General features: G+C 40.3%; 11 protein-coding genes and 2 long non-coding RNA genes across 17 annotated transcripts in view; 7 read left to right on the forward strand and 6 right to left on the reverse strand.

Moving 5' to 3' along the window:
* Positions 1–2,935: 2,935 nt before the first annotated feature.
* Positions 2,936–4,894, forward strand: LOC134799687 (uncharacterized). The gene has a single exon (XM_063772126.1). It carries the CDS (start codon positions 2,936–2,938, stop codon positions 4,892–4,894), a length of 1,959 nt encoding a protein of 652 aa, XP_063628196.1.
* Positions 4,895–5,520: 626 nt separating this feature from the next.
* LOC134799363 (alpha-mannosidase 2) lies at positions 5,521–36,824 on the forward strand. The gene is made up of 22 exons (XM_063771773.1): positions 5,521–5,672; positions 7,382–7,539; positions 8,378–8,698; positions 8,858–9,005; positions 9,567–9,741; positions 12,344–12,645; positions 13,731–13,816; positions 14,338–14,438; positions 15,139–15,316; positions 15,923–16,107; positions 16,499–16,577; positions 16,927–17,021; positions 17,512–17,776; positions 18,511–18,683; positions 19,651–19,869; positions 20,244–20,421; positions 20,864–21,022; positions 22,536–22,688; positions 27,474–27,596; positions 32,705–32,899; positions 34,772–34,885; positions 35,234–36,824. Exons 2-22 carry the CDS (start codon positions 7,405–7,407, stop codon positions 35,390–35,392), a joined length of 3,543 nt encoding a protein of 1,180 aa, XP_063627843.1. The 5' UTR covers positions 5,521–5,672; positions 7,382–7,404; the 3' UTR covers positions 35,393–36,824.
* A 132-nt stretch (positions 36,825–36,956) lies between these two features.
* LOC134799390 (uncharacterized) lies at positions 36,957–40,331 on the forward strand. Its single transcript, XR_010145400.1, has 2 exons — positions 36,957–38,472; positions 38,653–40,331. It is a non-coding gene; the product is annotated as an uncharacterized LOC134799390 (long non-coding RNA).
* Positions 40,332–44,917: 4,586 nt separating this feature from the next.
* LOC134799383 (uncharacterized) lies at positions 44,918–122,951 on the reverse strand. 2 transcript variants are annotated; one of them, XR_010145391.1, is made up of 3 exons: positions 122,846–122,951; positions 119,034–120,866; positions 44,918–44,932 (listed from the first exon to the last, which is right to left on the reverse strand). It is a non-coding gene; the product is annotated as an uncharacterized LOC134799383 (long non-coding RNA). The 2 variants fall into 2 exon arrangements; XR_010145392.1 differs by lacking the exon at positions 122,846–122,951 and adding an exon at positions 121,662–121,773.
* On the reverse strand, positions 47,291–63,344 carry LOC134799306 (dihydroxyacetone phosphate acyltransferase). 2 transcript variants are annotated; one of them, XM_063771688.1, is made up of 11 exons: positions 62,977–63,344; positions 62,040–62,216; positions 59,802–59,931; positions 54,909–55,112; positions 54,539–54,690; positions 51,155–51,644; positions 50,308–50,445; positions 49,835–49,914; positions 48,816–48,980; positions 48,158–48,306; positions 47,291–47,530 (listed from the first exon to the last, which is right to left on the reverse strand). In XM_063771688.1, the coding sequence occupies exons 1-11, from the start codon at positions 63,193–63,195 to the stop codon at positions 47,386–47,388; spliced, it is 2,049 nt and encodes a 682-aa protein (XP_063627758.1). In that variant the 5' UTR covers positions 63,196–63,344; the 3' UTR covers positions 47,291–47,385. The 2 variants fall into 2 exon arrangements, with proteins under 2 accessions (XP_063627758.1, XP_063627757.1); XM_063771687.1 differs by lacking the exons at positions 59,802–59,931; positions 62,040–62,216; positions 62,977–63,344 and adding an exon at positions 59,528–59,648 and having other exon boundaries at positions 47,308–47,530.
* LOC134799642 (uncharacterized) lies at positions 79,772–81,565 on the forward strand. The gene has a single exon (XM_063772080.1). The coding sequence runs from the start codon at positions 79,772–79,774 to the stop codon at positions 81,563–81,565; it is 1,794 nt and encodes a 597-aa protein (XP_063628150.1).
* LOC134799321 (RNA helicase Mov10l1-like) lies at positions 82,724–114,650 on the reverse strand. 3 transcript variants are annotated; one of them, XM_063771707.1, is made up of 20 exons: positions 114,450–114,650; positions 114,152–114,269; positions 108,320–108,434; positions 107,140–107,302; positions 103,883–104,010; positions 97,878–97,984; positions 95,772–95,891; positions 93,804–93,900; positions 93,034–93,136; positions 92,525–92,630; positions 89,492–89,662; positions 88,850–88,997; positions 88,222–88,367; positions 87,657–87,791; positions 86,259–86,452; positions 85,319–85,473; positions 84,962–85,080; positions 84,656–84,767; positions 84,372–84,545; positions 82,724–83,254 (listed from the first exon to the last, which is right to left on the reverse strand). In XM_063771707.1, the coding sequence occupies exons 2-20, from the start codon at positions 114,256–114,258 to the stop codon at positions 83,027–83,029; spliced, it is 2,628 nt and encodes an 875-aa protein (XP_063627777.1). In that variant the 5' UTR covers positions 114,259–114,269; positions 114,450–114,650; the 3' UTR covers positions 82,724–83,026. The 3 variants fall into 3 exon arrangements, with proteins under 3 accessions (XP_063627777.1, XP_063627775.1, XP_063627778.1); XM_063771705.1 differs by lacking the exon at positions 114,450–114,650 and having other exon boundaries at positions 114,152–114,308; XM_063771708.1 differs by lacking the exons at positions 82,724–83,254; positions 84,372–84,545; positions 114,450–114,650 and adding an exon at positions 84,182–84,243 and having other exon boundaries at positions 84,641–84,767; positions 114,152–114,309.
* A 55-nt stretch (positions 122,952–123,006) lies between the features above and the next one.
* Positions 123,007–153,411, reverse strand: LOC134799643 (putative helicase mov-10-B.1). Its single transcript, XM_063772082.1, has 26 exons — positions 153,286–153,411; positions 148,862–148,996; positions 148,194–148,320; positions 143,861–144,023; positions 143,114–143,238; positions 142,602–142,708; positions 141,091–141,228; positions 140,521–140,617; positions 140,163–140,259; positions 139,457–139,562; positions 138,125–138,295; positions 136,308–136,455; positions 135,443–135,591; positions 134,938–135,072; positions 134,040–134,233; positions 131,065–131,213; positions 127,347–127,465; positions 126,327–126,438; positions 125,578–125,754; positions 124,030–124,203; positions 123,882–123,977; positions 123,734–123,829; positions 123,586–123,681; positions 123,438–123,533; positions 123,290–123,385; positions 123,007–123,237 (listed from the first exon to the last, which is right to left on the reverse strand). Exons 2-26 carry the CDS (start codon positions 148,990–148,992, stop codon positions 123,007–123,009), a joined length of 3,330 nt encoding a protein of 1,109 aa, XP_063628152.1. The 5' UTR covers positions 148,993–148,996; positions 153,286–153,411.
* Positions 153,412–155,437: 2,026 nt separating this feature from the next.
* Positions 155,438–168,436, reverse strand: LOC134799308 (uncharacterized). The gene is made up of 5 exons (XM_063771690.1): positions 168,226–168,436; positions 160,041–160,156; positions 157,291–157,444; positions 156,619–156,718; positions 155,438–155,577 (listed from the first exon to the last, which is right to left on the reverse strand). The coding sequence occupies exons 1-5, from the start codon at positions 168,424–168,426 to the stop codon at positions 155,492–155,494; spliced, it is 657 nt and encodes a 218-aa protein (XP_063627760.1). The 5' UTR covers positions 168,427–168,436; the 3' UTR covers positions 155,438–155,491.
* LOC134799307 (uncharacterized) lies at positions 163,161–173,110 on the forward strand. The gene is made up of 4 exons (XM_063771689.1): positions 163,161–163,399; positions 165,929–166,105; positions 170,296–170,423; positions 171,153–173,110. The coding sequence occupies exons 1-4, from the start codon at positions 163,306–163,308 to the stop codon at positions 171,939–171,941; spliced, it is 1,188 nt and encodes a 395-aa protein (XP_063627759.1). The 5' UTR covers positions 163,161–163,305; the 3' UTR covers positions 171,942–173,110.
* A 4,432-nt stretch (positions 173,111–177,542) lies between these two features.
* Positions 177,543–211,187, forward strand: LOC134799310 (uncharacterized). The gene is made up of 7 exons (XM_063771691.1): positions 177,543–177,698; positions 198,047–198,150; positions 207,514–207,786; positions 208,905–209,067; positions 209,299–209,442; positions 210,029–210,233; positions 210,740–211,187. Exons 2-7 carry the CDS (start codon positions 198,081–198,083, stop codon positions 210,920–210,922), a joined length of 1,038 nt encoding a protein of 345 aa, XP_063627761.1. The 5' UTR covers positions 177,543–177,698; positions 198,047–198,080; the 3' UTR covers positions 210,923–211,187.
* A 1,031-nt stretch (positions 211,188–212,218) lies between these two features.
* Positions 212,219–213,411, forward strand: LOC134799311 (putative transferase CAF17 homolog, mitochondrial). The gene has a single exon (XM_063771692.1). It carries the CDS (start codon positions 212,322–212,324, stop codon positions 213,366–213,368), a length of 1,047 nt encoding a protein of 348 aa, XP_063627762.1. The 5' UTR covers positions 212,219–212,321; the 3' UTR covers positions 213,369–213,411.
* Positions 213,412–219,326: 5,915 nt separating this feature from the next.
* Positions 219,327–288,358, reverse strand: part of LOC134799644 (ubiquitin carboxyl-terminal hydrolase puf) — an 84,163-nt gene continuing 15,131 nt past the window's right edge. Inside the window, exons 19-76 of the mRNA XM_063772083.1 lie at positions 285,004–285,304; positions 284,433–284,619; positions 282,848–282,976; positions 282,053–282,232; positions 281,846–281,962; positions 281,639–281,755; positions 281,432–281,548; positions 281,225–281,341; positions 281,018–281,134; positions 280,811–280,927; positions 280,604–280,720; positions 280,397–280,513; positions 280,190–280,306; positions 279,983–280,099; positions 279,776–279,892; positions 279,569–279,685; positions 279,362–279,478; positions 278,944–279,271; positions 278,534–278,697; positions 277,687–278,014; positions 277,472–277,596; positions 276,880–276,999; positions 275,245–275,367; positions 274,668–274,811; positions 273,514–273,622; positions 272,537–272,751; positions 271,870–272,038; positions 271,078–271,304; positions 270,590–270,793; positions 269,605–269,777; positions 269,032–269,198; positions 258,244–258,337; positions 257,293–257,470; positions 255,798–255,938; positions 255,181–255,332; positions 254,150–254,276; positions 252,795–252,905; positions 252,156–252,232; positions 251,974–252,082; positions 248,953–249,111; positions 248,787–248,903; positions 247,957–248,127; positions 246,435–246,635; positions 245,875–246,021; positions 242,834–242,998; positions 242,511–242,741; positions 242,159–242,305; positions 241,807–241,953; positions 241,360–241,494; positions 240,521–240,711; positions 239,663–239,860; positions 238,813–238,943; positions 238,336–238,451; positions 237,736–237,979; positions 232,068–232,274; positions 231,227–231,366; positions 230,910–231,041; positions 219,327–220,139 (exon numbers count right to left, since the gene is read on the reverse strand). Coding sequence (XP_063628153.1) covers positions 219,327–220,139; positions 230,910–231,041; positions 231,227–231,366; positions 232,068–232,274; positions 237,736–237,979; positions 238,336–238,451; positions 238,813–238,943; positions 239,663–239,860; positions 240,521–240,711; positions 241,360–241,494; positions 241,807–241,953; positions 242,159–242,305; positions 242,511–242,741; positions 242,834–242,998; positions 245,875–246,021; positions 246,435–246,635; positions 247,957–248,127; positions 248,787–248,903; positions 248,953–249,111; positions 251,974–252,082; positions 252,156–252,232; positions 252,795–252,905; positions 254,150–254,276; positions 255,181–255,332; positions 255,798–255,938; positions 257,293–257,470; positions 258,244–258,337; positions 269,032–269,198; positions 269,605–269,777; positions 270,590–270,793; positions 271,078–271,304; positions 271,870–272,038; positions 272,537–272,751; positions 273,514–273,622; positions 274,668–274,811; positions 275,245–275,367; positions 276,880–276,999; positions 277,472–277,596; positions 277,687–278,014; positions 278,534–278,697; positions 278,944–279,271; positions 279,362–279,478; positions 279,569–279,685; positions 279,776–279,892; positions 279,983–280,099; positions 280,190–280,306; positions 280,397–280,513; positions 280,604–280,720; positions 280,811–280,927; positions 281,018–281,134; positions 281,225–281,341; positions 281,432–281,548; positions 281,639–281,755; positions 281,846–281,962; positions 282,053–282,232; positions 282,848–282,976; positions 284,433–284,619; positions 285,004–285,304 — 9,695 coding nt within the window. The remainder of the gene's footprint in view (positions 220,140–230,909; positions 231,042–231,226; positions 231,367–232,067; positions 232,275–237,735; positions 237,980–238,335; positions 238,452–238,812; positions 238,944–239,662; positions 239,861–240,520; positions 240,712–241,359; positions 241,495–241,806; positions 241,954–242,158; positions 242,306–242,510; positions 242,742–242,833; positions 242,999–245,874; positions 246,022–246,434; positions 246,636–247,956; positions 248,128–248,786; positions 248,904–248,952; positions 249,112–251,973; positions 252,083–252,155; positions 252,233–252,794; positions 252,906–254,149; positions 254,277–255,180; positions 255,333–255,797; positions 255,939–257,292; positions 257,471–258,243; positions 258,338–269,031; positions 269,199–269,604; positions 269,778–270,589; positions 270,794–271,077; positions 271,305–271,869; positions 272,039–272,536; positions 272,752–273,513; positions 273,623–274,667; positions 274,812–275,244; positions 275,368–276,879; positions 277,000–277,471; positions 277,597–277,686; positions 278,015–278,533; positions 278,698–278,943; positions 279,272–279,361; positions 279,479–279,568; positions 279,686–279,775; positions 279,893–279,982; positions 280,100–280,189; positions 280,307–280,396; positions 280,514–280,603; positions 280,721–280,810; positions 280,928–281,017; positions 281,135–281,224; positions 281,342–281,431; positions 281,549–281,638; positions 281,756–281,845; positions 281,963–282,052; positions 282,233–282,847; positions 282,977–284,432; positions 284,620–285,003; positions 285,305–288,358) is intronic.

The following is a 288,358-nucleotide window of genomic DNA, read 5'->3' on the forward strand; positions in this document are numbered from 1 at the left end:
AAATTAGATTCACTCGCTACGCTCGTGAATCTATTATAGAATCTTTCGCTTGCACGGGACTCAAAGTAAGCACTCGAAGAAATATCAAACTTTGATCTCTTGTTGTACAAATAACTATTATATAATCATTTTTATTGTTAGCTTATAGTTTCCTATAGAACACCGTTTGATAAAATAAGCTGGTTTAACATATTTAGTGTTAGTGGTGGTAGTTACTATAACTGTTCCAAATTTTAAGTATGTATGTCAAACGGTCTCAGAGAAAAACGCATTTAACAAATTTGCAAGACTTGACCAAAGTGTTTTGTACGGACCACTAAAAATCTCAAGAAATATACCTAAATATTCGCAGGGGACTCTTGAAAACAGAACGACCGTCTATAATAATACTTCTATAGAAACGATTCCCGTTGCATATAAACTCCTAAACGTCTCAGTTGCCGCGGATGCCGAGCTAACCTTGACGGCGATGAGCGGTTCTTCGAGCTCTGTCCTTTGACACAAATGCGGATGTGCTCAATTGGCCCGCCCGTTATCGAACCGCGCTAAACACGGCGCAAGGCTGCGCTAGGGTCTTCCGACCAGATAGTCCGGGGGTCTCTTTGCACCTGCAATTGCTCTTCAAGACACCCAACAATTAAAACTTAGAGGACTTCGACCAGTCACATCAATGTTTGTCTCTTTATGGTTTCAAAATCTAGCGATTTATACTGTTGTTGGTTTTTCTGTTTAAAAGTTTGCCGACACACGAGATCTGGGGATTTGTAGGAGCTGCCCCTCACAGCCCAGCGCTCTGTGCGCGGTGACGTCCCCTCTCCAGGGTCAGAAGATGTAATTGTTTCCTAAGAATTCAATACCCCCTAGACGTAGCGCCCTAAGCAACTGGCGTTACATATGATGTACAAATCTCAAAGGCAATGGCTTGTGTCTAATAATCCAGGATAATCCAAGTTATGGTAGTAGCATTAAATTTATCGTTTGTGTTTTTTTTTGCAGGTCACAAATGTACAAACAGCAACACAGTTAAATGTCCATCGGTGGACTTTATTACAAAAGGCCTAAGGTCCACCGATGGACAGTTAACAGTGAGCCGATGGTACCTCTGTTTGAAGATGGACTACTGTATATAAATAAACTAGCCTAAATCCTTTCTTTATATTTTTATATAAGCATTAATCCCGATTGCATCCTTCAGCTAGCAACAAAGTCTGTTTATGACAGCAGTAGTCAAGCAGAGTTGTAGTTTCATGGCCGATAGTAAATATATTGTGACTACTTTAAATAAAAACTCGTATCTTGTTCTGTCAATCAAAAGAAAAATGTAGTGATTATGTATGGGATGCATACAGAGTTACTGCGTTTTAACTTTGAGTAGTAGTGCGAGATACGAGATTTTTACGCAGGGTTTTTTCGAGAAGGGTTTCCGAGCCCGAGCTTTTAAACTGAAGAGCTAGTCTCCGCTTCTTAGTGCCCCTTTCAATTTAAATTTATTAATTAATAGGGTCTGTTTAAGGTAACTCTGCACCAATTTGAATAGAACAAAGTCAGGGAGTGTCATTATAAACATATTATTTTCATAAAAAATTGACATCACCACACTTTGTGTGTGACATTGCGAGTTATAAGCAGAGTTACCTTTGTCAGGCTCTATAAGGATATTGTATGATGGACAATTTTCATAAATATACTTATGCAATATGATTATGTACTTCCCAGTGCATGATGTAGATTGAACTAACAAAATGTTGATTGTATTAAATACTATACAGAAATTTTATGGCTTGTTTGTGCAAAATTTTAATTAAATATTTAGCCTTCTCCACCAAGTATTATTATAGGGTATAATAATATTTATAAGGCATTTTTCATAAAATCTGATAAGAAATGGCAAATTATCACAGAGTTTGAAAATTCTTGTTAATTTCTACATTCAATGTATAAAATATTTGTTGCCTATGATTAAAGTTTTTTGAGAAGCCAGTCAGTAGCCTGAACTTAAAGAGTAAAAGAGGTATATTTACGAGTAACTTATTATTCGAATAAGTTAAATTAAAATACCGGCCGTCCATATTATAATGCCTACTTTATGAATTAAAATCACCTATAAAGGCATTGATCTCGATAAAAAAATGTATCATACAGATGTATTGTTCAATGGTGTATCTGTTTAACGTCAGATAATTCAATCTTTGTGTGATAATAGTCAAATAATTCAATTCCAACTGAAGACCTACCAGGGCGTGGTCTTTTCTATTAAGATACATTATAAAAGAGCTATAAAAGTCCTAGAAAAAAAGTTATCATACAAAACACATCACATAGCGTAAAATGCATCAAAATTCAAGATAATTACAGTAAGAAAATAAGGAAAAAACGAAGAAATATTCAGTACTCACGTCAAGAGACTCCTTCGACGCCATCTTTCACTAACAATTTGACGTTTGAATCAAAATCGATAACAAAGCACAGTGCGTTTTGATTTCGTTTTGCTCTACAATTTAATATTATGGAAACTTGTTAGAAATAGTCTAAATCTATATCAAAATATCTATATGCGATTGTAATTTCTGCTCAATATTATTCAAACATTCACAGTTTAATCAACAAGAGTAATAGTATCGTAAATAACTATTCTATAATTATTTGTCATTCGAACTTCCCCTTAAATTACTAAGGTTGGGCATTCACGGACACAGTCTGTGGTTTTGGAGGATATAACCAAACGGAGACGCCTTGTCTGTAATTTTCTGAACAAAACAGTGACATATAATCTCCTTTTGCCTTCTACATATTGTCTATGATATTGACATACGTGTTTTAGAAACCTAATGTCTATCCTATATGTCTAATTATCTTATGCATACTTCTAGTTAATTAAAGCCAATTTCCTTTGGTATTTCGTTTCTATGTATCAATTTAATTAACTAGAAAAATAATGACGGATCCGAAGAAAGAATCAGATGATAAGTCATCGCATTTATTATCGAGATATCTTCGACCGGAACGGTTTGACGTTGAACCTACGGCCCCCGCGGCTGGAGATAAGTGGTTGCATGGGCTGTACAATCTCACACTAAACGAACAAAAATGTAATTTCAGCAAAAGTTCCATCAGCCTCCTTGGATACACTGTCAGGGACAACGTTATTGAACCAGATAAAGACCGACTGGAGCCTCTAATAAAACTACCGTTACCGCGCAATACTGCAGAATTGAAGAGAGCTCTAGGGCTATTTGCTCACTACGCTAAATGGGTTCATAACTTTTCGGAAAAGATTCAACCTTTGATTAACAATTCCAATTTCCCTTTAGACGTAAATGCACAGCGTAGTTTTCAACTTCTTAAATCTGATATTAAAAAGGCAGCATTGGTTGCTATTGACGACAAAGAAACCTTGACGGTGGAGACTGATGCATCAGATTATGCTCTAGCCGCGACATTATCACAAAATGGTCGACCGGTTGCGTTCTTCTCGAGAACTTTGTCGGACTGCGAGCGCAAACATGCTTCCGTCGAAAAGGAAGCCTGTGCTATCGTCGAATGCCTTAGAAAATGGCGCCACTACCTTATTCACAGACATTTTATCCTTATCACTGATCAGAAATCCGTAAGCTACATTTTCGACCAAAATCATACTAGCAAAATCAAAAACGACAAGATTGAAAGATGGAGGCTCGAACTGTCATGCTATAAGTATGATATTATTTACAGACCAGGGGCTCAGAATACTGCTGCTGACGCTCTTTCAAGAGTTTGCGCGTTTATGAACAATAATAAGCTATACGAATTGCACGATGCGCTTTCTCACCCTGGGATTTCTAGAATGTATCACTGGATCAAGCTAAAGAATTTACCATACAACTTAGACGATGTCAAAAAGATGACTGCTTCATGTCGCGTATGCGCAGAAATCAAACCACGCTTTGCCAAAGCAAATGGCACTTTGATTAAACCTTTATCGCCCTTCGAACGCTTGAATGTAGATTTTAAAGGACCTTTGCCTTCGAACACAAACAACAAATATATTCTAACAATAATTGATGAATTCTCACGCTACCCTTTCGCATACGCATGTCCTGACACATCTTCGGCGACTGTCATCAAGTGCTTCAAAGAACTTTTCTTCGAATATGGCCAGCCCTTATATATACATAGTGACAGAGGATCCTGCTTCATGTCGGAAGAAATACAAAGTTTCCTCAAGAAATGTAACATTGCCACTTCTCGCACTACTCCCTACAACTCTCAGGGTAACGGGCAAGTGGAAAAGCTTAACGGCACCCTCTGGCGAACTATACAGCTGTCCTTAAAATCGAAGAACCTGCCCATCGAAAACTGGGAACAAGTCTTGAAACTTTCTCTCCACTGCGTACGATCGCTCCTTTGCACTTCGATAAATGCCACTCCACACGAGAAGCTATTTAATTTCCCTAGGAGGACACCAGTCGGCGAGTCGCTTCCATCATGGCTCGTTCCGGGACCTGTCTTACTTAAGAAATTTGTTCGATCGAAAACAGACCCCTACGTAGAAGAAGTCGAGTTACTACACAGTAATCCGAACTACTCGTATGTACGACGACGTAATGGCCAGGAGTCTACCGTATCTAACAGACACTTAGCGCCTCTTCCCTTATCGGATGATGAAGGCTCTATACCCGACGGAACGGCTACTGATGGAGGATCTGATATTCCCACATTAGACGAAGAACAAGAAAATCCTGTTGATGCAGGTACACTTAATAATGACCAAGAGATCTACAGTACTCCACCACAAGAAGCTCCGCCTTCACGGATCTTCCGTAGATCTACGAGGTCTAAGAAGATGCCTCAACATCTTAACGACTACATCCTGGATCTGAACGAAGAAATCATAGAGGGGGAGAATGACATATAATCTCCTTTTGCCTTCTACATATTGTCTATGATATTGACATACGTGTTTTAGAAACCTAATGTCTATCCTATATGTCTAATTATCTTATGCATACTTCTAGTTAATTAAAGCCAATTTCCTTTGGTATTTCGTTTCTATGTATCAAACAGTCTGCCGATTTTTGCTGGGGAGGGGCACGTCAAATGTATATGTATAGTTGGTCAAACCAATTTGTCAGTCAGTAAGAACTAGGAAAACTATACTCATCCTTTTCTTTTGGGTGCTAATACTAGTGTAAGACCAAAATAGTATGATTCTCTCTGTCTATGATTGAAATAAGACAATCCTTTGACAAACTATAACGTAAAAATAGCCATGTCAAATAAACAGTCCATACATTGTGTATGACCATTGGCCGCCTATTTTCGACAGAGGGGAACGCCTGTTAATGGCTACTCCGTTTGGTTATATGTATCCTCTAAATCTGTGGTACAGCACGGTGTCAGTGGCAGCAACATGTTTCACATGATTGCATCGTGCAAAATTGAAGCCAGTACGTGAATGGAAAGCCTTAAGTTAATAAAAGTAATATATGTCAAAACAATTTTGTCTCTGGGAAACTTCAAACTGACAGTGTTGTGTCGAGTGGACGATAGATTTGGCTCGATTCTTGCTTTATTTTTATTGCAATGAAATAAGAATATCATTTAAGGTGTAAGTCTAAAGTATCGTTAATATAAACCTTTAAAATGTAAATGTTCTTTGTAGTTAAGTGTACAGATCAAGTAATCTTCAAAGAGTAAGTTTTCGTATTGTTAATTATTTTTTAACTTTAGTCGTTCCAGCCGCTTGTTATCAGTTGTAATAACAAACTGTAATTGAATGATTTACGTTCATGTCGTTCTTGCAAAAATCCGTTTCTTTATAGGTCTTATAAAGCCACCACGGTCGTGTAAAATCAATATTAGTGAAGTCGGTCGCGTTATTGTTTATGTGTTATTGGTTTGAAAAGCGTAAATAATTTCGTGCCGGCGTGTCTTTTAGTCATTGGGGGTGTAAACAATGCATACAAAAATGTACCAGCTGCTAGTAGAATGTAGTAGAATGTAATTTATAGTGTAAATATTTGTTAGAGACGCATGAAAATGTGGTAGTTTATTTGTTGCTGTTTCACAGTTAAATATGATAGTGTAGTGTAGAGGATGACATGTTTCTATATTATTGCAATTATGTGAAATAAGAAATCCAGTAGGCCAAGGACATATTGATTACATTGGAAGATAATTTTTTCAATAAAGTATGTTATCTAACTTATTTTTACCTAGATTTTTTTCTTTGAGTAAACTTATCTACCTACATCAAAATGTAGATACCTAGGTTAGTCATAATGCCGTAATTTTACTTGTAAATATCTGGTTACAGTAACAGTAATTATTATGGGACTTTTGGCTATGTCTCAGTTACAATGAATATGATAGTATTAATAGTAGTGAAACTGTCATAATCATATTTTAGTCCATGTGGCCCTTATTGCCAAATGAAATTTTAAAATGAAATATATGTTAAAATAATAATTAATAATTTTAGAAATTATAAAAATAGTTATAACTTTAAAAATAAAAATTCTATAACTTGGTGCCGCCCACCATACAAACTTATAGCTAAGGAAGTTTGAATCTAGTTTTATTTGCAATTAGGTCGAAATTCGTTTGTTCGAAAATTTTATGAGACAAATTAAAAGATACTTTGTTTGTTTTAATGAAGGGTGACATTCCATCAAAACTGAGTGTACATTTTGATGTACATATACTGTAATTATTGCATTTTAGTATCAGCTACAAGTAGATTTAAATGTTTAGTGTATAAGATCTTTCTTTAAAAAAAACTTGTATGGTGTTGTATGTAGATGGTTTTTGCAATAAACATTTTTCTATTCTATTCTATTCTACATTGGGCGGCAAAAGGATAATGCCATAACAATCGCCAAGTTCGCCTAATATTCATTCTTAAAATTATACAAATAGTTGTTTGAACTCCTAAGTACTGAATTACTAAACACCTTTGATACAAGTTATGGTGGAGTTATGATTTAGTGCTAGTTAAAGCAAAGTTATGTAACAAAAGAAAATTTAGGGTGCTGTAAAATCAGGTAACTTTAGTCAACAACTTACAACTATGGTTCAAGTTCCGGTACAATATGTATAAATATTTTTCAAATTATAATGAGTATCTAATAGAAAAAGCATTGGTATATCTAAGCAACAAAATAAATGTAACAAGTACAAATAAAAAAGGCTTGTTGACAATCAACATTAAAAACTGGACCATAGTTGTATTATAGGACTATAGTTACCTGAGTTTAGGATGCATAGTTTTGCCAGCCATTATTTTCAAAAAACTACAACTTTGATAATGGGTCTTGCACATAAGACTCCTAGCTAAGATAAGACAATTTAGGAAAGTACTTTAAATAACATCCAATTTTTATAGCAAATGATATGTTTTTAGGTGTACAGTACAATAAATAGTTCATGATGAGTATCAGGCGGCTGTCAACTGTGTTCTGGGCGACATGCATCATGGCGTTCATCTTCATCCTATACGTGGTGACGGACCTGAGCTTCAAGCTGCCGAGCATCAAGCCGGCTATGCAGGAACTTGATGATGTAAGTTTGCCATGCAAAGTTAGACAGGCAGAGTAGAAGGCATGAGACCTCAGGGCCCTCCTCCTACTAGATGGTGTGCTCAAATTACGGCACCTATGCAATTAAAATTGCACGAGGCCATGCGCTTGGCGGGGTACAGAACCCTATGGAGGAACCTGGTCTTCAACAGGAGGATATGATGTCACGATCCTCAGTATTGAGGGACCGACTGAAGAAGAAGTTTGCCATCTTAACCACAAAAATTTGTGTTTTTTTTTTTATTAGAAAAAGGTAAACATTTGACCACAGTGTCTAACCAAAGTTGCGGTTTTGGCAATATTTTCGGCATAAAAATCATGTTTTGGCCGATGTTTCCGTTTCGGGTAAACGAAGAGGGGACGAAGAGGTACATAATGGTACCTAGATGAAAACCACTAGTTTTCCCCAGTATCCATTGATACCTATCCTATGTCCATGGCTAAGAACTACAGGGAAAAATTATCTCTATATTCCGTTTATGTTATATAGTTCGTTTTATTTAGCATTAGAAAAAAGGTAAACAATCTTAACTTATCTTTTTATTGAAAAACATTTTTGAAAAATAAGTCACGGCAAATATGTAATAATTATGAATCATATACGATTATTTACATTCTTTTGCTTTCATAAGTAATAGTTACTGATTAAAAAAAATCGTTTTTCAATTAAAAGATGCGTCAAGATCGCATAGTCTTTTTCTAATGCTAAAAAAAACGAACTATAGTAACAATTCTGAAACTCAAATATTTTTTAATTACCTTTTCTGCATAAACCTCTTGTTGTTGTTGTTGTTGTTAAACTCTACTATTTCTATTTTCAGAGCAAATGGTCCATGTTTGAATCTAAACTCCGCCACATAGAGGACGAATTAAACCAGCACCATGCAGTAGTCGGTGAAATCAAATCAGCGATTGATCAAATCGGGGAACATCCGGAGCTCTCCCAGCGTGTTGATCCGCAGGAGAATGTTCTGCAAATACCGAAGCATAGCGGAGAAGTGCAAGTGCCGAAACATTCTGGAAAGGATAGAGAGATGAAGGAGTTTAAGGCGGTGGTCGCTGAGCCGCCTAAGATGAGGCCGAAGTTGAATGAGTCTGGCTGTCCCTTACAGAAGCATGCCACGCCAAAAACGGATGTACAGGTATGATAATATTGATTTTATCACAAATATCTTGATTTTCTTGGGTATTTCTTGTGTTGTCTTTTGGGGTGCGGGTGTCATTTAGATAATGAGGGCCTTGCGATCTTGACCCATCTATAGCGTGCCACATGTTAATTTAGACTTTTACACTTATTTCAGATGTTATCAATGTACGATAGAATAATATTCGACAACGAGGACGGTGGTGTGTGGAAGCAGGGCTGGAAGATCGAATACGACGACAAGCAATGGAGCCAGAAAAATAAGCTAAAAGTGTTCATCGTGCCGCACTCACATAATGATCCAGGTATGTACTCTCCACACGAGATTGGTATGCCACTTAGGGTTCTTGCTAAATTGGAATTCTAAAGAGCTGGTGGCCTAGCGGTAAGAGCGTGCGACTTTCAATCCGGAGGACGCGGGTTCAAACCCCGGCTCGTACTAATGAGTTTTTCGGAACTTAAGTACGAAATATCATTTGATATTTACCAGTTGCTTTTCGGTGAAGGAAAACATCGTGAGGAAACTGGACTAATCCCAATAATGCCTAGTTTCCCCTCCGGGTTGGAAGGTCAGATGGCAGTCTCTTTCGTAAAAACTGTGCCAACGTCAATTCTTGGGATTGGTTGTCAAGCGGACCCCAGGCTCCCATAAGCCGTGGCAAAATGCCGGGATAACGCGAGGAAGAAGAAAGCTAAATTGGAAATTCTGAGGCGTAGGTATTGAACAACCAATTTAGCTAGGACCCTAAATGGCGCAACAATCGCGGAGCGTGATGGTACTAACATTAGATATAAATAGTATTTAATAGAATATAATTTTGATTTGTTCCCTAATTGTATTACTGAAGATGTTTAAAACTTTACAGGATGGTTGAAAACCTTCGAGAACTATTACAAGACGCAGACGCGCGCGATATTCACCAACATGGTGGAAAAGATGGCGGCCGGCGTCGGCCGCAAGTTCATCTGGGCGGAGACCAGTTTCCTTGCGCTGTGGTGGGACAACGACGCCTCGGATAAGGAAAAGGATATATTTAAGGGGTGAGATATATTGACAGTAGCGAATTTGCAGTATCGGCCGCCCTAGCCCCAGGCCTTTTAGTAACTACTAGCCGCCCCTTTCTCAGCACCCATCTATAGACTGCCGCCCCTAATCTGGGCCTTAGGGCAAATCCGCCTCTGTATATTGAGGTTCTTCCATAAACGCGGTAATTTTGTAGATTCAAAACATATTCTGTATTAATTAATACTGGTGTATTGTAACATTAGTCTAGCTAGTTGCCCAGTTTATCTGACCTCCCGATGTCGTTCGCTCCAGTCGCTAGTAGTAGTGTATTTGTGCTAAAAATTAATGTCCGGGACAACTGCTATTTTTGTAGGAAAAACGTTTATGTATTTAAATACCGTATACAGTGATATTTTAACTGTACATTACATGCACCCAATTGAACAAAAACGGTACCAGTTTTCTGGAAAAGTTGTAACTTGAAGCCAGCTACGAACATTACTCTCACCTCGCCCAAAAAACCTATAGTGTACAGCTTAAGTTTGAAATCAAATTGTATTCTTTACTAATAATAGTTAATCAAGTTTCGTCTTATTACCCGTCTTACGTTTACTTTTACGGGTCTTTCCGTGATCACAGCTGGTGCAACTCAGGTGAAACGACGGAATTTAAGGTAAAATTAATGAAATTATATCGCGGTAGACTCGTTTGTATAATAAAATAAGGTTCGTTTTGTATATTAATAACTGGCAAACCATAAAATTTAAACTATATGTACACACTACTATTATTCATAGTTGTTTCAGAATAAAATTAAATAAAAGGGCGCTGGTCCTGACGGTATACCTCCCATCATAATTAGAAATTGCTCCTCTAGCTTAACATTGCCGATTACTTTACTTTTTGAGAAATCTATCAGGGAGGGGTGTGTACCATCATTATGGAAACAGGCATTAGTTACCCCAGTACCAAAAGGTGAAGTTAGCTCGGACATAGAGAAATATCGCCCTATATCAAAATTGTGTCAGTTTGGGAAAATTTTAGAGAAGATTGTTAGTGATCAGCTTTCTATTGCTATGCGACGTCATATCATCCCAAACCAACATGGTTTTCTTAGTGGTCGTAGTGTTGAATCGAATCTTCTATCTTACACAGAAGCCATATTAACTGCATTAGATAACAACTGTCAGGTGGATGCTGTGTATACCGATTTTGCCAAAGCTTTCGACAAGGTCTGTCATGAGCGCTTACTTCTAAAGTTGTGGCATTTTGGTATACACGGGGACCTTTACCGTTGGATAAAGTCTTATGTAGAAAATCGTTCGCAGGCTGTAGCTGTGAGAGGGCATATTTCTCATTATAGGTCCATCAGCTCTGGTGTTCCACAAGGTTCCCACCTGGGGCCTTTATTATTTGTACTGTATATAAACGATATCACGGAATGTATCAAGAATTCAAACATGCTTTTATACGCCGACGACACGAAAATTTTCAGAGTCATACGAAATCCAGACGATTGTAATTTATTGCAAAACGATTTACATAATTTCCAGACTTTCTGTTATGTAAATAATCTTTTCTTAAACCCAGGAAAATGTTTTGTTATTAGCTTTAGTAGAAAAAGGACAAATATTAATTTCAAGTATGATCTCTGCAATAAAGAGCTAACCCGTGTAAACCAGATTCGTGACCTCGGCGTAATCATGGACTCAAAGCTTACCTTTGTGCCCCACATTGACAATATCTTAAATAAATCTTTTAAACAGTTGGGTTTCATCCTGCGCGTAGGTAAAGATTTCAGGAGACCTTCGACTTATAAGATATTGTATAATAGTTATGTCCGTAGTCGGTTGGAATTCGCTAGCGCGGTGTGGAATCCGCTATATAAAATCCATAGCGATAGAATTGAGAAAGTGCAAAAAAAGTTTGTAAAAACAATTGATTATCGCACTGGAAATAAATACATAGATTACTCTACCGATATGAAGAGATATAATATTTCATCCTTGTGCTTGCGTCGTGAACGCACTGATGCTATAATTCTTTATAAAATCATAAACAACATTATCGACGCCCCTGAGTTGTTAAAATCTCTTTCCTTTAGAGTACCCCGTCGTTGTGAGCGAGCATGTAGAAAGAAGAACCTCTTTTATATTCCTCGTAGCCGAACTTCATACGCGAGAAACGGTTTCATTAGAAGAGCATGCAGGACGTACGATGATAAATTTCAAAATTTAGATATTTTCAATGAAAAGTTATATAGTTTCAAACGACTGACCTTGAAGTGTATTAATAGGCTTTAATTAGATAGTTTATAACTCTAAGTGCACTTTTTGTTTGTTATTAAAATTTATCCGTTTTCGTTAGGATGCACGAGTATTTTTGTAACTTCTATTTCATTCCAAATTCGAAATTCCATTGAGTATTTTAGTAACTTTAATTTCATTTCAACTTTGAAATTCCATTTAGTTTTAGTACTACTTATATAAGTTGTATGGTTTATATATTCTTATTAAGGAAACTGTAGGTCTATAAGTCTAATAACCGTTTACTGTAATAATTTATTACTATAAGAGACTGTTTGTTTCTAAATAAAGAAATAAATAAAAAAAAAAATCAACATCTCTTCTCTTTCAGCCTCCTAAAATCCGGCCAAATCGAGATCGTGACCGGCGGCTGGGTGATGAACGACGAAGCCAACTCCCATTGGTTGTCCATCATCCAACAGCTCACCACGGGCCACCAATGGTTGCTCGACAACCTTCACTACACGCCCAGAAACGCGTGGTCCATAGATCCGTTCGGATATTCCAGCTCACAACCTTATCTGCTCAAGTTGGCTGGGTTCGAGAACTCAATTATTCAGAGAGTGCATTATAGAGTGAAAAAAGAGTTGGCGTTGAATAGGCAACTGGAGTTTAAGTGGAGACAGTTGTGGGGTGAGTTTAAATTGCCATTTTAGATAAAACCAGTGGGGAGAGACTTAGGGCTGATTTAGACGGCGCGCGAACTCGCATGCGATTTTAGGTACATTGCGGACTGTTGGTTACGTCCAATTCAACCGACCGATCTAAACCCGCAATCTAATGAAACGCATGCGAGTTCTCGGCTCCGTTCGGCTCAGCGTTGCTCCGCAAAAGTAGGTATGAACGTTAAACCGTAATTACCAATCATCGGTTATCAGCACTACTGTTGACTTATCTCGTGTGAGTAGTGTTTAGTACTAAAAGTCATTTAAAGTTGTAGAGCTTGTTTTTTGTAACTATAAAGTGTTACGCAATACATTTTCTATACAAGAAACCAATGAAACTCCATACTATTTCCTACGGTCGGTACTTGATAGTAAAAAAAAGGAAACAGACTATAATACTTTAAGTTTAACAGTTTAACATTAAGATGCAATTTTGGATATCAAGTATGATCAATAGGCGGGTCCACACAGAACGAGACGCCTCGCGAGGAAATTGCCGCGCGAAGCAGTACAGTCTGTGTAGACGTGCCTCGGCCGCATTGCCTCGGGCGAGGCACGTCTCCAGCGACCGAGCTGCTTCGCGCGGCAATTTCCTCGCGAGGCGACTCGTGTGTGCCTAGTACATAACAGAAAGGGCTTCATTTCAAAGTTTCGACTCAAGAAAATGAATTTTAATGGACTTAATCATCAAAGCCCGGTTTGGCGGGAGCAAAAATGCACTTTTCCTAGTGCTTAGTTAAATATCGACTATTCTATCGACATCCATACGAAGTACAGAAGTAATTACTGAATTCATCAACACTATGAATTATTAGATTGGCCCCGATTACTACAATAAATTTAGAACGGTCCTTTAGTTGGCTGAAATGGATTTTATCACCAAGGCGAAGGAGTTTAAAATCGGTGGTACAGTACATCCTGCTTTTTAGACGTCAGCACATAATTTGTCCCGTCAAACCGGGCTTTGTTAATCATTCTTACGTTACTGTTTTGCATTAACTATAAGATGTGAACAGAACTGATGTAGTAATTAAAACTTTGTATTCTTTTCAGATGGTGTCGGTAAGACTGATATGTTTACTCACATGATGCCATTCTACTCCTACGACGTTCCTCATTCGTGCGGACCTGATCCCAAGGTATTCTATTTTTTTATTCGTATTGAACCCGAGTCCCCCAAGTCCCCAATCCGCATTGGGCTAGCGTGAGGACTATAGCCCAAGCCCTCTCGAGCATAAGAGGCCTGTGCCCAGAAGTGGGACGTGTATAGGCTGATTTTTATTTTATTGAACCGTAGATTAGAGAGTAGCAGCACAATACATCCCGTTGTAGAGTCAGACCAAGAAAAGTCTGCAACGATATTGATATCACACGCAGTGCAAGTATTATTTTAAACGTGACACTTCTATGAAATTATGACGTATAAATAACACTTACAATGCGTGTGCTATCAATATAGCAGCAGACTTTTCTTGGTCTAACTCTAGTATTATCAAAGCATTTTATCGCCATAAAAGTTTTACTTGTGCCTCGTGTATTTGATTTCATTCAATTTATTTCTTTCTAAAATATACGTAAGTATGTATCAATTAATCTGTTATTCCATTTATTATTGCCGTTATCTTTAAATTTACTACTTTAATTGTATGTTTTTTTGTAGATATGCTGCCAGTTTGATTTCAAACGTCTACCAGGAAATGGCGTGACTTGCCCGTGGGGCACGGCGCCCAGAAAAATCATACAAAAGAACGTCCATGAGAGGTATGCACATTATTATCAATATCTGGGAAAACATATAAAAACTCAAAAATGCGCGTTTTCCCAGAGATAAGACCTAGCTAGATCGATGTATCGCCCCCGAAAACCCCCATATAGCAAATTTCATCGCAATCGTTAGAGCCGTTTCCAAGATGCCCGGAAAATATATATATATATAAATAAACAGGAATTGCTCGTTGAAAGGTATAAGATTTACATCCCATAGAGAAATGTCAAAGTATGAACCCCTCTTGTGGCCTCACTCAAAAACATTTGTTTTTATTCAGTGAAGGAATATACGGAAATGGGATTATAGCAAATAAGGGCTAGATAAACATTAACATTTTAAAAACACAATATTTCATGGTTACATTCATATAGAACAAAGACTTAAAAATAGTGATAGTTTACATGTGCCTGAACTAGGATTCCCTGTGTTTCAGGCGTGAAATTATGGCAAACATTGTTCAAGCTAATTAATTTTCACTTACAAAAAAAACATATGAAGACAGATAAGTAGAGTTTAGGTACTTTTGAACATTTGCATGCTGATTCGGCTGAATACTGTAAAAATATTTATACGATGTAACATCTTGTACCTAACCTAAAAGTTTATATTTCATTTTTTTATTATATTTATGTCTATCTCTATATATAGATATACCCGTACCAATTAATTTTAAATCACATTTCCTTGTCTTAGGTCGCAACTGATCCTCGACCAGTGGCGGAAGAAGGCCCAGCTCTACCGCAGCAACGTAGTGTTGTTCCCACTGGGCGACGATTTCCGCTACGACCGCTCCAACGAGTGGGACAACCAGTATCAGAACTACGAGATGATCATAGACTATATTAATAATAACGAGGCTTGGAACGCAGAGGTGAGTGCTGTAACTAGTGTTCACATGTGACCTAGGTCGCAACTGATCCTCGACCAGTGGCGGAAGAAGGCCCAGCTCTACCGCAGTAACGTAGTGTTGTTCCCACTGGGCGACGATTTCCGCTACGACCGCTCCAACGAGTGGGACAACCAGTATCAGAACTACGAGATGATCATAGACTATATTAATAATAACGAGGCTTGGAACGCAGAGGTGAGTGCTGTAACTAGTGTTCACATGTGACCTAGGTCGCAACTGATCCTCGACCAGTGGCGAAAGAAGGCCCAGCTCTACCGCAGCAATCTAGTGTTGTCTCAACTTGGCGACAATTTTCACTACGAGCCCTCCATATATAAATGAAAAAAACCCTGAAATCGTCCTCGAGGTATTCTTGTAAAAATAAATCATTTTGTCCACTGGAATAGAAGAACATATCTGGATGCCTAGCCAAGGTGAGAAACGCTTGCACTACGACAACCAAACATGGTATTTTGGCTACGCACCCTGTTACTGATGTATGTAGGTATTAAAAATATATAGGTAATAATATAAAATATATAAATATTTTTTATTAATTTACGTGAAGTTTGTTTTCTTACTTTCTAGATACAATTCGGAACTCTCCAAGACTATTTCAAGGCTTTGCACGAAGAGATGAAGTTGTCCGACTTCCCCGTACTTTCTGGGGATTTCTTCACGTACGCGGATAGGAATGAGCACTACTGGAGCGGGTACTACACGTCGAGGCCCTTCTATAAGAACATGGACCGCGTCCTGTTAGCTTACGTCAGGTAAATAATATTGCCTTAAACCTTTTTAGTGTTTAAAGTGATTATGAAACTGTTTCACCGAAAGGAATCTCTAGCGATTTTTATGTTTTTATATGGGATAGACTTGATTTTATTTGCTTATATTGCATAATAAAAAATGCAATTTGAAAAGCTCTTAGTACATTACGATACAAGTGCCGAAAAGTAGGTAATGCGCAATGAGTGGCGATAAATTAAAATAAAACACGAAGGGAGTGTTTTAAATCAACACGAGTTGAACAATTACAGCGTTCTATAGTACATATGGTCCTTTAAATTTTTGACATAGGCATGTATTGTCCTTAATGCCGCACTAGTGCGGTAAAATAGCGCCATATGTACTGTAAACTAATATAAATGTTAATGATTACAGGGCAGCTGATATAATAACAGCTCAAGCGACATCATCCAACTCAGTCACCTATATCATGTCGATAACTTTGAGAGACAAGGTAATCTAAAAGTTCCATTTGTTTAGTTTTTAGCATCGTTGCATTTGTGACAAAAGCACATAATAAATAATAGTAGTAGGTACAGAAGGTCCACTCTCTAAGAAAACGCGTCTATTACGACATATGACCGCTAGGTGGCGCAAGCGCGAGCAGGCGTCTGTTCCGCAGTGGTGTGTGGCAACTACTATGGCTGGACACCGAAATTGGTGTGGGCCGCACGTACTTGTAGCGACGCGATGAAATTGCGGAGTGAGCCACGCCTGACAAAAGTCGAGATTTAACCAAAACTCCTTTCGATAAGCGATCTTGTTGAAATTATAAGACTTACAGGTATTTGTCAATGTCCCAGGTGGAGGCTGCGCGGCGCGCGCTGTCGCTGTTCCAGCACCACGACGGAGTCACTGGTACCTCGAGGGACGAGGTGCGCGCTGATTATGCTGCCAAGTAAGTCACCTGCACTGCACATATCCCTTATCTTGGCAACCTATAATGTACATAATTTTATAGGTATTTTTTTGTATTTTTTTCGTAGATAATTCATTTCGGTTTATTAGGCACTAGCGAGGCGTGAACACACTTTTTTTATATGCCAAGAATAGCGAGGCGTTAATCGAGCCCACAGACCAGACATCCTCCAAACTGAGCATAGTAGCTCTACCCCCTCTGCCACAAATACGGTAGTTATACTCCATTTTCGAGTCAAACATGTCTTTGTGTGACGTCCGTGTCTTTGAACGGACCAATCGCGGCCGGGACCTCGCTCACCGCGTCCCCCGCACCCCCGTATTTTTGGCGGCATCGGTTTCATGAAATAATTGCTCTAAACTCCGTCTAGAGGATTCCTAGTCTATGATCGAGTGATCGATTATCACATTTACTAGAAACCTAATCCCACAAAGAGATTAATAATATAACAAAAGTTACATTTTTTCAGAATGCTCACAGCCATCAAATACAGCCAATCCGCCATCCAACAAGCCGCGTACTTCCTCCTCAAACAGCCAGACATCCTCGACCAAACTCAAGAAGACGTGTTCTTCGACGTGGATGACATCTGGCGGCAGAAGGACGAGATTCCATCGAGGATCACTATGACCTTGGACCCGCTGTCGTCTTCGAGGCGGGTGCTGCTGTATAACTCGCTGGCGTTTAGACGGCAGCAGATATTGACTCTGTTCGTGTCTACGCCGCATGTTGAGGTGAGTCAGATATTGTTGTATCAACTTCCTAAATCAGCATGACATATTCGACCATACGCAAGAAATACTCTTCGATGTAGATATCTGGCGACAGAAGGAGGAGATTCCTTCGAGGATAACTATGACCTTGGACCCGCTGTCGTCTTCGAGGCGGGTGCTGCTGTATAAGTCGCTGGCGTTTAGACGGCAGCAGATATTGACTCTGTTTGTGTCTACGCCGCATGTTGAGGTGAGTAAGATATTGTTGTATCAACTTCCTAAATCAGCCTGACATATTCGACCAAACGCAAGAAGTACTCTTCGATGTAGATATCGAAGATCGAGATAAATAAATAAATATGTGACGTTTTTAACCAAAAGGTATCACATTGTCGGTTGTTGATAAGATAAGATTGATTTCAAATGGGGTTGGCCGGTCGAATTTTTTAGCAGATGGCGCCATCATAGCTTGCCCTGTCAATCCCTAGAATTGTGTCAAATTTTTGTTTTTTTTTAATACCCTGGATGCCAGCCCTTTAAGCCATATCTCATAGAAAAACGGGCAAGCTATGATGGTGCCATCTATGCAAACCTTTGACAGTTGCCAACCCCATTGAAGCTATATGGAATGCCTTGACAACCGACAATAAGTACCCTTTTGGTTGAGAATGGCACATATGTTACGGAGTTAATTTAGATTGGTTAAAGATGCGTTGACAATGAAAGGATCTAATAGAAATCCGTATTCATCGCAGGTATTCGATCCAGAAGGGAAACCAATAATGGCCCAAGTGTCACCAGTAGTGTCGGGTGAGAAGCGGTTGGCGTTTGCCGCGAACAAGTTCCAACTGTCCTTCCCTGTTACTGTGGAACCTTTAGCCATCACTACCTACACCGTGTCGCTGCGGGACACCACTAGCATTAACAAGTAAGTAAGCAATTAAGAAAATGCCACGCGAAATTAATTTTCCAATCCACACGGTACAAGTAAATAAATACGTAATATTTCTTATGAGAAATAAAAAATATCTTTAAACCGAAATACTAACATTGTAACAATTCAATCCTATTTAATATTTTTTATCTTACATTCATCATCATCATCATCTCAGCCATAAGAAGTCCACTGCTGAACATAGGCCTCCCCCTTGACATACATTATTTTACATATGTACATACACACATAAACACACACACATTACATTATACACATTACACACACACACACATTACATACACATACACACATTACACATACATTTTGTTTACATTATTTACCTTTATTGGGAAAAAAAAACAGACATAGGCAATACAAAATAGTGGATATTGGTTTTTACATTAATAAGTGCAACCTACATCCTGAGACAATTCCCACTTACATTTATAAACTAAGAATATTTAATTGGCATTGTCATCGGATTGAGATATAACATGTGTGGTATAATAGATAAACTAATGTTGGTACACTGACGATAATAATAGTAATTAATGACAATGATGATGGTGACTCGGTCGGTGGTACGTTGGAAGTGGCAATTTCACCTACATCACAGTGAACCATGAAATTTCCCATAAAATAAAATTTATCGAATGGTTTAACCTTACCTAATGACAACTGACCCTTAATCGCGAATGTTGCTTAATCCAAACAGGGCTGGCTCTCTCCGCGATTTCGTCGCGTCGCTACAAGTACATGCGGCCCACACCAATTTTGGTGTCTAGCAGTGGTAGTAGTTGCCACGCACCGCTACGGAACGGACGCCTGCTCGCGCTTGCGCCACCTTGCGGTCTTATCTGTCGTAATAGACGCGTTTTGTTAAAGGGTGAACCTTCTGTACCTAGTACTATTATTATTTATTCTGTGATCCATATGTTAAATTAACTATAATTTCCAGATACACAGCCTTCTCCCGCGTGCGCGTATACAACGCGGATTACTGGAACATCGACCTGCCAAAGATGTTCGCCATCGACCAACCCACCGCGCGTCTCAGCGAGGACGTCGCGTTCCAAGCAGGCAACGGGACTAGAGTGGTTTCCAACATGAACGGACTGATTAAGGCTCTAGTCACGCCTAATGGGGAAACTATGCCTGTCCATATGGACTTTGTACAGTAAGTACTATGCTACTTAATGCAGTCTATATAGCAACCCACCGCGCGTCTCAGCGAGGACGTCGCGTTCCAAGCAGGCAACAAGACAAGAGTGCCACACATGCCTTGATTAAGACGTTAGTGACGAGTGAGCGAGTGAGAAACTATCCCTGTTCATATAGAATTTGTACTTCATTCCTAGTGATACAGGCTATACAGCAACCATGCCGTGTAACGGTGCAAAAACTACGGGACAGTTGTGCTTGTTAGAAAGAGATAAAACTTAACAGAGGAAGTTTCATGAATATGAGGGTTGAATTTTAATATTGATAGCTATTGTTTAAAATTTCGTCTATTAAATAGCATGAAATAATACAAAAATCTTTTTGCCTCAGGTACGACTCCATGCAAGCACCAGACAACAACAGCGGAGCATATCTCTTCATTCCATCCAAGCCAGGGACTGTGTTCCGAACGGACGCCTTCCCCGAACTGGTCATCACAGAAGGACCTTTCAAAGCCACGCTGTACACCGGCCTGAATGGACCCAACTCTGCTGAGATCGTGCTGGCAGTAAGTTCATATTGACACGACTACACACAGGTGCCAAATAACATCATTAAAGGAACATCTATTGGCTTATTCCTGCGATTTCTAAGCAGTTTTGGAGAATTAAGTCCTTTTATCATAGAAAACTCCCAAAATAAAGCTTTGTCTCATGTCTAAAATCTCCACAAGACTTGCGTTTGTAAGTAACAAATCTAAATATGCCTAGAACGTCATAAATGTCATAAGTCATAAATATCTGCTAAATAAAAGTGTGATAAAATTCCTATTGTACATTAAATCATATCGCTGTCTTTGTAGAGAATATGGATGCATATAACTTACTCAAAAATATGCTCCATAGTTCTTAATTCGTTGACATAAGAGCTATGGGACATATTTTTTATTTTGTGCACCCATATTTTTACATTTGACTGTACTAGCTATACATTTATTTATTTGTCATCAGATATCTGTGTTCGACAACCCATCGCTACCGCAGACCGAAGTGGAGATCTCCAACACGTTCCTGATCGACCCGCTGGTCAACGACCTCGAGCTGGCCATGCGATTCTCGACCTCCATCAAGAATAAAGACACGTTCTATACGGACCTTAATGGCATGCAGGTTTGTACTAAAAATTTTAGATTTCTCTAATCAAATAAGAACGCTTCGAACTCTAAGAGAGACCCCACACTAGCGTCTTTTGAGTGTCGGCGTCTGTAGTCTGTATCTTTAGGTATTTAAATAAAAGTAAACAAAATCTACCCTCAAATAGCCATTTGAGGACACAACAAGGAGGATACAATCAGGACAGATATGGCCGCTAGGTGGCGACAGCGCCACGCGCGGCTTATGGCTAGCCATAAAAATTGGTGTGGAACGGATGTACTTTTAGCTACCTGTAGCAAAGCGACAAAATCGCGGAGTGAGCCACGCCTGCTTTAACCTACATTATTTGATCATGTAATGTTTTCATCTACCCTCAAAGCCTTAAGAGCCCCTTAAGCCTGTTGAGGGTAAATGCTCTTGCACATATGCACACTCTGCGATTTCGTCGCTTTGCTACAGGTAGCTAAAAGTACATCCGTTCCACACCAATTTTTGTGGCTAGCTATAGGCCGCGCGTGGCGCTGTCGCCACCTAGCGGCCATATCTGTCCTGATTGTAATAGACGCGTTTTGTTAGAGAGTGAGTCTTCTGTACCTAGTACTATTATTTATTCTGTGGTTAAAGTCAGGTCGTTCTGTGACTGATCCAGGCGCTTTTGTATTTCGTTGGTTACCAATAGATTTATAACTACCCGAATTGTTTGTTTGCTTTTATTTAAATACCTAAAGATACAGAGTATAGTTAGCGCTATAGAAAATGATGTTGCTGCGCAGTTGCGCCAAAGTTGTGTCGAACAGCAGCTATAGAGTTGACTAGACTCTGACGCTCGGGAGACGCTAGTGTGGGTTGCCTCTAAGAAGTACCACGGATCATTGTTTTTCGTTGTGTTGTGTTGACATAGTAGTCGATTTCAAAGTTTTCAGGTAAAACTATCCTAACACCACAGCTTTTTTTGGTGTACTACAATGTACCACCACCGTACCATGTTTTTTGAAAATTAGGTACAAACTCATTTTAAATTGGTATCCTACCCAACACTAGCGTAAAAGTGTCAAATGCCAGAGTGGTAAAGCTTTAACAAACACGGTCCTTATAGCTTCGAGAGCGCTGGTAGCCTAGCGGTAAGAGCGTGCGACTTTCAATGTGGAGGTCGCGGGTTTAAACCCCGGCTCGTACCAATGAGTTTTTCGGAACTTATGTACGAAATATCATTTGATATATGCCAGTCGCTTTTCGGTGAAGGAAAACATCGTGAGGAAACCGGACTAATCCCAATAAGGCCTAGTTTCCCCTCTGGGTTGGAACGTCAGATGGCAGTCGCTTTCGTAAAAACTAATGCTTACGTCAAATCATGGGATTAGTTGTCAAACGGACCCCAGGCTCCCATGAGCCGTGGCAAAATTCCGGGATGACGCGAGGAAGAAGAAAAGAGGTCCTTATAGCTTCGGTCAATTTTTGTAAGTTATCTTAGATTTTCTTGCATCGTTTTGTCTTCCCATAATAATTTGACCACATATTTTTGTTTTAGATGATAAAACGTCGCTATTTCGAGAAGCTGCCCCTCCAAGCGAACTTCTACCCGCTACCGGCCGCCACATACATCGAGGACCATGACGCGCGCCTGACGTTGCTCACGTCAACGCCGCTCGGCATGGCGGCGTTGCAACCAGGACAGCTAGAGGTAAACCCTTTTTTATAATAGGCAGGTGGCAAATAAGCGTACGGCCAGCCTGGATGGTAAGCGGACACCGCTGACCATTGACACTCTAGCAGCTCCAAGCGCTGATTTGAATTGTATAAGGGTTTACTGTGTTGATAGGTTAACGGATAAATGAAGACTCCACACCGCCAACGCAGAACACTCGGGGTTATTCATTTCTGAGATTTTATAACCCATTTTTTTTTTATAACCGCCTGCTTTATTTTCCTTAAGATCCTATAGGATCTAGGATCTAAGATATATATATGAAATTACTTAACACATTCACTGCCAAGAACACGTATCTGTGTTCATTTTGTACTTGAAACGGGGCGCCCGGCACCGAAAGTGTTAACAGCGTATGCGGTGAGCTTCAGCTCCTGAGAGTCAATGTATAGTATTTGAAATGTAGTAAACCGAAAAGAAAACCTGATTTGTAGGAAAATACTGTTTTTTTTTAAGTAACAAGTTAATTTATTTTTATTTAATTTCATGTGCTAGCTGAGCTCGAGTTTTAGAAGTACATCGACTAGAAATGTCGAATTGAATTCTAATGACACATACGTCGAGCGAAATATTGGCGCTACACAGGTTTTTATTATATTCTGTGACTTGTAGTGACGAGTGTAGTTAGTCGCGTAAAACTTACGTTTATTTATGGCCTGACGTTTCGAACGTGACGTTACGTTCGTGGTCACGGGCAGACAGTAACAAAAGTATGACACAGTTTATAAAAGTATGAGTGAAAATTGTGTTACATTAAATCAATATATTGAGTGTAGTTAGTGTCAGTTGTCCTCGGTAAATCTGTAATTATGTAGATTGTGATATTTTTCATTACGAAAACTTCGCGGATATATAAACTCGTCATAATTTTTGTTTGTTTTCCCAGATGTAGTAAATATACGATGTTATCATGTCAAATAGAAACGAGCATAAAACTAAACCTGTAGCATTACTAATAGAAGTAGATACTTAGGTTGAGTTTGATTCTTAATTTAGTAGTTTAGATAATGCCAGAATCAATAATATAAAAGCATTCCGACAGAGTATAGCTTACAGACGCTGCTATTTTTATTTAATTTTTTATTACAGATATAGTGCATACATGTTTTCCATCGTATTTTCTCGGAAACGTTCGTATTTGTCATTCTACTTCAGTCAACCTCAGCACTTTTTGTACCGAGACTGACTGAAATAGCAAGACACGTTCGTACGTTTCTGTGAAAATACGATAGAAAATAATTAAGCACTAGATCTGTTCTTCCTTTAGTGTCCCACTGCTGGACAAAGGCCTCCTTTCTTTTTCTCCACTTGACCTTGTCGTTGGTATTTCCCCACCATCTCGGATAAAATGCGTCCAAGTCGTCCCATCTCCTTTTCTTTCTGTCTGTACCCCGGCCTGCACCATCTATGGTGTCCCGTTGGTCCTAATCATGCAGTAGCCATTTTAAAAAATATTTTGGAAAATGATAAGAAGCCGGTTGTTGACTCCACGATAATCCAATGCTCGGCTTAAAAAGTGTCACACCCGAACTCGACTGCCTACTGCTTTCAGATTACTACTACTTCTTAAGGCGACGGTAGCGGTGGGTAAAATTTCAGATTCTGTCAATTTACCCCATTTCACACACAAGCGCACTTCACGCACACTACCTCACTTTACTGGGACAGGTCAGTGACCCATCATGTTTTTTTTAAGATTGGACTTTTAGTTTAGTATTGACCACTAGCCTCCTTTGAGGGTAAAAGCGTTCCATTGAAAGATGAAAGAGAAACAATGCATTTAATCTTGCTTTCCTTGTCTGTTCATGTCACACGTGACGTACTTACCTATTTAATTAATTTGATTGTTGACTGTTTTACTACCTAATATTGCTTTGTCGAGATACGCGTTTTGTACAATTAAAGCGAATAAAACAAGATGTCATTAAGTCAGATGTAAAATGTTATTTACTACTCTATACGGTTTGTCATAAGGTGCAAAATCCATTCAATAGGAATTTAAATAAATAAAGTTTCAGCAGGGTGGCATTTCCATTTTGGCGAATAAAGCGAAACAGAATAGTTCTATCGAACCTGCTTACAAATTTTCACGAGAATCAGTTGAGAAATGTGATCTGCAAAGGAGAACATACAAAAGCATTTTTGCCCAAGCTGAAACGGAGACCTTTGCTAACGCTCGGCCAATGATGGTTTAGGTACACCTATAAAAAATGGTTGTCCCTGCTGTAATTTTAATATCTTTAATCTTTATATTTCAACGGTATAGTTTTGCCTTCAAAAATAATCGGTATCGCTAAACAATAGCGGTACCTTACTACTTATACGTTCACGAAATCGGTATCTGCATAACTTAATTGTTAGTAAACTAACCTGAAAAATAATCTCAAAATCACCGAAACATTTATGTACAGTCACCTGCAATAATATGTTACGTCATTAGCGCCAACTTTGCCTCCAGGGAAACTTTGCCCAAAACGACAATTTTAAACAAATTCGTTAATGTAGAAAAAATTATAATAGTTATGGCCACCCTGCTATTTTTAGTAGAAAATAGGTTATATTTCTGACAAAACTATATACCAAACTTGTGCATAACTTGACTTGGGAATTTAGAGTTTGAGCGAGTTGTCTAATATAGGATATATTTCGGCGGGCAAAAAATTGATAAATAATGAATGCAAGTAGAAAAAATTGAGAACTCTTTGACAAATATTTCCGGGTTTGAGTTATAACACATGAAGCATAGATTATGTCTATTGAGATTGTAAAATGCTTAGGCGAGCCTTATTTGGAAATGGGCAAAAACGGGTAGGCAACATTGCCCAGCAAATTTATTTTAAAGTTTTTACACTTATCGCTAAGTTATTAACAGGGAATGGTAGGATTGCCCAAAACCTTTAAGTGATCCTTAGACATCATCATCATACGAGCTGTATTTGAATACCAAATTGACGTGGGCAATGTTGGCGAAAACCCCGGATATCTTTGCCCGCCCTCTAAAACGCAAAAAAATTAGTAAAAACACGATAAAAAATATTTTTTTTTTTAAATAAACTGATGCGTTTGATCACAATGGACGTGCTGAGCAAAAAAAGTCATATGATTTGATGTTTTTTGAGAAATTGGTTTTATAAAATAAGCGGGCAAAGTTGGTGATAATGTCGGTACCTACTCTTCGAAGGCCGCAAAAATATGTGACATGGTCTTATGGTTCTACAAATAAGATCGTGTCAGATATTTTTGCGGCCTTCGTTGTGTAACATAAATTGCAGGCGACTGTACATTTGGAATAATTATTTTATTTAGTTTCAACGAAAGTTTCAAGTTTAGTGCGAAAATACTTCAGATATGCAATATGCACAAAATGTAGACCTAATCGAAATAAAACATTGCTTTTTATAGGTAATTTATAAAACATTCGATACATAGGTATACATAACAATAACTAGAGCGCTATTGGCCTGTAAGCTTCATCTCGGTCTTCAAAGCCGCAAAAACTCGCTAGTACTTAGTGCTGGTCTAGCCGTTATTTTTTCTTGAAGATTTTCAGAGAACAGCACGTACACGCATTATACATATAGACGGAGCGAACCGCATAATCATTATCATTTATTCGTCGCAATCCATGGTATTACAGATCTAGGTACAAGACTTTCAGGTATTACTTATACGAATTACATAACTCTTCCTGTTAATAGGCATTATTTTAAGATAAAAGTTCTATAATATAATACAAGATTACAATTGTCATCAAAATTCATTGACGTACAGAAGTCAAATACGTTTTTAAACTGACGCAAAATGATACCAGCATAATAAAAATTGATCCCAATCAGTAAAGATGAGTCTTTAAACTTTTTTCATTTTAAGCGAGTTTTGAAGGAACATAATACTTAAATTCGACTGTAATCGTATTGTTTTAAGATAGTTTACTGCGGTTTTCAACCATTATAACAGCAAATCAAATTTAAATGAGACGCGAGCTGATATTTATGTACCCTATTTTATGAAATACAATTTATCTACTGGTATACTTTCTCGTGTGCGTATATGATTTAATGTCAATATAATTGTCAAAAGCAAGAAAATCAAGCTGTCATTTTCATTTGAAGAAGTACACGTGTGCTCCGGTGTAGCCCCAACGGGCATCTGACTTGAAGAAGAATTTTGAGTGATGTCGTCAATGTATGGAAATTGTTCGAAAGTTTACATTTGAGATTGAATTTCTGTGTTGTCTTTGTGAGTAAAAATATAAATCGATAATAAATTGGTAGCTGAATTATCTAGCTTTCAGAATCATACAATAATTCAATTACTGTCAAAGACAAAATTGTTTTGCTTCCGTCTCAAACGGAACTCCATATTTTGATTTTTTGATACTTTTAGTGTCGATTTGTAGAGAATAACAGCAAATTAAAAATACAATGGCATGAAGAGTCGGTACACGGTTTCTTCGTGAACAAATTTACGTGTAATTTAATGCAATTATTAAACATTTATTGAACAAATTATGGTTACAAAGTGAGGTCTAAATCGAAAACGTCATATACCGGCCCCTTAATGGCGCAGCCACCCAAAATCTTCTCAAAGTCTTGGCCTCCGACACGAGTACACGCCAGTCTCGATCCTGTGCCATGTCCCGCCAGTTATCGGCATGGAGATCGCGCAAGTCCGCGTCAACCGCATCGCCCCAGAGATACCTAGGACGTCCGATCGGCCTTCAGATTAGATTTATAACATTTTGTTTATGTCTGTATCCAGGTTATGCAAGACCGACGTCTGAGCAAAGACGACAACCGGGGAATGAACCAGGGTGTACTCGACAACGTGCGGACAAGACACACCTTCCGCCTCATATATGAGAAGGCCAACAATCCTTGCCAGGTGAGTTTGCATTTATGTCCCTTCACAGTCTGAAGTCTAAAGTCAGAGTTAAGGTTGACAAGACCGACGGCTGACCAAAGACGACAACCGGGGAATGAACCAGGGTGTACTCGACAACGTGCGGACAAGACACACCTTCCGCGCCTCATATATGAGAAGGCCAACAATCCTTGCCAGGTGAGTTTGCATTTACGTCCCTTCACAGTCTGAAGTCTAAAGTCAGAGTTAAGGTTGACAAGACCGACGGCTGAGCAAAGGCGACAACCGTGAAATGAACCAGGGTGTACTCGACAACGTGCGGACAAGAAACACCTTCCGCCTCATATATGAGAAGGCCAACAATCCTTGCCACATTCAACTAGAGAACATATCAAATTATTTTACTAAAATAAAATAAAGTAAATAAATAAAGTTTTATTTCAGGCAAAAAGTACATTCGTACACCCATATCAGAATTAAATTTAAAAGTGAAACTTAGTAAGTTTAAAATAAGTTTTTGGCAAAAATTTCATTTTTGGTACCAGCTTTTATCGCTGACTGTACTTTTCTTACGACAGACAACTAATACTCATCGAGACAATTCTAAAAACCCCTAACACAATTAGGTTACGTTGTTTCATCACAGAGTTCCTATGGCCACCTCCTGTCTCCATCATCAGATCAGTTCGACAGTACCATATTATTGTATTGTCATCAGAACTACATACAGCTGCCAATTTTCATGACGCTACGATCCTTGGAAGATGGTTAAATTTGTTACCTTAGATTCCATTACAGTTAGTTACATACGGGTCGACCTAATAAAAGCTTGTTAATTAAAACTTAGTCACTTTTCCTTTAGTGTATGACATCTATTTCAGTCCCTTCACATTCTCAAGTCTGTCAGAGTTAAGGTTGACAAGACCGACGGTTGAGTAAGGACGACCATTTGAAATCACACCTCAGTATCATTATACAAGGTCCAAAGTCAAACAACAGCAGTGACGAATGAATATATTTTAAATGACGTAATGACGTAGTATTATGTTTAGTATTTGTAGTATTATTTGTATTAGTCCGAAGTCTTCAGAATATTTATGAGCGGGCAGCTCCGATATCTCTGAACGTTCCAGCAATGGAAGTATTTTGGTAGAAGATACTCTTGGTAGCTGCCTAGGGCGCACTTTTCGAACTGCCACAAAACATTTTAACACATGTCACATTAACGCGCAAAGTATCCCTAGCCACTACAACGACCTCCTTGACTCGTTTTCTTCGTGCAATGCCCACGCTATTTTCGTTTCCGAAACCTGGCTCAAACCTACCCTCGACTCCACGTCTTTTTGCCTACCTGACTTTGTGTTGGTGCGGAACGACCGCGTTGGTAAAGGAGGCGGCGGTGTTGCCATATACCTTCGCAGCAATATCCCGTATAAAATAATCTCTTCTTCTCCATCTCAGTTTTCGGGGTCTATGGAATATTTAATAATTGAAATTAATATTGGAGGGACTAAGGCTGCACTCGGTGTAGTGTACTGTCCACCCGGCGTTGACTATTTCATGGATTTTGAAACTGTTCTTTCCTCTCTTAGCGTTGAATACGAACATCAGATAATCATGGGCGATTTCAATACTGACCTTTTAAAGAACAACATTAGGACTCGCAAACTGAACGCCATTATTGCGTCTGCTGATCTCTCTGTGCTTCCCCTTATGCCAACTCACCATAACATCGACACGTCGGATTCCTGGTTGGACCTTATTATTGTCTCTTGTGTGGATCTCGTAGAAAAAGTTGGCCAACTCCCTGCTCCAGGTTTTTCGCATCACGATCTCGTCTTTCTCAGTTATCGCCTTCGTCCTCCTAAGTTGCAGCGTGTGACGATACAACTCCGCAGTTTTGCCAGACTTGACATTCAAGCCTTACAGAGGGACGCACGCGCGGTAGATTGGTCGTCGACGCTGACAGCTTCGTCGGTTGATGAAGCGGTGGCGGCCCTTAACTCGTCTGTTCTTAAGCTTTTCGACATTCATGCGCCTATACGCACAGTACGGTTGAAGAGGCCTCCGGCGCCGTAGTTCACGCGTGAGGTACGTATCGCGATGACACGACGAGATCGGGCTTTTTGCAAATTTAAGCGCGACCGTTGCGAGGAGAATTGGTGCCTTTTTAAGGCTGCCAGAAATCAATGCAACCAGATGGTAAGAGCAGCAAAACGTAAATTCATTCACCACAACATCGCCATGTCTTCACCAGCTGAGACGTGGAAATTTCTCAAATCGATTGGCGTAGTTAAATCTGCTAACAAGTTAACTTCTTCTCTTTTTTCGGCAAACGATCTAAATTCCCACTTTGCAAAACCTTCTTCCTTAGACCCTGTTACGAAAGTTCTTAGTATTGCTGAAATCAGTGCCCTGCCTTGTTTTACTACAAACGCTTTCTCTCTTACCCCAGCCACAGATGAGGAGATTAGAAAAACAATAATGTCTGTGAAATCGAATGCTGTTGGCCATGACGAGTTAAGTAGAACTATGATTACTTCCATTTTAGAATGTATTCTCCCTGTTATTACGCATGTTATTAATTTCTCTATGTCTTCTGGGGTTTTTCCTTCGTTATGGCGCCACGCCTATGTCATTCCTCTGCCTAAAGTTTCCAACCCTAGTGCACTTAAAGATTTTAGACCCATTTATATTCTCCCCTTTCTTTCAAAAATTTTAGAAGCTATTGTCCATAAACAACTGTCCACTTACATTTATTCCAATCAATTACTTTCTTCATTTCAGTCTGGTTTTCGTCGTGGCCACAGTACCTCCACCGCTTTGCTCAAAGTGGTCGATGACGTGAGGCTCGGTATGGACTCCTCATTGTTGACAGTGTTGGTCCTTATCGATTTCTCCAATGCTTTTAACGCTGTTAACCATGATCTGTTACTGGCCACTCTTAGGCATCTGAATATATCTTCATCTGCGGCTGGTTGGTTCTCTTCGTATCTTCAGGACCGTCGTCAGGCGGTTCGTTCTGATCGTACGTTTTCTGACTGGTGCACTCTCACTTCTGGAGTTCCACAGGGCGGAATTCTCTCACCTCTTCTTTTCTCGATTTTTATTAACCTTATTACTTCTAAAATTAAATGCTCTTACCATCTGTATGCTGATGACTTGCAGCTTTATACCCAAGCGAGTGCTAAGGATCTGGACTAGGCAATCGCTGAAATAAACTTAGACCTTAACCATATCTCCACTTGGTCACATTGCTTTGGTATCACAGTCAACCCAGCTAAATGCCAGGCCATATTACTTGGCAGCACCCGCTTACTCTCTTTGGTAAACACTGTGGAATTGGCGCCAGTTCTCTTTGAAACTGAAGTTATTCCGCTTTCATCGCAAGTGAAGAACCTGGGGCTAACAATTGACAGTGGGCTCACATGGGTACCACAGGTGTCCGACGTTAGTCGTAGAGTAATTAACACGTTAAGAGCACTCTATCGCCATAAACATTTTCTTCCGGTCAGCACAAAAACTCTCCTTGTCCAAGCTCTTGTTCTGCCTGTCCTTGATTATGCTGATGTTTGTTACGAGGGTTGCACTGAAAATGTCGGGAATAGAGAAAACTGTCGCATCTAGACGGTCAATCTTTATTTTAATACATACTTAAACTCAAACTGACCACGCATATAAATTTTCTTTTGAAAGTAATCATTCTGTAATGCACACGGCTCATAATCCCAAAGTCCTTTTTGTATGGCGATTTTGGGGCCTTAGTGGTTTTGTATGAAATTCGTGGAGTAGCCAACGGAATTGAAGTTTTTTTACATATATATATATATATAAAAGATTTTTTTACTGTTGTCATATGAATATTTAGGAATGTCGAAATCTGCCGATATGCAACTTTTTTGGCAGTCTTTTTAATTAACAGCACAAATGCGATTTTAATTTTTGACGTCGCTTTGGAATGACATGCTTCTTTAAGATCACCCATGGGATAAAATGAAAGTGACTTTCATATTTAATTTTAACTGCAAACGAGCGTACGATGAACTCTAGTTCATAAAAAAATAACAGAAGCCCATTGTAACTTTTATTTGTTCGCTGAGGGCATATTGAAAACCGTTTAAAAATATGATCCGAAAAATCACTTGGCCAAAAATTCAAATAATGTTCGACATACAATTTTCAAATTGCCAGTAATTCTTAAATACAAATGACAACCAAATGGAATATACCTTAAAAGTTTTATAAAGAGTTACATTTTTATAAATTATATGCCTGTTTCTATTATGTTATTTCTAAGTGTCCCATTCCCGAATATTTCAGTGCGACCCTCGTACACTAATCTCACTCAAGATTCTTTAAATAAATTTGACCGGCTACTTAATAGCTGCATTCGGTTCGTGTTTGGACTTCGTAAGTATGACCATATCTCTGCTTTTCGTAGAAAACTTAATTGGCTCCCTATACGAGATCGTAGGTCCCTTCGCATTCTGTGTACTCTCTACTCAATCTTGTTTGATCCGTCCGCCCCAGAGTATCTCCGCTCGAAATTTAAATTTGTTACCCCACGTCCAGGCACAGATCTCCGCTCTTCCCGTAGCCTTAAGCTCATTGTCCCCCAACATCGAACAGGTTTCATGTCCAATTCTTTCACTGTCCAGGCTATCAGGCTTTGGAACGGTCTCCCACTCTCTATCAGACAAGCGCAGACCAAATTCACATTCAAGCGCATGCTGCGCAAACATTTCCTTGACAAACTTTCTTCTTCGTCAACTTAATGATTCACACAAGGTATATAATTATGTATATTATGTATGTAAGTCTATTTGTATTAAGTATATGTGTAAGTTTATCAACATAGTTTATATTCATATAGAGTCTTGTTTACAAATTCATTTACTTTAAAGACACTGCACCTACTTAATCTTTCTGGTTTGACCCATTGGTTGACTGGTAGAGAATGCCTTAAGGCATTAAGTCCGCCATTTGTACCTTCATGTATTGTGCAATAAAGATTAAAATAAATAAATAAAATAAGTATTTTACCCGATATCATGAAATCACGATAGATGATAATAAAAGAAACAACCTGGTGTTTAGGACTCTTTTGTTTACATCCATTTTGTTTTCAGCAAAAGCATTCCCCGGACCACCCGAGCGGTCAGCTGACCCTCGGCGCCCACGTGTCAGCGCAGACTCTCCTGCACCCGCTCGTGGCCATGCAGTACTCCGCGCGGACCGGAGCAGCCCTGCCCGCCTACAGACGAGCGAGGACCAGCGCCGCCGACATTGTGTTAGCGGAATTCAGTGCGCATGTCTCCGCCAAGGTCAGTAGACTCCCCTACACCCGCTCGTGGCCATGCAGTACTCCGCGCGGACCGGAGCAGCCCTGCCCGCCTACAGACGAGCGAGGACCAGCGCCGCCGACATTGTGTTAGCGGAATTCAGTGCGCATGTCTCCGCCAAGGTCAGTAGACTCCCCTGCACCCGCTCGTGGCCATGCAGTACTCCGCGCGGACCGGAGCAGCCCTGCCCGCCTACAGACGAGCGAGGACCAGCGCCGCCGACATTGTGTTAGCGGAATTCAGTGCGCATGTCTCCGCCAAGGTCAGTAGACTCCCCTGCACCCGCTCGTGGCCATGCAGTACTCCGCGCGGACCGGAGCAGCCCTGCCCGCCTACAGACGAGCGAGGACCAGCGCCGCCGACATTGTGTTAGCGGAATTCAGTGCGCATGTCTCCGCCAAGGTCAGTAGACTCCCCTGCACCCGCTCGTGGCCATGCAGTACTCCGCGCGGACCGGAGCAGCCCTGCCCGCCTACAGACGAGCGAGGACCAGCGCCGCCGACATTGTGTTAGCGGAATTCAGTGCGCATGTCTCCGCCAAGGTCAGTAGACTCCCCTGCACCCGCTCGTGGCCATGCAGTACTCCGCGCGGACCGGAGCAGCCCTGCCCGCCTACAGACGAGCGAGGACCAGCGCCGCCGACATTGTGTTAGCGGAATTCAGTGCGCATGTCTCCGCCAAGGTCAGTAGACTCCCCTGCACCCGCTCGTGGCCATGCAGTACTCCGCGCGGACCGGAGCAGCCCTGCCCGCCTACAGACGAGCGAAGACCAGCGCCGCCGACGTTGTGCTAGCGGAGTTCGGTGCGCATGTCTCCGCCAAGGTCAGTAGACTGTGGCCTGACTGTAATACTTATAGAAGGAAAAAAAAACGCCGAGAATAAAGCGACTTATCATATTAACAGCACCCCAGCTAACGCGGCTAACTGTCTATCCAAGTACAGATGTAGTGCATAATTATATTCCTTCGTATTTTCTCGACTTGGACGCATTTTGTCCGAGATGGTGCGGAAATACCAACGACAAGGTCAAGTGGAGAAAACGAGAAGAGGCCTTTGTCCAGCAGTGTGACACTAAAGGAAGTACAGATGATGTGCTTAATTATTTTCTATCGTATTTTCACGGAAACGCACGAAAGTGTCTTGCTATTTCAAGCAGTATCGGTACAAAAAGTACTGAGGTTGACTGAAGTATCTTGCGTATTCGAACGACAGAGAAGCAGACAAAGTTTTTCGATTTTTCTATGCTGGCGGTAGGCCTTCAGGCGGCTTTGCCCATGAAGGTATACCGAAAACAGACAGTGCACTACGAATAAAGTGTTTTACACACACGTCTAATTTCATTTGTATAATTCCACTTTGCCTTCCTGTATAATGTCACAATCAGGGATATTGCGAATATTCGCATCCGCATCCGCGGAACATCCGCATTATTTTCAACATCCGCATCTGCATCCGCATCCGCATAAAATCGATGCGGAGCTCATGCGGATGCGGATGCGGATGTCGACCAAGTCGGTAACAGGAACGTATTAGCGGCGGCGCCGCCGGCGTAAGTGCTAGGTAATTTCGTCATTATATATAATGAAATCGTCTAGATCCCGCAAAGTCGGCCAAGTTACTTTATTAAATAAACCGCACCTATTTCTTGCTCAAATACTAAATGTTTCGTTTTTTTAAATAAAAATAACTAAAAATGTAATATTTGACGTTTTTAAGTACCAAATCTTGACATCCGCATCCGCGGATGTGAGGCTTTAAATATCCGCATCCGCGGATGTCAAAAAATCTGCATACGCAACATCCCTGGTCACAATCATAATAAGAACATTACAACTTTAGATTGACTATTTTCAGAAGAAAGACGGCAACACAGTCCACGGCATGGGGATGACCTTCCAGAGGGTATACCTGGACAAGTGCTACGGGAACCCGGAGATCGCTAAGTGGTACCCGACCAGCGAAGGCATCGTAAGTTTTATTTGTTATTGTACATGTCGATTCACAAGAGCTGGCAAGAATGGATTGAACGAGTAAATTAAAATATTTATGCGTGTATCACATTAACCAAGACCCGAGTTGCATGCGTCGCTATTATTAGTAGCTCGGTACTACAGGGCTAGCGTGTCTTATAGTAAGTCAAGTGTAAGTCTTGGGCAGGTAGTGTGTTCTTGTGCGATGTCAAAGCAAACGCAAACATCAAAGGCGTCGGTCCACTGTTACTTTTTACACCATCCATATATTTCCATTAAATATGTCACTTTGCTTTCTTATAAAATAATTAACTAATGCCTCCTTCTCGTATGATTAATTTTCCAGATCCAACTATCAGACATGGTAGACGCCGCACCGGAGCTAATCTACGAGAGTTCCCTAACGTTCACCCACGTACGGAACCCCGTGCCCGACGGTGCCCTCACGCTGTGCCCCATGGAAATACGGTCCATCTTCATCAACAAGACTTTGAAACATGGCTGAACTGTAACACCCTGAGCATAGACTAGGAATCCTCTAGGCGAAGCTTAGAGCAATTATTTCATGAAACTGATGCTGCCAAAAATACATAGGTGTGGAGGATGTCTTGTCTGTGACCCTGACAGAAAACGCGTAAGGACGGTTGGTTAAGAGGAATATTAACCCATAATTAAGCAAGGGGAATATACTCGTATTTACCACCTTTTGAACTCTATATCTTTTAGATAAGGTTTAAAATCTTAAAAAAGCCCTCGACCTCGAGCGCATAAATGCGCTAAAATCTCTATAGAGTAGAAAAGTGTCGTCGAAAAATTGCAAGAAATTTACTGAAGAACTGGAATCTGTATACAGGGTGGCTAAAAAATAACTACATTCCCGCTGCCAGGGAGGTTTTGGGATTATACTGAGCAACTTTTACTATGGGACCAACCCGAAAGCCAAAAAATATTTGGCTGATCCATTTTCCACGGGAGGGTAATTTTTTCCTATCGCGATTTCGGGGTTGGTTCCATAGAAAAAGTTGCTCAGTATAATCCCAAAACCTCCCAGGCGACGGGAATGCAGTTATTTTTTAGCCAACGTGTAATTATCAATAGATTATTGAAACAAATGTTCACGGTGTTCTACACCGTTTCCAAAAATTGAAGGAAATTTATCAATTCGTTAACTGCACTTGTTAACTTCAAACATTTCTACATTCTGCGACAACACATCGTTACGTATTTTGCGTTGGTTACATGCGACATCTAACGGCATGTTGGGACAACTATATTACCAAAACTACCACCATATTACAGGACTAACAAAGGATTGCGCGAAGATAAGGGTGGTATTCCATCTATTCAATATCTTGGTCCAATGTCATTGTGTCTCACTCTCTCATTAAGTAAAATGTGAGACAAACTACACATTGGACAGGTGGAAAAACCACCCTAAGAAAGAATTGGAAGCAGCATTTTATTTATGCTCTATTTATACTTATATTAGTTCTAAGTAGTTTCGATGAATTCTCGTTCACTTCTCGCCAGAATTTAAAGAAGTTTCCAGACGATCTGCAACAGAAAATTGTTGTATATAGTTACAACAATTTTCGGTTTCAGATCGTCGACAAACGCCTTTAAATTGTGGCGAAACAACAATGTCTCACTCTCTCAATTCGGATGCAAAGCCTACCGTAATGTATCAGAGGGTCGATTAAAATAGAGGGTCTAGCCTGCCTATGAAGCCGATGGTCCTGGGTTCGAATACCAGCAAGGGAATTTATTTGTGTGATGAGCATAGATGTTAGTTTCTAAGGGTAGTATTCCATCTGTCCGATTTCTTTGTCCAATGTGTATTGCGTCTCACAGTTTGCTTAATGAGAGAGTGAGACGTAATGACATTGGACAGATAGAATACCACCCTTTATCATGGGCATGATATTTAATTACACAAACGGGTCTACCGCGATATAATTTCATTGTTTTTACCTTTAATTCCGACGTTTCAGCCGAGTTGCACCAGCTGTGGTCACGGAAAGACTCTGACTGACGGATTTGTTGGGACGTCAGTCTTTCCGTGACCACAGCTGGTGCAACTCAGCTGAAACGTCGGAATTTAAGGTAAAAACAATGAAATTATATCGCGGTAGACCCGTTTGTGTAATTAAATATGTGTACAAAACGCGAGAGTTAAAGTGTTACATGGGCATAATTTCACTGTACCTATGTAAGTATTTATATACTCGTAATAATAATCTCTAATCATTGTGATTTGGGTCTCACAACGACTGATGTAAGTAAATGCGTGATTTCCTTGAAGACTAAAGTTGTGCACGTTTCAAAATAAGATGAAAACTGTCAATAAAACTAGTTTTCTGGTTTTGTAAAGACTAATTGACATAAACATCTGTCAAATGATTCTGATATCTGATAACTGTCAATGATTACTGGATACAGGCAATATCAGTTGTCACAACTGCCTGCCTGCTTATAGAATACATAATAATAATAATATATGTCTCCGGCGTGTCTTCGTCGGTCGGAGTGGACCCCAAGGGGACCCGCAGGACTCTCAGCTCTGGCTTGCCTTCATTGGCCGTCCAGAGAGGAGTCGCTAGAGCTATATGCTCCAGGGGTGGAAGTGAAAGATGCATAAGACGCGAGTTGGCACAGTGGCTGGTAACAGCCACTGGGTAGAAAGCGGCGCACACCTCTCGACACCCCTGAGCCGCTCACACCGGTGTTGCCCCTGGTCGTCTTTACGACGGCAGTTTCAGGGGCCCATCTAGTAAGCGGCGATTCAGCACCTGCCTCGATAACGTGTACTAACATTGTTATGGCAGGTGTCCGGACCTCTCAGCAATAGCCCAATCTTTTGACCAGCCAAAATTCATCACCATAACCAGCAGTTTTCTCCACTATATTTACAATAGCCCCTACGCCTGTTGGGACCGATTTACGGGTATCTATTTGTACCCGTGAATGGGTTCTAGCAGGTGTATTACATAACAGCAAACTTCTCCAAAGGGCCTCTACGTGTTGGATCTGTATCCCCACGCACGCCTATCAAATGACCGGGATGTATATACCCGTGAGTTTAGAAGAGAGATAAATGTAAACAATAGTCCCAATGCCTGCTGCGACCGGTTCATGGGTGTCTATTGTTGCACCTGTGTGTGAACGGGTTCCAGCAGGCGTTCTACATCACATTAAAGCTCTCCAAGGGGCATCTACGTGTTGGATCTATATCCCCACGCAAGCCTATCAAAAGACCGGGATTTATAGGCCCGTGAAATCCAAAATGGAGTACAAATAATAAATGTAAACAATCTGTGTTATTTTAGGGCCACCCCAAACTAGCGTCTTTTGAGTGTCGCCGTTTAGTCAGCGCTCTGGAAAATGGCGTCGCTGCGCAGTTGCGCCGACGTCGCGTCGAACAGGAGCCGTAGAGTTAACTAGACGCCGACAACGCTCGGGAGAAGCTAGTGTGGGGTGGCCCTAAATACCATATTTTAAAACGTGCACATATTAATAATATTTAGGATACATATAAAATCTTTATTCTTAGTCAAGACGAGAATGAATGTATAGAGAGGAGTAGGAGTGCTTCGGCGTTCCTGGGACCTCGCCATGTGGCGGCGAGGCGGCAACGGAGGGGTTTTGGTGGGTGAACCTGGGGTCTCATTAGCCCACAACAGGGAGTCCCACATAACCGTCCCGGCCCGTCCCCGCGCCGGGTGGTATGCGTGGAGCATTTCCCCTCTTAAAAAAGAAAAAAAAAAGGATATACCGAAGTACTAAGTGACTTAAAGGTAGGGATTAATTATTCTATCCTAACGACTCTTTGGAAGAAATTCATCAATTTCCAAAACAAAAACAGGATTCAGTTACTGTACTATTAGAAATGAGATGGGATGTAGGATTATGGGGGCGCCATAAGCCTTCAGTAAGAAGTGCATATACTTGGAAATATTCGACCTATGCCGCTGTGGCCCGGTGGCCGAATGGCACAGGCACCTGCCGCGATAGCAGAGGACGCTGGTTCGATTCCAGCCTGGGGCACCGAAGGCCTTGGTCATGCACTTTTTCTTAGTATATGACTTTTATTACAGTTAATTAACTTTAAACCTTATTTCTACGAGATAAGGTCTACCAAATTGTCAGTTCAGTGTGATGCTGTTAGTGCTATGAAACAGTTTATTATAGCTTAAGAGATATTTTATGTCGATAATATTATATTGAATTACAATTGTCAGATTTATAAACTGATTAACACTTACGATAGCCTCCTAAGGCCCAAGGTCCTACCAATAGTTCGGTGAAATTTAAATCATATACAATTGGAATAGAGTCGCATTTGTTTGGTTTCGTTCAAATTTCAAACAAAACCAAAATCAACTCTATTCCCTGCACTGTAGGTTCAAATTTCAGTGACAAATTCTGGATTTTTCATTTCTATGGCTGGGCCTTAGGAGGATAGGCAGTACGAGTACTGTCGATTAAGCGTTGTCACGCTTTATTACAAATGTGCTAGTTGCAACAAGTTTCCGCGTCTGATAAATTTCACAGGAATTAAAGTTTCCATCTTGGGAGTGTCTGAGATCTTTCCATGTGGAAAGTTTAGCAGTATTGGAAACGTGGCACGTTAGTAGTTAAGCTCTCGGGCTCTTATATTATGTGTGTGATGAATAGTATTTTGATTGTTTTTAGTGTTTGCTTTTAGGGTGGGAAAATATAATTTGTTGTAAATATATGTGTCGGGGTAATCGGCATATTTGTTGGTGCATCATTATATATTAACCCCTTTCTAGGCAGCACCAATATAGAATCAAACCAAGATAACTTGGCAGTGATTTTGGTAGAACAGACTGTCCAAGCGTTATTTTAAACGTCGTAATTTCATAGAACTTTGACGTTTAAAATAACACTTGCACAGTATGTGCTGTCAAAATCGCTGCCGAGTTAGCTTGGTCTGACTCTAAAAAGAAGACATATCGCTGGCCCAATATTACAGGGTTCTATGTTTCACTTTTATCGAACTGAAATTTGAACATTGCCATAGTGACATTGAGTCGAATTTCAACTATCTTGAAAATGTAACATAGAACCCTGTAATATTGGGCCAGCGATATTTAAAATAGTTAAGCATTTCAAGAGACGAAGTCTAATCTCATTTGGACTTTAATTAGTAAGTAATACTTAAGTTGAAATACCGTTTAAATGTAAGAGATGGATATATAGTTCTGCATGGAAAAGGGTTAAAATAAAATAGCACAAGTGGCAACTTTCCTAATACCGCTTTTCATATAGAAAGGCACATATTTGTCCATTAGGTTAAAATATTATTTGATTGTTTTCTGATTTAATTATTTTTGTATTTGAAAATTATCCCACAAACATGTAAAGATGTATAAAATGTATTTATATAGTGAGAAACGATCTCAGCAATCTTTAGTAATAATCTTGTAATAAATTTCCTATAGACGAAATTATAAAAATAGCTGGTTTTTAATAATCATATATCCATCCAGATAACTTTGTTTATTTATCTAAATTATAAAATAAAATGTTTTAGTCTGCTTTCTCCTGTTATTGTAAAATAATCATACTTTTATATTTCAATTAATTATCTTTGTTCATGTAAATATAACTTGTAAAATTATTATTTAGTTTTATTGGCACACCAAGTACTTACCAATTAAAATTAGATTCTAGAATACCTCAAGGTCGTTTTTGGTTGGCAAATTGAGACCCGTGGAACTCCCAATAGTAGTAGCGGTTGACCAAAATCAGCTGCAAATGGTGTTAAAGGTATGAAAATCGGCACGATTAATCTTTAGGCTATTTGAATCAATTTGACCCGTAGCACCAAAAAAAAAACAAACGGAAAGGAGTTATGACGTCATCTTTTTTTTGTATAGAAAAATAAAAAAAAATGTTCAGGAACCTATCGTGTGTGGTATTAAATGAAGGGCATTTTGAGCCGGTTCTAAAAATATATCTCATTATTATATTTCCGTCACTTGCATTCAATTAAAATAAAAATAATTTTCAAAACATACCAAGTTTGGGCTCCTCCAGATACGAAACCGTTGAATTATTTTTTGTAAAATATACCTCAAGTAATACCCAATATCCTCATATCTAAACCCAAGAAATTTATTTCGAAAATAATCAGTTTTAGTATTATTTTTTTTATTTTTTATTATTACAAATTGTGATCTATCAATCTATCAATGAAACGGCCTCCTAGCCTAGTCGATAGTGACCCTGCCTATGAAGCAGGAGGTCCCAGGTTCAAATCCTGGTAAGGGAATTTATTTGTGTGTTCATCATCATTATCACACAAATAAATGCCCATATACACATATATACAAGCCCTGGTAAGGGCTGATTCCCGAATTTCAGGGTGTACCGCTATCACTACAAGGGTTTATTAGTACCCAAAATACCATTACAGATGTAGTGCTTAATTATTTTCCTTCGTATTTTCTCGGAAACGTTCGTATTTGTTATGCTACTTCAGTCAACCTTAGACCTACTTTTTGTACCGAGACTGGCTGAAATAGCAAGACACGTTCGTACGTTTCCGTGAAAATACAATGGAAAATAACTAGGTATGGACTACATCTATAATTACCACTGTTTTTCCAGGACTTTCACATTGGCAGGCCGCACCAATAATTGGTTAGGTGATTTGACCGAACTTAGGTTGAAAAATAAAAACCTCACAAATGCTTGAGAAAAGTTTAAGTAAATTATAAATTATCAACACCGTTATATTTAAAACAACATAAACCGATAAATACAGGCATTCCGTGACTAGGCAAGTTGTCACAGTGACGAAGCACTATGTTGGTAACAAATCAAATGTATAATATTTGTCCGTGAGAACATTATCGTTTCTATTACAATTATGCATAATCTGGCATCAATTTATCACAAAATACTGATTTATATTTATTAAATAAAATGTAGACCGCCACAACATAATTATAGTACACTCGGAATTTAATTTCAGTACCATCTCGTACCATGTCACAGTGACAATCAATGTGAAAGTAGCTAGGAACCTCATACTATTGTCACTGTGACGAGGTACTAAATGGTACTGAAAATAAATTCCTTGACCGTGCCTATAAATGTATCGCAATATATAGTAAACTTTATTGGAATTGAAGAAAGGTAAATTTTAAATAGTAGGCAATTTTGGTGGCGATCAAAAGGTGGTAGACCAAACTAAAACCTACAAAATAACAATTTTCATTTGTCACGTTACAGGGCGATCAAAAATTTGTCATTATCATTATCTAAATCATATTTAAAATATATTTACATATATGTAGTCCGACAAGAAATTGTAGATAATTATTGAGGGCGCCACTTCCTACGTAACTCGTCACATTTTTGGCATAAAATGCTACATAGCAACAATTTAGTATGGACATTTTTTTTCTATATGATTTAATTTCTACTATTTTATGTCGCACTATAAGTTATTCACGTGAGGTTTGATGAGTCGCCCTGTTAATTAAATATAAAACTTGTACATACTAATAATAACTACGTAGGTACATCACAAATAATTCACAATACTTTGTCTATAAATATACCTAATACGACAACTCACTTTTATAATGACGTTTAAAGCTATTACTTAAAAAATATCACCAATATTTTCGTTATAAGCCTTAACTTTGGAGCGAATATTTCTCACTTTACATCGGAAAAAAAAATAGTCACATCTGTACTCTACAAAAAGCATTTGTAAAAATGCGCACTGGCTCATACACAAAGAGAAAAACAAAAATTGTCTTTTTTCCTGAAAATTAAACTGAAAATCGTAATTAGATTCCAAAAAAAGTAAGACAATGTTGCCACTGCAATAATTTGTTTGTAAAATAGTAAATTCCTTTTTATAAATAAACACGCTAAGATAATTTATTTATTGAGAATTTTACTCCTACGATTTAAAAAAGTACTTTTATTTACTTATTTTTACATAAATACAAGACACGCTACTAAAAAGTGGCAACATTGTCTTACTTTTTTTGGAATCTAATTACGATTTTCAGTTTAAGGTGGACCACACCGCTCCGCTGCTTAACCCTTTTCCAGGCCCCACCAATCTACAAGGTTTAAAAAAAATCCAAAGCTTTGATGATTAATTTGAAGACAAATCATATTTTCGGAAAGTCCAATCTAATTTAAACTTTAAAACGAATTACTAAGGTTGAAATTCTATTGGCGCGTATGTGGTCGGTAAATCGTACTATGCCTGGAAAAGGCTTAAAAACGGTGACGGTACGGAATCGCAGTGAGGCACCGTAAGCGTACCGTTTTTATCGCATGCTCTCCACACCACTTCTTAAAACACGCCGACGGTGCGGAATCGCAGGGACGCGTCGTATATGTCACGATTATATCGCATGCCCTCCTAGTAAAATCAAGTTTACGGCACGTCACTGCGATTCCGCATCGTCAGCGTATTCTGGGCAGCGGTGTGGTCGCGCTTATAAAGAGAGTCATCACTATTATGGGCCCAAGTTGCCCCCAAAGTAGTTTTTACTGGTATCAAAATTGTGAGCAGTTTTTTCAATGCTCTTACATTGAGGAATAAATGTTTCATTAATCATTCATTCATTCTTGTAGTTTTTTTTAAATAAACCGTAGCAATTACCGACCACATATACTAGGTCTAATAATAAATTGTACTTAATGTTTATGTCGTAGTCCGATCGTAAGATCAGGCAGATCGTAATGTTCCTGTGTAATGTTTTGACGATAGTCACATTAAACCAATACATAGGTAGGATAGGTCCGTTAGGTTGCTTCAGATGCCCGAAGGGCAAACTGCCCAGAAATAGGCAATCCGTCGACTCTGGGAACGAGTCAAAGATTTTCACGTTTCACGATATGCCTAGGAATTTCACGATATGCCTGATCTTACGATCGGCCGCCGACATTTATACCGCTACACTGCAGTATATACCATAGTTACGGCATCATATATTTATATTGTATGCATTGTGGTTGTTTAGCCTTTAGTCTGTGTTTTGATCCTGACCGAATTTTTCCGTCATTTATTTTTTCGAGAACGGTTTTTTCTACTCTATGGCACGATCGAGGTGTGAACCTACGATTTTAGACCAATCATTCATATACGAAAGGTTAACATTACTATCACTTCACTTCTATTAGTTGACTTGTACTGAGGACAAGCAAACACGCTTAGGGTTCATCCACATATTACGTCACAGCAACACGGGGGAGGGGGTTCATGCCAAGTAAGACAGTATTAAAGACCTATCTTTTTCCCATGAAAAAGTGTGACAACCCAAGTAACACAAGAGTAGCTGAATATTGTTTGAATAATAGAGCATTCCGTACTGTATGCTGAATAAGGTAGCTGTATAACGTCTGTATAAGCGCTTATACAGACTTTATACAGAAGGTTTGGGTGCAAAGTGGGCTAGCCCACGCCGCTTATTACTGAATAACAGTAATGTAATAGCTGTATAAGTGTGAGCCCACACATTGAATCGCTGAATAACACTTGTATAGAGGCTGTCAAAAGCTTCTATACCGCTTTTAAACCAAAGTTATCCAGCTTTGTATAGAATGACTCAGTTAGTCACACGTTATGCAGCTTTTGGTTCAAAAGTGCATTGTTACAGAAAATATATTCAGCTATTTGTGTATGATTTGTCTTCCATTTTAATTTCTGAACTCGTGTCAAAGTGTAGTGTCTGAAGTGAATACAAAATAAGGAGGACATTACCCATATATTGATTTGATGTTTACATAACATCAATTTCATTGCGCATGCGACTTTACTGTAAAATGTATATATAACATTTTATTTAAAATTTTAAAGCGCCGCGTAAATAATGCACTGTTTAGAAAGTAAATATAAAAAATGTAGTACTCCACTTTTAAATTTGTAATTTTTATGCGGTGTTTAGATGTTTTAGTGATAGAAAATGTACTTTAACAAGTTATGCTACGATAAAACAAGTTTTATAAATGAATATAAATGGGTTTTTCAGTTCATTTTAAATTCCTATTTAATTTTAGAGGTTAGAATATGAGCAACCGTAATGGCGTCCGACTGTGCTGAATATAAGCTGCTGCCACAGCTATTATGTGCTAAATTTCTGAATACTATTCACATTATTCGCGTTACTAAGCTACATGTTAGATAATAAAAGTTTTAGAACAACAAGTTTTGAATAACATCAGTATAATAGTAATTGTTTTCTCAATCTTAAAGCCTATTAGGGTTCTGTACACAAATAGTAAAAACCACATAGATCCTCACTAGTTTGATGAGAAAAATTATAGGTATGTAACACGGGCAATATTCAATCCTACTTCCTACTAATATTATAAACGCGATATAATATTTAAGTTATATGATAAATCTGGGGGCACGGCAGACTACACAGTTATTTTTTCCGTTATCAGTTCCGACAAATATGTAGTAGGTAAAGGTATACGCAAAGATGTACGAAGTGAGTACGAAGATGTGTATAGTATAAGTATGGTGTGGTTACGAGTATGGTATGAATATGAATATGGTATAGGTGCGAAGGTGCGGGTATATTAGTAGCGGGTATCACGGGTATGAGTACAAGTATAGTTTGGTATGGGCAGTATTGTTTAGGTATGAGTACGAGTATAGTGTGGGATGGGTATGAGTAGACCCACTTGAAACCTAAAAACAGTCTGTTCAAAATCGATTGATCGATTATGGAGAATCAATTTCGCTATATTTTAATGGGGGTGATTATTAATTTTTTCTCATACCCAGTCCAGTCTACAAGTTTTTAATGCAACAATATCAATAACTAGCATTTGCCACCTTGTTTGCCAACTAGCAACAACCTTAAATGGCCATTGGTAAACTTAATCTCGTTGCAGTAAGGTATGCAAATGGTCAGTTAACAGTGTTTACGATGGTAGCTAGCAATTGTTTTACGTCATTAAAACGACAATGCATCTTGTGTAAAATAACCAATCGAAGAGAATTGTTAAGAAAACTAAACCTCGATTTTTTAAATAATGGTTGGATTAAAGAATAAATACGCAAGATGCGTTCAAAATAAAATAAAAACACGCTCAAGCTCAAAGCAAACATGGCTCAAGTAGCACTGTTGACCGTGTATAAACTTATAAAGCTACGGAACCCTCTCCACCGCGCATTTGTTGATACTAAAAAAAAAAAAAAAAAAAAAAGTTCCGTGTTGTTTGTAGTTTTATAGTTATAATTAATAATTAGTATAATTCTTAGATTTAATTGTATAGTTTTAGGTTAACTTCGATCTCACTGTAACACTTTATCAATGTTATGTACTCCATAATTGTCATATGTATCAGTATTTATTACCTTGTAAATGTTTTAGCGTAAGTTATAATATGTATGATGTGGTTGTACTTTAATAAATAAACAATAAACAATAAACAATACTAAGCAGTAGTTTGAATAGCGCTGCTCATTGCGTTCATTTTGCAGCTTTTAGCAAGAAAAGATAGTATATGTGTACTAAAATCGCTATAACTTAAGTATAAGTGTTGTTTTAGTATTTATTATTCAGACGTTATGTCTATAAAAGCCATAACTAACCCATATATGCAGCTACTGAATAACAAATAATATGTGGATTTCATTACAGCTTCCAGTAATAGCGTCCACCTTTATTCAAAAACTAGCATTAAAACAGAAACTGCAACCGCTTTTATACAGTTGAAAGTCTTCACCGACGCTTCTTTTCAGCATTTAGTAGCCACTATCACATTTTTCTTAATATTGTCTGCTTAATATCTCACGACACAAAATATATACAGCTAATTGCTGCTAATGCTGCTATTATGCAGCTTTTAGTAACCACACATGCTTTAAGCTGAATAATGTCTGACTGTGTAAGAAATAAGTATTATTCAGCTTTAATATGCAAAACCGATACTATGCAAAATTTATTCAGCATTTATTGGTATATAGGCCCCACTAGGCCCACATATTTTCTTATTCCAAATTTAGTAATTTCCACCGCTTATACACAAAATTTATGCAATCTTAATTTGAATAAGATGATAATTTTACTCTATTATCCTGCTTGTGTGTTACTTGGGAAAAGGGGTGGGGGGTCTAAAACTCGAAATTTTGTATGACGTAATTAATGGACGACCCATTAGGCGAAATACAACAGATAGTACATATAACAGTTCTTCAACGAAGGAGGTAACCGCTTACAAGGCGAACTGTATGATAGTTTGCCGCCGACCTATTGCAACCTAAACAACAATCTATAGAATAATCATGCTTGTTTCAACTAGATCAGCGGCCCGCGAGCCTCCCTGGCTATTTTGTATGTAATATTGACAAACGATAATGTCTGATAAAGTCATAAATACCTATTAACAAAGTGCGGCCCGCGTCAACTTCGGTAACTACTATTTGGCCCTTGGCTGCTAAAAGGTTGCCGACCGCTGAACTAGACCAACAATCAAGTCAATCTATAGTCTAGAAGCGAGTTTCTGGTCCAAGATGACGGGGTTGGTGGCGGTAAAGTCGACATCGAACTCGGGCAGTACGGAGCTGACGAGGCGGCGGCATTCGGACAATACGGCTGGTGACACGATGTAAGTTTGTTCCGTGGCACTGCAAGGAAAATAGTCATAATTTACTCACAGATCTACCGCTGAAAGATAGTTGAACTGTATAAAAGTGACATCATCGCGTACATGAGCATTTCATGAGAGAAAAGAAATTTTAAAAGGTGACCTTTTACAGAGTAATGGTGACTTGCTTGAATGTACCAAAACGTTAGATTAGCTGCCTAGAGAATACGAAAAACTGCATTCACGAGAAATAATTCACGCAATCACATATTGATTCGCAGTAACTCGAAGCAGCTGGGGTATGGGACAGTGCGCGTTGGAGGGTCTGCCATGTTGTGGCCTGAATCGGAAATATAAACATGTACCTACATTGCCAAAGCAAGTGCTACCATCTACCGTTCTCGTAGTTTTTCTTGTGTTTAGGTTTCGCCATCTTGTGGGCTACATAGTAGGTTTCGCCATCTTGTGGGTACGGAAACCTAAAAAGTACATCCTACAGTAGACCTGACCGCAGCCCCGGACGGCGGCGCCGGCCAGCAGCAGGCCGGCGCAGCAGTTGGCGCCGGCGTCGAGGCTGAGGCAGTAGGGGTGCCGCCGCCCCGCCTCGGCCGCCTCCTGCACCAGTGTCAGCGCTTGCTTGTGTGTACTGCTTGTTAGTAGGACTGACCTCTTGTCCCGGACGGTGGCGCCGGCCAGCAGCAGGCCGCTGCAGCAGTTGCTGCCGGCGTCGAGGCTGAGGCAGTAGGGGTGCCGCCGCCTCGCCTCGGCCGCCGCCTGCACCAATGTCAGCGCTTGCTTGTGTGTACAGCTCGTTTGCTGAAACATATTATCATTTTAATATTAATTATTTCTCTGATCAGATCGGGGAAATCCTGAAGAAAGGCCAGGTCAAGAGCACCCTAAACCGGCGAGCGTATATGAGGAATGTTATGATAGTGAAGGAAGCGAAAGAGGTATGTCAGGACCGTAGCAAGTGGAAGTCCGTGGTCTCTGACTACCCCTCCGGAAAATAGGCGTGATTATATGTATGTATTATTGTAGGAGCAAAGCGCAACCTTCATGTTGATTGAATAAATCTATAGGTAAATAATTACCTATGGTATTAAAACTAAATATGAAATGTTGACAAAATGTACCTATTTTATATTTACTGTGTAAGTGATTTGGTTTTGTACTGTAAACTTATATGTGTGAACTAAACGACATTGAAATTGAATTGAAATTCAATACGGGGTAAGAGAAACATACTTTATTGTTCGCTATGCGATATGGTGTGATGATTCGATTCAAATCGTTCGAATATATTTTATAATATATGACGTTACCTGTGTCATGACATCGGCACAGATGAGCAGTGTGGAGAGGGCAGGCCATATAGCCCATTTGAGCAAATACGACAATTTCGTGTCCGAGCCTGGTGTGAAGGTAAGGTCGTCTTCTGTCGCGAGTACTCCATTTTGCAGGCAGTATTCTAGAGCTTGTGAGAATGTCTGGAATTAGAGCAAAGCTTTAGTTCGACGACGTACGATGTGCCGTGTGCAATTTATGTGGTAACCAATCATTTCACTAAAAACTATATTTTAAATTGGAACAAACAATGCCTAATGTAGTCCATAATATTGTAGCTTCAAAATTGACATTATTCTTTTTTGGTAACTAAATTGTTGAAAATGTGCTCGAATAAGTGAAATCTTAGTTGCTATAATAATTAGGTCCAACCCATAGTCTCATAAAACATGGTCTTCTATTCCCAGAGTGACACAGGCCTACGTCACAACAACATGGCCGCTATATATAGCGCTATCGCATATTATCATATAGCGCTGTCGCATGATGACGTAGGCTTGTGTCAGTTAGGTGACCTAGAAAAGACGGGAATGGAGTACCAGGCGGAGTATATTATTATACCATGGTCCAACCTACTAATTCATACTATTTTGTCATCGCCATCAATACACATAATGAGCGTTTCTTTTAAGTTTTGCCATTTTTATATATTGTGACCTTTTTTGCCACTTTTGTGTTATTTCTAGTCAGGATCGCGAGCCCTTTTCATCCTTATAGGAGAAAAAAAGTGTCCTAAAATTTCCATACATTTTTCAAACTTTCCTTTTTGTTACCGCCATACAAAGTATACGGGAAAATGGTAGCACAATAGGAAAAAAAACTCTGGGACTTTTTTTATCCCATTAGGATCGAAAGAGCTCATGATTCTGAGTAGAAATAACCCAAAAGTGGCAAAAAAGGTCACAATATATAAAAATGGCAAAAGATAAAAGAAACGCTTTAATAACCAAATACCGAAATTCATTTTCAGTTTTATTTAAGTTAGAACTCTGCTTACCGCGGCTTCAGTCTTCTCGAGGTGGAAGAATTCATGTCTAAGCATCGTTCTGATGCGGTTGTAGTCTGCCTCCAACTGCTCTGTAAAATAACCAGACATTTTAACCCTTATAACTTATATGATGTACCTATATAGTTAATTACTTTAGGAAACCTTTGACTTTGACTCTCTAATTTCTGACTATTTTAGATAGAATACTTTTTATTGGCACACCTCAGTAAAACATACAGCTTAAAGAAAAACAATCGAGTAAAGATAGAGGCAGACAACAGGCGGTCTTATCGCTAAAGAGCGATCTCTTCCAGACAACCTTTGGGTAGTGGACACAAAGCATTTTATCAAAAAGAGTAGGTGTTACAAACCGCTGTTCTATTGGTTGTATTGTTGTTTTTCACAGGTTGTATTGTTTTTTTTAGGCTTCGCGACTTCACGCGAGCCCGTTATAGAGGCAAAAGTTATCACTGTCAAATTACCTCTACTAGTTGGTCCCCTAGCAACTATGACGCACAGCACGGCCGGCGGCACGAGGTAGTGTAGGACAGGGTTCACGTACAGTTGGAGCTGGATTATAGGCACGGCGTTCACCATCGTCTCCGCTTTTATTATGTGGCCTGAAAGGTAAATATAAGCTTTACAAAACCACTGCCAACGATTTCGTAGCGCCACGCTCGTAGCCGATCTCAGCATTTTCCCGCTTTGTAGAGGAAAGCGACTACTGACCCTGAGACTGAAACTGAGGACCCGCTGAGCGGGTGCCCGGCACTCGATGTGTTAAAATGTAGGCAAATCTAAGTAAAAACTTAGAAGAACTTTTATTATGTACCTATGTTCAAACTTCTTGAATAAACGTCTTTTATTATTATTATTATTTAAGAACTAAGTCCCCACACATAATCTGATGGAGTCGATATATTTTAACTATAAAACTCCCGTGAGTCGAAAAATATTAATATTATAATATTAATATGAGAATTTTAATATAAATCGATATGTTTTGTTCTTCCTATGTTTTAATGGAAACTGAGAGTGACCTCATAGAATTGCACGCTCTTTGTTAGAAAAGTTAAAGTCACAGACGAGTTCATGTAAAGTACAGTAAATTTTACTAGATATTATGTATTGAAATTTTACTTTTATTTTTTGTATTTTTTTTTTATTTTTTTGTATTTTTTTTTTTGTTTGTAAAGAAACATGGGTGTCAAATAGTCGTAGTTAACAGTATTTATTTATCATAATAACTGTTATTCCTTTTGGTGTTTCAACTACTGTTAACATTTTCATTCATTCATCAGCTGACAAAATTATTCCAAAGAAACTTACCTTTCATTTTCTTCTGCACATCCGCCGACACCTCCATGATTTCACTAGACACCAGCCTGAGTCGACTATGCTGGTCCACCCTCATCATGCTCCTATGAACCACGAGCACTCTCTCCACGCTACTCTTAACATCATTCTCAAATACCGACGCGCCTAGTTGCCTTAGCACTCCTACCATCCATTCAACTTCAGTATAAACTTGTGAGATACTTAAGACCTCACTTTTCATTAAACTTTGCATTAGTACTAAAGCCAGTAAGTTCGATATTGTCACTACAGTATTTTTCTGCTGTAATGTTATCACATAGTTGGCCAAGTCTTGGACATTTTGGAACTGTGCTGGAGTGAGTTGCTGTAGGTCTACAGGTTTGAGGCGCTCGGTGCTTTCTGTAGGGGCGTTGAGGTACTCGCGTACGGAGAGGGGGGTGCCAAGGTTGATGTAGATGTTGCCAAAGTGGTCGTTTAGGCGGTGGAGGGATTTCAGAAGACCCTGTAAGAGGATGGCATAAATGTTATAAGTATTTTTTACGGTCTATTCAATACGAAATAAAGATTCCGGCAAATTGCCAACCTCCTTTTTAGGGTTCCGTAGCCAAAGGGTAAAAACCGGACCCTATTACTAAGACTCCGCTGTCCGTCTGTCTGTCGGTCACCAGGCTGTATCTCACGAACCGTGATAGACATATGAAATTTTCACAGATAATGTATTTCTGTTAATGTTTCTGACACTTAGAGACCTTTACATCTCTAAGTCAACTTAGGCTAGTAATTATGTGAAGCTATACTGTCTTTTTATGTAACATACGACCACAAAATGCCGTGTCTTACAGCTACATGGTATTACTATTTTAATATTAATATAGGCCGGTAGCTTGAACATGTCATGCTCGCTTAAAAGTCTTTACTTACGGTGGCGTCGTTGATCGGGTCGCCACTTCCCCGAATGAAGGTTGAGGGAGGCGATGGCTGAGATACGCGTCATACTCGTGAACGGGTGCTGTTTGTGGAGACTGGTCTGTTTAAGCTAACACAAGCTATTATACTTAGTAACTTTATTTTTATTAATTAATTACAGTGAGACGCCTCATTCTGCTCTCGTATGTTTCTTTTCTCTTAATGAATGTATTAATTATACAGGATATTGACTCTTGGAGACCCTATACATCTCTAAGGATAACTTGATAAACTATATAATCTTATAGTTCTGACACCTAGAGACATTTACACCTCTAAATATTATAGATTTTTTTTTGTGTTTTGTATCTGTATTTTGTATGTAATTCGACATTAAGAGACCATATACATCTCTTAGTAATTGTAATACGTTAGATTGAATTGTTAGTTTTATTTTATAAAATTGTTGATGTTATTATTTTTGCTTGTATGTAAATTCAATGTTGACGTGTAAAAGTGCCCTTGTGGCCTATTTGCTGAATAAATGTTGATGTTTGATGTTTGATGTTTCTGTTGCCGCTATAACAATACTAAAAGTATTACGGGCTGTACGGAACCCTCGGTGGGCGAGTCCGACTCGCACTTGTACGGTTTTTTTTAAAACCATGTGACGGCCATTCCGTCGTTTCGATACATTGTATGTATATTTGATTTATATTTTTATTCGAACGTCGAACGATCAAGTCACGTGTTTTATTTGCGTTATTTTAAGATCTTAATGGTAATATTATTGTAAGTATAATGTTTTACTTTATGCAGAAGACAAAGCAGGTTGTGACGTAGAGTACGAATATCCATTGATTTAACGCTGTCAACGTTCAAAAGGTCAAAGTATCAACTATTCAAAACGAGGATAAATTTAGCCAAAACCCTTTTTTATGTAAAATTATATTTTAATATATCTTACAACTTCATATTTAAATACGTACCTACCTACGTCGTTGCGTCAGTTAAACGCACTTGAAATTATAATGAGTTTTGGCGGATAAAACAGCTTTTGCCTAAATTAGAAGGCTAATTTAGACAAATGCTTTTTTATATTGCCTTGATTATGAATTGAAAACTATGCAAGACGTAAGGTTTAAAAGGCTTCGCTTACCTTGCAATAAATCGTATGAGACGTTTATACATTGCGGCATTTCATCAATCGACTGTAGGTACCTATTTGTTGCACCTGCTTAATAAGCAATTAATGTATCAAACATCGCAGAGATTTATGGCAAGGTCTGTGGACCACGATTAAATAAGGTCTGTGGAGCTCTTAAGTTTAAAACCGTACATAGGCAAGAAACTGTAAGAATTATTAAACCTTATTCAATTGACATAATGTTTTAAGAAGCAAGTTCAATCTGACAAAAAAGTAGAGTATACTGTAGTCCCTTCCAAATCAATTTATATTAGAGATCAGGACGACATTACAGTGTTGCCACTTTTTAATTTCTACTCTTTTTTTACAGGCTGTACTGTTGCCATTAGGCATAGCACGAGTGCGCCGTGACAGTATTTTGTGCGCGAAATAGACTACACGTCTTTTTCTAATTGTTAAAGAGATGGGTAGTCTATCTCGCATGCGTCATATTGTCGTGGCGCACTTCTACTATGCTCTTGTGTATGCAGTGTAAATAGTGTTTGAGAGTGAGGTATGTTTACATTGCGTATACTTATCACATGTGCGCGAAAACGGAGGTCAACACGCTAGTTACTGTTTACTATGTTACATCAGCGTGTAACAAGGCAATAAGCAAACCGATAACATGATAATAATGGTAACTTGTCAATCAGTTATTGTCGGTATTTCCTGTCGAAGTACTTATATCACACGTAAATTAAAAGTTGATAATGTTTGTGACTCCTTTGTATTATTTTTGAGTGTTGGGAGTACGTCTACGAACATCTGTGTTAGTTAAAGTCGTGTAATCAAATGCTTGGACCTATAAAATCTAACAGCACAGCTGTTTTATTATGTCATTACATTTTGCATAACATACTTATGATTAGAAAATAGCTGATAAGTCTTTGTTCGTATCTAAACCCTAATAGCTTATCGGATTTCTAATCTAATCAATAAATAGTATTATTAATACATTGACATCGGTCCCTAAGCAAACTACTTACTACGTTTGTAATAAATAATAATACTAATAATTGAACCATAATCTATTTTCTGTAGGTAATTATATACCGTTGGTTAGTCTTGTGATGTCGCTTACTTCTCGCGAATCACGCCCTTAGGTCATTATAATACGGACTATAATCGTACTCACCCCGGTGGAGTCTTTAGGTTTCGGCACGCCCAGATGCTCGTAGGCGGACAGCCCATGTTCCATGAGACGGTCGTAACTGATGTTGATGCGGACGATTGTGATGTCGCATACTCCACGCGAACCACAGCATTAAGTTTACTGTAATACGGACTATAATCGTACTCACCCCGGTCGATTCTTTAGGTTTGGGCACGCCCAGATGCTCGTAGGCGAACAGCCCGTGTTCCATGAGGCGGTCGTAACTGATGTTGATGGGGACGATTGTGATGTCGCTGACTTCACGCGCAAACCATGGCACCAGACTCATTGAGAGCATACCTGATGAAATATAGGTACTTACTTAATACATATTTATGGGGAGGGGACGTCAAATGTATTGCTATTTCTACATGATTTGTACGTAACGTCAAATAGCCATGTCAGTCCATGCAAAAGTTTGCGCAATTGTGCAAGTTTTTCGGCAGAGGGGTAAGCTCTTAATGGCCACTCCAGTTATTAAAGGTAAGAGTACACTACAACTGTCCTCAATTCCTCACCATATTTAGGAGGCAAGCTTTTATTGCTCCTGCTCCTCGTCCCTTCGAGGAAGAACTCGATGGGCGAGCAGTGTTTCGCCACCAACGTCCGTACGTATTGCTTGAGCGTGGCGGCGTAGAGAGGAGCCCCCACCAGCGTGCGGCGGATGTAGAACGCGCACGTCTCGCGCATGCGCCGCCCCACCACCGCCATGGAGTAGAAGTCTGGTCATCAAAGTCATTAAAATTAAAAAAAAACTGGAGTCGGACTCGCCCACCGAAGGTTCCGTATTTTTTAGCATTTGTTGTTATAGCGGCAACAGAACGTTTCATGAGGTACAGCCCGGTGACAGACAGACGGACAGACAGACAGACAGACGGACAGTGGAGTCTTAGTAATAGGGTCTAGTGTTTCAACCAAAAGGGAACATAAGGTAGATTTGACCAAAGTATTGTGTCCAAAGTAGTCCATTTAAACATGCTCGCGCGGGTTCGTACCTGGTGCAAAGGTTGATCATCGCCATAGAACGTGGTAACGCGGCAAGTGTGATGGGCACCTTTGCACTCAGTAAAGCTCGCAGTGGTCTTTTAGAATAGCATAGTAGTTTACTTATTAAATTATAATATACATATATGATATATTTAAATTTTACTTTTATGATTGTTTATACCATTAATTTTACTTTAAACATTAATTAAATATAAATAAAAGTAACAACAATAGGACTAAATAACATAACAAATTTACATGAAATTATAATACAAAGGGAGTTTTAATCATTTTACGGTTTCACATAAGACTACGGACATACATACCTACTATGAAATACGTAGGTACAGTCAGCAGCAATAACTATTGCTAAGCGGGTGAGATGTTCAAAATGATCTTGACGCGACTTTATTGTTAAGAGAATAAGAGCGCGTTAAGGTAATTTTGAACACCTCGCCCGCTTAGCAACTTCTGCTGCTGACTGTACAACATGATTCGGAGAGCCTGGGTCTCCATTTTTAGGGTTCCGTACCCAAAGGGTAAAACGGGACCCTATTACTAAGACTCCGCTGTCCGTCCGTCCGTCCGTCTGTCACCAGGCTGTATCTCACGAACCGTGATAGCTAGACAGCTGAAATTTTCACAGATGATGTATTTCTGTTGCCGCTATAACAACAAATACTAAAAACAGAATAAAATAAAGATTTAAGTGGGGCTCCCATACAACAAACGTGATTTATGACCGAAGTTAAGCAACGTCGGGCGGGGTCAGTACTTGGATGGGTGACCGTTTTTTTTTTGCCGTTTTTTGCATTATGGTACGGAACCCTTCGTGCGCGAGTCCGACTCGCACTTACTATTACTTAAATGTTACTTGTCGTTTATTGACCTGCTTATCTTTGTTGATCACTAGGTATTCAACCTGCTATTTATTACTATCACATACATTTTATTTTCACAGCGGTAAAACTTATTTGATTTTATATATAATAATACCTAACGTAAACATATAATAAAAGTACCTACTACCTTTATATTATAAAGGTATTATAAAGGTGGTAGGTACTTAAGTGTAATTTTTTTTGACGTTGGGTAAATTATGTTTACCTAAATGAATTTGTTTGCGTCAAGCGAATATATATATACGTCAAACCTACATCAACCTATACTTGATTTAAAGTTCTATAGATATATATTATAGCAAAGAGAATAGATAGTATAGAGGGGTCCTGACATAGTAAATTTTGTAGTCACAGTAAATTTACTGCCATTTATCGACACACGATTAAAACTCAAAATGAAAACGTATAATACTATCGAAAAAATTTATATATATGGATAAATTATTTTATTATTTTTATATCATTTTGACCCACGTTCATTCACTGATACCTATGTGTTAAAATTGTTAAATATGAAACGGTGTCGTCAACGCCATCTAGCCGACCATAGGCCAAAGGTGTATGCGCCATCTATCCGAAAATGACTTTTTCTTGATTTCCGAGGCACGTTTTTTTCTTAGACTTTATTCATCTTATACGGAGTTACATATGTCTTTGATTATAGGCAGATTTACACGCTGTAGGTACAGATTAAGCTTTAACTGCGAAATATAAGTTTCAACTTACTATACATATATGTATTGATTTTGATTACCTTGCCCCCAACCTGAGAACCTACCGCCAGTATCGATAATCGACATTTCATTAGCTGCTTAATTCTCTCTCACTCTTGTATATTCGACCGAAAGAGAGGCAAATACACGAAAAAAGTGGTTCGCAGTCATAATAGCCCTGGGCGATTAGGTGTAAAATACTACCATGTCAATATTGACGCGTGTACGCAACGCAGTTGTTTACAAGGCTACATTACGCGTAAACATTTACTTTTCTTTGCTAGGTATGTCGCAATTCTTATCGTTTATCGGACTTCGGACTGTTAACGCCGCCCTAGTGAGTGGGGGATATATTGCTTATTTGACAGCTGTCGCTCGCTTGTATTGTATGTCCTCCACCACCAACTTCGCTTCGGAAAGCTAATTAGGTTGGTATTCCAACTGTCCAATTTCTTGGTCTTTCTTTCACTAAGCAAAATGTGAGAATTGGACAAAGAAATTGGAATATCAGCTAAAGGCGTGTCCAGACGGGGACAATTTTTGGCCAATCTGATTAAATTGTCCGATCAAATCAGGCCGTGCGGACGCAAACGCCAATTTGGCTCGCAGAATTCAACCGCCTATTATGACCGATATTACCGATAAAATGGGATGCGGACGCAAGAATACCAATTTGTGACGCTAGTATTCGCGATTGGGGGCATTTTTTTTTTCATTTAGAGCGCTTAAATATCACCATAAATTTAAAATTGGTGAAAGTGGCCAAATTGGCATTTGCGTCCGCACTACAACAACCAACAATCGGAATTTGATCGGACAATTTAATCAGATTGGCGAAAAATTGTTCTCGTCTGGACAGGCCTTTAGATACCTATTTTTTTGTCATAACATCTTGTGAGAAGGAGGGTGAACTTTACACGTGTACCTAATTACGTAATACACAAATAATGATAATAGGTTTGACGACCGGTCTGGCCTAGTGGGTAGTGACCCTGCCTATGAAGCCGATGGTCCCGGGTTCGAATCCCGGTAAGGTTTGTGTGATGACACAGATATTTGTTCCTGAGTCATGGTTGTTTTATATATATAAATATTTATATATTATATATATCGTTGTCTAAGTACCCACAACACAAGCCTTCATGAGCTTACCGGGGGGCTTAGTCAATTCATGTAAAAATGTCCTATAATATTTATTTATAGGTGTACTTAGAAAAATAATGTGAAGTATTCATGTGAAATCGAAATTGACTACACATATAGCCGGCTTATACGATACGGATGCTAGTTTGTTAGTACCTATTGTTAGTTCATTCATTATTTACTATAATAATTCTCTAATAACGTAGTACAAACGTCATTGAGAAGTGGTTTCAACCCGTCTTTTCGCTATTGTAGTCTTTATTTATAACGATCTAAAGTCTATAACAGAATGATTATAATAAATTAATAATGCAACTGTTTACTTGAAGCTTGTGTCAAGGCTTAGATTGTTGTCATAATAGTTATTTACGATACAAGTGCGGAAAAGAGGAAATTCGAAACGAGTGGCGATAAATTAAAACACGACCGAAGGGAGTGTTTTAAATCGACACGAGTTGCGAATTTCCTATTCGCACGTGTATCGTACAACGTTTTACAGTACATATGGCCCTTTAAACTTTTGACATACGCACGAAAAGTGCAATTTTACGCACTAGTGCGGAAAAATAGGACCATATGTACTGTAAACAATATTTACAGTACATATGGTCCTATTTTCCCGCACTAGTGCGTAAAATAGCACGTTTCGTGCGATGTCAAAAGTTTAAAGGGCCATATGTACTGTAAAAAAAATACACGTCCGAATAGGTAATTCGCAACTCGTGTCGATTTAAAACACTCACTTCGGTCGTGTTTTAATTTATCGCCACTCGATTCGAATTTCTTCTTTTCCGCTCTTGTATCGTAAATAACTATTGTATATGTTGTATTGTAGAATTGTAAAAGTTATCTAAATATTAAAACTGGCTAAGGGCATGTCGGGCCATGCTCAGTGTAGGGTTCCGTATTACCCGTCCGTAACAATAGGCAGGCTTAAAAGGGGGCTATTGATATTATGCACATAACAAGCATTACAAGCAAAAGGGACTATCTGAGCAGCACTTGTACGTATTTTTACTAAGAGCAGGGGTGCGGCAAACTCGGCTCCGTTCGGCTCATCATTGGTCCGAGCATTTATTAGGGTTGACACAACTTGATGTCCCTTTGCGTGCACGACCACAGATAAAATAATGACTTGAATTTTGACAACCCTAAATAGCCGAAAGGGATAGTGCCCATATATTAGAAAGGGACAGCATGATTCGACCCTGAACCGCTGTCAAACTTTGGTTTTGTAGGAAGTTTCCTTTCTGTACGGTAGTACTATTACTTATTCTGTGCTAAGAGGGAGGGACTTTGCGAAAACATTAAAAATTTCAAATACAGGCCTTGCAATCTTCAATAGACATTTTTCTTCACGACTCGCAATCTAGGTATTTCAAAGAGACTTACCCATCCCTGCAGCGACGGCGGGGAAGTCGATATCATAGTGGTAGCACAGGTATGTCATCACGCAGAAGTCTGCGTAGCTGGGGTGTGTCAGCAGGAAGAGCACTGGGTTTGATCCCATCACCTCTTTAAAGACTTACCCATCCCTGCAGCGACGGCGGGGAAGTCGATATCATAGTGGTAGCACATGTATGTCATCACGCAGAAGTCTGCGTAGCTGGGGTGTGTCAGCAGGAAGAGCACTGGGTTTGATCCCATCACCTCTTTAAAGACTTACCCATCCCTGCAGCGACGGCGGGGAAGTCGATATCATAGTGGTAGCACAGGTATGTCATCACGCAGAAGTCTGCGTAGCTGCGGTGTGTCGGCAGGAAGAGCACTGGGTTTGATCCCATCACCTCTTTGAGCTGAAATTAATGTTTCAAAATTTACCAGCTTAAATTTAACACATTCAGTGCCAGCGTCAGCTACACAGTACTAGCGTAGCCGATGACACGGGTGAACCCTTATGTAGCGAAAAGCGCCTATGAACAGAGAACAGCGGAACACTGCCAGCAAGTGAATGTGTTAACTCTGTCAATTTGACAAAGAGTCAAATGTTGATTGGGGCCTATTTACTACGTGTAGGACGCCGGTAGATAACATTTGCAAATTATTCCTTTGTTAGAGAGAGAGAAGAGTATTTCACAGAGTCACAATGGAAAAATTGTTTCAACTAAAATGACAGTCTCTCTGAAACTAGGCCAAATCCAGAATTCATTATAAAATATTTTAGTCTCAGAATAATCTGTAAATATTCCTAAATAACATATTAGGTACAACAAAGAAAAACAAAACAAACAATGACTTGAATAAGCAATTATTTTAGTCTGTAAATATAATTAGGAATACATTGTTTAAATTATTTGGTTTAAATTTGGCTTGGCACCGACTTCAAACATATCAGTTGGTAACGCATAGACATAAAAAAGGATAATATTTTATTTCATCCTTTTTGAAGTCGGTTTCATTTTTTTTGTAAAAAGTTTTTATTTTACCATTTTTAGTAACAAGATCATGTTTAACACTAAATTCGTGTACCTATTACTTTAGTAAATATGTAATCAGGAATTTTCTCGAGTCCGTCTGCGAAATTATAATTCCTGTCAACTAAATCCATCCGCCCGCCCCGCCACTAAAAAGTTACATTTAGATGCATAAGACGTTAGCGAATATGTCAATGTCAAACTCGTGGTAAGGCTACAGTTGCAGTACATCAAATTGGTGGTTTTCGGAAGCAAATGCTCGAGTTACTTTAGAAAACCCCGAAATCACTTAACACATGCCTTTAGAAATTGAGGAGTTCCCTCAATTCCTCATGGATTCCATCATCAGACCAGAACCAAAAATAATACGGAAACACCTTGGAGGTAACTTCTTCCAAACAAAAAAAGAATTACTCAAATCGGATCACAGGTGCCGGAGTAAACGCTTAACATACTTACATTTAAAGAAATTATCATCATTATCATCAAAATAATCATCATCATCAGGTCTACTTCATCAAATTTGTGGTTTTCGGGAGAAAATGCTCGAGTTGCTTAAGAAAATGCCCAAAACACTATGCATGTGCCTTTAAAAATTGAGGAGTTCCCTCAATTCCTCATGGATCCCATCATCAGAACAGAACCAAATTAAAATGGGACCAACTCGGAAGTATCTCCTTTCAAACAAAAAAAGAATTACTCAAATCGGACTACGGATGTCGGAGTAATCGGTGAACGTACATAGAAAAAAAAAAAAAATAGCCACAACCGAATACAGAACCTCCTCCTTCTATGAAATTGAAGTCGGTTAAAAAAAGGAATTAATTTAACTAATATTTTAAGTGCTACCTAAATGCCACGAGTTACCGATGTATATTGATAACCAACAATAAGCACCCTTTTGGTTGAGAATGGCTCATTTATGATATAAGAGGTAAAAAAGCAGACGAATCGTCTGATGGTAAGCAATTACAGTCGCCTGGACATGGACACATGCGGTGGTGGCCGAGTGGATATGACGTCCGACTTTCAATCCGGAGGTCGCGGGTTCAAATCCTGGCTTGTACCAATGAGTTTTTCGGAACTTACGTACATTATATCATTTGATATTTACCACTAGCTTTTCGGTGAAGGAAAACATCGTGAGGAAACCTGCATAATTACATCTGCGAAGAAATTCAAAGGTGTATGTGAAGTCCCCAATCCGCATTGGGCTAGTGTGGGGACTATAGCCCAAGCCCTCTCGCGCATGAGAGGAGGCCTGTGCCCAGCAGTGGGACGTATCTGCTGAATTATTATTATGGACACCTGCAACACCAGTGCGGCCTTTTATATAGTTTGTCAAAGGACTGTCTCATTTCAAACAACATAGAGAGAATCATACTATCTTTGTCTTACACTAGTACTAGCACCCAAAAGAATAGGATGAGTATAGTTTTTTTGTTCTTATTTACTGACAAATTTGCTTTGACCAACTATAGTTAACTCACCTTTAATACTGAAGGTTCATTAACATAGATCCCTATCTTCATCATGAAGGCGATCTTGAGGAACACAATCCCCATCCAGCGGATCACATGCAGCTTCTTCTCCAGCCCCATCTCTTCCAGGTATTGCTCTACTTCTTCTTTTAACTTCTCTTTTGGAACACCCGTTCTCAGACTTTCCTGGAATTTAAAAATAATTGAGAATGCCATTGGCATCTTAGGGCCACCCCACACTAGCGTCTTTTGAGCATCACCGTCTAGTCAGCGCCATGGAAAATGGCATCGCGGCAACGTTGCGTCTAGCAGCAGCCAAAGAGTTGACTAGACACCAATGCTCGGGAAACACTAATGTGAGATGGCCTTTATAGGGAAACTTCCAATTGATATGGTAGCCATCCGCCCAAGTTTACCCAGACTTATCCATGAGTTTTGAATGAGAACAATTCCAACAAAAAAATGGATTAAAATGCTTTTTGAGTTCAGTGCATGAAGAAGAAACCCTCTGTCTAGTAACTCCTGTAATACTTTGTTTTGTAAATTACAACGATCCTCTTTGTTGATATTTATACAAATAATGCCTTAGTTATCCAGTATTTTCTGCTGGAAATATTTGTCAGTTTTATACAAAATATTGGTCTAACATTGAAAGAAATACCTCAATATTTAAAAATAAAAGAATACAGGCTGGTTATAATCAGGGCTCAGAACCGGTTTTTTTTTAAACCCGAAATAGCACCATTTTTTTATTATATTATGCTTTTACGTAGGACTGAATCATGTATTTAGGTAACAACTTCGTAGTATTAGATTGTCCCATTAAAAATGGAATAATAAACCAAAGATCGAAAAAGAACGTAATAATACCGGTATTTTTTGTATGAAGAAAAAACCGGTTCCGAGCCTTGGTTTTAATTTACAAATATAATTCTTAAATTCTTACCGCCTCGATCACAGTTTCCAAGAAGACCGAACTGGCGGCCGCATCCTTCAGATCCTGAGGGCTGAGGTACTTGTCCATCACCAGGGTCCTCTGCGGGTACCAGGCCCGCGACATGAACCTGAATATCCCACTCTCAGTCCTCCTCGGCTCCATAATATCTCTAAAACTCACGTTATCACTCATTTTTATATTTTTCGCTTCATAAATACCCAAGACCATTAATTATACGTATCTGAAATGCCAATTAGAAATCTTCTCACGTTAAACACATGTCACATCAGTTTTTAAAATATCCATTTTTATAATTAACAATTATTTTATTTTATTAATTGCGGAGCGCATTGAACAAGCGCCGTACGACAAAACTCGTTGACAATCTGGTTGCCACTGACAGATGAACTCATACTGACAACTGACATGACAGCATGTATTTTTTTGGTAGATAATGGTGGCATCGAGTCTTTTAGCAGCTTTTAGTCAAGGGCTCCACATACGTGCGGGAATCACAGAACACTTACTATCAAAGAATATAATACTCACTAGGAGCTTACTATACTCTTTGCAGAGAGCGAAGACTTCGCACCAACTTCGCACACAAGCGTGGAGCCTTGTTTCCAAGACATTTCACCTCAAAGAGTATAGTATAGTACTTCACCCACTTATACAATATAGTTTGGTAAGCCATTTCCGTCAGTAGAAAATGGCGGCAAATTAAAAAAAAATAGGTGCGAATGGTGCGATGGGTTATCCTCCCAAAAAAATTTAATTTTGCGCCTTTTATTACTGACAATGTGGGTTTGCCAGAGTACACATTCGTGTGTTCTTTGATACGCCACGATTCGGGCGCGAGTGTAGATCGGGGTACATTAATTGAATTTCCATTGGATTCAAAAAATTTTTTTTTGACAACTTTCATACTTCCGTCTATCAGTCCTAGTAAACGTTTTTATAACGCCTATATGTTCCTATATGTGCCTATGTGTGTGTGTTAGTAATACAGGATATACATCAAAGAATATAATACTCACTATATACATACAATGGAATACTTAATGTATTCTGTGCTGAATAACACAAAAATCAATAACGAAAGATATTAAAACACAGAATTCTTGAAAAAAACTTTATTCTTATACAAAATTTCTTGTACACATAGCCAGTAGTCTACAGTCTGGCCATGGTAAGGCACCCATCAAGCTGTATGTGAAGTCACTGCGAAGAGTGTCACAGTCTCACAGTCGGTGCAAACTAAGATCCGACTCTTGTCTTGCCAAACTACAATTTTAAAGCTCCCTGCCCAGACGTATTTTTTTTTATTGGCAACACTGATGCGAGTGGGGGGGAAATACTTAAATAATACTTCCTTCCTAAGGGTGGTATTCCACCTGTCCAATTTCTTTGTCCAATCCAATGTCAGTGCGTCTCACTCTCTCATTAAAGATTGTATAATTTATTCTAGCCGGGAGCTGGGGGCTTGGCTCGAGTCATGTACATTGTACGAGAACAAATACGAATGAGTGAAAGAAGGCTAACGAAGAGAGTGTATAAATAAGGGAGAAGTGGAAGTGGCAGTTGGAAGGGGTAGACCTCGGCGGACTTTCTCAGATCAGATCGGGGAAATCCTGATAAAAGGCCAGGTCACGAGCACCCTAAATCGGCGAGCGTGTATGAGGAATGTTATGAAAGTGAAGGAAGCGAAAGAGATATGTCAGGATCGTAGCAAGTGGAAGGCCTCTGCCTACCCCTCCGGGAAATAGGCGTGATTATATGAATGTATGTAAAACCCTTATTTATTTTAGAGAGTAGTCTCTCCAGACGCTTAGCTCGTGAATGTGATAGAATCGGGGCAGAAAAATAATACTGGAGAAACGAATCTCGGAGACGCAATACACATGGACAAAGAAATTGGATAGATGGAATACCACCCTTAGAATACAGCTTATATTTCTTAAACGTTATATTTAATATACTTTCTAACAATAACAATCATTAATCTTTTTAATTCTTAAAGGTTCTATAATTCTATATACCTACTAACAGTTTAAAAAAAGTTATCATAGTAACAGAATTGTTAGGTGGGTTTAATTTAGATTATTTGTTTAAAAAAACCCGTATAAAACGCAACATAATTACAGTATATATGTTAACAAAAATGTAGCTATTCTAGTATCTTCAAATAAGAATTATAAAAAACTGATTTGTTGCAAAAGAGTCACAGCTTAGCTTACATCAAAAAATAGTCATATTTCTAAGTAATATTTCAATGTTTTTTTTGGTACAATGACTACCTAAATATTTAGATTATAATATATGTACCTATTCAATTAGGTATTTGACTTCTAGTCAAATCTGTTTCTTTTTTCGAACTGTCAAAACGATTTTGTAGCTACGAGTATGGAATTATATGAAACACTAGCATGTGAGTTACAATCAAATTACCTACGCTTTACAGTTTTATACGGGTTTTAAAATAGAAATTGTGTCTTCTGGTGCTTATTTCATGCATGGTGTAAAATATTTTATTTTAAATACAGTCAAATACCATATTGATGTGCTCAATTGAATAAATGAATAGGTACATGTATAGAGGTAGAAGTATAATAATTTACTTAACAAAAACACAAAAGTAACTCTACTATAGCTATATGCTAATATAGCATATAGGGTTACCGTTACCTATATGCCAGTCTTACGAAACTCCTATATAAAAAAATAATGTATGGAAATCTCGTCTCAGTTCGGCCAACCTAACAAGATAAATAATAAACTGGCAACACGAAGGCAGAATTGTCAAATACTTCAATTTTCAAAACTAAACCGTGATGAAAAGAAAATATTGTGATTCCGTGGTGTTTTACTTGTTTTCTATCATTCATTCGGTTTTCTCCATCTGAACAGTGCAATGCGTCGAGTTGAGCAATTAAGTTCCTCCGTAGTGTTTTAGTTATGTGTGATATTTTCCTATTCACAAACAAAAGACGTCGAGTTGAAGCAGTGTGCTCCTCCGTCCGCTGTTTTTGAGTAAGATTACTGAGATAGAGACTCATTATGGGTGGAAAGAGCAGAATTTGTGAAATTTGTGGCGTTAGAGAAAGACACCGGCCGGGATTCTTTGCCAATTTCCCGATTGATGAGCAAAGGTATGTTTGTCATTATAAGATTTACAAGCAATTATTTACTAAATATATTGAATTGTCGGGTTTCACTCTCTGTCTTAGTTTGTCTGTAATATTCTTATGTAAAATTTCTTTCTCATTTTCCTAATCTTCGTTCATGGCATTTATGACGATGCGTCATCTATCATGAATGCGTAAATCACTAGAAGCACATATACTCCACAGCATATAAAAGTATTTAAGTATAAATAAATTTGACTCTGAGTATCATATATTTTTTGGGGCGTCTTTGTATGGAGGTAGAGGAGACGCCGTTGCACATCCTCACAGAGGTGGCGATCACAATAGATCAGCGATGGTTGCAGTGATACATAGGCTTTAGAGCCTTAAATAGCCCCTAACACGAACAAGAAGAAGAAGATCATACATTTATCAGTTATTGGAATTGCCTGCCTGCCTGCTTTACAAGTACCTAATAATAAATAAAATATGAGCTGTAGACCGTCGATGACAATAATAAAAAAAAGACATTGTAATTTTTTAATCGTGAACAGATTTTGCACAAGTGCTTGCGCACAATGAATTGGTGCACTGTTGGGAAGTATCTATCTCATATAAATGAGCTATCTCAGGACTGTACTGATAGACTTAGCCAAGGCTAAATTGGTAGTGATTGTGATAGCCCAGACGGAGAAAACGTGATTTTAACATAAAACTTGTATGAGATTGATATTTAAATAACACGTGCACCGTCATGGCTATGAAAATCACAGTGAAGTTAGCTTTAGTCTAACTCTAGTTGGCTAGGGCCTTCTGCGCCTGGCTTGCTCTAATCTGCCATCTGTAATAACCATGTAATAACCACAAGAAAATATTATTTTTATTGAAAACACAAAAACGGCTCAACTGATTGTGAATACTTTTTGTTAAATTATGAATCTACTTTTATCATATTGATTTAACATATTTATATTCCTCAATAAATTTCCCCCCTGTTTAAAAATCTTCACTTTCAGAGTGATTATTTCCACAAGTGTGTATTCACAAATTGATCGATCTATTCCTTAAATGCCTTAAGCGACGCTGCGACTTTAAGCTATGACTACGATCCTAAGTTGTTTAAAAGGAATAAACCGGTATTAGGGTGGAACAAATATGTACACAAGGCTCACATGGAGGCTAAATATAAATTTAAGCTGTGGTTGTGGCATGGGCAACCTAGGTCGGGTCAAATTTATGACGAAATGTGTGAAACCCGGAGGATTTTCAGGTCTCGTTTAAAATGGTGTCAGAAACACGAAGAGCAGATTAAAATGGACATCATTGCGGAACACCATTCTAAGCGAGATTTCTGTAAATTTTGGAAATCTACCAATAAATTGAGCGGTAAGCCGGGTCTGCCCGTAAGTATCGAGGGAGTGAGCGAAAATGGGTCTATAGCACAACTATTTAAAGAACATTTTGCTGTTAAATCACCGTTGGGACCATCACGGGCAGCGGGTGCTGGAGGTTGTGGGCCGTGTGGACAGGAGATGAGAACTCCATTTAGCGTAAAGGACGTTAGGAGTGCCTTAAGGTCTATCGCGCGAGGGAAGTCTCCTGGTCACGACGGCCTCAGCATCGAGCACCTGCATCATGCCGGCCCACACCTGACTAGGGTACTGGCGATGTTATACACCTTTTGTATGCAGCACACTTACTTACCCGCCGACATGACGAAAACAGTGGTGATCCCAATAGTGAAAAACAAAACTGGCGATGTCAGTGACAAATGCAACTATAGGCCCATTTCGCTCGCTACGATAACTGCTAAGGTGCTTGACGGTCTGCTGAATTGCCAAATAGACAAGTATTTAAAGGTCCACGACAACCAGTTTGGTTTTAAAACGGGGTTGTCTACAGAGAGTGCGATTTTGGCACTGAAGCAGACCGTCAGGTACTATACGGATAGACGGACGGCGATTTATGCATGCTTCCTAGACCTATCCAAGGCATTTGACCTGGTTCATTATGACATTCTGTGGAAAAAGCTGGATGAGCTAAAAATGCCAGCTGACGTGCAAGGTATATTTAAGTACTGGTACCATAACCAGGTCAATGTCGTGAGATGGTCGGACGCATATTCGCAACCGTACGGGCTCGAATGCGGCGTGAGGCAGGGCGGGCTGACCTCGCCCAAACTGTTTAACTTGTACGTAAACGCCCTAATAGAGGAGCTGAGCAGCACCCGTGTCGGCTGTCACATAGATGGGGTGTGCGTCAATAACTTAAGCTACGCCGACGACATGGTGCTGCTCAGCGCTTCAGCTTGTGGGCTTGCCAAACTCATCTCAATTTGTGAACGATACGCGGCTAGCCATGGGTTGGTTTACAACGTCAACAAAAGCGAATGCGTTATTTTTAAGGTCAAGGGTAAATGCCCGCCGGCGTTTCCACCAGTTAAATTAAATGGTCAACCTCTAAACGTCGTTGACCAATTTAAATATTTAGGACATCTGGTGAACCCTGACCTTAAAGATGATGCCGATATTGAGCGTGAGCGCAGAGCGTTGTCCGTCAGAGCGAATATGATAGCCCGCAGGTTTGCTCACTGCTCAAAAGAAGTCAAAGTCAGTTTGTTCAGAGCCTACTGTACTAGTTTCTACACGAGCAGCCTGTGGGCAGACTATACGCATAAACGGTACAACGCTCTGCGCGTTCAATATAACAACGCGTACAGGGTGCTGATGGGGTTGCCCAGATTCTGTAGCGCGTCAGGGATGTTCGCGGAAGCGCGGGTAGACTGCTTCTACACCACGATGCGCAAACGAGCCACATCCATGGTGCGCAGAGTACGGGCCAGCTCCAACAGCATCCTGACCATGATTGCGGACAGGGTTGATGGCCTGTATATAAATAACTGCTGCATGATCCATGTGCGCAGGAATAAGTAGGTGGGGGGATTTTCTCTAAACTGTTTTATTGAGAAAATCTGCTTATTTATTTATTTATTAGAAATAGTTATTGTAGTAGTTAATTAGCTAGTAAGTAAATAATTGTGTATATTATATTATAGATACTAACATTAGCCTTAAGATAAAAACTGTCACTAACACTATTGATCCAAGTTGGTCGCGAATAAATGAATTTATTATTATTATTATTTGTATGTCTTTCCCATCACGGAACAATGGTGTTCCGGACCTTTGGGAGGCGTGCGCGGAGCCGAAGCCAACACGTAGAGGCCCTTTTGACACTTTAATGAAATGTAAGGGGTACACCGAGCGGAGGCTGCCCTTGCCCGTGTCATGGGACGCACGCAGAGGCAGCACCCGCCAGGGTGTAAGGACTATTGAGAGTTGATGGAATCTAAAATGAACTAGGTTATTGGGTGAAAGCGATGGACTAAGAACTGAGCTATGGGGTAAAAAACCGGACGCCTGCCTAATAAAACGGAAATATGCAATTTTATTTCCGGCAGACGGTGACTCGCCCTCACAAGATGGGCCCCCACAAAAAGCGACATCTAGGATGGCTCAAGGGCAACACCGGTGTGAGCGGCTCAGGGGTGTCGAGAGGTGTGCGCCGCTTTCTACCCAGTGGCTGTTAACAGCCACTGTGCCAACTCGCGTCTTATGCATATTTCACTTCCACCCCTGGAGCTTATAGCTCTAACGACTCCACTCTGGCCGGCCGGCTAAGGCAAGCCAGAGGCAGAGAATCCTGTCCCACCCACCCTCCTTGCGGGTAACAGAACTCTCCAGGAGCACTCGGGTACGTGAGGTCGCTAATCCCCAACAGCTCGCCACAAGCTGCCCTGCGTTGACTGATTGCACTGGTAAAACCAGCGGGCGATGGGGTCGTCACATCCCTACGCCTACTATTATTATTATTATTCAAATTGTTTAGGGGCATATATGTCCAAGTGTCAGATAGGCTAGGTGTCATAATGTCCATCGTCAATTAGTCCGAATGTAATAATGTCCTAATGACGGAAAGTCCAGATGTGATAATACAGATGTCTATAAGTCCGGATGTTATGATGCTCTAATATCAAAATATCTAGGTCTCACAATGTCCAAAATGTAAAAAACGTCCACATGTCATATCATGGTGTCAAAATGTCCAGATGTCATATTTCCTGTATTTCAGGAATTCCCATAGTTTCAAAAGCTTTTAGGGTTAGGGCAACATTAGCAGAACTAATTGGCAATAAAATTGTATCATATTTTTTATTTTGATAATTACAAATAGGTTTCCAAGCCAAGTACATTGTACTTGCTAGTTATTTGTTCCCGGGGTCAATAATAAATGTAGTAAAAATTCAATATTTGTTTCATAGTTAAATTGGTAGCAGTGCCATCTTTCTCATAAACATAAATATTTGGACCATTTCATAGGCATAGCAGGGCATTGTGAATCCGATGTTTTGAAACTTGGACATATATTATATACCCCTAAACAATTAAAAAAAGGGGAATGACCCCTGTTCTAAGTCATGGCTTGTCCAACAGGTCTCCATCGCCATAAAGCGGGGTAACGCTGCTAGTATGATGGGGACCTTTGGACCCGGCATGGCTCAGAATGGGTTTTAGTTTCTTAAAGTTTTATACATACATAATATGTAAAATGTATAAGATAATGAAATAAATTACACTTAAATTAAAAAAGGGTTTATCCTAACTTTATTTGTCTCATGATGTACTGTCAGAATCAAATAGATACAGTGACAGCCAAAGTAGCATAATATTATATGTATACTAGCTTCTGCCCGTTACTTTGTCTGTGTAGAATGTTAATGATGATTTATAAAAACTATCCTATGTCCTTCTCAGGTTCTCAAACTATCTCCATAACAACCTTTCTATCTATCTGTCTATTATCTATCTAATTCAGTTTGAAATCATAGTCTTTAGAAACCATTAACTTTGTAACAATTTAGAGCTCTATATCTAGTCAAGATATAATAATTAGAATTATGTTTTTTTGCAGGTGTAGAACTTGGGTTCAAATTGTTGGTAAAGAAGATCTAGTGCATATACCAATTGAAAAGCTTCACCAAGTTCGTTTTGTTTGTGGAGATCACTTCAAAGCAAAGGACTTCAACAAAAAAGGCAATCGCCTGAAAAAAAGGGCTTACCCTAAGCTGCACCTCTCTGCACAACCATTGAGTGACCATCAATTAAAAGATTTTCCTCAACATGTTGCAAGCAAAGGTATGTGTAATCACTAATCAATCAGTTAAAAAAACTATTTTTATAATTAATAATATCTGGGAGACCAAGCTTTGCTCGGATAACATATAAAAACTCAAAAATGCGCGTTTTCATAGAGATAAGACCAAGCTAGATCGATTTTTCGCCCCCATATAGCAAATTTCATCAAAATCGTTAGAGCCGTTTCCGAGAGTCCCGAAATAAATAAATATACAAGAATTGCTTGTTTAAAGGTATAAGAATTTAACTAATCATCCTTTAAAAATCTAACCTAGAATATAGAGCAAAAGCTTGTTTTTTGTTGTTTTGTTGTTTTTTTTGTTTTGTTTTAACTTTTGGTGCTTGTTTTTTCTTAAATGAATTTATTGAAAAGTATTCATTATAATATTTTTATTAATATTTCAGCTTTGGCTCCTACACCCATGGTTGACAATATTGCAACAGCTGCAATTGCGTCATCATCCAAAATGCAGAATATGGCAGCCACGACCCAAAATATAATGAGAAAGTTGATCATTTTTAAACAAATATATTGAGGTAAACATCAGCACCCACTTACGATCTTGTGCCTCTGGTAGCCTCACAATTTTAGAATTCCGTAAATCTAATGGAAAAAACGGAACCCTTAGGATCACCCATATATAGGAGGCAACAGGCCGTCCGTCCGTCCATCTGTCTGTCTGTCAAGACCCTTTAGTTGAAGTAAAAACCATATACTCAGGTCTACAGTCCCTTAAAGCTATGAAAAAAACAAACTTAACTTAACTTAAGTTAACGCTCAAAAAAGTTATGGCTGTTTATGCCACCAAAAAAAAATAATTAATAATATTTCGTCACTCTCAAGGGAGTCAAAATTTAATTTTAATTTTCCGTTGATCTAGAAATTCTAGATTAGAACATCGTCTTTTACTACAAGTACAGGGAAAAATCTAAAAGCTATAGATCAGTAAAAAAATAACTTTTCCGGTTTTTTTTAATGCTGCAAGATGGAGATGAAGGAAGGACATATTTTGTCTAGCACTGATACTATTTTAATATCAATATCTCAGAAGTAGTGGAAGTTTGTAATGGTTTTCATTGTTTACTTATGACATGATAATCTTTATTTTAAAGCCATACAACTCATAGAAGTCTTTTAAGTACATACATACGAGTACATCTAGGCTGTAAAACTTGTAAGCAATATAAAATATGAAAAAAGTACATATATTTTATCAAATTGTAATGTAAGAATAATAAATAGGCCAGTATTTTTCTGCAATGACGTTTAATATGCAAAATAAAAATTGTCTTTGCTTGAACTATTAAGTGTACTGTATTGCATGTTTTTATAATCATTCAGCTTCAGCCCCAATTCCCATGGAAGAAGAGGTCCCTGCTGCACTTGTGCTGCCTGCGTATAGCACAACTCCGCTGGCAATAGTCGAAGGTACCTAATTACTTATAGAATCTTGCTCAAAATGAGCTACTACCTGTATACATTTTACCCATACTAGCTAAAGCGTAACTTACGAAAGTACCTCTATCCTTCTGTGTATTACGTTTTCACGGTAACCGTTACACCCAATTTTTTTTTAATTCGCCCAATAGTGTGACGAAAGGGAAAGGATAAAATGTGCATGCACATTTTAATTATCTACAAAACTCGGCACTCATTTAGGTATCAGTATGTTGGAACGTATTTAACGAGACAGATAAGTAGATAACTGAGAAAACGGCACGGATCATATTCCACGCGAAGACCAGCTAGTATAATAATAAACATGATGAGAATCTCGTGAAAGCCGAGAAGGACAAGTCCAGTAAGTACCTAGACTTGGCTCACGAGATAACCGCTATGTGGGATGTTGATTCGACGATCATTGTCCCGATAGTCGTTTCAGTGAACGGTCTAATAGCGAAGAGTCTCGACCAACATCTTGAGAGACTCTCGCTAGGTGGTTGGATCAAGGGTCAGATGCAGAAGGCGGTGATCTTGGACACGGCGCGGATAGTCCGCCGGTTCCTCTCTCTGCGGCCCTGACCACCGGCAGCTTGGGCCTTGCCCCGCTAGGTTAGGTTTTTTATAATGTGTTTATACTTATTATTTGTTTTTTTTTGTGTTTTTGTATTTTACTTTTATATTCATGTTATAAATGACCTAGCCTAAGAAGAAAAATAAATAAATGGAACAAGAGAAAAGTATCTAGAACTAACAACACAAACATTAAAATCAGAATTAAAATTTTATTCATATTCATAATGGGTATATGAAAAAATTGCATAATAAATAAATAGTGTACTTTTACGAAGTCGGTGGCAAACAAGCATACGACCCGCCAGATGGTGAGCAGTCTATATTTTTTAACACCACTTCGTTGGCAAACAAGCATACGGCCCGCTAGGTGGTATACAGTCACCGTAGCCTATGTTTTTTCTATACCACATCGCTGGCAAACAAGCATAATGCGGCCCGCCTGATTGTAAGCAATCACCGTAGCCTATGATTTTTTATACCACTTCGGTGGCAATCTGGCAAACAAGCATACGGCCCGCCTAATGGTAAGCAAGTAGCCACCATGGTTTTCATCATCATCATCATCATATCAGATCAGCCCTTTATCGCCCACTGCTGAGCATAGGCCTCATGGTTTTAATAACTACAAACAAGGTGCACAGCTCTCATGTCCCCCGCTCCCCCACCATGTACGGCATTTGTCCGTGGCGTGCTCTGCGTGCGCCGCAGTGGGGTTTCGCCTCCCATGAGCGCTAGCATATACGTGGGTGGGCGGCAATTCGGAACAGGCCACGCGTGCATTGCTGTGGAAGTATTTACCTACCTACTTTTTGGTAAGAAGCGTTTTTGCACCCACGCCACATGCGTAGTTCCACCGCGCCCAGCAGTAGGGCTTTATGCTAATTAAAAAAAATAGGCCTTTAAAAATTACATTTTACTACCCTAAAACTATCCATGCAAAGCCGAGGGAAGTCACTAGTAGGTATAACATAATATATCAATAGTTAAGTATATAAATATATAAAAATATCCATACTCGAGAACAAATATCTGAGTATGTACTACGAGTAATTATATATTTATAGAATACTTGTTTTGATGTATTTCAGCTTCAGCGCCAAGCCGCATAGAGGAAGTGGCGCCAGTACCACCTTCAGGTAGCAAAACTCCTCTTGCGCCATCCACAAAGCAAAATGTAATTGGTAAGTATTTGTATTTTATTCTTATGTGTCTTGTTTACCTATACTACTAATCTTCATCATCTTAGTGTGTTACAAATGCATTTTAATTCCAAAAATTAGCGCAGGCACGAATTTTAACTTAAGCTTCTGCTATTGACCTTTCACAATCAAAATAGGGCTTATTTGGATTAGTCTTAGGACTAGGTTTCTTAGGATATCGAACCGGAGATCATGTACCTACAAGGCAAAAGTACTTACATATTATAATTTTCAGATACGTAGGTGTCTGTAGGTCGTACTTTATGCACATGACTTGATACACTTTTGCAGGTTGAGTTTAGTATGATGTGGTATACTTACTTATGGCAATTTCAATTTTCTCATCTTTTTAGAAACTTTTATTGATTTAACTTGCCCTGTTAGTATGCATGTATGTTAGTTATTGTGGGTCAAATCTAGGAGGCTAAGTTTGACCAACTTTCCCATTACTAATTGAGCTGAAATTTTGCATATATATATATTAATGGAATGACATGGAGCTGATTTGATGATGGAGAGGAGACAGGAGGTGGCCATGGGAACTTTGTGATAATACAACGCTAACTAATGGCTTTGAGGTTGTTAGAATTGTCTTGGTGAGTATTCGTTGCCCGTGGAAAGAAAAGTATCTGTACTTTGACAGGGGGGTGTCACTACGCAGTTTAGGTACATTTGGCCGGCGTGCCTCCCGGGTAGACGCATGGCAGTGGGCTGCCGCTCGGCTCGCACGATAGTCGTGTCGTATCACGTTGCGCTCGCGTAAAATTAAAAATACACAATGGCTTAAAAACCTAAATTTCGATCCGTATAAAAGATATTGTTCTGTTTACGGATGTCTGAATAAATGGAAGAACAAGGAAGCAGAATTTTTGTTTTAATTCCGGACGATATTGAAAGGTATTAAATAGTTAAAATAAACATCCTTAATTTATTGAGTATTGGCTGCCCAGAAACAATATTAGGAACTGACCGACATACGGCGTGATTTGGGAAATGAATTAGAGATTCACTAGACATGATGATAGATATTTCATATCTGGTGAATCTCTAATTCATTTCCCGAATCACGCCGATATTTTCAAAGGAATACGGCTGTGGCATACCTACTTCCGTGAGAATCAGACATTATTATGTCTGATTCTCACGGAAGTAGGTATGCCTCCGGAAAAAAAATATGTTTACAAAATCAACGTTTGTATTTCCTACATCGTCATCATCTTCCTCGCGTTATCCCGGCATTTTTGCCACGGCTCATGGGAGCCTGGGGTCCGCTTGGCAGGTAAAGTAATTGGCGTGGGCACTAGTTTTTACGAAAGCGACTGCCATCAGACCTTCCAACCCAGAGGGTAAACTAGACCTTATTGAGATTAGTCCGGTTTCCTCACGATGTTTTCCTTCACCGAAAAGCGACTGGCAAATATCAAATGATATTTTGTACATAAGGTCCGAAAAACACATTGGTACGAGCCGGGGTTTGAACCCGCGACCTCCGGATTGAAAGTCGCACGCTCTTACCGCTAGGCCACCGGTCGCTCTACATTTTTATCTTAAAAATAATAAATCAGTAGGTACAAAAACTTGTCAAGTGACAACCCCGTGCCGACACTCACAGCTCGGTCATAAAAATGCGGCGCGCAAAGAAGATTCACGGTTCGTGCGCGGTTATAAGTTTCAATTTTGCTTGCAGGCGGAAGGCGGCTTGCATAATCTTATACCTAAATCTGACTTTTGTGAAGGAGTGAACTTTCTATATTACTGTAGTACTATTACTTATTGTGTGGTACAGACAGCGATAAAAGCTTGTACCATTAGAGAATATTTTGCCAAAAACTTTAATAATGGTTCATGCGTACATTAAATTATTTGTAGTATTCTGCTCATTCTCTTCCCTTTCAAACTAAACGAAATTATAATTAGTTATTATACTGTAATTTATCAATTTCAGCTCCGTCGCCCAATCCGATGAAGAAAAAACAGGCCCATGTGTCTGCGTTAGATTCTGCGTCAACCACCACGCAGACAATAATGGGTAAGAACTATACTTAGTTAAAAGTACTCTACTGAAAAACCGGCCAAGTGCGAGTCGGACTCGCATTCCAATTCTAAGGGTTCTGTACATTACCCAATTTTTACAATGTATTTTTTATATGTGAATCGCGAGCGAATTACCTTTAAAAACCCGTAGAGGTTGGATCAAAAACTAAGTAATTAGTCCGACTCACGCCTGAAAGCATATTTCTAAGAGGTTTTCCTGTCATCTATAGGTAAATAAATATTTTTAAAATATTTTTCCAATTTTTTGGCTATTTTCTTAAATAACTTCTAAACGATTTATTTTAAAATGACAAAAAACTGAGATTCTCAAAATGAGGTCTTTCATTTGATATGTAACACAATATAGTGTAAAAAATATTATTTTCATTTTCTCATTTACCCCCAAAAGTGGCCTCCATGTTTAAAATTCATTTGTTTACGTAAGATACTATTATAGTCAAATGCGTTCGATTATTAACATGAATATCTTATACTTACATATAATACCAACATATTTTATTCCTTTTTCTTCTTAGGACAAAAAAGGGACGTGCTGCCTAGCCAACATCGAGTGCTGATGGATCTGACTAATACTCCAGAGCTACTGAATGTAGATGTAGATGGTAGGTTAAGTCTTTGTAAAGCTGTCTATACTTATATCAAAATATTGGTTCCATGTCATATTTTTGTATCTAGCGCAGTACCAGCTATACCTCATATTGGAATGGGCATTGGTAAGCTATTTTACTAATTTATTGACAATACTTAAATATCAATGGACAACTTAATTTAAACGATTATTTAATATAATATATACACACTTACCTATTCTGTTCCTTCACCTTTGTAGGGCAAAAAAGTGATGATATGGCTCCTCTACACGATGGCCCATCATAGTGGCCCACTATGATGGGCCATCGTGTAGAGAGGTTAGTGGTGCCCGATGGCGTATGGCGCGCGGGAATGCGATGGGATGGCCGCGGTATCGGTTCGTGCTCTGTATCAATTTACGGTTTTTAGGGTTCCGTACCTCAAAAGGAAAAAACGGAACCCTAATAGAATCACTCGTGCGTCTGTCTGTCTGTCCGACCGTCCGTCTGTCACAGCCTATTTTCTCCGAAACTACTAGACCAATTAAGTTGAAATTTGACACACATAACACAAGAAAATGAATAAATAAATAATCATAATATAATCGAATTTAAACTGTTGTGACACATACTAACATTGAATAATTTTACGGTTTAGACTCACTTGTTTTATGTCACTCGCAGTTTAGCAGTTATTTAAGAAAATAGACAAAATATGACCATCCCTCCCCTTATCTCCGAAACTACTGGGACTAAAATTTGGAAAAAAATCATCACCCCCCACCCCACAAAATAGGTTACCTATAGATGAAAGGAAAACCTATTAGAAATGTGCAGTCAAGCGCGTGTCGGACTTAATGTACGGAACCCAGAACGCGAGTCCGACTCGCACTTGGCCGGTTTTTTACTACTAGGCTAGGGTATGTGTGTTTGAGTATAATGAGACATAAACTGTTTCTTTTTTTCAGCTCCACTAGAAAATATTCCCCCGAAGGCAGGTGTACCATCAGCAACAGTAACCAGGGCTGATCTACCTCCAGATCATGTTATGCATGATCACAATTATCATTCCTCGGAGAAATTCATACCAAATGAAGTAGCAAAAGATCACCCCGTGTCAATAGGTATGTATAGGTATTATTGATAATTGATACAGGGTGTCCCATAAGTGACACGTCACAGTGAGTGAATTTTTTGTTTTCGTTTGGTGCACTAATTATCATTAGGGGTCATCCATTAATTACGTCACACGTTTAGGGGGAGGGAGGGGGTCAAGAAAATGTGACATATTGTGACATGGGGGAGGGGGGAGACACAAACTTTGTGACGTCACTTTAACTTCATCAGTAACCGAAATTTTTTTTTTAATTATTTTATTCGCTGTACATTTAAATAACAAGTTTTTAAAACGATAATCGTTTTTATTCTTTTAATTTTCTTTCCTAAGCAGTTTTGGGTTATAAAATTACTAATATTTATATCGTCAAAAATATTTTGATAAAATATTAATAATACTTAGGTACTTACTTAATTCGATTTGGCGATTTCGTAGAAAAAATGTGACGTCACACTAGGGGGGAGGGGTTTGCCAAATGTGACCAAATGTGACAAGGGGGGGGGAGGGGTCAAAAAACCTAGAAATTCGTGTGACGTAATTAATGGATGACCCCTTACGGCTACTTGACAATAGATGTTGCGACGACCGGACCGACCGACCGAATGCTCAACAAATTGCAAATCTATTTTCAAGTCCTTCTGCTTGTAATATTAGCTGAAACTTGTTGAGCATTATTTTCGTTCGTCGCGACATGTATTGCTGTCGAGTAGCAGTACTGTTAATGCACTACTTGACGCTAGATGTCGACTATGAAAATATGTATGTATGTATACTCTTTATTGTACAATACACAAATTTATAGCACAGGATGGGCAGTACAAAGGCTAATTTATCCCTTGAAGGGATACAATAATAGGCGATTTAGTAACAAAACTGATGTATGGAGTGAGCACTCTATACTTACTTATTTCTCTGTGCTCAAACCTAAGAATTCTACTTTTCCCGTGGTAAAAAGTACTTTTCCGATTTCTATGGAAAGAATCACGTCAATCCGTTGTTACTCAGTTTTAGCGTAAAAGAAGGATAAACAAATAAATAAACAAACAAATTTTCACGCCCACCATGACCACAGTCCACAGCCAAGTAGCAGAGCGGAGAGACCCAAGCCACCAGTGATCAGGCCTTTACATTATTATCATTAATTTGATTCATTATTATTTTTCAGACATCACAGTGAGTCCCCGGAAGAAAAAAATTCTGCAGAAATTAGAACAAAATAAAATGACCATAAAGATGTTGCAAAGAAAAGTGAAAGTATTGGACTCTATTGAGTCACCCGTGTTAAAGACACTTATTACATCTACGGTAAAAAATCAAAAACGAAAACCACAGGCTAAACGATGGACTAATTCCGACAAAGGATTAGCTCTTTCCATTTATAAAAAGTCACCAAAAGTGTATCGATTCTTGAGACATTTGTTACCTCTGCCGAGCATCAGAACCCTACAAACGGTCCTCCAACAAATGAGATTGGAAACTGGGATCAATGAGGAATTGTTGGAGCATTTAAAAAAATCACCAATAGTTATGAATGATCAAGACAAAATATGTGTCATTCTATTCGACGAAATGGCCCTTAAAAAACGACTGATACTAAATACCACTACTGACAAAATCGATGGATTCCAAGACCTTGGAAACGAAGGTGGTAGATCAGCAGACATTGCTGATCACGCCCTAGTGTTCATGCTGCAAGGTGTAAGGAAAAAATACAAACAGCCTTTAGCACATTATTTTGTTAAAGGAACTGTCAGTTCAGAAAGACTGTCGGTCATAATTAAGACAATAATACAAAGAGTCGTTCAACAAGGATTCTCAGTAATTGGTACAGTTTGCGACCAAGGACCTACCAATATGGGTGCTTTGAATTTACTAAAGAGGTTGAGCGGAATTTCCATTGATGCCAATTACTTCCTTGTTGATGGAACAAAAATTTTTACAGTATATGATATACCCCACCTATTTAAATCTATAAGGAATAATTTTTTGCAAGGGGGCGAAGTGTTGTGGGATAATAAAAAAGGCAAATGGAAGCATTTAATCGAACTCGAGGAGAAAAATAGAAACACTCTCCATTTCATGAAAATTTCGAAACGAGCAGTTCTGCCCAAATATAAAAGCAAAATGAAAGTTAAACTAGCAGCACAAATATTAAGTAATACGGTTTCAGCCATACTGAAACTACAGGCAGAATCAGTTGATGACACTGCCAAAAATGAATTAATGCAGACTGCCGAAGTTATTGAAGATTTAGATCAGCTCTTTGACTGTACTAATGGTCCGGCTAGTTACAAAGACATAAAAAAAAATAAACGAGAAAACGTATCAAAAAAAAGTTTTCATCATAACAAATGGAGAACATATAAAGAAAAATTAAAAAGTCTCAAATTTTTGAAAGCTGGCAACTATGTTACCTTGAAAAATGTTAGGTGTGTTAAAGGATACATAATATCAATTTCTTCCCTTCAGGATATATGGGATTTTGTAAACGCCAGAGGAATGAAATATTTAAACCTGCGTCAACTGAACCAGGATTCGCTGGAAAATCTTTTTGGATTAATTAGGCAACACAGTCCGACAAACAGGAATCCGACATGCTACCATTTTGGTTCAGCATTAAAATCGTCAATTTTGACGCGCTTAAGTTCGCCAGCACTACGCGGTGCGAATTGTGAACAAGACGACAACCGAATAATTTTCGATTTCCACGATGTCGTTTTTGGAACGAAAAAAGAAAAAGGAAATGAACAACAAATTCAAGAACCACACGAGCAGATATCCCCTGAGGACGACGTGCCTGTCCTGCATTTGGCAGAAGATTTGGAGGAGGATGAAGATTTAGTAAATTTCGACAACCAGCCAGCGGTTTACGTCAGTGGTTTTGTGGCAAAAAAAATATTAAACGGCCTTACTTGCAGCAGATGCTGCTCAGTATTTCAAGCAGATGAGCAAACAGGAAAGGGCGAATACAGATCCATATATTTAAGGGAGTGGGACAAAAATGACATTAGGCTGACCTACCCAAGCATTGCTCTTTGCAATCAAATCATGGTATTGACGAAGGTATTTGAAGAAAATATAAAAACCATGCTGTATGTTTCTGGCGTGACCCAATATTCAAAAACTATTATCCTTGGGTCCATTGATACATCGTGGTTATGCCCTGAGCATTTTGCTGACTGCGCTGAGAAGTTGGCAGTAATTTTTTCCATGTTACTTCTACGAAATGAATGTCGTAGACAAAATGACGTTTTTTCATTGGGAGAAGAAAACACTGCTGATGTATTAAAAAAGGCAGAGCAAGGTGGCACAGCAAAATAGATTAAAAGTAGACGTGTGCGCCGCGCCGGCGCGCCGCTGCCGCCGGCCTTTTTTGTTGTTAATTAGCTATTCCGAGTTGGTATTTGGATTACAATATGGATTTTTTGTATAATATATGTTACAGCTGTCAAATATACATCAATTATTAATTAAATGAAACAGAATAGCCAACTTGCATAAACTATTTGACACACCAAGTAAAGTAACTGAGTAATCCTAAGTATTCAAGAAAGATGAGGTGGCGATAATTATGAAGTAGGATTTGTTCCTGTTAATTGGGAATTCACATTACCTCACATACGAAGGCAGAATGCTCCATCATAAAATACAATTAACTAGGCACCAAAAACAGGGCTCATGTAGTGGAGTCAAGCAAAAATCTGAGAACATTGGTGAGATCCTGACTAAAAAAAGTCGTGTGCCAAAAATTAATGATATTTCTTAAGAAACCTGAAAGTTAAAAGGTCCGTGGATGAAGTTTGTAATTATTGTAAACGTAAATAAACGTCCTTTTGAGCATCAGGAAACTGAACAGAGTTTTAAATTAGTTTAAATTGTTATAGTAACCCCTTTTTATTTGTATCCGGCTAATTATCAAATTGAATGTTTTTTTTTACACCTATAACTATTATTTTTGGAAAAAAATGTCATTGTAAACGATTATGTACGTAAATGAAAGTATTAAAGAAAAAGTGTTCTATTATTTCATAAATGTGGATAAATAAGCGAGAGCTCAAGGTACATATTGTAATCGTGTCTGTTTAACTGAGTTGTATATATTTTATTTATTGAGTACGGTATAATGTAATGTAATGTATAATGTAAACGAAGTCAACAGATTTTTAAGGTATTTCTCAGCTCTCGCTTTGTTATCAAACTCCTAAAACCTGAAATCCTGAACCAACCAAGGCTACGCGTCCGTGCAATAATTTCATCGATATCGATAACAAGCATTTTAAATTATGGGCATCACTATTATCGAATTTTCACATCACTGTCGTTGACACCTGTCATGTGTCAGTGACGTTTAGTGATGGTAACACTCAATTTCCTTATATTGGTAGTATTAGGAAATAACTCTCGTACTTTTCATTTTTTCGCACAAATGTATGAAGTCCCGTCTCTTAAAACGTAGTGATTATATCCTCTTTGCTATATGCTATATTAGCATATAAATGATATAAGGTTAAAGCGTTCAGTCAAGTGCGATAACCTCGTTCTTATTTTAAACTTAGCGACTTGCTAGATGTCATTTCCGATATTTTTATTGTCTTGTACAAAAAATCCGAACGCGATTTGTTCCAGTTAATTTTTTCCAAGCCTTTTGGCAAGCCAACTCGTCAGTAGACGTCAAAAGACGGCATATTTAAAAAATGTAGGCACGAACCATACAAAGTACAAAATATAAAATTTTTACTTTTTTCTACTGACTGTGGGTTTGCCGGAGTATATGTTCTGCATTTACACCCTAATATTCTCTAGCGCCTTCGTCAGCCGCAGAATCTGCGTGATCTGGTCTATAGCCTCAGTTTCACCAGCTTCCGTCTCTCCCAAATCGGAACCGCAGTACGTGCCGAGCTCGCGGCACTTGGTTATGTAGCGGTGCCATTTGGCGTCTTTCTGGAGGCAGGCGGGGTTGCCGATGACGATCAGTTTCGCTTTGGCGCGAGTTAGGGCGACGTTGAAGCGCTGGAAAAAGTCATCAGTCAGATGTTGTCTTACAGCATTTAGTAACTCGAGAAGCCTTGTCTATCATTTTCTGTACAAAACAGTCTACCGATTTTTGCGGGGAGGGGCACGTCAAATGTATGGCTATTCGTACGTAACGTACAAATAGCCATGTCAGATAAACGTCAGTCCATACAAAAATTTGAACAATTGTGCAAGGTTTTCGGCAGAGAGGCAAGCTCTTAAAGGCGACTCCGGTTATTAAATGCTCTAAGAATGTTTTATTACTAGGGTCTGTAGTGATAGCCTCTAGCGGTTGGCGGCCCCGGTGCCGTATCAACCGAACGCGGTGCCAGTGTGATCCCTGCCTTAAGTCTTTGGCCGCTAAAGACTTCAAATGACGCGCGCGGCTACAGCCCAATATCAGCCTTCGTGGACTCCGCAAGGCTCACGATGACGCGCCATGCACGATAAGCGTGGCGTTCAAAGGATTAAATTAGGATTATTTGCAGAAAATGTCCCGCGGAATGATAAATGTGTACATATACATAATGTCTTACCTTGGCGTCGACAAGGAAGCCCAGTCGGAACTTGGGATCGTGTGCCAGCAGCTCGCACTTGGCCCGCACAGTAGACACGAGGATGATGCGCTTCTCCTTGCCTTGGAAGCCCTCCACGTTGCCCACTTCAATGTTCAGCTCGCGGTCTTTTAACTACTGCTCTGGTATACAGGGTCTCCTTACCTTTGCATCAACGTGGGATCCCAGCTTATGATGCCATGCCTGGTGTCCTAATATGTGAAGACCTTGGTTTAGTGGTGTTAACTCTAGAAGGAGGACAGTCTTACCTTGGCGTCGACAAGGAAGTCCAGTCGGAACTTGGCATCGTGTGCCAGCAGCTCGCACTTGGCCCGCACAGTATATAGACACGAGGATGATGCGCTTCTCCTTGCCTTGGAAGCCCTCCACGGTGCCTACTTCGATGTTCAGCTCGCGCTGTTTCAACTACTGCTCTCGTATACAGGGTCTCCTTACCTTTGCATCAACAAGGGATCCCATCCTATGATGCCATGCCTGATGTCCTAATCTGTGAAGAGCTTGGTTTTGTGGTGTCGACGCTAGGAGGATACAGTCTTTACCTTGGCGTCGACAAGGAAGCCCAGTCGGAACTTGGCATCGTGTGCCAGCAGCTCGCACTTGGCCCGCACAGTAGACACGAGGATGATGCGCTTCTCCTTGCCTTGGAAGCCTTCCACGGTGCCCACTTCAATGTTCAGCTCACGGTCTTTCAGCCACTGTTTCATTTTATATACCTGTGAAAAGTCACCTTTAGATACAAAATAAGATTTAAAATTGATATTAAGTAATTCAGGCTGTCTGAGATCCGATAAAAAAATCATTTCGTAACATTTATTACAAGTACCTGTCGAATATAGGGCGTGACAACGCCTATATCCGCCTCAGCCACGCGGTGCACCTCCAGAAGAGCTGTAATGTGGCTCTGAACCACTTCTAGCTCCGAGTCGTTGTAGAAACTGCAAGAAAAATGGCATACTGTGAAACCGTTGTTGCCCAATTTGGTTGGTTGGGTTGGGACTGTAGGTTAGGACGGTATTCCATCTGTCCAATATCTTGGTCCAATGTGTATTTTGCTTAATGAGAGAGTAAGACACAATGCACATTGGACAGGCGGAATACCATCCTTAGCTGTAAAGCGAGACCATTGTACCTGGGTGACTTCCCGATCCTCTGTTCCTGGGACGGTACGCCGTAGAACACGATGGCGCGGCTGGATGTTCTCTCTCCCAGGATGTCTACGCTGCTGATGTAGTCCACTGGCGCCATGGCCTGAGAAATACACGTTTTCTTGGATAAATGGCTATCAAATATCAAAACAGTAGAACGGTAAATATACGAAGAATGTCGCGAGGAATGGAAGCTGGAAGTACGGCTTGGGCCCTGGCCATACGCTATTCTATTATCACTGTCAAGACTAAGAGACCTGTTTTAGGATACCTATTGTAATTTTTTTAAATAAATAATACATATACTGCTTTCGAACATTTCGGCTTGAAGGATCGCCTACCTCCAGTTGTCCGTGATAGAAGAGCTCGTCAGGGATGCTGAGGATGTCGCGGTGCGATCGGAAGTTCTTCTTGAGCATCATGATGTAGTTCGGATCTCGTCGCTCGTCGCTGTAGAGGGCGCAGTCGCGCTTCAGGCGCTCCATCAGGGAAACACCTGTTGATAATGAATCAAAGTAACTAACCAAGAACCAAAAAAACAAATGAAATTGTATTGTTGAAACATTAATACCAATGTCGATAAGTAAATGATAAATATTCGATAGAGCATTTCGTTATTCTTATAAGGATTGCTCGTGTAATATTGTGTCTCTACTCCCAAAAAATTTAAAGCAAATAATTCAGACTCACTAGAAAAAGTAGCAATGATCGAAGCCGTTTGTTGAGTTTTGCAGATGCAAGAAGTAACAGGGTGGTAGACAGTAGAAACAGACAGTGGCGTAGCTAGGCGTGGGCGAAGAGGGTCGTCGCCCACGGCTTCGCGCCCCAGGGGAGGCCTTGCGTGAGGCCCCATCGGCCACAGTGAAAGAAAAGGGCTAGATTAGTTCACGCTACGCCATTGGAAGTAGGTGGTACACTCACCAAGCCCCAGCTTGCTGGTTTCCCGGGAGATGACGACGCGGCCTAGCTGTTGCGGCCAGGACCAGAGCCCCGCCCGGCTTCAGCAGCCCGCAGAGCGGGATGAAGCTGGCCGGCTCGCTGGCTTGCGCGGCTTTGTCGATGAACACGTGGTCCACACGGACTGTTACAACACTCACCAAGCCCCAGCTTGCTGGCCTCCCGGGAGATGACGACAGGGCCCAGCTGCTGCAGGTCCCCGGCCAGGACCAGAGCCCCGCCAGGCTTCAGCAGCCCGCAGAGCGGGATGAGACTGGCTGGCTGGCTGGCTTGCGCGGCCTCGTCGATGAACACGTGGTCCACACGGACTGTTACAACACTCACCAAGCCCCAGCTTGCTGGCTTCCCGGGAGATGACGACAGGGCCCAGCTGCTGCGGGTCCCCGGCCAGGACCAGAGCCCCGCCCGGCTTCAGGAGCCCGCAGAGCGGGATGAGGCTGGCCGGCTCGCTGGCTTGCGCGGCCTCGTCGATGAACACGTGCGTGGTCACGCGTTCATGCTTCTTTTGCTTGAGCTCCCTAGGATTTATTATTTATTTATTTAAACTTTATTGCACAAAGATATACAATTATGTACAAATGACGGACATAATACCAAAAGGCATTCTCTACCAGTCAACCATAGGGCCAAACAGAAACACTAAAAGATGTTGAAGAAACAAACAATCCAGTTAAGACGATTCACGTACATTACAAGGGCAAACATTGTATAATATAAAATATAATATATATACTTACATAAACATATATACGTATGCCTATTATGTTGGTATTCAAGCAAGCTTTAATTTAAATAGCACAAATACATATTCCTCACCATCTTTGTTTTAACTGTGTTGCAATAATCTTCATGACTACAGCAAGCAGGTAACAGAAACAGGAATTATAAGTATCACAATAACTATACACCGTTCAGTTATATTCTAGCAACACTACTGGGATGTTTTTTTCCGAGTCAGACTCATGCCAGGTTGCGGATAAAAACAAAACGTGGCATCTTGGCTAGGCTCTCAGAAATGCCAATCATACAGCTTGGCAAAAAAGAGTAGAAATTAAAAACAGGACAAGTGCGAGTCAGACTCGCGTCTGTAGGGTTCCGTACATAAGTCCGACTCACGCTTGACTGCACATTTCTAATAGGTTTTCCTGTCATCTATAGGTAAAGAACTATTTTGTGTATTTATTTCAAAATTTTAGATCCAGTAGTTTCGGAGATAAACGGGGGGGGGGGGGGGTAAATAACTTCGAACCTATGTATTTTAAAAGAAAAAAAAAATGTTCATCTTTGGGTCACTAATTTACATATGTGTACCAAATTTCAACTTAATTGGTCCAGTAGTTTCCGAGAAAATAGGCTGTGACAGACGGACAGACAGACATACAGTGTCGTCCCTTTCAAACCAATTAATATAAGAAAACGGGATAACGCTACAGGGTTGCCACTTTTTGATTTCTACTCTTTTTTGCCAAGCTGTAATAAAATATAAATCATAGAATACGCAGACTTCTGTCACTTTTGGTTCCACGTTGAACTAGAATCTTTGGGTTTTTAATATCTTTAGATGGTGTCGAGCACGTTCAGCAATCTTCTGCGGCATAATGATCGGGAATACGGAAGTAACATCATCTGATATCTAACCACTATCTAACAGCGTCGAGCGACGATAGATTTTTGTTCAGTCACTAAACTTTAAAAACTCACGCTGAGCAGTATAATACTTACTTAGCAAACTTGGCGGCGTGGACAAGCGTGGTGATGACGATGCTGTAACTCATGAACTTGGCGATGGTTACTCTGGTCCAGGACTGGCGGCTCGTGCCATTCGAGTAGGGGCCCAGGATCGCTGGCATAGTTTCCCTGAAGATATTTCAAATTATATTTAGCTACATCAAGCAGGCCAGAATTTTCTACGCACCAGCATCGGAGGTTCGGATCGGTGAGATTGCTGAAGCGCAAGTGTGGCTTGCGAAAATTGGGAAATGTTCGGAAATAAGTTTCACTACAGAAAACCGCGAGGATAGTTAACGTGCCGAGGCCGGGTTTGACAATGATAAAAAGCCAGTATTTATCTCTGACTATGCTCCACTGACAATCGACTCTTGCCAAACTATACCAGGCGTGGCTCACTCCGCGATTTCGTCACTTTGCTACAGGTAGCTAAAAGTACATCCGTTCCACACCAATTTTGGTGGCTAGCCATAAGCCGCGCGTGGCACTGTCGCCACCTAGCGGCCATATCTGTCTTGATCGTAACTAGTACTATTATTTATTCTGTGACTATACTAACCAAACCCTGAACTCGGAGTTGGCGCGAAGCAGGAACTCCTCCTCCGGAAACTTGTCCGCGTACTGGATGAGCAACGTGGCCACGTGGTCGGCCGCCATGTTGGAATCCGTGCACACTAATATCCGGTTGGTGCGGGTCTTGGCCAGCTGGAAAATGTACAATTTGTAATCGTGCTGTCGGACCGTTCATTCGTCTATCTCTAAATTGCGAGATTAATGATGATGATTATGGTCACGTTACCACTTTCAGATATGAGATTTTGAGAAGTAGAATTAGAAATTATTAGTCCTGCAGAATGGCCTCGACGATGGTGACCGTTTTGCCGGTTCCAGGTGGCCAGTGCAGCAAATAAGGGGCAGTACCACTGCTGCCAGCTACGATGTGTTCCACAACAGCATGTTGTTCCGGGTTGTCCGCGATCAGCGGGTTGTAGAAGCTATAAACACAATCAGTCCTACCTGCAGAATGGCCTCGACGATGGTGACCGTTTTGCCGGTGCCAGGTGGCCCGTGCAGCAAATAAGGGGCAGTGCCACTGCTCCCAGCTACGATGTGTTCCACAACAGCATGTTGTTCCGGGTTCTCCGCGATCAGCGGGTTGTAGAAGCTATAAACACAATCAGTCCTACCTGCAGAATGGCCTCGACGATGGTGACCGTCTTGCCGGTGCCAGGAGGCCCGTGCAGCAAATAAGGGGCAGTGCCACTGCTCCCAGCTACGATGTGTTCCACAACAGCATGTTGCTCCGGGTTGTTCGCGATCAGCGGGTTGTAGAAGCTGTAAGCAAACTCACACAGTTTTACGCAGAAAGGGGATACACAATACACAAGCAGTATCATCTTCAATATTTAAAAATCATTCCCTGACAAAAAAATGCTGTATTAACACTTTAAACTCTCATATTCCCCCTAAAAGTGCCCCCTATGCTTAAAATTCATTTGTTTTTATTACATGTCCGTCTTTGTGTCACAGACTTCCATATGTGTACCAAATTTTAACTTCATTAGTCCAGTAGTTTTTGAGCAAATAGGCTGTGACCGACGGACAGACAGACAGACGCACGAGTGATCCTATAAGGGTTCCGTTTTTTCCTTTTGAGTTACGGAACCCTAAAAACAATGTAATTATAATATATCGCGGTAGCGGTAGACCCGTTCATAGAATTACGAGTAAATAAAAAATGCAGTATCATACATAAGTACATTTCGGTAGATGAGGTTAAACGTGACGTTTAGTAATTTTAGTATGGATATGTGACTGCCGAATCTTACATGGAGATGCGTCTGATGGGAGGCACGCGCTCGTTGCCTCTCGGGAAGGTCTTGGTCAGCATATGCTCGCGCCGCATGTCGTCCACCGCCACATGCATGCGCTCCAAAGGCATGCGGGACATGCAGAATCGAATGTCGAACTTTGCATCGTTCTTGTAGAGCTTGTGGAACCTAAAAGAAAAGGTTGTAATGAACAAGTAAATTCATGTGATTGTGGACCGTCCATCGTAGCGCTAAGGTTGACATTCTTTTGTATCACTATATTGTACTACAGTTGGCCGTAACTGGTGATCAATTTACGCCGCTTTCTTAACAGTCACTATGGCTCAGCGGTAGGCGCTCAGACTAGTGAACGGAAGGTCTGAGGTTCGATCCTCGCCGTGGATGAACTTTTTCATAGTTTTAGTCGTTTATTTTTAAAGGACAAGTTTCTTTGTTTAGTTGGCGTTTGAATTCATAACCGACAGAATTGAAATAGAATTCAAACACGAAACACGTATCCTCCACTGGTGCAGTGATTAAGATTTCCGAAATAGCTTACCGAAATTTATGGTCATAAATCTGGATATCCCACTAGTGAGAGTGATTATCTTTTGGAAATTAAGTGCCATAATATTCCACAAAAGGGGTAAGTCATAGTATAAGACTTGTAAAAATCAAATATCAAGTATAACATCGATTAGTTTTGCAGTTAGAATAAATTTAATTGTATTCGTTTTAGCGTAACGTAATGCCCTTTTTGATGGACGCACAACAGAGTGCGCATAGACTGAGCTAGTCAGAAAGGCAGCGGGTAGGCAGAGAAACCCTGTCGGACACCGGACAAAATCTCTCCTGGCGCCCACATAGTTTTAAGTCTAGGTTTAGTTAGTTAATAAACACTTAGTCTGTATTTATAGTCTACATTATTTTAACTCCCTCGACAACACATAACAAGGTTACTTTAGGTATCTTAAAAGAAGACAGATATGGATCCAGATAGTGACTAAAGTGCATCCAGAACTAAGCGAAGGCTCTATAGGTCTTTCTCAGTCCCACTTTCATGAAAACCAGAAGTCTCTTAGCAGGTCATAATTTAGTGAGTAGGTACGTATACCACCACGCGTCTGTCTGTATACCAATAGTTATTTGTTTTACAAGGGGGCAAAGTTGTTGTTTAACCGCTCGTGCTAATATTGATACCCGAGCAAGCGAAAGATAAATTGAATCTTGAGCGTTGCGAGGGTTTCAAAGCACGAGGGTTAAACAAAATTTGCCCCCGAGTGAAACACAAAATTTTCACCACACCAACCCGAAGCAAATATTAAATGTAAAATATCAAACAAAATCAAATTCAAATGAATGTTATTAAATATTTATCATCCAAAATCATCATTTAAAAGTCAATTCTACCAGCAAACATAAGAAAACAACTCATAATTTGCATTTGATTACTTTGCCTCACATTTGAATTATTGATAGCAAAGTGCAACTTTGCTATCCGTTTCTGAAGTGCAAAGGTAGCCTTTCCGACCTGGTGTGGTGAAAAAACAATTACTTAATTAACCGAATTTGGTACTAAGTTTTAATAGGTTACCTACCTACGTCTTACATTTGCGTTGCTTTTTTTTTTTCATTTAATAGGTAAGTACATACGGTAGATAGGTGATGTGATGTGAGGTAATATTCATTGTTGTACTCGGTATCATAAGATTAATAAATTTAATAATGTATAAAATAAAATAAAATAAAATAATCTTTATTGCAACTTTGAGTTGTTACATAACATTGGTTCCTGGCTCTCAAAGTAGGTTTCCCTGTGTCTCAAGAGCCAGTTCCTTCCCAATTACAAGCGTAGGTAATGTTACAATGTTAGACATTTTATATTACATATTTAACAATATTAAAATTAATTTTAAAGAAAGATGAAACTGTGATGTGTGTGTACGCGCGCGTGTGTGAGTATTCTGTGTGTCTGATTTTTAGAATATGTGTGTGTTTCTGTGTGTTTACGCGCGTGTGTGTCTGGTTATTTTAGATTGTATGTACTAGAACACGCTTCGTAATAGCTCTTCTGCTTCAGTATAACTTAATGATTTTAACCAAATCTTAATTTTGATTTTTAATTGAAAATTACTAATGTTGTTTATATTAAGGGTTTTGTGTGCTTTGTTATATAAGTATGGTGCCAAAAATGAAAAATGCCTTTTAGACCATGCACTATTACAGCGAGGTACGGGGTAGTGAGCTATGCGTTTGTTGCCAAATGTGATTGTAGGGGCTATTAGTCTGTGGTATCTGCGTAATGTTTGATAAATAAAAAGTTTGCGTACACTTAAAACTTCTGCTATATTGAAAAGCATCTCAGTAGGGTATCGAAATGGAAGATAGAACATCACTTTTAAAACTGCTCGTTGTGCCCGTTCGAGCTCGATAAGATGTGTTTTGATAGCGCCTCCCCATGAGCATATGCAGTAGGTCAGGACACTTTGGCATAGGGCGTCATATGTCTGTAATAAAAGATTATGATCCGCCACCGTTCGCAAGCTTTTAAATATAAATATTAGTTTACGGATTCTATTAGCAGTGGCAGATATGTGGGGACCCCATTGCAACTTATCGTCGATGACAACGCCAAGATATTTAATTGTACCCACTCTAGATAAGATACCGCAGTTACAGTTCGTGGTAATTTCACCGTTACTTGTCTGTCTATTGCAGGGGTAGGTATGAATTTTCATAGTGTCAAGTGCTGAGTCAGGTGCTGCTGCAGACGTTTTGCTAAAGCATAGATATTTGGTTTTACTAATATTTAAATTAAGGAGACTGTTCTCGAGCCAGCATGTGACACTACTTAATCCTGCCTCTACTAGTACTCTGACATCTTCCCAAGTTTTTCCGTGGAATACCAACACTGTATCATCAGCAAACATTAAAAGTTTAGCGCCCTTGATCTTAGTTTTACAAAGGTCATTTATATAGGCCAGAAACAAAGATGGACCTAATGTAGGTATTGTTTTTCTCGATATACACCAAACACACTGAATGACTTACTTAGCAGATATCTTGCTGAATTGCGCGTAGTTGTCTAGGATGTCAGTGATGATGGCCTCATACATCACTTCAGTTTTGTTGTGTGGTCTGACGTACACCAAATCTCCTAAAAAAACATAATTGTATGGTAAAGTAAACTAACTCACAATCTCCTTTTTTTAAATTTCATATTGAGTAAAAATATACGATTTAAACTTTAACCTGAAGACCAATAAAACCCTCGGACGAACCTACTTGACGATCCCATGACGCTAGCAGGCGTTAGAGGACCCACCGAAAAACTAAAATTCTTTAACTGCCTCTCTATCACTCTTCCATATTCGTGCGATAGAGAGGTTGATAACGAAATCACGACACAAGTGGTACGTGGCGTTCGGGGGCCGTCTGTGTTAACCGAATTCTTTTGGTGCGTTTTTACGTGACTTGTTCTAAGCAGTTTGTAGTTTTTGATGGATTATAGCAGTAAATAACAACGTCACAATAATGTTACGTAATACCTAACTACTTACCTAGCATTAGTGACGGTCGCTTCTCGGCCAGACCCGGTACAAGCAACGAATACGATTTCCCTGATAGACTGCGTCTCAGCGCCACGCCAGACATATTGTAATTCTGCAATATTACAATAATGCGCTTAGCACACTGGAGGCAAGTACGGCGCTCCGATGTTTGAGCGAGACAACGCTTTGCGTATAATAGGCGACATCCTGCTCGCACATCGGAGCGAAGTGCGAATTGGATCCAGTGCGCTAAGCGCCTACAACCTACAAGTAAGAGGATCATACAGTTAATCAGGCTGCCACCTGTCCAGGTTTCCCTGACTGCCCTCGGAAGATCCAGGATGTCATCTGTCTGGCGTCGGCGACGTAATAGGCTCATAAAGACAAATTAGAACCTAAATTGGATCCAGTGCGCTATGCGCCGACAACCTAAGAGAGGATCATACAGTAAATCAAGCTGCCACCTGTCCGGGTTTCCCTGACTTCCCTCGGAAGATCCAGGATGTCATCCATCTGGCGTCGGCAACGTAATAGGCTCATAAAGACAAATTAGAACCTAAATTGGGGTATGACCATTATTGATCATGACATCCATGACCGTTGAATTTATTCAAACTCAGATAAAGCAAATTACCTACATATTTTGGAAAAAAAATATCCTATCAGATTATAAAAATCATAATAACTAAATATAAAAGTACATTCAAAGTATTTCAGAGTTAGTCTTCCACACGCCTTACGAATCTCGAAAAGTTGCGTTATGGCCTAAAGTTACAAACCTTCAAATTAGCCCCAATAACAGTTTCCTCATACCAAAGTAAGTTATGGAAAAACTGTATGTAGTTCAATTCATCCGGTCCAGCTTCCAAAGTAGCCCTGTGGAAAACATTTCATCGTTAAGGTACATTCGCCATCAGATATATCGGAGCGGCCAAGGCGCTCACAAATATCTGAACACGCCTCTATTGTCTGGGCGTTAGAGTGCGTGTTCAGATATTGTGAACACCTTGGCCGCTCCGATATATCTGATGGCGACTGTACCTAATTACCTAGGAAGTGTCGAAGTAATTTAGATAAAGTAGTATAAAATTACAATTTCAAGGTTGGTTACTTTCTGGGGACGTCATATTAGATGTAGAAAGAGATTTCCCCCGAAATTGTCATTCCAAGAAAATATCTTCCTCTAAAAGTGAAGTCATAATGGCAGCGCTCCTTCTACGATTTAAGGATGACTCACGTTAGACCGGGCCGTGCCCGGGCCGAGGCGTCCGATGTCATTTTCTATGACGGATGTTCGGTGATCACGTGGTGCTTTCCATAGAAAACGAAGCGCCGGAAGCTCCGGCCCGGCCCCGGCCCGGTCTAGCGTGAGTCATCCTTTATCGCAGCCAATTACAAATACATACCTAAGTCTCAAAAACGTTATAAGTACACAAATACTTAAATTTTTGCAATTCACTCATCACCCTCCATACCATCAACACCATTCTATACTTGACCGTTTTGGCTATAGTACCTTTTTGAAGATTATATTAGAACAGTACGAATCGAAGTTTTAACCTTTTGGACGCCAATGACCGATATATCCGCACCGCAAGTTCAACGCCAAAGACCGATTAATCGGTCACAGACCACAGAGCAACATAGACCTACGTGCAATATGTATAAAGTTCAATTACAGTTTTGACACTTCGGTGACGTGGCGTCCGAGTGACAGCTTTTGTGTTTGACACGGCGTCGAAAAGGTTAAGTATATGAGTCGTCGAGATCCTGGCGGCCTAGCCAAGGTGACGATCGCTTGCGCTTCGACACCGAATTAAAACCGGCCGGGACCGGGATTAAAAGGATGGCCGAACTCTTTCGCCTCGCCAAGGACAAACAATTATGACGACCGGTCTGGCCTAGTGGGTAGTGACCCTGCCTATGAAGCCGATGGTCCCGGGTTCGAATCCTGGTAAGGGCATTTATTTGTATGATGATACAGATATTTGTTCCTGAGTCATGGTTGTTTTCTATGTATTTAAGTATTTATATATTATATATATCGTTGTCTTACCCACATCATGTGCACAAGCCTTCTTGAGCTTACCGTGGGGCTTAGTCAATTTGTGTAAAAATGTCCTATAATTTTTTTTTTTTTTTTTAAACAAAAATATGCGGAGCTGACTGCTAACCTTCACTAGTTGGAGAGGCACCTGAAGAAGAAGCGATTGGCATGTTGTCTACGGGGCCTGAGGGCCTACCGCGAACCACGTTCGACGTGTTGCCTCCCGTATTCATAAATTACGTCATTTCAAATTAGGGGGGGGGGGGGTCTGGACATCGGATGACGGTAGCATGCATGATTATAGGGGGGGGGGGGGGGGGGGGGGTCAAAAATCCTCAAAAATCGATGACGTAATTTATGGACAGCCCCCTGTCACACTTACGTACGAATTTACAAGAGCGACAAAGAGGCAAAACGTCGAACGTGGTTCGCGGTAGGCTCTCTGACCTGTACGGCGCACGGACTTTGTAACTCCAGGCAGGCGTGGCTCACTCCGCGATTTCGTCGCTTTGCAACAGGTAGCTACAAGTACATTCGTCCCACACCAATTTTGGTGGCTAGCCATAAGCCGCGCGTGGCGCTGTCGCCACCGTGTCATATCTGTCCTAATCGTAACAGACGCGTTTCGTTAGAGAGTGAATCTTCTGTACCTGGTACTATTATTTATTCTGTGCTCCAGGGGTGTCTCTGACCTACTTACTTGACTTTATCGACTAGCGCTTTCTCCTCATCGGTAACATCTTCGTTGTCAACCTTCAAGTCTCGGGCGAACATTTTCTTCAAAGCTTTTGATGGTATTACGAAAACGTCATCTTCTCCCCTGAAGAAAGAAAACGGAAACATAAACAACAATACAAGTGGTAAGTTTGTTTTTGGTGAACTACGTCCAGTGTGCGATTTGCAGTCTTTGCCGCCCTAGGCCCCAGTCGTTATAGCTGCCTCTTTCGCAGCACACATCATATTGACTACATTTAAAGTTATTTTTTGTTATCATCAGCGAATTTTATGTCACATTTTGCCGCCCCTAAGTTTTAGCCGCCCCAGGCCCGGGCCTACTGTGCCTTAGGGCAAATCCGCCACGTCTATGTCCTCAGTGTTTTAGAGATAATATATACCTCTAATTTAAATTTAACAATTTACCATGGGATCAACCCCAAAATCGCAAATAATGACGCGTAGGGTAGACCGAGGCGAATCGGATCACTGGGGAAATCGGATCAAAATAAGCATTTCTGTAAAATTTGAAAGATCACGGTTAGTTACAGCCAGTCAATCAGCGTCCCGCGTTTGCTCTGTTCCTAACGCATGTCGCCACAGTTACTGTCATTGTAAAAGACTCATGCGTCGGTCACGGTGACACTTCCCGATGAGTCGCTCGTACAGGTGTATTGTGATTTTACCGCCGATGTAAAAAATGTGCAAATACAGTCCGTGATAAAAGTAAACGCAAAAGGCTAAAGGTTTGTAATTGTTGTTACTTATTGTTAATGGCGCATAGTGTTTCCTGATTTGATTTTGTTTTTATTGTATTTAAAGGTATATTTCCGTTACACGAAAATAATTCAAACATATGATATGGGGTTATTCGGATCATCTGATTGGGGGCGATTCGGATCACATTAGAAAACAAGGTTTTTGGACGTTTTTTTGGCTTATTTTATGTTCGCATGTTTTAGATGGTGCGTACGTATAAAAAGATTAGGTTTCAGGGGGAATGGTCGGGAGAAAATATGACTACAGCTGCTAATAAGGTTTTAACGAGACCGCTGTCCCTACGTAGAGTCTTTTGTTACCAACAACTAATTTTCTCATATGGGGTGAATCGGATATGTGTGATTTTTCATGTTTTGGTTTGCAAAAGTTTACAGTTTTTGTTTATTTTCATTTAAGTTATTCGATTTTGTTGGTAAATGGCCATTAGCATGTTTTGGATTTATTGTTAATATATATAGTGGCATATAGGAGTGATATTATGTTGCACTTTCTGTAGGTGGCGTGATAAAAAATTTAACTGGAAAGGAGGAATAAAAATAATGGTCAAATGCAACATTAAAGATACCAATGATAGTTGATCTCAATTATTTGACCTTTGTGATTCTTAATCATATGATTAACATTGTTAACCATTATTAATTAAGATTTTAGGACAGAGTTTTTTTGATCCGTTTTACCCCTTAAAATGGGGCGAATCGGATTTTTTACGAGGTTTTGTATTTTATTTTTCATAAATCATATTTAAGTTTTATTTTATGTCTGAACCTTGGATTCCGTTCATTAATAAACAATTTATCCAACTGAATATTAATAAAAACAGTATCACCTTAAAAAAAATATTTATTGACCGTCAAACAAAAAATGATCCGATTCGCCTCGGTCTACCCTATTTCATACTTTTCCAATATCAATGTTTCCGATGGGGCCTACATATAAAACACTTTAAAATCAACAAAAACAAATAAAAGGAGGTAGATTTATAGTCATGTTACCATCTTCTTTTCCCATTATAACTTCATAGGAACAAACTGATTTGACGTTTCATAAAAAAATGCTGATTAGTCAAATCAACTTTAAGTTAGAGGAGTTATATATATCTCTGGTTAGAGTCTGCGCGGAAAGAGTCGTGGAATGTATTGGGACTCTTTTCTTTCCGCGAAGACTCTAGTAGGTACACTACCCTATTGAACACGTTTTACAATAGCTACAATTGTCAAGTTTGGTAGAGCAGTAGGTATTCACCTCGCAATACAATATGGCAAATCTACGCAAAACATTTAAATAAATCTGTATTAACGTAAGGTAACATTACTTTCTGTGTGCCGTGGTCCTCTCCAGTTTGTCAGCCAGCACCGGCTGCAGCGTGTACGGACTGTCCACTTTCTCATGCTTCCTCTTCACGGCTTCCACGAATACCAGCTGAAACCAAACACTCATTTCCTGTTAGGATTCGAAGTATTCGAACCCACAACTAGTTTGTGAGGTTGGTATTACACATTACACCTGTCCAATTTATTGGTCCAATGTGCATTGCGTCTCATTCTCTCACTAAGCAAAATGTAAGACGCAAATACATGTTGGACAAAGAAATTGCACAGGTGGAATACCACCCCAAGCCGCACGCTTTACCGGGCGCTTCAAACATTAAATAACAGATGAATTTTTAAAGATAAGCCCCTTTGATAAGATAATCTTATTAAGATTGTATCAATTTACAACATTTGACAGACACAACAATGTTTTGTAAAAATATGCAAAAAAAAAAACCGTAGGCAGTTTCCATGTAGGTATATTTTATAGCTATTTAGCTTTAGTAGTCACCTACATTTTACATAAAAACTGACATGTAACTTCGATTTATTTTTCTATTGCCTGGGACACATTCTAAAGTCTAAAGTCCAAACCTCTATTCCGACCCATATTTTATAGTCTTGATAAGGAAGGTAGCCTCGAAATATTGTTTATACCTACTCAATGGAGTCGTATCGTATTTCATTCGCCGTTGTAGGTAATACACTACGTACTGAATTATAAACACGATATTCGAGATGTGTTTATCTTGCATAACGTACTCTCGCGCACGAGTGTGGAGCGGGCTTTATAGTTTCGCGATGTCCGTCCGTCTGTCTGTCCGAGGCTTTGCTCCGTGGTCGTTAGTGCTAGAACGCTGCAATTTTGCATGGATATGTAAATTCATGCATTGCGAGAACGGTAAAATAAAAAGAAGGTACAAAAAAATGTTTTAGGGTCCTACCTCCCATACAAAATGTATTTATTTGATTTTTTTTTGCTTTAAGCCTTTAAGCTAGCGGTCGGCAACCTTTTAGCAGCCAAGGGCCACATAGTAGTTAACGAAGTTGACGCGGGCCGCACTTTGGTAATATTTGTGACTTTAGCAGACATTGTCGTTTGTCAATATTACATACAAAATAACCAGGGAGGCTCGCGGGCCGCTTGTTGCCGACCGCTGCTTTAAGAGCCAACAGGAGTGGTCATTCCTCCATACAAACGTAGTCCTCGTTTTCCTCCGTGGTTTTTGAAGCTAGAGCAATGATTTTTTCAACACAGATTAATATTGTCAATATCTGTGTCGGACCGTTTTGCTTTTTTTGATATTTTTGTTTTTTAAGGCGCTAGAGCCCTTCAAAAACGGCCAAAATGGCCTAATAGACTATGCCGCAATGAGAGGCGTGGTATTCAAAACTGATATCAATTAGCCAAAAAAGCAAAACGGTCCGACACAGATAATTTCATAATCATTTAGATTTCCAAATTTGGTTACGATTGGTTAAGTTTTGGGGGAGGAAAAAGAGGACTACGAAACCTCGATTTTTGTCATTTTTACGCAGGATTTTTCGCCTCAGCTGCAGTTGTCCCCATCGCACTAATTTTAGGGGCGGAGTCAAGTTTCTAAATACGTACACAGCCAGAAAAGTGATGGGCAATAGTCGACATTTAATGTCGATAATCTAGTGATGTAAGAAGTTATCGATAAACCGTCTTGTGTGAAAATATCTAGATCCTAAGATACAAGGGGTTTTGGGTTGAGAGTAGGGAACACATTTTTGTAGTTATGATATACAATCTATTATGAACTTTTTGATTCTAATATTTCAAATTAGAAATCAAAATCAAAAATATTTTATTGCATGGTTAAAATGGGTTAACAAAATTTTTAGGTACCTACAGGCACGCTTCGTAATTGTCGAGCAATTTAGGGTCCTAGCTGAATTGGTTGTTCCATACTTACTCGTGCTCTATGGAATGTCCAATTTAGCTAGAACCCTAAATGGCTCAACAATCACGGAGCGTGACAGTACTAATGATTCATGTTCTGTATATCCTGCCCTACAATGGCGTTAATATTTGGTTGTCATGTCTATACTTCGTTTTTAAGCATTATTGAAAAAAAAAATAGTAAATACTAATATTAACCACTAAGTACATAACTATTACAAAAAAACCGGGCAAGTGCGAGTCGGACTCGCGCACGAAGGGTTCCGTACCATAATGCAAAAAAAAAACAAAAAAAAGAAAAAAAAAAACGGTCACCCATCCAAATACTGACCACTCCCGACGTTGCTTAACTTTGGTCAAAAATCACGTTTGTTGTATGGGAGCCCCATTTAAATCTTTATTTTATTCTGTTTTTAGTATTTGTTGTTATAGCGGCAACAGAAATACATCATCTGTGAAAATTTCAACTGTCTAGCTATCACGGTTCGTGAGATACAGCCTGGTGACAGACGGACGGACGGACGGACGGACGGACGGACGGACGGACAGCGAAGTCTTAGTAATAGGGTCCCGTTTTACCCTTTGGGTACGGAACCCTAAAAAGGTAAATAATTATACGATTGCATGCTTAAAAAAGACACGTCACCTTCACTCTAATGCTAAACAAACGAAGAATAAGAACTAACAGCGATAAGACCGCCTGTTGCTACCTTTATCTACATTGTAAATCGGTTTTAGGGTTCCGTAGTTCCGTACCCAAAGGGTAAAACACGGGACCCTATTACTAAGATTCCGCTGTCCGTCCGTCCGTCTGTCACCAGGCTGTATCTCACGAACCGTGATAGCTAGACAGTTGAAATTTTCACAGATGATTTATTTCTGTTGCCGCTATAACAACAAATACTAAAAACAGGATAAAATAAAAATTTTAGTGGGGCCTCCCATACAACAAACGTGATTTTTGACCGAAGTTAAGCAACGTCGGGCGGGGTCAGTACTTGGATGGGTGACCGTTTTTATAAATAATGGTACGGAACCCTTCGTGTGCGAGTCCGACTTGCACTTCGCCGGTTTTTTTTAAATTTGTTTTTATGTTTGTGGTGTAATAAAGAATATTTTAGAGTCAGACCAAGAAAAGTCTACAGCAATTTTGATAGCACACGCAGTGCAAGTGTTATTTATATGTCATAATTTCATAGAAGCGACGTTTAAATAATACTTGCACTGCGTGTTCTATCAAAATCGCTATAGATTTTTCTTGGCCTAACTCTACTTTAAATTACAAAGTAAGGCCTAAATTATAAAATAAGGCCCATCAATGTTTTTTTTTTGTGTTTATTAAACTTGATATTTTGTCTATAGTATTAGCGGACATGGCCTCAAAATTTAAACCCGCTTAAGAATCGGGCCTTATTTCGTGCATTATATACAATACTACCCATTTTTGTGTAGTCATTATTTATACTATAGAAGCATTGTTTGAGTAGCCAATTATTTACACAGTATTTTTTTAAAGGGCAACGGTGGCAATATTTTAAGGTCTGGATAATAAGATACAGATCTTAATAAGGATATCAATGTAAGTGAATGTTACCATGACTACCAAACAAACAAATGTGATAGAATTTGCCAGCTGGCATTGTAACATTCAGACAGTTACCTATGTACCTAATCTGAAATATGAATAAATTAGTAATATTTTAAACAGGAAAGTAAACCGAATTTTGGCCTTTTGCTGGACACAATCACAATAGTCATTTGTTTTACAAGAGGGCAAAGTTTATCGCCACCGGTTGATGCATTTGCAGCACCAATGGTAGAAAATGCAAGCTCATCATCAACTGCATAATCGACGTTTGATATGACTATTAAATCCGAGCTTTTTGATCATGAATCATGATAAAACAAAATTTTAGAAGGTCGCAGAATAGTGGATTTAAAATATTTATTTTCTGTGATCTCAAATATCAGGCACGATCATACAAATTGTACATTTGCTGATCTTGCCTTTGTCATTGAAAGACGTAAGGGTTTACACAGAGAATATATATTTAAGTGTAATATGTGCAAAAAAAAGGAAACGATACACTCTGAAGACCCAAAAAGAAAATGTTAGTAAATACTGCTCCTCCCCATGGTTACTTGGTTCCTTATTCAACCTACCTGAAATTAAACGAGTAGGTTAGTAAATTATATCATTTTACATTATAAAGTTAAATGTTTAGGTATCTCAATCACTTACTCACTGGTGGACATGAACGCAAAATTTTTGCCCATCTACTTATACTATCTTATAAAAAATGAAATTTTGAAAGTTAGCACGCTTAAAGTTCGTTTTTTTTGCATTAAGGTAACAGATTTTGACATGTCTTATTAAAAATTACCATTGAAAAATAAGTCATAGCAAATATGTTAGAATTATAAATCATATTAATGAGCAAGAGCACCCTAAACCGGCGAGCGTGTATGAGGAATGTTATGAATGTGAAGGAAGCGAAAGTGGTATGTCAGGATCGTAGCAAGTGGAAATCCGTGGTCTCTGCCTACCCCTCCGGGAAATAGGCGTGATTGTATGTATGTATGTATGTATGTATTAATCATATACTTTTTTATATTCTTTTGCTTTCATAAGTAATATAAACTAATTTTTGAAAGCGTTTTTCAATAATTATTAATAAAAAGACACGTCATGATTGTTTACCTTCTTTCTAATGCTAAAAAATAACGAACTATAATAACCGGGCCTTATTTGGTACAGAACCTTGATTTGATAGGTACATCGGATATTCTGGGCCCCTGAGTTTGTTACGTAAAGGACAAAATGGTGACATGTGGTTAGAGCTGATACTGTTAAACTAGTGGTTCTGTGCGCTAAGTATAAAAAATAAGCTTCAGCGAACTCATTAAGCCTAGAAAAAACCCTACACCCTACTGCCACTTAAGTCAGTCTTGAGTCTTTGAATCAATTTCCGTAGTAGTAGTACTACTACTAAGGTACTAGGAGGTAATAAGGCCTATAGTAAAAAAGTATAAAGGTAGATGAATTGCGTGCGGTCCAATAGGTAACCACAACACACGGAGTCCAAAACAATAAGCTGATCAGCAAAGTCAAGTAAACAAAGCCAAGTCACAGTAGTAGAAAGATTATCGAGTTCCGTAAACGTAAGCCGGGTCAAAAAATTCAATCGCAACACAGTAAGTAATACGCCTCGTGGCAGTAACGCACGAAAAATAACATTGCAAATTGTCGGCAATGAGGCGCGCGCGGGTGCAAGCGTACGCATCTGTGTGCGTGCATTACACACACAAATACAGTCTCTCACGCCCCGTCAGAGCGACGGGTATATTCAGCTTGAAATCTCAAAATTGACTTTTAGCTCAGCTCCCGTTTCGTCTTAAGCCAATGGTGTGGCTGTGGGACATCGTTGGATAGGTCTTTCAAAAATGAAAAAGGGTCCTCAACAACCACTTTTCGATAGTGAGAATATTTTCGGTAATAATCGCTGGGAATCGTACAGATGTGCAAGTTGCGGAAAGTTTCCATAAAATTCTATAAATTCTCGGAAAATCCATTCAACTTTCACTAGGAAATATGGGAAATTTAAATTTAAAAGTGGAAAGTTTACAATTCTCATACAAAAATGTAAGAAATTTTCCGAATTTTTCCTACGTAAAATTTCCGAAACATTTCGCAATTTTCGAAGTTTCCTTACGTACATCAGTAGGGAATCGTACTTAAGTGTATCGAAAAAATTCGTAGATTCACTTTCCACTTACCGCCATAGATTAGGCAAATAAAAAAATGAAGATTGTCGAAAGCCAACAGGTACCTAAATAAGCGCTTAAAAACTCAAACGGTGAGCTACAACGTTTTAAATCAGTAAATATTACTTAAGAAAGCAGAAGTATATAAATGATCGTATTAGATTCATAATTGTTACATATTTATCCGTGACTTATTTTTAAAACTTGTTTTTCAATTAAAAGACACATCAAGATTGTTTACCTTATTTCTAATGCTAAAAAAATAGCGATAACCGCGGCAAGAATATTTTTTTCGTAAACCAATAATTTTCATACCATCTCTTTTAGGATGACTGTGTACTCCTCGGTATCAGCGTGGATGAATATGAAGTACACCGGCTGCTTGTACACGCCGGTGACACTGTTCTCGAAGGTCACGCATGCTTCCTCCTCCATTAATGTCCCTGAGACCACAAAATAAAAAATAAAGGCCAGTCCACACCGGCTGTGCAGTGCATAAACGTGAACTTGCGTGACGTCACACAAGCGGTGTAACGTCTTTTCGACAATTTAGCTATATTTGAGGTCACTGCAATGACCTATTATGGCATGTGCAAACAAGTGTCATTGTGAAGGATGAGGAATTGCAATTAGTTGATAGTACAGTTTTTCTTGATATAACTTTAGATTCTAAGCTCCAATGGGGTCCCCATATTGCTACTCTTTCGAATAGAATGAGCTCTGCAGCGTTTGCAGTGAGCAAAATCCGTCAGTTAACTGATGTGAAAACAGCTCGATTAGTATATTTTAGTTACTTCCATAGCATTATGGCATATGGTATTTTACTGTGGGGCGGTGCTTCAGAGATAAATACCATTTTTGTTCTGCAGAAGAGGGCTATTCGAGCAATATACAAAATTAACCATAGAGACTCACTTAGAGATAAATTTAAGGAAATTGACATAATGACAGTGCACTGTCAATACACTTATGAGAATATTCTGTATCTTCGAGCAACACGGAAGGGAGGCGGCATTCGCACTATTTCCCCTCTGCCGAGGTACAAGATTAGCGCGTCAATCTAATCTAGCGCGGGTAATAAAACTAGTTGCACTTGGATTTTTCACTAGACCGAGTCCAGACGCGCGCGTGAACACTGCTGCACAAAAATGCCTGTTTTCTCGGTTTTTTGTTATAAAAAGAGGTCGGGGACATCAAATTTACAAAAAGAAAGTGTTACATTTCACACGTAATTTTGTTTTTTACATATCATACGTTTAATTACATTCAAACACAATTATTATATTTTAGTCTCATGTAATTGTTGGATTTATCGATTTTGCTCGCTCAGTACAAATTGCGGATCGGTTGAGCGACTAATCCGACTTCTCATCTCTCAGAATACAATAACATACTTCAACGAAAATGTGTTAGTGTGCGTGTTGTGACACTTGTCACTCGTCCGTACACAAAAAGAGATCGAGGTTTGCAAGATTTGTCTTTGACGTGTGTCATTTTCTATGTATTTGTGTCGTCATTACAGATTGGATTTTGTATGTAAGTGTGTGAGAAGTGCGACTGTGTGCACCTTTCCCCCCGCGAAAAATGGCAGAAAGATTTGTACGGTGAGATATCGCTTGGGCCCCTCCCTTCCGATGTGTCGGAAGCCGGTGTTGCTCGAAGTTCTGTATGTACATAAAAATATTGTAAATTTTAGGAAAAATTGTGAAATTCATAATTGATCGGAGCGTAGCGAAGGTCTACGTTTCGACTGGAGCATTTTGCTTTTGTATGTCCGGATGTTTTCCTCTACAGGTCGCAATTCTTAACCGAATCTCGTGAAATTTTGTGACTGGATTCTATGTCTAAAAAAAACTTTTTTGTCCGTCTGGTTTTTTGTATTTTTTTAAAATGGCGGAGTCGTGATAGTTCGCGCCTAAACAAATAGCGGTATCGGTACCATACGAGTGTTTTCTTTTTGAGATATGTTTATAGATTAAATGGCCAAAAATTCAGAAAATTTATTTTGCTGGTTTCGGAGGTATTGAGATATTTAATTTTAACTAATTTTAATTTGAGAAGGAGTAGGTAAATTTCGTCAACCCGTCTAAGAACTATTTGGCTCAGTTTGTTAACGTTCGCTTTTTCTGTTTGCACAGAGGGTCTGGGTTCGATCCCCAGTAATTGTATGCTGGGATATTATAACTTTTTGTATTTTTTTACACATAAATTTCGTATTGTTTATTTTTAATTTACTATATTTAAAGCTCTTAGCACCATGTTATTTAAAGCTCTGCTCGCGAGGTCTACAGCTCACAGAGCCACTAGTATTAATACTAGTTGATACTAGAAATAAACATAAGCTCGCAGTGCCCTTCACTCGGCTCCATAAAATTAAAAAATCATTCATGGGTAATTGTGTAAGATTTTATAATAAACTTCCAAACCATATTACTGAATTATCTATTAATAAATTTAAGAATTATGTAAAGCGTAAACTTATTTCTAAAGCTTATTATACCACACAAGACTACATGAATGATATTACAACGTGGGATTAATTGTTATTCGAAATGATTATTTATTTATTAGGTATATTTGATTATTGATGAGGAAATGGATATTCCGATGTAATACTATCTACTTCTTTTGTTACTTATGCTTTTTTTTGACATTTAGATTTTATTCTAGAAATTCTAGACTAGTATTTTTTATACAATCTTTTTAATGTTTGACGATCCTTTTGTGAAATTCTTAGTGTTAAATTTGATATGTATAATAATCCAATTTTATTATGGAATAATATTAACATCAATAAATTGCTCTGATAATTAGATTAAGATTAATTACGATTCATAAGAGCTTGTTGCTAGGCCTACATGAATAAAGTATATTTTGATTGATTGATTGATTGATTGATTATTAGGCTATTACATATACGTATATGTAGGCAGCTATACCTGATCACAAAGTGCGTGGATGCATATTCTAAATAATGGTATAAGTGATTAAAAAAAGAATAAAACTTCAACTAAGTACTAAGTGTATTTATATGTTAATGTTAATTAATATGTCTAATCTAAGTGCAGATAAAGATTTGCCATTACAAAGTTATTGTCTAATAGTATCACATAAAAAATAATCTATAGTAACATTTGAGTAATGAATTAATGATGATGGTTTTATTATCTTAGTAGTTAGCTGGCACTGATAGAAACAGGTTTCATACATTGACGTATAAAATCTCAGGACTGGCCTTACGGGCAATAAGAATGTACAGCGGTGTGACACCGCTACAACGCGATTGGTTGATGAGTTCGCATCACGCACGCGATTGGTTGATGAGTTCGCATCACGCGCGCGATTGGTCGCAACTAGCTGCGTTAGGCTGCGCGATTGGCTCTAATTGGTGAGTTACACCGCTGAACTAGTATCATTTTTAGTGCCCGTAAGGCCAGTCCATAGATATAATACGTCAATGGTTTCATAGGTACTCTTTGATTTCGTTCACCGTTCAGCCACATGTAAATATCTGTTCGAAAAACAGCTTTATCCTAATAATCATAAGACACAATTTCGAAACCTGTACTTACTTGGATGTATACGGCAGCTTACAGAACCGAAACTTAAGTCTTCGCTGAGAAGAGTGAAGTTGAACTTGTTGTTAGGAATCGAGATTCCTCTGAAGATAATGTCGGCTTCGGCATTGTTGTTCTTTATTTTAAATGTAAAGTTGACCCCTTCACGCGGTTTTACCTGTAAGGATTAATAACACTATACTAGCCACTGCCCGCGACTTCGCCCACGTATTAAGGATTAACCTTTTCGACGCCGTGTCAAACACAAAAGCTGTCACTCGGACGCCACGTCACTGAAGTGTCAAAACTGAAATTCAACTTTATGCATATGCACGTAGGTTTGTGTTGCTCTGTGGTCTGTGAGCGATTAATCGGTCTTTGGCGTTGGACCTGCGGTGCGGATATACCGGTCATTGGCGTCCAAAAGGTTAAGGATGACTCACACTAGAACGGCCCGGGTCCCGGCCGAGGCGTCCCGTCCGACGCTTCGTTTTTTATGACGGTAGATCGGTGACAACAGAGTACCGCGAACCACGTTCGACGTGTTGCCTCTCTGTCGCAATTGTAAATTCGTACGTATAGTGTGACAGGGAGGCAACACGTCGAACGTCGTTCGCGGTAGGCCCTCAGGTGATCACGTGATATTTTTTTCTCACCTCCTGAGTCCCTGAGGATTTAATCCAAATCGAATTTTGAATTAAAATGGAATACCTACAATAAGGTCCCAAATTCAAAACTGCAATAATGACAAGTGGGACTCAGGAGGCTAAAGAAAACTAAGGTTCGGACGCCTAGGCCCGGACCCGGACCATTCTAGGGTGATCATCCTTAAGCCACACTGTAAATGTGTGCATATCAGGCCATAGGGGTAGGTATATATTATTATAGACTGTAACGGAGAAGATGAGGAGTAGTAGGTTAGCGTGGTATGGGCATGTAATAAGGAGGGATGAATGCTATATAGGATGGGCAAAAGAATATTAGGGATGAATGTTGATTGGGCGGAGAGCGGATGGTAGACCCAAAAAACGATGGATGGATTGTGTGAAAGAGGATATGAGAAAGAAAGGAGTGAGTGCTGAGGTGACGAAAGACAGAGGAGAATGGAAGAGAAAAACATAATGTTCCGCCGACCCCACATAACGTGGGATAAGGGCAGGGAGGAGAAGAAGAAGAGACTGCAGTAGGCACTTACGGATACTTTGAGTACAGATTGCTCAGTATCAACGTGAAGCGGTGCTGCGTTGTACGCTACAGGGGTCACAGTACTGGACACCACTATGCTGTTTCTGTTCTCTGCGTAAAGCTTGCTGTGAACAAAATTAGAAGGGTGACGATGACTGTAAACACTCAATTGAAGTAAATACCATCAACTTCACCTATTCATTGCAGTGTAGGTACTTATTAGGTATTACCAGGCGTGGCTCACTCCGCGATTCTGTCGCGCTGGCCATATCTGTCCTGATCGTAATAGTCCCTGGTGTTCACTTAATTATACGGCAAATGATGATGATGGAATTTCCTTTTGCAGAGTTGCTCCTTTTGACTCACAGATTGATTTAGGAAGGGGAGCCAATCGAATTTTTGATGCAAAATTTTGACTTAAGGGGGGGTGCCCCCCGAAATTTGTAAAAAATAAAGTTTTGCTATGTGGTCAAGTTTGGTATCATTTTCGTGTAACTCAAGGATGCTAAATTCGTTTTTGATATTTAATTTATACGGTTTCATATAAATAATTTGAAATAAATGAAAAACAAAAAAAATCTATTTAATTTTTATCCGAATGAAAGCCTATATTTTTCTTATTTTAATATGCACACAAAAAATAAAAAAATCATGATAAAGCCCTATTATTCCTCGTTATTAAAATTATACATATGGCATATTTATTTTACATGAATGTGAACAAAAAAAATTAAATGTAGACCTACTTTCGACTACTCATTGAACAAGATACAACGATGTGAGCTACAGCTAAGCAATTTACGGCGTTTGATGATGATGAGATCCCTTTTTAGTATACATAGTGAGTCCTTAGAACCCTTAGATCATTTTGGGAAGGAGATCCACCTTGATTTTTGATATGGTCGGGATGAAAGGTGGGGTGGTTTGTCCCATACAATCATAAATTTATACAAGCACCTGTTTAGGTTTCTGCAATAAGTTGTTCAAGAGACATTTTCGAGTAAATCAAAAGACAGAAATCATTTAGGTAATTAAATATTCTAAATACAAATTAATAATGTAAATATTGACTAATATTTAAATTATTTTCCTCCGTATACTACGTCCCTTAAATCGGATTACGTTGTGCACCGAGCATAAGCAATGTTAAAGAGTGTTTACAAATATATAGGCAGCAAAATCTTTAAAATACGGAATAATGTAATTATTAGTCCATTTCTCTTTTTTTTCTTTTTATTTACTCGATTATGACACCAAACTTAGTGCAGAAACCTAACAGATGCTTTCATAAATTTATGATTGTATGGGACAAATCATCCTCAACATTTCAAGCACACCGCACCAAAAATCAAGGTGGCTCCCGTTCCTAAAATGATCTAAGGGTTCTAAGGACTGACTATGCTAAAGGATATCTCATCATCATCAAACGCCGTAATTCTAATAGCTGTAACTCATATCTTTGTATACTATTCAGTGAGCTGGTGGTCGAAAGTAGGTCTACATTTCATTTTTTTTATCTACATTTTTAGACATAAATATGCCATGTGTACTTTTTATAACGAGGAATAGTAGGGCTTTTTCATGAAATTTTTATTTTTTGTGTATATATCAATAAACTGGTCAAGTGCGAGTCGGACTCGCGTTTCAAGGGTTCCGTACATCACACAATTTTTAACAAATTTTTTTTTGTACGTGTAACGTGAAGTGAGTGTAACGTCTTGAAAAACCCGAATGGGTCAGATCAAAAACCAGATGTAACATGAAGTGTTACGGCGCGGTGGCTTATATCTCTGCAACTATGGAAAGTAGCTTGGATCGGTATATTACATGCCGAACATTAGTACAAGTGTCCAAATGCGAAGACTGAAACTCGGCACTGTGGGCTGAAATTCGGCTCTCATTGACATATTTAGAAACCGAAGTTGTTATTTTTATGTTTTTTGATTGAAATAGATTTTGGCTAGTATTGTTATGGTAACCTATGAATTTCAGACGATTTGGAATGAAAATTGTCGAGTTACGATTTAAAAAAAAATGTATGGAGCAGGAACAAGAAATCACACTGAGAGAAAAAACTAACAAAAACACACTTAGAATTACAAAAATAAAACTTAATCCGGGGACAAGGAGAGTCAACTAATAGGAACAAATTGACTTTTGCAATTTCCATTTAGTAGGAAATACAAGTTCTATATTTGTAATTTGAAGTATGCTAGAGTAATTTCAGAAATTTGGTTTTGTTATTCCGAGAGGTGCTTTAACAATATCGGAGGTGATGACGTCATGGGTGAAAACTAACCGTTTTGTAATTCTAAGCGTGCTTTAGCAATATCGGAGACGATGACGTCATAATTTTTACTAAACTGTACTGCGATTCCAAGCTAGCTGTTGTTATTCTAGAGATAATGACGTCACAGGCAAAAACTAAACTGTTTGCAATTCCTCCGCCCCTAGCAAACGGGCGCCGCGAGAGCATGTCGCGCGCGTGGTAGCTACCCGTCTCTATTTCTTTCTGTATGAATAAAAAAGCATTTGGTAGTATATCTCTGTACTAAAGAGGCACTATAAAAGCCTGTCGAGATATTCTACCCATTCCTTTCTTATTCATACAGTCAGAAAGAGACTAGTAGTTATTACGCGCGCAACATGCTCTCGCGGCGCACCTGTGCTAGGGAGGTTGGAATTGCAAACAGTTTAGATTTACCTTTGATGTCATTATCACTAGAATAACAACAGCTAGCTCGAAGTTGCAGAACAATATATTCCTGTAGACCCCAACTATACAGTAGGTCGCGGGTTAATATGTCCATGGCCCAAAATATATCCTAAATTTATTATTTAACTTAAGTATGTTTTAAACAAAGAAGACACGAGACACGCCCGCCCGACATCCGACACAATACTAACTCTAACCAAATGAACGTAGCAAGTAGCTGTGTTGGTATTACAAAACTCGTTTAGTGATTGGTACAACAATGAACATAAACACAACAAGTCTATCTACTAAATACCAGTAAACTTTGTAATGTCGCTATAGTAACAACTGAATTGTTATTTTAAATGGGGTAATGTTATTCCCGCGAACTCGTTTTTTAGATATTACAAAACTATATAAGTGAGACATTTACTAAAATCATAACTTGAAATCACAGATGCTTTTTTCCAAAAATCACAAACTTTACTAGTAAATTTCGGAGAATTTTAGTAGTAATAAAAATGGATTGTAACAAATACTGAACTTTGTTTAATGCTCCATTTACTAAAGTCTGTTTGCTGAAATTAGATTTAGTATTACTGAACTGTTTGTAGAAATAAATAAATTTTACAGAAATAGTGAAACTTCCATGATTACTACTAAAACTTCATTTTTTCCCCCAGTACAGAACTGTTTATTAATTCCTGGTGGTGATTTTTCTCTCAGTGCATTATTACTCAAGAACCGCAAAACAAACGGTAATATCCCCGCAGGTGGTTATACTACGAATTATTTGTAATTTTTTGGCATACTACATGTATCCGTCACGGGTGCGTTTTTTTTTAAATTATTAATTGTTTCTATGGAAAACGCACAAAAACCAATTTTTGATTGAAATCGGTTTTGCCTAGTGTGTTTATGCTAACAAGGAAGGGTACCCAACTGTCCGACTCCGATTTGATTTATTTTGATATATATTATGTTATAGAGTAGTCTAAAATAACGACCACGTATTTTTTTTTAGCTGCCCAAACTCAACTTGTTAGGAGAAAATGGCCTTCAAAGTACTGAAAATTGACCAAACCTTCTAATTTCTGAGAAGAGATTTGTTCAAAAAAATTGATAAAAATGAATTACTGGTTTAGTTATATGTTGGAGAACATGAATAAAGAATGGGGACGTGTTTTGTTTTTTAACCACAAACTCATTTTTTATATTGTCCATATACCCCCCCTTAAGTCAAAATTTTGCATCAAAGATTCGGTTGGCTCCCCTTCCTAAATCAATCTGTGAGTCAAAAGAAGCAACTCTGCAAAAGGAAATTCCATCATCATCATTTCGCGTATATCACACTTTTTTGTCGTGTACGCCACGGACTATAACAGACGCGTTTTGTTAGAGAGTCTTCTGTACCTAGTACTATTATTTATTCTGTGGTATTACTGGTGTTGAATTGTTGATCAAAACTCGTCATCTCTTAAGTAGGTAGGTCGCTTTTGGCACAGAGTAAGCTTACTAAAACGGCAGGAGGAACGTCCTACTAATCGAATCGAATGGCTGAGTGTTAAGTACCTAGGTATACTTAACGTCCTACTACTACGTTATGTTTTCGTGTTGACCACAAGTTATTTCATGGAATCAAACCGTAATCACTCAGATTTATCAGATTACAAATCTGTTCGCCGAACCAAGAGACCGTTGCAGTTTTTGAAGTACCTACGATTCGTCGTTTTGTAGATGTACCTATAGGTACTGAGTGTAGATACCCACTAAACAGCATGTCCGATACTTCAGTTAGCTACCTAATCAATTATCTAGGTAATTACACCTACCTACCTACCTAGGTGACCGAAAGCCTATACTTAACTATATTACGATTATATATATACTGAGTAATTTTTTACACTTATTTACCTATCTTATATTATAGGTACATATATTAAAAGTTAAATAAATAACATTGAAAATAAAGATTATAATGATGTAGAAATAGGTATTTGTTTCACTCGGGGGCAAAGATGTTGTTTAACCGCTCGTGCTAATATTGATATCCGAGCAACCGGACAATTCCTAAATTGAACCACGAGCGTAGCAAGTGGTTCGAAATATGGAATCTTGAGCGTTGCGTGGGTTTCAAAGTACGAGGGTTAAACAAAATTTGCCCCCGAGTGAAACACAAAATTGTATACTTTGTTTTGTTTAAATTATCTTCATGTCATTCATCTTTTATTTAGGTAGGTACCTAAGTATTTAAAGTGACAAACAATATTTGGTGAATTATATTGACGAAAATACAAAATATAGTTCACCTGGTCAATAAAAAGGCTAAATACCACGAATATACCTATAATAAAACTTTTACTCTATATCTAACCTTGTGAAGGACATCGGTACTTATCTTCTACCTATACTTACATATAAATAAGTGTTACGTCAATACAGAAGGATGCAATTAATGACATAGAGTAATTAATGCACCCAAAACATAAATGTGAATAAATTTAATAAACCCGTTTTAGACTACCTACGACGCTATTATTCCTCGTGCACCCTGCAGTACTATTATTTATTCTGTGACCCTGCCTCTCTCTATACCTACTCTCTAAATGCCCTATTTATATTATAATTATATATTATATTATATTAGGTATATGTATTTACACTGCCCGATCCTAAAAATAGTTAGTAGGTACGTAACTTAATATATAGGTATTCCCAATTTAACATCGTTACTTCCTGAATAAAATTACTATTTACGTATTTTTTTAAGGCATTTATTACGGCCTCCCCTCCCCCATACGTGAGGTGAGATTGAGTGAAACTCAGATGAATATGTACCTCCAGCGAGCTGCAAAAATGCATCGACATCTTATTAATGATTTCAAGTGGCGGCTGGGTGCACATAGTAAGTACATACAGCACCTACCTACCTACCTACATTTTTTCCATGATAAGGAGAAAAGAAACTGTGTAGGTATAGGTAGGTATAAATACAAATATACGTCATGACCTTGACTTTGACTTCTTAAAGGAAACTATTACTTAATTAGCTACTTTTCACGCTTTTGCGACATCGTTGTGTTTGCGACAACTCTAATAAAATAAAGTGTGCGGTAATCATTTTATAGAGAGTAGGTAGGTACTCACTTAATTTTCCCAAGTTGGTCCAAGAGTAAGTTCTTCAAATGCTTCTGCGATTGCTCATGATCCGCTTCCACATTGTCCTCCAAACACACCCCACACCGCGGAGACATTCCGACAATTTCTACAAGTACAAAACAATTAGAGAAAACACGGCGAGCTACCGCCCGGGACGGAGTGCTGTCCAGAATGAATTACGCAATATCGAAGGTAAGTTACAACGATAACATAAGACAATTTGTAAGCCTTAAAACAACAGCATAGGGTTCAGTATTGGCCAGAAAATAACACTGTTTTTACTTACATTTCCTGGAACTCTCGAGTATCGTAGGTATCGTATTCACCCGTTTAGCTATGCAGTTCTACCACCCACACGTGGTAGATAGAATACTGTTACATTCACATGTAATTGACAAGCATTAATTAATACTTAACAGCTATTTATACTTTACAAAACAAAAGATGTAAACAAACAAGCAAACTAAACGTCGTCAGACGTCACACCGCGATTAGTTCTAAAAACCAAATGAACGTCTAGTGCACAATACTAAATATAAGTATATTGAATGCGATGAGTCATTTATCAACTAATAAAATAGTAAATCCACAGAACAAATAATAGCACTACCGTAGTAAATCCCAAAATATAAGATTAATGTTGCCACAAATATAAATCGCTATAAAAAACGGCCTTTTTTAAGCCGATTCAACAAAACAAAATATTGCTGGCGTAGAAAACGGAAACAGGTAACTAAGGGGTGGGGGGTGGGGGAGGATATACCGACAGTATATCATATATCTATGATACCGACTCAAGCGCAAGTTCTGATGGCCTACCGCGAACCACGTTCGACGTGTTGCCTCTCTGTCGCACTTGTAAATTCGTACGTAAGTGTGACAGGGAGGCAACACGTCGAACGTGGTTCGCGGTAAGCCCTCTGGGCCACGTGACGCGTTCGGCCAATCAGAAAGCACTTCCGATGCATTAATCAATGACGTAGTCAATTGACGTTTTGAGAAATATTTTTCTCAAAAATGGACGGCAAAGTCGACTTTGCCGTTTAAAAAATAGGTCGCGAAGCGCGTAGTTTATGGTCAGTCAAAAATTAAAAAGTTAAAAACATTGCAGTCTCGATTTTGGGACTGCAATGTTGCATACAAATTCCATTATTTGTCGAGTTCCAAACTTTTTAAAAGTTGAAATGGCCATATCAAATGAAGGCACAGGCCCATTAAACAGCCAAACAGATGATTAGTACCGCGACTATTTAACTGTCTCAAATAGGTTGACGTATTTTCGGCAGAAAAATACACTTCTATTTTTTTATTAAAAAAATAAAAAGGCGGCAAAGCTAATTTTTTCAATTATTTCTACTTTTGTCTGTGAAAATATATACGTAAGAACGTTGCTTTTGTAAAATATTCCTATTATATTTATATTTCTTGCACCATTTTTGAGAAAAGCACTATATATGACTCGGCTGGAAGGCTACTTGCTGGCTTCGGATTCAATTAAACGGACTCCCAAGGTCGTCCGTTTAAAACGAATCCTCAGCCTGCAAGTAGCTACTTCCGAGCCTCGACAATAATGTACTATTATTGTCCTATGGAAAAAAGGCAAGTACAAGAAAAAATCAGAAACAATTATTTTAACCTTTAAAACGCCAAGAACACCTAAGGGCGTCGTAACTATGTCTGTATTTTTAGGTATTAAAATAAAAGTAAACAAAATCTACCCTCAAATGGGATGAAAACATTACAGACATTACACGATCAAATAATGTAGGTTAAAGTCAGGTAGTTCAGTGACTGATCCAGGCGGTTTTGTATTTAGTTGGTTAACCAATAAATGTTTTAACTAGGTACCCGAAAATGTACAAATTCTTTGTTTACTTTTATTTAAATACCTAATGGCTCCTCTACACGTTGGGCCAACGCCAACGCCAACGAGGGACACACGAAATCAATCATTTTGTTGTGAATTTTCCAAATCCTAAAATCATAGTTCGATTAAGGTGTATTCGGGTATTACCGAATGTCGGATAATTCCGAAATTCAGATGAAAATCACCCTTAATTCCATCATAATAAAAGTCTCTTTTCGGAATTATCCGACAGTTTTCGACATTCGGAATTACCCGAGTAAACCTTACTTACCCAATTAGGGTTGCCAGATCGAAAGGCGCTATTATCGGGAAACAGTAGAAAATTTTCGGGATTTTGGGACATAAGTCGGGAAAAAAAAACATTCAAATTAAATTAATTGTATTAAAAACAACGATATTTTACATTATTGGCACTACGTCAGCTCGCTCGCTCGACGACAGTTCAGAGCTTGAAATTATTGATTTAAAACGTGAAGCTGGTGTTTTTCGGGACAGTTTACACTTTGTCGGGAATCGGGAACACATGCTAAAAATCGGGAAAATCCCGCCAAATCCCGACCATCTGGCAACCCTATACCCAATTAATGATGAAGATGTTTAGACACATTTTACGTTATGACGATTATATAGGCCATTCAATCAGGGAAAGTGGAAGCAACGAGGAAGAGAGGGACTCCAATAACTTATATTGACCAAGTAAAAGAAAAACTAAACGTCGTGTCATATCAGGCGGTCAAAGAGAAGGCATAGGATAGAGAAACTTGGAATTTGGTCCATTGTCAAGAGCGCAGCTCTTAAATGTACCTATGATGATGATGGCCGATAATTTGAGATTGCATCTGAATGACATGCGCGGCCTTAGATGATATACCCACGGGGACGCCATGTCTAAAATTTCCGGTACAAAATAGTCTGCCGTTTTTTGCGGGGGAGGGGCACATCAAATGTATAGGTACGTATGTCAGATAAACGTCAGTCCATACATATGGTTGACATGTGGTTGAACATTGGCCGCCTATTTTCGACAGAGGGGAACGTCTGTTAATGGCGAGTGCGCGGCGCGTCATCGTGAACCCTGTCATGGCTCCTCTACACGATGGGCCATCGCCGGCCACTCCAACGGACGCAGCCATGCGGTAGACTGAGATAGCAATATTACTTGCTTCCTCTAACGCATAAATGCGACCCTTGGAGTGGCCGGCGGTGGCCCATCGTGTAGAGGAGCCATCAGACTGCGCGTACCTAGGTTCACATTGGGCTGTAGCCGCGCGCGTCAGTTGACGTCTTCGGCGGTCAAAGTACTATTAGGGGCATTGACGTATTATATCTATGGACTGGCCTTACGGGCACTAAAAATGGTACTAGTTCAGCGGTGTGACTCACCAATTCGAGCCAATCGCGCAGCCTAACGCAGCTAGTTGCGACCAATCGCGTGCGTGATGCGAACTCATCAACCAATCGCGTTGTAGCGGTGTCACTCCGCTGTACTGGCCCCGTTCTTATTGCCCGTAAGGCCCGTCCTGAGATTTTATACGTCAATGATTAGGGGATACTGTAGAGCGTAGATCATACAGAGTTGTAGGTGGTGATTCGCCTTTCTTGATAAAACAAACAATATTTTATATTTTCTTTTATTAAAAAGTAAATTATCAAATTACAGCCTTTTTCCGCCGTCCATCTTTCTTCGCCAAACAACTCTACAAACATTTCTTTAGTATACGAAATGGCCTTCATGCCCAGTAGGAATGATTATAAAAACATCAAAAAATATTCATCTTACCACTAAACGACCTAACACTACACATTTTATGGTCATCACAGATATCATAATAGTTCAATTTTTGTACCTACATCTAACTTTAAAAAAATCTCCATATTCCTTCAATGAGTACAAATGTAGTGCATAATTGCTTTCCATCGTATTTTCTCGGAAACGTTCGTTGTCATGCTAGTTCAGTCAATGTCAGTAATTTTGTACCGAGCCTGACTGAAATAGCAAGACACGTTCATACACGTTCAAACCTTTCCGTGAAAATACGATGGAAAATAATATGCACTAGCCTAGTTCCTACAGCTATCAGGTGCAAAATTATAAGAAAAGTTCTCAGTAGAAGTACAATAGATAAGTAGAACAAAAGAGAATTGACAATACAGATTTTGAATGAATTATTTAGATATTAATTTTAATTGGATAGCACTGGCAGAGCGTAAAACTTTTTGTGGAAAGATAACGTTAATTTAGCATGCTCTTCCTTTGAAACCAGTCGGTATGTACTCTCAAAATAATGGAAATCTGACGTTCGACGTGTTGCCTCCCTGTCGCACTTACGTACGAATTTACAAGTGCGACGGAGAGGCAACGCGTCGAACGTTGTTCGCGGTAGATCCTCTGGTCCTATAGACAGTCACTGTCGAATAGTAACTAAATTATGTGAGTACACTTACATACATTTTTAGAATATTGATTATGATATAAAAGTAAATAAAAAGAACAGTGTAAATATCTTATAATAATAGGGATTACGAGGAAAAGGTTTATAAAATCTCAAACAGTAACTTAGAATATATCTTCAACAAACTCAAGTTAATAGACATTTGAGTTTGAAACAGGAACAGTAATAACAAAGTATAGTTGTTATTTTATGATAGCTAATGATAGTAATGATTATAAAGGTAACATTTTCGCATCAATTTTGCACACACATTATAACAAACAATTATTGTACGTATGCTTAAAACTACTATTCGTACAAAAATACAGTCTCTGTAAAGCTCGATTTTCCTAGGATAGCGGTGCCGTCATATAGCGGTCGGCTCCATACAAAATAATATGGCTAAATATGGATGTCGTAGTATTTTGTATGGAGACGGCCGCTATATGACGGCACCGCTATCCTAGGAAACCAGAGCATAATCGCCTCTATCGCAAATATAACCCTGACGATACTATGGCAATGGGACAGTTCTTTGGCAAATGGCATAATGGCAGGATAAACGGTCAACTACTGCTATGGCAGCATGGTTCTATTTTTATCGCATGTCACTATGTCCGTCACTTTCGCACTGACATGCTTGTTAGAACGTGACAGGAATGGTGACAGGCGATAAAAAAGCGACCGTGCTACCGCCGCTGCTTTAGATTTAGATTAATGACATACGGGAAACACAGAAATAATTATGTTTTGATAAATATGCCAAACTTTAACGGGTCGAAGGTCAAGTATTGAAAAGTTAATAATATTTGTCAAGGATGTTTAATGAGTAATTAATGTACCTAATTAGTTAATAAAGATAAATTGACGAGACTTTGTATCAATCAATAAGTTACAGTTCTTAAGAAAACTATAAATATTATTAACTACAAAGTCTTGTAATTATTTACTAAAGTGATTTGCGGGCCTAAAATGGTTTCGCTTTTATAGTTTGTCATTGTGGTCGCCAATTTTATGTAAGTGCGAGAGTCACGCGTGACACTAAAAGATAAAAGAGCAACCACCATACCAATACAGTTTGCATAACTATACTCATCTTTAGGTATTTAAACAAAAATAAACAAAATCTACCCTCAAGCCAGTTGAGGGTAGATGAAAACATTACATGATCAAATAATGTAGGTTAAAGTCAGGTCGTTCGTGACTGATCCAGGCGGTTTTGTATTTGGTTGGTTAACCAATAAATCTTATAACTACCTACAAATGTAAAAAATGTTTGTTTACTTTTATTTAAATACCTAAAGATACAGATAACACTTATAAGTAACTATAAACTTATAAGTAAGTAACTGATAAGTAACACTTATAAACATTGCCAATATCACAGTTTTAAACAAATGGATCATAGGAATGAAAGTGTGGATAGGTTAAAAGTTTTTAAACACTATTTTTAACGTCCAGAGATGCCGTCCTAAAATAAAAATCGTATTTACGGTAAAATGTGTCTTCATTTTGAATGGCAATCAATGGACTTACAATAGTGATTTAAGTAACTCGTGTCAGGGGTGCGAAACTCCTGACTTCGGCCAAACTCGGCTCCGCTCGGCTCAGCATTGCTCATTAGGGTTGACACAACTTGACGTCCCTTTGCGTGCACCACCACAGATAAGATAATCACTTGAATTTTGACAACCCTAAATAGCCGAAAGGGATAGTGGCATATATTAGAAAGGGATAGCATGATTCGACCCTGAACCGCTGTCAAACTTCGGTTTTGTAGGAAGTTTCCTTTCTGTACGGTAGTACTATTATATATTCTGTGCTTGTGTGTTATAGTTTTAGATTAACAGACAATACCACCCTGCCCTTGCCATTTAAACCCCTAAATTAAACAAATATTAAACTTAACAATCTATTTGAAATTCTCTAATACTAGGACTTAAAATAGTGACTCCGGAATAATCTCACTAAAGATCGCATAACAAACAATAATTATGTAAATTTTAACGTGTCATTTCGTATCAAAATATACTTAACAATGGAATTTAAGAATCTTGTAAAACCAAATAAAAAACCTGTTTTTTTTTCTTACATTCACATTAGTATGGCGGGCACAAGCATTCATAAGAATAACACAACAGTATAATAGTTTGTTTTGTACTTTATGTCTATGTGTAACAATGTAATAATCTGTCTGTAACAATCAGTAAACACCAATGTACCTTATCTCACTGAAATAAGGCATACAATAACTTTCTTTTCCACCTGCGTTCCCCTCCCCCCTCACTTAACTATCCCGGAGTCTAACTTAACCATAACCTTACTTCTTCTTTTCCTTCTCATCTTTGGGCTTCGGTTTCAGCTGTTCTGATATGCGACACTTGTTGAACCTGGTGATCGCGACCTGGAAATAACAGAAAGTTTCATTGACTGTGGTAAGGTTATGTTCATCATCATCATATCAGCCCTTTATCGCCCACTGCTGAGCATAGGCCTCTCTTCTAGTACGCCACTTGTCCCGGTCCTAAGCTAATATCATCCAGAAGTGACCCGCAATTTTCCGTCTGTCGTCCACCCAACGAGCCAACGGACGCCGGGCGTTTCTTTCATCTGAAAGCGGCCACCATTCTGTTAACATTTTAGTCCACCTGCCATCACTCTATTTTTTCATAATAATGTAGAATAAAAGGAACGTAATTTTATGGTGTTGTATGGTCAGCTGTCGGTATTTAGTCTTCTTTATTTACTAGCCTTTGTCCCTGGTCAGGCAGGTCGGGTTGCCGATGATCACCAGCTTGACTTGAGTTAGGTAATAGTTACCACTGAGGATCTTAGAGGTCCTTTCGAGCTGCACTCGGCGCCGCAGTAGCAGTCGGGGTCCTTACTGTGGGCCATGTAACGGCGCCATTTCTAGTCTCGGGTCGGGTTACTCAGGTTAACCTTTGGTATGCTTAGGAGCAGATCTGCTCCATATATATTCAACTTTAAAATTAAGTTGTCATGATTGCTATATAAATGGATTTTTTTTGACAGGAGCTTACGAAAGGTTAAAGTTGAGTGAGGGTGGTATTCCACCTATCCAATTTCTTCGTCCAATGTGTATTGCGTGGCGTCTCACATTTTGCTTAATGAGAGAGTGAGACGTAATGACATTTGACAAAGAAAATTGGACAGGTGGAATACCACCCTTAGTTGTTACCTCATTGAGGATCCTAGAGGTCCTCTCTATCTGCTCGCACTCGTGGCCGAAGTAGCAGTTGAGCTGCTTGCAGTGGGTCATGTAGCGGCGCCATTTCTAGTCTCGGGTCAGGTCGGGTTACTCGGGTTAAAGTTGAGTTAATTGTTACCTCATTGAGGATCCTAGAGGTCCTCTCTATCTGCTCGCACTCGTGGCCGAAGTAGCAGTTGAGCTGCTTGCAGTGGGTCATGTAGCGGCGCCATTTCTAGTCTCGGGTCAGGTCGGGTTACTCGGGTTAAAGTTGAGTTAATTGTTACCTCATTGAGGATCCTAGAGGTCCTCTCTATCTGCTCGCACTCGTGGCCGAAGTAGCAGTTGAGCTCCTTGCAGTGGGTCATGTAGCGACGCCATTTCTAGTCTCGGGTCAGGTCCGGTTGTTCGGGTTAAAGTTGAGTTAGTTGTTACCTCATTGAGGATCCTAGAGGTCCTCTCTATCTGCTCGCACTCGTGGCCGAAGTAGCAGTTGAGCTCCTTGCAGTGGGTCATGTAGTGGCGCCATTTCTAGTCTCGGGTCAGGTCGGGTTACTCGGGTTAAAGTTGAGTTAGTTGTTACCTCATTGAGGATCCTAGAGGTCCTGTCTATCTGTTCGCACTCGTGGCCGAAGTAGCAGTTGAGCTCCTTGCAGTGGGTCATGTAGCGGCGCCATTTCTAGTCTCGGGTCAGGTCGGGTTACTCGGGTTAAAGTTGAGTTAATTGTTACCTCATTGAGGATCCTAGAGGTCCTCTCTATTTGCTCGCACTCGTGGCCGAAGTAGCAGTTGAGCTCCTTGCAGTGGGTCATGTAGCGGCGCCATTTCTAGTCTCGGGTCAGGTCGGGTTACTCGGGTTAAAGTTGAGTTAGTTGTTACCTCATTGAGGATCCTAGAGGTCCTGTCTATCTGCTCGCACTCGTGGCCGAAGTAGCAGTTGAGCTGCTTGCAGTGGGTCATGTAGCGGCGCCATTTCTAGTCTCGGGTCAGGTCGGGTTACTCGGGTTAAAGTTGAGTTAATTGTTACCTCATTGAGGATCCTAGAGGTCCTCTCTATCTGCTCGCACTCGTGGCCGAAGTAGCAGTTGAGCTCCTTGCAGTGGGTCATGTAGCGGCGCCATTTCTAGTCTCGGGTCAGGTCGGGTTACTCGGGTTAAAGTTGAGTTAGTTGTTACCTCATTGAGGATCTTAGAGGTCCTGTCTATCTGCTCGCACTCGTGGCCGAAGTAGCAGTTGAGCTGCTTGCAGTGGGTCATGTAGCGGCGCCATTTCTAGTCTCGGGTCAGGTCGGGTTACTCGGGTTAAAGTTGAGTTAATTGTTACCTCATTGAGGATCCTAGAGGTCCTCTCTATCTGCTCGCACTCGTGGCCGAAGTAGCAGTTGAGCTCCTTGCAGTGGGTTATGTAGCGACGCCATTTCTAGTCTCGGGTCAGGTCCGGTTGTTCGGGTTAAAGTTGAGTTAGTTGTTACCTCATTGAGGATCCTAGAGGTCCTCTCTATCTGCTCGCACTCGTGGCCGAAGTAGCAGTTGAGCTCCTTGCAGTGGGTCATGTAGTGGCGCCATTTCTAGTCTCGGGTCAGGTCGGGTTACTCGGGTTAAAGTTGAGTTAGTTGTTACCTCATTGAGGATCCTAGAGGTCCTGTCTATCTGTTCGCACTCGTGGCCGAAGTAGCAGTTGAGCTCCTTGCAGTGGGTCATGTAGCGGCGCCATTTCTAGTCTCGGGTCAGTTCGGGTTACTCGGGTTAAAGTTGAGTTAATTGTTACCTCATTGAGGATCCTAGAGGTCCTCTCTATCTGCTCGCACTCGTGGCCGAAGTAGCAGTTGAGCTCCTTGCAGTGGGTCATGTAGCGGCGCCATTTCTAGTCTCGGGTCAGGTCGGGTTACTCGGGTTAAAGTTGAGTTAGTTGTTACCTCATTGAGGATCCTAGAGGTCCTGTCTATCTGCTCGCACTCGTGGCCGAAGTAGCAGTTGAGCTGCTTGCAGTGGGTCATGTAGCGGCGCCATTTCTAGTCTCGGGTCAGGTCGGGTTACTCGGGTTAAAGTTGAGTTAATTGTTACCTCATTGAGGATCCTAGAGGTCCTCTCTATCTGCTCGCACTCGTGGCCGAAGTAGCAGTTGAGCTCCTTGCAGTGGGTCATGTAGCGGCGCCATTTCTAGTCTCGGGTCAGGTCGGGTTACTCGGGTTAAAGTTGAGTTAGTTGTTACCTCATTGAGGATCCTAGAGGTCCTGTCTATCTGTTCGCACTCGTGGCCGAAGTAGCAGTTGAGCTCCTTGCAGTGGGTCATGTAGTGGCGCCATTTCTAGTCTCGGGTCAGGTCGGGTTACTCGGGTTAAAGTTGAGTTAATTGTTACCTCATTGAGGATCCTAGAGGTCCTCTCTATCTGCTCGCACTCGTGGCCGAAGTAGCAGTTGAGCTCCTTGCAGTGGGTCATGTAGCGGCGCCATTTCTTGTCGCGGGTCAGGCAGGTCGGGTTGCCGATGATCACCAGCTTGGATTTGGCTCGTGTTAGGGTCACGTTGAATCTCTGTAATGCATAAATTAGTTTAGATCTTTAAAATAATATATAGACCTAATCCTCATCACAGAGGATTAGGTCTATATACGCCTACCTACGCGGTAAACATAATATAACAAGTATTAAAGTTTCCATCATTGTACTACCATATTCTAAAAAATAAACATTTGTATTTTGCAAAATATTGAAGTCTCCAATACTACAAAAATGACATGTAATATTGTAAATATATTGAATAAATAATATGAATACTATTGGCCGCATCCATTTGATTTGTGCCCCACGTGACTATCAATATAGCGACCGCTGGAGAACTCCCAACGTACGCAGATTACGCGGTAACTAAGTAGGTTACCTAAACCTATGGCGCCAGCTACATATTTCATCTGTATAACTTTGGGCAACAATAATTTTAACTTCTTTAGGGTGGTATTCAATCAGTCCAATATCTTTGTCCAATGTGTATTTTGTCTCACATTTTGCTTAATGAGAAAGTGAGGCAATGACATTGGACCAAGAAATTGGACAGGTGAAATACTACCCTTGTGCTCTGGTTTCCTAGGATAGCGGTGCCGTCATATAGCGGCCGTCTCCATACAAATACTACGACATCCATATTTAGCCGTATTATTTAGTATGGAGACGGCCGCTATATGACGGCACCGCTATACTAGGAAAACCGAACCTTTAGCATTCCTTTGTCTATGCTATAGGGGGCGTGCATGAACTATAGGGGGCAGCATAGGAGCCGATTTTTGGCGCGAGGCGTAAATGTGACGTTTATGCTTCCGATGTAACCCACAAGATGGCAGAGCCTATGCACAAGTAAACGTACCTACGAGAACGGTAAATGGTAGCACTTGTTTTGGCAATGTACATGTGCACATATGTTTCCGATTCAGGCCACAAGATAGCACCCTCCAACGCGCATGGTCCCTATAGTCAAAAACGTGCGCTTAGGAGTTCTGACGACCTAATTTACCACTAGAAGTACAAAAACGTAATCTTTCTTTACCTTTAATTTTTAACAAGCAGAAACGTCTGCGAACGATGCTATTAAGCTTAGAATAAATTTAAAAGTGGAAAAATTACTGTCTTGGGTGAGACTTGAACTCACGGCCTTTGGATCGATACTCCAGCGCTCTGCCATCTGAGCCACCAATACCTCATCCATAGCCAGCAGATCTTTCCACCCTATTATGGGTCAAGGGGACCCTAGCGACATCTACCGCAAGAGTGTTACACTTCTTAAACGGCTACCAGAGTTCCAAGTCATATTGGAAATTCACCAGTTATGATGTGCTACCCATACTAATTTTAATTTTTAACAAGCAGAAACGTCTGCGAACGATGCTATTAACCCACCTTGCTTGCTATCTTTACCTTGTCGTCCACTAGGAAGCCGAGCCCGTATTTAGCGTCGTAGTCCAGGAGCCTGCAGTTGGCGCGCACGGTGGACACGAGTATGACTCGTTTCTCCTTCCCTTGGAACGCTTCGACGGTGCCAACTTCGATCTCATCGTAGCCTGAGCTCATGAGCCACGTTTTCATCTTGTACACCTGAGAATATTCAAACAGCAACATGTATTAGTATATTGCACCGATCAGCTGGAAAATCGGTCAAACTCGCTTACTCGCAAACTGCTTCTCGTCATGTCTTAATGCATGCTTATGTCAGTCGCTACAAAATGCATTCAAAGCGTACCATTTTTTCTTTGGTCAGCCTTTACCTTGACTCGGAGGCTGTGTGTGGTTAATACGGCAGTCAATTTAGGTCATTGGCTCGCGCCGGGTGCATTTGGCAGATGACAAATGGGTAGGTACTATACAACAAGTATATTGAGTATAGCTAACGAAATTCAAGTATTCAAAATCAAGCTTACGAAAAGCGATTTTTTTTTTCATAGGGTGCTGCATATTTATCACTACGGACACCTTATAAAACAAAGTCCCCCGGCGCGTCTGTCTGTGTGTTTGTATGTTCGTGGTAAACTCAAAAACTGCTGAACGGATGTTCATGCAGTTTTCACCTATCAATAGAGTGATTCTTGAGGAAGGTTTAGGTGTATAATTTGTTAACCCGTGCGAAGCCGAGGCGGGTCGCTAGTTAGTTTTATAAATTTAAAACTGACTTGTCTGATGTAGGGAGCGATGACCCCGATGTCCACCGGCTTGACGTTGTGCTGTTCTATCAGAGCCTTCGTGTATCTCTTCAGCATGTCTAACTCCTTTTCGTTGAAGAAGCTGTCAACCAAACACTCATTTATTTACATTTTGCCGACCAAAATGATTTACGACAAAGTTTGACAATAAATTTAAGTTTAAATCGGGGTTCTCGTCAATTCATCCGATATGAAGCATCGCCATTACCGCAACGTAGTTGTTAAAGTAATTTTCAAAATCAGAATAATTCTGTTCATTAATTCCAAAATATCATCCTAGTGATGACACAATGCAATAAAATTCTAATTGAGATTACTGAGGTATTTACTCGATTTGTACTACATTGATCCATTAGTCGGGTTCACACAGCCGCCTTGCAAAGAGGTTGCCGCGAGAAGAAGGTCGGTCTTTGTGGACTGTAGAAGGGCCTAGCTTATGGTTGTGCTTGCGTTTACTTTGGTCGCAGCATGTCTACACAGCGACACACGCGGCAGCGGCAGCGGCAGCGGCGGCGGCGGGTGTAACCTGAAGTGGCAATGGGCAGGCCACATTGCACGCAGAGAAGATGGCCGATGGGGTCGAAAACTGCTCGAGTGGAGACCACGGACTAGCAAGCGTAGCGTAGGACGTCCACCCACAAGATGGACAGACGACCTTGTTAAGGTCGCCGGAAGACGCTGGATGCGGGTCGTTTCCAACCGGTACGTGTGGAGGTCCAAGGGGGAGGACTATGTTCAGCAGTGGACGTCTTATGGCTGAGATGATGATGATGATGATGATGATGATGATGATGTCTACACAGACCGAGCTGCTTCGCGTGGCAATTTCCTCACGAGGCGTCTGCACGCGGCATCCTAACCCCTCGGCAACGAAACGCACCGAGCGTGCACACCAAATGCCAAACAATGGTTTGTGGTTAAATAAATGTATGGCGGTCGGTGCCAGTGGCGAGCATGCGTTCCGGGGCCCGATAAGTGTAGTACCCGTACCTCGGGGCCTTGCCCATCCTCTGCTCGCGGGAGTTGACGGCGTGGAACACCACCGCGCGCTCGCCGCCCGGCAGCCCGAGGATGCTGCGCCGGCTCAGCGGGTCCACTGGAGCAAGCGGCTGGTACGAACAGAAAGTTAAACATTTATATGGCTTCAACTAGTCATTGTGTACGGTGACTTTCATCAGTGGTTACTCTCATAAAGTACGTCTGAATGTCTGTCAAGTTAAACCAGTTTATTTTGTCTCACATTTTGCTTGATAATTGCGTCTCAGTCTCAGACGCGATGACATTGGAGCAAAATATTGGACAGATGGAATACCACCCTTAAGGGGCCGGTATATGACGTTTTCGATTTAGACCTCACTTTGTAACCATAATTTGTTCAATAAATGTTTAATAATTGCATTAAATTACACGTAAATTTGTTCACGAAGAAACCGTGTACCGACTCTTCATGCCATTGTATTTTTAATTTGCTGTTATTCTCTACAAATCGACACTAAAAGTATCAAAAAATCAAAATATGGAGTTCCGTTTGAGACGGAAGCAAAACAATTTTGTCTTTGACAGTAATTGAATTGTTGTATGATTCTGAAAGCTAGATAATCCAGCTACCAATTTATTATCGATTTATATTTTTACTCACAAAGACAACACAGAAATTCAATCTCAAATGTAAACTTTCGAACAATTTCCATACATTGACGACATCACTCAAAATTCTTCTTCAAGTCAGATGCCCGTTGGGGCTACACCGGAGCACACGTGTACTTCTTCAAATGAAAATGACAGCTTGATTTTCTTGCTTTTGACAATTATATTGACATTAAATCATATACGCACACGAGAAAGTATACCAGTAGATAAATTGTATTTCAAAAAATAGGGTACATTAATATCAGCTCGCGTCTCATTTAAATTTGATTTGCTGTTATAATGGTTGAAAACCGCAGTAAACTATCTTAAAACAATACGATTACAGTCGAATTTAAGTATTATGTTCCTTCAAAACTCGCTTAAAATGAAAAAAGTTTAAAGACTCATCTTTACTGATTGGGATCAATTTTTATTATGCTGGTATCATTTTGCGTCAGTTTAAAAACGTATTTGACTTCTGTACGTCAATGAATTTTGATGACAATTGTAATCTTGTATTATATTATAGAACTTTTATCTTAAAATAATGCCTATTAACAGGAAGAGTTATGTAATTCGTATAAGTAATACCTGAAAGTCTTGTACCTAGATCTGTAATACCATGGATTGCGACGAATAAATGATAATGATTATGCGGTTCGTTCCGTCTATATGTATAATGCGTGTACGTGCTGTTCTCTGAAAATCTTCAAGAAAAAATAACGGCTAGACCAGCACTAAGTACTAGCGAGTTTTTGCGGCTTTGGAGACCGAGATGAAGCTTACAGGCCAATAGCGCTCTAGTTATTGTTATGTATACCTATGTATCGAATGTTTTATAAATTACCTATAAAAAGCAATGTTTTATTTTGATTAGGTCTACATTTTGTGCATATTGCATATCTGAAGTATTTTCGTACTAAACTTGAAACTTTCGTTGAAACTAAATAAAATAATTATTCCAAATATACAGTCGCCTACAATTTATGTTACACAACGAAGGCCGCAAAAATATCTGACACGATCGTATTTGTAGAACCATAAGACCATGTCACATATTTTTGCGGCCTTCGAAGAGTAGGTACCGTCATTATCACCAACTTTGCCCGCTTATTTTTTAAAACGAATTTCTCAAAAAACATCACATCATATGACTTTTTTTGCTCAGCACGTCCATTGTGATCAAACGCATCAGTTTATTTGAAAAAAAAAAAATTATTTATCGTGTTTTTACTCATTTTTTTGCGTTTTAGAGGGCGGGCAAAGATATCCGGGGTTTTCGCCAACATTGCCCACGTCAATTTGGTATTCAAATACAGCTCGTATGATGATGATGTCTAAGGATCACTTAAAGGTTTTGGGCAATCCTACCATTCCCTGTTAATAACTTAGCGATAAGTGTAAAAACTTTAAAATAAATTTGCTGGGCAATGTTGCCTACCCGTTTTTGCCCATTTCCAAATAAGGCTCGCCTAAGCATTTTACAAAAGCTAGGATTGTCACTTTTGAGAAAATCTGTTACAATAGTTTAATGGCCAAAAATATGTTGTTGTGTTTTTCATTCGTTAACGGGATAAAACATCTAAATAAAGGATAATAAGACAAATTAAATACAGTATATATTTATAAATTTATTTTAGTGTACAAACATAACCTTCTTTTACTTGCGAAGTTGGGTAAATTAGATGAAAGTGACAACCCTAATCCGTTTTTGGTGGTGGGCAATGTTGGTATAGATGCCAAATTACCGGATTACTTTGCCCACCGCTAAAACTTTTGTGTATTTAGGCCTTTTTAGTTTAAATCTCAATAGACATAATCTATGCTTCATGTGTTATAACTCAAACCCGGAAATATTTGTCAAAGGGTTCTCAATTTTTTCTACTTGCATTCATTATTTATCAATTTTTTGCCCGCCGAAATATACCCTATATTAGACAATTCGCTCAAACTCTAAATTCCCAAGTCAAGTTATGCACAAGTTTGGTATATAGTTTTGTCAGAAATATAACCTATTTTCTACTAAAAATAGCAGGGTGGCCTTAACTATTATAATTTTTTCTACATTAACGAATTTGTTTAAAATTGTCGTTTTGGGCAAAGTTTCCCTGGAGGCAAAGTTGGCGCTAATGACGTAACATATTATTGCAAGTGACTGTACATAAATGTTTCGGTGGTTTTGAGATTATTTTTCAGGTTAGTTTACTAACAATCAAGTTATGCAGATACCGATTTCGTGAACGTATAAGTAGTAAGGTACCGCTATTGTTTAGCGATACCGATTATTTTTGAAGGCAAAACTATACCGTTGAAATATAAAGATATTAAAATTACAGCAGGGACAACCATTTTTTATAGGTGTACCTAAACCATCATTGGCCGAGCGTTAGCAAAGGTCTCCGTTTCAGCTTGGGCAAAAATGCTTTTGTATGTTCTCCTTTGCAGATCACATTTCTCAACTGATTCTCGTGAAAATTTGTAAGCAGGTTCGATAGAACTATTCTGTTTCGCTTTATCCGCCAAAATGGAATTGCCACCCTGCTGAAACTTTATTTATTTAAATTCCTATTGAATGGATTTTGAACCTTATGAAAAACCGTATAGAGTAGTAAATAACATTTTACATCTGACTTAATGACATCTTGTTTTATTCGCTTTAATTGTACAAAACGCGTATCTCGACAATGCAATATTAGGTAGTAAAACAGTCAACAATCAAATTAATTAAATAGGTAAGTACGTCACGTGTGACATGAACAGACAAGGAAAGCAAGATTAAATGCATTGTTTCTCTTTCATCTTTCAATGGAACGCTTTTACCCTCAAAGGAGGCTAGTGGTCAATACTAAACTAAAAGTCCAATCTTAAAAAAAACATGATGGGTCACTGACCTGTCCCAGTAAAGTGAGGTAGTGTGCGTGAAGTGCGCTTGTGTGTGAAATGGGGTAAATTGACAGAATCTGAAATTTTACCCACCGCTACCGTCGCCTTAAGTATACATTATTAAACATTTTTACTCCAATTTTTTTTTACAGTGTACTGTCCCAGTATTCCCTATGTTTCCTAAATTGGTACTCACCACCAGGTTCTCATCGTAGAACATGTTATTGGGTAGGGACAGGATGTCGGGGTCGTTCCGGAAGTTCTTCACCAGCATGGTAATGTAGTTGGGGTCGGACTCGTACAGGTTCGCGTAGTCGGTCTTCAGACGTTCCATGAGTGATTTACCTAGAAGATACATTTAATTGGAGGGCGTGTACTTCAAATATGTGTATACAATGTACTAATACGTAATTTTATCATCAATTAATAGTTTTTATAGAAACTTGTGACCCGAAAGTAAATATTTTACTCGTCTAGGTAGTAAACCGCGGCTCGCAAGTAAATAATGTCACTTAGAGGACTTACACCACTTGGATCAACTTTTGTAGCTATCTAAGATTCCTCAAACAAATGGTGTATTCCCATCCGGGCACAGGTAGGCGCTACATACAAATCTCTTGTATGGCAGTGGTCACGTGGGGCGGGCACAGATGGGAATACTGCATACAAATGACAACCATTGCAGACCCGTAGCTTTGGTTACTCTACTAGGACCTGTGTAGGTATAGAATTAATATCTGAGGCCCTACCGCGAGAAATGCTAGTCAGTGTTTCTTTATCTACCTCTCTATCGCTCGGATATGACGAAATATAATTAGAATAAGTGCGTTCCCGTTGCCAGGGAGGTTTTGGGACAATACTGAGCAACTTTTACTATGGGACCAACCCCGAAATCACGAAAAGGTTTGGCTGTTTCAAATATTTTGGCTGGTCCATTTTCTATGGGAAGGTAAATTTTTTTCGCGATTTCGGGGTTGGTCCCATAGTAAAAGTTGCTCAATATAATCCCAAAACCTCCCTGGCATCGGGAATGCAATAATTTTTTGGCCACCGTGTATATAAAGATTAGATAACGAAATAGCGATTTTCTTTTTTTACGGTAGGCCTTCAGTATTCACACTGAGACTTAGTTGATAAACAGATAGTGTCACTCACCCAGCCCGCGATCCTTGGCGTCGCGGCTGATACACACGGGGCCGAGCTGCATGGGGTCGCCGGCCAGCACCAGCATGCCCGCCGGCGCCAGCAGCCCCGTCACGGGCACCAGCGTGGCGGGCTCCGACGCCTGCGCCGCCTCCTCGATGAACAGATAGTGTCACTCACCCAGCCCGCGGTCCTTGGCGTCGCGGCTGATACACACGGGGCCGAGCTGCATGGGGTCGCCGGCCAGCACCAGCATGCCCGCCGGCGCCAGCAGCCCCGTCACGGGCACCAGCGTGGCGGGCTCCGACGCCTGCGCCGCCTCCTCGATGAACAGATAGTGTCACTCACCCAGCCCGCGGTCCTTGGCGTCGCGGCTGATACACACGGGGCCGAGCTGCATGGGGTCGCCGGCCAGCACCAGCATGCCCGCCGGCGCCAGCAGCCCCGTCACGGGCACCAGCGTGGCGGGCTCCGACGCCTGCGCCGCCTCCTCGATGAACAGATAGTGTCACTCACCCAGCCCGCGGTCCTTGGCGTCGCGGCTGATACACACGGGGCCGAGCTGCATGGGGTCGCCGGCCAGCACCAGCATGCCCGCCGGCGCCAGCAGCCCCGTCACGGGCACCAGCGTGGCGGGCTCCGACGCCTGCGCCGCCTCCTCGATGAACAGATAGTGTCACTCACCCAGCCCGCGGTCCTTGGCGTCGCGGCTGATACACACGGGGCCGAGCTGCATGGGGTCGCCGGCCAGCACCAGCATGCCCGCCGGCGTCAGCAGCCCCGTCACGGGCACCAGCGTGGCGGGCTCCGACGCCTGCGCCGCCTCCTCGATGAACAGATAGTGTCACTCACCCAGCCCGCGGTCCTTGGCGTCGCGGCTGATACACACGGGGCCGAGCTGCATGGGGTCGCCGGCCAGCACCAGCATGCCCGCCGGCGCCAGCAGCCCCGTCACGGGCACCAGCGTGGCGGGCTCCGACGCCTGCGCCGCCTCCTCGATGAACAGATAGTGTCACTCACCCAGCCCGCGGTCCTTGGCGTCGCGGCTGATACACACGGGGCCGAGCTGCATCGGGTCGCCGGCCAGCACCAGCATGCCCGCCGGCGCTAGCAGCCCCGTCACGGGCACCAGCGTGGCGGGCTCCGACGCCTGCGCCGCCTCCTCGATGAACAGATAGTGTCACTCACCCAGCCCGCGGTCCTTGGAGTCGCGGCTGATACACACGGGGCCGAGCTGCATGGGGTCGCCGGCCAGCGCCAGCATGCCCGCCGGCGCCAGCATCCCCGTCACGGGCACCAGCGTGGCGGGCTCCGACGCCTGCGCCGCCTCCTCGATGAACAGATAGTGTCACTCACCCAGCCCGCGGTCCTTGGCGTCGCGGCTGATACACACGGGGCCGAGCTGCATGGGGTCGCCGGCCAGCACCAGCATGCCCGCCGGCGCTAGCAGCCCCGTCACGGGCACCAGCGTGGCGGGCTCCGACGCCTGCGCCGCCTCCTCGATGGACAGATAGTGTCACTCACCCAGCCCGCGGTCCTTGGCGTCGCGGCTGATACACACGGGGCCGAGCTGCATGGGGTCGCCGGCCAGCACCAGCATGCCCGCCGGCGCCAGCAGCCCCGTCACGGGCACCAGCGTGGCGGGCTCCGACGCCTGCGCCGCCTCCTCGATGAACAGATAGTGTCACTCACCCAGCCCGCGGTCCTTGGCGTCGCGGCTGATACACACGGGGCCGAGCTGCATGGGGTCGCCGGCCAGCACCAGCATGCCCGCCGGCGCCAGCAGCCCCGTCACGGGCACCAGCGTGGCGGGCTCCGACGCCTGCGCCGCCTCCTCGATGAACAGATAGTGTCACTCACCCAGCCCGCGGTCCTTGGCGTCGCGGCTGATACACACGGGGCCGAGCTGCATGGGGTCGCCGGCCAGCACCAGCATGCCCGCCGGCGCCAGCAGCCCCGTCACGGGCACCAGCGTGGCGGGCTCCGACGCCTGCGCCGCCTCCTCGATGAACAGATAGTGTCACTCACCCAGCCCGCGGTCCTTGGCGTCGCGGCTGATACACACGGGGCCGAGCTGCATGGGGTCGCCGGCCAGCACCAGCATGCCCGCCGGCGCCAGCAGCCCCGTCACGGGCACCAGCGTGGCGGGCTCCGACGCCTGCGCCGCCTCGTCGATGAACAGGTGCGACATCTGCAGCTTGTGTTGAGCCTGCGCGCGGGGGCTGCGGGAGAAACAGGCGACTACATTTTCAGTTGTAGCTGCTGCTACCTGTTACTCCCCATTAAACTGCCGATGGACTATACAGAATGTAACAAAAATAGTGGGGATCCTTCTAAGGGCATATTGAGTATCGTGTTCCGATTAGGAAAAGGTAGAAAAAAATGTATGCCCTTAAGGGGCCGGTATACGACGTTTTGGATTTAGATCTCACTTTGTGCAAATGATTTGTTCAATCAATGTTTGATAATTGCATTAAAATACAAATAAATTTGTTAACGAAGAAGCCATGTACCGACTCCTCATGCCATTATTAACAGACTTCTATTTTTAATTTGCTGTTATTCTCTACAAATCGACACTGAAAGTATGAATAAATCAAAATATGGAGTTCCGTTTGAACAAGACGCAACGCAATACAGTTTTGTCTTTGACAGTAATACAATTATTGTGTGATTTTGAAAGCTGGATATTCCCACTATGTTTGTTACATTCTGTAGGCTGGTCCGCATAAAACGAGACGCCTTGCGAGGTAATTGCCTCACAAAGCAGTTTGATCTATTTAGACGCGATTGCGGCCGCGCGTGCCGCGTGCGTATGTGCCGGGCGAGGCAAGTCTACAAAGACCACACTGCTTCGAGCGGCAATTTCCCCGCGAGGCAGCTTGTCAGTGTAACGCCTCAGATACTTCATGTGTGTGACACTCACGTGCCATATTTAGCAGCGTGCAGCAGAGTGGTGACAACGACGCGATAGGACGACAAAGCGTAGTTGCTGACGGAGTACGAGTTCTCGTATTTAGTGCCGTTGGACACGGGTGCTAGTTCTGATGGCATCACGCTCCTGTGAAAAGTACATAAATAGTAATCATACCAACGTTCGTGTATTAAGAAACTAATATGCATCATATTCTTAATAGGATGTTATAAGGAAGGCCTAATTTAAGCCAATTTATTCGACAAAAGTACCGTTTATGAACTGTACTAATAATTATAGAAGATTTTTGGTATCTTTATGGCTGGTCTTGAAAATATTATCAAAGTTGAGCTATATCTTGGTTACCTTGCATGCTCAAAAGTAGCGCTCGTGGGTTACATTGATGAAATGGTCTATAATTACTGTTTTATAATAATTATCTGTTAATGAGTATTAAAGTGATTACTTATAATTCTAAGCCAAAACTAAAGTTATAAAGAAGCAATGTGAATCTTACCAAACCCTAGACTGAGAGTTAGCGCGCAGGATGAAATTGTTAATGTTAAGCTCCTTGTTATATTTGAGCAGCATGAGCGCGATGTGGTCGGCCGCCATGTTGGAATCAGTGCACACCATCACGCGGTTCTTCGAGCTGTATAGAACTATCTGGAAACAGATGGCCGTGACAATTTTTACCACAATATTGTTTGAATGCCTTTTTTGACAGTTCATTTTGGTAATCGATACCGCCGCCACATAACTTAGATTTTGTGAAGATTTGGGTCCACACAGAACGAGCCGCCTCGTGAGGAAATTGCCGCGCGATGCAGCTCGGTCGGTGGGGACAATGTGCCTCGCCCGAGGCAATCTACGCAAACCGAGCTGCTGCCGCTATGAACCCGCCCATTCATAATTTCAGTGAGTTAAAATGACATTATAAAGGAGGTGGATTCGTCAACATTGACCTCCACCTATAGATTTGTATATCGTGACGTCACACGGTCACGTTACATCTTTTAATGACTCCGTAATATCAAATCGATTTGACGTTTTCTAAAGGGTTTAGACGAGATGACAAACAAAGCGAAGCATTATGGATTAATAGGGTTAAAACGATCAGTTACTGGTCAGTGGTCACACAGTAGTATTATTTAGGCGTTCAAGGGATGTCGGTGTCTCTTTTCTTAATAAAAAAAAGCATCAGTAGTTCGGTCGTTCATTTACTTTTAACCCTTTGACCAAAGGCGTCAACACGAACGGCTACAGTGCAATATCAAACTTCGTGCATCTCGATAAGGTTCACAATGACGCACTACACACGATAGGCGTGGCGTTCAAAGGGTTGAAAGAAGCTTTCTTAAGAATGAACAGACTGTATGTACCTGTATGATGGCCTCCACGATGGTCATGGTCTTGCCGGTGCCGGGCGGCCCGTACACCATGTAGGGCGCGCGGCGGGAAGTCCCCGACAGTATGTGCTGGACGGCCAGACGTTGCTCTTCGTTGTTCTTGATCAGGGGGTTGTACCATCTGTGGATTCATTGTTAGATTTTACCGCTCTGGCCACGTGGCCTGCCTTTGTTCTACCAATCGAACCACATGAACAGTTTTTTCCGCTAGGTCCGATTAATCGGATTACCAGGAATTGTAATTCCGCTTCGTCCTACACCGATCGGACCAAATAAACTCATATGGTTACAGGGACTATTGCCATAGTCTATATCATTTCATTACATTTTTTTTTTCTTATTTTAATGTAATAAATAAATAAATATTATAGGACATTTTTACACAAATTGACTAAGCCCCACGGTAAGCTCAAGAAGGCTTGTGTTGTGGGTACTCAGACAACGATATATATAAAATATAAATACTTAAATACATAGAAAACAACCATGACTCAGGAACAAATATCTGTATCATCATACAAATAAATGCCCTTACCAGGATTCGAACCCGGGACCATCGGCTTCATAGGCAGGGTCACTACCCACTATAGTGTAGTAAATGAAGCAAGTTGTTGTATGGAGACCCATGCATTAATTTCTCAGTCGATGAAATTTAGCTTGGTTATTGTATAGTATGAGCCGAGACTAACATTATAAATATCCAAAAAAAAACACTCCTAAGTTAGGTAAAAACACAAATCTGATTATATATTGAACCGAGTAATTCCTCAGTCCAAAATTATTTTACAAAATAAGTTATTTGTATCAGTATGTGATACTAGAAAAAAATCTAAAAGTTTTGTCAAACATGAGAATATTTTTTTATGATACTTCATTTTTTTGACGCTCATTTTCATCGGAAAATTGCTCTGTCATTTTTTTCTTCTTATATGATCTTAGAATATAATTTGGCGCAGTGGGTAAAAAAATCCAAAAAAAATGCGTATCAAAATGTATGCATTATAGAACGATTAAAAACTGAGAGTGGAAAATTTTTAGATTTTCATTTTGTAGGTATAAAACGGCAATAAAATGGCATTCCAGTGAAAAAATTAGACTGAGCAATTTTCCGGTCCAAGACACGCCAAAAAAATTTATTTTATTAATACTGGTATTTCTGCTGGGATATTTTTTTGATATTTCATATATTGTTGCAATACGTTACATGAATATGTCTGGTGAAGAAAGTTTGAACGGAGCATTTTTCCGTAAAAAGATATTAACGATTTAAGACTTTAGGTATTTACTTTAATTCTATTATTATTATTCTTTGGAAATTTATACAATACTTTTTATTTATTGATACTTTATCATACTGTAAAGTTTTTTCTGGCTTAGGAATTACTGCGGGGTCCACTACCTTTATTTACTACACTACTAGGCCAGTCCGCTTGTCAAATGTAATGTAAATCAATATCGTACAATAGAACATGTCGGTTACGTTACTGGTTACTGTTTTGGTCACGGCTCGCCTAACACACTCTTCCTCGCTTCGCTCGTCGTCGCACATATCTAGGCTCTATGCAGTTTGCAGGTCGCGTTACTCATGTCTAGAACGCGTGATCCGATTAGTGGGACCACGTATGGCCTAAGAAAATATTTTCAAGTAGGTAGGCATATTAATGCGCTTATGACCGTCAAATAAAGCTACGCCAGCTCTAACCCTACACCTCTGACTCAAGAATAAATAAATAAATCCCTCCTAAATTGTAGTTTTTTTTTAATTAGGTTTATTTTTAAATACAACTTACTTATAGATCGGTTTAAGCTTGACATCCTTTTTCCTCGGCTCAGGAAACAGCCTGCTGTCCTGCCTCCTCTCAAAAACATTGGCCACTGCGACATGCGCACGCTCGTGCGGAACTCGAGACATCATGAAACGGATGTCGAACAGAGTTTCTGGGGTGTAGTACGCGTTGAAGCTGGAAACATCACCATTTCAACACCATTTAACCTTTTGTCATGTAGCAGCAGAAGTTGCTAAGCGGGCGAGGTGTTCAAAACTTCAAAATGATCTTGACGAGAATTTAGGGCTGATTTAGACGGCGCGCGAACTGGCATGCGATTTTAGTTACATCGCGGACTGTTGTTTTCGTCCAATTCAACCGACCGATCAAAACCCGCAATGTAATGAAGCTCGCATGCGAGTTCTCGCATCGTCTAAATGAGCCCTTATTGTTAAGAGAATACGAGCGTGTCAAGGTAATTTTGAACACCTCGCCTGCTTAGCAACTTCTGCTGCTGACTGTACAAGTGTCACAAAAATGGAACATGCCAGCAAACCTTAGATCTTCAGTTTATTGGTTTTTGTGCTTAGAAGTGAAGCTTAGAATAGTCAATACGGATAAGTGTGGCTGCAGCTAAAGGCCAATACAGACGGAAACTGCACGCCAACTGCAACGTTGGCGATGTACCGTTCTCGAAATTTTCCCGAGAACAGAAATCTATCATCGTAAACGTTCTCGGAAATTTCTCGGAAATATTCTCTGAGAGTTTACCCTTTCGTCGCAAAAGCGATGAATTCTTTTGTTTAATCTCTTAGTGTAGGAAATAAGATAAATACCATGGAAGCTGAAAGGCAAATACTTGGCACTATTCATAGCAATATAAAAATAATACTAATTGATAAAAAAACCAGGAGTAAAACACAAAATTGCTCAAACAAGTTATTTGAGGCAAGTATTCCATTTACAAAAAATAAGATTGTTTATAACTTATTCATGCTAATAAATAAATAAAAAAAATAAAAAAAAATATCGGGGACATCTTACACAGATCAACCTAGCCCCAAACTAAGCAAAGCTTGTACTATGGGAAGCTTGTACTATAAGAGAACGTTCTCTAGAAAGTTGGAAATTTTCCGGAAATTTCTTCGGAAACGAATTCTCAGAAACGAGAACGTTCTCATCGGCACATCACTACGTGCAGGTCTAATACAACTTGCAGTCCGTCTGTACCGGCCCTAAGTTTAATTGTAAGTGTAATTGGCCTTAATACCCGGCCTGTTGACACATTGATTAGTATTTAGCACGAGATACCGCTAAACGCAAGTAGTAAATGTATTTACATTTACACATACTTACCTTTCATCAATATTCCCGATGTGAATAATACTTTCTTCCATATCTTTTATAACGCTCTCGAATAAAATATCGTTGTTATTATTTAGTTTTATGTATACTTTATCACCTAAAACAATAAATGTAAAATAAAAATAGGTTCTTTTCTAAACGCCAAGGGACGACTGCCAATAGGGAGTATTACTGCAATGTTCTGCCGCCAGAGTGCAGCTCGAGCGCACATCCTAACTAAACCATAGAGTAACTTATACATACTAGGCCTTAAACAGTTTTTTGAGGCGGTTTGTTTACAGGTGGCCTACAGCGAAACACGAAAATCGAAATTTCGTTATCTGCCTCACTATCACTCTTGCATATTCTGGCAGATAACGAAATTTCGATTTTCGTGAACTGTTGATTTCGTGTTTCGCGGTGGGCCGTGTGTTTGTGCTAGTGACGCCCTCTACTACTAGTTTTGCGTAATATTCCCTATAAGCGGGAAAGTGTACTAACCGAGAAAAAAAAGGATGAAAACAAGTTTCAGCAACCAGTGCAAAACCGTGTATTAAGGATGCCTCACGTTAGAACGGCGCGGGTCTCGGCCGAGGCATCCGACACTTCGTTTTCTATAAAAAGCACCTGTCATAGAAAACGAAGTGTCGGTTGCCTCTGCCCCGACCCGGGCCGTTCTAGCGCGTCTTAGCGTAAAAATAATGCCTTTGAGACTTACCACGTAATAGGGAAGGGCGGTTCTCAGCCAGACCGGGCACCTCGAGCAGGTAAAGTTCACCCTTCTTCTCTAGAGTAACAGCAGTCATATTGTATTTCTGTAACATATAGTATTGTTAACTATTTTTTAAGAAATTGTCAGGTAAATTTAATTTTAAGTTTTGTCCTTATTCACCCCAGCCATCCCTATTCGCCCCGGTTGACGGTATGTACAATCGCCTGCGCTCGCGGTGTTCACTGTACATATTTGACAGTCCCTACAAAAAGCATACAAGTTTACCCTGGCCCACGGGTTAAAATGTTCGGAGACATAGCCTGGCCTGGACTGTATATGTATAATGTACCTACTGTTTGCTTACCCTTAAATTGATCCTAGCAATGATCTCCTCCCACCAAAGCAGATGGTGGAAGTACAGCATATAGTTAGCTTTGCTTATTCCTTCATCAAAAATGGTCCTGAAATAAACAATATCCATATCAAAGAGAATTCTCGTCTATAGGCCAAAGGTATGGAGCAATCTTTTCGAGCGATGGCGCCATAACCTTCAGCCTACTCTCGGGTAGATGGCGTTAATATTAATATTTAACAAGTTAACACATATCAGTGAAAGAATAAGGTCAAATGGCGTTCTAACAGTTTTGTCGAAAGATGGCAGTAAATGTACAGTAGCTACATAATTTACCAAGACAGTAACTCTCTATTTCATATTCTCTTTGTACATATATGATCAATCGTCATCATTTCGGTACAGCTAGCTAAAGCATAGACGCTTTCCAGATAGATTTTCGTACATTGACACGCCTGTTGCTATCTCTATTGCACACGCATAATTTCATCGAAATTGTGAGAGCCGTTTCCGAGATCCCCGAAATATATAAACAAGAATTGCTCGTTTAAAGGTATTAGATATGTAGAAAAAAGACCGTGCCTGGTAGTCAGCAACACGTTTCTCAATTGCAGTTTAAACTCCAGAGGGCCCTCAATCTTCTCCAGGGCGTCTTCGTCCAAACCAGCGGGTAGCAACATTTTAAGCAGCTTAGGGATTTTGTACGAGTTGTTATATGGCCTGTAATAACACAGATTACTTACTATAGTTCGTTTTTTTAGCATTAGAAAGAAGGTAAGCGATCTTGACATGTCTTTTAATTGAAAACGCTTTTTAAACATCAGTAACTATTACTTATGAAAGTAGAAGAATATAAATGATCTTATTAGATTCATAATAGGCCTGATGACAAATTTTGAAAACCCTTTTAATATCGTCGGTACACTTGTATTAGTTCCGAAAAACACTATATTTCAGTTATACTCATAAGATTTAACATAGATAATTGCATTTTATTATAGCTAGTTTAAACTTCGCGCGAAAACGCCTCGCATGCCATTTGTGACGTCATTATTTAGTTGGTGGTAGGGTGGTAGATATTGTTTACATACTTACAGTTACGAATTTCCCTTGAATCCGAATGATATTGTTAATTCAGCACCATATATTACGATTAGGGATGATAAATACATTACAAAAATTTATCACAATAACTCATTTTACACAAAAACTCTCACACGGTTGCAGTTTAAGATGAATTATTTAGATACATGTACATTTTGAGTGAAAATCACCGAACGCCGGTTTTACTTTTTAATTTTTCATTTTTTCTAGTTACGACAGCCAACATGGCAATGATAGTTCCATTCAGCCAAATAATTAAAAATGTTTGTTGTTGAAATATCGTATTATTTAGCATTTTATTTAAGTAATAACAAATAGATATCTACTTTATATCGTGTAATAATATTTTTTGGACGTAATAAATGTTTAGTGGCGAAATAACATTTTTTTTGCACCTTTCGAACTCTTTGGTGCCCACGTATAGATTTCGGTCAATGAGGTTGTCTATGTTGCTCTAAGAAATATGTTATGGATTGATGACGTCACTGTTTGGAACGTTTCTGATTGGCGTTTCAGTAAAAATGGCCGATTGGAGAATTTTGCACTTTTATTTTATTGAATATATTAATAATCCTTCAGTTTATACTGAGATTGGGCCATTTTTTAGAATCATATTAACATATATGTTTCGTTGAAACCATTATTTCCATGATTCTTTGTTACTTGCAACAGGCCTATTGTTACATATTTGCCGTGACTTATTTTTAAAACGTGTTTTTCAATAAAAAGACACATCAAGATTGTTTACCTTATTTCTAATGCTAAGAAAACGAACTATAAGGGGTCGTCCATTAATTACATCACACAAAACTTCGATTTTTTGGCTCATTTTTATAAAAATGATATTACCAAAGAGAATATAACACTACGTTAAGAGATATCACTTTGTCAGTTGTCCAGAGTTAGACCAAGACAAGTCTGCAACGATTTTGATAGCACACGCAGTGCAAGTGTTATTTTAAACGTCAAACTTCTATGAAATTAATTACACGTGATCTGTGGATACGACGAAGCGCTCGGCGTGAGTCCAGTCCAGGTTAGAGTAGGGACTCTTGGCGTTAAACTTCTGCGGCCTTTCAGCCGCCACCAGAACCACCTAAAACAAGGCCAAAGTAGAATATTAATAATATAAGGTAGTATGCTTTATAATGAGCGGCAGATTCACAATCAACTGCTACATTACACTATAAATAGACAAAAGTGACGAAAACTAAAATAGGTACCTATTTCAACAGCAAAAGTGGATGGCGCTTTACGGCCCTGTACTTTTTGCGTAAGGGCCACATGCACCATCCTGCTAACCCGGGGTTAACCGGTTAAACTGTTAACCCAGTGTCAAATTATACTGGTAATCATGTTAACTCAAGGTTCAACCGGTTAACCCAGGGTTAGTGGAATGGTGCAAGTGGCGCTAATCGTCATAATGTATTTTGCCGTATAGCGACATCCATTTTAGCTAAGAAATTTGAGACGAAAATGTTTATCACCACTCTATACGTACCATTTCCCTGACGAAGATGAGACTCTTGCCATCGCTATTTCTAACGAAGGTGAACATGATGGGCATCTCGTACTGCCCCACGTCCGCGCCGACGAAAGTTATGGATATAGTATCGATTGTGGACTCTGAAAAAGAGATCTTCATTCGATCATTTTGTATGAGGAGTCCAAATATTCAGAATTCAGTAGAGACCCCCCTAAAACGTAATTGATGTTCTGAAAAAAATCCACATTTGTTTTTTAGTGGAAGAGCCTAAATTAAGCGGATGAGACATAGAAAATTTTAACTTCGACGAAATAACCAACATCTACATCTCATCACAACAACATCCCAACTCATACTCAGCATTATGTAATAAATTAAAAATAAATTCGATGGTCTACTCACTAGGCTCCAAGACTTGCGGATCCTGTCCAAATATAGAATAGAATAGAATCCTTTATTGCGAACCATGGTACATAATAAAGTTGTTACAATAAAAAACTCATGGTCGCACAATACAAAATGCGATTGAAGGTGCGCCACGCGCCAGCTGAATCCCAACCACCGAGAGATCTTCGCTTTTCATGTCGTTGGTGTATAAAGAAGAAGTTTACTTACTAGGCTACAAAAGATGCGGATCCTGTCCAGATATAAAGTCATGGTCGCACATGACAAAATGCGGTTGTGGGTGCGCTAGCTGAATCCCAACCACCAAGAGATCTTCGCTTTTCATGTCGTTGGTGTATAAAGAAGAAGTTTACTCACTAGGCTCCAAAATATGCGGATCCTGTCCAAATATAAAGTCATGGTCGCACATGACAAAATGCGGTTGTGGGTGCGCCAGTTGAATCCCAACCACCAGGAGATCTTCGCTCTTCATGTCGTTGGTGATCGTGAAGAAGAACTCCACCTCTTGGTTGGGTTTCGCCTGAACATTCGAAAATAATGTGTTAAGTGTGCATTGTACATATAGCCAGAATATAGCTCTATGGGTAACGTATTGAATATTTGTACGCCATATTATGGTAAAATAAGGAATGAGACTGAAAACTTAGTATACCACCCATTGTACCCTTATTTATGCAAATATATATATTTTTTTTTTGGTTTTTTTTTGGGGTAACTTCGAAAGCGGGTTAATTTTGAAAATGGCAAATATTTAATACACTAGAAGCGAGAAGCGCTGGTGGCCTAGCGGTAAGAGCGTGCGACTTTCAATCCGGAGGTCGTGGCTTCGCCCCAATGTGTTTTTCGGAACTTATGTACGAAATATCATTTTTTATTTACTAGTCGCTTTTCGGTGAAGGAAAACATCGTGAGGAAACCGGACTAATCCCAATAAGGTCTTGTTTAGCCTCTGGGTTTTAAAGTCAGATGGCAGTCACTTTCGTAAAACCTATTGCCTATGCCAATTCTTGGGGTTAGTTGCAAAGCGGACCCCAGGCTCCCATGAGCCATGGCAAAGACCGGGACAACGTGAGGAAAATAAGATCTACTAAACTAGAAGCACATTTTACTGTAACAACAGTAAGCAAGATGCCTTGGTAAGCGTGTCAGTAGTTGGTCAGTAGCGTAAGTATTGCTAAGTATGAAGTACTTACTTCTAGTTTTATAGATATTTGCCATTTTCAAAATTCACCTACTAATTTAATTTAGAGACGTAAATAAGGCCGCTAATTGTGGCGTAAAACGTCTAAAACATGTACACCGGCTTCTTACAATAGAATAAGATACAAGATACAAACAATCGTTTATTTTATACAATATATTTAACGAAGACCGTTAGGTAAAAAGTGGATTTATAGTTAGAGGAGGCTTTCCGCTAACGTGATATACCTATTTGGCAGTCAAAGCGTTCATAAACTTCTACGAACTACCTATTTTACATCCAAAGTACAGTTCGATTTTATAAGATGTTCGAATTGTAGGGAGAGCTTATGAGATGTAATCCCTCGAGTCCCACCTTTGCCCCTCGGACGGGATATCGACTCAACAATGGCAATCAAATTCAATTATAAATTTAAAACCTCGATGTCGTTTTTCGGCTGGCATATTTCCCTGGAACTGACATGACAAAGTAACATTCGGATGCCTTTAAAAAAATTTATAGTACAGTCACCTGCAATAATATGTTACACAACAAAGGCCGCAAATATCTGACACGATCTTATTTGTAGAGCCATAAGAGCGTGTCACATATTTTTGCGGCCTTCGAAGAGTAACATATTATTCCAGGTGACTGTACACGTGTGCATTGACCGAGATTAAGTAGGCAATAGTTATACAGAGAAATAATGCCATCAGTGTAATAGGACCCGTGCCGCCAGCGAATTGGTTAAGTAACTACGGTTGGTTTGTTTACAAAATATCATGTTTCTTGCCCTCTCATTTGTTTTACGAGTACTGTATTTCTTTTGTGAACTGATTTGGTGAAACAGGGAACAAGGGATATTAAATAGTATGTGTTCGTATCACGTTCGTATATGATCAAACCTTTTCGACAGTTAGCAGGTTGTTTTTTTTCATGTAACTACTTAACTGACTGACTAACTTTTATTAATTACTAGAATGGGTATTATAAAAAATACAAATACCAATGAAAAAAAAATCCCAGGATCGGGTAAGGTCAATACGGGCATAGAGAAATATAGTAAGCAAAGAGTGCTCACTCCATACTTCAATTTTGGTACCAAAACGACTATTATTTTCGCAGTAGATCGAGTAGCGGCGTTATCAGTACTCACGGGCGTAGCCAGGTTTTAGTATCGGGGGGGGTTCAAGAAAATAAAACGACTAAAAGTACATAAAATAACCCTTACACAAGAAAAATATTAGAGACTAGCTGTGCCCGCGGCTCCGCCCGCGTGGAATTCTGTAAGCGGCTAATTTCTAATCCTAATTTCTCTCCCTCTCCCCTGGAGGCGGAACTTGAAATAAAGTTGACAGATGGATATGCTAGAGGACAGTAGTCCAGATAAAATATTATAGGTACCACTAAATAAAACTACACTCCAAAATCAATAGTTTTTTTCGCCCTTATTATAATTTTACACGTGATTTTAACGACTGAGTAGTTGTATATCGGACGATACAGTAAGGTATACGCACGCGAGCGAAAGCGAAGCGGCCTGCCTGGCTAGAGCGCCACTCACCGTGGTCTTCTTCAGACTCCTGAGGAAGACCGCGTGCCGTTTGTAACCTCAATGCGTTGCGAGACTTTCGCGAATGATTCGATTTTTTTCGGGAAGGCATGGAAATGTGTATAAAATGCGAGTCCCAAATAGTTTGACTCCGCAAACGACCAGTGCCGGATTAAGATATTTTGATGCCCTAAGCATTTCTAGACCATGGTGCCCCCTCTCCCTAGGGTCATCAAGATTACATTGAATTTTTTTGGTAAATTGAGTGACGTTCATTGCCGCATTACAGCTGAGAATGGAAATCAGTCACATCATTTTATCACGAAAATTGACAGTGCCGCAGCAGTAACTTTGCAACAGAGTACCTAATGCTGCTGTAGTCGCCATATCTTAGAATGTACTTACTTAATTGAAAACGCGAGCGGAGCGAGCGCGAAAATTTTTCGATATAAAAACGCAATTTGATAGACAGTTGTACATTTTTACTTTTTAGTATGGAAATCAGTCACATAATTTTATCACGAAAATTGACAGTGCTGCAGCAGTAACGTAGCAACAGAGTAATGCTGCTGCAGTCGCCACCCGAAGGTCACCTATGTCATATCTTAGAAAGTAATTGAAAACGCGAGCGAAGTGAGCGCGAACATTTTTCGATATAAAAATCGCAATTTGATAGACAGTTGTACATTTTTACTTTTAGTATGGAAATCAGTCACATAATTTTATCACGAAAATTGACAGTGCTGCAGCAGTAACGTAGCAACAGAGTAATGCTGCTGCAGTCGTCACCCGAAAGTCACCTTTGTCATATCTAAGAAAGTAATTGAAAACGCGAGCGAAGCGAGCGCGAAAATTTATCGATATAAAAAACGCAATTTGATAGACAGTTGTACATTTTTACTTTTTAGTATGGAAATCAGTCACATAATTTTATCACGAAAATTGACAGTGCTGCAGCAGTAACGTAGCAACAGAGTAATGCTGCTGCAGTCGCCACCCGAAGGTCACCTTTGTCATATCTTAGAAAGTAATTGAAAACGCGAGCGAAGTGAGCGCGAACATTTTTCGATATAAAAAACGCAATTTGATAGACAGTTTTACATTTTTACTTTTAGTATGGAAATCAGACACATCATTTTATCACGAAAATTGACAGTGCTGCAGCAGTAACATTGGAACAGAATAATGCTGCTGCAGTCGCTACCCGAATGTCACCTTTATCATATCTTAGAAAGTAATTGATGCGATCCGATAATCGACGATGGCGGAGAAATCCAAAATCCAAACCACCGTATACTATAGGTAATAGTTAGTAATCAATGAAATATGCCGCACGCCTGTTCTTATTTTAATTCTATGAATGTTAATATTCTGAACTTTTCGGGGGGGTTGAACCCCCAAACCCCCCCCTGGCTACGCCCGTGTCAGTACTGCTACTTGATACTAGAGGCCTAGAGGTCTCAAGTGTCGTGACTCACGAAAATTATATTGAACAACAATTTACAACTAACATTATTAGAAGCAGGAGTTGAAAATTAGATTTCCAGCAACATTAGACTTTTCGATCGTCGCAACATCTATTGTCAAGTAGTGTTGTAAGTGTAGTGTACTGATAATGCCGCTACTCGATACTAGATGTCGACTACAAAAATAATAGTCGTTTTGGTACCAAAACTGATGAATGGAGTGAGCACTCTATGTATTTTATTCTCTATGATACGGGTATGTGTGGTTCGCCTTCACATTGGGGCCTGTTTACACATTGTTTACTGTTTATTGCGAGTTCATGTGCCACTAAACTAAATGCAAGTATCATATTGACCTCACCCGGACCCGAGCTTCAATACCTCAGTTAGTTGAGTGGGGGTCCAGTATCACAGAGCCGCAACTTCTGATTTCACATAGAGATTTTTTTTTATGAGTACAAAAATTTATTTTAATAAATACAGGAAACTTACGAATATCCGGACTTTGTGGTGATCAGTGGGGGGTTCCTTGATGACCCTGGCGTCGGAGCCAGCAAGCGGAAGGCTGTTCGCCGCCCCGAGGATGATCACGCCATCCCTGTTCCTGCTGAACTCCTTCCTGGAATACACATTGTCGGTCACTCAACTATTCTAGAATATATTTAAGATACCTATCCAGAATTATACGAAATATGAAGTAAATTAACACATTTTGGCATTTGTTCAACTACGCTCCCAGAGCTAAATAACGAAATTTAGATTTTTGATGTTCGCGGTATGTCCGCTGACATGCTACATCAAGTTCCGGTCAATGATATTATAAGAAATTGAAGCACACATTGCACATTTTACTTTTAGTCGTAGGACTTTTTGCTTGTTGTTAGGGCAGGGGTCTCCAAACCCAGGCCCGCGGGCTAAATCCGGCCCGCGACGCGTTCCAATCCGGCCCGCCGCTCCCCGGTTCAGCATTCATTGAGAGTGGAACTGTTCCTAAGGGCCACTCCACAGCCGGCGCAAAAACCGACGGCGGTGGCCCGTGCGAAAGTTTCTGAGGGGCAATATGGCCCTCAGGTAAAAAAGTTTGGAGACCCCTGTGTTAGGGTATACCATATCTATAGTTATACTAATATCATTGGTTCTGGTGTAGTCCAGGTACATACTTCTTGTGCTTGTATTGGTGCAGTATCCGGTTGCAGATGTGTTTGGGCGTGTCCTCATGGTCGAGCTCCGAGTGTTCCTCGTACACCTCGTCCACGACACCGCAGTAGTCGCAGTACTGGGAGTCCTGCATGATCCTGCAACATCCATTAACGTGAAACCATCCAACTTTGACCTAGTGGTTCAACCTTTGACTATTTGGAATTGGAAATTGCAAATGGACTGAGGACCACTTTTTGGTTTTATTTTAAATAACCTATTATGTTGTAATATGGCAATTAGCCACTTTCAGTGTTTAACAGTAACACTCTGGTTTACTGTGACATAAACGCATATTGCTTGTGTCAGCGCAACCTAACGTGTATATATAGGCAGGCATTTAGAGAATATAGGTTCTTATACTATCACACAAAAGGTATTTCACTTCTACTCCCATCACCTGCTCAAAGCATATATAACAAGACCGCCATCAGGTTCAGTTTCGAGGGTGTCGACATACAAGTAGTGAGCCCACGTTACGGCCCACTTATACACTAGTTTGCGCTGACACAAGCAATATGCGTTTATGTCACAGTAAACCAGAGTGTTACTGTTAAACACTGAAAGTGGCTAATTGCTATATTACAATGTGTCCCACGTCCCACTGCTGGGCAAAGGCCTCCCCCGTCTTCCGCCACTCGTCACAGCTTTGAGCATTTTCCCGCCAATGTTCGGAATGTAAGGTTTAATATATTTTTGAGACATTTTTGTACGTGTCACGTTCAATTATTATGAACATCAAGTTACCGCGCCTGCGCGCCAGCCGTACCGTTATTTTATTATTAATAAACATATGAATACTTATTGAGCTAAGTTTTCGCAAAGCTCGCTTCAAACTTATAATAAATGATTTTTTATCTTTGTATGTATGGAGTGATCACTCTAAGTTTATATATTTCTCTATTATTGCTTGATATCAATACCTCATTTCATTCTGCTGTCTGCTGTGCTGTTTGAATAGCAGTAGTCAGGTTGGCTAAGCTACTGCCATGAATCAATATTTTATAAATATTTAATTAACACTATTATTGATCTAGTGCTTAAATCAAGCCTATGAAAACTTGAGACCGGGCCGGGGCCGGACCGGAGCTTCCGGCGCTTCGTTTTCTATGGAAGGCACCACGGGATCAACGATCAGCCGTCATAGAAAATGACGTGTCGGACTCCTCGGCCCAGTCTGGCGTGACTAGCGTGAGTCATCCTTTAGGCATAACTATTATAATGGGACTGCTGATAAGAGTACCGGATATTTTATCTTTATTGTATTTTCCTAACTGAGGACCACTTGTTCAACTTATCATAAAACCAGCTGAGTGGTTAACCCTTTGCCAGGCTAACAGTTCAAAAATGACAATCGAATGTCAGTCTTACTCATCAAAAATAGAACACATGTTTGAAGTGCCATATGTGAGAAACAATTAAGAATACAAAAGGCCAAGAATATAAATTCCACATTGCATGTTAGCTATAATATTTTCTTATATTTATTTATTTTATTTAAGCTAGCCTTACTAGCTAGCCAACTGTCCAGGTTTTCCCAGATTTCTGAACCCATCCAAAGACTATCCACTATCCAGTTCCAGTATGAATTATAAAGTTAAAAAAAAAGGTTTTATGTGGCAGGAAAATCCCTACAGTTCAATGTTTGTGATAAAAATTATAAGGTGTCTGTCTAAGGAAAAACAAAAAAAAAATTCTTTCAAAGAAGCACAAAACAAATAAATAAAATTCGGAATGAACCAGACTTTCATCACTTTCATTTCATCACTGTTTGTCTATGTCTATGTAAGCGTATGTATAAGACATGGTATAAGAATTTAAATTGCCTAGAATGACCACAGTCATCAGTAAGTCAATAGCAAGAGTAATCACTAATCATAATCACCAAGCAGTTTAGATAGAAAACATGTTTGTTAAAGTATTGTAATGCCATCACCGGCTGTCTGAATTATATTCCAATTAGAATCTAATCAGACCAGTATAATTACTAATGAACTGTTATAATTACTTAGGTCTGAAAATATCATTTCTAATTGTGATAAATATGTTTACAAGTATAGTTTAAAAATATGTCAGGGATGAAAGATGTTACTACAGTTCTTGAAATATTATTGGTGATTGGTAGTCTAATTAGTTAAGTACCTATTTTTAAAACATAATAAAAACACTTAAATTAAAAACTTACTTGTAAATATAAAAATTGACTGAAATCACAGTCGCTTGGCTGTGATTCAATACAACATTCCAAACAATATGCTTTAATGGAACAGGAGGCGAGCTTTCATTTAGACCCTCTTTGGATCACTGTGCCACAATTTCGAGTTGCAACTGTGAGCCCCTAGATATAGTAGAACAGCATACATACCTTGGATTAATTATAGATAATAAATTTAACTGGAGTCCGCACATTGACCATGTATGTAAGAGACTAAGAGCCGTATTCAGTAATCTAACAATACTTAAAAACAAAATGCCGTATAATACACTCCGCCTAATATACATGGCTATGGCTGACTCTGTAATAAATTATGGGATATCTAGCTATGGTAGAACCCACAAAACTCACCTACAAAGAATATATAACCTACAGGTAAGAATCCTTAAATCCATTGTACCACTAAAAATCAAATATAAATATAAACATAATTATGAAAAGTTATTTCAGCATTGTAAAATAATGAATGTATATGATAAAGTGAAGCTAGCGATAATATTAGAATATAGACATAAACTGGGAAGTCTGAATAGGTATGATAGGCCAAATAACCTTAGAGTACTGATAAATAAAAAACATTTCAATATACCAAGTAGTAACAACTTTTATGGGCAAAGAGTCTGGTCGAGTTATTTGCCACACATCCTAAATAGTCTTCCTAGACATATAATAGATAACTTAGAAGATAAGCCTCATAAGCTGAAACTAATGTTAAAAAAGTACTGCTTGAACTGATAAAGTAGTTAAGTCAAAAGCAAATATAAAATAGATACACATTATATTATATAAATTAGATTAAAATATAGTAATAATAATGTCAATGATGTAACTAAAAGAAAAGAAAACCTCTCACTTAGCTAATAATCTATTATAGTGTAGATTAGGTTAAGTAAGTACATAAAAAAATATTGTAAAATTTACTTATAATAAACAGTTTAATTTTTTTTTTTTTTTTAATAGTTAATTATTATAATACAACACAAGCTTATATGTAGGTGCAAAATTTTTTTGTTTTTCAATAGTCCCCTTTTCAAACAATATTTTAAGAAGTTGGAAACTATGTTGTAAGCTGCGTTTTGTCTTGTTTTTCTATATATGTATAGGGTGTGCAGTTTAACACCTTTGCTACCACAATTAGTGTAACTGACAATTAAGCATATTTAACATCAGGTTGTTCAACCCGGTCCGACAGTGTATGTGTTAAGCACATTTTTGCATTCCTTGCAGACCTTTATGAATCGACAGACTACACTTTGATGATATTAGAATTTGTTAAAAATCGATTTGTAGGCAGGGATAATATTTTAAATAACTTTAAAATTATAATATAGAATTATAGTAACCGCTAAATGATGTATTCTGTGAAAAATATACAACAAAGAAATGTTTTGTTTGTTATTATCCTGTCTTTTGTAAATATCCACTACTTAATATAATTTTACTTTGGATCGGCATACTTACTCTTCCACAAAACTAAATATAGCTATGTACCTGCACTGTGTTAATAAATAATACTAGGTTGGCCATTTTATTTGTCTACAATATACATAGTAATCAGAATAGGTACTTGCAAAAGGATCTTGGATAACAGGACTAAAAATCTTAAAACTTTGTCACACTGTATTAGTGAACTGCAACATTACATGTTTTTTTGAGCAGTCATTAAAAGACTTATAAATTACATGATTCACATGGAATAAAATTCTAGTCCTTGTCTTTATTGATGTATTTGAGTTTATAGTAGGTAAATATCTAAAATAAAGCAAATGTATTGTAAGAAATTTTTTGTTACATTGCATTGGCCTAAGGCAGTTTGTGGGTAGGATAATAATGCAATTTGGTGCTGCTAACATCAGACACTAAGGAAACTTACTTGTTTTTGGTTTTCTAAGGTAAAACTGCACTAACAAACTGTATTTCCACACGATATTTTAAATGACAGTGTTTACTAAAGAGTCATGCACGTATGATTAACAAAAGAAACTATACTGTAGGTACTGAGGCCATGGTAAACCCGACTCAAATGTATTTATAGTAGAACAAAATGTTTTTTATCTGGCTAGATTATTTTAAATGATAATCTAGTGTACATGTACTCGACCGAGTGGACTTCCCCTAAACAAAGACAATGAACTGATGTCGCATCGCAAAATATTATTAAAAAAAACTTACCCCACCGATAAGAAGTTTTTACATAAGAAGAAGGATTCTATAAATCGGATAAACTGAGATATATGCACAAACTCTACAAGTAAAAACCTTTAAATTATTTAATTATTTTCTTGACGAAACTTCGCAAAATATTAAAAAGCCGCAACACGAAAAACTGCCGGCGCTGCCGGCAGACTAGGGTTGCCAGATGGTCGGGATTTGGCGGGATTCTCCCGATTTTTAGCATGTGTTCCCGATTCCCGACAAAGTGAAAATTGTCCCGAAAAACAGCTTCACGTTATAAACCAATAATTTCAAGTTCCGAACTGTCGTCGAGCGAGCGAGTGACCCACGACGAGCGTAGTCCCAATAATGTAAAATATCGTTGTTTTTACCCGACTACGGCAACGCAAAAAGAGGGTTATGATTTTGACCGGTATGTTTGTGGGTATGTATGTATGTATGTATGTTCATCTGTTCCCTCATAACTTCTAAAGTACTCATTGAAATTTGACAAACGACATGTCATTCGAATCGTCTTGATCGTCCGCTGGTTATAGGCTATATGACGTCACAAAAAAATGAACACGGCGCCCTCTAGAGGTCATAAAGTCACGAACCAAAAAAATAAAAATAAGTAATGATGACGTGTTGTATATCATTTGAAAGAGCTCAATTAGCACATTTCAAATATATACATATTGTTAGCTTTTGCACCCGGCTTTGCTTGCATGCACCCGATAAAACATTAATTTATCTGGTAGGTAATTCGAACTACGAATCTACAATCGCTCTGGATTCTGTCTATCCGCGTGTTACGCGACTACGGCGATACAAGAAGGATTTTTCAAAAGAAATTTGTTTGGCCGCTATAAACATGGTGTTTTTTAATGACCTGCAATATTTTATAACGTGAATAGGTATAGAAGCCCAGATCAGCCAATTTTTTTTCGAGATCGGGTTGGTCCCATGGTAAAAGTTGCTTAAAAATCTTAGTATATTCACCTCGTTAAAATTCGCAGTGGTCAGGCGAAGCATACTTAAACGTACCTATGTGACGCACCGGACTCGGTCCTAACGGCGACACTAAAAGGGTCAGGGTAGCCCGATGTACGTGGCGCGCTGTACGCGGTCCAAAGCCGGGCGCCGAACGCGCCTTCATGCCAAAGGTTGTCGGGCGTAGCCCGATATATGCGACGCTCTGCGTGCATTTTTGTACTGAGGACGCCCTCGCAAAAGTAATATAAAATGACTTCAAATATTATTGTAAGTAACGAAATCCTGACCCCAAAATTAATTAAATAAAAATAAGTTCAAAAACTAAAACCCGGCTACTGCAAATAGCGCTCTAAAAAGTATGAAACAAGATAGAATTCTTATCTGAAATTATCATATAGGAAAATTATAAGAGTTATCATTTTTTTATATATTTACAGAGATTCAGAGGATAGCCGTGGTCGTATGCCACTTTACCTTAAAGTTTATAATCGTGGCATACGTCCACGGCGATCCTTTGAATATCTCTGGGTTTTAGTTTTTGAACTTATTTTTTTAATACAATTACTTTAATTTGAATGGTTTTTTTTCCCGACTAAGTCCCAATATCCCGAAAATTTGATATTTTTTCCCGATAATAGCGCCTTTCGATCTGGCAACCCTACGGCAGACAGAAGACAGCTCGCAGATAAGAAAATTTAATGCGCCCACAGAGCAACGCTGAAATGCTGTCAAACCTGCTTATTATGTTGGTAGCGTGTTTAGTAAAACATTTAATCGAAAGTATTATATTAATTTATTAAAACTGTTATTAATAGTTACATTAAATGTAATATATGAGATCATTCAGTTACAATTTGAGATCACAATTATTAATATGCCTACATGATGTTTAGTTAAAAATAAACTTGCTTTATTCGCATACATTTGTATATAGGTATAGTCTGTCAAGCCATTTCCGTCAGTAGAACAAAGCGGCAAAATTATAAAATGTAGGTGCCAAGGGTTATCGAACCATAGAAAAATTCAATTTTGCGCCCTTTTCTACTGACAAAGTTGTTAGACCGGCTATAGAAGGAAATCTTTATCACGTGAATGATTACGTATGCTTAGGTACAGTCGACGTCAAAGATGTATGTTACACTTTAGCACCTTACTCCTTCATAATAAGGCGAAAAATGTAAATATATCTTTGACGTCGACTTTACAACAGACAGCAGCCATTTTAAATTTAAATTTCACGTCGGTTCCGGAGTGGGTATCTCTCATATGGGTTGATTAAGTGCAGCTGACCGTTCCTGTACGGGTTGCCAAGACCTGAAAAAAGACAATTGTGTCAGCATCCCTTCAATAGGGGGTGTTCTGCAATGTTCTGCCGCCAGAGTGCAGCACTAGCGCCTATAGTAAACCATAAGTCCCCTCCAGACTATGCGCGTGAATCGCGGCTTCACGCCGTGATTCGCGCACGAGTGTGTGGAGGAGGCTATAGAGTAATTTATACATACAGCCTGGCAAAAAAGAGTAGAAATTAAAAAGTGGCAACACTGTAGTGTCGTCCCTTTCAAACATAGAAGGTATGGAAGGTAGAGGTACTTCTACACTCCATAATAGAAGGTAGGATCGCATAGAAGTGGTATACGCGTGCCTCCGTGAGGGACAAAACATACGCAAATGCGACACTGTGATTGGTCGAATTCATTTGTTGCCCACCATTCTCCATACTAATAAAAAGGTGGGGAACAAACAAAAAGTGAGACTGTGACAAGGACAAGCAATAATACCGCTTTCTCTGCTACTCCTACTGAAAGATACATAAGACTATCCCGTTCTGTCAGTTACCCCCACCACTCATGCCAGATCCAGGTATATCCTAGATTCATGCTTTCAAATCAATTTAGAGAACGGGACGACACCTCAGTGTTGCCACTTTTTGCAGTGTGCCTAAAACTGTTTTTTTTGACAAGTTTTCACAGACAATAAACAAGACCGAAGTGATCCCATAAGAGCACCGTGAACAAAGTTTTGTACGGTGCTCTAAAAATGACATTGATGCATCAAGGCGGTTTATTAACATAAGGGCCTACCGGAAAAGCGAAAATCGATATTTCATTATCTGCCTCTTTATCGCTCGAATATGCAAGAGTAAGCTTGTTTCGCGGTAGACCCCCACATTGTGATGTGGTAGTGGCGCCCCCTACGCAGAGTTTCGCGTAATATTCCCTATTCTTGAGTAAGACTATTCCTGGGAATGTGACATTGCATTATGATTGAGCTGCTATGGCATACATGCGTAGCCTCAGAGTTTTAAGTAATGTAGACCCGTTGAAAGATATATTGGCGCCTCCATATGATACTGACCTATGCATTTTCCAGTGACGCTGGAGCAGGTCGATCCTGGAGCGCACTTCCACCCGAATTCGTCGTTGTCCAACTTCTCGGTGCACTGCTCCTCGGGGCCCTGGGGAAAGGGAACCATTACTGCTTTGCGTTACGCGTTAGTATAGTGGAGTTAGAAGTATTACAATTTTTATAGTTCGTCCCTTATTTGACTATAAGAGGAGTCCATCAATGTTCATCACTGTTATTCTACCTTGGTAAAACTTTTCTCTAATTTCAAAATTGGTTTGTCTGATGATTAGAAGGATCTCTCTGTAATAACTCCTATGAAGTCTGACAATTCTAGAGTTACTTAGGTAGAGTCTAAAGGGACCCAGAGATTAGCAGTTCACCGGACGATAGCAGCCTGTCAGTTGTTCGGAACTGTCACCTTTTGCGTTGAACTGACAGGCTGATATCGTCCGGCGAACTGGTAATCTGTGGGCCCCTTAAAGAATGCACATGTAGTCTCGAGCTGGACTTGCGCGTATCGCATCGAACACTAAAGGAGCCTATTACATCTGGTGCATCTGCCTTTTCCCCTCCTGCTGTGTGCCGGGAGAATAATATATACCTTTCTCTGACCAATCGGTGGGAAGGGTCCGACGAAAGGTATATTTAATAAGCAATCCAGACTAGCAAAATGTAATGTACCCGATAACAGTCCCGCCTTGAGCCACAGACTTTGTTGATGTAGGTCCCGTGGAGGCAGAGCTTCGCGGGCCTGCCGTTATGCATCTCGCACACTTCGTCGCTCGTCAGCGAGGAGTAGCTGGGAGTCTCGCACACCGGGCAGTCGACCCACTCGCTGAAAAATATAAACTTTTTTTTATAAAAAATTAATTAAACTTCTTTTGACTAAGGCTAAGCGCGCACCACGACTTTTTGTCGCGCGATAATTTAGTCGCAGAAATGTAACGTATGAGTTTATATGGCAGTGCGCGTATATGCGACAAAAAAATCGCAGCGATTTTAAAATTGTGATTTGTCACATTTTTCCGCGACTGCTCGCGACGCGATTGTCGCAAAGTGAATTGCAGCATACGGAGTTGTATGGCCCCGCGCGCACTGCGATAATAAAATCGCACCCGGACCTCAGTCGGCATTTCGCTCTCCAAGCGTCAACATGTCGGAACCTGCTGCTGAAGACGCTAGATGTTGACCATTTAATTATGGAAATAGAAGATCACCTTTGTGGTATAAATACTCAAAGTCATACATCGATCGCATATTAAAGACAACTTTTCATGACAAACGACTGGTACGAAATCCATGTTGAGAATGAACAAATCGTCGACTTTTTCATCGCAGTGCGCGCAGTGAATTTTCTGCGATATATTACAGCGCGATTCTAAAATCGTGTCGCAAAAACTAAAATCGTGGTGCGCGCTTGGCGTTACCTACAGCTTGGCAAAAAAGAGTAGAAATTAAAACGTGGCAAGTGGTAGTGTCGTCCCTTTCAAACCAATTTATATGAAAACGGGACGACACTACAGTGTTGCCACTTTTTAATTTCTATTCTTTTTTGCCAAGCTGTAGGTTAAAGTTAAAAGAAAGTTAGAAGGTTTTAAGAAACTGGCAACATCAATGTGATAATTTCATAAATCCCCGTCAATGTCAAAAAAATGTAGCCAGTGCATAGATCTAGTATTACATAGATGAGCTATACGCGTGCCTCTGTGAGGGACAAAACATACGCAAAGCGACAATATTAAAAACACGTTTTAACATTCCTGACAACATACCAAAAACAATCTAAGTAATTCGGTCGGGTTATTTGTTGCCCACCATAAACCATACTAAATTTTTGGTGGGGAACAAACAAAAAGTGAGACTGTGACAAGGACAAGCAATAATACCGCTTTCTCTGCTACTCCTACAGAAATTTCCATAAGTGCATCTCGTTCGGTCGTTTGGCCCCTCCCCCGTGTCATCTCTATGTTATTGTACCTCTATGAGCCAGTGTATATCTTTATTTCTGTTCATCCATTTCCGTCACTAAAGGTCCCAGTACACAATGGGCCATCGCCGGCCACTCACAGGGACGCATTTATGCGTTAGAGGGAGCAAGTGATATTGCTATCTCATTCTACCGCATGGCTGCGTCCCTTGGAGTGGCCGCGGCGATGGTCCATTGTGTACTGGGGCCTTTAGATAGTACGGCAATTTTGCAAATTTAGGGGCGGAAGGGAAAATATAACTGGTCAAGCAGATCTTGTTAGTAAAAAAAGGCGCGAAATTCAAATTTTCTATGGGCCGATATTCCTTCGCGCCTACATTTTTCAACTTTGCCGCCTTTTTCTACTGACAAGATCTGCTTGACCAGCTATAGGTATATTGTCAGGAATCACAGAATAAATAATAGTACTAGTAGGTACAGAAGACACTCTCTAATGGCTCCTCTTCACGTTGGGCCAACGCCAACGCCAACGAGGGACGCAGCCATGCGGTAGAATGAGATAGCAATATCACTTGCTCCCTCTAACGCATAAATGCGTCCCTCGTTGGCGTTGGCGTTGGCCCAACGTGAAGAGGAGCCTTAACAAAACGCGTATGTTACGATCAGCACACATATGGCCGCTAGGTGGCGACAGCGCCACGCGCGGCTTATGGCTTTCCCCAAAATTGGGGCGGAACGGATGTACTTTTAGCTACCTGTAGCAAAGCGACGAAATCGCGGAGTGAGCCACGCCTGCAGGAATGTTAAAACGTGTTTATAATTTCGTTGCATTGCGTATACATATATGTCATGTCATGGTCCTGTTCCTCACGGGCTCTAGCATGTATATGCCTACTCTAGAGTATACTTGCTTAACACTAATCTATTACCAAAAATAAACCTTTTTACTAAAGATTAGCTGTCATGAATCGGTTGAAGGAATAAGTAAAACTATAATGCGTGTGTGTCAAAATAACCGCCATTACTAGATCAATTTTATTTCCTTTTAATAATTTCTGCCTTTGCAATAATGGAAGATGTTAGCCGGTAATCACACTGGAGTCGCATGCGGCTAGCCAAGGTGACAATCGCTATCCCTTCGAATTCCATCGAATCGCTTTGTGTCTCTCTATCACTCTTCCATATTAGTGTGACAGTGACAGTTGCGTTTCGTTCGCTACGGAGCGTTAGCGATTGGCATGTTGTCTACGGCGCCTGTCTCTCTTCGCATCCATGTTAAGCCCCCCATTCACACTCCTACCTTGTAGTCCGCCTCGTAGTCCGCCTCGTTGGGTAGGATTGTGTATGGGGGTTGCGGACTACGAGCCGTCCTACCGTTTAGCCGTTTGTAGGACGGCTCGTAGTTCGCAACCCCCATACACAATCCTACCCAACGAGGCGGACTACGAGGCGGCCTACACGATAGTAGTGTGAATGGGGGGCTTTACAAACTGCCATATTATACCCTTTCTCCTGCAAGTCGTCGCGTTCAATGAGGTTCCGGGGCTCGAAGCGGTAGCGCGCCAGGCACGGCCCGGCCAGCAGCATCAGGTATACCAGGGGGTGCATCATCACGGAGTTCTGGAACAGTTACACCATCTTAGGGGCTGTCCATAAATTACGTCATCGATTGTTGACGATTTTTAAAATCATCCAAAGATCATGCTTCGAATGACCCCGTTTCCTCCTACGTCATGCTACCATCATCCGATGTCCAGACCCCCCCCTAATTTGAAATGACGTAATTTATGAATAGCCCCTTATACATCTACCTACAATACATTTTACATATTTTTTTTTAATGTATGAATGCAGTTTTTCTTGTTACTAAAATCGATGACATGGTTCCCAAGAAGATATCGTCGTATGTCTTATAGTTTCAGATTTTCCCATACTGACCGATCCAAATGGGCCAACCTGTATATACCTATATAGTTACTATTACCTTTTTTTTGTATGATATAGGAGGCAAACGAGCCGATGGATCCTGATGGTAAGCGATTACCGCCGCCCATGGACACCCGCAACCGCAACCTACCAGAAGGGTTGTAAGTGCGTTGCCGGCCTTTAAGATGGAAGTACGCTCGTTACTACCTACAAAACTATAATTTTACTATTACGCTACCTTCTGTCCCTAATTATAATTATTCCTCTTACTGGAACATGGTGACTATTTGTGACATAAACGGTAGAGAAAGCGGCCTTGTACCTAAGCCCATATTGGACCTTAGGTACCTAACGTGATTTTCCTTATTTCTTGACGAAATCTTTAAAACCTCCATGTTTATTTCCTGGCTAAATATATATAACAGTCACACAGAATATGTCCCGAAATATATCTGAATAATAATTAATACGAATTCTATTTCGAAATGTTTCGTCAGCTTCGTCGCGACGTTTATGAATGAAACGCGGTGTAGGCGCCCGAGTCAAGTCACGGGAACATCCACTCGTGATTGTGATTAGAGTTTTACTATAAATACTGCTAGACTTATATGTACTCATTCACCGGCTTGCGATAATCTTACACCCCGACATTAAGGCAAATACAGTCGGTGCGGTCATTGAAACATTTAATCAATAATAGATAATTTATATAAGAAAAAATGTGTTTTTTTTAATTTGTAGATGACTGATGATGACTCCTGGATTTGCTGAATTACGTATAAAATTATAATTTCTGGGAGACTGAGCTCTGCTCGGAAAACATATAAAAACTCACAAATGCTCGTTTTCCCAGAGATAAGACCTAGCTAGATCGATTTTTCGCCCCCGAAAACTCCCATATAGCAAATTTAATCGATTAGAGCCGTTTTCCGATATCCCCGAAATACATACAAGAATCGGCCCATTTGGATCGGTCAGAATCTTAGTGTAGAATCTTAGTGTAGGTTAAGTTTTATTTGAATTATTTTTAGGGTTTTTTATTTTTATGTATAATTTAAGGATTAAATGTTTTAGGTCATTTTATATTTTAAATAAATGACTAAATTACTGTCACTGAAAATTAAACCTTGACAACTTTATACAAGAATTGCTCGTTTAAATTAAGGTATAAGATTTATTAACAAATTTTCTATATTGCAATAGCTGATAGTTGTCACTTAGCAAACTTATTGAATCCCCTACCTAGTACCTATAACTGTAAAATGAGTAATGTGCCCCACGGCTCGAATCCGTCAGGAACGTGCACGAACGTGGTCATTCGAACGTGCAACGGAAACGTTCCTCAAAGTTAATTAAACATATTTGCTATTTTTACTAATTTTTCATTATTTGAATAGATCTAGGCATATAATGGGAAACTACGTGGTAGTAGGCGTGTGTGTTATATGTAGAGCGAATATGTACGAGTATAAAAGAGCGTCCAGCTCGTGGGTCGTGGGTATCCGCACGTAGAGACTTCTATTTGCGACGTCGGTGGGTGTAGTGTTTATGTTTACCGTCTTTACCCGGCTTCTGTTTACCTATTTACCAGTATATTCTAGGTAAAGGTCAAAGTGTTAACTAACATAGGTTGCAAAAATACATGTGATGACGACCAGTCTGGCCTAGTGGGTAGTGACCCTGCCTGTGAAGCTGATGGTCCTGGGTTCCAATCCCGGTAAGGGCCTTTATTTCTGTGATAAACAGAGATATTTGTTCCTGAGTCATGGGTGTTTTCTATGTATTTTAAGTATTTATAAATATGTATCGTTGTCTGAGTACCCACAACACAAGCCTTCTTGAGCTTATCGTGGGACTTAGTCAATCTGTGTAATGATGTCCTATACTCGTAATATTTACATGCAGTAAAACAATAACTGTTACATGAATAAGTACTACGTTACGTAGCTATAATGCTAGGAAGAGCCAATGAACTCCGTTAAAGGGAATTCTCTTCTACCAAATATATTTCAAGTAAATCAGAGTTAATATTCGACTCTTCACTCTACCATTATTATTCCAGCCTTAACGGGCCTTAGCCTTAAAGGGACATTCATGTATTTGATTTCCTTAAAAAATTTTTAAAATAAATGATTATTTTAGCTTTTGAAATCTGGGTCAAAGACAATATGTACTTCATCGGCTCTATCAATACGAATCGCGTGATCGAAAGCATTTCTGAAGCTTTCATCATAATTAATGATTGGAGCTGTACCTAAACGGTAAAAATCAATCAATCTAATTATTATTCTTTTTATTTTTACCAAAAGTTATTGACCGAGGTTCAAACTGGGCGGCGCCGGCCCCAATATTTTATTAACGTTTGGGGACGACTCATCTTCACCAGTCCGTTTTTACTTGACTTGTTCACATATATATGTTTGCACAAAAATTATAATTATACTTAGTTTGATTTAAGAAGTCACTGACATGGAGCGGAATTTAAAAATAAAACGTCATTGCAACGCAAATTGGGTGTTTGTTGAGAGAGTTTGCAAAACACATCCAATGCTTCCCCAATATTGATAAGAAAGTACCGTAGCAGAGACAGATTAGCAATGTATTTGTAGACATGTTATAACGACATGAGATATATGAAAACATGGTAAAGAGACTAGCGCACGCGACGCCTCCCCGCCCGCCCAAGCGATCCCCCGCCCAGCCCGAATGCGCATTCAAGTGACACTCTTCGTCTGAAGCGGATCTTTTACAACTTTTAAAAACAAAACTTTTTAAACAAAAACTTTTGAAGTCGGTGTTTCAGTGTATTCATTTGTTTTAACGTCCGAATTTCGATTTTAGAAATGGGTATGATATCGCGAGTGCGTGGACGCATACGGAGTGATTCTTTCTCGAAGATTCACACGCTGAAGTCCGAAGACAAAATAGCTAATATCGGTACGTAGACATTATTAATGCGATTATTAAATTTCATTGTAGTTCGATTACCATTGTACTAATTACTAATTAATATGTCTTGGAATTTTGGCTTAGAAATTTAAGCTACTTACAGTACTTACTAAGTACATTTTTTTATTAAGTATAAGTACCTATTTATAATAAGTTATGACAGAAAATCAGCTGTTGTTATTTATAAATGCATGTGCGCGTTATTTGTTGTTATTTTTCTTTACAATGAGTCATCGTAATCTAAATTTGCTATAATCGCATGTGTCTGTGATATAAAATTGGAGAAGATAAACAAAATACGCACTAATATCAGATGTTATGTTTTGAAACATATAAATAGTACCTAATGATGTTTACCTACTGAGTCGTGACCGACGTACAAAGAAACTCTACCCTCCTAAGACCCAGAGTCATTTTGGAACATTGGAACTTTCTTTTATTCCATTATAGTTCAAAATTCGATTTTAATTTGTTCTTTTTAAAGGAACTCAGGACTTAGGAGGAAAATGGGTCAATAACAAACAACAATTTGTTGTCAAGGTTGGGAAATTAAGGCCAGACACATATTTCTCGAAAGCTAGGTTAGCGTCTCAAGGAAACGTTTCAAGTCTAGATTTTATAAAGTGTACATTAAATTTAAGAATATTGGCAGACTTTAAGGATGACTCACACTAGACCAGGCCGGGGCCGGGCCGGAGCTTCCGGCGCTTCGTTTTCTATGGAAAGCATCACTGATCAACCGTCATAGAAAATGACATGTCGGACGCCCCAGCACGAGCTCGGTCCGGTCTAGCGTGAGTCATCCTTTATGCTACATTTAAGTACATCATTGGTGGAAAACAAGCGTACGGGGCATATGATGGTAAGCAGGGTTTTGCATGTGTTGAGTATGCGATGATTTCGTATTGATTTAGACAAGAGGTATGGCATGTTTTTTTGCAAGAAATGTTGTTGATGCATTATGTAGGTACTTTAACGTTACAATGCGTCGGTAAATAAAGAGCCGATAGATAATTTGGGAACACATTTCGTTTGCTATTAATTTTACGATTCTATAGTCTGATCTTTAGGTATTTAAAAAAAGTAAACAAGCAATTTGTACATTTTCGGGTTGTTATAACATTTATTGGTTAACCAACCAAATACAAGACCGCCTGGATCAGTCACTGAACGACCTGACTTTAACCTACATTATTTGATCGTGTAATGTTTTCATCACCCTCAACTAGCTTAAGGAGCCATTTGAGGGTAGATTTTGTTTACGTTTATTTAAATACCTAAAGATACAGAGTATAGAGTCGAAGGCGGTTTTATTTAAATTCTACATAATTTTAGGCGGAGCGTTGACCCGCGTGGAGAGTTCATTTAAAATTGGCACGACATGCTTCGCTGTTGACGTGCTTATTAGGTTTGGTTTTGTAGATTCCGCTGTCGTCTAACCCGTAGATACGAACGGTAGATTATATGCATAAAGGATGACACGCTAGACCGGGCCTTGTCCGGGCCGAGGCGTCCGACATGTCAATTTCTATGACGGCTGATCGGTGAACTCGTTGGTGCTTACCATAGAATGCAAACCGCCGGAAGCTCCGGCCCGGCCCCGGCCCGGTCTAGCGTGAGTCATCCTTAAAATGCTGAGGTATGTAGGTATGAGCCTGTATTTTTTTCTGCCGCGTCCTCCTCGTATATTGGCGAGTAATACACGCAACTATCCTTGGCAATTAGGTCTTGTAGTTTATTTAATGTGTAGTTTTACGACCTGCGCATAGTTTTTTTGGAGGGCATGTTTCCTTTTTTATATCTTATCAGCTAGAGGTGTAGCTAGGCTAAGATATCAGATATTTTTGGTACATCTACTGGCTTTAACGCTGTGACATCGGTATTTAAACCAGCTTAGTTCGTCTTCGCATTCTCGGATGATGCGATCAGATGTTTTATAAGCAGACATCATAAATTTTATAGCATTTTTGGTGCAGCGGAGTGGTGTTAACGGAATTGGTATAGATAATTCCAACTGAAATGGTAAATTAAGGTTAATATTAACGTAATTAACGCTAAGGGGCTATTCATAAATTACGTCATTTCAAATTAGGGGGGGGGGGGTCTGGACATCGGATGACGGTAGCATGAAGTAGGAGGAAATGGGGTCATTTAAGCATGATTTTTGGATGATTATAGGGGGGGGGGGGGGTCAAAAATCGTCAAAAATCGATGACGTAATTTATGGACAGCCCCTAATCAATCATTAGGGTTGAAATTGTTTATACCAACGCTGCACCGAAAATGCTATAATAAAATTTACGATGTTTGTTTATAAGTATGTTTAGGTCGTTTATAGTTTATTTTGATTTCAACACCGCGAAAGCTTCAATAACATGTTGTTGATGTTGGTTTACGCACATATGCGCGGATTGAGTTGGATTTTTATATTGGAATGAAATGATTATCGATATGGTCTTACCAATACTCAAAGTATCTAATTTTTCAGGGTATATTGAACCATTTCCTAAATTCCAGTATGGCTGCTGTCGCTGGTGCTGGTGCTGCCGTACTGGGCGCCGCGGGGGCTGCTGGTGGCGCTGGGCGGCGCCTGGCTGATGGCCGCCTACACGTGCCTCGTCGTACCCGTGCTCATCTCTGCCAACTATCACTACCCGGCGCGTTGGTGGCCCGACGCGGTGAAGCTTGCGCAAAGTGAGTCATTCTAACATGGCTGCTATCTACAATATATCTCTGGACATCTATGGATGCTGCTGTTGGTGGTTCTGGGGAACTAGGGGTGCGCCAATGGGCCACAAGTGCTACGGCGTAGCCCGTAGCATTGTTATATGGGTAGTAGCGGACATAGCTCGTAGACGTATGACACAGCATGTGTATCATACGCATTGAAAGCGAGAATGCAGTTACTAAGCATCGCCCTTTTAGAAGAATCGCATGATGCTTACAAGCGACAACGTGTGATGGATGGCTTTATAACAAATGTTTAATAGTAGCCATTAGTGAAATCATCTAGTCATGTCTATCTTTTAGCGCGACCTAAGTTAGACCGAGATCATTATCAACAATTTATCAACGTTTAAGAAGACGTGGGTGTAATTAGAACATCACGGATATTTTAATCTTCATCCGACTTGGAGTTCTCAATGAAAACAATGCGACGCAAGGCAAAGGCCGGATGCGATTCGGATAAATCTCCTGTAGGCCGGCTGTTTACTTCATATGTATTATTTTCCTTGGCAAAACAAATTCCTCGCAAAAATACTGGCGACAACAGCAAGACTGCCAATTTACTGACCTATGAGGTGTGGGCGCAGATCGCATAGATTTGTACTGTGTCTAGCACGCATGAACATGACATGTTAAACAAAACAACATTTTACCCAACGGTATTAAATGCGTATTTATCTGAAAATAGTAGTGATACAGACATAGTGTACCGAAAAAAAAATCTTAATAGCGCGATTGAACATTGCTCTCAGTGATGGGGAAAGCGCCATCTAACGGAGTATGATGAGTGTGTACGTCATAAGGTGGTGGTACTGGTGCTCGACGCGGTCCCAGTACATGTCATCTTGAAACTTAAGTCATCGTCAATAGAGGTGACAGCAGAGTGTCATCTATTGGGCATTAGCATGTCGAGCACTAGTACCACCACCTTATTTACAATTAACATCGTTCAATTTTCTTAGATGTAACCGAGATAAATTATTTCACTTTTTAAAGGCCATGAAACCCTATCACGATTGCTTTCCCAATTCCCTCTTCCCCAGTCACTCTTGCATCATTTCGCATTAGACCATACAATTAACGCGTAAGTACACACATTTGGCATTTCTAACATATTATACAGTGTTGTGTGCGAAAGTCAGGTCATTCGTCGACATGAGCTGAATGAGCGGCGGAAATGGCAAGCCGCCAACACTCGTGCGTCAGTAGTTCCTGTTCTTCAGAAAAACATTGTTGGAACAACCTATAACTTCGTACATCCTTAATGCCTTTCTCTTCCAAGATCCCGCTATCATGGTTGAAAACACGCCCTCCAAAATAAAAACGGTATTATCGCCTTGGGAAATGTTCTGTCAATAACTTGTGGCGTTCAGCACGAGTACGAAGTCACGTTTACCGTCACATCCGTCACTTTCTGACATATGCAGGAAATAACGAGAGTGAAAATGAAAACGGACGGATGTTGCCAACTGCGCGTCACCGGTTTCCGGTCTACTGCGAATTAGCCGCACTGAATATGAGACAAATGTATGACGAAGAGGAAAGTAAGACTATTAATTTGGCTTGTTGATATTTAAAATTCACAGCATCCGATTTGAACTTCTATCAGGTATCGTAGCATCGTTTGCAAAATTATTCCTCGAAATCCTAGAAATAATATGTACTTTATTTACGAGGCTCTTTGTTTGTGAATTCTCGTAACTGTCTCGAACTATTAACGCTCGAACGAAATATGCGAGGCAGTTATTCAGTCTAGGTAGGTAATAGGTACCTACACTGAATAACTGCCTCGCATTTATTACTTACGTAGGGTAGCAGTTAAATTCAAGCTTTGTTCAGGAGCTTTATTTAGGTTTTCCACAGTATTTAAATAGAATTGGTTCAAGACCTGCTAAATACCTACTGAAATGAAATACCTAGCTGCTTTGCAGTTGTAGAGGTAAGTGCCTAGGTTAGTAGTTAAATAAAGGTAAAGTCCAGCTTTTATTGAGGAACAGGTCAAGTTTTAGGTTCCATAATAATAGTATTTAAATCGAGTACTTAGGTTTAAAACGCGTTTTTTTACAAAATTTATAGAAAATACTTACCAGACAGATTCCTAGGACGAGTTCTATGGCGTTGTGGAGGGTGACTCTGAACTGACTACCCTTGGTCAACGGGGGTCCTTTTATACCATCTAAAATTGTTGAGAAAAATAATGTTGACATCTTCACGGTGACCTGGACGGCTTTATGTTGTAGTGCAACAGCTGAAAATATCAAAATAAATAAATAAATATTAGGTGACATCTTACACAAATCAACCTAGTCACAAACTAAGCAAAGCACAATATTATTGATAGGTATTCCTTACGAATATTACGAATCGATTTGTTAAGAACATAAATATCATTGACAGGTAGACGTATTCTTCTTAAATCTGTTAAGAAGAACACTTCAATATGTAGAATCGTCATTGTGTTCGTCTAGCCGCGAGCAAGCTAAATTGTGTTCTTTTTATTACCCCATCTCACCTCATACCGAAAGCGAACTAAAAATATATTATAATTGCGTTTTTGTGAAAGTGACGAATGTGTCCTGGATCTATTCGCATATATGCTGCTTATTGTTGGCCCTTTATCCGTCTCCCTGCACGGATAGTTAAATTGATAGTAGGACTGAACTAAACGACTGTTTTTGTCTGTTGATATCGTTTATTCAAGCCCACACACATTAAATTAATGAGATGATGGTAGATATAATGTTTGTTCTCGAGTGCGAATTTGTATATTAAGTAAATAAATGGTCCTGGTTCCGTTCAGAATAAATAGTTCATTTCTCTGGAGCATTCTTATAAAAAAGGGGAAAAGTTATGCAAATGTAGCAAAACGGACGGGCAATGCGGGATGACGGGTTCAGTCAGCCAGCCGCGACCTTGTTGCTGGAGACGCCCACGCAGTGTCTGTACCTAATCATGCTCGGAATGTTGTGCCGTGCGATATCAATACTGCCAATAATGTGTACCATATAATGATCAGCAGTCAGTGGCGGATTTGCAGTCTTTGCCGCCCTAGGTCCCAGGTCCTGTAGCCGCCCCTTTCTCAGCACCCATAATATTGTCAACATTTTGAGTTATTTCTTATTATGATCATTGAATTTTTTATCACAATTTGTCGCCCCTAATATTTTGCCGCTTTAGGCCCGGGCCTACTTGGCCTTTAGGGCAAATCCGCCACTGTCAATAACAGTCCTATAACATTCTTATATCCCCCAGATTCCCCAGAAACACATCCGACGTTTGACATATTATTAATCCCGGGCAAAGATCAGATCTCTAACAGCCTCTTTATTTTTTGAAGCTGTATTCTTTCTAGTCGTACGTTCTCTCTTGTCTAAGAAATTTTGGCCATATGCAATTGCTTTCCATGTAGTCCGGTTCTTTGACTAATAAACCGCCTGGTAGAGGATATCTGTCCTACAGAACACTGGAATTGGTCATCTACCAACTACCATGATCTTCCTTCTGAAATCTTAAGTTAATTTGTTTATCAAAAACAAGTAATCTCGTAATATGACCAAGGAAATTAATACTTTCTCCGTAAAAGATACTTACATTAAGTATTGTAGCTTTTATTATTGAACGAAATGTTTCTCTTTGATTATCAAAGCCTTAAAAAGATCGTAAACTATTTTATACCTTGTCTGAATCATAAATATCCACTAACATAAAATACTGGGTCACAATACACACAACATGTATCTCTTCGCATTTAATTCGCGTAATTGCGAAAGTGGGTTAGTCATAAAGGAAAATCTAATCCCCTTATTCATAAACGCGCTTCAAACCTCGATTAGCTAATAATCGTTTGTCTTTTTTTGTCATTTTAATTTATGTATAAATTTGTAAGAAAGGGATAAAACATAATTTTACTAAATCAGGCCCGTAAAGTTTTATGAATGAGGGGGTAAGTATTTAAAAATGAAAGCAGATAAATGTAAGTTCTTCTATTGATCTGAAAATCTGAAATAATGGACCACGTAGCAAATAGCCACTTATCCATAAGTTTTTGGAAAATGAAGTGGGTTATAAATGTTATAATATAAGATTTAAATGAAAATTTGAATTTAAAAGCAAGCGAAAATGAGCCTTCCTGCAAAGTAATGTTGCATTATTTCCAGAGATGTGTCGCAGGCTGGAGAGGCCAGTGTCGTGCGCGCTGGGAGTGGTGCGCGCTGCGTACGCGCCGGTCGACCGCGCGGAGAAGCTCTTCTTGCAGATGAGCAACCTGTCGACAATGATTGGACAAGTGAGTATAACCCACACAAGACCGTGCGATATTAAATAAGCGCTATTACGCGCACGGGTGGTGACCGCGAGTCGTATAGGACGACTCTGTCTATAGGGGTTGGTCTGTGTGGTAGAACCTCTAATATAACGAGTTTTTACACTTGTTGAGGTACTTCTAAAACTGATTTTGTTACTCCCGACCAATCGTTAATGAGCATATATATTTTGACTATTGATCGAAACACTCTATGGTTTATTTAAATCGTTTGTGTATATAGCTTTGTCATGGTAGTAGAATGTAATTATCATTAGTAAACTGAAAATCGTAATTAGATTCCAAAAAAAGTAAGACAATGTTGCCACTGCAATAATTTGTTTGTAAAATAGTAAATTCCTTTTTATAAATAAACACGCTAAGATAATTTATTTATTGAGAATTTTACTCCTACGATTTAAAAAAGTACTTTTATTTACTTATTTTTACATAAATACAAGACGCGCTACTAAAAAGTGGCAACATTGTCTTACTTTTTTTGGAATCTAATTAGGATTTTTTACGAAGAAGTAATGATTTTATCATAGTTCTTTAAATAAAAGGAGGACCTTTTCACGTGGATAAGGGTTAAATAAGAAAATTAACCTTTATAGCCCTTAACTCTTGTGTATGTCTACAGGAAAGACATAACACAGTGATCTGTTTGACCCTAATAATTAACTTATAACTGAAATTGAAATAATGTTGCTCCAGTTGCTGATGTTCACCGCGTGCGACCGGCTGTTCGTCTCGCAGGGCCGCCTGACCTGCCTCTACTCGCTCATGTTCTACAACGTGGTCACCTACTCCGTGAGCTACGTCCGCGAGCTCTGCACCAAGGAGGACTGGTCACCCTACGTCAACGTCACTCGCCACTCGCGCGTCAAGCATCTCGCCATGTCCGCCACCAAGATTGTCCTCGAATGGACTAAAGCGGTCACTTTCATAGTCACTGTGACTTTTGTCCTGTTAGCTTTTGGACTGGAACAGGGCTTGGAGCATTACAAACCGACAGCGTTGTATACGCTCTTCACCGGTACTTATTATTTGTTAACGGAGCGGACGTTCCTAGAGCTCTGGCCTTTAGCTTTGACAGCTATGAAGTTTGAGCGCTTAGAAGGTATGGAGGCGCTGTATTTTGGTGTGTGGGCGCGAGGTGTGACGACGGCGCTGGCGCTACCGCTGGTGCCGGCGCTGGCGTGGTGTGAGCGCTGGCGGCTAGCGCTGCTGCTGCTGTACGTGAACGTGATCGTTCACGGCAGGCACAGGCTCGGTGAAGCGTTAGGGAAGCTGAATGAAGCGTGCGGCTCGCTCGCTAGATTCCGACGAGCGACGGCCGCGGAACTGTCCACGCTAGAGGATGTGTGCGCCGTGTGTCTAGGCGTGATGCGCTCGGCGCGCGTGACACCCTGCGCGCACTTCTTCCACGCCGACTGCCTCAGGAGATGCCTCGCGGCCTCCGACCGGTGTCCCATATGCGTCAGGCCGTACATATTCTGCTGATCGCTGGACACCACATTCGCCGGACAAGACTGTTGAGATTACGAAAGCCTCGAGCGTCGAGATTGAGAACGAGATCCACAGGAACAGTGGATCCATATTTATTTGCTTGGAGACTTTCGTGCATGATTTCAGTTCATGCGCAATTTTCAACCACCATTAATTTGTATGATTTAGGTTTATATAATATTCGTATTTACTCTATAGGGTCTAATTTAGGTCGCTGTACTTATTCTAAAAAAACTATTTTAAACACTTAACAATTATTGATAATTACTTAGTAGGTAAGTCATTTCGTAAAAAATATAATTCATTACGATAATAATACGTAGAAAATGAATAGGTAGCTACTAGCTACTACAAAAATTACAGCATTGAACTTTTATATTTTTATTAAATAATAATGACCAAATAAAACGCTTCACTGTTGACAAACAGCTAGTGTCTTTCGTTTATCATGTAAAAGGCTCGTAGCAGTCGTAGCAGAAGTGCATAGCAGTGCAGCAGTTGCAGTGCAGCATGAATTGACACCTTGTAACTATAATTTTGTTATAAACACAGCTTATATGATTGCATATTGCATATGGTCCTTCGAACCGGATTTCAGTAATTATATTTTTATTAAAAATATACCAAGTACATACAATACATAATGTCATGTAACCCAAATTTATCAGTAAAAAAATATTCGCCCCTATAGTTTTACTGCTGTATCTCGATATTGTCTTAAAAACGGGTGTATAGTATATTTATCATCCCTAGTTACCGCGCTTTATCTACTTATTAAATAATTTATGTTCATTACATTATTGTCCGTTTTATAGGTAAACAGTTTTGTTTATCTTGTGTCTACCCTAATGAAAAAATATGACAAGGATCATATCATAATATGATGGGTCGTTTTTCGTAAATCCACTACGTAAATAAGATATCGTACCAGTGACACTATGCGACAGTGACGGTTATTTTATGAGCACATTATGAGCAGCGGGAAGTTGTAAAAACGCGTCTATAGAACTACCGTATACACCAATTTATTTTATATTTATTTATTATTGTAATTTCTACATGCCTGCGGTAACTACATTACCTACCCACAATCTTATGGGTCCAATCCAACGTAAGAGATTTGTACTTACACTAATAATTTTGTAATAAAGAAAATTTAAAACAACAAAGATGTTTCATTTTTACACGCAAGCACGCAACCTCACTGAGTTTGGGCTTATAGTAAATAAAGGTAGTGGACCCCGCAGTAATTCCTCAGCCAGAAAAAACTTTACAGTATGATAAAGTATCAATAAATAAAAAGTAGTGTATGAATTTCCAAAGAATAATAATAATAGAAATAAAGTAAACTCTAGGTCCATGGGGTCCCAGCGCGCATAAGTTGTTCGCAGAAATCGCGAAGCGTCTGGTTGACGTAACTGGTGACCGAAGAGCTGGCGGCCACCTCGCACAACGTATCAGCATTGCGATACAGCGAGGAAATGCCGCCAGCATCCTTGGTACAATGCCTCAAAGGCCTATTTTAGATTTAAGCTAGTTATTAATTTCGTTTAGTAGTACCACTGTATATATATTGTATGTAAATAAAGATTTATTTAGAAGTAAATACCTAAAGTCTTAAATCGTTAATATCATTTTACGGAAAAATGCTCCGTTCAAACTTTCTTCACCGGACATATTCATGTAACGTATTGCAACAGTATATGAAATATCAAAAAAAATATCCCAGCAGAAATACCAATATTAATAAAATATAATTTTTTGGCGTGTCTTGGACCGGAAAATTGCTCCGTCTAATTTTTTCACTGGAATGCCATTTTATTGCAGTTCTATACCTACAAAATGAAAATCTAAAAAAATTACCATGTAACTGTACTATTTTCAGAAATTGCCTTTTTACTCGCTGTGGAAAATTTATCTATCCATTTTATTTACTGAATTAAGTTCACAGTTGTCTTTCTATTCAACTATAAAAACATCCAAAAAATAAAGAGCGTATTAAAAACTAAACATATCGGGAGCAGTAGTGTGTAGGGAGCGGGGTGTACAAGATATGATTTCTTTTGGATATTTTGGATTTAAGTGTATACGTGACTACTTAGTACATATTTAAAAAGAAATCAGGCTGAGAAATTTTCCACTCTCAGTTTTTAATAGTTCTAAAATACATAAATTTGGGTATGCATTTTTTTTTTCTTACCCACTACGCCAAATTATATTCTAAGATAATATAAGAAGAAAAAAATGACAGAGCAATTTTCCGATGAAAATGAGCGACAAAAAAAGGAATTATCATAAAAAAATATTCTCATGTTAGACAAAAGTTTTAGATTTTTTTCTAGTATTACATACTGATACAAATAACTTATTTGGTAAAATAATTTTGGAATATATAAACAGATTTGTATTTTTACCTAACTTAGGAGTGTTTTTTTTTTGGATATTTATGTGTTAGTTTCGGCTCATACCAATAACCAAGCAAAATTTCATCGACAGAAATTAATGCATGGGTCTCCATACAACAACTTGCGTCATTTACTTTATTAGAGTCATAATATATTATTAATATACTATTATATTATTAGAGTCATAAAGAGTGGTGTCAGTCTGTCTATGTGGAATTAATACCCGTGCAAAGGGAAAGAGGTGTACAGCATTATCAAAAAGAATAGATAGTATAGAGGGGTCCTACTGTCATTGTAAATTATGTAGTCACTGTAAATTTACTGCCATCTATCGACACACGACTAAAACTCAAAATGAAAACGTATAAAGTTATCAAAAAATGTATATATATGGATAAATGATTTTATTATTTTTATATCATTTTGATCCATGTTCATTCACTGATATCTATGTGTTAAAATTGTTAAATATGAAACGGTGTCGTCACGCCATCTAGCCGAGGATAGGCTAAAGGTGTGTGCGCCATCTATTCGAGAATGACTTTTGCTTCAATTCCGAGACACGTTTTTTCCTTAGACTTTATTCGTCTTATACGAAGTTACATATGTCTTTGGCATTATTAAAGAGTGTGTAACATCAAAACAAATTGACAGTTACAGATTCAAATTGCGAATGTATAAAAATCGACGTGTCAATTGTTCCCCGTTCCTTATCTGTTTTCGTGCACAAAGCAGTAAGCTCCTGTACGAGATTCACAAGCAATGTTTTAAATAACTAGCAACTCCAAACTCAGTTCTACAATCATCACCAGAGGCGTAGCCATCAAGAAGACAACAAACGTCAAGATATAATTTCCATCCATCATTCTATCATCAGTTTCCATTAGCTTTTTCTATCAATGATTATCATCTTGTGTAGAAGTACCTATTAGGTGCTAAATATGATCTACATAAGCTCTTCTTTTCTTAACAGTAAAGTCAATGTGTCAAAGTCAATATCATTGTCAATTATCCACTTATCTACTTCTGCTGCTGACTGTATTTTGGATAATAAAAATTTTACAATATTTTAATAGTCAAAAGTTTGACCCACTATCAGGTTTATGTTTGAAACTTTTTTAACTTGAAAGCATTCAAGCATTTTTAGCATACCTTACCAACCCATGAAGCTTTAAAGTGGCAATGCAATAATAATGGCACCATCATCATAAAGCTGTTCTGATGATCAGATATCGTAAATTTTATAGCATTTTCGGTGCAGCGGAGTGGTGTTAACGGAATTGGTATAAACAATTTCAACACTAATGATTAATTAGTGTTATATAATTACGTTAATTACTTACTTCTTACTTCCGGTGGCGCTACAACCCTTTGTGGGTCTTGGCCTCCTCCACAATCTTCCTCCAGTTGTCGCGGTGCCTGGCGATCTTCTTCCAGTCGGTAAACTTTCCCATCTTATAATTACGTTAATATTAACCTTAATTTACCATTTCAGTAGGAATTATCTATACAGATTCCGTTAACACCATTCCGCTGCACCAAAAATGCTATACAATTTACGATGTATACATACTGATGATGCACCCGGCAGGTGGCCGAAAGCGAAATTAGGTAAGTACACATCATTCTTAAATAAAACAACACAACCCCATTTTGCTTAGACTCGTTTGATTCTTCTTGATGAGGAAGGAGGATGGAGGAGGAAACAGCAACACTCTTAACTATTCATCGGTGGACCTTATTACAAAATGCATAAGGTCCACTGATGGACAGAAGAGTGTGGGCGATAGTACCTACCTACTTACCTAAATATTACATAGGGACATGAATGAAGATTATGAAGAAAGACGAGTATCTACAATGTGGTAAATCTGTAAGTTTAAAAATATTTTTTAACAAAAGTTTATTTTTAGGATGTGAATATGATTTTTTGTCTACCTTTTTGCCTCTTATACTACAATATTCATGCGCACCGCGCACTGGTACCTAGATACCCGCCGGCCGTTAATAATATAAATTAAGACGAAACAGGAGCTGAGTTTTAAATATTTTAGGTAAATATACCCGTCTCGCTAACGGAAGCGGCACCTAAAAGTAGTGCGATCCGATAAGGACAAGGCGAAAAATCCTGCGTAAAAATCTCAAAAATCGGGGTTTCGTACTCCTCTGTTTCCTCCTCCAAAACTTAACCAATCGTAACCAAATTTGGAAATCTAAATGATTATAAAATTATCTGTGTCAGACCGTTTTGCTTTTTTGGCTAATTGATATCAGTTTTGAATGCCACGCCTCTCATTGCGGCATAGTAAATTAGGCCATTTTGGCCATTTTTGAAGGGCTCTAGCGCCTTAAAAAACAAAAATATTAAAAAAAGCAAAACGGTCCGACACAGATATTGACAATATTAATCTGTGTTGAAAAAATCATTGCTCTAGCTTCAAAAACCACGGAGGAAAACGAGGAGTACGTTTGTATGGAGAAATGACCAATCCCGTTGGCTCTTAAGAATTCTGGTCGGATCCTGAACTATCCTGAACATATAGCCCGCTCCACACTTGCGTTCGCGGCTTCGCGTCACGATTCGCGCACGAGTGTGGCTCTCCACTTATCAATTCAACTCAATCTACGATTAAGGGACTGGGTTAAAAATAAAACATACATACATGTGCTGGTCAAAGTGGACACTGGACAGGACTTGTAAAATCGTCTGTGTTGCTAAGAAAATAAGAGCTCGCAAATATTGGTTCATAAGGAATTACGTATATACAGTATATACTGTCTATAATGCTGATGCTGTGTCTAGGCTGTAAATATACGAGTACCTACCTATAAATAAACGCAACATTTGGTGTACATCAGACCCATTATACCCACCAAAACCGAATCGAAATAAAATATAGCATGGCTGTGTTACCATGACATCATGTGGTTGAATCACGTAAACAAATGGCCGAACTTCCACATACATAGCTGTCTTTTTCCGCTACACAGTTTCACAATTGTATGTTTTCGTTGTATCTCTCTCTTGCATCTGTATATATCGCATCACGAGTGCGAAAGTCTGATAAAAACCAGCGTAAGCGTGATCTTAAATTAAGTTTGATTGTTAAGGATCTTAGGGTCACTGTTATACTAGTTAACTCGAGTTAAACGCTCTGTATACGATGATATTACGTATCATATCGCTATTCTATTCGTCCAAAGTTAGTCTACGCGGTATGCGTGAAAAGAAAGACGTGTATCGATCCTACTCGCGAATTTTTCCGAATTGTGACCGAATTTTATCAATTAGAATGTGAATTGTTGTCGGTGTGGACTGCATGATATTTAAAAGGATTGCAGTGAGGTTGGTACAGTATAATTTTTTTGTAAAAAACTTGCAATTTTTCCAAGAGCTTTCATTAATACTACTGTGCAAAACTGCATTTATATCAAGGGCAAAATAAAGTAATAAAGCTATTATTAATGAATATAGTCAAGAGCTTCAGTGTAGTATAAACCGAGAGTATAAATGTTAAGAGTCACGGACCGTGAAGTCATAGCTATCCTTGGCGTATCCTTGACCTTGTCTCGACACCATGCTTGTAAGCTTAGCTTACCTACTTGTACTTAGAATACTTGTACTTACTGACTTAATAGAGTTAGACCAAGAAAAGTCTGCAGCGATTTTGATAGCTCACGCAGTGCAAGTGTTATTTTAAACGTCAAACTTCTATGAAATTATGACGTATAACACTGGCACTGCGTGGGCTATCAAAATCGCTGCAGACTTTTCTTGGTCTAACTCTTAACACAATAGGTTTATGTAGATGCACTTATTTTCTTACTCGTGTCAAATCCCCGAGGGTTTATACCAACTATTTAGGTATGTGTTTTCTGCCCGAATCAAGTTTTCATGGTTAGCTCTTATTAGGAGCCTTTCTTTCTTAACAAAATCATTAATTTTATCAATAATAAAACTAATAAGCAACAATTTTCGTCATTTTGGCTGCGGAACCCTAAAAAGAGGGGTTTACGAACGCGAGCAGGGTTTAAGAAGGGGAGTGTAGGTACAAAGAAAAGAAACTTATAAATAACTAATGTACCTATTATCAATTCCACATAGAACTCGATTCTCACCGACTTGCCTAGTTTTGGTACATCCACATTTGGGTCCGGCTTCCCTAGAAAATATTTACGAAGCGCCGAAAATGCCTTAGATATCATTATTGCTTGATTCTGCGTTACATCATACATATTTAATTCTTGTAATCTTATGTGATCAGTAGGTTACGATACCGTGACGTGCGAAAGTACCTACGTAAAGGAATATTTAGTTGACTAATAACATTTCTACTACTTAGGTGTTTAAGGATGACTCACGTTAGACCGGGCCGTGTCCGGGCCGGAGCTTCCGGCGCTTACTTTTCTATGACATGACAGGCGATCACGTGATGCTTTCCATAGAAAACGATGCGCCGGCATCTCCGGCCTGGACACGGCCCGGTCTAACGTAAGTCGTCCTTTGGAGGATATTCATTTTCATGCAATGGCAAGAGTTAAGTCTTTTTTCTCAAAAAAGGACGGCAAAGTCGACTTTGCCGTTTAAAAAATAGGTTGCGAAGCGCGTAGTTTATGGTCAGTCAAAAATTAAATAGTTAAAAACATTGCAGTCTCGATTTTGGGACTGCAATGTTGCATACAAATTCCATTATTTGTCGAGTTCCAAACTTTTTAAAAGTTGAAATGGCCATATCAAATGAAGGCACAGGCCCATTAAACAGCCAAACAGATGATTAGTACCGCGACTATTTAGCTGTCTCAAATAGGTTGGCGTATTTTCGGCAGAAAAATACACTTCTATTTTTTTATTAAAAAAATAAAAAGGCGGCAAAGCTAATTTTTCAATTGTTTCTACTTTTTTCTGTGAAAATATATACGTAAGAAAGTTGCTTTTGTAAAATATTTCTATGATATTTATATTTCTTGCACCATTTTTGAGAAAAGCACTATATATGACTCGGCTGGAAGGCTACTTGCTGGCTTCGGATTCAATTAAACGGACTCCCAAGGTCGTCCGTTTAAAACGAATCCTCAGCCTGCAAGTAGCTACTTCCGAGCCTCGACAATAATGTACTATTACTAGACGCAATCGAATATTCCTGCTTCGGGAGATCGGAATAATTATTATTTGATAACAACAGTTTCAGGAAAAATGTTGCATAATTACCCGCGTGTTTTGTCAAAAAAAAATGTACAATAAGCAGACATCGTAAATTTTATAGCATTTTCGGTGTAGCGGAGTGGTGTTAACGGAAGTGGTATAAACAATTTCAACCCTAATGATTAATTAGCGTTAATTACGTTAATGTTAACCTTAATTTACCATTTCAGTGGGAATTTTCTATACCAATTCCGTTAAACACGTCCGCTGCACCAAAAATGCTATAAAATGTACGATGTCTGATAATAAGTATACGTACAGTTATTTAGCATGTATTTTGCGGCTATGAACATTTTAAAATTTGAAATAGGTAATGTGAAAAAATACGTGGAATAAACTATTTAAAGAATAATTTTCTTCCTCTCCACAAGAGCACCTAATTCATAAATCGAAGAAGAACTGTAGGTGTAGCTGAGGATGTACCTATTCCATTAGAATCTTAAATAGCATCCCCTTTCGCTGAGAGAAATCAATTTCGGCAGCCAGTCTGACCTACTTAAATTCCTTGCCCTAAAAACGTTCCAACTAAAGCTGTTTTGAGGCGAAGGTTGGGAGGAGGGCAAAACGCTTAGGGGGTCATTAAGTACCTAAAAAACAAGCCTAATTATAATTCCTGTACCATCTAAACAACAAACTTAACCTAATTATTATATGGATTAAGTTATTTATTTTCAGTCACGTTACTCAATTTGCTATGCTTACTGAATGAACGAAGGAAGTCGAGAATACCGCAAAAAATATACCTACCTAAGTAATTCAAAGGTATGTCCCATCTTAACAATGTAGGTAACATTATAAAAGCGTATAAAAAAGCTCATTATTTTTCTCATTACACAGCAGTTAGTTGGTAGTAATTCATTGAGTTGTGGTTATTAAAATGCAATAAATGCATCATTGTTGCTGTCGGGAACTTTAAAATGCCGCATCGTTTTATGGAAACCATATAAAGTTACAACGTTTTTAGGGTTCCGTACCCAAAGGGTAAAACGGGACCCTATTACTAAGACTCCGCTGTCCGTCCGTCCGTCTGTCAGCAGGCTGTATCTCGTGATCTGTGATAGCTAGACAGCTGAAATTTTCACAGATGATGTATTTCTGTTGCCGCTATAACAACAAATACTAAAAACAGAATAAAATAAAGATTTAAGTGGGGCTCCCATACAACAAACGTGATTTTTGACCGAAGTTAAGCAACGTCGGCGGGGTCAGTACTTGTATAGATAATGGTACGGAACCCAACCCTTCGTGTGCGAGTCCGACTCGCACTTGGCCGGTTTTCTAATAACATGGTGAACAATGTTTTACGCGCAGCGGCGCGCGGACCTATAAAAAACCGAATATCAAACCATTACGTCATGCCGGCTAGTTAGATTATGAGACGAACACAACAGTGATTCCGACAAGATCATATCCCATGCTGGCAGATATTTTAAATAAAACTCTAAGCTACAAGACATAAAGACGTATTAGGAAAATGCTTTAAGTAGGAAGTAGTTTGCTAAAGGGAATAACTCTCAGACAGAAGCACGAAGTTTGTGAACTGTTATTTTTGTGTTTGTTTACGAATGGGGTATTGAGGTTAAACATGGTGATGTGGGGAAATCGAAAACACATAGAAATCGAATTCGTGGAGTGCATTTCTATGAGTATGAGCTATTTAAAATTTAAATAGGTACTACTAAGACGTAGAGAGCACATACACTTTCCTATTAACCTACCATTACATACAGGATGCGGCTTAGATTACCTAGGCATTAATTTATATCACCTAGTCTTTTATTAACTGAGCCTCATTTGAATGGCATAATGTTTTAATTGCCCATAATTAACAAGTATCTTATGCAGATGGCCGTCATGTATTTATAAACATTACATAGTGTTTCTAATTCGGCTAATTTACATTCAGATATAGGTCGATCTGACTATTGTGGTATAATCTCAGACAGCGTGTTTATTTTGGAAGATACGTTATTACGTTTAGTGTAGGTAAGTACGTGTTCGACGTGTTCGGTTTGCATTTTGGGAAGTAGATACTTACATATCTAAATATTATATTATAGGTTTTTTATACTAGGCAAAGGTAAACTACCTAATACCTATATACTATAAACGTTGGAGACAAACTTACTTCTGAGGTAGGTAAGTATATCCCCTTAAGTACAAAGAACATGCCGTTCTAATAAGTATCTTCAGTAGTTCAGAGGTACATACCCAAGTCTTACTTCGTTTCAACAATGCGACATACTTATTTAACATTTGTGCACCAATCACTGACTAGTATTTTTATTCCTTTTGTGTCTTGATTACTGATAAGTGATAAACAATGGTACCTTGAGATCTGTAACCCTGGCAGAGTCACATGCGCGTTACCTACGCATTAAGGCAGCTCGTAATGCGATGTCGGATCTATCGACTCATAGGACACACGCTTAAAAAGCAAAGTTGTCTCTTCTATAATTTCTATACTTACATATATAAAGAGACTCATTTGAGTCGGTAAAATTAATGGGTAACCTAAATTTGTAACCGAGAAAGCTTAGGGCTGTACCAAAATTGGAGCCATTTATTTCACAAACTGTTAGATAAGTAAGTACAGAGAAGATACATTAGAGCCAAAATCTGTGTGATATGTCTATGAATCGGCACAGTGTACGACCATTTAGGTTAATATTTCCTCGCTTCATTGCTCGATATAATTAAGTTTACATTATTGTAGTTTATTTAATCTACTGGCAACATATTGCACGCTTATTTTTAGAGATTTTGAAAAATAAGTATTTCTATTGACTAAAAAACCTCCCCCACCCCAACCCATCTTGGTGGGGTCGCTAGAAGCAATCCTCATAAAATTGATAACCCCAGGGCTAGCCAAACCTTTCCTGAATATCATCCAAGACGAGGAAAGGGATGAGCTGCTATTCGGAAGCAAGCTTCCAGAGAAAATCAAAGCCTCAAAAGCTATTGAAAAACAGGGATTGCAGATCAAGAAAACTGTACCTGCCATTAAGAATACACCAGCCTCCTCAAGCTCGACTCCTAATGTCCCACGCAATCAATACCAGTTTCAGGGAAACTGGGCAGGACCTACACGGTACCAGTCAAACAGGGGGGGGCGGGGAGGACAGAGGAAAGCTACAGCGGGCCGCAAACCAGCTCCGAATCCACAAGCCAAGCCGGTGGGCCAGGGCAAGACTCGTGCTGCCCCTCAGCAATGAGCCAGGTACCTCATGCAGGACGAATAAGGTTCTTTTATGATTGCTGGTGCAAAATAACTTCAAATGAGGTTATTTTGAACTGGCTGAAAGAGGGTTACTCTATCCCCTTTGAAAGACAAGTCATTCAAGATTTTGCTCCCAAAATAAATTGGTCTGCCTCAGAAAAAGCCGACATGATGGTGGCTATTCAAAATTTACTGCAGTTAGGTGCTGTTACACCTTGCGCTGAACAACGAGACCAATTTATTTCTAGAACTTTTTTAGCCCCAAAATCTAATGGAGGCAAACGCTTTATTCTTAATTTAGAGAAATTGAATAAATTTGTACCCAAGGATCATTTTAAAATGGAAGATCACCGAACAGCTGCAAAATTGATCCCATATCGCGGCTATATGGCCACGGTAGATTTAAAAGAAGCATACTTGTTGATTCCAATGGCGGCTCATTGCCGAAAATATCTGCGCTTCCATTTTGAAAATGAAAACTCAGATTTACTAACCTATGAGTTCACGGCTTTGCCGTATGGGCTTTCTTTGGCTCCGAGAACCTTCACAAAAGTTATGAGAGAGGTTGTTACCTATCTAAGAGGTCAAGGCCATAAATCTGTGTTTTTCTTGGATGACATCTTATGCATTGGGGATAGTTATGATGAATGCTTGTGTAATGTTAAACAAACCATTAAACTATTAGAATGTCTGGGTTTTGTGATAAATTATCAAAAGAGTAGTCTGGAACCCCAGCAAACCTGCCGTTACCTAGGCTTCATGTTTAATTCAGTGGATATGACACTATCTTTACCCACCGAAAAACGCGAAAAAATCACAGCCCTTGTTAAAAAGTTTTCGTCACTCCCTTCTTGTACAATTAGGGAATTTTCACAACTCATAGGAGTTCTTATCGCGGCTTGCCCTGCGGCCAAGTATGGGTGGCTTTACACGAGAATATTAGAAAGACAGAAATTTCTAACTTTACAACGTGATGGAAACTATAACAATAAAATAAAATTACCAAAAATTATTCTAAAAGATCTGACTTGGTGGAAAGATAAGATATCTTCATGCTCACACTCTTTGCTACCTATCACCTATTCACTCGAGATATTTTCTGATGCATCTCGGACCGGTTGGGGAGCGTTCTCGAATAATCTCCGAGCGCACGGAGCATGGAGATCGGAAGAAAGATCTTTCCACATAAATCAGCTCGAACTTTTGGCTGTTTTTCTGGCTTTAAAATATTTCGCACATGATAGTCGTGATTGTTCTATATTACTGCGTATAGATAATACGACGGCTATCAGCTATGTCAATCGCATGGGTGGCGTTCAGTTCCCTCACCTGAACGACCTTTCGAGGCAAATTTGGCAGTGGTGCGAGGAGCGAAATTTATGGATTTTCGCTTCGTATATAAACACGAAAGACAATACCGAGGCTGATCGAGAATCACGGAAAATAAATCTCGACACAGAATGGGAATTGTCCGAGGAAGCGTTTCAGCGCATAATAAAAATATTTGGATATCCAGAAATTGACCTTTTCGCATCTCGCGCCAATGCAAAATGCCATAATTATGTGTCATGGGGAAAGGACCCAGATGCGATTGCCATAGATGCTTTCACTTTATGTTGGAGTCATAGTTTCTTTTATATGTTTCCTCCCTTTTCGGTCATATTGAAATGTTTACAAAAGATAATCCATGACAAAGCCTCTGGAATTCTTATTTTCCCTGTTTGGCCGTCTCAACCGTGGTACCCCCTGTTATTGTCGTTATTACAATCTGACATAATATATATGAGCCCTGAGGAACATAAAGTCTGCTCTGATTACAGGACAAGGAGCCCGTTCCACAGGCGACTTATCCTGGGTGCAGCAGTGCTCTCCGGCTAGCCTACCGGAGACGCGGCATACCAGAGACTTCTTGGGATTTAATGTTAGCATCCCTGTCCAAAAATACCATGCAGCAATATAATGTAACACTAAAATTGTGGTGGGCGTTTTGCTCAAATCTTGGTAAAGACGTATTTGACAAGTCAATCTTTTTAATTATTGATTTTTTAACTGATCAGTTTAATAAGGGAGCGTCCTACGGTTCTATTAACAGCCACAGATCAGCACTATCTATTTTCCTCGGAGATAACATCGGAAAGGATGAACACATAAAAAGATTACTCAAGGGTGTATATAAATTAAGACCAAATTTGCCAAAATATACACACACTTGGGATCCCAAATTAGTGTTGGATCATATTGCTCAATGGTACCCAAACTCGACTATTTCTTTAGAGCAAATTACTAAGAAACTAGTCGTTTTGTTGGCGCTATGCACAGCTCATCGCGTGCAAACTTTCTCACTGATTAAATGGCAAAATATTCAATTTTGCCACAATGGGGTAAAAATAATTATAACGGATATAATTAAGACCTCAGCTATAGGTAGGGAGCAACCAATATTGTTTCTCCCATTCTTTGAGGAAAGACCAGAAATTTGTGCGGCCTCCGTCCTCAGGGAATATCTCTCTGTAACAAGTACTAGAAGACCCCAGAACTCTGAACGCCTCTTAATAACTGTGAAGCGTCCCTACAGAGACGCGACAGCACAGTCAATAAGCAGGTGGATAAAGAAAGTTCTGGCAGAGAGCGGCATAGATGTGACAATATTCAGTGCTCACAGCACTCGACATGCTGCCACATCTACAGCTGCATTAAAGGGAGTGAATATTGATCTCATTAGAAAGACGGCCGGTTGGTCTTCCACATCTCTAACCTTCGCCAGGTTCTATAATCGTCAAGTGATTGACGAAACTGTATTTGCAAGATCAGTGTGTAATCTTTAATTAATTATAAACATACAAGACTGATTTTAGATCTTAACAGATAATTGTAATTTACTGTTGGCTAATTATAAATGACAAAATTTAATAAATCATGTTATGAATACTTAAAGGTTTTTGCCATTATACATCCCGATAGACAAAACTTTGTCTCTAAACAACTACAATAATGTAAACTTAATTATATCGAACAATGAAGCGAGGAAATATTAATATATGATCAAACGAGCTTCGCAAGCGAAGTTCGATCAATATTATATGACTCGCTTCATTGGAAGATATAATTACCCTCCCTCCCATGCAGTAAACCCAGTCACCAAAGTTTTGTATCCAAAGATCTCTAAAAGAAATGAGGATTGCTTCTAGCGACCCCACCAAGATGGGTTGGGGTGGGGGAGGTTTTTTAGTCAATAGAAATACTTATTTTTCAAAATCTCTAAAAATAAGCGTGCAATATGTTGCCAGTAGATTAAATAAACTACAATAATGTAAACTTAATTATATCTTCCAATGAAGCGAGTCATATAATATTGATCGAACTTCGCTTGCGAAGCTCGTTTGATCATATATTCTTGGGTGTATGAACAATCTAAAGGATGACTTCACGCTAGTCCGGACCGTGCCCGGGCCGAGGCGTCCGACATGTCAATTTCTATGACGGCTGATCGGTGATCACGTGATACCTCATAGAAAACAAAGCGCCGGAAGCTCCGGTCCGCCCCGGCCCGGTCTAGCGTGACAAGAAACCGTTGACAGCTCATTCGACAGCCAAAATTGCAAAACAGAAAACGCGTGACACCACATTTGTCATCCCCAGCGTGCCATGTGTCATACGTCGTGTCGTTTATGCTGGTGGCGGGAACTAGGGCACACGGAGATGGCGTTGCTGGCGAATGGCCAGGATTCCACAGCAATGCTAAAATCAATCCCTATATAAAACCATACCTGATTAAACAATATTTGGGTCATGTACAGGACGTCTCTCTTGTAGACTATTTACCCAAAGTAATTAAAGGAGTATAAAATCAATTTTTTTTATAACGACTTGATTGCATCAGTTATTTTCTCCTTCCTCTTTTTTTCTGAATATTCTAGTAGAGTACCTAGTTATGTAAGTGAGAAGAGTGGCATGACATGAAGGAGTCAATTTTGTTTTTTTAGTAACAACAATGATTTCCTGACACAAACATTTGACTCATACACTCTGAAATTACCAGATACAAAGTGGCTCTTTCACAACCTGGCTCCTTCATCCCACTTCTCCCCTACCTATCAAACCTACGGCCTACCTAACAATTAGTATTTAGTGCAGTGTTGGCCGAACGTTAATTGCAATTGACCATTAAACATTACAAATTGAACCGTAAACGGTGACGGACGGTTACAATTTGACGGTTCAACTTGTACTGGTTAATAGTCATGAATTTTCAATTGCATTAACGTTTCGGCCAACACTGGTTTAGTGTATTCATGTTAATTCCGGATTAACCAATAAGGAAACTATGAATTGCTTAAGGACCCCGTCTATATAGGAACTACCAAAATCTCGGGAAACAAATTGAATCTATTATAATGACGACCCGAAGAGAGGGCGGCACCGTTGTCTAGAAATGCTTAAACACTAACTACACTAACTTTGCAGTCTTTGCACAAACTTGACAGTAAGAATGCATACATATCTCTAAAAGCTCCATAAGATGGTGGTACTGGTGCTCGACGCGGTCCCATCAGTACATGTCATCTTGAAACTTAAGTCATTTGTCAATAGAGGTGACAGCAGGGTGTCGTCATCTATTGGACATTAGCATGTCGAGCACTAGTACCACCACCTTAACTAGAACTTGGCATGAAAGCTTGTGTGATCCTACTTTATGCCATCAAAATACCAATCCGGCGCCGACTCTGTGTGTCTTAACCCTACAAACATACCTAACCGTGACATGATGTCATAACTTACAAGGGTCATAACGCGTCGCCTTGTAACTGCAAACATAACTTTTTTATGACCGAATGACACAAGTTGTTACTCTTAAGTCCTCGACCTCGTCATCAGTAGAATACAGAAGCAAGACTTTGCACTAAGATGATAATAGGTAGGGTAACTTGTTGATCAATGAAACACTAAAAGTTCAAGCCTTTCTATCTCTGGTGTTTTTAAAGTTATGAGTGTGACATTTCGTATGAAGATAAACAATTTCGTTGGCTATCATATGGCATTCTTGGTTTCTACTTATCTGTAACAGTTCCTGTGTTATAAGCCTTTTTTTGAAAAATGAGTTTTGTTTCATTGTGTACTTGTGCATGTTTTCAATGAAACACTCTGATTTTTACAGTGAAACTAATGTAATAATTATAGTCTACCATGAAACATCGTTAATAAAAATAATAAACATTGAAACGGTTGTAAAATAACAACACCCTTGAATATATTATCCATTTATTTTCTTGTCTTATTCACAATAATCTCATCTTATGACAACCGTTTGCTAGCACAACTCAACAACCAACTGAGGCCCGTCGGCCGAGTGTAGTTTCTTTTTATACCCAACCAATAACAGTCTTCAATTTCAAACTACCCTTAACTTTAAAAACGAATTAAGTAGGTATGCTAAATACCAAAAACCCTACACTCGTCCATCCTGACTCCGTGTATGTCCTCATACACGTGCCAGGTGGAAACCCTACACTTGGCCGACAGACTACGTATACTTAACAGTGGATACACTAATCGCAAACCGATCAATTTCTTGCGATCAGAGTTAATGTGTAGGATACGAACCAGCTCTATTCTCGCACCTACTACTTAATTGTGTCAGCACGCGAACCGATCATTTCTCGTGACTTAAAACAGTTTCAATCAGTCATCAGCACGTCAAAATCTCAAAAACATCGTGTAAATAACCTTTCGTATGCCTGGTCCCGTATACGTACCACACAATTTGGACTATAATTTACAGTTTCAAGGTTATTAATTCAGTAGTAAATTTTAACTAAGGCATACGAAGGGTTAAAATTGTTACTCTTCTGCCGGAGACATCCACTCGACATCGACCAGAGGCCGACACCGATGTCATCAGAATGGACGACCGTCAAGCGGTGAGAAGGGCCCTGGCTCTGGAGGTCAGCGCGTGCGGGCTGCGGCGCGGCCGGGGCACGAGAGCGCGGAGGCGGGCTGCGGCGCGGCCGGGGCACGGGAGCGCGGAGCGGCGGTCGCCGTGCTCTAGACGCGCACCAGACTCTGGCGGCGCGAGGCGGGCTCCTGCTGGAGACGGCTCGCACCGGACTCTGGCGGCGCGAGGCGGGCTCCTGCTGGAGACGGCTCGCACCGGACTCTGGCGGCGCGAGGCGGGCTCCTGCTGGAGACGGCTCGCACCGGACTCTGGCGGCGCGAGGCGGGCTCCTGCTGGAGACGGCTCGCACCGGACTCTGGCGGCGCGAGGCGGGCTCCTGCTGGAGACGGCTCGCACCGGACTCTGGCGGCGCGAGGCGGGCTCCTGCTGGAGACGGCTCGCACCGGACTCTGGCGGCGCGAGGCGGGCTCCTGCTGGAGACGGCTCGCACCGGACTCTGGCGGCGCGAGGCGGACTCCTGCTGGAGACGGCTCGCACCGGACTCTGGCGGCGCGAGGCGGGCTCCTGCTAGAGACGGCTCGCACCGGACTCTGGCGGCGCGAGGCGGGCTCCTGCTGGAGACGGCTCGCACCGGACTCTGGCGGCGCGAGGCGGGCTCCTGCTGGAGACGGCTCGCACCGGACTCTGTCGGCGCGAGGCGGGCTCCTGCTGGAGACGGCTCAGTCATCGCCTCGCCTGTTGACTGTACTTGCTTCTGGCTCCTGGTGTCACGCGAAGCGGGGGACGCCGGTAGAGGTGCGGCGCTCAACTTGCTAAAAATATCCAACATTGACTAAGTAATTCAGGGTAACAGATCAATAATTGCCATTTATTATTCGATTTTCATAAGTATTGATCATCTCTATTTGCAGGTAGACAGTACACGAACCAATTCAATTCTCGTGACTGAAACATCTCTAAACAGTACACGAACCAATTCAATTCTCGTGACTGAAACATCTCTTCAAATATCATGTCAAGAAATCAACAATTATAAACCTCACTCTTGAGACAGGATTCATTTTTCCTGAGAACCTTTCAATAACTTTAACCCTGACTATAATTTATAAAATATTACTATGATGAATAACAGCGATAATTAACTTCGCATATTCATATGCACAACATGTGTAAAACTGGGACCTTATTGTGTTCAACTTGACCTATTATGTTTCCATTATCAATGCATCAATTCAATCATCAAATTGGTAACTAAAAACCTGTAATCCCAATGTTTTCAGAGAAGGTCGTATATTCTAGATTGTTAGGATTTATCCAAGCTGACAAAGTACTTAGTTCATCAATTGCAAGACGCGTTGGGATTTCAAGACCATTAATTTTATTTTTATAATATGCATATTGTTTTATGAAAGACTTGAACAGTATATTAATAATACACTAAACGTTGTGTTAAATAGCTGAAGTCTATAAACCTAAATTTCAACATTACAGAATACCAATTCGCACAGTTCGGGAATAAACATAGCACCTAGGTCTGTTTCCGTAGAAAAAAGATCAGTAATATATTTTTTTTACACGTCGGTAATGTTTCTTTTCAGGAATTAAAATAAATTATACGTTTTAAATATTACATGGCATGGCAGACATAAACGATAGAACTGCAAAAACCTGTTATGCTTTACCTATCCGTACCATCTGACTTGTTCTAAAAATGCCCTCATTGGTAATCTACTATTATTTGATAACGTACAAAGTTATACAAAAAATAATTATAAACTAACCTATTTTATTCAAGTTTGAGTGAAAACATATTACTATAATCAATAAGAGGCTATCAATCCTCCTTGATCTCGGTTTAATTGTGGTGTTCTGTTCTAGTAACTTACGAACCAAATCAAGTTCTCGTAAGTACAAACAGGTTCAACCAACTTTAACTGCAGTAACCTATGAATTCAATAATTCAGTGATTCAACAATTCAATATCTCAGTGATTCAACAATTCAATAACTCAGTGATTCAACAATTCAATAATTCAGTGATTCAACAATTCAATAATTCAGTGATTCAACAATTCAATAACTCAATAATTCAATAACTCATTAATTCAATAACTCAATAATTCAATAACTCAATAATTCAATAACTCAATAATTCAATAACTCAATAATTCAATAACTCAATAATTCAATAACTCAATAATTCAATAACTCAATAATTCAATAACTCAATAATTCAATAACTCAATAATTCAATAACTCAATAATTCAATAACTCAATAATTCAATAACTCAATAATTCAATAACTCAATAATTCAATAACTCAATAATTCAATAACTCAATAATTCAACAACTCAATAATTCAATAACTCAATAATTCAATAACTCAATAATTCAATAACTCAATAATTCAATAACTCAATAATTCAATAACTCAATAATTCAATAACTCAATAATTCAATAACTCAATAATTCAATAACTCAATAATTCAATAACTCAATAATGCAATAACTCAATAATGCAATAACTCAATAATTCAATAACTCAATAATTCAATAACTCAATAATTCAATAACTCAATAATTCAATAACTCAATAATTCAATAACTCAACAATTCAATAACTCAGTGATTCAACAATTCAATAACTCAGTGATTCAACAATTCAATAATTCAGTGATTCAACAATTCAATAATTCAGTGATTCAACAATTCAATAACTCAATAATTCAATAACTCATTAATTCAATAACTCAATAATTCAATAACTCAATAATTCAATAACTCAATAATTCAATAACTCAATAATTCAATAACTCTATAATTCAATAACTCAATAATTCATTAACTCAATAATTCATTAACTCAATAATTCATTAACTCAATAATTCATTAACTCAATAATTCAATAACTCAATAATTCAATGGCTCAATAATGCAATAACTCAATAATTCAATAACTCAATAACTCGATAATTCAATAACTCAATAATTCAATAACTTAATAATTCAATAAGTCAATAATTCAGTAACTCAATAATGCAATAACTCAATAAATCAATAATGCAATAACTCAACAATTCAATAACTCAATAATTCAATGACTCAATAATTCAATGACTCAATAATTCAATGACTCGATAATTCAATGACTCAATAATTCAATGACTCAATAATTCAATAACTCAATAATTCAAAACCTCAATAATTCTTCAATGACTAAATAATTCAATAACTCAATAATTCAAAACCTCAATAATTCTTCAATGATTAAATAATTCAACTCAATGATTCAGTAAATCAACAACTCAATAATTCAGTAACCCAATAATTCAGTAACTCGATAATTCAGTAACTCGATAATTCATTAAGTCATTAATTCGTTAATTCAATAATTCGTTAATTCAATAATCCGTTAATTCAATAATCCGTTAATTCAATAATTCGTTAATTCAATAATTCGTTAATTCAATAATTCGTTAATTCAATAATTCGTTAATTCAATAATTCGTTAATTCAATAATTCGTTAATTCAAAAATTCGTTAATTCAAAAATTCGTTAATTCAAAAATTCGTTAATTCAATAATTCGTTAATTCAATAATTCGTTAATTCAATAATTCGTTAATTCAATAATTCGTTAATTCAATAATTCGTTAATTCAATAATTCGTTAATTCAATAATTCGTTAATTCAATAATTCGTTAAATCAAATAATCCGTTAAATCAAATAATCCGTTAAATCAAATAATCCGTTAATTCAAATAATCCGTTAATTCAAATAATCCGTTAATTCAAATAATCCGTTAATTCAAATAATCCGTTAATTCAAATAATCCGTTAATTCAAATATCCGTTAATTCAAATATCCGTTAATTCAATAATCCGTTAATTTAAATAATCCGTTAATTTAAATAATCCGTAACTCATTAATCCGTAACTCATTAATCCGTAACTCATTAATCCGTAACTCATTAATCCGTAACTCATTAATCCGTAACTCATTAATCCGTAACTCATTAATCCGTAACTCATTAATCCGTAACTCATTAATCCGTAACTCATTAATCCGTAACTCATTAATCCGTAACTCATTAATCCGTAACTCATTAATCCTTAACTCATTAATCCGTAACTCATTAATCCGTAACTCATTAATCCGTAACTCATTAATCCGTAACTCATTAATCCGTAACTCATTAACACGTAACTCATTAACACTCAATCCAATAACTCAATCCAATTACTCATTAATCCAATAACTCAATAATTAAAATAATCCAGTAATTTTATAATTCGATAATTCAATTACTCAATTCAATAATCAACTCGATAATTCTAAGGGTCGAATAATTCCACAGTTCTAAAATTCAATAGCTCGATAATTCAATAATTCCATCTCCTTGATTGATAACTTCGATACACGATACGCGATACTCGATACTCGATACTCGATATTTGATCAATAAATAATTCAGTTTATAATTAGATGGCATTATAAATGTGGAGGTTCCTTGCAGTTTAAATAGAAATCACAAAAGCCGGTCAAATGGTTAGGATGAGAACCACTCATCGATCGTATCTATTATTTCGTAAGATAAGATAACATACATATTAAATTGATATATTTAGGCAAAATTTTCTCATAATTGGTACACGAGTAATAGGTCGGTCAGTAATAATCGGTTCATCAAAATTATTTTTCTTTCAACTTATCTTTTGGCAAAATATTCTTATACTTATGTTATATGTGCTAGATTCGATGAATGAGATGAAGTCTCAGCTTTTAAATCAATTGACAGTATCCAACACATATTACAATATCAAATCATTCATAATATAGTAAAGGTAGGTGTACATGACCTGATGTCCGGTGGCGCGTGCCCCTCACTAAGGCTGTCGAAGCGGGGTTACTCCCGACTTTCACAACAGGACTCTGCTTCGCTCTGGATTCCTTTTTCACTTCCGCTGTAATTCCAGCTACATACGTTTGCAAGCGCCGTTGATCATCATGAGTCATCGTCAGCCATATTCTCCAACAACTCGGCATGAAACGTAAAAGTATCCGGTGTTACATATAGGTACCTATATACTACATCATAATACCTTATAAACTTTAAAGGAATTACAGTACATAAAATTATGTTTAATGGTAGTTCAAATTATAACATTAATTTTATCTCAAAAACGGTGCGTCGTAGCAAAAAAAGGATTGAAAATTCAAGCCCCCTTTAATGCCCCGTTTGCATAGTAGCCATCTATTTATATTACCACAAATTTTAACATTAAGGATCAAAATCAAAACTCAAAATCATCAATTAATTTGCGAGACCTGGTTGTAAATCATAAATATCAATTTATCTCGGAAACTGTGCGCCGTTGTGAAAAAATAATGAAAATTAAGGCACCCTTTAACACTCCATAACCAACACATATCAAGACCCACGTGTTGACATATTCTGCCTAATTTCCACATGTGTGTGGGTAGGTAAGTAGCAAAAGAAGTAATTACCGTCACGTATTTATTAGGAAGAAGGTGTACCTACTTGATTTTGTTACTTTGAATTCTCGACCAACTGACGCATATATTCTTATGATTATGTCCATTTAAGGGTCATTTATGGGTCAAACTAACCTAAGTTTAACTGACATGCAATTAGATAGCCTATAATCATAATCATCATAATATTATTAATAAATTATGTAGGTACTTATTTAAATTAAATAAAAATGTTACCAGTACCATATTTCTTACGTAATCCATTATAATTTTGTATATTTAATTATCTCAAAGCTCAGAATAAGGGTCATGTTATTATCAGTTATCTCACTAAATCAATAAGTAATAACAGTAGGCGTGTACTTACGTTCTGCACACTTCTGAAGTGTAAAATAACAACACCCTTGAATATATTATCCATTTATTTTCTTGTCTTATTCACAATAATCTCATCTTATGACAACCGTTTGCTAGCACAACTCAACAACCAACTGAGGCCCGTCGGCCGAGTGTAGTTTCTTTTTATACCCAACCAATAACAGTCTTCAATTTCAAACTACCCTTAACTTTAAAAACGAATTAAGTAGGTATGCTAAATACCAAAAACCCTACACGGTGTAATAAATAAGTGACATTAATACATATATGCTTTCACTCAATTAATGAGAAAGGAAAGGAGAAAATAGTGGTAGGCTGAAATTAGTTATTTAAAAGGTTTCCGACATATGGAATCATTATAAGATTGCTGAAATATCTAAAAGCGAAAGACTTGTTTCATTGTACACACACCTGAGTTTCATTGTGAATCGAAAATCTGGTCGGCAGGTACGGCATGCTGCGAAAAAGGCGCCTTTTATGTCCACGGAGCATGATTGCCAACTAGGTAGACGCGGGAGGGTTTTGAGCATCTCCATGCTTGATTTCATACACTTTCTTGCAACATAGTGTTTATACACGACTGTTTCAATGTAAGACATGTGTCCTTAACCTTGCCATCAATGAAACATTCAACATATAAGCCATCCTATCTCAGCCATTCCTAAAGTTAAGTATCTTATATTTTGTCATATGATAGACAAATTATTACCAATTTTCATGGTATTTTAGTTTCACAAATTTAGCACTCAGGTTTTAATTATTTAAAAAAATAATGAGTTTGTTTCATTGTGTGCTGGTACTGGTGTTCAGTGAACATCATGTTTCATTGTATACTACATAAAAATGTTTCATTGTGAGACTAGGGGGTGTTTTTTTAATCAATTAATAAAAACTGCACCAAAGAGTGAAAGAAATTTAAAAATATTTAGCTCCAAATAAACTTTAATACACATAGAACATAACAAAAACTTAACAAAACCCAAACTCGAGTCTATATCTTGGTAAAAAATTCCGAAACTTAAATGAAAAAATTTACTTTTGTTGCACGAATTCACAATAATGCTCGTAGCAGCGTGCTCCTTCTCCGAGGCGCGCTCGTGTTTTGGGGAGGTGCTGGGGGTCCCTGAGCCTGCCCTTGCTTGACAGACGGCACTAGCTGTACGGTTACCATCAGTTTGTCACTGACATAAACGCCGTCGAGAACGTAATTTACTTTCTATACGTCCCGTTTGCACTAATATGCGAGTGCGAGCGAGATGTATAGAAAGTAAATTACGTTCTCGACGGCGTTTATGTCAGTGACAAACTGATGGTAACCGTACTGGTAACACCTATTTTCCGAGATATCGCAAAGTTACACTGTGTCCGATTGTTTCAATGTAGAACAACTGACCCTACACTCTGTACAAACTGGTTACTTTGTATCTAAATATGCATACAAAATGACTCGTTTTCAATGCTCGTGAGTGTACTTTAATACCTACCGCTTTCGTATGTACAGAACCAATTTGCTTGCACCCACGCCTTCTTGAGTAGGTACATGAGTAGCGAAGAATCGCGTATATATTTGAACAGACTTATTGTTACCTTGAAAATATTAGGATCTATTTACCAGATTGTTAAAATAGTTACCTATATAGGTATTAGGTAGGTACTTAAAATAGACATAGATATTATATTAAGGACATGCTTTGTTTACTTACAATAAAACAACTTTCAGGTTTCCATCATCAGACTAGCAAAAGATAAAATATATAGAGCGTAGCGAGAGATTCAAAAGTTAAATAGTTCTTAATCCTATCAAAAATAAGTAGGAGGTACATATATTGAAACGCTTTAAAATTGCAATCCATCCTTTTCCAAGTCCCGTTAATCCTCTGATTACAAATGAGATTATTTAGCCTCATTCCATGTTGACAGTCGTATTAATATCTCCAAAAACGCTTATGTTATTTCCCGACACCTGCCATCTTGGAATTTCTACTGAATTACCTAAGCTTCGAATTAAAATAAAATATGTAACGAGGTCCCGATAAATTATGTCAAGTAGACATGTAGGTACCGGCCTTTATCACAATGTAGGTATATGTGTGGCCACTGAAGTGACGTTTTATTATACACTTTATGTTAAGGGATTAAAAGTGGTTTTCAAATACACTACGTTGTACACTCGGGGGAACGATTATCGGTATATTTTCGTCCTTGAATGAACAATAAGGAAAATATATACTAACACCATTGTGTCGATAACAAACTATACCATGAAGTGAGGGATATTGGTATACGGTAAATTAATTATGTTCACGAATGCCATAAAGTTTACACTGTAAACTAATGGGTTTTTTTAACGGGAAGATTGCTGAATTGGTAATTTTTTTAACGGGAAAGAATTTTGAATATTTTGGCACGTGGGTACTTATATCAAAGTGCGTCAGCAAAAAACACAATATTGCCGGACCGCAAATCATATAGGTACTTACTGCTGTATGTATGTAATAATCTTAGAAGATAGATGCTCATGCCAAAGGGGTCGCGTCATGTTTTCATTGGGGTTGGGTTTATAAATATTGCTCTATTTAACGTTTACAGTAAATTATTAGTTGTATGTTGTTGTTGTAGTGTCAACTCCCCGTAGCCGTAAATTTAATTAACTCTCCTGAGGGACCTTAACGTTAACGTTAACCACTTGTCACGTTGCGTTCATTAGCGAGCGTACTAACAGTAGGCACTGCACTCTTTTGTAGACCTTAATATCTTAATAATAAGGTTTAAATTGGCAGTTAACAACGTCGACGATGGTATTGGAGTTGACATGGGAATTAATTACTTACCTATTAAATATTAGTACGGCATATGCAAATGTGTTTCATTATCGAATCGAAACTGTAGTTTTTCTATGTATCTCTATTTACGTTGTAGATTAGAACATGTACATATTAATGAATAGTCAAGTGGGCCTATTCCTCTCTAGGCCTCTAGGGGGTATGCCTTAGTTTCCATACGAATTTTCATTATTTATTCTTACGTTTTCACGCCCACCAATTTTGCCTGTCCTTTGACTTGTCTTGAGGTCAGAGGGCCAACCGCGAACGACGTTCGACGTGTTGCCTCCCTGTCACACTTACGAACAAATTTACAAGTGCGACAGAGAGGCAACCCGTCAGACGGGGTTCGCGGTAGGCCCCCAGTTTAGTTTAGATAGAGAAGTGTCAGCTAGGGCCCCTTTTGCTGCTAAAGCCTTTCTTTCTTTTGTTGCCTTTGCAGCTCTAGTCTAAGGGTTAACTCACGCTAGACCGGGCCGGGGCCGAGTCGGAGCTTCCGGCGCTCGTTTTCTATGGAAAGCACCACGTGATCACCGATCAGCCGTCATAGAAAATGACATGTCGGATGCCTCGGCCCGGGCCCGGCCCGGTCTAGCGTGAGTCATCCAATAAGTCCTCTAACAATTGGCCTTTGTTTGTTAGCCTCATTATGTAGATCTTCATCGATTGAAATGTTACAGAATGGACAGCAAATGATGGAATAGCCACAACACGATGGCGATACTTATTAACGACTACTACGAGCTGGAGGAGCGGGCGGGCAAGCACCTCAGAGCGTGGAAAGGTAGGTAACTTCTAACGTTCATTCACTCATTTTTTGCGCCTATAAGCAATTATTTATTCTGTTCTATAGGTATTTTTTACGAAGGAAGATTATCTAAAAGGGCAAATTGATAAAATGCACAAATTTTTGGTAATGTAGGTAATAAAAGTCCGTTTCAATCATTTCGGTAAAAGGAAATACTAAAACTAGAACTCTGTCAAACTCATTATTTTGTCGTGTGTATGATTTGGTTGTAGGTAATATAAGTACATAGTTAAGATTGCAACAAAATCTTACAGGTTACCAATATCAGATGTGCAAGATGGAGAATGTTTCCAAAAAGTTGAATAGGTTTAAATATTTTCCAAAATTTCTACAAGAAATAAAGGGAGCTTTTATTTGAGAAATAGGAAATTATCTACTTTCCCCGTAAGTTTTAATGAGAGGTTCACTTCAGTATAAGTAACAGTTAGGTACCTATATGTAGAGTACTAGTTGTTGAGAGGTGACTGAAGTGAAACGCAAAGTGGACACTCTTATTTATTCCCAATTGTATATATATAGTATTATATCGCGTTGACTCGTGAAGCAACAATTAGCACGTCGCACGCGCAGCTAGCTTTTATTTATAATGATATGACCTCACCAGCCGCGCCTCCGGGGCCCGCTGTAGCTGAGCAAACAGTGATAACACACCTCAAACGTCGCTATATTTTAGACATTTTATCATAAAATTTTCGTTTAATTTAAGAAGTTACTGTTAGGCTATTTAGAGTTGATGATTAGGAGATGGCAGTGATGAAATTTCAAAAAAGCTGCGGACGCGGACGAATGCACAGATTCACATGGTTGACATAGTTCACATGGTGAAACTACCTATACCTAAGGGGTCCTAGTTGATTACGGAACCCTAAAAATAACTTTAAAAAGTGTAGACAATAACTTCCTATAAAACTATATATTGATGATTTCGACAGAGTTATCTAAAGATAAGCTATCTACATGTACATCGAAAATATAGGACAAATATTACCACAAATGATCTACTATAGACACATTGACTGATAAGTCTTTTATAGGTACCTATAAAACCTAGCCTGCCTGCCGCCTGTGCTGAGGCGGGTGCGCGGCAGCAGCAACAGTCTTCTCAGCAGAGTTGGGCAAAAATTAACTTGAATAAGAATAAGAATAAAAACAGAAATGTTATTCTTATTCAAATCGATTTGAATTAGAATTATTCTTGCACTAGTTATTTTAGAATAAAATTAAGGTGAATAAATCATGTGACTCTTATTTTAAATGCGGAATAAAAAGCAGAATAATTATTCTAGAAGTGGGCCTATTCTAACTAAGGTTTTATTCAATTAAAATGTTATTTAGAATTAAGTTAATTTTTGTAGTACAATCGGTTATATTTTGTTAGTTGATTTTCACCCTTCTATTTAAAAGTCGGATTGATTTGATATTTGTTACTATAGTTTAGGTATAGTACACATTGAAGATTTCCGCTATACACTATCTAGTTCTATCATCCGATCAGGGTGCTTAGCCAACATACCAAACGTTGACCCTCCGTAGAGTTGCGCATAGTCTCTCTCTATCACTCTTACATATTAGTGCGATAGAGAGACAGATAGCGTTTCGTTGTCGTAGCGCAAACGTTTGGCATGTTGGCTACGCTCTCAATGTGCCTAGCCAAGATGCCAATTTTTGTTTTTATTTTAATAACCGAATCATTAGGTAAATTTGGCTGTTCTGGGGGCCTAGCCAACATGCCAATCGCTTGCGCTCCAACAACGAAGCGCTTTCTGTCTCTATCACTCTTACATATTAGTGCGATAGAGAGACAAAGATAGCGTTTCGTTGTCGTAGCGCAAACGTTTGGCGTGTTGGCTACGCTCCCAATGTGCCTAGCCAAGATGCCAATTTTTGTTTTTATTCTTATAATCAAATCATTAGGTAAATTAAGCTGTTCTGGGGGCCTAGCCAATATGCCAATCGCTTGGGCTCCAACAACGAAGCGCTTTTTTTCTCTATCACTCTTACATATTAGTGCGATAGAGAGACAAAGATAGCGTTTCGTTGTCGTAGCGCGAACGTTTGGCATGTTGGCTACGCTCCCAATGTGCCTAGCCAAGATGCCAATTTTTGTTTTTAATTTAATAATTAAATCATTAGGACAATTTAGCTGTTTTTAGTGCTTTCTTTCTCTATCACTCTTACATATTAGTGCGATAGAGAGACAAAGATAGCGTTTCGTTGTCATAGCACGAACGTTTGGCATGTTGGCTACGCTCCCAATGTGCCTAGCCAAGATGCCAATTTTTGTTTTTAATTTAATAACCAAATCATTAGGACATTTCAGCTGTTTTTAGCGCTTTCTGTCTCTATCACTCTTACATATTAGTGCGATAGAGAGACGGAGATAGCGTTTCGTTGTCGTAGCGCAAACGATTGGCATATTGGCTACGCACCCAAGGTGCCTAGCCTAGATGACAATTTTTGTTTTTAATTTAATAACCAAATCATTCGAGTAAATTTAGCTGTTCTGGGGGCCTAGCCAAGATGCCAATCGCTTGTGCTCCGACAACGCAGCACTTTCTGTCCGTATCACTCTTACATATTAGTGCGATATAGAGACAGAGATACCGTTTCGTTCTCGTAGCGCAAACGATTGGCATATTGGCTACGCACCCAAGGTGCCTAGCCAATATGTCAATTTTAGTTTTTAATTTGATAACCAAATCTTTGGATACAATTTAGCTGTTCAGGGGGCCTAGCCAATATGCCAATCGCTTGCGCTTCAACAACGAAGCACTTTCTGTTTCTATCACTCTTACATATTAAATAGTGCGATAGAGAGACAAAGATAGCGTTTCGTTGTCGTAGCGCAAACGTTTGGCATGTTGAATATTACGCTCCCAATGTGCCTAGCCAAGATGACAATTTTTGTTTTTAATTTAATAACCAAATCTTTGGTTACGATTTAGCTGTTCTGGGGGCCTAGCCATTATGTCAATCGTTTGCGCTCCGACAACGAAGCGCTCTCTCTGTCTCTCTATCGCACTAATAAATAAGCGCTTTGTTGTTGGAGCGCAAGCGATTGGCATGTTGGCTAGGCTCCCAGAACAGCTAAATTTACCTAATGATTTGGTTATAAAAATAAAAACAAAAATTGGCGTCTTGGCTAGGCACATTGGGAGCGTAGCCAACACGCCAAACCTTTGCGCTACGACAACGAAACGCTATTTCTGTCTCTCTATCGCACTAATATGAAAGAGTGATAGAGACAGAAAGCGCTTCGTTGTTGGAGCGCAAGCGATTGGCATATTGACTAGGCCCCCAGAACAGCTAAATTTACCTAATGATTCGGTTATTAAAATAAAAACAAAAATTGGCATCTTGGCTAGGCACATTGGGAGCGTAGCCAACATGCCAAACGTTTGCGCTACGACAACGAAACGCTATCTTTGTCTCTCTATCGCACTAATATGTAAGAGTCATAGAGAAAGAAAGCGCTTCGTTGTTGGAGCCCAAGCGATTGGCATGTTGGCTAGGCCCCCAGAACAGCTTAATTTACCTAATGATTTGGTTATAAAAATAAAAACAAAAATTGGCATCTTGGCTAGGCACATTGGGAGCGTAGCCAACACGCCAAACGTTTGCGCTACGACAACGAAACGCTATCTTTGTCTCTCTATCGCACTAATATGTAAGAGTGACAGAGACAGAAAGCGCTTCGTTGTTGGAGCGCAAGCGATTGGCATGTTGACTAGGCCCCCAGAACAGCTAAATTTACCTAATGATTCGGTTATTAAAATAAAAACAAAAATTGGCATCTTGGCTAGGCACATTGGGAGCGTAGCCAACATGCCAAACGTTCGCGCTACGACAACGAAACGCTATCTTTGTCTCTCTATCGCACTAATATGTAAGAGTCATAGAGAAAGAAAGCGCTTCGTTGTTGGAGCCCAAGCGATTGGCATGTTGGCTAGGCCCCCAGAACAGCTTAATTTACCTAATGATTTGGTTATAAAAATAAAAACAAAAATTGGCATCTTGGCTAGGCACATTGGGAGCGTAGCCAACACGCCAAACGTTTGCGCTACGACAACGAAACGCTATCTTTGTCTCTCTATCGCACTAATATGTAAGAGTGACAGAGACAGAAAGCGCTTCGTTGTTGGAGCGCAAGCGATTGGCATGTTGGCTAGGCCCCCAGAACAGCTAAATTTACCTAATGATTTGGTTATTAAAATAAAAACAAAAATTGTCATCTTGGCTAGGCACCTTGGGTTCGTAGCCAATATGCCAATCGTTTGCGCTACGTCAACGGAACGCTACCTCCGTCTCTCTATCGCACTAATATGTAAGAGTGATAGAGACAAAGCGCTTAGACCAGCTAAATTGAACCTAATGATTTGGTTAGTAAATTAAAAATAATACGGTTACTGAAACTATGCGTTATGCGACAGTCAATTTGTAAGATTTTAATCCATAAAATAGGTATAAATTAGACAAGAGACTAACTACTATTACATCTACCTAACTATACGTAATTAGTACCTATACGGTACCCGGACTACATTTTTATTCGTGGAATATTATTTCGATTAAAAATCATGATTATATTTATTTGATTAAGAATAAGTTATTCTCATTCAATTTTTTCTCATACGAATTATTCCCGACCAAAATTATTTGAATATTTTTGACGGGAATAAAATCGAGATGATTTTATTCCTACGAATTCTTATTCAAATAATGATTTTATTCTTGAATGCCCAACACTGCTTCTCAGGGTGTTGGCCGAGCGCCTCGACTGCCCGATTACAAAGTTTTGGGTGGAGGTGGCAATTGGGAGAGCTAAATAGAGCATGGCAACCTGCGCTCCTCGTCTCGCAATGGCCACACATCTGCCAAATACTAGTTTTTAGTCATTAGTTTTTATTTTTATATTATAGTTTTCATTCGTTCTTTTATTTTTAGTAATTAACATAGTTTTTAAGTTTATACCTACTAATAACGCTATGGATCAATGATCTGAAATAAACGATTTTTTTTATTTTATTTATACTCGTAGTACCTATCATACGTAATCTAATCGGTTTGCAAATGTTTAAAATTGCCCTACGTAACTTTCTAAGCGCCTTTCTGCTTTGAGCAAAGGTATAAATACTAAATTACCTATATTTTATGTCAGAGAGCTATATTGTACCTATATTTATTAAAACTGAAGCTGTGGCAAAGAAATGCATCTCAGCTCGAAAAACTTGTATGAGGAGTAACTCCTTTGAGGCAGGGACCGTTACCGGTATTCTGACTACAGGTCATTATTGAGGTATAACCGGTGTAATTTGAATTTGGGTATTTATATCACTTAAGCTCCGAATAGAGGTATTCGAATACCGGTATTCAATAGTGTTATCGGTTTAGCCAATTGACAACAAATACCACTATTTGATAGTTTACTCCTAAAGCTATTACCGGTAATAAGTAAGTGCCAATACCGGTTGTAGTAGTACCACGATTCGTTCCTTCGCTACTCGTCAAGGACGTTGTCCGGCCCGCTTGTAAAGTTGTAAATACTTAAGATCCGGATCTTAGAATGCCCGTTTTCATGTTGGCTGGTAAAATTAGCTGTTAGGTGATGATTTTCAATGATAAATATTTAATAGCGTTCATTTGATTCATTTAATTGTTTTTTTTTTGTTGATTTAATTGTATTTTATTACGTATGTAGTTTATAATCTCAAATATATGAGCGCCGATTAGACGTGCGCGCCGCCGCCATAAGGAGTCCGCGCGCCGCCGCCGCCGCCGGTAGATTAAAATGCGCGCCGAATATTTTTTATAAGACAGTATTATGCAGCGTTAAAATATGTAATAGGTTATAGTCCGATAAGAAATAGTTGAAATAGGCGCCACTTCCTACGTAACTCTCACATTTTTGACGTAAAATACTTACTTAAACATGGCAATAATTACGTACCTACTTACGGAAATTTTTTGGTCATATAATTTAATTTCTACTATTTTATGTCGCACCAACACCATACTAACTATTTATTATGTGGCAGTACGGTTTACATAAAAATGTGTTGTATGTACCATGTACCTATGGGTAAAACACATTTACAAAGTATAATGTCCAGTGTTTTAACCGTTGTCGATTACAGGGCACTAGTGCCAAGTATGCGAAGAGTAAAATTATCACGTTTTCTGGTAGTTTTTATGAATATGAATATGAATTAAACAGAGGGATTTTAGGTGTTTCAAAACCTTTTAAAAAGTCATTACTTGTCGTATTGCAACGTAATGAACCAAATAGATAAAAAAATATTATTACGGTTTTTTTTTCCTGTGCGTTCATCAAGACATCAAGAGACATACCCGATTTCATTTGAGAAATTTCTTACGAAAATATTGAAAAAATTGCATGCATTGTTGTATACCATTGCTCAGATGTTGCTGCATCCTACGATACCCCGCTAAGTTTGATTTAATGTTAATAAAATGACGCCAATGACTGGTAAAATTTTACCACCTACGAGCTATAAAGCTATTGGAAAAATATAAAAATAATAGGTTTTACTTTAGTTCATAACATAAGTTGACATTATCAGTAAGTGTATTTGTAATTAAAAATGCAATTATTCTATATTTATTAAAAAAAAAAACATGAATTTGACAAAAAAACCTTATGCATATAAAGTACTGTATACTAACTAGGCAACGTCCAAAATACTAGACGTCTTTTCATTATGCGGCGTATCTTTTTATTTACACCGACTGGTAACATCCAACATATTTGACATACCTATGTTTTTTTCGAAACTATTACAAATAGATTTTTTTCATAATTTTTCTACAATAAACAACCACATAATAAGATAATAACACCAAAAAAATTATACTAACACAGTTTTTTGAGATTTTTTCCCTTGTCGATTTAAGGGTTAAGCATGGCTTTTCATTATACGTCTTAATATTGAAAAGTTGAAAAATTCCACGCCGCCGCCGTGGATTTTTTTCTGGCGCGCCGCCACCCAATTTTTTTCGACCGGCGCGCACGTCTAGCGCCGCCCAATAGGCATTTAGCCGGCGGCGGTTCGCCGGTCAAAATTGGTTGGCGGTGGCGGCGAATCGGCGGCGTAGCCTTGAAAACTTGGTTTATGCGAAGAGAATTCAAACCTTAATTCATTTAATTTCATTTCATTTAATTTATTTAATTATGGTAGGAAAAAAGTTTTTCATGGCATTAACTGTAGATAAGCAGCATAATGAACATCTCTTTATATTGTAAGGTTACTGTTAATTGAATCTATCACTAATTCACTACACTTTATAAAACAAAGTCCCCCGCCGCGTCTGTCTGTAACTATATGAATGTATGTTCACGATGAACTCAAATCAAAACCTACTCAACTGATTTTCATGCGGATTTCAGCTATCAATAGAAAGATTTTTGAGGAAGCTTTAGTTTAGGTGTACAATTTGTTAAGGTTTTGTGTAATCCGTGCGAAGTCAGTGCGGGTAGCTATAGTCAAATATAATAGTTATTATATGTACGTATCGCCAGGAGAGGTGAATGATTACACACACTGCTCACACAGACCACCTACTAATCGCAAAAATAGTATGAATGAATCAATGAGTGAATGTGACTTAAATGTACGATATTAAAAGCCTATAAAAACCCCTTTAAGAAACTTTTTTGCAGTTGATATCAACTTGATATTGGTACGAAATACGGAACCCTAAAAAGAATATTAATTTCAAAAATGTCTCAAAAATTGTATTGAACAACTATTTACAACTAATATTGCTCAAAGGTTAACTGGAAGAGATCCCTTAAAGGCATAAGTTCGCCTTTGTACTAATGACGAATGTTATTTTTCCTGTTTTGTTTTGATTTTTGTACAATAAAGTGTTTTATTACTACTACTACTATATTAAAGCAGAAGGAGTTGAAAATAAAGTTCCAGTTAATCCTTGTTTAATATTCGCTGAAAGTTGTTGAGCATTAGACTTTTCTGAGTGAGCACTCTATGTATTTTTTTCTTTATGTGGTTAAATGCACGTAATAATTATTTTTAGATATAATTTTAATTTATATTTTTGTTCGGTAAATAAAACAAAAATATGATATGAAAAGTTTTCTTGATTTCTATTTAAAGTTAATTGTTTTTATATAAAGTACCATCTCTTAAAATATCGGTACCTAATTTGTTAGCACGTTATATAAAAGCAATAAATTCCCGATCAAACTAATCTGCATAGCATTTGCAACGACAACGTGTGTAAATATCATCGTTAATGTCAAAGTTCTATGAAAATATGACGTTTATATTATAATAACACTCCCTCACTTTGTTCTGTTCAAATCGGTGCAAAGTTAGCTTAGACAGACTCTAGTATCTAACAAGGTCACGCCGATGCCACACCGATAGCGCAGAATTTTGGCGGCGGCGGCGGCGCGAAAATTTTGGCGGCGCGGCGCTCATATTTCATATGGAAATGTTTTCTGGGATTAATTATTTTCATTAATTCATTCATTAACCTCGTGCCTTGAAACGGTCGCAACGCTCAATTTTACAGATTTCGAACCACTTTCTACGCTCGTGGTTAAATCATGAAATCTTTCGCTTGTACAGCGATCAATATAAGCATGAGCAAAAAGAATAGATAGTAAGTTACATATGTCTTTGGCATGAGGACTTAACAACAACTTTAACCTCTTGTCGCAAAGTTTTTGGTTACTCTTTGATCAAGTGCAATGAATACCGGTATTAAATACGAAAACCATTACCGGTATACTGAATACCTGTTATTATTGAGGTATTAATGAATACCGGTATTTCATTATGTCAATTAGTGTACAAATAGCGATAAAGACAAAAACGGAATGACAGCAATACCTCTAATGCGAATATAGGTATAACATTTTAACCGGTATTCGTTTGACAGTTTTTATACAGGTATTTAATAAAACCGGTTATACGGTCCCTGCTTTGAGGACTGCAGATGACCAAGTGCATAATCTGTGTTCCCAGAGTACCTAAAAGTACCTCGGGACAAGTCCGTCCGGTCCGAAGACATAGATAAATGAGGTGGAAGAGGTACAAATAAACTTTCTTAGCATCTTTTTACGTACAGCTGCACACTTCCAACAGTTGTGACATTAACATATAAATTATAGTAGATACAGGAAGCCAATTAAAGGGACTCACAGGTAGTGACATAATAGTGTCATAGAAAAGTAAGCGCCGGAAGCTCTGGCCCGGACCCTGCCCGGTCTAACGTGAGTCATCCTTAAGCTACGTAATAATTGAATTTAGTTTACAATTCCGATTTAACGAAATGAAACGTTGTCTGTTCCAGCATGGCACATAATAATGTACGTGCTAGCAGCCATATTCGGCATCCTAAACTACGTGTTCCTGCACAACACAATGTCAATAGTAGAGGACAACTGCGTGCTGGGAGCCCCACAGATCGTGCTCAGCCCGGTCCTCGTGTACAACCCAGACCGTGCCACGGCTAATGAGACTGCAGTCGAAGCTCAACCTACAACCGTCCCTGTTAGTACGACTGAAACGTCGAGGACTAGAAGAAATGAACGCACTGATTTAGAGGATGCTATTGCAAAGAATGGTAAGTGGTATTTAAACTTTTTTAACACTTCAATGCCAACGTTTTCGTAGCGCTACGCTCGTAGCCGATCCCAGCGTTTTCCCGTTTTGTAGAGGAAAGCGACTACGAACAGAGAACCCGCCTCCCCGCGGTGCGGTTTCAGCACATAATATAGCGTTTACTATTTGCATTCATTTGTAGTGTTACAAGAACTTGCAAGAACGTTGGCAACAGTAATGTAAATGTTATTAACTGAGTTTGAAATGTACTAATCTTTCCGGGCCGTAAACACACAAACTATACTTAATGCACTTGGCAGACTGCCAAACAGAAGTACGTAATACCTACTTATCTACTTATTTCCATCAGCTAAGAAAATTTGGGTAATTTGCATTGCACGGTTTCCGAAGATAACGTTGAGAAATTAAATGATACGTGCAAGCGACATCTAGTGATTAACTGTCGAACAATTTTGCTTAGTGATATTTGGTGATATTCAGTGGTACAGAAATAACAAGTAATAATTAAGGTTGGTATTCCACCTGCAGTGGCGTAGCTAGGCGTGGGCGAAGTAGCCACGGCCACGGCCTCGTGCCCCAAGGGGTCACAGTAAAAGAAAAGGGCCTCGCAGATGCGACTTCGCCCACGGCTAGATTCGTTCACGCTACGCCACTGTCCACCTGTCCAATTTCTCGGTCCAAAGTGTATTGAGTCTCACTTTCCCACTAAGAAAAATGTGAAGCCCCCTCCAGACTATGCGCGTGAATCGCGGGCGAAGCCGCGATTCGCGCACGAGTGTGGAGGAGGCTTGATATCCATCCGCATCCTTAAAGTCGTAACAGACTACCGCACCGCACCGCAATCTTGGTGCGCCGCATAAGTGTGCCACCCATTTTCTACTGACAAGTTGGGTGTGTTTTACTATATTTGACTAGATATTACAAATTACCGCATGATATTTTAACTCGCGACTCGCCAAATATAGTTCAGCAAGCCATTTCCGTCAGTAGAAAAAGGCGGCAAATTTGAAAATGTAGGCGCGAAGGGTCTGGTGTCTCCCATACAAAATTTGATTTCGCGCCATTTTCTACTGACGAAGTTGTTTGACCGGCTACAACAACAATTTTTTACCTTTACAGCATCCTTAGAAGAGCGGCCGGCGCTGGACCTGATGAGGACCTTCTTCGGATCGCGGACGGACTGCGAGTTCGTCGAGTACATGCCAATCGTCTCCACCGTGTTCGCGCTCGTGTGGACGACATTGTTCGTCATGTGTCCTGGTGGTGGCCACGCGCGCTTTGGGTGAGACACTTTAGAATGAATCTATTATGCGCCAGTTCTTTGGAAGGATGCCGAGCGGGGGAAATACGTTGGCAAAGTTGAGTCCACATTTTTATATTATGTATTTCAAATATTTATTTACAAAGAAATAACACAGAAAACCAGTTGGTATTTGACAAATAGTATTTTACAGGTCCGATAACTAGCATATCATCGTTACTTTACGAGGAATTTAATATATTATCTGTCCAGGCTCACCCAACTGTGGCGCATCCTGGCCCCAGCGCTGGTATTCACGCTGGTGCTGGTCGGGCTGACCGCGAGCAGCTTCACGCAGACCAACCGCGGGTTGAGAGAGTTCTGCTCCGCTTTCTATAACTACACCAATGCTACCACGTAAGATTAATTATAAACTAAACTTAACCCTGCCTGAACTTGTCAATTTTCCTACCTCATCATTCTCTTGCCCTTCTCCCATTCACTTGGGGTCAGCGCAGCATACTGTCTTTCTCTTCCACACCTCTCTGTCGCCCGTCATCTCATCATTCACTTGCGTTCGTTTCATATTATCTCTCACACAGTCCATCCACGTTTTCTTCGGTTTTCCTTTCCTCGTACTTCCCTCCACATTCATTCGTAAAATACCTTTACAATTTTCCTACCTATTTATTTTATTCCCGATTCCTCCTATTCCCTAATCAAATCTTTCGCTAGCATACGGCGTCAACCAGACACTTAAACCCAAAATAAAATAGATAAGGTTATTGTCGAAGCGGTTGTCAGATATAGGCTTTAGGTGTGGCGCAATCGCAATCACACTGATGATCACCGGGTCGATCGGCGAGTGCAAAGTATTAGGTATAAGGAACTGACAATAATATATGATTGCGCCATTATGTCACCTAAAACCACAACCTAACTTTTTTATTTAGTACTACTTGCAGTCCTATAACGCCTTCTCATATCGATCATTATTTTCCAGTTGCTCATCAGTAAACGTGTACATGCAGAACTCGTGGAACGCCACGTGGAAGTTCGGGTCCCGCGCCGAGGCCACGCGCGCCGCCAGCGCCGGTGTCTGGGTGAGCTGGGCGTGCGCGGCCACGCTACTCATCGTGCGCTGTCTGACGGCGCCCGACTTTCAGTTGAAGAAGACTGGGGTTTATCTGGCTAAAGACCCTGGGCAGGTGAGCAAATTGTGCACAGACAAGAATGTTTTTAGAGTCAGACCACGCTAAGTTTTCATGCCAAGTGCTGCGTCAAATATGGACCTTCCATTCCCCCCCCATTGCCAAAAAGACAATAAGAGAGTTTATAAGAGTTTTCTAGATAAAACAGCAGGCGCAGGACGAAGCTTCGTCTTTAGAGTTGCGTCCCCTTTCTTGAGAACACCCAGTAAGGCTTGCGTTGTCGTATGTCAAGCGCGATTTCAAGTGTTCAAGGCAGCCACGCGGTCTGCGTAAGCCATGCTAGGGGGTCAGATACCTATTTAGCGCACCGTTTTAGAATTATTTGCGAATCGATCACTAATTGTTAGCGTGCGATTCATACAACGTGAAGCGTGAGTACATCAGTGCGCGAGGGGTTCGCGAAGTGGTTGTGAGCCAGACCTGGACGCACGTACCTTACCTAGGTAGGTAAATACTACAAAAATAAAGTATGCTTTTATTTATCAAATCTTCTTTCGTTTCAGAAAATCACGCCCCACCTGCTAAAATCGCGACGGCGCGGGAGAAAGTCGCCATCGCCCAGCAAGTCAGTCCGCTCCGAGCCCACGGCCACGACGGAACTGGTCACCAACCTGGAGCAGGACTCCGCCCCCACCTCGCGGCTCGGCACGCCCGTGCCGCACGGCGAGAAGGATTCCAGCGTGTGACGTGGAATCGTTTTGCCTCAACAATCCAAGGGTAAACTACCCAATGAACGACACTGAAAAGCGCATCAGTGTCACTGCGAAATATCTTGTATCTAAAATGAATTTTATGAAAATCTTATAAGCTTTTTTGGTTTATGATTATGAATATACAAAATTGAACATGTACTTAAAAAAATTACCTAGAGCTTTTATTCGGAATACTAAGTACATAAAGTTGGTCAAGCAGATCTTGTCAGTAGAAATAGGCGGCAAATTTGAAAAATATAGGCGCGAAGGGATATCGTCTCATAGAAAATTTGAATTTCGCGCCTTTTTCTACTGACAAGATTTGCTTGACCATATCTATAACTAATAATTTTAAGTTAGATTTAATTTTGTATAGTTTATGACCTTATTGTTGACGATGATGACTATAACAGTGTTTTGTATTTAGATTTAAGTTAAAAAGGTGAAAATAAAAATATTACACAGTAAATATGTTTGTTATTATTATAGTCTGTCAAACCATTCCGTCAGTAGAAAAAAGCGGCAAATTTAAAAAATGTAGAAGTTAAGGGTTATCGTCCCGTAGAAAAGGCCATAGTCGGTTTTCCACAGTAAGTTGGCCCATAAGTCAATTTGATTCGGGTGTTTATGTGAGTATCTCTTATGGTGAAGGATATTTTTGCTGAGTATCAACCAAAATCAACATCCTACTAGTGACAGTTTTTGACTTATGATTTTAGTAATTTTTTTCTTTAATGTATTTTTTTTTTCGGGAAATAGTGTTCTTTATTTAGGTATGCATCGATAATCAAAAAACGAATACCGGTTGTCATATAAAAAAAAAACGAAAAAAAAAGTAAAACAAAAATAAAGCATTTTTTTATGTCGTGGTGAAGTAGTGACACCTCTAATTTTTTTTCCAGTTGTAGGCCAGACATTGCCCTACTATACTTGCCTAAATATTAAAATTTTCCAAACGGTACTTCCTGTCAAAAATTAGCAATGTGTGTGGTCAAGTTCTGTTCTCAATCGGTGTTTTTCAATGTAAACCTACCTACCTACGCATTACCTACGCAGAGCTTTGCCTAATATTCCCTATTTCGTGCATTTTTCTACTGATAAACGCCGCGATTCTCGCACGAGTGTGGAGGGAGCTTTTGAATTAGTGCGGTCCCGCTGCCGACAGGCAACATTATAGTAATTGATAGTAATGAGCTGAAAAAATGTGGTTGTTTGGCTTAAAGAACTCGCATCCACGCCATAATTGTTAAAAAAAATGTGGTTGTCACTTGTTTGTCAAACTGACATTAGTGACAGCTGTATTGACAATCCCAAATTAAAATTTGAGTTTCTGTTGGAATATGACGAAAATAAATAAAATTGTGCAATGAGACATTAACTGTTATGAAACTTCATGCAAATATTTTACCGTCTTAGAATGATTTATCAGGTAAATGGAATTTTTCGTAAACCTCATGCCTTTAGACACTTCATTCGCTGCTTACACGGCGAACCTTCCAGCGTTCTGTATCCCCTGCAAAAAAGGAAAATAATAAAAGTAGCAGGCGATGATGCAAGCCGGTTCCTGCACGGCCTCATCACCAACGACATGGAACATTTGTCGTCAGGGGCGCACTCCATGTATGCCATGTTTTTGAACAACAAAGGCAGGGTGTTGTTTGATACTCTCATATACAAGTGGCAAAACCAACCCGCGTTTATGCTAGAGTGCGATCAAAACGTTCTCGCGCAGCTCAAAAAACACCTAAAGATCTTTAAGCTTAGAAGTGCTGTTCAAATAGAAGATTTAAGTCAAGATCTCAGAGTTTGGGCATTACTGCCATCTCCTGACTTAACCCCAGATTGTAAGTCAGTTACCGAAAACCAAATTAATATTTACAAAGATCCGCGTCTAGCAGAATTAGGATACAGAGTTCTATCCACAGCGTTATTAAATGGAAGTCAGGTAGCAAAACATATAAATGAGAATATAGAAGTTCAGAGTTCAGATGAAGGTTACCATTACTTGCGATATAAACTAGGTGTGAGTGAAGGGTCGGATGACCTTCCACCGGGCTCTTGTTTCCCTCTAGAGGCCAACTGTGATTATTTACATGGAGTTAGTTTCCACAAGGGCTGTTACATAGGACAAGAACTCACTGCCCGAGTACATCACACAGGAGTAGTTCGGAAGAGAATAATGCCCCTAAAAATTGTTAACCTAGTAGATGATAAGATAGAAACAGACACTCCCATCAGAGCTGAAGGCAGACCTAAATCAAATTTAGGCAAATTTAAAAGTTATATTAAAGATTATGGTTTAGGGCTGGTAAGAATCAAAGAAGCACTAGATGCCAAAGTTCTCACTGTTGGTCAGAGTACCATGGAAGCAGTCAAACCTGTCTGGTGGCCTGTTGAAGCACCAAAAGAAAAAGCTACAACTTCGAAAACTGAAGAATGAATTGTTACATATAATATATTTATTTCAAGATGTGCATTAAAAATGGGAAATAAACAATTGAAAACTTGTTGCAGAAAATTATGGGAGACTCCAAACCAAAAGAAGAACCTATTTATTATCAATTTGCTTGTTCATCATGCCACTTAGCCGAGACAGCTGACTATAAAGGAACAAGTCCACCATTCTCACGGAACATAGACCTTAAGTACCCAAGCTATGTAATGAAGGACCCGTTCAGCCCTCCCGGCAAGGGCGAGATATTGGTTTTGGGAGCAGACTGTGTGAAATGCAACAAGTCAGTGTGCATCAGCAAGGATTGCAGCATATTCTACTTGAAGATGTACTGCCTGGATTGTGCACAGAACTCTGCTGACGAATTTCCTGTAGAAATAAAAAGTAAAATTGCACAAATAAAAAGAAAATAACATAAATTTACGTTGTTTGTTACTTTTATCTTATATTCGCCCTGTTTTATGTCATTCGTTATTTCTTACTATTTTAACAAAATGGGTACCTATTCAAATTTGCCTTTTAAATTCTCAGCTCAGGAGCATGAAACTCATGCAGTTTTGATAATTTTACTTTTATAGTGATGAACTGCATGTCAGAGATTTCTTTAGTTTAGTTCTGTAGTTGATTTGTTTAGTTTCTTTAGTAGTTATTTTGAATAAAATTAAATGCTAGTCTTCACATTTAAGCCAACATTATACTAACATTAATTTGAAATATGTCTTTACTCGGAGAGAGGAGATTGCATTAGTAAATACGGCTACGGAAGGGATTAATGATTTTAATGAATAAAAAGCGAAAATGTGTCTTTTATAAAATACTGTTTACTTTGGCTTTCCACTCCGATTTACAGTATTCTTTTTTTTCACAAATTAACGTCCATAACACAGTTATATTTCACTGAAATTCAGTAACGTAAATGTTTGTAATAGTATAGGTCAACACACGAGTTTCAAGTTTATATCATTACAAGCCATATCTTAGTGGCGCGGTGCATGGCGGCTGACCGCGGAGTACTCGCGGCGGCGGCCATGCACCGCGCCAGTTTGGAAATAAATTGTCTTAAAAATAATAAAAAGATAATTACAGCACAGTTATATTATATTAAGGTATATATATTAATAAGCTCTAAAATCAGGACAAAATTAAATATACATTTTGTCTTAATTTCCAGTCACTCGAAACAGCATTGATAGCACCACTTTACAAGTCGTCAGTGACTGCCCCCGCGCCCGCCCCTCGCCGGCCGGTGTAACGCGATCATTACCCGATACGCTATTTATAAATCGTTAACAATTACACAATGAATAAAGTACAAATTATGAAAATTCGATACATCTCGTCACCTGTTTTCTCGCCAGGTAAAATTATTGCTTTGTTTCAATAGTTGAGTTATATAAGCGACTATTGAAGGCTATATTCAAAACGGTGATTGCATGCCATACATTCGAGACCTATGCCTATATAGACAGACCTACCGGAGAACTAGCTAAAATAGCTATCGCACAATGCGGCACACCTGATACGGTACCCACGAAAGAGCACCCATTTTCTAACCGTTGGCCCTAATGTCATCCAGTCCCGGTAGATCATGTCCGGTGCGCCGCGTAGTGTGACACCTCTATGAGAGAACGGCCCCTGCGACTACAACGACGAATACAATTGTGATGGATGGTAGTGTACTATGAATGGACATGAACAGTTTATATTAACTTACAATTATTGATGTATACGATAAACTTTTATATAATTTTACATCGTAAGTTATATATTTAATTTCATGTACCGTGTATTAAAATCTTGACTGAGGCAGTGTGTTTAACGGGACTGGTATGTCTAGAGATAGCCTATCTACTAAAAGAGTATTCGATCGCCAAATCAAGAATATTACACAAAAATAGTTACGATAACATTTACAATACTAAGGGCTGATTTAGACGGCGCGCGAACTCGCATGCGATTTTAGATGTAACGAAACTCGCATGCGAGTTCGCATCGTCTAAATGAGCCCTAAAGGAGAGAAGCAAACTTGAGAAGCTGGGACCGAAATAAAGATTCGCAAATTATTACAAAATACAAGTTTTGGACGGGTATTGGTTGACTTACAGGTAGGTATGATGTCGAGATAGATAACCGTGGGGAAATTTCGTTCACACCACAACACTATAACTAAGATACGCTCACAGCCGAAACATAATTGTTACAATTTAGAATACAAATAGGTACATTTCAAAGTCGATAAGCGACACATTCCTTCATACGAGACAGGACACGAAATACAAAATTGTAAAATATACAGCTATAAGACGGTGAGCTACTCATACATACTATAATCATTTTCACATATACTAACACATATTTTTTATGAAGAGTCAGCATCCAAAATTAACGATAAAATCGTTATAAAAAGATCATTTCATTATTATTTACCTTTCAATGAAAAGGTAATTCAATTTCGGGTTACAGAGTTTTTACTCAATGTACTAATACAAAACGTTGATGATAAACTTGAACATGAGGCAAGAATTGAAAAGCACAACTTAAAATTTTATAATAAATCAAAAACATCTTAATCTGGCGACTAGCCTGACATTTCAGTGATGAACAATTTTTTACCTTTTTAAATATTTTTGCAGTATTAAGGTTGCCAATTTAGATTGAATGAACAGCCAAAGTCCTCGCAAGGAGCTCCATAATGACGGCCTCCTAGCCTAGTCGGTAGTGACCCTACCTACGAAGCAGGAAGTCCCGGATTCAAATCCTGGTAAGGGCATTTATTTGTGTTTATCACAAATATTTGTTACTAAGTTATGGATGTTTTCTATGTATATGTATTTATATATAAATATATATTATACATATATATCGTCATCCAGTACCCACAACACAAGTCTTATTGAGCTTACCGTGGGACTAGGTCGATCTGTCTAAAATTGTCCTATAATAAAAAAAAAATTTTTTCTTTAGTGTTTGAACCCGTCGCGAGTATTTTGTCTGTTAACGTTACAACATATGTAATGACTACTGCACGGATATGATGGTCGTTCTTGTCTACGTAACAGCGTGATAAAACGGTATCCGTCACTTTCTATCCCGCGGTGTTAAAAAGTGACAGTTATTTTATCACGTGGATACTGCAATTTCGTCTTGGGACGATCGCTACTTGGGATACACTAAACTACAATAAAGAACTATGAAACCTTAGTTTGACCCAACATAAAGCATAGCAGCGCCAACTAAAAAATGTCTTATATAAAACAATAGTTGTCCCAGGCCTACCGCGAACCACATTCGACGTATTGCCTCTCTGTTGCACTTGTAACTTCATACGTAAGTGTGACAGGGAGGCTACATGTGTATGTTTTACTATTGCATCCATGTTTGTCCTGTCTTGATTAATCTGTGGTTTACCATTCCATTACACTCCAAATGTAACTGAGATATTAAAGAAGACTAATAATCCAATCTTGCTATGCGTAATGTGTAAATACCATGCTCTTAACCCCTTACTGCATGTAATAATAAATATTTGTTTAATTTTGAACTTTAATAGCTGTCAATAGAGTTGAATATCATATCCGCCATATATGGCTCTGTACCTATGTGGTAAAGACCGGTTTTCCTAGGATAGCGGTGCCGTCAAATAGCGGCCGTCTCCATACTAAATAATACGGCTAAATATGGATGTCGTAGTATTTCGTATGGAGACGGCCGCTATATGACGGCACCGCTATCCTAGGAAACCAGAGCATAAGGGGTTATCACCTTGTAAAAATAAAATAATCTAAATGCTGTAAGTTCATTAAGTTCAATTTATATGTCCGTATGCACTATACCAGGTAATGCGCTGAGATTTGACGAGAAGAAGCATTGCACTTACGTGTTTAAAGTTACATTAAAAATAATCTATTAAAATTGTACAACGGGACTTAATCGCGTATTAAAGTTTCAAGATTTACTCGTACCTTTGACGTTTCGAGGACGGCGTTGTCCCCGTGCGATTAAGTCCCGTTGTCAATTTAATAATGTGTAATAATCGTCAAAGTTAAAATCAGTGAAAAATAATCTAGAATGCGAACGGGAAGAATTTCTTGTTACAGTTTATAGGAGCTGTTTTCAGGCAATACATTCCTTTTATGTCAGTTTTCAACAAGGCGCTGCACAATCAATATCAAATTGACATACTATTTTGTCATTATATAAAATTCTTACCATTCGCGTTCAAGAAATACAGTGTAGAGATGTAGTGCATAATTATTTTCCATCGTATTTTCTCGGAAACTCTTGTATTTGTCATGCTACTTCAGTCAACCTCAGTACTTTTTGTACTAAGACTGACTGAAATAGCAAGACACGTCCGTATGTTTCCGTGAAAATACAATGGAAAATAATTATCCACTACATCTGTAATTACGAACTAAATGATGTGTCTTGCCTCATTTTACAAAGATCAGGATCGCGGCGTTAATCTAACTACATACTAAAATTTCACCGCAACATTGAGCCGATTTCAAATTTACAACTTATAATTTCTTGTACATTTCTCAAGAGTCAAAATTTTATAAACGTCAAAACCGTAAGGTTACACTTAAGTTTAAATTTTCATCGCCGACTAGCAGTACCGCGGTGGTAAATTTCTATAACACATAACCAACATTTTATACATTGGAATCTCGCCGCTTCAAATAATTCAACAATTTCACTTTTAAAGCTCATTCAATATTATCCAGCGTGTTTTTCTCTAAGATCTGGGTATCCTTTTATATAAAATAAAGTCCTAATATTATCAATAAACAATTTGTATTATATTATAGAATTGAGTTCACCGTGACAAGTGAAAAAATTACAATAAAGCATCTCCGATGCAATTTTATTATTTTACGACGTCAAAACGTCGATGTAAACACGCCAGACAATAATGAAAACTACAACACAGAGCTTGATTCCAAACAAAACAAAGTCGAACCACCAAAACCGACTAGCTGCAAACAAAACTGGACCTTACTGCTCGGGCACGAGAGTCTATCCTTCGGGGATGAGCTGGGTAGCCTGCGCGGAGAGGTCCTGAAGGGCCTGCGTGAGCAGGGCGCGGTAGTCCTTGCCGCGGGGGAGGGGCGGCGGGGGCTCGTCCGGCTCGTCGTCCAGGTCGGCCGCGATGTCGTCCAGCTGCTCGTCCGGCTCGCTGCCGTCCGGCGTGTGGCACCGGACCGGCTCCGCGGCCGGCTCCGCCGGCGTCTCGGGTTCCGAGTTCTCCTCTTCTGTTAGGAAGAAGAGAAGTCTTTAAACCCTACTTTGATAAGCTGGTAGCATAAAAGTGGTCATAGAATTTGTGATAGCACTTGGTTTAATTTTTTCACCACACCAGCTCGGAAAGGCTTACTTTGCACTTCCAAAACTGATAGCAAAGTTACATTTTATTCACATGTGAGGCAAAGTAATCAAATGGAAATTTTGAGTTGTTTTCTTATGTTTGTTGGTAGAATTGACTTTTAAATTGACTTTGGATGATAATGATAAATATTTATTTACTTTGGATTTGATTTGGTTTGATTTTGTTTCATATTTAATATTTAATATTTGCCTCGGATTGGTGTGGTGAAAAATTTTGTTTCACTTGTGGGCAAATTTTGTTTCAATTTTGGAATCTTTCGCTTGCTCGGTTGCTTGATCAATATTAGCACGAGCGGTTAAACAACAACAAGGGGAGAACCTTGTTAACAAATAACTATTGTTTTTTTCGGGGGGTTTACAGGGTGTATTTTTGAAATGGGGCACCTTGGCACCTAACCGCTGTGGTGGTGCGCCGCGATGGTGTCAGGAGACGTGCACTCACCGGTCCTGTGCTGCAGCGCGGCCGTGGCGCGCAGCAGCGCGCGCAGGGCGGGCGGGGGCAGGCGCGCGCGGGGGAGCAGCAGCCCGGCGGCGGCGGGGGTGTCAGGAGACGTGCACTCACCGGTCCTGTGCTGCAGCGCGGCCGTGGCGCGCAGCAGCGCGCGCAGGGCGGGCGGGGGCAGGCGCGCGCGGGGGGAGCAGCAGCCCGGCGGCGGCGGGGGTGTCAGGAGACGTGCACTCACCGGTCCTGTGCTGCAGCGCGGCCGTGGCGCGCAGCAGCGCGCGCAGGGCGGGCGGGGGCAGGCGCGCGCGGGGGAGCAGCAGCCCGGCGGCGGCGGGGGTGTCAGGAGACGTGCACTCACCGGTCCTGTGCTGCAGCGCGGCCGTGGCGCGCAGCAGCGCGCGCAGGGCGGGCGGGGGCAGGCGCGCGCGGGGGAGCAGCTGCCCGGCGGCGGCGGGGGTGTCAGGAGACGTGCACTCACCGGTCCTGTGCTGCAGCGCGGCCGTGGCGCGCAGCAGCGCGCGCAGGGCGGGCGGGGGCAGGCGCGCGCGGGGGAGCAGCAGCCCGGCGGCGGCGGGGGTGTCAGGAGACGTGCACTCACCGGTCCTGTGCTGCAGCGCGGCCGTGGCGCGCAGCAGCGCGCGCAGGGCGGGCGGGGGCAGGCGCGCGCGGGGGAGCAGCAGCCCGGCGGCGGCGGGGGTGTCAGGAGACGTGCACTCACCGGTCCTGTGCTGCAGCGCGGCCGTGGCGCGCAGCAGCGCGCGCAGGGCGGGCGGGGGCAGGCGCGCGCGGGGGAGCAGGAGCGCGAGCGCGCGCGCGGCGCCCAGCAGCCCGGCGGCGGCGGGGGTGACGGGGGGTGCGCGCGCCGCGCAGGCGCACAACTCTTCCGACAACGCCGCTGCACCCGCTGCCGCGCCGCACCCGCTCAGCTGTTCAACATTTTACTAACTTGAAATTTATGGATAAATTTTTTTTTTTCCTAGTTACTCGTAAATCTCAAGCTAATTTTACGATTGAATTAATAGTGTTTAGTCAGTGACCCGACATGGAGACTCAAGATCTCCGAAACGTGCCCTATGAGTGACTAAAAACACGTAAACTAAATGTAAGATTAATTTATTGTTAGTACACTCGGCGTCACGGAAATCGCACACCCACGGATTTTTGTTTCAAGCCGTTATAAACCTTATATCGTTGAAGGTAAAGTATGAGTGTGTGGGTTCATTTTAAAGAAAATTTAACCCTTCATGTAAAAACAATGCAAAAGTTACTGAAGAGTAAAAGAAATAAAAATCGTATATTCATGCAAAAAAATCAACAAATTAAAACACAATAAAGTCAACAAATATTGAAATACAAATGCCTAAAACTAAACTTAAAACCTAGTGTTGCCACCTTTGGCCTTAATAATTACTGCCTCCATGCGAGCCTTCATGGACCTCACGAGAGTCACGATGTACTCTTGAGGAATAGCATCCCACTCCTCAATTACGGCATCTCGAAGCTGTTCCAGGGTCGCAGGTGCAGGATCACGCGACCGCACCTTCCGTTTTAGCTGATCCCAAAGGTGTTCTATGGGATTCAGGTCAGGACTCCTTGCTGGCCACTGCATAACGGTGATCCCAACCTGATCAAGGTAGTTCCGAGCAATCAACGCTGTGTGGGAGCGGGCGTTATCCTGCATGAATGTGAATCCAGGACCGACAAATTCGGCGTATGGAAAACCACATGGTCCTTCCGGATCTCTGTGATAATAACGTTCCTAACAAAAATAACCGGTTTTTAGACCTGATACTATGTACTCTAGATAATATAAATGTCTATGGAGCCTCACCGTTAAGTCGATTAGATGACCATCACCCTCCATTGCTCATAGACACTGATTTTGGAGCCTCGCCAGCCAAAACTATAACTGCGAAATTACAGGGCAAACCTAACTTTCATAAGTGCAACTATAGTGAAATCAAAAGAGAGCTAGATTGTATCGACTGGCAGCAAACGTTATCAAATGTTAATGTGGACGCGGCGGTACTGATTTTCCAAAATAAGCTAAACGACATCATTAAGAGACATACACCTCTAATAAGAGCCAGATCAGAAGCCTTTCCTTGTTGGTTTAGTCCTTTTCTAATACGTTCTTTAAAAGAAAAGCTAAAGTTCCACAGACGTTATAAAAAATTCGGCAATCCGCTTGACTACAACACCTTCGATCTCCTTAGAAAAAGATGTAAAAAACTAATTGACGAATGTTATAAAACCTATATAGAGTCAGTTCAAGTCTCAGTCAAGCGAAATATCAAACAGTTCTGGAAATATGTTAACGCCAAAAAGTCTACGAACTCTATCCCTGTCACTATGAAATTTAATAACTCAGTCTCGTCAAACGCAAAGGAAGTTGCTGAAATGTTTTCTAATTACTTTAGTTCTGTCTTCGAAAAACCCTCAAGTTGCGTAAACAATTACTTTCCAGCGTCTCCATCTCACAATTGTAGCCTAAGTGACACACATATTAGCATTGATCAAATTAGAGCAAGTATCAAAGAGCTTGACTGTAACAAGGGAGCTGGACCTGATGGTATTCCCCCGTCTTTTATAAAAAAATGCTGCGAAGAGCTCTGTCAACCTTGTAACGTAGACATTTTCTTAAATTTTAAATTAATATTTTTGGGTTGAATTCCTTTTCTTATTTCGATGATTTTAACAATATCCCAAACTAACTCAATTGGTTGCACTTATTTGCATAATCTGTTGCATTCAGATGCACCTCTTTATGCTTATCTGTTGTCATACGAGTAAAAATAATTAAAACTTGAGATATTTAGGTTGTCACTCCAGGAGAACTTTGTATGATTTAGATATGTTTTTTTAGGTAAGAGAGAATTTAGATGTTAAATAAAACACAGGAATTACAGACTCCAAAAAGGGGGCTCTGAAATGAAACTTTATTAGATCTATTGATAAAATATATTTCTTAGGCTCAGGAGTGAATTGTTAAATAAATCAGTCAGAATTTTCGTAGGATTTGTGTCTTCAAGGGATTGGCACCCTACTTTTGTTTTGGCCTTTTGTACTCAATATATGAGGAGGTCATTTTGAGATGACATGCACTTTTGATGTGTGGACCCCTCCGGGGACGCACGCTCGCATGAGTACTATATGTGGTGAGACCACACATTCGCCATGTTGGTTGAAATGCGGGAAGCAGCTCGAGTCCTTCGGTGTGCTCCACTGAGTAAGTACAAATGGAATTTAGGTGTGATCAACTCCACAATGGCGCGAAACGTTGTGGGTTCGTCCTTAACCAGGTTTTTGGTTCTTTACAGAGTTGACTCCTGCTCGAGGGTTGGGAGTGCTCCGCCAGAAGTCCTAACAGCTTCCTGTGCGGTGAGCTAAATTTCCAATTGTTTCATATTTTCTTTAGCGGCCATTAAGGCGTCGGCTAATGTATCCATTTCTCGGTTTACAGGAGCCGGGAGCTTGTGAACTTTTTTTTGAAGAGCTTGTGAAATTTTTTGAAGAGCTTTCGATTTCTTTTGAAATTCATTTGAAGATGTTTAGAAGTTGTAAAATGAGGCTGTGGGATCTGTACCACGCCATCTGCAGCGGCCGGCTCCAACCAGGTTAGCGGCCAGCTTCCCGGGGAAAGGCGAGTTCGCTCCCCGCTGCTGCAGTTCCAGCAGCAGTTTTTGAGGTCGGTCTGTTGCATAACTTTTGAGTGGCATCCGCCACCAACTACAAATTTAAAATGGTTAATTATAATTTAATTTTATTCAGTTTGAAGTTTTGAAAGTTCTGGTGCATAAAACTTAGGTATTTCGAAATTTAGTTTTTAGTTTTTAATTAATGGGTGTAAACCCTTATAACTAGAACCTGTGAAGCGACCCAGCTTACCACTGAGCATTTAACAGTAAATGATTAGATTAATAAAGTTTGTTAGACATAAATTTGTTTAATTGTTTCTCCTCCTAGCTTTCCTGCAGCAAGGTTTCCGTTTAGTCTATTTAATTGTGATTTAATTTTATTTTGTTAACATGGCTGTTTCCATTTTCCACAAGCCGGAGCTTTTCATTTATTATTTTACCCCCTTTCAAAACAGCCGTGTTACAACCTCTCTACATAATTTTTAACCGGTCCATTAAGAGTGGCAATTTCCCCTCCCAATGGAAAATTGCCCATATTATACCAATCCATAAATCGGGCGACAACAATCACTGTAACAATTATAGGCCTATTAGTATACTATCAGCATTTTCCAAATTATTTGAATCAGTTATGTATAATTGCTTTTACTCTCATTTTAAAACCATCATCTCTCCCAATCAGCATGGCTTTGTTTCTAATCGATCGACTGTTAGCAATCTACTAATTTACAAAAATTATATCTGTGGTGCATTTGCTAGAAGAACGCAAGTAGATTCAATATACACAGATTTCTCGAAGGCCTTTGATAAAGTCGATCACACCATCCTTATTAATAAATTGGAAGGGTATGGAATACACGGAAACTTGCTAAGGTGGATCAAATCTTACCTAGACAACAGGAGTCAGCTTGTAAGTGTCAAAGGTCATGTCTCTGAGCCAGTAAAAGCTATTTCGGGCGTTCCTCAAGGATCGCACCTCGGTCCTCTTCTCTTCGTTGTTTTTATTAACGACCTAGTCGAGCGCCTATCGTGCCCCTGCTTACTGTATGCAGATGACCTTAAGATCTACTCAACAGTCACAAACGTCGAACAATGTGAAATCCTGCAGAGTAATCTGAATACAGTCGCGGAATGGTGCATATCCAACCGTATGTTTTTGAATATAGATAAATGTTATGTTATTTCTTTCTCAACATCTAAACAATAGTTATTTGTACAACAAGAGATCAAAGTTTGATATTTCTTCGAGTGCTTATTTTGAGTCCCGTGCAAGCGAAAGATTCTATAATAGATTCACGAGCGTAGCGAGTGAATCTAATTTAGAATCTTGAGCGTAGTAAGGGATTCAAAAGCGCACGAGATGTTAATAACTTTGATCTCGTGTAGTACACAAAATTTTTCACCCTAAGCAGTGAGAAGATACCTAGAGGGACAGAGATAATAGAACCCAAGTATATCGAACTTGTATTAGACCCCGCATGTTGAAATGACATTTGACTATAAAGGTCACTTGAATGTCATTTTGTCTCACTCAGTGAGCAAAATCGCATTTTGCTCACTGAGTAAGACACACTCAGTGAGCAAAATGCGATTTTGCTCACTGAGTGAGACAAAATGACTCAGTGAGCAAAATCGCATTTTGCTCACTGTTTTTAAGAAGCAAAGTACCCTTGTTCGAGCTGCTGAGGTGAAAAAGTTACTTTTCGACTATTCTTTAAATAATCTCACGCTTAATCGCACATCTGTAATCCGGGACCTTGGTATCTACTTTGATGACAAATTAACATTTCATACTCATTTTGAGAACCTAATCTCCAAAGGTCTCAAGCTAAATGGATTTATATCTCGCCTTACCAAGGACTTCAAAAACTTAAATGTCTTAAAATATTTATACTGTTCCTTGGTCAGAAGCACTTTAGAGTACGGATCTGTAATATGGGCACCTTACTATAAAAGTCACATTGACAGCATAGAAAAAGTGCAAAAGCAATTTCTTAATATCCTTAGCTACAGGCTCCAGCTTGGTCGCAGTCTCAGATCTTATGCCAGCAGGCTCAAGCACTTTAATATGCCATCGCTTACAAGTCGTAGGAAATGCAGCGAACTACTAATACTTTACAAAATTATACACTCCCAAATTGACTGTCCCTCTCTTCTTTCTCTTCTCAATTTTATCACACGTTACAAATCTCGCAACCCCTCGCTCAAAATATTTCAACTACAGATTTATAAAAACAACACCTCATACTACAATCCAGTGACAAGAATGTGTCGATTATACAACGAAACCGTGGCCGAGAATCCTTCCATAGACATATTCGAACGCAGCTTAGCCACTTTTAAAAATAAAATACTTATGACTTTCTGTACATAAGCTGCGCTCGCACTGATCTTATTAGTCTAGTTTAAAATGTTTAAATATTTTATCTTGTTTAGTTTTAGACCTAGTTTAATTAGTCTTATCTTGTTTAGTTTTTAGACCTAGTATAATTAATTAGATAACTCAAGTAATGTGTAAATCTTACTACCATTTATATAATTTTTCTTGACATCTCATCCCTCTAGCGTTATATTCTAACTGAATGTTCATATCCTTCCGTGCACACATGTTTGGAGTTATAGTCCAGATCTGAACTGTAAGCTTATTAATGAAATTCCTGTAAATGTCTGTAACTTGTTTTGTGAGCCAAATAAATAAAATAAAATAAAGATGTACCGATGAGCACTCATGGATCCCTGGCCTCGACCACCACCAGTGCGGGAAACACAAACAAGCTCGGTTTTGCCGGCGAGGGAAATGCCACCCCAGAACATGCAGGATCCTCCTCGGTATCCAACGGTTTCTTCAAGAGAGGCCTGTGAATAACGTTCCCCTTACCTCCTGTACACTCTTCTGCGCCTATCATTGCAGAAAAGAGACACCCTGGTCTCATCGGATAAGAGGACAGCCTTCCATTGGTCGACCGTCCAATCCTTGTGTTCGCGAGTAAACTCACGTCTTGTAACATAGCGCCAGCTAGTGGTTTTGGTGGAACTTCGTTGTTTCTGTTATTTCTGTTAGTGTTAATTTCTTTTTAGAAATATTGAACATGATTTAATTTAATTATATAGTTTAATTACAAATAGAAATATTTGTATTTCACCTTTTTTCTTGATATTGTGTCGTTGGGTAATTAAACCTATATGTTTGAAAAGATAGCACAATATGACTGGCAACATGCAGTTCGTGTTGTAAAGAGCACGAAATTTGAAATGGAAGGAAAATAGAATGAGAAGAAAAGACGGCATGGATTTGTGTCAGAACATATATTGATTGTTACAAAAATTAAAATATATTAATATAAAACTCAGCGTGGAAATCCATTGTCGCTGTATATAGTTCCGGAGATACTTATTTTGGTTACTGGGTAAGTAATTCTCGCAATGTTGTGTTTTCACGGCAAACCGGCTAAATCCAAACTCGGTAAAGACTAAGTTATTTATTCTTTCCAGGGTTTAATATGCCGTGGCAAATATTCCTTTCCTTTGCCATGTTGCTGAAGAAAGAAGTGCGTGCCCTTGAGCGTGGCAAGCTGATGTAAGAGACGGGTCTTCTCAAGATCGGGACGCCTTCATGGTCATTGTCACGAGTTCCGACCCAAATGCTATTTCTTGACCGCTGCAGACTTTTCTGTAAGTGTTATGATTCGGTTCAGTGTTTAGGTGTCTCTCAGCAGTTGTGCACAAAGCTAAATCTCATGATATTTGTTATATTTTTTAGATCGTCTATCTCGTTCGTCTGGCGGAATGCAGAGGAGTTAACTTGGAGGAATTAACGTCGTCTGTGGCAGCAGGTATGTGTTGGCCCTTAGGTAGCCCATAGTAAGCTCATAGTTTACTTGAAGTTCATGTTTTGTTTTGTCATAGATCGGTAACCTTTTGCTTTTGTCACATTTATAATGAATAACTTTAATATCATAACCAAGGTTTACTGTGATCTAATGGACAGTGTTACTTGCCAATTTAATGCTCAGGCGTAACTTTACGGGTTATAATTATCTGAATAAAATTTAACTAAACAACTAGTTTGTTGGTGGTTTATCCTAAGTGTAAGAATACGGATATTAATGAACCAACAGCTCTACCGTTAGCAGTCAGAGCTAGAAGATGTAATTTTTAGGGTATGTAGGAGTTTTGAGAGAAGAAATAAAACAGCTATCAAGTGGACTCTTGTGTTTTCTTTCCTTTATTACATCCCTAGGTATTATGTAACCAGCCGGGTACATTTTCATAGGTTTACAGGTTACAGTCTGATTCGCCGATGCTCTGCCGTCAATTTGGGACCCGTAGCCGCCCTATGGGGCATGATCTTCTTCTCTCGCAACCTTCTCCTTACTGTAGAGACGCTCACCACCGTTCTCCGAACTGCTTGCAGCTGCTGCAGCTGGACAGCGTTGGAGAAACGGTCCCGCAAAGACATCGACACAATAAAGCGGTCGTCTCTCTCGGAAGTGCAGCGCCGTCCTCCGGATCCAGGCTTCCTGGTGAAGTTTCTGGTTCTCTGGAATCGATGAACTGCTCGGGGAACTCGGAAACGGCTTATGTTGAGTTGCCGAGTAACTGCGTCATTCCTAATTCCACCAGGGCTACTGCTTGAGCTGCCACTGCTTCCGTGGTATCCATTTTCTTGGGGTGTTTTCTTTCTCCAGCTGTTCCGGTATGACCTCTGTGGACTCTGGATGCCGAATGACCCATATTTCACTTTTACCCCCCCTTTAATACCTATCCAAGGTAACGCAACTAGCGACCCTTACAACGCGTATTGTAGGTGTTGTTTCAGTATTTCCGTAATTTCGTGATTTTTTTTCTTCCGAAAATGCTTTATTCATGTGTTAAAGCTAATTAAATGTGCTTTTAAATGATATATACAGGGTGGAAAGGCACGACGATCCTTCCCGGAAGTATTAGGTCGTTTAAGTGATACAGAGACTATTGGTAATGGTAAGAATCGTTCATTGAGTAAAAAATAAAAATTGCAAAAATACTACTTTTTAACTGTGGTGATAACCCTATAGCATGTGCACATGACGGCTAGATTAAGGATCTCCGTCGGGAAAGCTCGGGACTTTACACTTTTTTCCGATCGTTGACAGTATCGCAATGATGTATGAATGACGCATAAATGTCAAATAAATCAAATGCATGCAAAAATATTACAAACAATTTTATTACTTTCTTAGATAATTACTTTTTTCCAATATTTAATACTATCTTCTTTTCACATACGGTGTTCAAATGTACCTCCGTGTATTACAACGCCGCCGCAGCCCGTACCCGAGTATGTCGATGCACATGCGATATAGTGTATGCTCTTCGTCATTTATCCTCCGCAGAAAGCACCAATTAGCCTTTGTCTCATTTCGTCCGCAGTTTCACATTCCGTTTGGTTTGGTACACCATATCTTTTACACAGCCCCACAAATTTAAATAGCCACGAGCATCTAACATTTTTATTTGAAGAATATGACATTCAATAAGTATAGTTCAATGAAAATTTAATTTCAAACATCAGACGTCTTGTCTATTTCCTACCACGCAAGAAGGTTTGTTAGTTTGGTATTGAAGAAGTATTTATTCTTGATTTATTCTTAGTATTTCATTTTTGCAAGTTCATTTGGTGCAACTAACACAACCTACATGTAATTTTTTATTATTTTAAATAGTTTCGAATTATTCGAAAATAATTTTGTGAAACGTGTTAAGAAACTAAAACCTTTTTATCAGTCAAGGAAACCAGAGATATTTATTATGAAAGAGGTTGTTGTTGTTGTTGTTATTATCATAACTACTTTATTTACAACTGAATAAATTCACATTCTATGTTCAAAGTGGCCTCCGTGCATAATAATGCAGGCTGCAGCCCGTGCGCGAGTAATGTCGGTGTACCTTTGCTAATATTCGCTCTCGAACGTTTCTACGGCGCAGGCTGGCGAAAGCAATGGTTAACCTTTGCCTCATTTCTTCGGCGTTGTCACACTCCGTTTTGTACACTATATCCTTGATAGTCCCCCAAAGAAAAAAGTCTAGAGGCGTCAGATCCGGAGATCGTGGTGGCCAACGATGCGGTCCGAACCGGCCGATCCATCTTTCTCCGAATTCGTCGTTCAGGGCTAGCCGCACTTCGTTAACAGAATGGGCCGGTGCACCATCTTGCTGGAACCATACTTCTCTACGCTCAGCCACTGGTAAATCGTCAAGGTAATTCTGCAACTCCGTATTCAACAGTTCCAAGTATCCAGCTCTGTTCAAAGTTGGAGGCAAAAAAACAGGTACAATCAGTGTATCCCCGTGTATTGCAGCCCAGACGTTAACGGCCACCGATATTGGTGACCCGAATGTCGGTATTCGAACGGATTTTCTACTGCATACATATGTTCATTTTGCCTATTCCACATGCCGTTACGGGAAAACAAACTTTCATCGCTCCAAATAATGCGGCGGATGAACAGGCGATCTTCCTCCAGTTTATTTAAAAGCCAACGGCAGTATGCTGCTCGTACAGGGCAGTCCCTGGGCAGCAGAGCTTGAACTCGCTGAATGCTGTAAGGGTGAAGACGTGCACGTTTCAAGATTTTGAGTACTGCGGTATGAGTTAGGCGGAAATGTCGGGCTGCCTGCCTCGAACTAGCCCTTGGATTTTGCTCGAAATACCGCAGCACTCGCTCTTCAAGTCTTGGTGCAATGTGAACTACACCTCCTCCCCGTTGGTCGTTTTGGCCCGTTCGTGGTACTATGGGCTCATTATTTGCCACGCGATCAATGGCCCGTAAAATTGACATACGGCTAGTTGGGTGTGGTGGAGGATATCTTTGTCTGTAGCGTCGTAACGTCTCGGCGGCATTATAATTACACTCCCCGTATAACATAAGCAAATTTAGGTAATCGCGGGCTCCCAAGGGCATTTTGGAACTAGGTTTTATCGCGTAATTTGCAATTTGTGGCACATTTAATTTCAAACATCAGACGGTCTGTCTATTTCCTACCACGCAAAAAGGTTTGTTAGTTAGGTATTTAAGAAGTATTTATTCTTGATTTATTCCTAGTATTTAATTTTAGCAAGTTCATTTGGTGCAACTAACACAACCTACTTGTTATTTTTAATTATTTTAGATAGTTTCCAATTATTCGAAAATAATTTTGTGAAACGTGTTAAGAAACTAAAACCTTTTTATCAGTCAAGGAAACCAGAGATATTTATAAGACGATTGCGTACTTTTGAGTGGTTGTCAATGTCACCATTTGAACTGTCGTTGTAAACAATGTTGTGGTTAGTATTATTAATATTAAGGAATAACATAACTATTTCATTCAAGTATTGAACAAGTGGAACCACTAAGAAAGCGAAAATCCTGCAATGATTCTTACCGTGCTGTAAGCAGACCTAAAAATGGTTAGATGGCAACAAATTAGCATAATTTCCTGTCGAATACTGATTGTTTACAAGTAAGTTCATTGACCCTGTCACCTGTTAGGGTTAGAACAAAGTAGTTTTTTGCGTGGATGTTTAAAAGGTCATAATTTAGAAACGGTTGCCCATATTAACATAGTTTCTATGGAGAAAATATAGAGCTTAGGCTAAACTATCTCCCATTTCCGGAAAGGATCGTCGTGCCTTTCCACCCTGTATATTGAGAAGGTATAATACATATGATAAGAGCTATATTCGATTGAAACAAAAATCGGTGGGTGTGCGGTTTCCGTGACGCCGAGTGTATGACTCGCAACAGTTTCATTTTGCTTCAGATCTTAAAATTAAGGCTGATACTAAAATACGGCCGTCTGTTATCCGGAAAAATTCAGATCGACTCACTCGCGAAATTATAACCCTCCTTTAATAGACGTGCGTGTATCAGCGGCGTGTTCTCACACGACAAACGTGTAACACGCACGGTTGCCTCGCGAATCAACCGCGAGCAAATATTATGATCCGTTGTTAATATCGCCATTCGGTGACTCGAGCTAGGGCCAGAATTGGTCAAAAATAAAAATAATATCATTAATCTTACAGTACACACGTACCTTAGGGTAGTAGTGTCGCACGAAGTCGTGTATGGCGGGGTCCTCGAGCGACTCCCGCTCGTCGAACACCGCGTCAACGTACTCCGACACTACACTGCACTCCAGAAGCATCTCTTCTAGCTTCGTGTCTCCCTGTAACAATGCCAAAATATGTTAGTGTTCGTTGAAAATATAGTCCTTTCAGTCCTATACTTTAAAACTTCAAACTCTTAAAATTCCAATTCTTTTTAACTTGTTAAATATCCAAGTCTTTTGTAGAAAGTTGATTCCTTTTCAGAGAACTCAAAATTTTTGTACAGATAATTTGTGACGCTTACCGGCGTGGTGGCGACCTCGTACCAGAAGGCTGCGAAGTAGTTGAACCGCAGCGGCACCGCTTCTAATGCGCACAGCGCCGACAGTAGCACCAGCTGCTCCGACATGCAGCGTTGTCGCCACGCCACCCGACAACACGTGTCTGCGTAAATAAATCATCAGTTAAAACGTGTACAAATTGTAGTAAATATACAATTTAGAAGCGTTTGTTCAAATTAATCCAGCAGCTTACAAATTTAGAAATAAGAGGACGGTTAGCATCGTGACTTATAACAATGGTTTAGATCTTTTGTAATACATCATGTAACTGGCATCAAAATTTTTAATTTTATCGTGCTTAAATAATTTGACCTTTTTTTTTTTTTTTTTAATAAATAAATATTATAGGACATTCTTACACAGATTGACCAAGTCCCACAGTAAGCTCAAGAAGGCTTGTGTTGTGGGTACTCAGACAGCGATATATATAATATATAAATATGTACTTAAATACATAGAAAACAACCATGACTCAGGAACAAATATCTGTGTCATCACACAAATAAATGCCCTTACTGGGATTCGAACCCAGGACCATCGGCTTCACAGGCAGGATCACTACCCACTAGGCCAGACTGGTCGTCAATTTTTACAATCTACTACTGCAGAGAGATGTAAAAAGACTTAAAAGTATCCAAGATCATAAGGCGCCACGATCCGAATCCTCAATAAGGACATATATTTCGCATGCGTATACTGTGGAAGCGAAATCCCCGTTCGATCCCCTGCGGTATTTGGCCGCAGCGCACACCCTTGCACTCGGTTTAGAGTTGTGTTCGTGTGGGTGTGTATAGTGATACTGACCGATGAACTTGTGGTAGGGGCGGTAGACGGTGGGCTGGGCGTGGCCGGGCGGCGCGGCTCGGGCGGCGGGGGGCAGCGCGGCGTGCAGCGCGGCGCGCGTGCGCGGCCGGGCGGCGCCGCGCGCGCCGGCGTGCACGCCCGCCGCCAGCGGCACCAGCGCGCCCAGCGCCGCGCCGCCGCCGATCATCACCAGCTCGCGCAGCACGCCTGCACCCAGAGGGACACGTATTACACTATACTCATGCCATTAAACCGATCATCCACATAAAGCAAAACAAGGCGTCAGAAAAAATTTCAAAGGGCTAGGGCCCGACATGCTGAACTGACCAAATCCGCCCCACACTCGACGTTCATGCTGCTGAGAACCGGAATAAATGGCACGTCGCTATGCAACATGCCAATTGCTAACGCTCCGTAGCGAATGAAACGCAACAGTCATTGTCACACTAATATAGAAGAGGGGTAGAGAGACACAAAGCGATTCGATGGCCAAGCGCAAGCGATCGTTAGCGATCGGCTAGGCCGCCTGATAACCTGATTATTATCGACGCAAGAAGCAAAAGGAACGACAAAGCAAAGAATTTCCTGTATACAGAAAGTTGGCTATGGGTCTACTCTTCCGAGCTGACAATGATCTAAATGAATATATAATAATATGAATATGATTATATTCTAAATAGGGAATTTGACTGTATTTAATGTAAATTATTTTACACCATGTATGAAATAAAGCACTAGAAGATTAATAGAGAAACATAGAGAGCAGTTACTTTTAGACACAATTTCTATTTTAAAACCCATATACAACTATAAAGAGTAGGTAAATTGATTATGACGTCACATGCTAGTGTTTCATATAAATTCCATTGCAGCAAAATCGTTCTGACAGTTCGAAAAAAGAAACTGATTTGACTAGTGGGTCATTCCATGTGATTTCAACAAATTTGAATTAAAAAGTGTGCCGCATGATTTTTGATTTGCATAAAAAAAATTGAGGATATATTTCATGGTGGCAGAAGTGCTGAACCACCACCAGTTTTTTTTTTTATCTTTTAATTTCCAATATTTGCCCATTCGAAGTTAGCAGTGGGGTCAAATTCTTGCTTGTACAAAATCAGACCAAACTTTTTTTCTATAAAAGGTAACGAAATAATTATTACTTTTTTTGATTAGGTAAGAAATGTGGATATTATACTGTATGACAAAATTTATCTGAATTAACTACAAAAAAAATTGTGACCACCCGAAGTGTACACCTAATTGGTCAATTATTGCAATTTTAAAATGGTTCTTGTGCCAACCCTGGTGCATATCAAATATTACTTTTTTCTGAAATATAATGTAAGTACTTGCCGTGTTCATCTTGTAAAATAAATATAATTGTGTTAGATCAATTACTTCTAATAGAAAAATATAAGTGAAAATTGAGAAATTCGAAAAATGCTCGTGTTTGACTCTAAAAAAATCCATGTGGAGAGAAAATAAAAATTTGATTGTAGTCAGAAAATATAGCTGATAATTTCGTTAATTATATTTAGAAAAAAAAGTTTTGTTATTTTGCCTATTTTTTGCAATATGATTTTTTTAACATGCTACTTTTTACAACTATCGATTAGGGTGGTCCAAAAAAAATTTTTTTTGAAAACTGTTTCTCCACATAGCTCATTATTGTCTAAGACCTATAAAAACCGTATATATCAATTTTCATAAGAATCGAGTGGCATTTAGAGGTAGCTCAAAACAAACAAAGTTTGAAATAAAAAATGTATGAAGAAAAATTTATTAACCACAAACTATTAAACTAACGAAGATTTAGATGGCACAGGAAACCGTTTTCTGTGATTTGCAACTAGACGGAGAATATATTGCTTCTGTTCTTCGTCTTTGGTAAGAGTCTGGTTGTATTTTTGAATCAAACTGATCCCTCGTTCAGCCGTGTCATTGACAACTCTGACCTTGGCACTCTTTTCCTGTAATTCTAAGAAAACCTTGTTACTTGGCCATTTATAAGATGGAAAGTTCAAAAATAGCTGGCTTTTTTGTTTTCCATCATCATCAAGGATGTCAAAAAAGGATAACGTTCGTTCAGTAACGAAACTTTCTAACTGAACGTTTCCCTCGCCCTGAGTACCCACATCGATGCGTCGAGGAAAGTTAGTATTTTTTGGGCGAGTTAGATTTTTTGCCATTTTGTCTTTGTTTTCTGAAGACACTCGGTCATCAAAAAATGCAAATGCAACTAAATGTTCAGAAAGAAACCAAAGGTGCCTTGCAAAAGCTTTATAAGTTTTTTCACTGATTTTTTTATTAGGGTACGACTTTAGGGTATCCAAAAACAGTAAATCGTTCAATGGTGCTTTGATGCCCAGAGGTGCTTCATTCCAATAACGCACATAAGCTAAAACTGCAAAAAGAGCAAACTGTTCTACGTTTTTGGACTCTCGGCCGGTCAAGTGAAATTGTTCTCGAAACAGATATATTTTAATTGCGTAAATGGCTTTTGACATCCAGCGAGCATGATGCGTGGGGCCAGGTGCTCGGAATCTTTCTTCAACACCTCCGCCGCCCAGAAATAGAAGAGACAAATGTAGAAACTCCTTGTAATCATCTCTCGGTTGCTGGTTTTTCAAGGCATTCGATAAGTATTCTTGTAAATCATTCCGCAGCATATTAAGCATTGGATTTTCAAACAGTTCATTTTCAGCCGCCTTGTACACCGTGTGGTTGAAACTTGGCCACTTTTTTTGGAAACGGTTGAATAATCCTACTTCCGGAGCTCCCGTAGAACCAAACAAAGATGAAAATGCTGCAGAAAGTACAATCTCCATGATATGGTGCCGGCACGCAACCCAAACTAGTTCACTTTCAAGGGCTTTTTCAATTTCTGTACAAGCACCTGTGTGTAGGCCAGTATTGCTTGCTGTTGTATCAAATACGAGTGCTTTTATGGAGTGAGTCATGTTCCATGCCTTAACCGTATCGACGCATGCTTGGGCTTGAGCTTTTCCTGTTCCTCTGTCTATTTTAGGGATAGCTAAAAGCTTTTCATGGCCATTCCCAGACACAAGTATGGCGATTCGATCAACTTTGGTTTTCGATTCATCAATATCTGGCAAGAGTTTGCCGTCCCAGTGGAGAAGCAAGGGTCCATCCATTTCAGGAGCTGTTAGTTCCGCTTGTGCTGCTCTCTCTCTTTCTACTCTTCTGCCACGTCTCACAGAGCTCCGGGAGAGAGTTTTATCTGAAATATTATGCCCTAAAGCCTTGACAATAGCTCCTGCTACAAAGACAGCTCCTCTATCGGGCAAATTTACACGATCTAAAGCAGCGACAACTTCTGCAGATTTAAAAATATTAGTGCATTGGTCTGAAGAAGAAGCCTTAGGTTCTTGGCATAATTTAATATCATAACGTGAGAGTGGGAAACATATTTCGTTGTCGGAACTTTCTGAAGAACTTGACGAATGCTCAGTTATTTCACGTTGCTCATTATTTTCCATACACTCGTATCTCTTCTTGAAATTACCTTCTCTTTGTTCCCGTTGCCTCTTCCTGTTCTCTTTTGCTGTCGTAACAAGATCAACACTGCCCATACTGCACGAAAATACACTTTCCCTTTGTTTTTGTAGAAAAAGTCGGTCTTCCTCATTTTTCATTGTACTAAAAGCATCTTTTGTGGCTATATCAAATAATTTTTCAAGGTCGTTTTCAAACATACACTGACGCATCACATGATTATCACTTTGACGAGCACGGTTCTTTTTCAGGAGTAAGTATTGCGTATGTAATTTAGATAGTTTTCGTACACACGAATCGACACGTTGCGTAGGTATCCTCGCTCGCTCCCAAACACATAGAACTGCATCACAGGTATTTTTGTAACTTACTGGCAAGGTATTGCCCTCATCTATATGGTAAAATTGAAGAACACGAAGTACGTCTAATGCTCGAGGCAGTCGTGCCGTAGAAAAACTTGAAATTGACTTCCCTAAAAGCCAATTCCTTGGTGCGGATCGAGTCGACATAGTATTTTTGATGTAAAACTAGGCAACATAAATGATGATTGCATGAGCGACCAGTAAAACGCAATCAAATGAGTTAATATTTTGCACAACGATTTCAACTCATTGACAGACAAAAACTAGCTATGTGGAGGTAGATTTAGAAAACTTTTTTTTTTCTCCATACAACCGTGGACCACCCTACTATCGATACAAAATGTTTTATGTTATAAATTAATAAAAATGGGACGGTAATTGGTCATACGGATATTATTTACGTTTTTTATGTTCAAATATTTTTTTTGACATGGCAATAATTTCATTTGTAAATTTAATGAGGGTAGAAATTCGACAATGCACTGTTACCTGACAAGGATTGTGAATCACTTGCGAATGTTTCTTAATTTAGCCGTGTACATGGTCTAATAAAACATGGTCTTCTATTCCCTGAGTGACACAGGCCTACGTCACAATAACATGGCCGCTATGTATAGCGCTATCGCATATTATCATATAGCGCTGTCGCATGATGACGTAGGCTTGTGTCAGTTAGGTGACCTAGAAAAGACGGGAATAGAGTACCAGGCGGAGTATATTATTATACCATGGCCGTGTAGTGAATAACCGACGCCTCCTGACTTGTTAACAAGCTTTATTTGCATGTTACATGGGTAATAAGTAAACGGCCCAATAATCCTTATCGAAGTTCTATAGGAAATCGTATTTATCTAGGAGATAATGAAGTGGTGAATTAAAAGTGCGACGTTATTCAACTTCAGAAAATTTTGAAGTAGCAAAGGTTTGCAAATGATTTTTTTTTGTATAAATATATAAAGTAAATTTCAATCGTCTGGATTTTATTTATATTTTTCCATCGAATTCATTCATATTTATAAGTTTAAGGTCATATGTATTTTAATCTGCATAAATACAACAAGAGCGAAAATGTATGAGATGAGCAGTTTAAAAAATCATATTTCAAAAAATAGGCAAAATAACAAAACTTTTTTTTCTAAATCTAATTAACGAAGATATCAGCTATATTTGCTGACTAAAATCAAATTTTTATTTTATCTTCCACATGGATTTTTTTAGAGTCAAACATGAGCATTTTTCGAATTTCTCAATTTTCACTTATATTTTTCTATTAGAAGTAATTGATCTAACACAATTATATTTTTTTTACAAGATGAACACGGCAAGTACTTTATATTTCAGAAAAAAGTAATATTTGATATGCACCAGGGTTGGCACAAGAACCAATTTAAAATTGCAATAATTGACCAATTAGGTATACACTTCGGGTGGTCACCATTTTTTTTGTAGTTAATTCAGATAAATTTTGTCATACAGTATAATATCCACATTTCTTACCTAATCAAAAAAAGTAATAATTATTTCGTTACCTTTTATAGAAAAAAAGTTAGGTCTGATTTTGTAAAAGCAGGAATTTAACCCCACTGCTAACTTCGAATGGGCAAAACTTGGAAATTAAAAGATAAAAAAAAAACTGGCGGTGGTTCAGCACTTCTGCCACCATGAAGTATATCCTCAATTTTTTTTATTCAAATCAAAAATCATACGGCACACTCGATTTGTTGAAATCACCTGGAATGACCCTAGTAGTCAAATACCCTATTGGATATGAGAGTATCAGTTGCACTGACCTAACGCCAGGTCCCGGAGCTGCTTGGGCCTCGCGTGCAGGTTGAGCATGGTGAGCAGCCGGCGGGCGCACTCGGGCCAGTCCTTGCAGGCCAGCAGCAGCGCGCGGGCCTCCTTGGCGTCGCGCCGGGTCCGCAGCGTGCGGCACAGCGCCCGAGCCCAGCGCAGCGCCGCGAGCAGCTCCTCTCGGACGCCGTGGGACCCGCTGCCGCCTTCCACTACTACTGCGTGGAGACTGTGTAACGCCTGTAAACATTATCTTGCATTAGCCGTATCTAGCGGAGAGGCTGCGCAGACAACATATCGTAAATATATGGACACGCAATCATATTCCCAAGTCTTATTTCCGTACATATTCACTAGTGTGCGAATATTCGTTATAGTCGTGTCTAAAAAAGACACATGTGAAACAGAAGTACGTATTTACATACCAAACGCCACACGTTTCGGCACAAAACAGACAAACTTGCCTCAAACATAACTTAAGTAAAAGAATTCCCAATCCACGTACAAATATATCCAGCTGAGAGGTAAGATTTCGCGGTAAATTTAAAATAAAGTTGACATATAAAATCCTAAATATATGTAGCAGGTACACTAACCTCGAAGGTCATCTGCAGCCCCCCATTATACACCACGTACAGCCTGTCATCCTCGTTCTCCACCAGCGTGCAGAACGCCGAGATCAGCGTCGTCCAACACGTCCTGCCGTTTAAACCTGAAAGCCAACTACGATGTTACAAAATATAAATAATTCGATCATTTCATTGTTCGTGAATAATTTTTATTTATTTTGACCGACAATTGGTAACCCATGAAATGCTAAACCATGTTTTTCAAGTTAGGATGAACAGGCAAAGGGCAACTCATAGTGAGCTGCAATCGTATAAGTTCCAACTTCTGTGAATTAGAAATCGAGGTTTCGATTTATAACAATAAAATTCTTGTTTACACGTTGTTGTTGTACCCGTTCCCCGGCGGTAAACGCTAAAGCTGTACTTGTCAATTAAATTTAACCTTTAAGATTTAGCAGTAGGTACCACAATCATCACTATCACTCGAACTCGAAGCTTCCTTACCCTGCAGATACGCGGAGAGCGTGCTGCGCCGGAAGGCGGCCGCCTCTCGGCCGTCGGTCTCCCCGCTGCTGCTGCTGCTGTTGCTGTTGCCGCTGCTGCCGCTGCCGCGCGCGGCAAGGATACGCGCTAGCCTACACACACATTACATTTTTTAATGGCACAGATTATACGAGAAGTCCGCCAAGTGTTCGATCGAACTTTTCAACGAATAGTACAGTCAGCCAGTCCATGGACAAAATCAGACGAGCCATTTATGCGTTGCCGACCCTTGAGAACCCATATTCTTGAAGAACCCCATGTCTTGTCCGCACATTCTGGGAAGAAGCGAGCGAGATACCCTCTTACTATTGGTGTGCCATGTATCTAAGGTTGGTCTTCCATCTGTCCAATATCTTGGTCCAATGTCATTACGTGTCACTCTCTCATTAAGCAAAATGTGAGACAAAATACACATTGGACAGGTGGAATACCACCCTAAGAAATGGGAATAAGTAAGTAAATATAAGCGAAATACAAGCTTAAGACTAGGTAACAACAGGCGGTCTTATCGCTAAAAAGCGATCTCTTCCAGACAACCTGCAGCAGGTAGCAGAAAAGTTAAGTACTTACAACTTTGAACGGGTATAGTGCCGATACATACAAATTAACAAACCGAAGACACAAATGCTTTGCTCCTTTGGCGGGAAGTGCGGCGATAAAAGCTTTCCTATTACATATCGTCAGGTGACAACCAAAACTCACTAATTACTAAAAAAAAATTAAACAAAAATTAACCTTATTGTGCTATGAACTTGTAGTGGTAATTAGTGAGTTTTGCTTGTCACCTGACGATATAGTTCGGACAGCATACCTGAGCAGCTCCTCCGCGGCGCCGGGGTAGAGGTGCGCGTGCGGCGCGATGTTGCGGAAGGCCCAGTGTATGTTCTGGTGCTGGGCGAGCGAGCGAGCGAACGCGCCCGAGCGACGGCAGCAGAGCCGCAGGAGGGCGTAGTAGGGAGGGAGCATAGCGCGGTTGTACGCTACTACTTCGCCGTCTTCGTGGTCCGCACTGGGAAATGGCATCACTTTAACCTCTAGCCACCATATAAGGAAAATTGGCAGTCAAATTTGAATCATTGGTAGTAAGAAATAGAGTTGAATTTGCTTTGTTTTAAAATCGAACGAAACTAAACAAAAGCAACTCTCTTCCATTTCATTATCATTCAAATTTCATTGGAGGTAATTTGTACTAGTATTAGGACATTGAACCCCAAGAGGTTACAGAAAATTCTCAATAATCGTCGGGGAGTTAAGTTTGAGGTTTCAATCTAGGTCTGTAATCTGTTAGATTTTGAGACTACGACTCTGATTTTCCTTAATAGTAATGACGATAATTATGTCTTATACAATGCCGGTGGCCATGTTTTTGTCGTAGATTCCGTCAGGAATCATTTTCAGGTTTTTAATTTTGACCGCTTTAAACTTTCGTTTCTCTTGAAGTTTTGTTTCCACAAAAAAAATCTATACATTATATATTTATAACTTTTAGTAGGTATACGAGGGAGTTAAAAGGGAGGCTGTCCCAGCAAAAAGAAGAGTGGCGATTACTCCACCGACAAGAGCATAGCTCTTAAATACTGATGATGATGATGAGTAGGTATACCATTAACATTTCTAAGCACACGTCGTCACAACGCACTTAAACTTGAACCATAATGCTAGCACTTACAGTATATAGTTGAACGCTATGTGCTTCGTGAGCCGCTGATTCGCCACCGCTAGCTGTACGTTCTCCGCGCAATCGACACATACGGCGTGCCAAAACGTTAACAGCGCCTGTTTGTTCGGATGGACCGCTACAGAGGGCTCTGATATCGCCGGGTGGTACAGGTCCCAGAGATCATTGAAGTACTGGCCGAACTAGGTGGAAAGAGAGGACGAAGATTAAGAAAAATCCTTTGGGATAAACGAGAACAGATCTAGTGCATAATTATTTTCCATCGTATTTTCATGGAAACGTACGAACGTGTCTTGCTGTTTCAGTCGGTCTCGGTACAAAAAGTACTGAGGTTGACTGAAGTAGCGTGACAAATACGAACGTTTCCGAGAAAATACGATGGAAAACAATTATGCATTACATCTGTACGAGCTTCGTAGAACAGAACAAACAACTAACGGACTAAAAATGAAACCGTATGGATAACGAGTCTGTTTTATAATAGCAAGTGCAAGTGTACGTATTACTTTTTAAGTAATTTTAACATTTAACATAAGAACTTCAAACATGTTAAAACAATAAGAAAACAAATCCAATTGACAAGGAGACTGAGCTCAATTTTAAGTTACAAAGAAAAAAATCTGTTCATAATCAGTCCAAATTGTTTACATTGAACGCAACAGGCTGGCTGGCTGGCTGGCAGAACTATTATGTCCTCAATTGTTTTTTTTTTCATGAGAATTTGTTACAAACATTGAATCAATATTGTCTGCAAGAGTGGTTCCTCACTCTCTCATTAAAGCAAAATGTGAGACACAATACACATTGGACTGATGAAATAGCACCCTTACCATGAGTTTCTCGACGCGGCTGACGACGCAGTAGGACATGACACCGAAATATGCCGTCAGCTTCATGGTGCCGTGCACCGCTATGTCGGTGTATTTCCGCGCCGCTTTCAGCTTGCCCAGGAGCATTGTGTACACCTGCAAATTGGGTGACATTACAGGTTGGCCCATAAATACGTTGCGTTTATTTTATGGAGTTTATTGAATGGAGAATGGAGACTGAATGTTTGCACGCGGTTTGTGGTTGCTCTAGGCCAGCGGTCGGCAACAGGCGGCCTGCGAGCTCCCCTGGCTATTTTGTATGGAATATTGACAAACGACAATGTCTGATAAAGTCACAAATATTAACAAAGTGCGGCCCGCTTTAACGTCCTAATATATGGCCCTTGGCTGCTAAAAGGTTACCGACCGCTGCTCTAGACTATAGCCGGCAGGTGTAGACTAGTGTACCTGGTGCAGCGTGTGGTGCGCGGTGTCGGGCAGCTTGGCCTGGTGGTTGGCGGCGGGCGTGGGGCGCGCGCGCGCGTAGCCCTGGCGGAAGTGCTGCGACGGCACCAGCGCCACCAGCAGCAGCGCGGCTCCACCCAGCGCTCTAGGCTATAGCCGGCAGGTGTAGACTAGTGTACCTGGTGCAGCGTGTGGTGCGCGGTGTCGGGCAGCTTGGCCTGGTGGTTGGCGGCGGGCGTGGGGCGCGCGCGCGCGTAGCCCTGGCGGAAGTGCTGCGACGGCACCAGCGCCACCAGCAGCAGCGCGGCTCCACCCAGCGCTCTAGGCTATAGCCGGCAGGTGTAGACTAGTGTACCTGGTGCAGCGTGTGGTGCGCGGTGTCGGGCAGCTTGGCCTGGTGGTTGGCGGCGGGCGTGGGGCGCGCGCGCGCGTAGCCCTGGCGGAAGTGCTGCGACGGCACCAGCGCCACCAGCAGCAGCGCGGCTCCACCCAGCGCTCTAGGCTATAGCCGGCAGGTGTAGACTAGTGTACCTGGTGCAGCGTGTGGTGCGCGGTGTCGGGCAGCTTGGCCTGGTGGTTGGCGGCGGGCGTGGGGCGCGCGCGCGCGTAGCCCTGGCGGAAGTGCTGCGACGGCACCAGCGCCACCAGCAGCAGCGCGGCTCCACCCAGCGCTCTAGGCTATAGCCGGCAGGTGTAGACTAGTGTACCTGGTGCAGCGTGTGGTGCGCGGTGTCGGGCAGCTTGGCCTGGTGGTTGGCGGCGGGCGTGGGGCGCGCGCGCGCGTAGCCCTGGCGGAAGTGCTGCGACGGCACCAGCGCCACCAGCAGCAGCGCGGCCGCGGCTCGCACGCGCGCCGCCGGCGCCGCCAGCAGCTGCGGCTCCACCCAGCGCTCCGCCGTGCGCAGCGCCCAGGCGTGCGCCGCCTTGTTGCGTGGGACCTAATACAAACATAGATAAAAGATAAGATGTAAGTCCATGATCTCGTCATAATTAAGAGCTTGTTACAGACTTGACTCCACGCTGTCATTACCTGCAGCGCAAGCCACTCCAGCGCAGCGTGCGGACACACGTCCGAACAGTCCCATAACCGCGCCAGCACTAGTTGGGTAAAACAGGGCAGCCCGCCGCTCGCACCCGCACCGCCGCCGCTGCCTTCAACCAATAGCGTCAGCAACTTGAAAAAAGATCCGCAGCTCTGTTAACAAAAAGAGAAAAATACGTAAGAATACGTAGTGATAAAGTATTCCAACTCGGAGGGGTTGTAAACTCTTTCGACTAAGTTTGTAACCGTTCGAAGATTGTGCATAGAATTAATTCATAATTCATTTATTTATTGCTTTTGTGGGTCTATTTTACAATTTACAATCATACCAACAGCATAATAAAGCTTGCCTAGCAAATTAAGCGCTTTCACCCGTCCAAGTTTCCCCAGATTTGTCCTAGTTCTGAACCCGTCTAGGAATGAAAAGCTGACACTTTCGTGTCAGGGTTATGCCAACAATTTAGTTCGAAATAAAGATAGTTTTAATGTGTCTGAGGAAAACATCCGTGAGACATATAAAATACTTATATTAAAAACGGGTCACTCACGTATTTTAAGTCACGTTTTCACGTAGTGTAAAAACTACATAGGAGAGACGGGCCGAAACATTTCCACCAGATTATCCGAGCACATACGTAGTATGAAGAACAGGGATAGTCGGGGCTCTGCGGTGACGGAACACGTATTGGATTCGGATTCGACTCACTATATACGTTTCGATAAGGTAACCGTGCTCGCGAAAGAAAAGTTTGTGATTCAGCGAAAAGTACGGGAGGCTATCGAAATTAGTCGTCATCCGAATTTTAACCGTGATTGTGGTTGGTCAGTGCCTACAAGCTGGAAAACTGTTTTGGGTACTACGTCGGTGGACAGTGTGGACGAACCATTAGCGAATGACGTAGTGAGTGTTGTGTGCAACCCATCTTTTGACAATAATGCCATAAATGGGGGTAGTTTCTCGCCCCCCCTGCCGCCACCGGCGCCTGCGCCGAGTCATCGGGCGCGGAGAGCTGCGGCCCGCAGTCTGCGCCGGTCCGTCACCGTAAACGCAAGCTCCTGATGATACTCCTCGGTACGGAGTGAAACATGTCGAGCGTTTTTCGACTTAAAATACATGAGTGACCCCAGTGGCGTGCACTTCATAAAGGCAAAAAGGCACTGCCTACCCTACTATAATTCCGATGTCTATCCTCTTAAACTACTTAATTTAATGTATACTTGATCGTACTATCAGTAATCGATATAACTTAAAACATTCTAAAAATTAATAAGCGCTCCATCTACCGGTTAAGCTTTGTCATCAAGTCATCATTATATCATTCTACGCGACGAAGTTTACACCACGCGGCACTAGCGCCGCTACGTGCCTTGCACGGCAAAGACAGAAAACATTTCCGTCTAAATCTTTCTATGTGTGCCTCTCCGTGAGTCGTCGTTACGCGGTTACAGTGTAGTGGGCCTTCCTATAAGTACGAGCACACAATTATACAAGTAACGCACACATTTAGACGCAATAGGTAGTGTCTTTCGTACCAAACCTAAACGAATGACGCTCGAAAGTTTCCGAATAGTTCCGATGTTTACGTGACTATTTTAAAAAGTAGCATTTGCTATGGTAATTTAGTGCAAATACGAGACTATTTTTTTATTCGTTTACAGTATTTGGTTAAGTTTATTTACATTTTTTATTCGGTCGCCATTGTTTGTTTGTTTTGGTGAGTTTATGAGATAACAGTTAACAGTTGCCGGAAATTATAAAGTGCGATTAGTGAAAAAATGTATAATTTTAACTGTGAAAGTTGTACGGTGGGTGTGTGTGTGCAAACTATTAAAAATGATGCGTTTTCAAAGCGTTCGTTTAGCCAAAAAAAAAGAAGTAATTGAAAAGACTTGACAACAAAATGAAAACCATCACGCAATTTTTTTGGTGAGTTAGTAGATCTCATTTTTTAGGGTTCCGTACCCAAAGGGTAAAACGGGACTCTATTACTAAGACTCTGCTGTCCGTCCGTGCGTCCGTCCGTCCGTCTGTCATCAGGCTGTATCTCACGAACCGTGATAGCTAGACAGTTGAAATTTTCACAGATGTATTTCTGTTGCCGCTATAACAACAAACACTAAAAACAGAATAAAATAAAGATTTAAGTGGGGCTCCCATACAACAAACGTGATTTTTGACCGAAGTTACGCAACGTCGGGCGGGGTCAGTACTTGGATGGGTGACCGTTATTTTTTTTGCCTTTTTTTGCATTATGGTACGGAACCCTTCGTGCGCGAGTCCGACTCGCACTTGCCCGGTTTTCTGATATAATTTTGCCTACCTAGTCTCAAATCTCTGTGCACGCCACTGAGTGACCCGTTTTTAATATATTTAATGTGTCTGAGGAAACATACGATTTTACGTATGGAAGACCATGTTGATGATCTTCTGTGTCAGCGCGTTCCAGCATAGGTCTACATCTATCATCTATCTACAGGGAAACCTGAGGGTAGACTGTCTAGACGCAGTACCACGGAGTGCTTGACGATGGCCTGGTAGATCATGCACCAGCGCGTTCCAGCATAGGTCTTCACCTGGTCTTCATGTTATAAATCTATAGGGAATCCTAGGGGTAGACTAGTTAGACAGTAGCTAGTGCATCGCCATGGCCTGGTAGATGAATGGGAACCCTAGAGAGAGACAGAAACAGTACCTCGGGGTGTTTGGCGATGGCCTGGAAGATCATGCTGACGATCTTCTGCGCGAGCGGCTCGTTCCAGCGGCACAGCGCGAACACCAGCGCGCGCGTCTGCTGCAGGCTGAGGCAGTCGCGCGTCTGCTGGTAGATGAACGGCAACCCTAGAGAGAGACAGACACAGTACCTCGGGGTGTTTGGCGATGGCCTGGAAGATCATGCCGACGATCGGCTGCGCGAGCGGCTAGTTCCAGCGGCACAGCGCGAACACCAGCGCGCGCGTCTGCTGCAGGCTCAGGCAGTCGCGCGTCTGCTGGTAGATGAACGGGAACCCTAGAGAGAGACATACAGTACCTCGGAGTGTTTGGCGATGGCCTGGAAGATCATGCTAACGATCTTCTGCGCGAGCGGCTCGTTCCAGCGGCACAGCGCGAACACCAGCGCGCGCGTCTGCTGCAGGCTCAGGCAGTCGCGCGTCTGCTGGTAGATGAACGGGAAACCCTGGGGAAAGAGACAACAGGTCAGACATTTTGTCTCTAAAGTCTGTCTTTATTTTGTGTCTAAAGTCACGGAATTTGAATTTATCATGTGGACATAAATAAACATCGCATAATGAAAAGTAAATAAAGATGTAAAAGTTTATATCTGACCCTGAAAATTGAAAATGACAGTTATCAAGAGGTTTACATAATGTATTCTTATTTTAAACCTTACCTCTAACAAATAGAATAGAAATATTTTTATTCGCGAGCACAAACACAAAAAAGAAAATTATACAAGCAGAGAAACATAAAAAAGGAGAAAGAGCCACGAAATCGTCTCATCTCAGCATGTTGCTGGCGACTTCCAGCGCTGACCTTCCAATGAGACCATCCGGTGAAACAATCACGACAAATGTTGTATAGACATCGTACCTTCGCATGAAGCAGCGCTTTAGCATCAGCCTCTTGCAACGCTAAATGCCCGTTGGCGTCCCGCGACCGCTCCACAAGCCCCGCCACTAGCGCCACCATTTTGTCTAGAGCGCCCGGTCGTAGCTTGTCGCCCGCGCTTTCTGTGTTCCCGCTGCCGCTCCCGCTTCCGCTGCCGCCCGCTTCTTCCGATGGTGATTCCACCTAAGACGAATATAACGTTGAGTAAACAATACAAACAGCAACACTCTTACTGTGGACCTTATGCCATTTGTAATAAGGTTTACCGAAGGACAGTTAACAGTGTGGGCGATGGTACAAATAATCCACACGGTCATGGAAATATTAAGTTGTATTCGTTTTTGACGCAGCAAGTAATTGATCCCTTTCCTTCAAAACTTTAAGAACTAACCAATGATTCTTTCAAGTGATAACAACTCTTGGGTATACATCATAGACGGATGTATGATAAAAAAGTTCAAATGGCGGAGCCGGCACTTAGATTATATTCGTATTTAGAACTAAACCAGTAACGGCACCCCAGGCTATAAAACAATACAGTCATTCGACGAGGCCGTCTAGACAGGGCAATCGTGCGGGGTGCGAGGGGCGAGGGGCGAGGGATGGGTCGTGCGCACCCGAGCTGCATACGCCGTTGTTAGTAGCTCGGTACGACCTACAGGTCTTACTTATATGGCTAGGGTCTCTTCTTTTGGGCAGTTGTGTAAAAGTCTGTGACAACCCTACCGTCTTCTTGTGCGGTGTCGGCACGCAAACATCAAAGGCGTCGGGCTACTGTTACTTTTTACACTGTGACGGTACTAAGGCTTAAAAATTTGTATATTTTCCAAAATGACTAACCGTAGCGGTGTTCTGGCCCAGGTAGAAGCTGACCATGCTGGCGATGGCGTTGATCCTCAGCATGAACTTCCCCTCCTCCTCCCCCATCTTGCTGAACTCGTACAGCAGGCTGAAGTAGTTGGTGAGGTGCCGCAGGTGAGACCGCGCTCCGTTCAACATGACTAACCGTAGCGATGTTCTGTCCCAGGTAGAAGCTGACCATACTGGCGATGGCGTTGATCCTCAGCATGAACTTGCCCTCCTCCTCCCCCATCTTGCTGAACTCGTACAGCAGGCTGAAGTACTCGGTGAGGTGCCGCAGGTGAGACCGCGCTCCGTTCAACTTGACTTACCGTAGCGGTGTTCTGTCCCAGGTAGAAGCTGACCTTGCTAGCGATGGCGTTGATCCGCAGCATGAACTTGCCCTCCTCCTCCCCCATCTTGCTGAACTCGTACAGCAGGCTGAAGTACTCGGTGAGGTGCCGCAGGTGAGACCGCGCTCCGTTCAACTTGACTTACCGTAGCGGTGTTCTGTCCCAGGTAGAAGCTGACCTTGCTAGCGATGGCGTTGATCCGCAGCATGAACTTGCCCTCCTCCTCCCCCATCTTGCTGAACTCGTACAGCAGGCTGAAGTACTCGGTGAGGTGCCGCAGGTGAGATCGCGCTCCGTTCAACATGACTAACCGTAGCGGTGTTCTGGCCCAGGTAGAAGCTGACCATGCTGGCGATGGCGTTGATCCGCAGCATGAACTTGCCCTCCTCCTCCCCCATCTTGCTGAACTCGTACAGCAGGCTGAAGTACTCGGTGAGGTGCCGCAGGTGAGACCGCGCTCCGTTCAACATGACTAACCGTAGCGGTGTTCTGTCCCAGGTAGAAGGTGACCATGCTGGCGATGGCGTTGATCCGCAGCATGAACTTGCCCTCCTCCTCGCCCATCTTGCTGAACTCGTACAGCAGGCTGAAGTACTCGGTGAGGTGCCGCAGGTGAGATCACGCTCCGTCCAACATGACTTACCGTAGCGGTGTTCTGTCCCAGGTAGAAGCTGACCTTGCTAGCGATGGCGTTGATCCGCAGCATGAACTTGCCCTCCTCCTCCCCCATCTTGCTGAACTCGTACAGCAGGCTGAAGTACTCGGTGAGGTGCCGCAGGTGAGATCGCGCTCCGTTCAACATGACTAACCGTAGCGGTGTTCTGGCCCAGGTAGAAGCTGACCATGCTGGCGATGGCGTTGATCCGCAGCATGAACTTGCCCTCCTCCTCCCCCATCTTGCTGAACTCGTACAGCAGGCTGAAGTACTCGGTGAGGTGCCGCAGGTGAGACCGCGCTCCGTTCAACATGACTAACCGTAGCGGTGTTCTGTCCCAGGTAGAAGGTGACCATGCTGGCGATGGCGTTGATCCGCAGCATGAACTTGCCCTCCTCCTCGCCCATCTTGCTGAACTCGTACAGCAGGCTGAAGTACTCGGTGAGGTGCCGCAGGTGAGATCACGCTCCGTCCAACATGACTAACCGTAGCGGTGTTCTGTCCCAGGTAGAAGGTGACCATGCTGGCGATGGCGTTGATCCGCAGCATGAACTTGCCCTCCTCCTCGCCCATCTTGCTGAACTCGTACAGCAGGCTGAAGTACTCGGTGAGGTGCCGCAGGTGAGATCACGCTCCGTCCAACATGACTTACCGTAGCGGTGTTCTGTCCCAGGTAGAAGCTGACCATGCTGGCGATGGCGTTGATCCGCAGCATGAACTTGCCCTCCTCCTCCCCCATCTTGCTGAACTCGTACAGCAGGCTGAAGTACTCGGTGAGATGCCGCAGGTGAGATCGCGCTCCGTTCTCCATCTAATAAGCACGCAGTATTAGCCTCCTGAGACTAAATGTACATTTACAATCTACATAATCATGAAATCTAATTTGAACCTTTCATGAACCAAATAAAGTAGGATTTCTTTTGTTTCATTGATTTTTAAAACAAACGATATTCGTTGCAATTTACTTAAAGAATAAGGTTCAAATTAAAAATATGAAAACTTTATAATATGCTGGGTCTTACGAGGTTAAACGTGTTGAATGCGTTTTTAGGAGGAAGTATTTGCGGTAGTTTATGTATACCATAGTCTAGTTAAGGTAAGGAATGTTCCTTGGTGGACCTTATTTCCTCACAATAAGGTTTACAATGTCAGTCTTAACCGCGTGGACGATGGTACTAGACAGTGATTATGTCAGTTTATGACAAAACCCCACATAGGAAAAAGTTTGATTCATATTTGGTCGCCTCCCTTGCTGTGTTAGTTTTTAGCTAACTATTTTAATCACCGCAGTTTCGACAGTATTAAATTTAAACTTTCGTCTTGAATTATTAAAAATAACATTTGCATAGGCGATTGAGATAAATTTTTGTCGATTACCTAAACCAGCGGTCGGCAACCTTTTAGCAGCCAGGGGCCACATAGTAGTTAAGGAGGTTGACGCGGGCCGCACTTTTGTTAATATGTGTGACTTTATCAGACATTGTTGTTTGATAATACTACATACAAAATAGCCAGGGGGGCTCGCGGGCCGCATGCGGCTCGCGGGCCGCTTGTTGCCGACCGCTGACCTAAACAAATCAGTCCGATACACCATTTAACACAAATAAAGTACCGCCAATACTTGTTGAAAGAAAACAGCTCAAATTACAACACAATTATTATAAGTTTATTGCCAATTGTCACTACAACATTAGTGGTGATTACTTTTGAATAAGACACACGATCAGTGTGCAAGGTCTCGCAGCGAACTCACTCGCACTTATCAAGTATGAGTGAGAGATAATTTAGAGATTCAGCCGCTCGACCTAGTGACAATCAATATGCAATACACTTACAACATCGTGGCAAACACGACCCGTGTTCCAATTAATGTTCACTTTTAGCACGTGCTCGTTTTGAAACCGCGGTAGCTGCAGATTCCGCCACTGACGTTATAACAAAATAAAAAACGGTTGAAAATGGAGCCTTAACTAAGGCGGACACGCTAATATAATACTTAAGGCTTAGTCGGTAAGGTAGCTATTACACGGAACGGCTTGACACACGAGTGCGTGCATTCTGTTGCTTGTATTTGTGCATGCGACATCAGGGACGCGTTTACACTTTTTATCTACCTATAGATTAATGGCAATGTATTGTAACCTGTAGGCGTAGGAAATCCATACAGTATTATTTTGTTATTTCATTAACTGCTTTTTAAGTTTTTAATACTCTTAATATAATTGTGACACTGCTTAAACAACAACATTGAAATGCGTGCTAGTCAAAGTTTAAAGTGCTGAAATAATAATGTATAATTTAACTAGAAAAACCCATCACTTTTTTTTATGTATTCAATATTTATATTAATAATAACATATGTAAATGTTTACGTTATTCAATTGAATGACATTGACACGAGTGTCAAGACTATTTCTTCTATGGCCATAGAGGTCTCATAGATAACACAAAATAGGTATAACACCTCCGTCGCAAATCTCTAGGATCGGTCTTCTGCATCTTGAATTGGTATTACGGTGCCCAACATCTGGTCTATGTGCCTCTTCCAAATATCTCCAGAATCCGTCCTAATCTCGTATTTATGGAGCCGGCCTAGAGTTTTAGTTACAGTTCCAAATTGCCATTTATTACGTCCGTTAGTATAACTTTAATATGAAATAACACTGATCGTTTCTCGTAACAATGTTGTCAAGTCAGAAATATAACCTTCAGCAACCCAGGCATTCATAAATATACAGTTATGTCGACATCATGTGATGCCAAACAAGACTTTTGTCGTGACAAAAATTCCGTTTCCATTTCTTCTAAGCCTAGCCATACGCAGCCAAACATTTCACCCTATAGAATCATGGAAAATAATATTAAAACACTAGCTCGTCACTTACCATGCCCCACTACAATGCACAGCGACAACTCAAAGTACAAATGTAGTGCATAATTGTTTTCCATCTTATTTTCTCGGAAATGTTCGTATTTGTCGTGCTACTTCGGTCAACCTCAATACTTTTTGTACCGAGACTGACTGAAACAGCAAGACATGTTCGTAAGTTTCCGTGAAAATACGATGTAAAATAATTATGCACTACATCTGAACTTATGCACTTTTAAATAAAGCAAAACAAAAACACATTTATAGCGCTCAAAGGTTTCAGGAGAAGAACAACAAATAAAATGATCTGTTGAGAAAGTCTTACAAGCTAAAGCAAAATACAGACAGAATAGTTTCTTGTCGCGTGCGAGTAGAGCTTTAAACAACCTGGCAAACCAATTAGATATAGATATATTGAATTGTAAGATACCTTTGGTTAAACATTATTTGACGCTAAAATGTTTTGATTGAGCATGTGTAATCAATCTTTGTTTCCTACTTTTCTATTGTATTTCTGATTGTAGGTGTTTTAAAATATTGTCATTTTTGGATTGTACTTAATATGTAGGTACTGTAAAAAACTTTATGTTGTGTGTTGCTGTGTCCGAGCGTTGACACTTTTCATTTAAGTAAACTTAAATGTAATAATCTGTAGCTACATGTGTGATCCTGTAATTGGTTTTCCATCTCTTATTAATTTGGCATAGTCTGTATAGATAGCTGTTGGATCTCCATAACATAAATAAATAAAAAATAAATAAATAAATAAATAAAGCTTATTAATATCATGAATATAGCACTCACCAGTGACAATAACATTCTTATAAACCTAGTAACACAACTCGCTTCACCAAACTTGCTGTTATCCTCGCCTTCCTCCATACCCTGCAGGTACAAGGCACAATGACTAGATCTGAAACAAGCCAAAATGAACATTAGCTTCTTGTTAATAGGGTTGAATGTAATAATGATGGAGATATAGTTACCTCAGCCTTTGTATAACATGCATACATAGCCTCTGAAACATTTGACGGACCATCTGGTTCGGGCATTTTATTAGCACCTGAAAAGAAAAACAAAATAATAATTAATTAATAAGAAAAAAGATATTTATCGAGACACACAAGACTAAAAGGATTGTTAACTTATTGTATGTAACAAAGATGAAAGGAAAACTAACGTGAGTTAAGTAAACTTGATTCGGTGTTTAATTGTTTAAACACTACACTAAAGCTCGTTTTTCCTAGGATAGCGGTGCCGTCATATAGCGGCCGTCTCCATACTAAATAATACGGCTAAATATGGATGGTGTAGTATTTGTATGGAGACGGCCGCTATATGACGGCACCGCTATCCTAGGAAACTAGAGCATAAGCTGGGTTTTTAATGATTTGTTTAAAAGGCTAGCTAGACGTTCAAAATAGATCTATAATGTTAGAGCATAAAGCTCAAATTGAAATAAATTGAGAAATGTCAAAACGGCACGACGGCGCATACGCCACACGCGTTAAATTACCCTCATCATTATGGTTCAAATTGGACATTTATGCACTTTAGTGCCGTTGGCGATTAGGATTGGAATTTTGAACCTTAAGTGTATAGTCGTAGATATCACATTAGTTTACCTGCATAGGCCACCACGTGTCGTCCGCCATGTGCCCGAGGAACCACTCGGACGCGGCCGCCGACGCATTGAACTGCTTCGTGACCAGCTCCACCCACGACACCATCGTTGGCTGACAAACAGACACATTTTTATTGTTTGCCATTATTTTTATCAGCACACGGATTTATATAAAACCCGGTTTCTTTTTATGATAATCAAAGTTGACTGTTGTCGTCGGGCTAGACTATTATGAGAAACTAGAGAAAAGTGTCAGAAAGAGAGAATGAAACCAGAGGACTGTGTCTTACTCGCACTAGTTAAAGTAGTAACATAAATTGACATATTGACTTATTGTAATGGGGTTGGCCGGCCGAAGTATTTAGCAGATGGCGCCAGCATAGCTAGCCCTGTCAATCCCTAGAATTTTGTAAATTTTTTTTATCGACATTTATGCCCTGGGTGCCAGCCCTTTAAGCCAAATCCCATAGAAAAGGGGGCAAGCTATGATGGCGCCATCTATGCAAACCTTTGACAGTTGCCAACCCCATTGTCGGAGCTGTTATTCATCCGAAGATTGCAGGTATAGTCCTGTCACGGTCGCCACTTGTCGGAGCTGTTTGTCATGAACAGCTCAGCTGAGGGTTTAACTCTTCAAGAAAACTTCTGCTTAGCATTAACTTAATTTAATTTGATATTTTAAAAGATTTAGGTATGCAATAGGGTATTTGACTGTATTTAAATAAAATAATTTATTTTACACCATGCATGAAATAAAGCACAGAAGATTCATAGAGAAACGTAGCCAGCAGTTATTTTTAGACACAATTTCTATTTTAAAGCCCGTATAAAATTATAAAGAGTAGTTAATTTGATTGTGACGTCATACTGACGTGTTTCATATTAATTCCATCGTAGTAAAATCGTTTTGACAGTTCGGAAAAAGAATCTGATTTGCCTAGTAGTCCAATACCCTATAGGTACATTAGGTACATATAAGACGGTAGTCTAGAGCCGTGTGTGGTATGCGCGTTGATTATAGTCTCTATCTTTCGGTATTTAAATAAAAGTAAACAAAATCTACCCTCAAATAGCTCGTTAAGCCAGTTGAGGGTAGATAAAAATATTACACGATCAAATAATGTAGGTTAAAGTCGGGTCATTCAGTGACAGATCCAGGCGGTTTTGCATTTGGTTGGTTAACCAATAAATGTTATAACTACCCGAAAAATCACAAATTATTTGTTAATTTTTATTTAAATACCTAATGATACAGAGTATAGTCACCGCGCTTAACATCAGTGTCGGCATTATTTCAGTTGACTTGCCAGTCCCATCCTATTTCTAATAAGTTTTGAAATCCCAAGTGTACATTACCTTCTCCTTGGCGTGTATAAAGGTCTCGATGAAGAAGGACGTCGACAGCCGGGCCGCGACCTCAGTGACCTCTGGCCGTAGCGTCATCAGCGACTGCGGCACTGAACTGCACATCTGACCCATGAACCTGACAGAACACAATTTAAATTTAGATTCTGCGTAGCAAACGTAGTGGGACGCGCTATCGATCTAATAATTAAGACTCAGAAGAAGAAGCTAATTTAGTTCATTTTAATTTGTAACCTGGTCTGGGCTGAAAAACAATGCTGCAGTGTCACTCATGCTGAGTTGATGCTGACAGCATTATGCTGACGCCCAAACCAATTGTCACAGCAAATGTTTAGTTATTATGTTACAGTAGTCTTAAGATTATAGATTATAGGTATGATGTTTATAGGTTAAGTAAAATCTTTTTTTAAATATAGTGTGTTCTGTATTCGCTGTTGTGCCAATAAATACATCTTCTTTCTTTCTAAGAAGAAGAAGTCAGAGTCTTCACTCCCCAGAAAATAATCTTATAGACGTAACGCACACACAAACGGCAAAACATACGGTTTAAATCACGTGTTGTAGGGTGGTATTCCAACTGGCCAATTTCTTTGTCCAATGACAGTGCGTCTTACTTTCTCATTAACACAAAATGTGAGACGCAATACACATTGAACAAAGAAATTGGATAGGTGGAATACCACCCTTAGTTATCTTAGTGTTAGTATGACCTGCGGCAGTTTAAATTCGATTTCGGCAAAACATACAACGCGAGCTAATCTAATCTATCTATCTAATCTAATACCATTAAACGAGCAATTCTTTTATTTATATACATATATATTTCGGGGATCTAGGAAACGGCTCTAACGATTTCGATGCCATTTGCTATGTGGGGATTTTCGGGGGCGATAAATCGATCTAGCTAGGTCTTATTTATAGCTCTGCGGGAAAACGCGCATTTTGGAGTTTTTATATGTTTTCCGAGCAAAGCTCGGTCTCCCAGATATTATATTGTATCAATAAATATTAACAAAACGTACGTGAAATACGCGTGCTGGAATATGTTCTTGTCGTGCAGAAAGTGCATGTTGTCGTCCCATATCCATTTCAGTAAGTCTGGGGGTAGCTTTACGCTGGGCGTCGCGTCGCTTCGCCGCTCCACCGTCTGCGGCGACTCGCCCGCTGTCGACGACTGTCACAAAGAATAATGATTGTACTAAAGCTGAAAGTAACAGTATTTCTAAGACAGTAAACTGGTCAGCCAATAGTTGGAAGAAATCGTCTGGAAGCATCAGAACAAAGAAAATTCATCTGTATATCTTTATTGTGCGCTATGAATAATATTTTCAGCAGCATCTTTCTATCACTATCACAGTTAGGCGGTAAGGCTTTCTCAATCTTCTATTAAATCTGATCTAAATCTGTCGGTAAACAACATTCTATGACATCAGTCTTATCACTCATTCAGTATTGCAAAAAAGAACTAACCAACCAAAATGAACTCTACGTGCATTGTAATAAAATGCTAAATACCTGAGCCTCCTCCTGCGGGCCGCATTCAGACCCACGCTGGCTCGAGAAGACCATACATTTATCCGTTATGGAGCTATTCAAACTAAACCGAACTCTATAATCATAGTAATAAAGTGCTAAGTACCTGTGGCTCCTCCTGCGGGCCGCATTCGGACCCGCGCTGGCTCCGCGGCGGACTCAGCTCGTAGAACAACATGTATGCGCTGTTCGTCTTCTCGAATGAGAAATCCATGAATTTGTCGGTCACGGAGTCGTAGGTTTTACTCTGAAATAAAAATACAGAATAAGAAAAGGCTTTACAAATAAATCAATAGAGCTGTTTGCGTGGAAATAGCTGGTTCGTAGTAAACTTTGATGATAAATGTGTCAAAAGAGAACTGGGATATGGAAATTATTGAAAAGAACTCATAGAAGTCATTTTCGGATTATCCAAGGATGTATTTATTTATTGGAGTTCAACATGACGGCCCCGAACTTTTATGCTTGGTCTGTTCTATAAAGGAATCTTTTCCAATTTTTCACCAGATGCGAAATCCTGTTGCTACCGACTATTTTGGATTTTTTAAGGCAGTAAGGGGCTGCATGTAATAAAAAATAATTGTTTAAATTTAAACTTTAATAGCTGTCAATAGAGTTGAATATCATATCCGCCATATATGGCATTGTATATACTGTAAAGGGTTATTTGAAGTTACCGTCATCTCACCGCCGAAGCACTCGGCGGCGATGTGCGCCGGGTCGAAGGGCTTGACCACGGCGTCGTTGAAGAGCAGCCAGCGATCGAGGTCCCGGATGGACGCTATAATGCCCACTATGCTACAAGTTACCGTCATCTCCCCGCCGACGCACTCGGCGGCGATGTGCGCCGGGTCGAAGGGCTTGACCTCGGCGTCGTTGAAGAGCAGCCAGCGATCGAGGTCCCGGATGGACGCTATAATGCCCACTATGCTACAAGTTACCGTCATCTCCCCGCCGAAGCACTCGGCGGCGATGTGCGCCGGGTCGAAGGGCTTGACCTCGGCGTCGTTGAAGAGCAGCCAGCGATCGAGGTCCCGGATGGACGCTATAATGCCCACTATGCTACAAGTTACCGTCATCTCCCCGCCGAAGCACTCGGCGGCGATGTGCGCCGGGTCGAAGGGCTTGACCTCGGCGTCGTTGAAGAGCAGCCAGCGGTCGTGGTCCCGGATGGACGCTATAGTGCCCACTATACTAAAAGTTACCGTCATCTCCCCGCCGAAGCACTCGGCGGCGATGTGCGCCGGTTCGAAGGGCTTGACCTCGGCGTCGTTGAAGAGCAGCCAGCGGTCGTGGTCCCGGATGGACGCTATAGTGCCCACTATACTACAAGTTACCGTCATCTCCCCGCCGAAGCTCTCGGCGGCGATGTGCGCCGGGTCGAAGGGCTTGACCTCGGCGTCGTTGAAGAGCAGCCAGCGGTTGAGGTCCCGGATGGACCCTATAGTGCCCACTATACCACAAGTTACCGTCATCTCCCCGCCGAAGCACTCGGCGGCGATGTGCGCCGGGTCGAAGGGCTTGACCTCGGCGTCGTTGAAGAGCAGCCAGCGGTCGTGGTCCCGGATGGACGCTATAGTGCCCACTATGCTACAAGTTACCGTCATCTCCCCGCCGAAGCACTCGGCGGCGATGTGCGCCGGGTCGAAGGGCTTGACCTCGGCGTCGTTGAAGAGCAGCCAGCGGTCGTGGTGCGCGTGCTGCCGGTCGCGGATGAACGAGTAGTAGTGCCCGCCGTCGGCGGTACCCGTGTGCACTGTTACGCCTATTAGCTCGTACCTGGTAAACAATCACGTACCAGTATATCAACACTGTATAGAAAATGGAACTAGCGCCAGCCTTATTTAGAGCTACAATATCGGTACACGGTAAATTATGGTACAATCGGTGACATTCCCGGTGAACCACTTCAGAAAAAAATTACCTAGATCCTTACGAGCGAGCTAAACTACGCCTCCCATAGAGATAACCAATTACAATGCATTTTTTTTGCAATTGCGATGGATTTAGGATGCATTTTGGATTCCTTATCTTAATTTGCAAATGCCGGTCGTCACAAAGACAAAGGACGGCAATAAACTTTACCTGCGCTATTTTTTTCAACACCCACATTTATAAGTGCCATGCTATTGGTCATCACTTTTATGATATCGCCCGACCGTCTACAAGACGTTTAAACGATTTTTGCCCTTAAGGTGGTTTACCGCAAATGACCCCGATTGTACAATTACACAGCCCTTTTATAATGGAGCTACTTTGCACAGCGCTTCAATGTAGGGCAACTCAAGCCTAGTCATTCAATTTAGTCAAAATTGCTATGCAGATAAACAGCGTCGCATTGGACCATGAAAAAACTAAGAGAAGAAATATCGACAACAGAGGGATCGAAAGCGCTAAGCAACTATTTTGACGAGACATATTGCAGCGTAGCGTAGTTTGCTATATTCTCCAAATCTCTCTAAAGCTCCAACAAGCATCTAACTAAACCAAAATATGCTTGAAAGCTTCGTAAATTTCTAAAATAAATCCTAGAAGCAATTATATTAACTTACTCATGATGTTCTTCTGTTTCCAAGTTATCTTCAGGCTCTGAGCTTGGACTACTGTCACCTTCCTTTTTCGTGTCCGCAGATTTTCTTTTCTCTTCTGAAAATGTTATAAAAATTAAGTAATAAAAGTACCTACCTAATTTATGTGGTTCTAAATATGTGGTATTATCTATGAAAAGGGACCTTATTGTCGATGGCGCTTACGACACTAACATCGATGAGCACAAAACGTAGTAGTTTAAAATTGGGGATTCTGGCCCATTTTAGTTATTTTGATTTCCAATTTAGCAATTAAGTTTCTTTGATTACTGGAACATTCAATGTTGCTGTCTATCCAATGCCAAGGTCAATTTATGTTATGTGACGCTGATGAACTTATCAGTCATCGGGTTTAAAGGTCCCTTTGTAGTTTTTTATAAATAACTCGTAAACGGTGACCTGTAGCAAAAATGTTCTGATACATAAGTAATCTGCGTAAAATTGTCTACATTAAATATTCTATACACTTTTTCGCTAGGATCAGTATTTAAAAAAATATTTAAGGTAAAAAGTTAAATATGATCAATTGTTAATATTTTTTGTAAATAACTCGTAAACGGTGGCCTGTACCAAAAAATGTTCTGATACATAAGTAATTTACTTAAAATCTACTCACACCAGAGGATGCTGAAGACCGGACGCTTAGCTAAAACGCTAGGTTGAAGGAGAAGAAGATTGATCCTAGCGAAAAAGTGTATAGAATATTTAAGGCGCTCTTATACTCGAGTTTTACGTTTTCAAGGGGGTGAAGCAGACGAGTGGTAGAACGGGCAGGCGGGCGCCCCGCGCGGCGCACCGCACCATTCCCGCGCAGCACGTCTACGTCCTTATTCTGACGACATCGGTATTCTGAATCGTCAGTTCCGAGATTTTTAGTTCGGCAATTAATATTGAAAAAGATTTATTAGTAAATTCGAATTTTGATGAGTACTTAATGAAATTAAAAACCGGACAAGCGCGAGTTGGACTCGCCCACTGAGCCCACCGAGGGTTCCGTACTTTTTAGTATTTGTTGTTATAGCGGCAACAGAAATACATCATCTGTGAAAATTTCAACTGCTGACAGACGGACGGACGAACGGACGGACAGCGGAGTCTTACTAATAGGGTTCCGTTTTACCCTTTGGGTAGGGAACCCTAAAAATGGTAGGTAAGACGGTGAGGTCGGTGAGTGTACCTAAATAATTATTAATTATATGTATACAATATGAGTGTATACTTGACTGATCATGTTTTTGTAAAAATCGATTTCGACTGGCAAAACATATTATTTTTTGGCAACCGGGTTTTTTAACCTAATTAGACCCCGCTGAATCCGAAATTGCCGGTTGATTGATCGAATTCTTGACTGGAAGTGAGATAGTTGATATTAAAGGTCCCTTTTTTTTAGTTTTTCGTAAATAACTCTTAAACGGTGGCGCATAGCAAAAATTTTCTTAAACATAAGTAATCTACATAAAATTGCCTACAAGAAAGATTCCGTACAATTTTTCGTTAGGATCAATATTCAAAGAGATATTAAGGCGGGAAAGTTAATTATAATCACTTTTTGAAGGTCTCTTTTTTTAGTTTTTCGTAAATAACTCGTAAACGGTGGCCAATATAAAAAAAATTGTTAAACGTTAATAATCGACACAACATTTTCAATAAAAAAAGATTTAGTACATTTTTAGCAGGGATCAATATTTAAAAAGATAATAAAGAGGGAAAGTTAATTATAATAAATTCTAAGGTTCCTTGTTTTTATTTTTTCGTTAATAATTAGAAAAGTATGACTCATAGCAAAAACAAATTTTACACAAATAATAAACATAAAATTTCCTACAAGAAACATGTAGAACACTTTTCGCTAGGATCAATATTTAAAAAGACAAAGCATCCGGTAAGTCAATTATAATCAATTTTAAAGTCCCTTTTTAGTTTTTTGTAAATAACTCGTAAACGGTGTCCCATAGCACAATAGGTTTTTATGAATAAATAATCTCCATAAAATTTTCTGCAAAAAACATCTGAACACTTTTCTCTAGGATCAATATTTAAAACGATATTAAAGGAAGAAAGTTAATCACAATCAGTTCACAGGTCGCTTTTTTTTTCGTAAATAACTCGTAAACGGTTGCAACGGGGGCAGTTGCAAAAAATATTATACATAAATATTGAACATAAAATTGTCCACAAAAAAGGTTTTGTACACTTTTTCGCTACGATCAATATTTAATGAGGTATTAAAGGGGGTAAGTTAATTATAATCAATTTCCAGGTCCCTATTTTAAGTTTTTCGTAAATGACTCGTAAACGGTGGCCCATAGCAAAATAGGTTCTTAATGTTAACTAACCCCCCTTGGCTAAAAAGTGGCCTCCATGTTTAAAATTCATTTGTTTACGTAAGATGTCCGTCTTTGGGTCACGAATTTACATGTGTGTACCAAATTTCAACTTAATTGGTCCAGTACTTTTGAAGAAAATGGGCTGTGACAGACGGACAGACAGACAGACAGTCGTGCGCGGTCGGCCAAACGTCACTAACGGATGCTCGTAAATTTTGCAATTTTAACGGGCAAAATGGAGAAAAGTGATACGAATACATTGCAAAACTTGCTAATAGACCTAATCAAACTGATCGAAAACAAAGTGTCGGAGTTAAGTGCAAAATTAGACGACTTATTTGCTGAAATACGTGAAGTGAAATCAGTTTTACCGATCAAAAATACTGTGAGGTCAACCGATCTGTCCAATAACAGCGTAAACAACAGCGCCTCGTCTACACCATGCAGCGCGGTGTCGACACCGACTAGCCGTCCTGCTCGCACGCAGGCGCCTGCGCCGCGTAAAACGCGCGCTTCCGCCATCCGAACGAAAGAGAAGCTGGCTGCGCTTGTAAGCAAACCGTCAAATTTCAAACAAAAGAACCAGCTACCAAAACCGGAGTCCCAGCGCATACCGACCGCCATGACAATACAAAATGACAACGCAAAAAATGCTGAAATTATCAAACCAAAGAGTGACCAAATTGTGAATGACATTGTACAAACGGATGATTTAAGTAAACAAGTGAATAATACCCCACATAACCCTGTACCGAAAACAAACAGTGAAAGTTCGTCTACCGAGCCCTCTAACAAAGAGACCCAGCCCGAAGAGCCTGGTTGGGAGCCCCCAAAGAGCCGTCACCAACGTCGGCGCAGTCATAAACCTGCCCCCGTATCAATAAAGGGGACCGCAAAAAACACCGAGGTTGCCGGAGTAGAACTGCTTAGATACTTACACGGGTGCTACTTCAAGTACGATTCAACGCCTGAAAACATTATTAGCCACCTAAGAAGTATTTGTGATGATGTCCAGTACACCGTGGAAGCTATACCATCGAAAAGAAATACTTACAAGTCATTCAAGATAGGCATACCTACAAATGTTTATGACAACTTCCTAACGGCATCTGCATGGCCCTTAAACACCTGCATAACCGATGGCGGCCCTTTCTCCGACCCAGGGAGTCAAGAGCTCCCAATGCAGATGCCAACTAGTAGGACGCCCTCACCTGCAAACCTAAACAATGATAAAAGACCATTGCATAACACCGTACAAATGAAGATTTTACATCAAAACATAAATCGACTAGCAAACAAAACGTATAAAATTGAATCTGAACTACAGATAAGTGATCAAATTGACGTGCTTTGTTTTACTGAGTACTGGCTACAGGCTTATCAAATAGATTCTGTTAACATATTAAACTACAACCTGAGGGCCCAATTCTGCCGATCAACAAAGAACGGTGGAGGGAGCTGTATCTATGTCAGGACCGGAATCCCATGCATCGAGCGAAAAGAAGTCACGGACCTCAGAATTGAATCCCAGTTCGAGATCTGTGCTGTAGAGTGCATCGGACTTGACCTCGTCATCGTGTGTGTATACAGACCCCCGAGCGGTGATGTACCTTTATACCTATCTATGCTAAATAAACTTTTAAGTCTTAATTTTATTCAAAATTATAAGGTGATAATAACTGGTGATATCAACATTGATTTAATACCTAAATGTAGTAATGTAAAATCCCTATTAAATACAGTACATCAATTTGGGTTTAAGCAACTAGTAAATGTACCTACTAGGATAACTAATACATCAAAGACCTGTATCGATCACGCATATAGCAATATAAATAGAAATGACATTAAATCTGTATCGTGTTATGACTTGAATTTATCTGACCATCTCTGTGTATGTATAATTGTTGACATTTCAAATAATCGATTAACTCAATTAAATCACATTTCCAAAAGATCATTCACATTTCAACGAAAAAATGACTTCACTCAGTGTCAAAATTTTTATCAATGGGATCAAATTCTTAATAAAAGTGACTGCCCTAGCAAAACAACTGAACTCTTAATGAATGTCATCAAACATTATTATGATATCTATTTTCCTATAAAAAAACATTTAGTAAAAAATACTGTAAGTGTGTGGGTCAACGAAGCTGTAAAAACTTTACGTAAAAAGATAAACAAAACTAAACAGGTTTTATCATCGCACTCGCAACCTGACAGCACTGAGTCATGCACCGATCGGCTGACGCTGCAAAGTTTAGAATCTGACTACTGGACAACGTTGAGACAAGTACGTAGTAATTTTATTAACAACCTGATATCGAACAGTAATGGTGATAACATGTGTAGAAGTGTATGGCGGGTAATATCGGCAGAGACGGGCAAAAATATGAAATGCAAGGGCGGTGCAATTGATGTATTTGTTAGTAAGGCTGCGGGCGACAGCGTCGGCCAGCGCGCGGCCGCTGCCGCCGCGCAGCTAAACAGGTATTACATTGATGCGAATGTAAACAACTCAAACCCGTGCGCTCGCACCGCGCTCGCATATCTAGATCAATACCTACAAAATGCACCGCCTGCACCCTACGTGTTTGAACCATTCACGTTGAATGAAATTTTAATAACATGTAAGAAAATTAAACGCAAAAAATCCAAAGACAATAATGACATGTCTACTGAAATTATTGACTGCTTCCCTCCGGTTGTAATCTCATTATTCCTATTATTATTCAATAAGTGCATTCACGCCGGAATATATCCTGATAGCCTAAAGGAAATTAAAGTACAGCCGGTTTACAAAGGCAAAGGTGAAATGCACCTACCTAAACATTTCCGTCCGATATCACTGATACCAGTTATTTCAAAAATATTTGAACGAATGATGAGCAATAGGATAATGAATCATATTACATCTAATAACCTATTAAACCGGCAGCAATATGCCTACCAACCCGGGCGGTCGACGGCGGACGCGGCGCGCGATGTTGTGACGCGGGTGCTGGCACACCTGGAGGGCGGGCGACAGGTCGCAGCGGTGTTCTGCGACCTGTCGCGCGCCTTCGAGATGATCGACCACTCACTCTTGCTAGCCAAACTCTCCCGCTACGGCTTCAGTGGAAGTTTTCATGACGCTGTTGCCTCGTTTCTAAGCAATCGAAGGCAAGCTACATACGTGCTCAATACGAAGTCAATTCTGGAACCGATAGGATGTTCTGCTGTTCCTCAAGGATCCGTGATGGGCAATAACTTGTTTCTGATCTTAGTAAACGATATCACAACCGCTTGTCCCTACCCCGAGTACGTGATGTTCGCCGATAACACCTGCATCATAGTCAACGCCGATAATTTCGACAACTTAAAATTGAAACTTGCCCATGTAATGCATCAAATGGCCGAGTGGTTTACGGCAAATGGTATGTTACTAAATGTCGATAAGACTAATATCATTCATTTTCAATTAAAAAAGACACACAACCCAATAAATATAAAAGTGAACGATATCACAGTTCCCCAAGTTGACACGACAAGGTACTTAGGGTACATGATCGATGCCGGGCTGACGTGGGCCGCGCACGTCGACCACATGTTCGACAAGCTGTCCTCGGCATGCTACGCCCTGTCCAGACTCGCGCCCACCCTGTCTGCCAATAACCTGCGTAAAGCGTACTTTGGATATTTTCACTCTGTCTTAATCCAAGGAATTGACTTATGGGCCACGTCGGCCACCTGGGAAAGACTCTTTAAATTACAGAAACGTGCCTTACGCATCATTGATCGGAAACCACTCGACCATCCGGCGAAAGAAATATTTAAAAATCATAAGATCTTAACCTTGCCAAGTATATATATACTGACAGCTTGTGACTACATACGCGAGAACCTACATAACTACCAAACACTAAATAGGACGTCACGTAGGCAACCGCTGCTAATAGCTCCGAACCGGCGGCTGGCGAAGGCCCGTGCAGCGCTCAGTGTTGCCGGGGCGAGCATATATAACCATGTTCCTCTAAACATAAAAGAGGCTAAAAGCAACGCAGCATTCTCGAAAAAACTGAAGGCAATGTTAATGGACCTAGCATGTTACACTGTCTCAGAGTTTCTGCAAATGACCAACCCATTGACCCTAACACATCAAATACCTAATATGTAAATCATAACCTGTAGGTATGTTTACTAAAAACAAAGGAATGTATTAAATAATTTTAAGATAATATACTTAATGCATAATGTAAATAATTAATTAATTATGAACTGTGTGTACCTATTGTGTGACTTATAAATATGTATGTGATATTTACGAATAAATGATCTGAAATCTGAAATCTGCACGAGTGATCCTATCTATAAGGGTTCCGTTTTTTCCTTTTGAGGTACGGGACCCTAAAAACTAAAAAAAGTGACATGTGAATTGATTGTAATGAACTTTCTTCCTTTAATATCGTTTTAAATATTGATCCTAGAGAAAAGTGTTCAGATGTTTTTTGCAGGAAATTTTATGTAGATTATTTATTCATAAAACCTATTTTGCTATGGGACACCGTTTACGAGTTATTTACAAAAAACTAAAAAGGGACTTTAAAATTGATTGTAATTAACTTACCGGCTGCTTTGTCTTTTTAAATATTGATCCTAGCGAAAAGTGTTCTACATGTTTCTTGTAGGAAATTTTATGTTTATTATTTATGTGTGATCAACAGGGTAAAGACCGGTAGTGATCACCGAATCGTAAGAGGCACACTGAATATCAATATTAAACTTGAAAAGTCCAGCCTGATGAAGTCTACGCTCCGACCTACTCGAGCCCATGTTCAAAACCCCGAAAGCTTTCAACTCGAGCTCTCTAACCGCTTTGCTTGCCTAGAGAACTTGGCTTCAGTGGACGAAATCAACGACGGGCTAGTGGAAACTGTCCACACAGTAGGGTCTAAGTTTTTTAGACCCCGCCGTAAAGATAGACCTCAGAAATTGACCGAGCAAACCTTAAACCTCATGGCTGAACGACGCTCGCTACAGTTGCAGTCTCCCGATGACGCGGAGTCATATAGGCAGCTCAATAGACGTATATCTAAGTCCTTGCGACATGATCTGCGTCTCTTTAATACTAACCGTATTAAAGAGACTATTGAGCGAAACCAAGGCTCCAAAGTGTTCGCAAAGGACAAAGCAACGCAAGCAAAGCAAGGGTCTATTGGGCAAAGCCAGCTGACAAAGCTGAAACGGGAAGATGGCAGCATAGCGTCGAGCAAAGCGGAGGTTTTAGGTGAGATCGAGAGGTTCTATGGACAGTTATACACTTCGATCGCAAAGCCCGTTGACAGCTTGGTAGGAGATCCAAGAGCCAAGCTGTCCCGACATTATACCGAAGATATCCCGGACATCAGTCTGTACGAGATTAGGATGGCCCTGAAGCAGCTTAAGAACAACAAGGCGCCGGGCAAAGACGAAATCACTTCAGAGCTTCTGAGAGCGGGTGGAACACCGGTACTTAAAGTCCTCCAGAAGCTCTTTAATTCCGCCTTGTCCGAGGGCATAACGCCTGAAACATGGAATAGAGGCGAGGTGGTGCTGTTCTTCAAAAAAGGTGATAACAACCTATTGAAGAACTACTGACCCATCACGCTTCTGAGCCATGTCTATAAGCTGTTTTCAAGGGTCATCACGAACCGTCTCGAACACAGACTTGATGACTTCCAGCCTCCCGAACAAGCCGGTTTCCGAAAAGGCTATAGTACCATAGACCACATCCATACGCTGCGGCAAGTTATACAGAAGACCGAAGAGTATAACTTGCCATTATGCTTAGCGTTTGTGGACTATGAGAAAGCCTTCGATTCGGTGGAAACATGGGCGGTGCTTGACTCTCTTCAGCGATGCCATATTGACTATCGGTACATCGAAGTGTTGAAGTGTTTGTATAATAACGCCACCATGTCGGTCCGAGTACAGGAGCAGAGCACGAGGGCGATTCCATTGCGAAGAGGCGTAAGGCAGGGAGACGTTATCTCTCCGAAACTGTTTACTGCCGTAATGGAAGACGCCTTCAAGCTCCTGGAATGGGAAGGACTTGGCATCAACATCAACGGCGAATACATCACTCATCTTCGGTTTGCCGACGATATCGTAGTCATGGCAAAGTCGATGGAGGAACTCAGCATGATGCTCGATGACCTCAACCGAGTTTCACAACGGGTGGACTTGAAAATAAACATGGACAAGACGAAACTTATGTCAAATGCCAATGTTGTGCCCATCCCAGTCTCTGTTGGGAACTCGGTACTCGAAGTTGTTGACTCGTACATCTACCTAGGACAAGTAGTCCAATTAGGTAGGTCCAACTTCGAGAAAGAGGTCAACCGCCGAATCCAACTCGGTTGGGCAGCGTTCGGGAAACTACGTAATGTCTTTTCGTCCGACATACCTCAGTGCCTCAAGACGAAAGTCTTTAATCAATGTGTGTTACCAGTGATGACTTACGGCTCCGAAACGTGGTCTTTCACTATCGGCCTCATCTCAAAACTCAAAGTCGCTCAACGAGCTATGGAGAGGGCTATGCTCGGAGTTTCTCTACGTGATCGAATCAGAAATGAGGAGATCCGTAGACGAACTAAAGTCACCGACATAGCCCACCGGATTAGCAAGCTGAAGTGGCAATGGGCAGGCCACATTGCACGCAGAGAAGATGGCCGATGGGGTCGAAATGTGCTCGAGTAGAGACCACGGACTAGCAAGCGCAGCGTAGGACGTCCACCCACAAGATGGACAGACGATCTTGTTAAGGTCGCCGGAAGACGCTGGATGCGGGTCGCTTCCAACCGGCACGTATGGAGGTCCAAGGGGGAGGCCTATGTTCAGCAGTGGACGTCTTATGGCTGAGATGATGATGATGATGATGATTTATGTGTAAGATTTGTTTTTGCTATGAGTCATACTTTTCAAATTATTAACGAAAAAATAAAAACAAGGAACCTTAGAATTTATTATAATTAACTTTCCCTCTTTATTATCTTTTTAAATATTGATCCCTGCTAAAAATGTACTGAATCTTTTTTATTGAAAATTTTGTGTAGATTATTAGTTCATTTTTTTTAAATTGGCCACCGTTTACGAGTTATTTACGAAAAACTAAAAAAAGGGACCTTAATATCACATATCTCACTTCCAGTCAAGAATTCGATCAAGCAACCGGCAAATTCGGATTCAGCGGGGTCTAATTAGGTTAAAAAACCCGGTTGCCAAAAAGTAATATGTTTTGCCAGTAGAAATCGATTTTTACAAAAATGTGACCAGTCTAAATTATTCAATTTAATTAATTTTATAGCCTTTTAAAATATGTTTACACAATTTATCAATCGTGACTGAATTCCGGATTGGTTAGATGGGTGTGTGCCTTTGCTGCCCAACTTGTTATAAAATGACAATATGACGGACGAATGTCTGAAATGTCACCGTATTTAAGAATTATTTTGCTTTTCTTCGTAAGTATGTTGAAAAACATTGTGTGTATAACATATTTGCATATTTATACTGTGATTACCCATTTTATGAAACGTCCGCTAAACTAGCACAGGTCCGACGCTGACAGTGGTCACGGGCGTACTGGCGTGAGGAATAGGCGCAAGGTATTGCCGCGTAGGGTGTAATTTAGTAGGCAAAATGTTGAATTCAACAAATGATGAATGAAAAAATTAACGTATCGATAAAAGACCAAGCAATAATGAAGATTTACTTAAAAGCTATCGACTGAAGTAAGTTTCATATACATTTTCGTCCTAGTACTTCTAACATAAGGAAATAAAGACAGTGTTAGGCATGTTTTCAACTTAAGATTCTATCGAGAAAATAATGAGCCGTCGTGTTTCTGACAAGCAATAACGTAGTTCAGGGACTGAAGTTATACATACTAGAAAATAATGCATGAAATCCTTGTAAACGTCTGTAAATATGGTGACAAAAAAGTGCATTTTACTACACACCGCGCCTTAATGTAGACAATTTGATGTAGATTACTTATGTGTCAGAACATTTATTGCTACAAGTCACCGTATACGAGTTATTTATAAAAAAACTACAAAGGGACCTTAAACCCGATGACTGATCAGTTCATCAGCGTCACATAACATAAATTGACCTCCGCATTGGATAGACAGCAACATTGAATGTTCCAGTAATCAAAGAAACTTAATTGCTAAATTGGAAATCAAAATAACTAAAATGGGCCAGAATCACCAATTTTAAACTACTACGATTAGTGCTCATCGATGTTAGTGTCGTAAGCGCCATCGACAATAAGGTCCCTTTTCATAGATAATACCACATATTACAACATACATCTTAAAGCACATTAAATTTGGTGGAAACTTGTTACACGATTTAGAACCCTATGTCCAAGGAACAAGGTCACAACTTGTTTGAATCTTACCTTGATACTGTGCCGGCATGAGATGCTTCTCGACGTATCCGGACATGTCCAGCCGCATGGGGAACGAGAAGTGAGTGTTGACTTTCTCTTTGAGCATGGTCAACATGTTGAACGTGTACCGCATCGTGTTGAAGCAGAGGATGCGGGGGAGTTTCTTGAAGCAGGCCCTGTAACAAGTCATGCAATGTTAGAATATTAAGCTTTAATTAGACACAAAAGAGAGACGGGAATGAATTAAAGCATCCTTGGCGTTCAATAATCGTGCCGATTCTATACAGGAGAAAAAACAAAGAGGGTCAAAGGTAATGTCCAGTATTTATGTTGTACTTTGGCGAAAAAAGGGTGTGAAAACGCCTGACGCATAAGTGTCGCGCGGGTTCGTTCACGGTCGCCCTTTGTTCAATGTTTAGTCAATAAAGTAAGGTCGACGAAATATAAAGTGAGCCGATCTCTTGAACAAGTTTGAACAAGATAGGCTCACTTTATATATCGTCAACCCTACCACTGGCCAGAACACATGATTTCAATGGCCTAGGGCCCCTAATTTTACAAATTGTAACACTAAAGACGGACCGTTTCTCAGCTCGCACTTTAGCCGCGCACTGCGAGCACGTGTAGCAGTTGTCTCCCTCTAGCGTGTCCTTGACCGTGACCTCGTCGAGGCTCTGGTGCAGGTTGCGCATGTCGGCTACTTGGCAACGCACTGTGTAGAACTCTTCTAGAGTCCGGGACACGTGGGGACAGTCCTGCAAAAAAATAAGAAGTTTAAATAAGGATAAAACACTTTGTAGTTTGGAGCGTATCAATGGTCAGACGAAAACTTATTAGGGTAATTCGCCAATAACTGGCCACCTGTTAGTCACTGGCCACCCTAAACTAAAAATGAATTCTATTCACCTATAAACAGAATTCATTTTAGTATAAGGTTTCAATAACTGGCAAGCCTTTAATAACTAGCCAGCCTTATACTAAAATGAATTCTGTTTATAGGTGAATAGAATAGATGAATAGCAGGTTCAAACCCCGGCTCGTACCAATGAGTTTTTCGGAACTTATGTACGAAATATCATTTGATATTTGCCAGTCGCTTTTCGGTGAAGGAAAACATCGTGAGGAAACCGGACTAATCCCAATAAGGCCTAGTTTCCCCTCTGGGTTGGAAGGTCAGATGGCAGTCGCTTTCGTAAAAACTAGCCCAACTAGTCAAGCGGACCCCAGGCTCCGATGAGCCGTGGCAAAATGCCGGGATAACGCGAGGAAGAAGAAGGTGGCCAGTTACTGACTAATTACCCTAAATAAAAAACGTTTCGTTTTACTGACGGTAAAAAAAACTACTTCTTTGACATACCATATTTTAAGTTATTACACTTATTACTTTCAAAATTCAGGAATACTTTATTGAGAACGGAAATGACAATTCTTTATCTTTGAGCGAGGAACCAGCCAGCTTTACGATCGCAGGTGACGTCTGGTGTAATTCTGGATAATTACTTTAATAGCGAATTCTGAAACAACCAACATAAAACAACTATATCTTGCAAACATCACAGTAACTCACCAAAGAAACAACATTATTGCTCAGCACGCCGCAGAACAGCGTCTTCACAAGCTTCTTCAGCTCCGGCGTCATCTCCTCCAGCTTGGAGACGAGGTCGATGAAGAACTCCGCCATGTCCTTCTGTTCCCCGGTGTTCAGAGGCTGGTGGTCCATCTGGTACACCTTGCAGAAGCTGCGAGGGTTGTAGGCTTTTCGTTCACTTTCCTGTTAAAGAAAACACAAAATATCGTGAAGATAATGACAATCTATTGTTTTAGTGTATAAGGGAGAAGTAGACGTGGGAGTTGGAAGGGGTAGACCTCGGCGGACTCTCTCTGATCAGATCGGGGAAATCCTGAAGAAAGGCCAGGTCAAGAGCACCCTAAACCGGCGAGCGTGTATGAGGAATGTTATGGAAGTGTAGGAAGCGAGGTATGTCAGGATCGTGCTTACCCCTCCGGGAAATAAGCGTGATTATATGTATGTATGGTCAAGCAATTACTAATTACCATAAGGTAAGCGAACATCCTCTGCATCTCATGCAGCGTGGCGCCGTGCCGGCTATGCACGGGGTCGGCGCGTAGCACGGCGGCCCTCGCCTGCGGCATCATGTACAGGTGCTGCATGCACGACGCCATGTAGCAAGTGGCCCCGAGGTTCGTGAGGCCGACGTAGCCGCATTCCGAGCGGGACTCTTCCGCCGGCCAGTAGTCCCAGGGATATGAGGATTGTGGACCTGAAAAATGATCTTAAATATAACAACATGTATGTCGGGAAACTCCCTCATATTGAGCTTTGTGTCAATGAAAAGTCTTTTTTTCTATGAACCGCTACTTAAATTAGTTTTGACCTAAACGACCTGACACCGATAGGTTTAAACAGGTATCAACATATTCGAATGGCGATGTGACGATTGCCAATTCTGCAACAAGCTTTCTACTTGCACAAGGCATTGATGTCGTCCAGAAATCATGTGATCGTTTAGAGGGGGGGTGGGGGTAAGAAAAATATCACGAACGATCACGATGGGGGAGGGGGGTCAGAGATGATATCACGTGTAATTTTTTTTTCAAAGCGGGGAGACAAAAACATTTCTGGACGACCCAATTTCTACAAATTACCGGGAGAGAAAGGATACAAAATGCATTTTATAGAGCAGGATTCTCCAAACTACGAACCGCGGTCTGAATTATGGCTTTGAGCCCTTGCTTGCGAGAGCCGAAGGCGTGGCCCTGGCCCTCAGTCAAAAAAGTTTAGAGATCACTGCTTAAGATGAATGTTTTGTGTAAGAAGTAACTCACCTGGTTTATGATGCTCCATCAACTTGTTATGCAGCACCATGTAGTTGTCGGGCGCGCCGCGGACCAACTCCACCAGGAGATCATAGGCCGCGGACCGTGACTTTTGAGACTTGCACTTCGGCAGGTTGCGGTGCTCCGGGTTGGGCACGTCGAACAGAAACGAGAACACCTACACACACAATTTTGTGTTAACAATTGGGATGTTGAATTCAACCTAAAGTAATAATAACTTAAATAATCTATAATAAGCCCCCTACCCCTTCATACGCAAAAGTGCCCGTTAAGTTCGCCACGTTGTCACGTTGGAGAACCTTTTCATCGGGAACGACCTGATGCAGGCGTGGCTCACTCCGCGATTTCGTCGCATCGCTACAAGTACATGCGGCCCACACCAATTTTGGTGTCTAGCAGTAGTAGTTGCCGCGCACCACTACGGAACGGACGCCTGCTCGCGCTTGCGGTCATATCTGTCGTAATAAAACGTTATTAGAGAGGGAACCTTCTGTACCTACTACTATTATTTATTCTGTGCCTGAAGCGATGATAATGATCGCTTTCCCATAATTGACTATAAAGACCGTCGTCTGCGAGCGCGGCTCGATTCTCTTCTCATATCATTTGGCAAGCTTCTGGATGATAAATAGAATGTCTAATAGTATGCTCTCACCATTTCTAACGTCCTAGTACCCTGCTCCGAAGTCTTAAACCTTAATGGATGTTTGAGCAAGTGTGTCAATAAACTTAGTTGTCCATAGAGACCGTCGTCGGGCGTACACGGCTCTGTCCGCTTCTCTATGATTTCCCGTTTCTCGAGGGACGAGCGGATTTGCTCGCACAACTCGTTTAAGTCCGGGGCGCCGCTGTCTTCGGATGTTGCGCCTTCTGCAAAGATATTGTTAGGATTAGCGATTGGACGGTATGACATGTCTGCATATAGGGTATAAGAACACTTACTGCATGTAATAAAAAAATACTTTTTTGAATATTATGAACTTTAATAGCTATCAATAGAGTCGAATATCATATCCGTCATGACATTGTAGGCGGACCGCATAATGCGGTAAAGGGGTAAGTTAAGGCATACCTACAATACATTTTAGGTATTAAAAAATCAACTACAGAAAATTGAGTCCGTCTATGCAGTCTACACAGATCTGGCAGTAATATTACATACGTATTGTATACGAGCTCCATACTTGACTTAGACTTGGGAATTTTTATCAGTCGAATTCAATTAGGGTAATTGGCTAGTAACTGGCCACCCTAAACTAAAAATGGATTCTATTCACCTATAAACAGACTTCATTTTAATATAAGGTTTCAATAATTGGCCAGCATTCAATAAGTAGCCACCTAATTCTAAAATGATTTCTATTTATAGGTGAAAAGAATTCATTTCTAATTTAGGGTGGCCAGTTACTAACAGGTGGCCAGTTACTGGGGAATTACTCTACACGCTTGAGAAAATAACTCATATTCTGTTGAGTTCTTTCCTTAACCCTTTGAACGCCACGCCTATCATGTGCGAGGCGTCATTGACAACCTTGTCGGAATACATCAATGCTGAGCCGCTCGCGTCATTTGACGTCTGCCGGTAAAAGTGTTAATAAGATAGGTAACACAAAGTACAGTTTGTATACAAACCTTTGAAGAAGTCCTCAGGAAGCCCGTCAATCAACCTGCACACCAGCCAGAAGTAGTCTCGACACGCGGGCCCATACGGCTCCTTGCCTTCTTCTGTGTGATGATGAACCTACGACAAGTAACAACATGCTTGTAGAATACTTTACATAATGATAAAAGGCGAAGGCTTAGTAGGTAACATGAAATAAGTAGAATTTACATGTGTTGTCTCGTTTTTTACAAAAAAAAAACAACGGGTTGCACTCCGGGAGTGCCGGCAGAAGTGAAAACTCAATGACATTGTAAGTTTTTCGATCAGGTCACGTGTCTGTCTTACGTCTTACGAATCTTACGGTCACGTGACCTGTCGCGAGTTTAACATTTTTTCCCCATCACAAAAGGTGTACAGCGCCGCTAAAGAAGTTTTCACTTCAAAAAGCGATGATAATTTCCTTTCGCAAACATTCTGGCTGTGAAATGTGTCCCTTGACGACGTTTTCTCAAAACAACACGGTATGAGGTTTCTTAAAAACACAGGTAAACCATTGCGCTGAAGTGACACCGCTGGAATTTCATTTCAAACGTCTTTAAGGGTTACCACCCTTCCACCTATCCAATTTCTTTGTTGTCCAATGTGCATTGCGTCTCACATTTTGCTTAATGAGACAGGTAGACGCAATGACATTGAACAAAGTAATGGGACAGGTGGAATGCCACCCTAAGCTACGGAGAACGTGATTAGGCTGATTTGCCAGTGAAATTGTTAAATAAAAAACCGGGCAAGTGCGAGTCGGACTCGCGCACGAAGGGTTCCGTACCATAATGCAAAAAAAAAAACGAAAAAAAAAGCACAAAAAAAACGGTCACCCATCCAAGTACTGACCACTCCCGACGTTGCTTAACTTTGGTCAAAAATCACGTTTGTTGTATGGGAGCCCCATTTAAATCTTTATTTTATTGTTTTTAGTATTTGTTGTTATAGCGGCAACCGAAATACATCATCTGTGAAAATTTCAACTGTCTAGCTATCACGGTTCGTGAGATACAGCCTGGTGACAGACAGACGGACGGACGGACGGACGGACGGACGGAAGGACGGACGGACGGACGGCGAAGTCTTAGTAATAGGGTCCCGTTTTACCCTTTGGGTACGGAACCCTAAAAATTATAGTTACGTCGACATGTTGTTGCTGATGCTGGTGGCGCATGTCAGCGGCGCGGGGCAAATGCTCGAGCAGCAGCTGCAGCAGCGGCGCCAGCACCGCCACTTCCCCGCGGGAGCACAGCCGGTAGAGGGCGCCGCCGGCTTCGCGACGAACCTGCACACGATATTGAACTTTAATATAATAGCAATAGGGTTTATCTGGTAAAACGGACTGGGATTGGAATGCGCTATACAATCATCCTGCTATCAGACTTGTGTAGCAGTAATAAGGAGCGTGCATAAACCACAGGCGGGAGCACGGGAGCTACCCATTTATACGCGATAAGTGTTAAGTTTTAGATTTAGACAACTAGGTGTGAGACCCTACAACACCCAAAAAAAGCAGTGAACTGCAAAGGATAGCAACTGCTTTTTGGCATAATGTGTCAAATTGACACTGTCAATGTCAAGTTTTTGATTTAGGCCATAATTAATAGCCACAAGGTAGCAGTCCCTTTAAGATAGCCAATAAATCATTATTTGGTGACATTTTAGCCACATTTTGATTTCAACCTTCCGGTACAGAAATAAAGTAGAAAATAGCTTACCGCTGGGTCGGCGTCGTCGAGCAGCAGGCGCGGCGCGGCGCGGCGCAGCGACCAGGCCAGCGCCGCCGCGTCGCCGCCGCCGCGCGCCCACCACACGCACATGCGCATCGCGTGTTGCACCACCTGGGAAAAATATCTATTATATTACTAGCTCTTGCCCGCGACTTCGTCTACGTCGAGTTAATTGGGGTAACTCATGTTTTATCCAATCTGCTTTCTATCGATTCCCCATACAAACTTGCCCCCTTTTTCACCCCCTTAAAGGATGATTTCAGGGATAAAAACTACCCTATGTCCTTCCCCGGGACTCAAACGATCTCTATATCAAATTTCAACTAAATCAGTTCAGCGGCTTGTGTGAAGAGGTAACAGACAGACACCTGTAACATCAATAAGATCGGCCTGTAACATCAAACTTCCGCATTTATAATATTAGTATGGCTTTTACACAAATTGACCTAGTCTCGTAGTAAAGTGGCAGTCATACTGTATAAATACGTGGCTAAAATTTGCAAATAAATACCCACAAACATTTAGTATAAATTTAATGCAGTAGGTATGTAATAAGTAAAACATCTGCACGCTTACAGTCAGATGCAGAGACATCTGAGAGAGTTTGACTCCCTCGGTATGAATATGCCGATAAATATACTACCGTAAAACGGGGTGAAAAGACACGATTTTCAACTTCAAGGACGATTTTCGCCAATATTCCAAATGGTAAAAGTAATAATTTTGATATCATTTTTTGAGTCTTGGTTAGTTCTTCAATTTTGCATTTGTGAAATAAATTTTTACCAACCCAATTCAGAGAAAATCAAAGACAAACTACCTGTTTTCTCCATATCCTTAAAACGGGGTCGATAGACACAAGAAAGTGGTGAATAGAAATATTAAGTTTTAGTTGTCATAGGCATCGAATTTGGTCATTATTATGTGGATACTCTATTGGCAAATGGTATATATATCTGTTAAACAGCTATTTGACACAAAATTATTTTTTCGTCTCTTTTAACCCCCAAGGCGTGTCTTTACACCCCTTTGTTGCATCTAATCACCCCCTATGGCGTAACTGTTCACCCCATATGCGTGTCCACTGACCCCTTTATCATGTAAATTTGCTTGTTATTGGTTTTTTGCAAAAAAAAATGCTTTATCATAGATAAATTTAGTGATATTATTTATTATTTAGGTACTACAGATACTAAATTACCAGGTTAGCTAACTTTTACTTAGTTAATGTCAAAACATTTACCGCTAGAACAAAGTTCAGACAGGCTTCATTTCTTAACTCGGCGAGACCTTACTTTAGAGTCAAAAAAATCTAACTTTTAGGCAGTTTGATTAAGTTCTTTTGGTATCAATGTCGAGAATAAACAGTCTACTATATACGGATTCCAAAAAATCTAATTTTAGAGATGTACGTTTTTAAATATAACAACTTGAAAGAAAAAGTTGAAAATTTCTCTATTCACCACGCGATTTCTGTTGACCCCGTTTTACTACTACTAAATATGTGTGAGTATGCCTTGATGTCCATGACTGTCGTCGTTGACGTCATCTCTTTGTAATTTTTCATTAGCTTGCATACTGGCGACAATGCACTATATCATGCATTAAGAAAGTCAAAATTACCTGCGCTCGACCCCAGAACCCCGTTTTGTAGGTGGTCGGTTCTTTTGACGTCGCCGCTTCGCACAGTATTGATATCAGTCTTTCTGTAGTCTCCTCCACGCTCATTAATGATAATAATGACTGAAACATACAAAATTATTATTCTACAATTTAATACATAAGCCATAGTAAATATGAGAAAGTAGAAACATTCAATATTAGTTGGGTAAATGATTTAGATTTAGAAACTAAAAACAGTAACCCTTTCCCAGACAGTACGATTTATCAACCCCATACGCGCCTATAGAATTTCAACTTTAGTATTCGGATTTAAGGTTCAAATTAGATTGCACTTTGGGGAAATGCAACTTGTCTTCAAATTAATCATCATAGCTGGATTAATTTGGTCGAATATATTTGTATTTTTTGGGAAAAGCTTATAGATGGGTAAGGCCTGAAAAAGGGTAAAAGCCAAAAAGAATCTCTTGCGCTATTAAGTACAACAATCGAGAGAAAAAGCGATACTACAATTTATGTGAGAGAATAACACACTTATTTACACAGAATCACCTGCTAGGCTAATTATTCTAAGAAATGGTATATAAAATCATACCGGATGCAACTTAGGTGTCTGCGATGGATCTGAAGAAGGCAGCGTTCCAATCCGACATAGCAACTGCAACAACAACGCCAAGCAATCCTGCCTCCATTCACTGTCATCACTCCTTTGTAACACACCTAAAAACATATCACACATCAATGAGAATCGAACTTTAAACGCCTAAGATTTAGGTACAGAATTGTCTGAAACTGACAAGCACGACTCACCAGACATCATAATGTCATATAACAATCTCAGCCCGCCTTTCTTAATGAACAAATCATTCCAATTTTCCACATTAACTTTTTCTTCTTCAGTCTTTTCGCTTCCAGAAGGTTCCTTCGTAGGTGGTCCATTATTATTTGAGCTCAGCTTATCAATAATGTGTAGAGAGTACATGAGTTTCTGTGGACTGTTGGGGTCAAGTAATTCTGGTAGTTTGCTTTCTATCGGGTTCTGGAAGGCTTCTAGTAGGGTCGGGTTTAGTGGTACCGCTTGGAGTATGTCCCAGACCCGCCGGGATAGGAGTTGAGCTTTCGTGTGGGCCACTGAATCCTAAAAATAATGGTAAATAAGATAAGTTAATATTCAATCGACCTTCAATGACCTTTACATCAATTGATCATATAAATGCCACAGACGCTTACGACATTAAAGTGAGGTGGGCAGAAGCCGATAGGTAATTTTTAACCGAGTGAACTTTATATTGTCGTATAGCCATGTAGCTAGACGGTATACAGCAATTTCACAAATTTAAACTCATCAACCGTTTAAAGTCGTTATTTTAAACGTCAAACTTCTATGAAATTATGACGTATTAAATAACAATTGCACTGCGTATGCTATCAAAATCGCTGCAGACTTTTCTTGGTCTAGTCCTAGTAATAGGTCTGTTACATCCTACCGGCCTTATTATGTTAGCATTTGTATTCGAGAAAAAATACAATAATATTTGAAATATATCTCGTAACTGCGATTGGTTAAGCGTAGATACCAAAGAAAATATATAGTCAATCTTATCCCGCTGAAATAAGGTTGAGAATAGATCAGTTAACTACTTAAGTCTATACTAACCCCGGTAGCGCCCGTCTCTCGCATGCGTCCCAGCGCCTGCATCAGCGTGAACAGATGGTTGAAGTAGGCGGGGTCCAGTAGTAACAGAGTGGGTAGCCGAGTGCGGGCCGGCGCGGGCTGCGCCGACGGCCATTCAGCCCAGGCAGAGCGTGCGCCTACTCCCACTGTTCTAAATAAATCTGTTTCTAAACTTGTCTATGTACTAACCCCGGTAGCGCCCGGCTCTCGCATGCGTCCCAGCGCTTGCATCAGCGTGAACAGATGGTTGAAGTAGGCGGGGTCCAGTAGTAACAGAGTGGGTAGCCGAGTGCGGGCCGGCGCGGGCTGCGCCGACGGCCATTCAGCCCAGGCAGAGCGTGCGCCTACTCCCACTGTTCTAAATAAATCTGTTTCTAAACTTGTCTATGTACTAACCCCGGTAGCGCCCGGCTCTCGCATGCGTCCCAGCGCTTGCATCAGCGTGAACAGATGGTTGAAGTAGGCGGGGTCCAGTAGTAACAGAGTGGGTAGCCGAGTGCGGGCCGGCGCGGGCTGCGCCGACGGCCATTCAGCCCAGGCAGAGCGTGCGCCTACTCCCACTGTTCTAAATAAATCTGTTTCTAAACTTGTCTCTGTACTAACCCCGGTAGCGCCCGGCTCTCGCATGCGTCCCAGCGCTTGCATCAGCGTGAACAGATGGTTGAAGTAGGCGGGGTCCAGTAGTAACAGAGTGGGTAGCCGAGTGCGGGCCGGCGCGGGCTGCGCCGACGGCCATTCAGCCCAGGCAGAGCGTGCGCCTACTCCCACTGTTCTAAATAAATCTGTTTCTAAACTTGTCTATGTACTAACCCCGGTAGCGCCCGGCTCTCGCATGCGTCCCAGCGCTTGCATCAGCGTGAACAGATGGTTGAAGTAGGCGGGGTCCAGTAGTAACAGAGTGGGTAGCCGAGTGCGGGCCGGCGCGGGCTGCGCCGACGGCCATTCAGCCCAGGCAGAGCGTGCGCCTACTCCCACTGTTCTAAATAAATCTGTTTCTAAACTTGTCTATGTACTAACCCCGGTAGCGCCCGGCTCTCGCATGCGTCCCAGCGCTTGCATCAGCGTGAACAGATGGTTGAAGTAGGCGGGGTCCAGTAGTAACAGAGTGGGTAGCCGAGTGCGGGCCGGCGCGGGCTGCGCCGACGGCTATTCAGCCCAGGCAGAGCGTGCGCCTACTCCCACTGTTCTAAATAAATCTGTTTCTAAACTTGTCTATGTACTAACCCCGGTAGCGCCCGGCTCTCGCATGCGTCCCAGCGCTTGCATCAGCGTGAACAGATGGTTGAAGTAGGCGGGGTCCAGTAGTAACAGAGTGGGTAGCCGAGTGCGGGCCGGCGCGGGCTGCGCCGACGGCTATTCAGCCCAGGCAGAGCGTGCGCCTACTCCCACTGTTCTAAATAAATCTGTTTCTAAACTTGTCTATGTACTAACCCCGGTAGCGCCCGGCTCTCGCATGCGTCCCAGCGCTTGCATCAGCGTGAACAGATGGTTGAAGTAGGCGGGGTCCAGTAGTAACAGAGTGGGTAGCCGAGTGCGGGCCGGCGCGGGCTGCGCCGACGGCCATTCAGCCCAGGCAGAGCGTGCGCCTACTCCCACTGTTCTAAATAAATCTGTTTCTAAACTTGTCTATGTACTAACCCCGGTAGCGCCCGGCTCTCGCATGCGTCCCAGCGCTTGCATCAGCGTGAACAGATGGTTGAAGTAGGCGGGGTCCAGTAGTAACAGAGTGGGTAGCCGAGTGCGGGCCGGCGCGGGCTGCGCCGACGGCTATTCAGCCCAGGCAGAGCGTGCGCCTACTCCCACTGTTCTAAATAAATCTGTTTCTAAACTTGTCTATGTACTAACCCCGGTAGCGCCCGGCTCTCGCATGCGTCCCAGCGCTTGCATCAGCGTGAACAGATGGTTGAAGTAGGCGGGGTCCAGTAGTAACAGAGTGGGTAGCCGAGTGCGGGCCGGCGCGGGCTGCGCCGACGGCCATTCAGCCCAGGCAGAGCGTGCGCCTACTCCCACTGTTCTAAATAAATCTGTTTCTAAACTTGTCTATGTACTAACCCCGGTAGCGCCCGGCTCTCGCATGCGTCCCAGCGCTTGCATCAGCGTGAACAGATGGTTGAAGTAGGCGGGGTCCAGTAGTAACAGAGTGGGTAGCCGAGTGCGGGCCGGCGCGGGCTGCGCCGACGGCCATTCAGCCCAGGCAGAGCGTGCGCCTACTCCCACTGTTCTAAATAAATCTGTTTCTAAACTTGTCTATGTACTAACCCCGGTAGCGCCCGGCTCTCGCATGCGTCCCAGCGCTTGCATCAGCGTGAACAGATGGTTGAAGTAGGCGGGGTCCAGTAGTAACAGAGTGGGTAGCCGAGTGCGGGCCGGCGCGGGCTGCGCCGACGGCTATTCAGCCCAGGCAGAGCGTGCGCCTACTCCCACTGTTCTAAATAAATCTGTTTCTAAACTTGTCTATGTACTAACCCCGGTAGCGCCCGGCTCTCGCATGCGTCCCAGCGCTTGCATCAGCGTGAACAGATGGTTGAAGTAGGCGGGGTCCAGTAGTAACAGAGTGGGTAGCCGAGTGCGGGCCGGCGCGGGCTGCGCCGACGGCTATTCAGCCCAGGCAGAGCGTGCGCCTACTCCCACTGTTCTAAATAAATCTGTTTCTAAACTTGTCTATGTACTAACCCCGGTAGCGCCCGGCTCTCGCATGCGTCCCAGCGCTTGCATCAGCGTGAACAGATGGTTGAAGTAGGCGGGGTCCAGTAGTAACAGAGTGGGTAGCCGAGTGCGGGCCGGCGCGGGCTGCGCCGACGGCCATTCAGCCCAGGCAGAGCGTGCGCCTACTCCCACTGTTCTAAATAAATCTGTTTCTAAACTTGTCTATGTACTAACCCCGGTAGCGCCCGGCTCTCGCATGCGTCCCAGCGCTTGCATCAGCGTGAACAGATGGTTGAAGTAGGCGGGGTCCAGTAGTAACAGAGTGGGTAGCCGAGTGCGGGCCGGCGCGGGCTGCGCCGACGGCTATTCAGCCCAGGCAGAGCGTGCGCCTACTCCCACTGTTCTAAATAAATCTGTTTCTAAACTTGTCTATGTACTAACCCCGGTAGCGCCCGGCTCTCGCATGCGTCCCAGCGCTTGCATCAGCGTGAACAGATGGTTGAAGTAGGCGGGGTCCAGTAGTAACAGAGTGGGTAGCCGAGTGCGGGCCGGCGCGGGCTGCGCCGACGGCTATTCAGCCCAGGCAGAGCGTGCGCCTACTCCCACTGTTCTAAATAAATCCGTTTCTAAACTTGTCTATGTACTAACCCCGTTAGCGCCCGGCTCTCGCATGCGTCCCAGCGCTTGCATCAGCGTGAACAGATGGTTGAAGTAGGCGGGGTCCAGTAGTAACAGAGTGGGTAGCCGAGTGCGGGCCGGCGCGGGCTGCGCCGACGGCTATTCAGCCCAGGCAGAGCGTGCGCCTACTCCCACTGTTCTAAATAAATCTGTTTCTAAACTTGTCTATGTACTAACCCCGGTAGCGCCCGGCTCTCGCATGCGTCCCAGCGCTTGCATCAGCGTGAACAGATGGTTGAAGTAGGCGGGGTCCAGTAGTAACAGTGTAGGTAGCCGAGTGCGGGCCGGCGCGGGCTGCGCCGACGGCCATTCAGCCCAGGCGGAGCGTGCGCCTACTCCCACTGACACGAACACCAGCTGGAAACAGATTACTCGGTCATAAGGCGTGCGGAAATCTGGCAAATAGATCGCGAAAGTACTGCTTGAGCGCCATTTGCGAACTATTATCGAAATGATCGGCTTACGTGTATTCGTAGTGCAGTGCGCGAGCGGTTCGGAAATGTACCTTTAGAAGACTCTTTCTAATCAAAGGAATTGTAAGGAGATCTCCGCTAATTATTAGTTACAAGTTGATATGCAATCGGCCCCTGATCTGGACGTGTCTATATTCGTATACAGTGGATGAATGCTGTCAATACAGAAAGTAGAAGCAGCATTGGCTACTATTTTGTGCATACCACATAATAGAAAAAGACAAAAAGGGAAAAAACGTGAACGGGTAGCATGAAACGGAGAAAGTTGGTGTTCTGTGAATACTAAACTTACAATTTAAGGACTATGAAATTAAAACCTTTAAATTATGATACAAGTTAAAACATAAGAATAAGAAACCATTTATTGCCACACAAAAAACAGACAGGTTACAAAAAAATAATAAAGATAAAAAAAAATGGCATGTGCGGCAAAAGGAACGGGCTCAGCATACGCTGCGTCAGCTATTTCATAACTAATATTAACATAATGGTAACTGACCTGATTGTCCTTAAACCCCATGTCGTAAAGCGTTCTCTCGTCGTAGTCTATCGTCAGCTCCTGCCCCTGTGTGATCATACGTAGCGGACCGTCCGTCGCCAGCGCCGTTACACCCTCCTCGCCTTGAATCTAAATAATAAAAATAGTACTTGTAGCAAACTCAAAGTAAAACTTTTCAAAAATAGACTCAACATATAGCACACGGTCGTAGAGTAGTAGCAACCGTAGACGACACTTCCTGTATAACCGCGTAGTGAAAGTCTGGAAAGTCTTTGCCCGAATCCGTAATCAGTGCACGGTGCACCCAGTGGCGTGCCTACGGTTTTGGAGTAAGGCAAGCCGAAAGATATGTTTTCGTAATAAATGTCCAATCTCACTTTAAACATGAAGAATGAATGAATTTGCTAGCGTAATTATCGCGGCGAGCTATCAAAGCGCACAGGGCATACTAGGTACTACTATAACTACTAGATAGAATTTTACAAACATATCAGAGGACCTACCTTCTTTCTCTGTTACTCTAATTACGCCTTAATTGGAGTAAACCAACAATCCTTGTGTTTTGTAAACGGCTGTACAAAATTTTATCTTAATGCGACTGACTTTTCTGAGAATACACAAGTCGGGTGTTGGTTTTGGCGCTGACATGATATCCCGTTTTTCTACAAAGTTTAACGATTTTACCTTGCCTTCGTTGAGTAATATTATGTGGACGCATCTCATACCGTCACAAGGAACAACTTTATCAATTGTTAACACAATAAACGAACAAATCCACATTCACTACTTAATTCAAATTCACTTAATTAAATTGAGCTTTCGTTACTTCCGACTCGACTAAATAATAATACACTTGAAGTAAACGCGTGCCCGTGCGAACTTATGCAGCTAACTTCACACCAAAAGCCAGGCTTAAATCGCCTTATAAAATTGCTATACATACCAACAAATAGTTACATCGTTCTATGGCGGTTTGTAGGCTAAGAGCGCCTAGAGCGGGACGAATAAGCAAGACCGGTTGCAAGCCAACGAGTGCGAGCTGGATAGCTAGAACATTCTACGCCTGATTTCTTTCGCGCGGACGAGGCGCCACCACGGCAAAAATTTGCAACACGCTGGCGCCGCGGTCCGCGCACTGTTGCTTGAATTTAATAATATGGGTTCATTTGGCGCGCGGTTTAAAAATAATCTATATTGATTATTGATCTTATCACTACGTAATTTCGGTAAGGCAACTAAGGCAAGCCCGGCTTTTGGGCTTGTATGGAAGTACCGCCACTGAGTGCACCCTCAGTGAACTCTTTTAAAAACAAACAGTTTATAATTAAAATTTAATAACTAATTATTTTATTTCATATTTTTCATAATTGTGTGTTTTTAGTTTTAAGATATATTTTATAATAATATGTATGATAGTTTTAAGGTATTTAACTATATATACAATAGTTGCCTTAAAATAAAGTTTATCATTTCATTTAACTTTAGAAATGGACCACGCACAAATACAGGATTAAAATGTATACGTATCAGCTATAAGCTGCCTGTGCATTCATATATAATACATGTTTATCTGTGGTAGTGTTACCTGCCGCTCCCACCAGCAGTGAACGTGGGCACGTAGATGTGCGACAAGGTCGGAATGATGTAAGCTCAGCGACGCTCGAGGTCCCGCGCCGGCCGGTTGTAGTGTGAGCCGTACGGTGCCGGCCCCGCCCGTGCCTTCCCAAGCTCCTGTCTCCGCTAGCGCCCAGCGGCGGAGGTGATATGCATATCTAGGGCAAAAAGCGATTGATTAATAACCTGTCGCGAGATCAATATCAAGGCATATCAATCGCCTTTTCATCGGAAAAATTACTGATGAAGTATCTATCAGGTTATGATGATATTTCTGGCTATTTGAGATTTGGCTCTGGCTATCGAGAACCAATTTTTAACGACAAGAAATACCATGAAATAATAAATGAATATTTAGATAGTTGATTCAAAAAGTTGTTCAAACTAGGTATGTGAACTAGGTATGTACTCTAATATTGAACCTGCGCAAAATTCTATCCGATAATGGTAATTACTAACATGTTTATCTATATCCTAACGCGATAATCGTTTTCTAGTTTCCTATAACCCAAAGCTAAGAAACAAGCATTTTAAAAACAAACCTTCTTTTAAATGTATCCAAATGTGTTTTCAACAACAGCAGCGCCCTTTGCACACACTGCAGCGCCGCATCCTCCGTCATATGCTCATAAATGTTCTGTTTATCCGGAACCTTCTCCGTCTCTGTCTTCTCTTCGCACGTCATGGACGGTATCGAGCTCTCGTCTTCCTGCTCTTTCACTATGAGCCTCTCGGCTGCGGAGGAGAGATGGAACATGCACTTGGAGACGAAGTCGTCCTCTTGTAGTAATTGCTGGCCCATGTAGTAGCTGTTCAGGTATTGAATGGCGCCCATGGAAACGTCTGGAAAGAAGTTTACAAGTTAGTTGACAGTAAACAAAAGAAATAGCAAATGCCACGTGTTGTTGGACTATACCACCAGATGTCGTCGATAAAAGTACTTCAATGTTTTTATTTCTCTTAATTTCCGCTAGTGTCACTGTTGGGCCATACTGCATACAAGATCCGGTTGTGCCACGGTGCGGATATGTGGACGTCTACCTTTACTAGTAAATCCATACAAATGCGAAGCTACTAAGAAAAAAGCTTATAGTGACAAGGTAGAAAATGTATTGTGTGGTGTATGCGACGACAGAGTTGGGACATCGGAATAGCAGCATACTGACAAGTATAGCTGATGATGTTCGTAATGAATAGGGATGATGACACATGTTGAATTTTATAACAAAATCTCTAATAGATAGCGAATGAGCAATTTATCACAATAATGTGGATTTTAGAAAAATATATGGAAATAATACAAAAATACAGCACCTGAAAGTTTAAAAAACAAGTTTTTTTTTACTTCCAAAAAGTTTTTTTTTAAACTTTTTGGAAGTAACTTTTTACTTCCAGTAAGGATACCATTCGATTCCTTACATTTTATCCCAAAAAAGATTGTATAGCAACTATACACATAAACGCAATATTTCACCGACAAAAACGCCATTTTCTTGTTTTGTCCATACTTCAAGATGGAGTCTTAGTGACCTTGACATCATGTTCACTTATCGTTTTGTTAAGAGCGTTTCGCGAGTGAAGTCCGACTGTCGGACTTTGACTACCATTTCTGACTTTTGTATTGCTTTAAGAGCGCTATTACATTTCGGCGTTGAGCGAGTTTAGGTATTTTACGCGCTGCGGCAGGCCGTGCGAGCTCAGTATGCCGATCCCTTCTACCACACTCGCACTACAATGATGGATTAAACATTCTTGATCCTTCGCGAAGCATATTGAAATCAACCATAACAACACTAACTGTGCTTAACTTTTAAAGTCCTAAAACTGTTATTTGGTAAGTACGAAAATACTAAATGCAGTGCAAATGTAAGTGTGTGCAGTGTTCATAAATTAATTTTTCATCTATTTTTGACGATTTTTGACCCCCCCACCCCTCAAATCATCCAAAAATCATGCTTCGGATGACTCTGTTTCCTCCTACGTCATACTACCATCATCCGATGTCCAGACCCCCCCCCCCCCCCCCCTCCTTCCATTTGAAACGACGTAATTTATGAATAGCCCCATACTCGTACTTATGAAGGTATAAGTATTACTCGAAATAAATTATAGGTACTCGCTTATTTACATGTTTCGTCATAGCATTTGGTACCTATAGGTTGTAAAGTTTGTATCAACGAGGGTTTAAAAACGAACTAGTATTGAGGATCTGATGATAATGATGATGATTAAGGTGGTCACGGATACCAATCAACCATGTAGTAACATGATTAGGCTCGTTTGATTCGTCTCAACAAGATCTTTGACACTGAAGATACACAGGGTCTGATGATGGAGCTGGAAGGTGGCCACGGGTACCAGTCTATCATGTAACTAAACCACTTCGTGTTTGGGCTCGTTTGATTCGTCTCAACAAGATCTTTGACACTGAAGATACACAGGGTCTGATGATGGAGCTGGAAGGTGGCCACGGGTACCAGTCTATCGTGTAACTAAACAACTTCGTGTTTGGGCTCGTTTGATTCGTCTCAACAAGATCTTTGACACGAGACAGTACTCAGGGTCTGATGATGGAGCTGGAAGGTGGTCACCATTACCAATCAACCATGCAACTAAACCACATCGTGTTTAGGCTCGTTTGATTCGTCTCAACAAGATCTTTGACACTAGGTGATACACCAAACACGAAGCCCAAACACGATGCCCAAACACGAAGCCCAAACACGTAGCCCAAACACGAAGTGGTTCAGTTACGTGATAGACTGGTACCCGTCCCCACCTTCGAGCTCCATCATCAGACCCTGAGTAGTATCTTGTGTCAAAGATCTTGTTGCGACGAATCAAACGAGCCCAAACACGAAGTGGTTCAGTTACATGGTAGACTGGTACCCGTGGCCACAGTCCAGCTCCATCATCAGACTCTGAGTACTAACTTTTGTCAAAGATCTTGTTGCGACGAATCGAACGAGCCCAAGCACGAAGTGGTTTAGTTGCATGGTTGATTGGTACCGGTGACCACTTTCCGGCTCCATCATCAGACCCTGAGTACTATCTTGTGTCAAAGATCTTGTTGAGACGAATCAAACGAGCCCAAACACGAAGTGGTTTAGTTGCATGGTTGATTGGTACCGGTGACCACATTCCGGCTCCATCATTAGACCTTGAGTACTATCTTGTGTCAAAGATCTTGTTGAGACGAATCAAACGAGCCCAAACACGAAGTGGTTTAGTTGCATGGTTGATTGGTACCGGTGACCACCTTCCGGCTCCATCATCAGACCATGAGTACTATCTTGTGTCAAAGATCTTGTTGAGATGAATAAAACGAGCCTAAACACGAAGTGGTTTAGTTGCATGGTTGATTGGTACCGGTGACCACCTTCCGGCTCCATCATCAGACCCTGAGTACTATCTTGAGTCAAAATTAATACATATAGAATGTCAGGTCGTTTCAAATATTTTTAATCCTGTCCGGTAGTTTATTAAACTGTACCATTATAAATTATAATACTATAAAAACAGTGCTAGGATCAAAGTCTCTCGTTGCGGTTTACACGCACACAGTATAGCGTTTTACACGGCGCCCGCCGCACACAATGATAAAAAATCTCGTTGTCGCCGTTGAAAATGTGCGGAGCCGACCGACACTCGTCCTGCCTCTACAAGCTCTGCCGCGGCACTGAGCTGGCGCAGCGCGCGTCATCGGTAATATAGAGTAGTTTTCAAAAAATTGCCAAAAAATTATAGTAGAATTTCATAAACACTAATGTATACCAACAGTATAAGCAAACGTTGCAGATTGCTTGAGTATGAAAATGACTTCGATATTAAGTAGATTTTCGTAGGAATTGACACTTGTTTCGGAGAGAAAATTGAGTTCGTTTTACTTTGATTTTC

This window comes from Cydia splendana, chromosome 18 (genome assembly GCF_910591565.1).
Source record: "Cydia splendana chromosome 18, ilCydSple1.2, whole genome shotgun sequence".
In the NCBI taxonomy this organism is placed as follows: Eukaryota; Metazoa; Arthropoda; class Insecta; order Lepidoptera; family Tortricidae; genus Cydia; species Cydia splendana.

Coding starts and splice junctions, on each gene's coding strand:
- LOC134799687 (XM_063772126.1), top strand. CDS start 2,936: ATGACGGATCCGAAGAAAGAATCAGATGATAAGTCATCGCATTTATTA.
- LOC134799363 (XM_063771773.1), top strand. CDS start 7,405: ATGATGAGTATCAGGCGGCTGTCAACTGTGTTCTGGGCGACATGCATC. Junction 12,646..13,730: donor TAAGTGGAGACAGTTGTGGG/GTGAGTTTAAAT, acceptor TATTCTTTTCAG/ATGGTGTCGGTAAGACTGAT. Junction 27,597..32,704: donor AGGCCAACAATCCTTGCCAG/GTGAGTTTGCAT, acceptor TTTTGTTTTCAG/CAAAAGCATTCCCCGGACCA.
- LOC134799306 (XM_063771688.1), bottom strand. CDS start 63,195: ATGGTCTTGGGTATTTATGAAGCGAAAAATATAAAAATGAGTGATAAC. Junction 59,932..62,039: donor ATGAACCTTCAGTATTAAAG/GTGAGTTAACTA, acceptor CATTAATTTCAG/CTCAAAGAGGTGATGGGATC. Junction 54,691..54,908: donor AAGCTTGCCTCCTAAATATG/GTGAGGAATTGA, acceptor ATATTTCATCAG/GTATGCTCTCAATGAGTCTG.
- LOC134799642 (XM_063772080.1), top strand. CDS start 79,772: ATGAATGATCAAGACAAAATATGTGTCATTCTATTCGACGAAATGGCC.
- LOC134799321 (XM_063771707.1), bottom strand. CDS start 114,258: ATGTCTCCGCGGTGTGGGGTGTGTTTGGAGGACAATGTGGAAGCGGAT. Junction 97,985..103,882: donor CAGTCATCCTAAAAGAGATG/GTATGAAAATTA, acceptor GTTTGGTTTCAG/CTGGTATTCGTGGAAGCCGT. Junction 84,768..84,961: donor AGGATCGGGAAGTCACCCAG/GTACAATGGTCT, acceptor TTTTTCTTGCAG/TTTCTACAACGACTCGGAGC.
- LOC134799643 (XM_063772082.1), bottom strand. CDS start 148,992: ATGCAGGACTCCCAGTACTGCGACTACTGCGGTGTCGTGGACGAGGTG. Junction 135,073..135,442: donor AACTCTCAGTCTAGGGTTTG/GTAAGATTCACA, acceptor TACTTTTCACAG/GAGCGTGATGCCATCAGAAC. Junction 126,439..127,346: donor AGGATGGGCAAGGCCCCGAG/GTACGGGTACTA, acceptor TTTGGTTGACAG/CTTCTTCAACGAAAAGGAGT.
- LOC134799307 (XM_063771689.1), top strand. CDS start 163,306: ATGGGTATGATATCGCGAGTGCGTGGACGCATACGGAGTGATTCTTTC. Junction 163,400..165,928: donor AGACAAAATAGCTAATATCG/GTACGTAGACAT, acceptor CCTAAATTCCAG/TATGGCTGCTGTCGCTGGTG. Junction 170,424..171,152: donor TGTCGACAATGATTGGACAA/GTGAGTATAACC, acceptor ATGTTGCTCCAG/TTGCTGATGTTCACCGCGTG.
- LOC134799308 (XM_063771690.1), bottom strand. CDS start 168,426: ATGTCACCTAATATTTATTTATTTATTTTGATATTTTCAGCTGTTGCA. Junction 157,445..160,040: donor GACGACTTGCAGGAGAAAGG/GTATAATATGGC, acceptor TATATTTTTCAG/CGAGTGGGTCGACTGCCCGG. Junction 155,578..156,618: donor CGTCACTGGAAAATGCATAG/GTCAGTATCATA, acceptor GTCTTTTTTCAG/GTCTTGGCAACCCGTACAGG.
- LOC134799310 (XM_063771691.1), top strand. CDS start 198,081: ATGGCGATACTTATTAACGACTACTACGAGCTGGAGGAGCGGGCGGGC. Junction 198,151..207,513: donor GCACCTCAGAGCGTGGAAAG/GTAGGTAACTTC, acceptor TGTCTGTTCCAG/CATGGCACATAATAATGTAC. Junction 210,234..210,739: donor TGGCTAAAGACCCTGGGCAG/GTGAGCAAATTG, acceptor CTTTCGTTTCAG/AAAATCACGCCCCACCTGCT.
- LOC134799311 (XM_063771692.1), top strand. CDS start 212,322: ATGCAAATATTTTACCGTCTTAGAATGATTTATCAGGTAAATGGAATT.